The sequence below is a fragment of the Hypomesus nipponensis genome, chromosome 17 (assembly GCF_054491055.1).
Source record: "Hypomesus nipponensis isolate SF chromosome 17, ASM5449105v1, whole genome shotgun sequence".
NCBI classification, from domain to species: Eukaryota; Metazoa; Chordata; class Actinopteri; order Osmeriformes; family Osmeridae; genus Hypomesus; species Hypomesus nipponensis.
This window is the reverse complement of record NC_140377.1, coordinates 16363323-16651680: the sequence shown is the minus strand read 5'-3', so window position 1 is coordinate 16651680 and position 288358 is coordinate 16363323. Positions and strand designations below refer to the sequence as shown.

Genomic DNA, 288358 nt, shown 5'->3' with positions numbered 1-288358 from the left:
GAACATCAGCAAATCTCTGATTTACCTGAGCTGAATGAGAAGAACATGGAGATATTACTTGATAATCTACAGTTGCCTGCCTTTATTGTAGCACGTTTTACAAATGGTTGCACACATACTTGACGGTTGTTTGTTGAGTTTATTTCCGTTGTTTAAAGCAGATTTAACCATTTTATAGGCTCATGAACGCTATTATGCTTATGACATGACAAATGTAATTATAGCCTAATATAATTAGTTATAATATCGTGGCATGTTACAGTGTCAATATAGATAGTTGACATGTTATTCTGGAGCAAAGACGAAGCTGAATGAATCATGTCTGATAACCCTATTGATATGGTCGTTATATTGTTAGAACTTTGTCAGGTAACACCATAACGATGGCATTAACAATAAACTAGTAATAGTAAGCAACACTCATCATCATTATAACATAGGCTTAATTTAGCTTGTTTTGCCGTCCGAGCAAGAACAACGACGGAGCCAGATACTCAAGTTTACAGTTTCTTTAAATCGACACAATACTTAAGCAGTCAAACAAAAAACACGAAGCAAATAGAACAACGTATAGGCAGTGCACGTATAGCTAATACTACAGTACTAATAGTATTCATTTTTGTAAAGTTCACATGTATCTGGTTCTTGATCAGACCACATTCTGACAGTTTTCTGCAATGCCTTAGCTCCAGCTCACAAGCTTTCGACTGGTTTTCGCAAAGTATGACGTGTACAGCTAGTTGCAAGCATGCACGAGTTTCGGAGGTAGGAACAAGCTTCTGCGCAAGACCGGACGAGTCGGTCTGGAAAGATGGCGCGGTCTATTTGGCGCTCTCGCTTGCATCACTGCGCCACTGAGCACTTTTCATAGAAATGAATGGGGACGCCATATTGGAAGACAGAAGTAGCTGTCTCTAGTTATATTAACTCTATGGCCGCGACAGAGTTGAGATTTTCTCAACTTTATGCAAATGAGGAGAGATTTTCGCTAGCGATGGCCAATCGGAGTGTTTGCTTGTTTCTCGTAACGTAGCAACCATGGTGAACATTTCTAGCTTTATAGGTTTCAAGATGGAGGAGAAACTGATTGTGTGGCTGGGTACCCAGTACTGTATGACACGTCTCTGTATATGTACACTGATGTTAATAGGAAAAATGATGCATGGCGTAAGGTTGCCGAAATTGTCGGTGCTCCTGGTGGGTATTTTGTACTTTCAAATTCAGTCTATTCACATTACATAACTTCGTTCTGTTGTAACTAGAGCAAGCTAATTAGCCAGGCTTGGACTCCCTAGTTGTATTGACAGATTAGCAGACACTTCGAGTAATATAATAAAACGTGTTTACACATGTCAACGTGTATGTCTATTAATCCCGTTCCTTGGCTCGCCGGCGAGCCAGCAACTCTGCGCCCCCTCCCTCAGTGAGAATGCACTCAATTAAAACAAATATATTTTTTAGACGGCTTAACATATGATACCTCGTTGGAAAGCTACGATTCTTGTGCTTTCTAGTGATGTTACACTCAATACCGTGCTCACGAAGCGGTATCGACCTTTCGAAGCAATTTGTACCGATACAAACGTGTCGAGCGTGGCTTCAAATGGGCAAAAACTACGTGATCAGAGTCGAAGTGTCGAAGTGCCGTCCGAAGCATCGGACGTCACACGAGCAGCTGAGACAAACGGCGTTTTATCCAAACGCTTATCAGACATCACTAATATTCGTAGGTTATAAAGAGGAGACATAAGCCTATATAAGGACACTACATTCAATGACAGAACCAGAGATACAGGTAGATTGCCAGAGCTAGATAGACAGAGATAGATACAGATATGAGATAGTAGGTGTACACAAGCACATAGCCTACATCTTTCTCTAGTTTTACCAGCTTTCAAATGTGGCCATCCCTTTCCCGGTTGCAAAAGCATGTTCCAAAACCTTAACCTCTAGCTTACATTATCATATAGTAATATATTCTGTTAGCATATACTTCTACTAAAACGGGATTAGGGTATGCGATCTCACTACGTCTGAGTGAGGGGTTGCACTCTTACCACGAGGCCATACTCAGTTGAAGTATATGTGTAATTAATGTTTTAAGAACCTAAAAATAAATATCATAAACATAAAGTAGCAAAGACGTTACGTTATTTATAATACAACAAGATACATGATAACATATTTTTGACACTTGCAAATCGAAACATTTGTCACATAACCTTTATTTATCAAATTGTCAATGACGATTATGAGACTGACGTCTTGAGGACTTGACGTCACTTGATTTCTTCCATCGCTCGATACAGTCGCCATACCATAAACTGACCAGCAGATGTCCCTATGGAGAAGATGTATCGAACGTTTCGAAAAAGCGATACTTTTTCTAGACAATTGTGCCAAATAGCTTGTTGCTTCGAAAAGCTTTGTTTCCCCCATCACTAGTGCTTTCATTGAAATAAACTAAATCAAGCTCAACTCGCAACAGCAAGTATCGTCAACGTCTTTGTCTGGTTACCGTTCTTTCAACAATACCAGAGAAAAAAGTTTGACTTACCTACGATTACTTCGGAATGTTCCAGGTATGCACACAACTCATCAAAACCTCATCTGCTTACATTCACAAAGTTCCAAAGTATCAAACCATGTCAAGTAATTGTCCAAACAATGAATTAAATCCACACATAGCCACGATCTTGTTGCTTCATTCATCCATTGTCAAAATTATTTTTTCCAATGTCTCACAAACAATCGCTCATAGGAAGAGATCTGAGCAGAGTACAAACGTGCGGATAGTCTTAAAATGGCCGCTACACTCTAACCTTTTGATTGACACCTCGATGTTCGATCCAATAGGAGCTTCCATGCCCCGGTGACAGCCCTCTAAAGCCAACTAGGTCTGTGCGCGATGTTTTCTAACTGGCCTCGACGGCTCTGAAATGAGCTAGCTATCCCTGTAGCTTAGAGCTAGCTGTAAATAGCGATACCCCATATGCTAGGTGTTTTGGAGCCTTCAAAATAAAAGTTGATTGCGCAAAGTCAGTGTTCTATGAGTGCCAATCCTGGGAATCAGATAAAGCACTCCAATGTGTTCATGCTTCAGTTTTTGTGTTTCAGTAATACTAATGAGGGATTTAGCTGTTTTATATGATAGTTCCAAGTACCACCTTTCATTATAGATAGCAATTATACCTTTTTATACTAAGAATTTGACCTTGGTTACAAGGGTCATTCTGGAGTCTCCAAAAGAAAACGCCTGGATGTACTCTTATAAAAACCTTTGTCAAATCTGAATATATTGTGGTATTATGTTTGACTTTTGATTTGAATTGGGTAAGGCTTCAACCTGTGGTCCAATGCTGTCTTCCAGCTAATACCTACCACCTCTAGGCCTCTTCAGAGCTCTGTTTTCAACACAAACTCTAGGCGGAAATAGAAACTTTAACTGTCCTTGTGTTCAAGCTTCTATTACTCAACACCAGTAGGACTGACAGGGGTCCTGACAACAAGACACATAACTTCAGAGTATCAGCTTTCAAAAGAGTCCATTTACATGCAGGTACTCCAAATGGTTCAAGAACAGCAGTCAATTTACTTTGGGTATGAGGTTTAGGCGTTTTTGGGAACATTTAACAGGATCCACAAGAGGTTAAACAGTTTTCAAATAATGTCTTTCTAGCTGAAGATTGCAAAAAAAAAAAAAAAGAGACAGCTACAAGAGGGAAAGGAACAAGGAGAAAGAGTTGGGCTGGAGTGGAGCAGGCCTGACTAGTCACAAACCTTGGAAGTATGCTGCTGTGATGGGGTTCCTGGCTCCATTTATGGAGTACAGGGACTCCAGCAGCAACTTCCAGAGGCCTGCTTCCACATCCTCAGTCAGCCAGGTCAGTGAGGATGAAATAGGGCAGACAGCGAGCCAGGAACCCGCCAGTGAGGCCAGAGCAGCAGCAACCACCAGCCAGCCCCCAGCATCCTCTGGCCGAAAGAGGGTGCGCAAAGAGAGGCTGTCGGCATTTGAGGAGAGGATGCTTGGTGCTTTGGAGATGACACAGACACCTGCCGCAGCTCCTCTTCCACCACCTCAAGCAGAGGACAAGGATGAGCTTTTTTTTTAAAGCCTTCTCCCTGCCCTGAAAAGACCACCTGAAAGGCCACCAGCTAAGCGGTCAGAATTTAAATTTAATATTCACTGCTTGTTTTTTGAGGCAGAGATGCAGGCCACACAGTGATGTGTAATAAACCAAAAATTGTCACTGACAAAACTTTGTGTTCCTTTTATTGAATTGGGCTGTTAGGTATTAAGATACTATTATTTACAATGAATGGTTGGTAGTGAAAATTAATAATGATAAGAAAAACTGTTGTGTATTCATTGTTACTACAGCTCCCATGATCCTCTATGTCATGGGGGAACTATAAACGGGCTGCGCTCCCTACTTTCACCCTCTGTTAATTGACGCGACCTTCACTCCACCTTGCACTCCTGATGAGCCATGGTAGCCAGTAACAAGAAACAAATAAATAATAAAGTTACAATAAGGGTATCTTCAACGCTTCTTATTTCTTAAATGCGTGCCCCCACTCGGACACAACAAATTGGCAACGAGGATGGGATTTCTTAACCACAATTGAGTTTGGAAGCAAACGAAGATGCTAACGCTAGCTAACGTCGACAAAAGAAACTAGCAACTAGCAAGCAAGTGAACCAGAGATGGCTGTCTTTAGCAGTGAGACGGGCTTGTGCTTCGACGAGAGCAGCAAAAGTTTTGAAACGTATGAGCAACGTTTTGCACAATTTGTGGAAGCCAACGGAATAGAACAAGAAAAACGAAGGGCCGTTTTCTTATCTGTGGTAGGTGCAAATACTTTCTCATTACTGAGAGACTTGCTAGCTCTGAATAAGCCGTCTGAAGCTACATATGATGACATTGTAAAAGCTCCAAGGGAATTTAATGTACCAAAGAAGAACGTGTTAAGTGAGCGTTATACTTTCCGTGCACGAAAGCAACCAACCCAGCTAACACAGTTACGTTGCCCTTACGTTGCCGCAACGTCACTCGTTGACCAACATACGTTGCCGCAACGTCTTTGGCGACGTTGCGGGACCGTGCATCTGTGGGGCGCCAGTAGGTTGCCGCAACGTCATCTTGTGACGTTGCCAGTCCGTAACCGCAACGTCGTGGCAACGTTATTTTCCGACGTTGCCAGTCCGGAACCGCGACGTCGTCGGAACGTTATTTTCCGACGTTGCCAGTCGGTAACCGCGACCTCCTTGCAACGTTGTTTTGTGACGTTGCCAGTCCGTAACCGCGACCTCCTAGCAACGTTATTTTCCGACGTTGCCAGTCCGGAACCGCAACCTCCTACCAACGTAATTTTCCGACGTTGCCAGTCCGTAACTGCGACGTTAATTAGTAACCTATATTTCTCAGTTCTTTTGCGTATATTGGGGCGGTTCATATGCAGACCTCTTTTGCCCCAAATGCTACTTGTTCTTGTATAATAGGCTACATAGCCAACTTCAGGAGGACTATGTTTGTGTGGTGTGTTGCCTAACTCAAGCTAATCATAAACAAGGCAGCATTTCCATGTAACATTCAGTCATTTTATTTCAAACAAAGTGCCAGTGAATACAGTGAATGAAACAGTGAATGAACATCTTCTGCCAGTCCCCGCTACAGGTCCTGTCTGTTGGCCCTGACAATGAAGCACAAAATAAGTTAGTGTCCTATCAACATAATTGCACGTACGAAAGGGGCTATACAAGTCATTAAAAAAAATCACATCTAGAATAATATACATCATCAAAAAAATATAGGATTCTAGTTTTTGGTCACATAGCCATGTGAAAGGTTGGATTGGGAAGCTGCCATCATCATTCATTCACCTGGCTTGTTTTGAATGGGCTGCCGGGGCGTGTTTGAGTGTCTACGCTGTGAGGAGCTCCACAGCCTTCTCTCCTAGTCCTGTCTTCCACTTCATCACATAATCTGCAATTAGAAGTCATGAACTTATTGTTAGCACCAATTTGAACGTTGAACACTACGTGTAAGCCATAGTTCACAACATCTCATAACACCTACCACTCTTTCGGAACTCCAGCACCTTAAGGCGCTCCTCAAGGTCTGAATAGGAGAGCCTCTCGCTGGTTCTCCTCCAATGTCTCCATCTTCTGGAACATAACCTGTAATGTGTGTCAGTAAAGACAAGTAAAACAAGTTTACAAGAGTTAACATGATTGGCATACACTGTGGTTCTTCTAGATTAGCTGTAACATTGATGTAAATAACACATGTTACCTTGAATGGCTGTATACAAAGCATTTGTAAGACAACATTTGTTGTTTTGACAAATATGTATCCCCCTGCCACGATCAGAACAACTTAAGTATGCCTTACAATGAGTTGGCAATGCTATTGAGAAGCTTTGAGTGTCTTATATTTGCACTTGCCTGGCTGCCAGCTGTTTTCCTGGACCCCATATGGGTTCTCCTCTACCAGACCAGAGTTGACACCTAGGAGTCTGGTGATGCAAAAGTTTTAAGTCATGCTTTTGCTTCAAAACATAGCCTTTAAGGTTGCCATGGTTCATACAATTATTGTCACTGATAAAAACGGTCATTCATTACTTTACCATAATTTCCCAGGGACACAGGGCTAGGCCGTGTGACGGTGGTAGGATACTCTGTACAGAAATGAAAGTGGAATGTAGTTTAAGTACATAGTATTAGCATTTTGATATAAATATAAAAGGATCAGCATCGCACATGTGTGATTGTTCGAAAGCAGGGCCCCACACAGCGTAGCGTCGCACATGTGTGATTCTGAACATTACAACCTACTATTTTCCAACAATGTGACAAATGCTATACTATAGCCTATAGTATGGCTTCAAAATTTACAATTAGTAGGCTAACAAGTAACACTAGCAGGTTGGAGCATTGCTACGAGTATTATGCCAGGTTGCTATACGGAAGCTAATAACAGCTAATGCTACCTAGCTGCCGTTTTGGGAAAAACTCACTCATGGAAGCGTCGGAAAAACTCACGCATCTTAAGGTCAAAACGAATAAACGTATCCAAAAACAGATGGCATGTACAAATTGGAAGAATTAGTGACATGATACTTTTATAGACGCCATTGCTGTGCCGACTGATCAAAACGTGATCAGCCACGCGCTAGCTCCAGTCTTCCAGGGCTAAATAAACTATTTTCGGACAAGTTTTTTTCTAGTTCTGAACGTTTATATTTACTGATTCTTTTGTGGGTGATTTGTGAGACGCTAAACTTTGTATTTTCAGTATTTAACTTTCTGGAGGGTTTAGCATAACTCTACAGTACATTATACTAGCTGTACTACTAGCTAGTAGCTAGCGAAATCCTAACGTAAACAATGTTAATCTGAAACAAATAACCAGGCTTAATAGCCTAAATTTCAAACCTATACGTAATAGCATCCTCCATCCGATTTCAGAAAATATGTTTATATATTTAAATCTATTTCTGTAAAGAAACTCACCTTTGAAGTAGCTAATTTCCAGTTGAAATCCATGCGTTCAGTTGCAAACTCTTCTCTGAAATCCCAGTTTCAGAGATGCGTTGAAATGGGCATGCGCAAAGTTGTTGCTCTGGGGAAGACTGAGCAAACCTAGGTTTGCTAAGGAAGAATTGTAATATTCTGTGATGACTCATGTCTTTGGAAATACAACTTGAGAATCGCTTGCCTTTTGGTCACATTTAACAATTTTGTATTACAAAATTATTGCAGCTCAGATTTGCATTGTGTGTCATACAGCTTTGGTGTGCTGGACAAAGAATGTTTGCTTAATCATGTTACACATCACACATTGATTGCTTTTGTACATGTATAGAATGAAATACTTATATTTTAATATAGGCCTAAGGCTAAGAATATAAGAATTATATTCAAAATTCAGTCTTTTATTTATTAAAGCTATGTTCCTGCATATGAGAAAATTGATGACCATGCTGGGGCTGAGCTGCACATGAATTACATACATTGTCTACATTTATACGTGCTGGGTGCTACATTTAATATTGTGTGATTGAAATTCATGTAGACTATGGCTAAATTACAAAAGTGTCTGAGAGCAATCCAGTGTGATCTCTCCATGATAAACCACTGCACTCGAGATCCGTTGTCCTGCGACCAAAGAGCAACTTAACCCATAGTACCAAAATGAATGTACCCAACCGACCAAGGTACAATGTCGCGGCAACGTTGCCCACGGACCTAAAAATGACGTTACCAGCCGACCAAGGTAGGACGTTGCCGCAACGTTGTCCATGGGACCAAAAAATAACGTAACCAGCCGACCAAGGTACAACGTCGCGGCAACGTTGCCCACGGACCTAAAAATGACGTTACCAGCCGACCAAGGGACGACGTCGCGACAACGTTGCCCACGGACCTCAAAATGACGTTACCAGCCGACCTAGGTATGACGTTGCGGCAACGTTGCCCACGGACCTAAAAATGACGTTACCAGCCGACCAAGGTAGGACGTTGCCGCAACGTTGTCCATGGGACCAAAAAATAACGTAACCAGCCGACCAAGGTACAACGTCGCGGCAACGTTGCCCACGGACCTAAAAATGACGTTACCAGCCGACCAAGGGACGACGTCGCGACAACGTTGCCCACGGACCTCAAAATGACGTTACCAGCCGACCTAGGTATGACGTTGCGGCAACGTTGCCCACGGACCTAAAAATAACGTAACCAGCCGACCAAGGTATGACGTCGCGGCAACGTTGCCCACGGACCTAAAAATGACGTTACTAGCCGACCAAGGGACGACGTCGCGGCAACGTTGCCCACGGACCTAAAAATGACGTTACCAGCCGACCAAGGGACGACGTCGCGGCAACGTTGCCCACAGGTCTAAAAATAACGTAACCAGCCGACCAAGGTACGACGTCGTAGCAACGTTGTCCATGGGACCAACTGGCAACATTCCCTTTATAACGTTGCCACAACGTTGCCACGACGTTGCCAGAAGGTAACGTCGCGGGTTACCAACTGAGCACCTACTGGCAACGTTGCCGCAACGTCATGTGTTAGCTGGGAAATGGAGAGTCTTTGTCAGAATATATTGCTGCACTAAAAGGACTTGCCGCCACTTGTGAATTTGACGCAGTTGCGTGATCAACTAGTTTATGGAATCAGCAGTAAGGAGCTGAGAACTAAGTTGTTGAGTGCTGCTTATGGAGAAAAGTTAACTTGGACAAAAGTGAAGGACATTGTGAACAATTTTGAGTCAACAATGAGCAGTTTAAAAACGTTCCAGCACACACCGCTGAGAACAGACAGCGTGAGTAGCAGCAAATGGAAACCTCACGCGCGCGAAAAGAGTGAGAGGAAGCAAACACCGAGTGTCAACGGAGACACCTGCTACCGATGCCAACGAGAAGGACACTCTGCTGCCAACTGCAAGTACAAGGATTTCCGGTGCAGGGCCTGCAATAAGAAGGGACACCTGGAACGGGCCTGTAGGAACGCATCGTAGAGAGAGACCTACGGCCAAGGCAACTCCTTTAGCAAACAGCGTGCCGCTGCGAAAACCACCACAGCCGAGCGAGGGACCCGTTATGTCGCGAGGAAAGCACCGGACCAGGTACCACACAGCTGAGGCATCGATCTGCATCTCCGAATGGTGGAGCTACACACAACCTGGATGTGCGAGGACATCATCCAGAGACTGAGAACTGTGCTAACATGGAAGCACCAGGGGTCAAAAAGGACTTTGGACTGTTTTCAGTTAAAGGTGACAGTGAGTATGTGAAGCCATACATGGTAATGATAAGATGTAATGGTGTCCAGATAAAAATGGAAGTAGACACAGGTGCAGCCATGAGCATAATTTCAGAGAAGTTGTACAAGCGAAGGTTTAATAAGTGTAAGCTGCAACCATGTGATGTTAGTCTGAAAACATACTCTTCAGAGCCAATAGTGTTACTGGGTGAATTCCAAGTGACAGCACAATGTAGAAATCAGACAGAAAGGCTAACTTTGTTAGTGTCAAAGGGAAGTGGTCCAACTCTAATGGGTAGGAATTGGATTCAGCACTTACACTTGGACTGGTCAAGAGTGAACCATGTACCAGTAGCAGATCCACTGACAGAATTACATGAGAAATACTCTCAAGTGTTCAATGCTGATCGAGGTGTTATCTCAGGGGTTAAAGCAAAACTGCGAGTCATGGAGAATGCTAAGCTGAAATTCTGTAAGGCTAGATCAGTACCGTATGCTTTGAGTGCAGCTGTTGACAAGCAGTTAAACAAACTACTAGAGAAAGGAGTCTGTAGTCCGGTAGTATATAGAAAATGGGCTACTCCAATTGTGTGTATTCCAAAAACTAATGGTGAGGTCAGAATTTGTGGTGACTACATGGTAACCATAAATCCCTGGTTAGACGTGGACAAATACCTTCTGCCTAAAACACAAGATCTGTTTGCCAAGTTAGCTGGTGGAAAATACTTCACTAAGCTAAATCTTACGCAGGCTTACCAGCAGGTAGAGCTAGATGGTGAATCTAAGCAGTATTTGACTATCAACACACTAAAAGGGCTGTATCAGATGAATAGGTTACCCTATGGCATCGCCAGTTCACCAGCCATATTTCAGCGTATTATGGATCAGATACTTCAAGGCCTTCAAGTGTTGTCTGCTACTTAGAGGACATTTTGATAATAGGGAACTCTGAAAGTGAACATTGGGAAAATGTGGAACAGGTGTTAAAGGTAAACCGTGACAAATGCAGCTTCTGCCAATCGAGTGTAACATACTTGGGGCACAAAATTGACAGAGAAGGGTTACACCCTATCCAAGAGAAAGTGGAAGCAATAGCCAATGCTCCAGTTCCAAAGAATGTTACTGAACTTCGTGCTTTCTTAGCGTTGTTGACATACTATGGGAAATTCATTGAGAACCTGTCCACCCTCATAAAACCAATGACAGTTTGCTCCAGAAGGATAGCCCATGGAACTGGTCCACTAGTTGTCAAGCAGCCTTTCAGAAGGCAAAAGCACACTTGTCATCTTCAGTTGTTCTGACACATTTTGATCCTGAATTACCAATATTGTTGGCCTGTGATGCTAGTGCATATGGATTAGGGGCAGTGATAGCACACAAGATGCCCGATGGTAGTGAAAGGCCCGTAGCTTATGCCTCACGTACCTTGAGCAAAACAGAGATCAATTACTCACAAATCGAGAAGGAGGCTTTAGGCATCATATTTGGTGTTCAGAAATTTAGAGATTACTTATATGGACGGAAATTTCTGTTGGTCACCGACCATAAGCCACTTGTTAAGATTCTGGGACCAACCACAGGAGTGCCAGCATTAGCTGCTGCACGTCTTCAGAGATGGGCTCTATTATTGGCAGCTTATCAGTATGACATAGTCTACAAAGCATCCTTAGAACATGCCAATGCAGATGGGTTATCAAGATTACCATTACAGAAAGAGGCACCACTAAGCAACCCTGAATTCAGAGTGTCATGGTTAGAGTCAATTCCTGTGTCCGGCAAAGAGATTATGAAAGAGACAGATAAAGACAAGTTACTTACCAGAGTGAGACATTTAACACAGAGTGGTTGGCCTAAACATATGTTTGATGATGAATTGAAACCATACTGGAACAGACGTGAGGAACTTAGTGTAGAAGCAGACTGTGTTCTATGGGGGTTAAGAGTAATAATACCTACCACATTAAGACACCAGATGTTAAAGGAACTACATGAAGACCACTTGGGCATTGTTAGGACAAAGGCATTAGCCAGGAGCCATTTTTGGTGGCCCAGCCTAGATGCAGAAATTGTAAAAATTGTAAAAAGTTGTCTGATCTGTCAACAAAACAGACATGCACCTAACAAGGCACCAGTGCACCCTTGGAAATGGCCATAGCAGCCATGGGAGTGTATACACATTGATTTTGCAGAAAAGGGAAAACATCAGTTCTTGCTAGTCAATGATGCTTATTCACGCTGGCCAGAGGTCAAATTAATGAGTAATACCACAGCTACTGCTACGGTTGAAGCTATGAGGGGTCTATTTGCAGCTTATGGCCTTCCCCAAGTGGTTGTTTCGGACAATGGTCCACAGCTAGTTTCGAAAGAGTTTGAAACATTCTTGGAAGGTAATGGGATTAAACATATTAAGTCCGCACCTTACAGTCCAGCCTCTAACGGATTGGCCGAATGGCTGGTGCAGTCATTTAAACAGTCGCTAGACAAGCAGAAGGGTAATGGCCATACCTTGCAACATTGCATTGATAGTTTCCTGTTTAGTTATAGGAACACGCCATCATCAGCCACAGGAAAAACTCCTTCTGAGCTGTTTCTTAGAAGAAATGTCAGGACTAGGTTGTCACAAGTTACACCAAAGTTTTCTGTGCAGATGCAAGACAAACAAGAAAGGGTAAGAAAAACCCCAAACCATGTGAGTCTTACAGCCAAATCAGTCAGTGCTGGTTAAGAATTTCCGGGGAGGGGATAGAGAGAAATGGAAATCTGGGGTAATTGAAGTACTAGGTCCTGTAAATTACCTTGTAAATGTGGATGGACAAACATGTAAGAAACACATAGACCACTTGATTGCTACTAAATCTTCTGAGTTGTGCAGAGATACAGAAAATGGTGAAATTGCTGAACATTTGTATGACAACACAGAGTATGAGATTGTACCCAGTATTGAACTGGAAGGAGAATATATTTCTGATGACAGAATTAATGAAAGTGTGAATGAACCACCAAGCACCAGACCACAGAGAGTCCGGCGAGCACCGGAACGGTTAACTTTCTATGTAGGAATTAACTATAGTGTTTGAGAACTAGGAAATTAGTCTTTCCTGATGTGATTGATTTCTGTTATTGTTCATTTAAAAGATAATTTTTAATTTAGTAAAGAAGAACACTGTGGTTAAACAGGTTAAAGTTTTCCGGGGAGGAATGTTGTGTATTCATTGTTACTACAGCTCCCATGATCCTCTATGTCATGGGGGAATTACAAAGGGGCTGCGCTCCCTACTTTCACCCTCTGTTAATTGACGCGACCTTCACTCCACTTTGCGCTCCTGATGAGCCAGGGTAGCCAGTAACAAGAAACGAATAAATAATAAAGTTACAATAAGGGTATCTTCAACGCTTCTTATCTCTTAAATGCGTGCCCCCACTCGGACACAACAAAAACAACACCGCAGAATGATTTAAGCTCATATTTTATGAAAAGAACATTCTGGAACTTTGTTGCTGCCCAGTCGTGGAGCCTCCTGGAGACCTGCTGACTCCTGGTCAGGACTGGCTTTTGCAGATCCAGTGGCCCCTCTCCTGGACCTCCGGATGAAGTTGTGGAGGATGCAGGTGGCCTTCACACACGCCTCCGCTTTTGACGGGTTGACACCAATGACATGCCGATACATTCTCCAGTGGCTGGAGAGCATACCAAATGCACACTCGACTGTCAACCTGGCACGGCTGAGGGGGTAGTTAAACATCCTCTTCTCCCTGACGAGGTTTGTCCCAGGGAAGGGACGCATGAGGTTGCTCCGCAGAGGAAAGGCCTCATCACCCACGAAGACATGTGGCAGTGGTCCACGTGGCTCTGCTCCAGGGATGATGGTGTTCTCTGGGAGGTTCAGGGTTCCATCTTTCAGGGCCTCACCAAACGCAGAGTTCCCCAGGGTCCCACCGTCACTGTTCCGTCCATAGCCACCGACATCGATGATCCAGAACATGCAGTCGGTGTCTACAACCGCAAGGAGGACGATGGAGAATGTCCCCTTGTAATTGTGGAACAGTGACCCTGAGTTGTGAGGGGCCTGGATGACAACATGCTTGCCATCGATGGAGCCCAGGCAGTTTGGGAAGTTCCACCTCTGAAGGAAACCTGCAGCAATGGCCCTCCAGTCCTGCTTGGTCGGCACAGGCATGAACTCCTCCACAAGGCAGTCCCAAATGGCTTTAGACACAGCCCCAACAATACGTGCCACAGTGCATGAGCCTACCCAATAGCTGAACCTGATTGACATGAACGAATCCCCCGTGGCAAGGTATCTACAAAGACAGATAATAATGCATAGAAAATAAGTACACTATATTTATGTCCGAGAACACTGATATATTAACTGTTGACTATAAATGCTATTAAAGCTTACCGTAGACATAGCGAGGCGTTCAGCTGGGCTGATCGCCTTGCGGAACGAGGTGTTGAGCCTCGCTATCCGGGGTCCCACTCTGGTCAGCAGGTCATCGAACTCGGCCCGGTTCAGCCTGAAATACCGCTGAAACATGTTGCAGCTCCTGAACCAGCCGGTGATAAGCTCTGTTGTTTGTCCGCAAACGGCGAATGGGATGAACCCAGAAGCGTCAGCGGCGTCTTCTCCGGCAGTAGAGCAGGGCAATGAAAGCAATCTTGTAAATGGTATTCATGATGAATGATACAGTATTGGACTGTGTCTATATTTATACCAATGCATTCTCTCCAAAAATATATAAAAGAGCGGGAGGTAATGTAATTTGTTGGTTCTGAATACAGGGTGTGGTTATCAAAATCCAGCTAGGCCTATGCATACAATTATTTACAATCTTACTGGGAAAAAAATGATATCGGTATTGTGTGCAGTAGACAAAATCGTGCAACATCTAGCCAGTGTATGTGATTTTTGCTTAACGTGTGCGTATACAAAAGTGTATTTTGATTGGTTTACGTATTCACAATATCAATGTCTATACGAACTACAACAGTGACTATAGAGAACTACAACTCTATATTCATCTATCTGACGGTGGTGCACTGTGGGAAGGCAAGTGATTCGCGTCGCTGCAGTGGACATGCACAGTAAAAGGTGTCTTGGACACAGACGCGATGTGACGTCATGAATAATATTCTAAATGACTTCACTTTTTTATGTTCGTTGGCTCTATAGGATAAGCCACCGACCTGTGCAAAGGTACCGTTTTGCTCAACAGGTATCGAATCCGGGTTGTTGCGATCTTTCTGTAAATATATTTTTTTAAATGAGTGTCCTTATACGTCGTTGGGATGTAGTGCTCACGTATACAGTCATGATCGCCGCAATGGATATGAAATGTAGCTTGAAGAACTCCAGTAATATGTTTGTGAATGTGTGACGAATCTGGTGACCTAGACAGACAACCACCACAGATGTGAAGGGAACACAGCGCGCGCACGTGTAGGGAAACCAGTAGGCTTGAAAACTATGGAAGGCCTAGTGGGCAAGTATTAAGACGCACCCGTGTGTTAACCACGCGTAATACGTCCATTGCACAGACTTCCATACAAAGTCGATTTACAAAATACTTTACTTAGGTATTAGACGTTACATGTTGTCGTAATTTCCCATCAGAGATTCAAGCAAGCAGACTTTAATTTTGGAAAACCAGACGCTGATTGAGCTAAACCAGGCGTTAATTTTGTGTGGTTTGCTAGACACGTCTCAAATAGCACAAGTTTATTTAGACGAACGGGGGCGTCTTAATACTTGCCCACTAGCCTTCTATACTTGTCACCCCCCATACGCCGCTATCAAAGTTCCCTCACCTACTACGTTGCCACGTCACCGCCATCCCCCGCATTGGGAACCAATCATAAAAAGGCTGAGACGACACGCACATTGTGGGCAAAGCTAGTACACATTGTATGTTGTTCGGGTGTGCGAGGGCACTTGTCACCCCCCAAATTTCCCCTAGTGAGATCAATAAAATTGACTTGACTTAATAAATGGCCTGCCATACTAATGCAATGTTTTCAAAGGTAACGTTGACGCTAGGTCGCCGCTATAAGTTCCCTCACGTACTACGTCGCTACGTTGCCGCCATCACCTCCATTGGGAACAAATTATAAAAAGGACGACACGACAGGCACATGGGCTAGTCTACATTGTCTGCTGTTCGGGCGTGCGAGGGCACTTGTTGTAATGTTTCTTATTTCAATAAAGTAACTGTTTGTAAGTAAACCTTTTCTTCTTTCTTCTTCTTTCTTTCTTGGTGTGGAGTGCACATCAAACTTTTCCACCACCACGTCATATTTGCCTTTGTCCTCGGCCTGTGCAAACACGAGTGTGTTAAACACATCGATTGACTGAGGTCCCGCGACGGTGAGAAGCAATGCAATCTTGCGTGCATCCGACGCTCCATCCAAGCCCACTGCTTGCAAGTACAGCGTGAATCTCTGCTTGAACATACGCCATTCGTGATCAATGTTTCCAGTCCAGTTTACAGCGTCAGGCGGTTTAACACTTTCCATGACGACTGTCGATGTTGGTGATTAACCCCAGTCCTGGTACCATGTAATGTTTCTTATTTCAATGAAGAAACTGTAAGTAAACTTATCTTTTAATTCACTTTCAGGTTGCGAGCAGGAACAGCAACAACACATGTCATGGTCTAACTCTCTGTCTGTCCATATTTCCAGTAAGTATAATAATACTGACACCTAGTGGTTAGTTTCTATATATACAACTATCACTACACTGTCACCCCCCATAGCCCACTAGGCCTTCCACAACACAGGGCCTCGCACACCCCCCCCCCCCCCCCCCCCCCCCCCCGCCTCAGAGGGGCAGACGCGGGTCTGCGCATTTGTCTGCGCAAATTGACTGAAAGTTTCCAGACTAAAAATAGCGTACGTATTTGCGAATTAGATTACAGAATTAGATTACAGCGATTACAGAGTATGAAACTCTGACAAGTCACTGCAAATCAACAGAACACCGTATCTGGTTTAGACATTACTTTGCAGTACTTTATATTAACGTACAGATCTTATTCGCTGACCTACATCCTATTTGTCGATCTGAGGATTCCTATTGGTTGAAAGACCTTTGTTGTGCCGACTTCCTAGGGTGTCTGATAAACAAACCTAAAATTAGTTAGCAAAGTAGGCTACTCCCGTAGCTAACTCGTCCTTAAATCCATCTGTGTTTCCTTGTCATTCTCTTGAGGTATTTTAAATGCTGAGTAAAACGGCTACAGTAAATTTCTAAGTCAAGTGTGAGAGAAAGAAAACCCGCGAGGACAACCAGGCATAGAAAATCTGCTGCTGCAGCTGCGTGCAACCACGATTCTTCTGATCATTGCTACGTAGGTGGATGGCCACCAACCTCAACATTATTGTTTTTTGTTACAGTTAACATATGGATCTTAGTTGACCTGCCAAAGGTTGCTTGCTGGTCATAGCTCCGATATTAAAAGGTCATTGTATCGAAAATCTGTTCCCATAGGTAAGTGGATTTGACACCGAACGCCACAGTAATCTACCAGTACCAGCTAGCCAAACTAACCAGCCTCGACACGGTGGTTAGCTCGTTGTTTAAAATTGATAGCTGCATACAACGAGCTAGCAAACGTTATCAAACGATATCATCAATCAGGTATACATTGCAGGCCTACTTGAAATGTGTTGTGAAAGGGACTGTGCTGAGAAATGTGTCACAAGCCAAAATCCTTTTGCTGAATGTTACTGTGATGTACGCGCACACCATGTTTATGTTGTCGTTATTTTTACACACCATGTTTGTTGTCATCAAATAGTTGATGTTGACCACAAACATGGTCGTTGTTGATTGTTCATTCGAGTTAAATCCATTATTTAACATGTCCAACTATGTTGCAAATGTACAAGCAGGCACACACCATACTACACAATGCAATATCGTTTGCATACTATTTTTCTAGCTCACGTGGATGTTACGTAGTTTTATTTTGTCGTAGACTATAACCTCCGCTTCGATCCCACTATCTCTGAGGAATTTTCTAGTACCTGAGTTAAGACCCAATTGTGTCAGTGTCACTTTTCGCACTGCCAACGTGTGCATGTTCAATTTATTTCTTTGCCACTGCCAGTTAATAATAGTTTGACAACATTTTCGTCCAACGACTCATCTGGGCACGTCTTTACTCGCCTAAACTGTGTGCCAGATGGAAAACAAAGTCGAACATCAGTTCAAAACTTTACATCTGCAATGCCTCATTTTTTTCATTCTCCCCACAGACATGGTGAAACTCACTAAGGCAAAGACGTTCCAGGCTTACCTAGACTCCTGTCATCGAAGGTACAGCTGCGTCCACTGTCGCGCACATCTGGCCAACCACGATGACCTCATCTCTAAAGTGAGCTGGACTTTATTGGATAGTAGAGCCGAATCCTAAAGTGAAATCATTGACACAATTTCACTCAAGCCAACATGTTTGGATTGGGATGGCCTTATATCCAACTGATATTGCCTGAGTTATCATTGCCTTGTTTTAAATGACCATGTCTGTTGTGCACCAACAGTCCCTCCATCTCTTACTTGTTTACATATATCCCTCCTCTTCCATCAAGATATATTTTAGTTTAGTTAATACACATGGTTGTGAGGTTCAAAAGCTTGTTGGTGGTCTAGTTGCTTAAATTGTCCTGTGCTAGTCTTTCCAGGGTAGCCAGGGGCGAGCCTACCTCTTCAACTCTGTGTGAGTATCTTATCTTGTATATTCCCTTTATGCTCCCTCTGCATCCATATGGCTAACATTCAAGATGGCTATCACAATACTCCTCATTGCAGTGTTTCCCACACAGACTATTTTGTGGCGGTGCGCCACAGAATCAACACCGGCCACCACATATTGCGTTTCGTAAACATTTTTTTTTACACTATTTAGGCTAAAGCACGCAGCAAATTTGTTCAACTGCATTTCCTTTCCCTGCTCTCCCTCCGTCTCTCTGTCACTCACGCCCAGACACACACACACAGTCACAACGTCAGCACACGTTAGCAACAATGCATACATACGTAACACAGACAACTATATCAGGGAGACTTCAGCATTAGTACCATAGCTAAAAGTCTAAGAACATATAGTTCTAAGAACAAGGATATCGCGCGCGCCATAACACCAACAGCAGAACGGTTATCCAAATAACAAAGAAGAGTACAACACTCACCGTCACAGCATGTGTGTTCACACACATACTTGATGCTATCTACCTTTACATTGGCGACAGTAACTCAGCTGTTAGCTGCAGAGCTAATGTAACAGCCACATTCTATGGGTAGCAAGCTTGGTAACCTTAAAGCAACACAATTATTTAGCGTTAGTTCACTTACTTGTCTGAGGTTTGTAGCTGGACCAAGGAGAGTTAGTGCTTATCCAGAATTTTATTTCAGCAAGGGCAACTTTGTATTAGCTCAAGTTGAGGAAACAGTCGTGGCTGAAATGTTTGGGCCAGACATACAAAACTTTGTATGGCGCATTTCAGGAGAAAATAAAATTTAGACACTGGGTCTTCAGAGGCTCGGATGAAGGAACTGTAAAAATACTTTTGTTTTCCTTTGTACATCCAAACTGAGCAAATGTAATGCTTGGTTCGTTTGCAAGCCATGATGTCTCTCAAGAATAAAAACACTTGCATGGTCGTAGCTCAGTTTCTGTCAAAGCAGAGAGAGGAAAGGTGACATCGCAATAGGGGATTTTCAAAACCGAGCGTTTGACCTTTCATTTTCTCAGAGGTGGAGAAGAATACCCAGGACTTGGTTTACACCTATCCAAATGTTTAGCCACTGGGGGACCAAAGGCAGGCTAGGGGAACTCATATTAATGTTAAATAACCTGAAGTGAAGTTTTCATGTCAATTGACCTTTAATATAATAAAGTTAATTATTAACGAAGGAATTATTTTGCACCTCCCCCCCCTGGTCTGACATGAAACTACCCCCCCGCCACAAATTTCTTTCTGATCTGGGAAAAACTGCATTGAATCCTAAATGCACTATATACTTTATGTTCTTCCAGGGTATAAAAAAGTTAATCAAGTCCTTATCAGGGCTCTACAGTGCGAGTATTTTTAACTCTCATTTGCCCCTAAAAACAGATTTGTGCAAACCAGATTTTTTTTCTTTTACAAGCACAGTGGCCGACTAAAGATGACAAACTACCATAATCTATTTACCCCCCATTTAAAAACTATAAGTCCAACATTTTACAAGCGGTATGCGCCAACACAGGAGAGTTGTATGTGATGATGCAGTCCAGTCAGAGAGAGAGAAAGGTGAACGACGCCCTTTTTGACCCTTCCTGCCCACCGTCGCAATTTACCACTTGCGTAAGTTTTCCGCTGTCAAAAAGAAAGACCTCCTTCTAACCAATGTGGACTTCAGAACTCCACTATGCCATAAGAGCAGCAAAGATCAATATCATACCTTCTGTGAGTTCTGTCCCATTGACATTGATGTGAGTAGTAGGCGGAAAGGGGCTTTAAGCATGCCTACGATACGCAACTACACAAGAATAATGCTAGGTCTGCTGGGCACTCTGCCCCCCCCCCCCCCCGCCCCGTCAACAACTTTTTGGGATTGTCCTCCTTTTTGACCCTTTGTCCTCCTTTTTGGACCCAAGTGTCCTTCTTTTCAGGGTCATGCTTCTGGTCACCCTACCCTGAGTACATGCATACACACTCACGCACAGTATAAAAACATACCAAATTAATTGTTTGTAAAACTGTAATATTTTCAATGTGCTCCTAAATTTCTTTGTGTTCCTACATTTTTTCCTTCAGGAGTACATGTACTCCTTGGTAAAAAGTTAGCGTAGAGCCCTACTTATCCTGACTAGGCCATTGTTTACATCAGTAAAACAAAAATCATGTCTATAAACAAAAACAACTCATATTTATGGTTACATTTAAGAATGCTTGATTTGTAGTGGTGAAAATCTTTTGGTACCTCACAATTTGATTGTTGGGGTCACGGTTCGATTAAAAATCGATAAACAATTTTAACGTTTTTAAAAATGGATTTGATTTGTATCAAAATTCGATTCAATATATGCTTACATTTGACTCCAGTTTGCTGTTTAGTGTTACTTGTTTCTATTTGACTGTGATAGGCGCTTAAGCATTGAAGAAAAACATCCCACTCAGGGCTCCATTTTTTTTACGAAGAGCACAGTAACCCCTGACGGAAAATTTTAGGAGTGTAATAATATATAAATGTATTAATTGTTATCCAGTGAAATTAGGGATTTATGTTATCAAGGGGGTTTAGCACTTTTGCAAGGCACTGTATTCATGTCACATTCTCATTGGGGGCTGAGCACCTCTAAAGGTCTGATCCTAAAATCGCCCCTGGTAGAATTTCTGGGGAAATGGTGGTGTGTGCTTGTGTCGTTTGCAGATGGGTCTGTTTTTTTACTGACATTTTTACAACTGATACAGTGATGCACCACATAAGCCTGAGTTTAAATATATTATTTTATGTGACATTACGTACTGTACTTGTAAGTCTTAGCTAAATGACTTAAATGTATGATGCGCTTTTCGATCAGTCCTCCAACACCACGATGCGATACTTGTTGAGTATAACAGCTCAAACACAGGCAGGGATACAGTAGCAACACTAGTGCTAATTAAGTATTGAGCTGCTCGGCTCCATGACGCCAGGTAAGAAGGGCTCGTGAAACTGCTCACCAAAAGAACGAAGGGGAACCCATTTGGTCACAGTCTGGAGCCCTGCCACTGCATCAAAACCTTGACATTTATTGTTTTTCTTGCAGTTTAGTAAACTTAGTAATTGTGAAAAAAATAATTGTGAATCGATATGAATTGCTAGAAGACTGAATCTTTTTGCGATTCAAATTCAAATCGATTTGCCCCCCCACCCCTATCGATTTAGTACAGGTTTCTTCAATTTTTTTCTCCCGTTGGGAGTTTTTCTGGGAGTTTTTCCTTGTCTTCCTTGAGGGTTTAGGTTGGTTGAGGGGCAGTTCTATGGGCGTATGTGAAGTCCTCTGTGACATGCTTGCGTGTAAAAAGGGCTATACAAATACATTTGATTTGAGTACAGGGCTCCAGTCTAACTTTTTTTACTAGGAGCACAGTAGCCCCTGACTGAAAATGTTATGAGCGCAAGAGGAAAATTTAGGGGCACACCTTAAATTGACCTGCAATGCATTTATTAATGTAACTAGAGAGGGTACAATTCAGTGGCAATTTTAGACCCTTTTTAGGAGTGCTCAAGCACCCCTAAATTTTATCTCAGCACCCCTATAAATAATGTTTTTAATATATTGTTTATTATCATTTGATGCTGGTACTTCATGAAGAAAGGGATATCCTTAGTTTTTTAATTCATTCAATATTTTGCATAATAATACATAAATGTATTAATTGTTATCCAGTGAAATTAGGGATTTATATTAGCAAAGGGGTTTAAGTTTAGCACTTTTGCAAGGCACTGTATTCATGTCACATTCTCATTGGGGGCTGAGCACTCAAAGGTCTGATCCTAGAATTGCCCCTAGTACAATTTCTGGTGAAATTGTGTGGTGTGCCTGCGTCGGATGCAGATGGGTCAGTTTTTTTACTGTCATTTTTACAACTGACTGCGACTCACCATATAAGCTTGAGTTTAAGAACAATATTTAATGTGACATTATGTACTGTACATGCAAGTCTTAGCTAAATGACTTAAATGTATGATGCACTTTTCGATCAGTCCTCTGACACAACAACACGATACTTGCTGAGTATAACAGCGCAACAACTCAAACACAGGCAGGGATATAGTAGCTCTAGCAACGCTAGTGCTAAATAAGTATTTAGCTGCTCGGCTCCATGAAGCCGGGCAAGTAGGGCTCCTGAAACTGCTCACCAAAAGAACGAAGGGGAACCCACTTGTCTGGCAGATTAAGACATGATGTTCGTAGGAACCTAGCGAAAAATAGCCTAAACTTTTCTAGACTTTTAGCTACGGTACTAATGCTGAGGGCACGCTGCGCTGTCTTACTAGAACGTCGTATCTATGTGTCGTTGCTAACGAATGTTGACATTGTGCACCCAATAAATTCCAAATTTGTAGGTCGCACATGCGCAAGTGCTTGTAAAAAATGCTTTCATTGTCTCAAAAACTGGGCGCAAAATGCGACCATTTGGTCGCAGTCTGGAGCCCTGATTTAGTATATCAGTGATCTGTTTCTGGGATGTGTGGGGCAAAGTTAATTTCTCTGACTAGATAAAACATGAGCCTATGCCTATGTTGTTGTTTTTTCAGGGTGAACGTGGGCTGTGGCCCTGCCGAGGAGAGGCTGCTGCTCACAGGGCTCCATGCGGTGGCAGACATCTATTGCGAGAACTGCCACACCACCCTTGGCTGGAAATACGTATGCCTGACCACACATACTTTTTTACACTGTTATTGTCCATTAGACTGCATATTTCACAATAATAAAGGTCACGAAAGCATTTGTTAATGTTTAACCTTAAAGTATTGGCTTTTAAACACAACATGCCTTCACACACTCTCCATCATTTTCTTATTGTCCCTTTGCAGGAGCAGGCATTTGAGCTCAGTCAGAAATACAAGGAGGGAAAGTTCATAATTGAGCTGTCCCACATGATCAAGGACAATGGGTGGGATTGAGAAGGGAGGGGGGTGGATCCTGTTTTCGTGCACCCTCTGCTCTCCTGTCACCCCCCAACTCCTCCCTTCTCAACCACCTCGCCGAAAGGGGTTTAACTGTAACCTTTTCACCTCACGTAAGCACCACCAGCGTGCTGCCCTGCCACTTCATACAGCTTTGCCAAGAATAGCATGATGCGTGTATTTTAAATATAGCTCATATACATACACACACATTTATAAATAAAAAAAAACAAAAACAAATCCCCCCCACTATTATTAGAGCACCGTATAATATTCCTGTGTTAGGAATAGAGTGTACAAGAACATTTTTTTGTTGTTGTGTGTGTGTGAATGACCAAGAGAGAAAGGAAGAGCATGTATACACAGGTGAAGGGTGAGAGACTGTTGTGTAGCTTTTTCTAGCAGCCTCACTAAATAGTACTCGCTTTAGCTATAGTTTGTGAGGGATTTTAGTCGATTTCTTACAAAAGGATATGCATTAAGTGTTGTCCCCCAGGGTAAAAACAAAAACATTATTTTTTTAAACTTTTAATCAGGTAGGCCTTTTTAGGTTTTAGGGGAAGATGGCAGCGTGTCTTAGGCGTTTCATCCATACATCGAATGCAAGTTCATTTTAAATGGTGTATTAAGTGCAATATGTATGAATGTGTGTCACTTTACAATGTAAGAAATAATGTTGGTCATAATCCTCAAAATGGTTAGTTAGTTGTAAAGATAAAAGCCTGCAATTCAAGTCTGCAAGTATGTGATAACCATGCATGTCTGGGTGTATTCTGTGAATGCTGCCTGTGGGTATATGTTTTACCATATGTGAGAGTGCACATTTGTGAGCTTACTGAGTGTATGTGTATGAAAACATTATTATACTATTATCATTAGCGTGATAGTTATAATCAATATGTTATTGAGATTTTCTTTCCTTTTTCTATTTTCTTTGCTTTGGAAATCAATTCTATAGCCTAACATTGAACAGCATGTACAGAAACATTTATTGGATCATGTTAGAGCATTGTGTAATATCAAGTTGATGGAAAATATCAATACTGTGTAGCAGATGATGATGACTTTATGTAAGCTTTTTTCATTAAAGTGTACTATTTTAACATGAAAACGTACATTAAAGTGTGTGGCAAATGTATTCCAGATTTTACAAATGTACTAATTTCTGGTACAGAGTATGACATGTTTGTATCCAAATGTGACTCACATAGATTCTTAGTGACATTACTTTGACCAATAACTTGATTGGTATTTGGGAACATGTTCAGTGGGTGAACTTGCACTCCAGAAGGGATTCAGGATTTACATTTAATCAGTATCTTGTTAACATTTAAGTGAACTAAAACAATTTTGAGCTTGTTTGCACCTTGTGAGATGCAGAATTTGTTTACTGTACAAGTTCTTCCAGTCTCAAATACCACCTAAACGCAAAGCATCCCTTAGCTAATGCGGAAGATGCCGGGCCAAGCACTGATGTAGCGCAGGGAGAGTCGTCGTCAAACTACTATGTTTGAGCCAAGGCCGTCAGCACAGTTCTATCAGCCAAGATAACTAATCTCCTCGCTCACCTGGCTCGAGAAACCCGTCCTCAAAGACTAACTTTTAGTCATTATTTGGGTAGCACACATATTCTGAATGCCTTAGGCGGAATTCAAATGAGCCATTTTAATCTAGATTAATTACAAGATTACAGTGAGATTACTCTAGATTAAAAATTGTTATCTATGCCCACCACTAGTTAATACATTAGGCTTTTCCCGTAGAATCTTTGAAAATTGGCATAGTATTTTGATGCAGAAGGTCTCCAATAGATTTAGATAACTTGCTTTCAGATTTTTACGAAGTGTCCCAACTAATTCAGATGACTTTGTAAAAATCTGTCCGTGGTGCTTCATATTTTATTGTTTTATCCTAATTTCAACCAAATGGGTGTAAGCGTTTTTTATAAAATGGACTGACTGCAAAACCTAAAAGTTATATTATTATTAACCTACACACCATACGTCGCCGAAATGGTTCGTACTCAAGATCCTGCTGGCGCTGGTTATGTCCATGTCAGGTACCTCATGCTGAAAAATGTAAAACAGTTCCTTCTATACTGCCCCTATGTGCGAGGAAATGTGGGGAAGTACCCTCTGTGTGCCCTTCCAGAGAAGAAAATGTGTTGAAGTGCACAAATATGTGACCTTCCCCTGGAAAAGGGTGCTGTTATGAAAGTCCCTTTATGCTGCCCCTTAATGACAGTGTTCCAAAGGGTCCTCTTTGCAGTAGATAAAATGTGATGCAGTGCTGTATAGGGTACTTCTACTGGTGAGAAAACATGGTGCCCAATTATGTCCCCCAGCAGTGGATAAAATGATAATGAACAGGAGAGGGTACAATTTCTGGGGAAATTGTAGGGTGTGCTTGCATCGGTTGCAGGTGGGTCCGTTTTCCCTTCTAGTGATATTTTCAAGCATTTAGCCTACTCATATTGCATAATTCATTAAGAACACCCTTTAAAAAAAGCGAACCCCCTTTGAAACCAGCGAACCCCATTTGGAACAAGCTACTGTAACAACGTTGTCATTGGCAGTATTTTAGATGGAATTGCGATTCAAACAGTACCGTATGCTAACTGAAAATATACCCCCAAAAACATAAATACGTCGTCGTCGTCATCTGCCGCTTGTCCGGGGATCGGGTCGCGGGGGCAACGACCTAAGCAGGGAGGCCCAGGCTTCCCTCACCCCGGCCACTTCCACCAGCTCTTCCTGGGGGACCCCGAGGCGTTCCCAGGCCAGCCGAGTGACATAGTCCCTCCAGCGTGTCCTGGGTCTTCCCCGGGGCCTCTTCCCAGTGGGACGTGCCCGGAACACCTCACCAGGGAGGCGTCCAGGAGGCATCCTAATCAGATGCCCGAGCCACCTCAGCTGGCTCCTCTCGACGCGGAGGAGCAGGGGTTCTACTCTGAGCCCCTCCCGGATGACCGAGCTTCTCACCCTATCTCTAAGGGAGAGCCCGGACACCCTGCGGAGAAAGCTCATTTCGGCCGCTTGTATTCGCGATCTCGTTCTTTCGGTCACTACCATAGTTCGTGACCATAGGTGAGGGTAGGAACGTAGATCGACTGGTAAATAGAGAGCTTCGCCTTTCAACTCAGCTCCTTCTTCACCACGACGGACCGATGCAGAGCCTGCATCACTGCGGACGCCGCACCGATCCGCCTGTCGACCTCGCGCTCCATTCTTCCCTCACTCGTGAACAAGACCCCGAGATACTTGAACTCCTCCGCTTGGTTCAGGATCTCCTCCCCGACCCGGAGATGGCACTCCACCCTTTTCCGGTCGATTACCATGGCCTCAGATTTGGAGGTGCTGATTCGCATCCCAGCCATTTCACATTCGGTTGCGAACCGCTCCAGTGAGAGCTGAAGGTCACGGCCCGATGAAGCCAACAGGACCACATCATCTGCAAAAAGCAGCGACCCAATCCTGAGGTCACCAAACCGGACCCCCTCAACACCCTGGCTACGCCTAGAAATTCTGTCCATATAGGTAATGAACAGAATCGGTGACATAGGGCAGCCCTGGCGGAGTCCAACCCTCACCGTAAACAAGTTCGACTTACTACCGGCAATGCGGATCAAACTCTGGCACCGGTCGTACAGGGACCGGACAGCCCCGATCAGGGAATCCGGTACCCCATACTCTCGGAGCACCCCCCACATGAGCCCCCGAGGGACACGGTCGAACGCCTTTTCCAAATCCACAAAACATGTGTAGACTGGTTGGGCGAACTCCCATGTACCCTCCAGGACTCCGCGGAGGGTATAGAGCTATTTCAAGTTATTTGAAATATATACTGACAATGATTGCTTCTGGCAAACTTCTTTTGAAGTAGCCATTTCCCCCTAAATAAATGTCAATCTTATTTAAGTTTTTGGGGGCTCATTTTCAGTTAGCAGATGGTACTGTTTGAATCGGGATTCCATTTGAAATGCTGCCGTTAAGATTAATAGAATACCTTCTAGATGGCTGAGCGGTTAGGGAATCAGGCTATTAATCAGACGGTTGCCGGTTCGATTCCCGGCAGTGAAAAAATTAAGCTATGTCCTTGGGCAAGGCAATTCACCCTGCTTGCCTCAGGTTGTCCCTGTACTTACTGTTAGTCTCTCTGCTAAATGACTAAATGTAAATATCACTATATATGTCCGTATATTGTAGGGGCATGTTCTCATATATGTACACATGCATTGTGCAATATATATGTACATATATTTCCATATAACTTTACATATATTAAAATATATTCTACCATATAAGAAGCATACATGTGACACTATATCTTTACATATATTACCCATACATTTTCCCCTTATAAAGCGCAATACATTATGGTGGTTATTTATAAATACATAATTGCATATATTTTTGGATATATAACCACATATATTATATATTCATGTTCCACATATAGCAATATATGGAAAACGGCAATCATTGCTGTATTTTGCAATATATTACACACATATATATTATAGTGTATAATATATTAGTCATATATTTATCATCAATATATTATCCCATGTATTTCCATAAATAATATATTGGTCAATGTAATGGAAAATTATATATTACAACATATTAAAATTTATTTTGAATCATATATTGGTAAATTTATTTTCTTTCCGTAAGGGTTGTATGTGAGTTTACATTTCAGTTTAATTTTCATCATCTTGTCATCACACTGATTTCTTGGAAGAACATTTGTGACATCATTGGTATGTACAGGTGCACATACAACAGGTCCATGACAACCGTTTTGTTTCCCACGAGACAGGCAGAGCAGTTTCATGAAAGGAATATGTCTAGCAATGGGATGATGCTCTCGAGAATTCAAACATTTTAGCTCAGGAGGCACAACATCTAGATGTAAGTTGTTCACAGTAGCTTCCTCTGGCATTCTACCTGCAAGCATTTTCCGATGACATGTAAAACAAATCCAGTGTTGATTTTGGACAATTAGTTCCACATTGGGCAACACAAGTGTGCAAATAGGAAAATGTAATGCACTGTTCAGCAGGGGCGGATCAGGAGATTTTCACCGGGGGTGGCAAAGGGGTGGCAGAGCCGCAGGAGGTATTTTTGATGTGCCACATTCATTTATTATTATATAACAGTGTCATATAGTTAGCTGTATTCACATACCGGGGCCTGTTTTTCTCAAATATCCATGACATAAGATAGCCTACACTGGTAACATGAAATTTATGAGTACACCAGATTTAACTGTGTCACATCAATTTTATCTGACTGGAAATATATGTCTGTGTAACACAACTTTTTATATCACACAAACTAAATAATTTAGTTAATAATAGTTTTTTGAACATTGAATGCTACAGCATATTAAAAGGGAATGTATGTCATATGACATAAATCAACTAGACACATTTGTAATTGTACATCTGAAGTATCTATTTTTGGTTCTTTTAAACGTATTTATTATGTTATACAAAAAGCATTTATAGATTGAAATTTGCTAATAAAAAGAACCTCAAACACATTTCGGAATTGCCTTCTTCAATGCCTTGTAGCAAAATATAGCATCAACACATTTCTGAACAAGGAAGAATCCATTATGCCAGGTCTCAAAGGTCAAAATCAGGGATACAGATATAACAGCTCAATATCTGCAAAACAGCAAATTCGAAACAATGTATGAATGTCTGAAAGTTTGTAATACAGCTCTTGAAAAGATTTAGATTTACATTCCCACTGTTCAACATTCTCATTGCTAATACATAACAGGTTAGGTCAAAATAAATTAAATGACATGGTCTACACCAGGGTTCTCCAATCCTGGTCCTCGAGGGCCGCCTTCCTGCATGTTTTAGATGTTTCCCGCTCCAGAACACCTGTTTGAAATGAATGGACATGCAGGACAGTGGTCCTCGAGGACCAGGACTGGAGAACCCTGGTCGACACTCTACAATGTATCTTTTAGCGTCCGACATGACAGCTAAGGATTTTAGGGTCAAAATCAGGGATACAGATTTTTTGTCATACATAGTTTGTCATACAGCTCTTGAAAAAATATAGATTTACATTTTCACTGTTCAACATTCTCAAAGCAAAAGAATACGGCGGTTGCTATTATGCATTTCAGAATGTGACAAATTTGTCCAAGTCCAGTGCTTTTGCACGCTTGCTCTCAATACTCAACAGAGCTAAGTTACCTAACCGTTCCTTCTCCATCGTTGAGCGCAGGTGATTTTTAAAAAGTTTTAATGTTGAAAAGCTGCGCTCACACCCAGCACTACTGACTGGTAAAACAACAGCTATTTTGCATAAACGAAAAAGCTCACTGAACACCTCCTTGAACGGCTCTAAGAACTTGATGAATCCAATCATATCAGCAGGATTGTCTTTCTCCTTCGCCATATTCTGTTCAATAACTCGTTTTGTTTGACGGAGCTCACTTTTCAGGTCTTGGAGATCAGATCCATATGCCTCTGCCAGTAACGAGACAATTTCTTCTTTCAGGAAGTTGCTGCTTGATGGAGTTAATGCCTGAATGCCAATCATAATGTTGCAGTTGGACTTAGAGAAACGTTTCTTCATCCCAACAAGTATGGCATCAATGATGGGAAAGAACGTGTTTACTCGAAAGCTGTCTTTGCTGTTAGGTGGAGCTCGCTGTCCAAGTGTGGATGTGACAACACTATGTTGGAGTCGGCTTGTTGTCTGTTGGGACCTTTTTGGTTTGATGACTGTGGGAATATTGCAATTATCACACATTTCTATTACTGTATCCCACAGCTCATTGAAGTTTTCATCTGTATTGTGATACTGCAAAGGTTTGTTTAATGGCTTCAATAAGATCCACTGCTTTTGTGAGGTCAAGGTTTGGTGACTGGAGCATGTCAGATAATCCCTTTATATCACCAAGGACCTTTCTAAATACAACAAGTAGCCCTATGAAATTCAACTGAATTTGGGGGAGAAGCCCTCTTGCGTCTGTAGCTCTATCAAAGTTAGCCTCATCTGAAATATCCTCAAGCACTCTTATAACAGCTGGCAATCTATCCATGAGGTTTCGACACGCAAAGAATCGGCAGGCCCATCTAGTGTCACTTAGTTTTGGAAGCTCCCTTGGTGCATTACTGAACATTTGTTTTTGTACATCAAGCCACTTTGTGTGGACATATGAGCCGGACATAAATACATAAAGTTTCTCAAGCAAAGAGAAAAAGCTTCCAGCTTCATGGACATTTTTAACACAGTCCACTAACAAGGTTTAAACAATGGCCATTGCAGTGGACATAGAATGCATACTTGGCCACTTCCTTATCTCTGGTTTGTACATCAGAGTGCTTTCCAATCATGACTGCTGCTCCATCATTTCCTTGGCAGACAAGATTCTCTCTATATTGCAGTCCCCACTTTTCCAAAAAATAAATTATTTTTTCAGGTAAACCAGCAGAATCTAAGCGTTCTGCTACCTGGAACTCGAGAAAGCTCTCCTGTACTACACCATCATAATAGTATCTCAGGACAAAAGATATCTGCTCTGTTTTTTTCACATCTTTGGATTCATCTGCTATAATGGAAAATTGCTTGCTGTCTTTTACATCTTTAATTATTATCTACTTTTCACCAACGGATCATGTCTACCTAAAAGTTCTAAGATCTCAACGAAATTCCCTCTGTTCTTTGAGCTTTCAGTTTTGTCATGTCCACGCTGTGCAATATTCTGAGTGGCTGTGAGCAGCAAAACCTCAGCCAACGTTTTTATATAGTTAGGGTTCCTCCGTTGTAATTGTTGGTATTATTATTATTATTATTATTCTTGTAATTTATCTCATGAACACATTGGTGCAAAGTTTTGAAACACAGACTGGCCCACATCAGACCATAGGGGGCGCCACAGGCCACGCCCAAATGTCCACTTTTCAGAGTGATTGCATTTCCACCCCATTGCTCCAATTCTTCTGAAACTTGGTGTGCATGCCTCATTTTTCATGAGGAACAAAAAAGCCTCAAGGACCCATAAGGTCCGCCATGATGGATTTTCCTGTACAGTGATAATTTGGGAAAACATTCAAAATTCCTCTTCTCTTGAACCAAAGGTCTAATTGACTTGAAATTTGGTACATATATGTATCATTGACGTATTTAAAAATGTTACTTAAGGCTATTTGAATTATGTACAAAATGGCTGAAAGGGGTGTATTTATGTAAATGTACACATTTACACAATGTTTGTGTCACTAAGTCAAATGTCATTTTGAATTATGGTTTTTCAAACCTAATAGGCTTTAAGGTGACATTACTCTGACGTACCGTACACAATTTCACCTTGGTATGTCAAAATGTGATTGAATTAGAGCTGTTTCAACTTTTGCTTACCACAGGAGAAACAGCGTACTTTTTTATGCAGTAACTGAACTGATTCTTTTCAACAATGAGATTAGCTCACTGGACTGGGACGGCGATCTGCAAAGCGTAAGGTCGCAGGATCGAATCCAGCCACAGTCATTTAGCCCGTCGTAATTTGAATATCTGTTTAGTTAAACAGGATGACATAGTTCTGAAGTTCCATGCGCAATTTCACCTTGATATGTCACAAGATCATTGAATTAAAGCTGTTTAAACTTTGGCGAATCGAGCAATCCATGCTGCAGGAGAAACGGCTTTCTTTTTTATACAGAAACTGACCATAATTTCTCAGTTTTGCCGGTGGCTCAATAGGTTGAGATGTTGTCCTGCAAAGTGTACATGTACATGTTTACAATATTTTGCCATTTTGCGGAGGAACCCGCATCGCTGCTTGCAGCTATATTTTAGATTATTTCCACACTCATCATTCCTAGGACAGATGTGTTGTTTTCAGACATTCTTTTGTGCTCACCCCATGCAACCATTGCATTCAAATGCATCTCTGATTTGGCATGTAAACTAAACCCACTGTCTTTAAAAGTGGCCTTCTTCCAATTTGAATATTCCTGTTCTGATGTGAATACATTATTCTGGGCCTTTGCAAGTCCAAAATGCCTACAGACAAAGCAGTAAGCTGCATCTTTAGCTTGTGAATATTCAACCCATAGGTGGGTTTCATACCACTCATTGTGGAAGCATCTTCTTGCCCCTCCTTGTACGGTTTTGGGAAATACCTTCAACTGTGGCTGTACTGGTCCATCATTTTTATATTTTGACACTAAAAAAGTCTAAAAAAAGTCACAAAACTAGACTGCAGTCTTGCTTACTACTACAGTATACTGACCTTCTCTAACCTAATATCACAAACACTCAGTAATATTTGTGGCATTTCTTTCACTATTATTGTGAGTAAAATTACTAACGCTTATGGTTATCTACACCACAAACATACCATGTGGTTCAGCTGCACTTGGGGTAGGCATTTCAATTTCTCTATGTCTGCCCTCACTTTCCAACTCTGGGTTCCTGGCCTTCTCTTTATCTGTCCCAGTATCTTCATTCTTCTCTGTGTCCTTGTCCTGATCATCACCTATCTCAGAATCTCTCTCCTCTGTGGGTCTGCTGATTCCATCTCCATGACTCTTCTCTATTTCTTTATTTCTGTTTCTCAGTTCACCATCACTGTCCTTTCTCTCACTCTGCTCTCCTTCTTTCTCCAGCTCTCCCTCTTTTGTCTCAGTACCCCTTTTCAGAAGGAGGAATAAGCTTGAAATATCCCCACTTCTCCCTTTCCTTTTCATTTCCCTACAGTATTCAACAATAATCGTTAATGTGTTGCTTCAAATCATGAAAGAAAATGCAGCAGTGTGAAAACTCCTTGATTAATAATGTACAAATACGTATTATACATTTAAAGGAAAAATAATAATTACAACTACATAAGACAACTTTGTTAAATGGATTTTGCGATACTTAGGAAATACCAAACATGTTACCATTTACAACCTAGATAATAAAAAATAACAAAAGTTGTATCTAGCTTTACCATGGACATACGAACGGTACTGATACTATCAGTGACAGCTGAACTGTTGCTAGCATGGCCATATAAGAACGGTACTGAATCAGGGCTCGACATTAAGACTTGTCCGCGGCGCTTGTCCGGGACAAGTAGAAAAGAAATAAATGTACTTGTAATTTTGTAGGCTGATTTACCAAGGGATCCTTATCATCCTTTAAAAGCTGTATACTTTAGAGATTGAATATTAGCTGATATTTAACTACGTTGCTCTACTTAACCGATACAAATGCTGCTTATGCTTGACAGTACTGTACACAGCTGCCGACGCTAGCTAACGTCAACATAAATATAGCTATATGAATGATAAATCTATAGCCAGCCACCAAGACAAGTGACTTTTGTGCATTGACAATTGAAACGTTAATGTGCTTTTCAAAAGAACAAGTGCCTCAAAAAGTTTATGTCGAGCCCTGCTGAACTGGGGCAAGCACGGCCATATAAGAACGGTACAGTACTGATAGCTGAACTGGGGGCTAGCATGAGTATAGTTAGCTAGCCTAGCTACAGTTATAACATCCACACTTGTGACTTAACAAAGTCAAGTGTACACTTAATAATGCTTTCATGAGTATGCTTTGAGGGAACGATTATTTACTCATCTTAAATACGCTGCTGCTGCACGGTTGAACGAAATACAATTTTCTCAGTCTCGGCGGTTGCAACTTTAAATGTTTTCTTCTTTTAGGCGATGTTTAACTGGCGGTTGGTACTCAAAATAAATTGACATTTATTATATTGTAATAATATTTGTTTGCATAGCGAGATTGGGGTGGCAAGTCTTTTTGTTGGGGTGGCAGCTGCCACCCCGTAAATCCGCCACTGCTGTTCAGCCAAATGAGCAGGGTCGTCACATTTTTTCATATAACAATCTGTCTTACATTCTATGACTTGCTTTCTGAACAGAAGCCGATGACACACAGCACATACATATTCAGGGCCAAGACGGGTTTAATCATTGAAAGCATTAATAACACAATCAATCTGTTGCTTTTGTATTTTCCTTTCTGCATACTTTTTACATGATCTGTGCTTTACATCTGCTTGAAATAATTCATTTTCATGATATATCCTCTTAGAATATTCACTCACAGATTGCTGAAACTCTGGATCAGTCTCATATTTCATCTTAGAATATTCACGCACAGATTGCTGAAATTCAGGATCAGTCTCATATTTCCTCTTAGAATATTCAGTCACAGACTGAAACTCGGGCTTTGTCTTATATTTTACCTTAGAGTATTCCTTTACAGTTTTCTGAAAACACTGGTTTGTTTCATATTTCTTTATGCATCCATTGCGTATATAATTCCTATAGTTTTCATCAAAATTGAATTTAAACCTTTCAGTCTCAACCTTTATTTGTTGATAAGTCTTGTCAGTATGATATTTTTTACTGGCAGCTTGCTTCATCATATTTTGAAATGTGACATCTGTCTTGTAGTTTTTTCTCTGTTTATCAGCTTTGACTGTTTTATAGTTTTTGTGCCTTCATTTACCTTTTGTTTTTGACGTAAATGCATTAAGCTATTCTGTTGTTTCTTGTCATTTTCACATATTTCTGCACAAAACAACGTGACAACTTCATAATGGTTTCCATTGTAGTGGTTCAAGTAAATTACATTACAAGTTTGTACAAATGTCCTAATGTCACCAGGGATATGATAACAAGGATATGCATTCCATCTCTCACCATTGAAAGTCATGATGGTTGTCTGTAAAAAGTCCACTGCAGCAAAAAAATTTATTTCTGTGGCCCAAGATCCTGAGTAAATAATGTATACGTGATGTTAAGTACTGCTGTACTGATAGGTAGCCATCTCTCAAGTACTTGTCAAACCTTGTAGCATTTTGCTTTAGGTGTTCAACTACAAAACGTCGCATTTTCAAATGCTTATTTTCATTAGCACATACTACATTTGCCAATTACCTGAAAAAGCAGTTTCCATCTGCTTGAATAGGTTTAGTCTTACAAGGACATCCCATGGCGCCAAATTCTATGGTTTCATTAAATACCTGTGTTTTCATTGGTTAAATTCAAATGTGTACACAATGTAAGCTTGTCTGTTGTTGTAAGAGGATTAAAACATAAACCTGGATTTTTTGTGTCACCAATTAGGAGATCATCTGCATTCACTTCTTGTGTTCCAGTAGATGAAATGTTCTGGTTCAGTTGAGGCGTGTCACAGGACACAGACTGACTAGATGAAGCACCAATAACCTCTGGAATACTTGCTTTACGTTTACCTTTCAGTATTGAGCTGTAGAGTTGAGGCGTGTCACATGATACAGATTGATTAGATGAAGCACCAATTACCTCTGGAATACTTGCTTTAGGTTTACCTTGAAGTACTGAGCTGAAGAGTTGAGGCGTCTCACAAATGCAGACGGACTAGATGAAGCACCAATAACCTCTGGAATACTTGCTTTAGGTTTACTTTTCAGTACCGAGCTGTAGAGTAGAGGCGTGTCACTGGTTGATTGCCTAGATGAAGCACTACTAGTCAAAGTTGCCGTAACACCAGTGACCTCAAATTGCGTACTTCCAGCATTTAATGACGCAGCAAGGTTAATAACGTGTGTACACAATTTTAAGGTCGTCATAGTAAGCCACTTGTTCCTGTACTAAATTCCCACACACCATGACCATTCCTCGGATGAGAGTCCACAACTGCAAACCAGGCACCTAGTCTTGCTTAGACTGTTGCTCTTGTGTGTACTGCACAATGTGTACTTCTTGTTTTTGGCTACCCGCAATGCTTTTGGGCTATCTTGTTGTTATTATCAGTGACCTATGCACTTTGTAAAGCTCTCTCTTGGAAGTTGCTTTGGATAAAAGCGTCTGCTAAATGAATAAATGTAAATGTAATGTCTTATAACTGCACAGACGTTTTCCCTCATATTAAGCAAACATGCATCACACTGGAGAAGCGCTCTCTGGAATGCTTCATCAAGAGACATGGAAACATTTTGCAGGGCCTGATCATACGCCTCAATTCCAACATAACCACTGTATGACTCACCATACTTTATTGAAAAGTCTTTGTTACAGAATGTGTGCACTCTGGGCAATTCAGCAACAGCAATGTTGCCTCGGCCAGTTGGATCAGTGATCTTTCCATGACATCTCATTGTGGAATACAGCTGATCTCCATGTAACAGTACAGCATCTAGATCATCTGCTTTCCATGCCAATACATTATTTAACTCACTCATCGTTACTGAAGTTAAACTATACACTCCACACTGTCTGTTTCTATTGTAACCAAAGCACCTGTCACCCTGATTAAAGGAGCCTCTTATGACCTGTGGAAATTCAGTTACATCAACAAAATTATTAACATCAATGTCAAAGATGTTGCCAACACATTTGCCAGGGTTCAGATCAGGTTCAATGCCAGGTTCAATGCCAGGTTCGATGCCAGAGTTAATGCCAGAGTTAAATCCAAATTTAATCCAAGTTGGCCACCATTTTTGGGGTTTTTGATCTTTTTTTTCAGAGGAGAAACAACCTTGTCAGTCATGTCGATTAACACCCTTTGTTTAAGGGGAGGTTTAACCCCGTCACAGGGAGCCTTTGTTTCACAAGGAGGCATAACCTCAAGTCAGGAGAAGTTGGAGCAATTAAGTCAGGAGAAGTTGGAGCACCAATGGCCTTGCGCTTCTTCCCTGCCTGAGACCTTTTGCTACACCGAGGCACTTGCAACACACAGAGGAAAAACACAGTGAAACAGTTTTGTCTATAACATGACAACTGCTAAACTATTTCCTTCATTATATACATTTTATATTAAAAGATTTTTTTGGAAATAGCAGCAACCATCATTAACTAGATCCGAAAGACTAAAACAACTTAAATGACTTAGTCATACAATATTTCACTTAATTCTTTACCACATTCTTTCCCTCTGCCCAATAAATTACATTATTGACCCATCATTGTCAACAACATGCTCATAAAGCTAGCAAGCTTGTCAGTAACCTGTAAAATGCCTGGTTTACAATCAACCTACTAACACAAGCTGTCTGCGCAACACTGATAACTGATATCCACAACAAGCGTTACCATTCAAGTTACGTCCATCCCTTGAAAAATAAAAGTTAGGCTAAACTTGGCTTAGGGTCTCGTCAAGTTCCCATAAGGTTACAGTTAAATTGCTGCAACAACAAATAACGTAACTTATACTCTCCGATTTGTACCCTTACAAAAAATAAGTATCCTTCAAGTTCATTTTGTAAGTATACTTAGTATAAAAAGGATACTATTATCATGTTACTTAAAGTATACTAGCAGTGTACTTATTTATATACTATTTTTGTACTAAGTAAACTGAATTGGCCCACTTTTTAGGTCATTTAGTACACTGTACAGTACACTTTAGAGTATTTCAAGGTTTACTTTTGAATACTGTAAAGTAGCCTGTGTAGTGCACTTTCAGTTCATCAAGGATACTTCCTAAAGTACTTCAAAGTATACTTTGGAATACTGTAAAGCAGGGGTTCCCAATCCTGGTCCTCGGGCCTCCCTGGCCTGCATGTTTTAGATGTTTCCTTGTTCCAACACACCTGACTCAAATGAATGGTCGTTAGCATGTTTCTGCAAAACTAGATAACGACCCATTCATTGGAATCAGGTGTGTTGGAGCAGGGAAACATCTAAAACATGCAGGGCAGGAAGGCCCAAGGACCAGGATTGAGAACCCCTGCTCAAAAGTAACCTGTGTTGTGCACTTTCAGTTCATGAAGTATACTTCCTAAAGAGCCTCAAAGTATACTTTACAATACTTTCAAGTACACTTTCAATTAATGTAAGTACCTAGTAAATTTAATAAATGTAACACTGCTATGAATTACTATTAAATTAAAATGTTTAGGAGCCCCTCAAACGCCTCAGACCTTCCATCACATGGCGAGAAGTGGGGCCCTCATAGTTATACTGCAAATTTGGAAAGAAGCTACTTGCTACATAAGCATTAACATAGTTTGAATCCAGCTCTTCTTATGAAATGTAACAGTCATTTAACTCATGGTTACAATGGTAAACCAGCACAACAATGACAATTACCATGCAACAAAACACTACATTCTACGCAAACACATTTAAAAAACAAAATTCATGAAGTTACATTTGTATTTCGAACAAACAGCAAACTTATCAGCAAATTTTAACACTATTTACCGCCTTGCATCATGGGAATTGACCAGCCAATGAGCCATGGTATCTTCATTTTTTCCACGCCGTTATTTCGTTCTATAGTCAGTTTGACAGTATAACCTTCAAATTCTCAAGTAGCTTTTTCTTTTTTTTTTCATTAATACTCCAATTGATAATTATTAGTATAAGAGTATAGGGCTTCAGAATGTTTTGGCAGTAATTAGGTTACAGCTTCAGTACAAAAAAAGATTAAATGTGCAATGCATAATACATTTTGAATAATAATGAATGAATAATTAGAATGAGATGGATCTAAAAAATGTAACCTGTAATGTACTTTAAAATTATTGGTGGCCAAGCCGCAAAGCGGCAAAGCCACTTAAGTGTTTCTACCTTTTCTTACTATTATTATTAGGGGCCAAGCAGCGAAGCTGCAAGGCACCTATTGTAATTGGTAGTATTATTATTATTATTAGGGACCAAGCAGCGAAGCTGCGAGGCACCTATTGTAATTGTTAGTTTTTCTATTATTATGACTCTTCCGCCATGGGGTCCTATGGCAGGCCCTAGAAGCGCTTGGTCGAAAGTTGTGAAATTTGGCACACTCATTGGGGACAGTCCTCTGGTCCAATTCACAAAGTTTCATGTCCCATACTTTGGCAGTCTAGCGCCGCCAACGGGTCAAAGTTGGAGTTGTGTTTACACACGCAACTTTTGAACCGTATGTCCCATTTTCAAAAAAGAGGTACCATTGGATTCCCTGGATCACGCCGAGTGCAATGCACACCATGGCGTCAATTTCCGGTTTTATAGATTTTCCGCCATTTCCGGTTTTATCAAAAACCTCGAGACGCAAGGGCATATCTCAGCAACTATTTGTTCGATTGTCACCAAACTTGGATTCCATCATTCCCATGAGGAGCAGAGGTCTGCAGTATTATACCAGAAAAATAACTTTGAACGTTTTTGTGGCGAAAAGTGCTTTTAGTCAACTAAGGGTACTCTGTGCTAGCTACGTCAACACACGTTAGCAATAACGCATGGATACAACGTGATAGAGACGTTCTAGCACGCAAGTTGGAGCTTGGATTATGAGTGAAAAATACCACCCCCAAAAATGTCCAACCATTGAACTTGGTTGAGAAAGCGATTTCGTGTGGAACTGCAATCTCGGATTTTTGATTTAGGTTGTGAAAGTCTTTGTAATTTGAGCAAGTGCGGGTCGCCCGTGAGACCGGCTAGTCTTTTAGGCGGCAGCCATGCTAGAAAGCGTCATAGTAGTATTTTCGTAATTTTATAGTTTAATTTTACACTAAAAATCTGAAAGAGGGAAATGTTATGACGATATGACTATTGTGAAGACAGCCAGGTGGTGAGATTTTAATGTAGGTTGCTGTAAAAACTTTTATTTGTTTGCTACGTGAGAGCCCCGTCAGCCTTTTGCCGATTGCGGCCGCTGTTGTTGTCAATCTGCGTCTGAGTATTTTCTTAATTTCGTACCAGGGTCAATTCTACATAAAATGGAGAGCAGTGTTATGATATAAAGATATGGCAATTGAGAAGACAGCCAACGGGTCAGCAAATTTTTGTGATTTGTGTAAAACTTGGAATTTGAGTGAGAACTCGTCTTTTTTTGACGTTAGGCTCAGTCTGATTCGGCTCGCCCACTGGCAGTGTGTAGTAGTAAGCTAAGCCACTGCCTTCAATGCCACAGCTATGGCTAAAATGTATTATGTCAAAAGAAACGTTCTCATTTCCGGCGCTTTCAAACAATCAGTGTAGTGTGGCTAGCAACTGCAGCTAGCTTGCCTATAGCAAACTTCTTTTGAATTAGCCATGTCCCCTTAAATTAATGTCAAACGTATTTACATTTTTGGGGGGTATATTTTCAGTTAGCATACGGTACTGTTTGAATCGCAATTCCATCTGAAATACTGCCAGTGACAACGTTGTTACAGTAGCTTGTTCCAAACGGGGTTTGATTGTTTCAAAGGGGGTTTGCTTTTTTAAAAGGGTGTTCTTAATGAATTATGCAATATGAGTAGGCTAAATGCTTGAAAATATCACTAGAAGGGAAAACGGACCCACCTGCAACCAGTGCAAGCACACCCTACAATTTCCCCAGAAATTGTACCCTCTCTAGTTTTGAGATACAAATTCTTCATATCAACAGTGTACAAGTATAAATTAATACAAGGAAATCCTATTTAATAAATACATAAATCATAGATCGTGGAGCCACGGTGACTGAAGATTTTCCGCAACAAATTCAAAACTTTTTTCATTTTTTTTTCAGAATCGATGCAGAATTTCTAAAAACTGTATGGACATAACATTAACCCATCTTATTGGTGAATTATCAATGATACTTTCGTGTTTTGGGGTTGAACAATATGTAAGGATATAAGAAAATTCTTCCCTATACAACTGCATCACCCCCTTTCTTTATCCAATGGGAATGATGCTCAAAGCGTCCAATACTGCCGCAAATGGGTTTACATGTCAGTCGTGTCAGTTGGTACCCTGTGCGTCCGCATCCGACGCCTAGGGCCGTGACAAAGCGTCGGTATTTGACGACTTGGGAATGAGAACGGGTTGGCTAACGCGCTGAGGGCAGAGAACAACAGAAATGTAGCTAGCATCCACACCTCAAACAAGTTAACCTAGACGCCAAACTCTACGTCCAATCCCAAAAATACGGATATTTTCCGAGATCCAAGACTCTGCCAAAACCAGAGATGTCCTTTATGTCTGTGTGGTCCGAAATACGACTCTATTGGCAGTTTCCAAATCTTGTTCCTTCGGCTTTCTACAAATTTTACCCATCTCTCCATTGAAGTTAGTGAGGGAATTTGAAAGGCTGCTCTCGCTTCAAGGTTCATAGCTGAATATCTGTAAATGTGATCTCTTTAGTAGTTACATTGGCTGAAAGAGGACAATGTTTCCTACATTTTAAGGTATAACTTGTTTCTGTAAGTTAAACTATATGAACGTCAGAGGAATTTGTTTGACAATTTAGTTGAATATCAGAAATAGTACAGCCAGCAGTGTGCCACTCTACTGGCTGCTCAATCATAAAAATCAACGAGAAAAGGCTGTTCCTGCGAAACAGCAGTGAAGTAGTTACGTTTGAAAGAGGAGTAAGCTTTTTTAATGATTTAACAGGATTTACCAATAATTTTAATGGGAGAATAATTTGCACAAAAACCTAAACAAATTAGTATAAGTATAAAAGTGAGTATAAAAAGTCACAGCACACATCTCCTGAAGGAGCTGAACGTGTTGATACAAAAATTGTAGGAATCTGTGAAAGTATGCAGGACTAGTTAAAGGGGAGGATGCTTAACAGCATTCTCACAATAAATATAGCTGCAAGCAGCGATGCGGGTTCCTCCGAAAAATGGCAAAATATGATAAAAATGTACAATGTAGAAGCAAAACAACTTCATGTTTGGCCAACAACAATAGGCTGAATGGGGATTTGAACTCATGAGCATAAGATTACAAGTCAGTCTATCCTCTCTGCTACACACCAACTGTTGAGGTTTTATGAATAGGAAGAGCAGACTATTACCTTTGGGACAAAAGTTAAGAAACTCTCTACATTTCAATGTCAAATTGCATTAAATTGCACATGGTACTACTTCAGAATAATGTAATCTCAAAGCCAATAAGGTTTGAAAAACCAGTCAAAATGACATTTGATTTATTAATACAAAGATATTGAGGCAATGTGGACATTTACATAAATACAACCCTTTCAGCCATTTTGTATTGCATTTCTTATTCCATTTCACCCCATATAAAGACACATCTGCTCACACACAACTTCCATCCATACCGTTTCCCTCTCTCCCAGCACAGGTCATGCCAAAGGAGAAATGCTGTGGCGGCCACATGAGGTTTAGGTGTAGTCCAAAAACATGCCTCCCACAATTGACACATTTTCCCCAAGATGTCTGAAAACAGCAGATATTTCAACTCTACTTAATTTGATCTCTTTCCAGAATCTCAGTCAATGCACAATTACAATAGTCATGTGGGCAACTGGGCTAGGGCAGAGCTCATGTTCAGCTCCTAGGGTGAATAGCTTATGGCAGTACAGCAGCCGACTCTGCTCTAAAATACACAACATGCACAATCAGGGTGACCAACAAGATTATATTAACTGATAAACAATAACATTACAAACATGTAACTGAACAAACACAACAACTGAAATCCCTCGCACGGCTGTTGTAACCACACTATTTTCCACAAGTCTTTGCCTATTTGACATACCGCACTGCATGCTGGGTACCCAAGGGGCGCTGACGCTGATTATCGAGCTGTGCTCTGACTGTGATTTGAGTATTGGCTTTGGTCAGCTTTGGGACAAAGGTTAAGAAACGGTTGACATTTCAAGGTGAAATTGCACATAGTATATCAGAATGATGTCATCCTGTTTAACTAAACAGAAAATCAAAATTATGAGAGGTCAAAAGACTGCAGCTGGATATGAACCTGTGACCTTGCTCCTTGCAGTGCACTGTCTTAGCCTACTGAGCTGTTCTCAGTGTTGAGAACCATTGTGGTCAGTAAATGTATAGAAAAGTAAGCTATTTGTTCTGTGGCAAGCATTATAAGATTTGGCAGAAGTTTAAACAGCTGTAATTCAGTGATCTTTTGAGATATCAAGGCAGAGGCAGGCAGGGCAGGCCAGCTGGATGAAGCTGTCTTGGGGCAGGGCTCAAGAGAAACTGTCCAGGTAGAGAGGGGTAGCTTTTTCCATCTACACTTGATGCAGACTTCAGTTTTGACTGTGAAATGCAGTGGCAATACTTGAACTTGAATCCAAATGTGTTGGAAACCCATGCAAAGTCACTCAAAACACAGGCCTGGTCAATATATACACATCTGACAAAAGACCAGCTCGACCTTTGCCTGTAAACAGTGATTCTGACTATCAGAGACCTTTAAATAGGCTGACTGAGTGAAACTAGCCTGGCTAAGGTAGGTCGCTTTCTCAGGTAAATGACGAATGAAATAGGCTTGTTTTGAAAGATCCTATATACTATATATATATCTTCAGCAGGCTCTTGTCTACAAAAAAGCAGCCCTCCCTGACGTTTTATTAGTAAAATTGAGTGAAATACAATATTGTTTACACACTGCCATTGAGCGAGCTGAGTCTGTCTTTTAGGTTAAGTCAAAACAATGTACCCCCCGGGACGCAGTCTCACTCCACTTGCAAGTTTTACACAAATCACAAAAATAATCGGAGCATCTGGCTAAAAGGAAAATTCCTACATCTCTTAAAGGCTGCCCTCCTCGACATTTTTGGTGTAGACCGAACTGTAAAATGGTGAACTTATGAACATGACGCGACCAAAACATGGCTGCCGCCTAAGCCTATGCGGTCTCCCTGGCACATAGGCTTATTACAAAGACTTTCAAAACCCAAATCACAATTCTGAGCTGACAGATCTGTGGGGAATCGCTTGTTCTCTTAAAAGCTGCCCTCCTCTACCTTTTTGATAAACTTTCCGAGATGCTAAATGATTCACTAATTACAGAGGTAGCTACTTTTCATCACTTCAAACTCAGTATCTAAGGATCTAAAGGTCTCAAAATGCTCAAACCTTCACCATAATTCAGGAGTAGTGTACTTTCACGAACCCAATCATTGAGTCTAGCTTAAAATGTGTACAAATAGGACTTACCGAACGTGGTTACCTCCACGGCTATCAGGCGATTCCAGTTGAAAACAACAATGGCCACCAAAAAATAATTTATATTTGTAACGGCGATCTGCGATTTGAAGCAAAATGAAACAGGTGCTAAAGAATAAGGGTGGGGGCTTGCTGAGCACACCATTTACAGAAAGAATGTGTGTGCGTCTCGCCAAGCTCGCGCGTGTGTTAAGTAGGGTGACCACCTGTCCCGCTTTGCGCTGTATCGCACAACTATTTCAATATGCAACTTGCGGAAGAAGGGGTGAAAATGCTGTGCAACACAACGCAAAGCGTGACAAGTGGTCACCCTAGTGTCAAGGAGCAGATTGAGCCTGTGATAATTTGGAGCGCACGCTGTGGAGCAATTCAATTGAATTCAATGATATATAGACATACCAAGGTGAAATTGTTTATGATAGTTCAGAGTGATGTCATCTTGAACCGTATTAGGTTTGAAAAACCATGAGTCAAAATTATATTAGATTTATTGACACAAAGATATTGAGGCAATGTGGACATTTACATAAATACACCCCTTTCAGCCATTTTGTATTGCATTTCTTATTCATTTTGACCCTTTAAAAAAACATGTATTCTACACATCTGTAACACATTTCAAGTCGATTGGATCTATGGTTCATGAGGAGAAGGGTTCTGAAGGTTGTACCAAATTTGGACAGCACAAGAGAATTCATAAGTCTGACGATATGGATCATTGAGGCTTTTTGTTCCCCATGAGAAGTAAGGCATGTATACCAATTTTCAGGCATTTTGGAGTAATGGGACTTACCTGAAAGTGATGCACGGGCACCATCTCGCAGTCTCTTTCTTTCTTTTTTTCTTCCCCTGACTCCTGTTATTGTTTTAAGCCCATTTTAGAAAAGTTGACCTAGCCTACTGTCAAAGTTCGTCAGCCCACTGAGGGAAGGGCACCCACAGCGAGCTTGGTAAGTTGAGTGTGTATTTGTTTTTTGGGGGGAGGGGCACCATTGTAACTTTTTTTGAACATTTAAATATATCTCTTGTTGTGCCTGTTTTGTAATATACGTATCTAATATAAGATATGCAATTGATCAACTTTAAACAAAAAGCAATACTTTTTTTCCGTTCATTTTGTTCTATGAGAGGAATCACGTGGGCTTGAACAAGTGCATCGAAATCTGGCTGAATGTCTGAGGTGGATATGCGAAGGACAGCTGACAGGTGATAATCCGGGTCTGCAATTTAACTAGCAAACCATCAGCCCAGTCAAGTTCTTATTATGTCCGCGTTAGTTTTTTTCTTTAGTCCCTTAATGCTGATTCAAATTATAATCCTTCAACACAGCGACCTTAGCAAACTAAGAACACAGCTTTGATTTTGACCTCAGTAAACAGATACTTAGAAGTCCATGTCTTGTTAAAAACTCTACATTCTGTATCAACCTTTCGTTTTTCATTTTCAAGGGCTAACCAACAGGTAACTCTCCTGTCGGTGAAGTTGCGCAAGCGCACATATGTAAATCGCCTGATCACTAGTCTTTCAGGACTAAATATTTCACGGAGCAGTGTAGGCCTACAGGAATATCTGGACCACAGCCAATCAAAGGCAAAGACCCGCCACATCTGTCTCTGATTAATTTAGACCACAATATGATCCAACAGAGTGTGAGTTCCGTCAAAGAGGAAACAAACGCTTTGTTCCTGGAGAGGCAGCGGATGGGAGGTTTGGTGCACCGGTCGCACCCGTTCAAATTTTGGTCGAATATGCGATCAAATTGGTTGCACTCTAGAGCCCTGCCCTATTCAGGGCCTTAAGGAACAGTGTGAAATACCCCAAAAACCCAGGCACCCCTTTAAAGTAAGCAACCCATGAGAAATCAAAACCTTTATTTTATGAATTTTATACATTGTCACAGCATCCTCAATTGTTTCAATTAATGTCCCTGAAAGTCTGTACATATTAAATAGAACGCTTTCCAAAACCTCTGCCAAATGGCTGAATGAATGTGTGGAAGACCTCACAAAGCCTGACTTTGAGAATGTATGGCAACATTTCATTTAAATAACTTTTCCTCACTTTATATGACAATTTAATCTAGTGTTATTTTGATGGAATAAGTAATCACTCAGAATTTTTTTTTCCAAATGCCTCATCAAAGTCCTTTGTATTAGAGCTAGTTTCCCCTCCATTTCCCTTGTTTTCCATCCATTACTTCTTCTTGTTCTCTTTACAGGCCACCACATAGCGCTGGGCCACATTCAGGGGAGGGGAGTATCCGTCTGCATAGGACGTGTCCTCAAACAAGACAGAGTAGTCGTCCTGGGGCTGGAACAAGACGTTAAAAGGTTAGGATGAGAACTATCACTGCTTCATTTTTTAAATGCATTCAAAGTTGAGGCAGAAACACAAACTGAAGCTGTATGACATCATGCGTATGTTTTTAATAACGGTATTATAGATAATGGTATTATTCAAATGATATTAGAATTCTTGAGACATTACTTTGTTAAAGTGAAAAAAGTACTTTTTACTTAGCCTCCTAAGCCCACAAGTGAGCACAATGAGCAAATATAAACCAAATCAAACATTGCATTTTTCATTGAAAACTTTGTTTAAAGTGCATAACAATCATTCATAGGTTAAATATAATTTCTTTAATGTGCACACAAGGAAATTTAGGTAACAAAAGTTCATATATCTGGAAGTGCATCAGTAATATCAGAAAGCACGCTTCAACAGACAGCGTAATATGTTTAGACAAAAAAGCAAACTATAACTCCGAAACTGACATTCGGGATGAGAAGACTGCATGTGTGTTCTCAAGTTTGATGTTATGTAGTGTTATAGCTGTGGTTTCTTACACAACTTACAAAAGACCAAAACATTTATAAGTGCTGTGGCACTTGGTTTCTGGAGTATGTGACGTAGAATTTGATATCACATTGTTGTAATGATGAAGATGATTAATGGTTTATCTGATTTAAAATGAAACTTTTATCCATATTTTTAGTATATTCTATATTACTGGAAACCATATGTTAAGCTGTTGACTGATTATTATTAATACTACAAACCGGTAGAAAATATTAAGCCCAAAGTGTAAAGATTTGGATATTAGGGGCTGAGGAATGCGGGGAAAAAACACTTGAAGTTATGCATCTACTTTAACAGGCACGAGGCCCCCAACTATAAATCAAGTGGCATGTTTGAGACCCTGCGCCCACACACTCATATCTGTAAATGCAGAGTTCAGGGACAGTACCATAGCCGTAAATTGGGAGAATTGTCGTTGTATTAGGAAGATAATGTATCTGTGACCAATTGTACTGTACCAATAGCAAAAAATGACACAAATAATAGGAAGGAAATACAGTATATAAAAGGACCTTTGCATCAGACACTGAGTTCCAGTGCGTTTGTTTTGGAGTTAGTTTATTTTTCACTTGTTGGGACTTAGAATCATTTTCAGTGTTTGGACCTGATTTTTGACTTGTCCGGATTTAGGATTTTCTTCACTTCGAGACTTGGATTTATTTCACTATACAAGGGAACTTACAAAATTATCCACAACATAGGCCTATTAAAGGCTAGATTGTTGACAAAACCAACGTAATTTGTAAGTTGTGTAAGAAACCACTGATATCACTTCATAAGGTCAAACTTGAGAACACACACAATATTCTCATGCAAAGACTTTTCTGGAGAATGTTAGTTTGCCATTTTGTCAAAAGATCCTCTCTGACTCCCAAGTCCTCACTCTCTTTTTGACAAATTTTTCAAATAAACAAGGCAGCCGTACTGCATCTAATGGGTTGAATTGTATAAGCTAACAACACCAAAACATGTCAGGTACGTCATCATCTCGTCTCCTGACACACCAACATTTTTTGGGGCAAAGATTTTATTTGACAGTCCTATTAAAGAGTAAGTATATGTTGTTGTCCCGCTCCCCTACTGTGACTCACCCTGTGCGGGGGTGTGTGGATGAGTGCTCGGTAGAAGCAGGTGGTCTGAGGATAGAGGGCAAGCACCAGCTGGTCTTTGCTAAACAGGGCTTCGGGGTCCGTCTCTGGGTTTGCCTTCCACTGGGGCAATGGAATGATGCGCCGCCTACTCAAAGTGTGCCTCCTGGGTCAGTGAAAACACACACAAAAGGTGAAAGGGGGATCAAGCAAAAAGAGGGACAAGAGATGGAGTATGGAAAAGGAGAAATAAGAGAGAACAAAAGAAAGTACACAAAACAGACAAATGGTAAACAAGTTGCAATGGAAAAAAAGAGAGTAAGGAGGAGAAAACAAGGGACAAGGTGTATTGAAGAGAGTCATTGGGCCTCATTCTCGAAGGCAGTTAAGAAGAATTTCTTCTGAATTGTGTTTAGGAAAACATTTGGCATTCATTAAAGTTCTCTCATCTGGGATTTGTTCTGAAATTCAGAAGACTTTCCGAACTCGAAATAGCAGTCGTAAATTCCTTAAAAAACCACAAGGATAAAATGAATCGCATTTAAGAAAACTCTTCGTGTTTGAATTGTTAATGAAGTTATGAGAAATCATTGGTGATTGAGTTCACATCAATCTAGACTATGGCAAGCCGTTTTATCATTTAACCAATGAATTGTTGATATCCAAAATTCAAATTCTTGATATCAAGAATTGCATTTTGGATATAAACAATTCGAATTTTGGATATCAAGAATTGCATTTTGAATATCAACAATTCGAATTCTTGATATCAACAATTCATTGGTTAAATGATAAAATGGCTTGTCATCCTTTCTAAAAAAGCTTCGAATTGTATTTTTATATAAATAATTCGAATTTTGGATATCAAGAATTAATTGGTTAAATGATAAAACTGCTGCCATAACAGACATCTTTGGATTTAAATAATTATAATAATTAACCTTGCTTAGTGTGCACACTGTTAGATCCAGTGGAGAACAATTCCACTGCTCATCTTACTCATATGATGTTGCACCGATGCACCTGTGCACCGATTGCTTTTCGCTTGGACATAACTTGCGTTCCTGTTGCTTTCCTAATTGTGTCGATTCTGACTGCACACGTCACTGCTGTTGCGTGCCCTTATAAGGAGCTTTGTATGTAAGAAAATTCAGGATTTTCAAGCGTTCATGAATTTGGCGGATGTCTTTTCTTACGTTGTTTTCCGAAGCCCGTAAGAAACATTTCAGAAGAAACTTCCGAAAATGTTCGAGAATGAGGCCCATTGTTTATCATGGAAAGGAGTGTGGAAAAGACATATTGAATATCTAATTGAAAGGACACTCACTCTTTCCCCTCTTCATCAATATCATCAACTTCATACCTTGAAGAGATGGCAGAATACAAATTACAACACATACAATAACACTACTCAGATTGTACCTTTTATTCTAGTTTTGGCTGATTCTGATGTCTTTTGTTGAAACAGAAGCTATTAATTAGCAGGTTAAGTAACATTGTCAGTTACTTCCTGTCCTTGAGATGTATATAACTGGTGGCGGGTGATTCAAAGTTGCAGCTAATTGGCTGAGAATTACTTGTTGGTGGAGTGACTGTAGCTGACCACTTCAGCCAGGATCCACTGTTCATCTCCGTCAACGGCTTTGACACGCGCTGCCACCTTGTCTCCCTGCTTGGCCACGTAGTCACTGCTGGCTGGGATGGCCCCGCACAGGGGAGGGGGACTGGGAGAGAAGGAGGAAAAAGGGTAAAGGAGAAGAATGGCAAATGTGGTATAGTGAGATAGGGAAAGAACGTGAGATAAGGAAGAAAGTGTGAATAAAAATGGAAGAAGAGAGATAGAGAATGTTAGTTTGCCAGAGATGGAAGATGGAGAGAACACAGATTTCCCAAATTAGTTAAAAATAATATCAGATTTCCATATTGATGGGTATTTATATTCGCTGCAAAATATTCTATTTTAGTTCTTTTTTTTTTTTTTTTTTACTGTTGCTTGCTTTTCTACAGGTACACTTGCACTTAGCGATTCATGTTGTTTAATTGTAACTTGCTTAACTACATGCTCTTATGGTTCTTCCTTTTGGCACTTATTTTTTGGTTGTTCACAATGTGTGCTTCTTGTTTTGGCTACCCGCAATGCTTTGGGGCTATCTTGTTGTTATTATCAGTGACCTATGCACTTTGTAAAGCTCTCTCTTGGAAGCCGCTTAGGATAAAAGCATCTGCTAAATGAATAAATGTAAATGTAATTTAATGGCAGTGTGGCTCCTCTTAAGGTCTACTATTTGACACTGTAACCGTTGGCTATCATACTACTGTCATTAGATCCGTTTGAGTTTTTACATTTTCCAGCATTTTTATGAACCCTTTAATCTGACCAACGACACACTAAACAAGAAAAAAATGTGTAGAGCCGTAGTCCGTAGAAGGTTTAAGCTACTTGTCTCCTGGCTTGCCAATCCACAGAGGGAGCGTCATGGCCGACTGTTGGAGTAGGGTCATGAGCACCCCTCTCCTCATTGTCTTCCTTGGAGGGTCATGATCACTGTACACACCTGCCATTTTAGCAGCTGGAGATGTGTGTGTGTGTGTGTGAGAAAGGAGAAAGGAAAAAAGAAGTACATCAAATTCTGCATTAATACTGTTCTTTTAATACCTAGCCTTTACCCTTCTTCTTTAATCTACATAAAATGTAAACTTACTTACCTATTCTTCTCTCCTCCAACAATGATTTGATTTCTGCAATTTTTTCAAGAGCATGGCGTAGAATACTGTAAGAAAAATATCATAATTATGTTTTTCAGTCCATGCAAGAGGACTACAAGATTAAAGGCAGGATAGGTACATTTTGCGAACCTAACAATTTTGGCTTGAGTTCAAAAGGATTCAAACCAAAATATCCCACCCCCTTCCTTAAAAGCCACTCCTTCAAAACACAAACGTGCACATAAACATCTTGATGATTGCTTGTGTTTATTACAGTCCTGCAACGCCCACAGATACAGGATGGATTTTATTTTACAGCCAAGCCTTTAGATTTATTGGTTGCTTTCAGGATGTGAAGTTAATTTCAGCAAATATGATAATAATAAATGTTACTCAACAACATTACCTATCCTGCCTTTAAGTTTGAATACACACAATAGGGTCTGGTGCTCACCTGCACTCTGCCTCAGCATCCGCTTTTGCTGTAGTGTAGAGGCCCCTTAGCTTTGTCCGGTAATAAGGAGAGGCTGAAAGATATGGATATAAACAACATTTAAGGAAGAGAGAAGTACAGTGCAGTACTGAATTCTGTTTACAACTTGTCGGAAATCATCACCGTCATGTGGCCATGGGAAAACTTGGTACAAGTTATATACAATATATAAAAAATACGATATGCAACATAGCAACAACAGAAAACGCCACAAGATGGGAACATACTTTTATTTTCCGTCTGCATCCTTTCGTGTGTTTTCTGAATGTTGAGCAGATTGTGTTCACTACGTGACCGCTCCTCCTAAAAGAGAGGAAAGGGAGTAGTGTAAAGTCTCCAAGTTTTCTTTCTGTAGCCCATAGGCAACGTTTTACATTTTTTTCACAATTAAGTTGTAGAGAACATTACTAATAAATAATTTCCTACTGAATGATTTTGAGTAGATTATGCCTTATCTTGCTTGGCTGTTAAAAAGGTACTGTGTAAAAACAATAAAAACTAATGAATAGTAGCAAGCAAGCTCTCAGTCGCCTAAAGCCGCTTGCACACTGCCAGAAAAATGCCGACCAACTCCAACCAAAGCCAACTGTCGGATCATTGTGCGCCATCAGTCTGTGTTTGTTGGTGTTAGTTGGCATTGGTCGAATTGAGTTTTTTGAGTTTGACATGTCCAGTCAGGTTTGATGGAGTTGTGGAAAGACTGACCAATGTGCGCTCTTTCCCCACAACTGGCAACATTCTGAGAGTTCCCTTGACAACTACCCATACTCGCATGCGGAACTTCAGCGCGCACAATTATCTATGATGTTAATGTTAGCTAGAGATAACTGTCTATTATATTACTCACTTTAGCCATATATTCCATATTTTGGGAGGGGGTGCTCTGAGATATACTAGCTCTAACTTAACATTCGGGATTATCAATTACAGTAGGCCTACTTGTATCCTATCCTAGATGGCTATTTGAAACATTTTTCACACACAGGTTACTTGGAACTTTAAACTTGAAAATCTTACGGTCAAAATGTTTAATCTACTAACTAGCCAATTTCGTAGAAAACAGAAGGAAACTGCTTATATTTTAGATTTGACCACAGAACATGTTCTTTTTATGTAGAGTGAATACAGGTAGTGGGACACTTTCAAAACAATTTCTTTGTGCGTCACTTTTTGCCATGAACGCATTGCCATATAATCAAACTTGATACACTCATGAAAAGCTTAAAGTCTCCCTTAAACTATTCATGAGGAAAAAAACATGAAAGACCTAACACAGGAAGCATGACCCCTTCTTTGAACCTCTGCCATGATTTACATGGTTAAGTGGGACAGTATCACTGTCTATTTAAGTATTCAATTTAAGAATTTTAAAATCATTTTTGTAGCATGTTATAGTATACTATTAAGTATAACACTTCATTTCTGATGAACACTTGAAATCTGATCCTACTTCAATGCACTCTACTCACTCTACTTTTTCCACATTCTCTTGCTTCCTTCCCTTAGCTTTCTCGTTCCACATCCTCCCTGTCTGTTTAAAATTCTATCCTGAAATACTTTTTGGACTGAAAAGTAAATCATAGCCTATTCCAAAGTAGTTACTCAATGCAATCATTGTTGTCATGTACATTCATAATAAACACAACAAAATTTGACATAAACGCCCTTTAAATGACTTGAGTGTCTGTCCAAGTTTACCAGTAACACCCTGTCCCACTTTACCAATAGCTTAACTGGGAGAGACAAAAACAATCAATAAAAACATATACAATTGTTTTAAATACATTTCAAGATTTCCTGCTACACTTTAACTTCTTACCAAAATACACTGCCTGCCCCCCCCCAAAAAAAGTCACCACCTGGATTGAACTAAGCAAATAGGTAATAGCCTTGCATTGGATAATTAACATTTACATGTAGTCATTAAGCAGACATTCTTATCCAGCGCGACTTACAGTAAGTACAGTGACATTCCCCCAAGGCTAGTAGGGTGAAGTGCCTTGCCCAAGGACACATCGTCATTTGGCCCGGCCGGAAATCGGACTGGCAACCTTCAGATTACTAGCCCGATTCCCTAACCACTCAGCCACTTGACTAATTACTGCATGAGTGGTTATGTTCAAGCTGCCAACAAGTTAATGAACCCTAACTGATGCAGTGAGACGCTTCTCATTTCTTAAACAACCATGTCGAAGGACACATCCTGTGGTCGTGGAAAATATGTTAATCTCTTTCAGAAGGGTCAAATTATTGCCATAAATCAAGCAAAGAAAACATCTAAGGAGATTGCTGAAACGACTAAAATTGGGATAAAAACTGTCCAACGGATTGGACTCTGGAGCAATGGAAGAAGGTCATGTGGTCTTATGAGTCCAGATTTACCCTGTTCCAGAGTGATGGGCGCATCAGGGTAAGGAGAGGCGGCTGAAGTGATGCACCCATCATGCCTTGTGCCTACCATACAAGCCTGTGGGGGCAGTGCTATGATCTGGGGTTGCTAAAGTTGGTCAGGTTCAGCAACGTTATGCACCCAAAGAATGAGGTCAGCTGACTACCTGAATATACTGAATGACAGGGTTATTCCATCAATGGATTTTTTCTTCCCTGATGGGACGGTCATGTTCCAAGATGACAATGCCAGGATACTTTGCGCAGGGGTCCGACTCCACCATAATCAATACAAGATCTTGGCAAAAAATTAATGCAGCTCTGGACAGAAATAAATGTTGTGACATTGCAGAAGCTTATCAAAACGATGCCACAGAGAATGTGTGCCGTAATCAAAGCTAAAGGTGGTCCAACTAAATATTAGTGTGACTTTTTTTGGCCAGGCAGTGTGGTAACTTAGCTTGGCAGCCAGCCCAACTTCGCCCCGCCCACAAAAAAATTTGGTTGGGTTTGGAGGGTCTCGTATTGGGAACAACTACATAAAACCAGGGTCTGGGCGGACCAATGAAATTGCCAGGGTGGGCTTTATACGATGATGGACAGATGATCAACACAAACGTAATCAATAAAGTCACAAAAGAGCCCTTGGGTTGAATTTGTTTTCAACAAACAACATATTACGTTGCTCTGATTGGTTGTAGGTCTATCCAATTGAGCGAAGAGGCATTTGTTTTACGAGTTTGGTTGAAACACGCCCCATAGTCACAGCCCAACGGAGAGTTTTCAGACTCATATTCTGACAAGAATAGAGTGAGTATGACAACGTCAGGTTAGTGGTAACTACAAACCCTGAACCAAGTTTTACTTTACTTTTACTTTCACAATATTTGCTTCAAATAGCTGTCATTTCACTTATCATAGATTTTTGAGATACTGGTGTTGAAAAGACGCATATCTCTCCCCCAAAAGTGACATTACAAACACAGAACCCCACCAATTTAGCCTTTTACCTTCCAAGGATGAACTATGTAATGAGTTTTGATCATTTAAGTATTTACACATTAAAACATTGATCAAGCTTACAGGTATTTGCACACTGAATCAGAAATTTGTGTCCGAAATGTTTGCACGTAAAAAAATAAATACAACCTCAAGTTGTCAATCACACACACTTCCTCAAAAACCTTCGTCCTTCAAAAAAAGGTTTGGATCGGGTTCAATTTTCTGCGTTTTCGCATCCATAGCCAGCATTTTGATAGGTTTTTTGGCAATTCAGAGCCACCGAATTTTGAGATTCGAAAAACGCATAGGGTGAGTTCAGGTAATGTGGGACATCAGGTAAAGTGGGACAGTTATGCATTTTGATTATTTAATATGTTCAAAACCGACATCCAATCACCAGAGCTGATCTTGACTCGTAAATACAACACTTCTAGTCACTATGCAGTGTTTTTTATTTGTCTGATATCATCCAGGGTTCCTGCGGGGTCTTAAATTTTAAATTCAGAACTTTAAATTTAAGGCCTTAAAACGTCGTAAAAACGTCCATATTTTCATCCGAGGTCTTAAATTTCATTTAGTCAGGTCTTAAAAAGGTTTTACCCTCATTAATTTCCAGACACGCAGGCTGCAGAAAGTTATTACAAGGTAGCAGTAACAGCAAGTATTGAGTCGTAGCCTATGCTGCCCTCAGAACCCTGGTTCGGTGTGTTGTATTTCTTTCTGGAGGATAGCCTATTGGTGTTGGTACGTATGCTGTGAGAAAACTTCAAATCGCGTGACAACTGCAATACCTGCATTCGAAATACGTCTGCGCTTCCTCAGAGTTTGTTAAAATTCGGCTATGTGTGGAAAATGGGAAAGTGTACTTTCAACGAGACATGAGTTGCGTGACCTATGGCTAGATCACAGCGATTTCCGCTGTTGGTTACAAGCAACTCCAGCTCCAGGTATGAGGCTCGCTGCAAACTTGTCCCCAAAAATATTCAATTTGTTTACTAATGTGATTGCTTTTTCTGTAAATTACATTTATGCTTTTTATTTATTTAAATGAATTCCATTCATAGAAATTACATGTTTTTTGGGTAATGCGTTGTGTAGGTCTTAAATTTCGATCTTTATACTTAAATGTCTTAAAAAGGTCTTAAATTTGACAAACTGAAACCTGCAAGAACCCTGTCATCAGAGTAGGCGTGATCTGGCTTGACAAGAGGTCTATACAAAAAAAACGCTTTGAAAGTTCAGCGGCATATGACATATTTCTGAATGATAAGGCTGGTAAAGGAATTTAAATTAAGTTACAATGAGTACTATTGCAGCATATTGAAGGGGTTTAACCACTGATTGAAACACACACAAAAATGTGTAAAATAATGCTTTGTTAGAAAAAAGTTTTATGTGAGTGTCCCAATGTGGGACAGCATTTTTCAGGTAAAGTGGGACATCTAGTAATGCTGTGTTTATGCTATAAAAGTAATTTAACTAGAAAGTTCTCAAATGTTTAAAACCAATGCATCATACTGCACTTTCCCAACTAAATAACAACTGTATACCTGCAAACTCTGAAGGCCTGAAAAAGGTGACACACTTGATACAGCCCAGCCTCCCCCCCCCCGCCACGTCAGGTAACATAGTCAAAACAAACAAACAAACAAACAAAACATTTGGAAACTACAGTCGATTATTCCTCCACTTCAATAATACCAATTGATATTGTGTTTTATATCGGTGACCCACAAGGCAGGCAAACAGCTAGACCTCATCCTGACACGCAACTGTATCACTGACTTAACCTCTGTAACCCCACTGCACATTTCTTATCACTACTTTATCAAATTCTCTGCCTCTCTCCCTCCAACCCCTCCTACCTCCCCTCCCCTTGTAACTTTCCGGCGCAACCTCCGCTCCCTATCTTCCTCCCATTTCTCCTCTATTGTAACATCCTCCCTCCCATTGACGAGTTTTCATCCCACCCCACTAACACTGCCACCGACTCCTTTTTAACCACTTTAACTGCGTCAACCAGGCCTGCACGATTTTCTCCCTCCTGCCCGTGGCTTACAGATGTTATTCGTGAAGAACGGTCCACCCTTCGGGCAGCTTAGAGGAGATGGCGCAGGTCCAAAGACGGTCTGGACCACTCCCTCCTTAAATCCTTCTCTTCTCACATAACTGGTGCTAAAACCCTCTACTTTCTGAAAAAAATTAACTCTGCTTCAAACCCCTACACCCCACCCCCTCCCTCCACCCTTACAGAAGACGACTTCTCCTCCTTCTTTGAGAAAAAAGTCGCTGACATTAGCAGTCGGTTCCCTAAACCCACCTTTCCTTCCCTCTCACCCTCCATGACTGATCCAACTATATGTCTAAACTCTTTCTCTCCCCTGTCCAAGGCAGAGATCTCTGACCTCATTCTCTCTCATTGCCCCACCTCCTGTCCCCTTGATCCTATTCCCTCCCCTCTCTTTCAAACCATCTCCCCCTCCGTCATAACTGTTCTTCTCCATGTCCTAAACTCCTCTCTTACCCCTGGCACCTTTCCCTCTGCCTTCAAACAGGCCAGAGTTACCCCTCTACTCAAAAAACCCTCCCTTAACCCTGCCGTCCTCCAGAACTACAGACCGGCATCATTGTTACCCTTCTTTTCAAAAACAATTGAACGTGCTGTATCCAACCAACTGTCAAACTTTCTCTCTCAGAGCAACCTGCTTGACCCCAACCAATCGGGCTTTAAGACTGGCCACTCCACAGAGACTGCCCTCTTTTCAGTCACCACTGCCCTCCAGTCTGCCAGAGCAGCTTCCAGGTCATCCATCCTCATTCTGCTGGACCTTTCTGCAGCGTTTGATACGGTTAACCACCAGATCCTGCTCTCCAGACTTTCTGAGATGGGCATCACTGGCACTGCATTCCAGTGGATCTCATTCTTCCTGTCGGAAAGATCCTACCAGGTCTCCTGGGGAGGCAAACTGTCAGGCCTTCGCCAGCTCTCCACTGGTGTCCCACAGGGCTCCGTCCTTGGACCCCTCCTTCTCTCTGTACACCACCTCACTTTGACCAATCATCACCTCCCATGGCTTCTCCTACCACTGCTACGCTGACGACACACAGCTGTACTTGTTGTTCCCCTCGACTGATCCGGGGATCTCAGCTTGGATTGAGGCCTGCCTCACAGACATCTCCGCCTGGATGACCGAGCACCAACTCCAGCTGAATCTCGCCAAAACAGAACTTCTCATCATCCCGGCTAAACCGTCCATCTCCCACGATCTGTCAATCACCCTGGGATCCGCAACGGTGACCCCTTCATCCTCTGCCAGGAACCTTGGGGTTACCATAGATTACAAGCTCTCCCTCACAGCCCACATTGCTGCAGTCTCCCAGTCGTGGAGATTCACCCTCTACAACATCCGGAAGATCAGGAGATACCTGTCTGAGCACTACACCCAGCTGCTAGTCCAAGCACTGGTCATCTCCAACTTGAACTACTGCAACTCGCAGCTCGCTGGTCTCCCAGCATGTGCAACACGCCCTCTTCAGAGGATTCAGAACCCAGCGGCCCGCCTGGTCTACAGTCTACCCAGACGCTCCCATGTTACCCCGCTCCGCATCTCTCTCCTCTGGCTACCCATCAACACCCGTATCAGGTTCAAGACCCTGGTACTGACCTTCCAAGCAGTGAACAGGACTGCACCTGACTACATCAAGTCTCTCCTGCAGCCTTACACCCCCACCCATCACCTACAGTCTTCTTCAGACAACCTCCTGGTGGTCCCACCGCTCATAACCGCCCAGTCCCAACACAAGCTCTCCTCCTGCCTGGCCCCCCAATGGTGGAACCAGTTCCCCACCTCCATCAGGGACACTGACTTTCTGCCCACCTTCAAGAAAAGGCTCAAGACGCACTTGTTCCGGGAGTACAATGGCACTTAGGAATGCTTGATTGGACCTGATGTTAATTTCCTCCAGGATCACAATGACTCTTATTAAGAGACTTGTTGCTCTTGTAGGTTAGTTAAAACGAAGTGAAGTCTTGAACTCTTGTACTAGCTGTGAAATATTTTACTGTTGATTGTTCTTCTACAGGTACAGTCTTGCAGTTTTTGGGGTTCATGTTGTTTTAATTTGTAACTTGTTTATAACTGCATGCTCTTATGGGTCTTCCGTTTGGCACTTGTTTGTTTTTTCACAATGTATGCTTCATGTTTTGGCTGCTTGCAATGTTTGGGACTACCTCGTTGTTATGATCAGTGACCTATGCTCTTTTGTAAAGCTGTCTCTTGGAAGTCGCTTTGGATAAAAGCATCTGCTAAATGCATAAATGTAAATATAGTTGGAAAGCCTGATTAGTCACCTTTACAACAAGGTACAACTTGTAAGGATTGTGCATTCGTGGAATGAGCAACACAGCTAACGGTGTGGGTAGCGGCCCAAACATTTTTGCCAAAATCCCCTTCACATGGGTATTGACCTCGATCTTTAGCCAGGCCCAGCTCCATTTGCACCTTAGCCCGGAGTCCAGCTGTGCTATATAAATTGAATCCTTCTCTTTAAGCTCGCTCATTCTGGAAAACAATTGTCAATATTTTATGTGCTGGACCAGAGCTACTTTTTCATGATCATAAACGTTTGCTAAGGCTAACTCCGACTGCATTAAATCAACATTAAATGATCCGCCAGAGCAGGTGTTTCGATCACTCATGAAACCAGACACCAATTGGTCTTGTTTCATTACGTGTTTGTAATTAAATTACAAACGTATTTCTCCAACATTGTAGGTAGGACAATGTTAGGCAGCAACACATTTCGCTGATCTTGCATTAGCTGACAAGCTGACTGATCGACAAGCTGACCTTTTCAAAGAAGACGCTGCAGTTCACTTGATTGTGATTGGCCAAATGACTCGCCTGATGTATCACCAAGATGCTTTATTGTGAAGACGACCGCAGTTGGTTTTTGAAACTCCCGTTTGTGAGAAACTGCCCCCCAAATAAAAACTCATTTTTTCATTTAAATCTGCTATTTTCACCGAAAAGTGACAAGTTTGCAGCTAACGCTAGTCCAACAAAATGCTAACGCACCGGGACTAGCTAGCTAGCACATAGACTGCAGACCACTAAGGTTTACATCAGTTACACTTTATGCCTATTGTATAAGTCAAACCCCACAACTAAATGAATCTTGCCACACCCCTGCACCTAGCCAGCTAACAAGGGACGTCCTGGGGACGTTCGGTGACATTCCTATTTGGTCCCCTATAGGTTATACCGTGACGTTATCCTTAGGACGTCCTTAGGACGTTCTTAGGACGTTATTAAAGTTCCTAAAAGGTCACAATTTAGTCAGTTAGACATTTATTTTTAAACTTTCAGGGGACGTTCCAGTAACGTCCCTGGTTCCTGATGATATGACATTATGTCTTAAACTTTTGGGGGGTTCCAGAACGTCATTCGTTGGTCATAACGTAACCATCTAAATTCCGAAGGGATATTTTTGTTTGTGTGTCATTCTGTGATATGACTTGCTCGAGCTATAGCCTACTGTCACTCTGGAAACTGTACAGTATTAAATCAATTGTTTATGTATGGTACCAATAACTTGCCTTTCGAGCTAAATATTGTAAAATAAATTAAGAGTTAGCTTATCTTTTACTAGAGCCGGTAAAAAGACGCTAGCGCCGGTAAATTAGCTGTGCGCTACCCTTGTCCAAACACGACAGCACTTATCCTCGTAGTAAACACTCGCTGCTATTGTTTTTCCGGGGATATTAGCTTGATCCAGGGTCACCAAACTTACCATCAATGCTGTCAATATCCAGGGACGTAGTTATGTCCTCCACAATAAGATATCACGCTTCAACATCTCCAAACTATGCAATTAAAATCTCAATTTGACTGTATACCACCACCTGCTGGATGTTTTGTTGAACACTTCTCCTGTCAATCCCTTGGCCCCCTCCCTTCCTCCCCTCGACGACAGACCACCTCACACATGATGGTGTATTTTGGCATTGGCTATACAAAGTAATGTTAAGCTAGCATAAAAAAAAAATACTATGCTAACCCATAGTAGCAGAACGATGACTATACAGAAACGCATTTCAGACTAAAGATCGTCGCCCGAGCGTCGACCGAGTTGTCTTTCGGCTTTCTCTCATCAATGTAACTTTCCTAAATTATTTAGACATGTAAACGTCCATATATGTTGATTAAATTTGACACGTAGATTGTTTGGTATGTCTAAAATAATACTACTTACACTTTGCTAGCGATTGCAAAAGAAAATGGTGGCAAAAAGACCGGAAACTGGGTGTCCAAACCCGAGACAATAGTAGTTTACAGCGGTCGGGATTGGACACAGTGACGTCAAATATGTTTTAATACAAACTTTAGCTCTACTATCGATGTATTTGTATGTTTATCCAACGTGAAATAGCCATATCGAAAATGAATGTATATTCATTTCTAGCCAATTTGAGTTGGCACTGGATTTGTAAGTCGGCTAAATTGAGACGTCGTACAGTACAGTATTGTCTTAATTTGTACAGTAGCTAACAATCTTATTGATAGCACTAGCTAGCTCTAAATCGGATGCCTACACACTAGTGGAGTTGTCTCTTTAAGGATACAGAAAATAAAAAACAGCTGAAAAAACTTTTGGACAGGTGAAGGCTACAGCTCTAGCTAGTCAAGAAGTGTTAGCTCGACTGTGGAGTAGCAAGCTACTTTTGGACAGTTAGACTAGAGCTACAATGAACCAAGACGTTTTGCAAGAAAAGTAGCATTCATAATGACAGTTGGATGTCATTGTTGTCCTGGTTACGGACTCAGACACGCATGATCACTAGTTACTGTTGCTAGGTCGGACAAGCTCTAAATCAGATGTCTACACACTAGTGGTGTTGTGTCTATAAGGATACAGAAAATACAAAACAGCTGAAGCTACTTTTGGACAGGTGAAGGCTACAGCTCTGGCTCGTCAAGTAGCGTTAGCTCTACTACAGTAGAGTAGCAAGCTACTTTTGGACAGTTCGCTCTAGACTAGAGCTACAATAAACCAAGACGTTTTGCAAGAAAAGTATCATAATGATATGCTACGTTGCTACGTCGGACAAATGTTCATGATGAGTAAATGTAGGAAAGTTGCTAAGCACTAGCTAGATGGTTGTAAATATCTGGATACTGAAGGTCAGGGAAGCTTTCCGTTTCACTTGTTACGGTCCTAAAAATAACTCGAGGAGCATATGGATAAAATACACTTCCACTTAATGTTGTTTGCATTTGATCTGCTGTCTAACTGTAGCTAATTCATGTTGCAGGTTTTGATTCCGGACGAACTGGTGAAGGACGAGGAGGAGGAGTAGGGAGCGGATGAAAAGGGGTTGACACAATTAAAATAAGAAAATTAATTCAGGTTTTTAAAATGCATTTGAATAAAGTGTTTGTTTATACTGTAAATTGTGTTTTTTCTTCTATAAGCATACACATAAGAAGTTACAATACTTAGCAGCAGCCTATTATACTTAAAGTAGATTTTTTTAAATAAAGTTAAATTACATTGTTGAGTTTAAGTGAACACATTCAGTTTAGTTTAGCACTATAGGCTAATATGCATTGTATACTTTGTATACAAAAAATATCCATTAAATGCATAAATGTGACTATAAATTAAGGTTGAGAAATTGATTCTGCATTTGGTATGCGAAAGTTATCAGGATGTCGCATGGGAACGTCCCCATGACGTCGCAGAAAAACGTCCCCTGAACGTCCCCTAAATGTTATGAGGACGTTACATGGACGACTTTCAGGGGACCCTACAAAAAAACATCATGGGGACGTCCTGATAACATTCGGGGATGTCATTTTGTTAGCTGGGTAGTATTGTTGTATATAAACTAATTATTATTATATTAGCAGGCTGAGACGATGACTGTCCCACTTTACCAGACAAGCTGTCCCACATTACCTGAAAATGCTGCCTGAGTGAGAGAGGGGGTCATGTTATTTTTGAAAGTGTGTAGCTTCTAAAATATTGTGTATTCCCATTTCATTGCTACATGAAAATGTTCCTAAGACCTAAAACGATTTACAGAAACACCACTGGGGCGAGTTAACAGTTATTTTAAGTCTACTGGAGCTTCTACCAAAAAGTGTCCCACATTACCCGAAATCACCCTACGAAGATTTCTCAGTGTGCAAGGGCCTTTAAGTCACAGCAAGTGTTTCTGACTGTAATGGGGTCCCCCAGTAACCCGCTGGTCTCCTACTCCTACTAGGCGGTAGCGAGAAGATCACTTGTGCGTTCGGCTCACCTGTGTCTGCTTAATAAGTTGATGCAGCTCTGTTAAAAGCTCAGCAATTTTTGTATCTGCCGACATGCTGCCTGTGGATGAGAAGCAAAACGTTTTTACAGCACAGAAATAACGTTAGTTTCTAGTACTAGCGTTACTACAGTAGGCTTTAACACAACGCGATAAGAGCTGTCATTTTCATTTATAGACAGCCTAAAGTAGAATAAGCAGCAACTGTATCAAACGATTCAAATATGACTATAAAGCGAGCTTGCTGATAACTAGTAAACAGTGGTGAAAGTCATACAAGTCCTGTATGCGAATGATAAATGTTAATATGAGTATGAACGGTAGACATGTTCTGTGTAATTTTGCTATCTAGCCTGTGCTAGCTAGGCTAGCTCTAACTCAACTACTTTAGTGTACTAGCTACTATACTACTGTACTATAGCAACGACTAGCTAGGCTATAATGCATTCTGTTCAGTATGATATGTGGTTTCAGTTTAACTTACAGTGGCTGGGTGTGAAAAACAATACTACTCAAAAACGGACTAGGATATTTGTATAGCTACCGTACACGATTCCTATTATTCCGTCGTCTCACGTTTTTTGGTTCTTAGCTATTTAGCCTGTTAGATTTCATTCGATTCTCAATGCCTAGTAGTACAGACCATCACGTGGGACAAACAGAACCGTCCTATAACAAATGTCAATACGCATTTTAAAAGCCTCAGGTAAAGACTACAGTGATACAGTATCGGTCCATTCCTAAGAATAAGCAAACATAAGCATTTTTTTATGTATTGAAACATACTTATTTTTCAGTCATTTTCCTTACTGCATTTTATAAATCAAGTTTTAAAACAGATACACAGCTTTCGTTATATTTTACAATTTATGCCCAATTTTAAGGCAATTTCTTTGAGTAAGCATGCCAAATATGCAGTCAGCAGAATTCTGAAAAAAGGAGCAAGAATGATCAACATTTGTGGTAAATGCAGAGGGATTGGGACCCAGTACAATAACCCTCAACGGCTCAACCACTGTGTTGAAGAACATAGTCACCGAACAAGAGGGAATGTATTGCTCTGAAAGCAAATCTCTTGATCTAGTCATTTTGTTTGGTGTGTTGAGACTACATGGATGTCTGGGAAGGGTGAAGGAGCAAAGGGTGGAGAGGTGATAATGAAAAGTTAATATTCAAGCATGATATGGAGAGAAACATGTCACCAAGTGGATGATAGACAGACACAGATAAGTACTGACTCATCCTGAAAGCCAAACTGTGTGAAGTATCTACAAGCAACTTTAACACATTGGCAGGAGCTTAAATGGGCAAGTTTGTACTTAAGCAAATATGTACTGTACAGAGCTCCTGACATAATGAAAGCACATGACATAAAGTCTGTCCAAAATGCAAAAGGAGGAGAAAATAAAAGCAAAGTTCTCAAGTTACATAAAAGGAATCAATTAGAAAAGTATTTAAGTTACAAATGAGAAAAGCAAGATAATTATTGGGGCAAAAAAGGGACAGTGCACAAAAAAGTGCAAACAAATGTAGAGGGTGACAAAAAGTATAATAAAAGTATATGCACATATGGCAGGATAAGCCCTTACATTTTTGCACTGGCTTAACCTAATGGCTCGTTTTGTAGTTACATTTATAACGGGTGGTGACGGAAGTATACAGCTTTTTCTTTTCTCAACTATGACTGCCAGTTTCCTGCAATGCTCACAAACAATGAGGTCATGTAACAAAATATAATTCTGTGGAAAATTCCATACTTCCCAAAGCAGGAAACACTTCCATCTCGAGCTTCTGAATTTACCAGTGTAATTGTACTATAGCATGGTTAAAATAATCCACAATAGATCAAAAATAGGAAATAACTAATTTCTAGTCACTTCCCAGTCACTAATATGTCAGTATTGTCAGCAACAAGTTATTTAATTCAGAAACCATTCTCAATGCTCTCTAGCCACTCACTTTTCAACTCATGCATGGTACCATTATCAGCCATGTTTTATAATTCACATACACTCAGCAGGGAGCACTGACAAATCTGATAAAGGCCAAATCTGAAAGAACAGGGTGGATGAAGTTGGTCAGAGCACACAAAGATAAGTTTTCTATGAACCACAGGTGCTGATAGAAGTCAGCTGATAGAAAACATCTATAATCTAATCCAAGGTCCAAGGCAGTGTGGCGGGCAGGGGTGCGGGGTGGGGGGGTGGAGTTTCCATGGCACCGATCTACCTTAATAATGGAATTGTTTAAAAATAAATAGCCTATGTTCATAATTGTATATGGCAAATACACTATTGTTTGTATTATATGCTAAAATAAATTAAGTTGCTTTAGTGGTGTCTAAAGAAAACAACTCACAAATTCAGCAGATTTTGTTTATGTTACTCGCTGAAAAATAAAATGTTTCAACCAAGACTGAACAACAGCCTAATATCAATAAATTCAGCTTGCACTGTCACAAATTCCAAAAAGAAGGATAAACAACAACAGAACAATAATTTTGAACAACAAATTGAACATGTGAACCAAAACAGCAACTGTTTCTGTTTAACATTCCATATAAATGTACTAAATATATAAAAGACAACGACAATAGGCTGCCACAGTAAGAATATACGAGTGTGCATGGACCAGACAAAAGCCAGTCTACTTCTGTTTCCATAAACTTTCATTAGGAAACAACAAATATGACACAAAGGACAAAAATAAACAAGCCCCGTGTGACTTACAACTAGAGTGACTTTAAGTGTCTAGTTGGCAATGCCAGTACATCAAATATTTACAAATTGTGATGCAATATTTACAGTAGCCTACTTTTAGGTCAAGGACTCATTAGGAGGAGTGAGAGGCGGAGCAACAACTATAAAAAGCAGACTGAAATTTTCGGAAAAACACGTAGCCTACGTGATTGAACAGAAGAAGTTTCAGTTACTTCCTTGATCGATTGTGGTACATTATTTGAAGTATTTTAAAGTTGTTGTATCTTGTAAGAACTACCATGAGCTTTGTGGATGCAAAAAACATTGAGCCAACTATGTTTGAAGATCGTTACTACGACGAATATGAGTATTACAACCTGACAGACAAATACACAGGTAGCTAATATAATTCCAGAGCACGGAAGTGTTCAGTGTCCGTGTTCATTTTTGTCTGGGAGAGGGTAAAACATTTGGGTTTCCCAACACCTCAACATGCCGCACAGACACTTGGTGAATGATGGTTCGTTCATCATTGTTTATTCATAGGTGGAGCTGCACGCAAGGGGAGGACGAAGAAAGAAGCCAGTGACAATACCAATAGACACAACCCCGGAGGACACGAGCGCAAGATCACAGAGAAGCTGCAGAACGCAGAAAAGAATGCAAAAGAGTGAGGCTGTGCAGGTAATTGTAGGTTGATCTTTATAAAATAAATTGCTGTGTGTCTTTAACAGCCTATTTCCAAAACTTTAGATACATGACAAATTTGAATTATAAAATGTTCGTATATATGTGTATATATTTTTATATGTTGTTGTATATGTTGTTGTGTATGTTTTATACTGATGCAGTGAAGTGTTTTATTCCAATTGATCTGGTTCACGTGAACTGAAACTTGTCAAAGATGACTGACAGGGATCATGTTTAGGATACTCTATGCATGGTAAACCAAGTATAACACCTAGTAACATGATTAAAAGTAAACGTCTCAACCGCTTTTTCTTTTCCAGGGCTCACTGGATGGCTAATACTGGCAATTGACCATGGCCGCCGCGTTGGCGACAAAGCGAAATGAGCAGACAGCAGTAATGTGAACTCCAGTTAGCAGAGAAACATGCTGTTACTGCTTTGATGACCAGCTTCTGCATAGGGATCTGTAGACCCCATCAAGAGAAGCAAATGGTATTGTGGTCTCCATGCATCAGGTGATGATAACTAGATGATCTGTGATGTTGACCCTCGCCTAAGACTTTGATGTAAACACCTGTTTGTGGTCTTCTAGACCTACTCAAACAGTGGTCTGTAATGATGGTGGTGGCAATGGTGTAATTTTAAATTGACAATAACTGTCATTTATTTTTTTGAACATATTCTTTTTAAATCCACAATCTATAATAAACATGTTTGAAAAAAATACAGAATTCTTAGATAATTAACCCTAACTCTATTACATGGATGACAATAAAGATTCATGAGATCTATAGGTGAGTCACAAGAATTCTGATGTGAAAAAAAAATCCCAGAAAAATTATTACAATCATGCAATACTATTTACTTTTTGTCTAAGGTCTTGCCACTGAGACTAAAAATAGCAACAATATGTACATTTTTAATGTACTGAAGGGGTTATTCAGAGAGCATTTCCATCAAGATAAATTGCCAGTTTCCAGGTACTTTAGTGTCATAAGGGAAGTGCTGACCTTTGAGCAGTGGCGGGCTGTGCATTTCACGCCTAGGCCTTCAGTGACGTCATACTTAGTCCTGCCTAAATGAATACATCTCATAATACCATCAATATGACACTACGGCTTGAGAATCCAATACAGAATCACACTTATAAATTACATCACCTTAATATAGGCTAGTTGAGCAACACTTAATTTCTGGAGCATTTAAAATCAATGGGCCTCATTCACCAATATCTTCCTAAGTTATTTCTTAAATGTGTTCTTAAGAAAGTTCCTAAGAAAAATCTACGTGTGATTCATGAAGTGTTCTTAAACAGCAGAATTGTTCGCAGGTGAGTTCTTAGAATGATGAATCCCCGTTGCTCCTATTTAGCATAGGTAAACGCCCCGTTAATTCCCATAAAAGGGCATGTTATGGCAGGGCCTTGTGCACACTCAGAGAAATGTCAAAACGACGTGGTAAATAGGGTGGAGGCCTCGACAAAAGACAGAAAAACGTAATAATAATTCAGAAGTGGAGGTACAGTGGTAAGAAGTTATAGCGACAAACGACACATCATATTTAATAGCGTCAGCTGTGGATACAAAGTAGTAAATAAAACCGATGCATGGTATGCAATTACTCATGCAGTGAACGCTGTATCTGGAAAGTGCGCAGAACTGATGAAGGGAAAAAATTAATGGTAGAACTTTAATATGAATTCTTAAGCAGAAAAAACATAGCCTAAAAATCCAATAGTATGAACCTGCAGAGCCGGAGGCCCCGGAGAGCCGGAGTTTCAGGACCACAGTTTCAGGACCACAGTTCAAGGACCCTGACAGCGCCACCTAACTATATTTGAATTGTTTGGTTTGCGAAGATATTTGAATGGTTTGCGAGAGGCAAGAAACAACGATGTCACGAGAGGCAAGAAACAACGATGTCACTTTGAATGGTTTGCGAAGATTGGTTTGCGATAGGCAAGAAACAACGATGTCACAAGATCGCAACAAGATATTTGAATGGTTTGCAAAGATATGAAAATATTCAATATATTCAATATATTGGATAATGAAAGAAATTAAAATCACATAAAATTAGAAAACAAATGTACATACTTCATAGATGTCAAGATCCAGTGTAATTTGATAAAATGAAGTAAGCAAATTAAATAACATGAAATAAAATAAAAAGAAAGGTGGAAAATATATCAATGTGTACAGGTGTGATGCCTGGAGTGACTTTAAAACGTTTTCTGGGACTACAGAGAACCAATGTACACCCTGCAACATGAGCTTTAAGGATTGGGGCTCATTTGCAGATATGCTACTATTTGCTTTGATGGGCTTTAATTCACTAAAGTTCCAAAGTCAACAAAGCATTATGTCCTGAGAACATCACTAATAACAAGCTCCTGGAGACCTAATACAAACAACTGGCCCTGTCTTCTGTGAACTGTTCAACTGGTCCTTGGAGGAACACACAGTTCTAGCTCTGTGGGAGACCTCTGCCATCTGCCTTGTTCCAAAGAAGAGCAGACCCAAACTTCCCAATGACTTCCAACCTTTAGCTCTTACATCGGTGGTGATGAAGACTTTTGAATATCTGATAATTTTGTAACTTCAAGAGACAGTCCAGAACCAGAACCTGGCAGATCAACTCCAGTTTGCCTACATGAAGAGTAGAAGTCTAGATGATGCTGCCCTTACATTGCTGCACCATGTACACTCCCATCTGGAAAAACTACAAGGCTTGTGTTTGTGGAATATCTCTAGTGCCTTTAACAGAATGTAACAACATCTGTTGGGAATACAACTACTAAACATGAGTAAATCCTTGATTCATACTGCAGATAATTAAATTCCTAACACACACACAGGGTTCTGTCTTCTCCCCAGGTCAAAATACTTATTCAATGTACATATTGTCTGATTCATTTCATTATTTTATAGTATGCTCTATTATACATAAATATCAAAAGTTATCTGACAAAATATAAGTAATCAGTTATACTTTATTTTATTTCATGTCATCACGTTGTCTTTGTGTGATGTGGGATGGATGGGGCTGCGGAGGATCCACAGCTTCCTTCTCTTCTGCTGCTGGTGGTGAACCTCTATGGTGGATGGATGGGCTGCATGAGGGTGCTTCCTTTGGTGTGGATGGGCATGCTAGGATGGACTGTTTTGTAGTGGAGGTGACTCAAAACTTTGACCACATGTCAGTGGACCAGATCATCTTTCCTATACCTGTAAATACTGCACATGCCTGTGAGTTCTGGAAAAGTGAAGTTATATTCTATTCTATTTGCTACAGCTTTTGCAGTCACTCAATCTCAACCACAAATGTGTAATGTTAGAGAAGCAAAACACAAGGACGGCTCTCAGGTCAGATTCAAGATATAAATTGTTTTTTTAATTTTCAACCACCCATCGACCTCCATCACCCCTCCACATCGACCTCCATACAACTTCATTCTTCAATGAGAGACAGAAGCAAGAAAAACAAATATAAAAAAACATTATGGATATTTAACTTTTCCTGACCCTTCAATATTCAAACCCCAGGTTGTGAAGTCGGTAACAGCACTACTTACTAGTTGAATGGTCTCCCTTCTGTGCGCAATTGTTTTGATATCCCCCTATCAAACTCTTTCACTTCACTGAAATAGTACAGACAATGGGCCTCATTCTCGAACGCAGTTAAGAAGAATTTAGGAATTTAAGGAATTTCTTCTGAATTGGATTTAGGAAAACATTAGGCATTCATGAAAGTTTTCTCACGTGAGATTTGTTCTGAACTTGAGCAGACTTTCCGAACTCAAAATAGCAGTCGTAAGTCGGGCAGAGTTGTCTCAAATGCGATTCCTTAAAAAGCCACAAGGGGAATCCCATTTAAGAAAACTCTGTGTTAAAAGTGTTAATGAATTTGTGAGAAATTGTTGGTGATTGCGTTCACATCAACTCTACAGACTATGGCAAGCCGTTTTATAATTTAAACAATGAATTCTTGATATCAAGAATTGCATTTTGGATATCAAGAATTCGAATTCTGGATATCAACAATTCATTGGTTAAATGATAAAACGGCTTGCCATAACAGTTATCTTCTGATTTAAGTAATTAAAATAATTAACCTTGCTTAGTGTGCACACTGTTTGATCTAGTGGAGAACAATTCCACTGCTCATCTTACTGGTATGATGTTGCACCGATGCACCTGTGCACCGGTTGCTTTTTGCTTGGACATAACTTGCGTTCCTGTTGCTTTCCTAATTGTGTCAATTCTGACTGCACACGTCACTGCTGTTGCGTGCCCTTATAAGGAGCTGTTGGGGCGTGTATGTATGCAAATTCAGGAGCACGAGGACGCGCTTTCAACTTAAGAAAACTCTTCCCGGGAGCACAGCTCAGAAGACTTCTGCTGCGTCGTAACACATTTTCAAGCGTTCATGAATTTGGCGGATGTCTTTTTCTTACGTTGTTTTTCCGAAGCCCGTAAGAAACAATTCAGAAGAAACTTAAGAAAATGTTTGAGAATGAGGCCCATTATTACTTCTAGGTAAGCATAAATATCAGTTACACTAACAAAGTAGTGTACATTAATCAACATTAGTTAAGTGGTTGATAATTAAGGTATTAATAGTAGATGATAAAGTTGTATGGCATTGTGCAGAAAATGTACATTCTCTACTTACCTCTAATGATAAACTGGTGCAGATATGAATACCTTTTCTGCATACTGCAGCGACAGATTCTTCTGAAAACTCAGGCCGTATATGATGGCCTACAAATATTATATGGTTTATTTTTAAACAATTAATTTACACCGTTATGCCAATACAGAACCTCAAACCATTATTAATAGGTCAGTACATAGGTAGCAACATGATAGGCAGTAGTTTGTTTATATAGTCTTTGAAAGTGCCGGAGCAGGAACATGTACAAATACTTAACATGGCTAGGCCTACCTCTGGAAATAGAACACCAAGGATGAACTGCACTTCATCTGTGAACTTCAGTTTGGTTGGTGTCTGGTTCAGCACCGCCTTCAGATAAGTTATAAGGGTGTCCTGTAGTTCCTCACTGTCGAGGTAGACAGGCACCTGGGAAGAGGTCTTCAGGGGAAACCAGGACGAAGGCTTTCCATTGAGTACACCCTATGGGCAAATCAATGTACAGAAACATTAATTTTGTGGGAAATGGAATGAGTGTGTTGTGTGGTAGTCATTGAACAACTAAGATTAAATACATACATTAAAGAGAGGCAATAAATGAGCTGCATAGTGAATTGATACATCTGTTGATGTTCCTTTGATGAGAAAATGTGAACATTGTCAAAAGTACCACCAAATGCTGCTCAGCTCCCTTGGACTGTACGATGAAGTCCACCAGTCTGTTTTCCTCTGCAGTGCAGTCAGTGACAGTGACCTGCATGTATAGTGGACGATCCTTAGTGATGCCACTCGGTCTCGCCGCTCTGTACACTGGGTCAAGTTGTCCCTGGAGCAAACGCTTGGCCTCATCAGTCCAGAAGGCAAACCTCTGGCCATACCTTTCAAAAATTAATATGATTAATACAAAATATTGCAACTGAAAAAGCTAAGGCATTGTTGCACAATTGACATGAGTGAATCTGCCATGTAGAGTACTTGTTAGTGATTGTTTATTTGTAGATGGTTGACATCATGTAGTCATCAGATGTTCTGACATGCTGCTGATATTTGACTGAGATTTTAGATAATCTAAAAGTGACCCTCAAAGTGTTATTGGAATTAGTAAACACAATGTTTACGGCTGTCATACCCTTGTATTTCGAAACGCTCCATTAGTAAAAGACACCACCACTTCCTAATCGAAGGCATGTCAATCTGAAAGAAATTAGACAGTGACTACGAGAATTTAGTTGTTAATGTATCCTTTCTCTTCAAGATAAATAGTATGTTGCAACATAAGGGAAATTGTAGTTATACAATGGGGGGGGGGGGGTATTTTTTAAATAAACTAACCTCCAAGAATTTAAACCCATCATTTTTCACAATAGAAAGGGTATACTGGAAAAGAGAAGTTAGAAAAACACAATGTTATCAGAAGCCTACAGCCAAGACAACTGTAAACTTACCATAAGCATGAATATCCCACAGTCATTTCCACAGGTCTGGTGTGGCAAGCCCTAAAATCAATTTGTATTTATTTATTAGAAACATGACATGTCTAACAGCTGGTGTGTTCTCCATCACATGATGACTTATATGAAGTCCAGAGTATGATCAGTGATGGTGCACATAAGTCTGCAGTGGCTGCTACATGTACAGTAGGTGTCACGTGTAAATTTAAAAGTTTGATTGTAAAATTAGAGAAACAAATTCACTGATCAGAGCAATGTATTAAAAAAATAAACAGGTAGATGTTTACAACCACTGAGACATAAGGCAATAGGAACATAGCCAAAAATGCTTGTAGAGGCTATAGAAACATATTGAAAACATACTATAACAGGCTGTAGGAACGTAGCCAAAAAAAACAAAGTACTATAGGATAATTGCTTAAATGTAATTTGCCATCTGAACTTGGCAAACAGTATGTCTTATCTGTGGACCTAAACATTTCTCTGTACTCAGCATCACTGAAGCCAGAGTCATGCATGGTGTACTGAGAGTCTAAAAGAGCATCTCTCTCAGGAGGGGCCTCATGATCTGTAATTTGGTAATGGGTAAAGAGTTGAGTTGAGAAGTATTTATGACAGGGAGGAAGGATGGATTTTACTCTGTTTGGAATAAAAAACGAATAAACTTTTGACAGTTATAGTGGTCAAGTTATGGAACAGCAGTCCAATAAATATATATCTGTATAAGTATATGTAAATGATAGAGAAATTAAAAACATTTGAAACATATTAATGTTTATAACTGACCAGGCAAACATAATATAAAGCATTTATAAATACCACAATTATTAAAATACACTATAACACACTAAAACACTACTTAATAACTACTACAGTTATAGACACTTATGTAGTATACTGTGGTAACAGTAACATTCCCTTACACAGAGAATGAAGTGTTCTGGCCCGTTCGCAGTGGTCCATGCCGGAAAGACTAATAAGTCTTTCAAGTCCACATCCTCCTAAATGAATGAAACAACATTTTGTCATTATGCAGATCTATATTTTGGTGAAGCCATACCGGTTTTGTTATTTAATATGCACTCACTGGAAAGTTGACTGTCATGTTGGTTTGTGTATGCTTCCAAGTAGGAATGACATACATGTCCTCTACATAAATGTCTTTGCCCTAATAGAAAACAGCAAATTTGAAAAGACAAAATATAACACAACAATAATAGTAACAACAATAATCTGATTAATTTAGGCTTTAGTCTTCTGTATATACATTACATACGTGTTGCTGAGCCGCTTCATGAATCAATTTCATGCAAGCATTCCCAATCTGCAAGAAAAAATCAATTAAAACTCAAACAGAAAAATTAATACAAACATGGATGTTCCCTTCCTCATGTTTCTTACACTACTCACAGTAGAATCCATGTCTCTTTGCAGCCCAAGACTCCAGAATTCTTCACGTGTAAGACATGTTGGACCTTCTTTAACAATAATTTCCAAAGCAGGCACGCCAAGGGCCGCTGTCTGGGGCACTGCTTCTGGACAAATTAAAGTAAAAATACACAATGAAGCTCACCAGTCATACATGTAAGTGCATGCTGCTAGTATGCTATGAAGCGCCTAACATACATAAAACAAATAAGAAGTATGACAGGACAAGAACAACATGAGGAGTAGTCGTGTACTCTACGTCCATTCCCCCCATTACTCACCACTTGGTACATCGGTGTTCATTGGATCAGGTTGATCCGTGGTGGATGTCTCTGAGGATACTGGATTTACAGAAAATATTAATAGATATCTCAACAATATAGTGAATAATAATAATGTGCTGTTTTTATTATAGAATTGAATAGCAAAACCGTATTTAAAAAGTTACCCAGAACTGCCTGGCTGTTGCTGTTCATTGCTACCTCAGTTTCAAAAACCTTTTTTATGTTGTCCACTCATTGTTTGTTTTTGAGGATGTTGTAATTGTGGATGATATTCCTCATGAGAAACAGATGGGTTGATGGTAAAGACATATTCAAAAAGTAGTTATTTTTTTTCATTCTTGCAAACAGATGTTCTGCTACTTGACTGTTGACCTTTCCGGCAAGTTGTGGGACCAGGCCCAGCTTCCTCAGGGCATCGCGGGCATCCTTTGTGTTATCCTCATGGAAACGGTCATAGAGAGCATAATGCTCTACTGAACCCGTTATTGGACGGCCATCACGGTCTGGGACCAGTTTCTTGCATTTCAGCCAAGGTAGTGACACCTTCAGGTTTCCATCTTTGGCTTGGGTTATGTTCTCTGGAATTGGGTCCATTAACCGTCCTTCAAATGGATTAAAGGGCAGCCTTTCTGGTTGTCTGAGATTCATGTGTGTTGCTAGTCCACGTGGAAAGTCATATATCACAATATTTGGCATATGTTTCCAAGAAAGAAGCATGTCTGCAAAGTCACGTGGGCTTTCAGCTCGAATGTTACACTTAATACTGTATACAATTCCACACGGGCACATAATCACAGCCCAACCGCCTGAGATGAAAAGAGACAAAAGAAACATATTGTAGATAGACAACCTCTGTTTATCCTACAGAATAGATCCTTAGTCAATATGAATGCACATTTAAGATAATCCAAAACTAACAACTTTTGGAAGTGATTCCACCACAGGTAAAACCATTCTTAATAACAGTAGGTCCCACATACACTATGTGAAATGTAGCTTACCTGAGGCAGCCCAAATCTTCTGAAAAACCTTGTCGTACGTTTGGCGTGACTTCATTTCATTGGACAATCTCTGGAGGAGGTCACTGCGTGATCCAGAGGAATCCAATCCACACTCCCTACATAATGTCCTTACCACTTGAACCTATCACATATAAAAGAAAAGGTTTGCGGAGCTGTATGTTCATGGAAATTAATGACCTGTAAATTACTAATTAAAACAGAATTATAATAAATACTGTTTTTACCTTCTGCTTGTAAAGTTCCTGTCTCAGCCGGTATTCTGAGACTGTTATTTCACAGACCTCAGCTGGTTTTGGTGGATGGACTTTTTCAAATTCGGTGTTAAGGACATGGTTTGAGAAGCGTGTATTTTTCCCTATCCACGGTGACCAAAAGTGGTATAATGGTGGTACTGCAAATGGATTGTTTAGGGAACCTTTGGAAACCAAAAGAAATATGTAATTATGCTGTAAATTGAAGTTAAGTAATGGTTCAATTATTGGATCTATTTTAGCTCATAAATTCCACAATTCTGCTGTCATTGAAAACGGTCCAACATGTTAACTCATTTCTAATTACTAATTTCATTACTTGCGAAAAATCCTCGACTGATCCTTTCCATCAATAGTGCCTCCCAAAAACCTTCCATATCAACCTCTCCATTGAAGTCCTCCAGTGGTTGTGCAAGGTCACTCACTAAAGAAACAATGTGAAAATGTTCAATTCAGACAGTAATCTAGTCTAGTCTGTAACTAAATCTAAATATAAGTATATTCCATGAAAGCTTTATTACCTGACAAATGAAAGGCTGCCTTCTTGTGGAGGTCCATGATGACCACTGGTGGATGATCACCACAGGTCACACAAGAATACTGGTAATCATGTTCTGTAAGTGCTTCAAAGTGAAGATACCCATGGAGAACTGTGTCAGCTGAGGGGAACTGTACCCCTATAGCCAATTCTAAATACTCCACCACTCTGCTCACTGCAGTATGGACCTAAGGGAGAAGAATAAGAACATTGTTGTACATTTCCCCGATACAAATGATTAATACAGATAATTTAAGAAGGATCAAAAGTTACCTGCAGCATGAGATCAATGAGTATGAGGTCATTAAAATTGTGTAGGCCGTCTTTCCACTCTTGGTAACGGTAGTATGATCCACATTGATGGCAAGACTTTGAGTAGGTTGACACATCTAGAAATAAAGCAATTAAACAAGAAACATAGTACAGTTTACAACACAATTTGTAAAAAAAAAAAAAAATCTACAACAGTATTTTGGAATAATATATCAATAGATCAACATCGTTGACCTACCTTCAACAATACGTGACTGGGTGAGGATTTTGGCCTTGTGTGTAATGAGGACAGGGTCACTCAGTGGCAAACTGCCTGAGCAGTGCTGGCACATCATCTCCTCTGGAATGAGGTGCTTTGGGTATTCTTTTTCCACTGATGGAAGCTGTAAATGTTCTGGCAGAAGAGCAGGTAGCTTTTTGTATTTCAGAATGTACTGAACCATGCCTTTGATTTTTTGGTCATCTTTAGGTGGATAAGCCATGTCCCCCAGATCAACATCATCTTGACGGTCAGTGTTTTCGTCCCCTGTTGGTGTGGCTGTACTCAGACATTCCACCTCATCAGTGCTCCGGACTTTCCTAAACAGTTTGATGTGTGTCTTGAAGGATTTAAATTTATGTGTCTATTCCAATATGTAATAATGGTGTTCAATGACACAAATATGTGTTCTAGAAAGAGTGGTCTGGAGTCGCAGAGGTCCGATAATATCAGCTTTAATGCAGCAGTTGGAAATCAACAAGTACAGAGCTCTGGGGCTGTCTACGCTTCCCTACCCGCAACAGAGTTTGGGTTGGTTCACGAAGTCCAACTGGCTATCTGTCCCCGCCCCAGCATATATTATACAGTGCAATTGAAACAGAAATATCAAAAAAGGGTTGAGCTTGTTCTCTCGTGTATCAGGGAGTTTGTTCTTCCCCATGCATCCCACCTGCTCGGGTGCTGTCTCAGCCTGGATTCAAGATTGCTTCTGAAATGGAGAGATAACAACACAAAATACAGCCTGTTTCCCACACCCTGTGTGAGACACAATGTTTTAAGCCTGAGTACACTTCTAAGTTCATAAGACATACATTTAATAAGCACAATACATTATTTTAATACATGCATCCTTTATAAAGTCTTATGAGAATTGTTCCCGTTGCTATATAGTGCACAGTGCCCGTGATGCATTTGGTGATTAAGTTGCCACAAATATTAATAACTGGGATTAACTGGGATTATAGATAGTGCCATGCCCGTGATACAGCTAATGATTATAGTTCTAGAATTGTACTGTAATATATTATACATTCTTTAGTCTGAAATAAGTGCATTTGGCAATATATTTGTGTGGGCATGATCTCTTTGTCCTTGAACAAGGTTAGTGCCATGAATTGTTTTTGGTATCGTACGACACCATGACTCTTCCCAGTTGACTGTAATATGAAACTGTGGGTTCATAAATTGAGATGTATTTCGTTGTCTCAGGGGATCTTATGATGGAGTACACAGACAGAGGTATATGGTTGCCTTTGGCAAGGTTTTGCCGATCGAGGCAGTCCTTCTTTCTCTCCTCACCAAACCACTTACTTTTTACCATCTCAGTGAGAGTTTCTTCAAGAAGTACAGGAGAAAAGGGATAGGAGGTACAATATATTATGGATTGAAGATGTATGCATTGATATGCTCTCAATCCACTCCTCCATGCCAACTCCATGTTCTCCTGGCACTCGGTGGATTCACAGGAAACATGTTGATTTTCCCCCCATACTTTGTTCTGTATATGCAGAGGAATACTGGCACCATGAAAAGATTGGTTGATAGTATAGATTCCATTCACTGGATCTATACATTCACTCTGAAGGTGGGAACTTGCTGTTATATCCCTATGCTTGCCTGTGTGCTTCCTTTCCATGTGCCTTTTTAGATTTATTTTATGCATCTTCAAAAAGAGAGAGAGTAATTGGTCAAATTAATCATTGTTAGAATTTAAAAGACTTAAATTACGCCCAAGCCTATTAATGAAATGAAAATACTACTTTAATTTTATTAAAATGGTAAATCTTAGAGTATTAAACTATAATTTAAACAGAATACAGTAGGCTGCAGATTTCATATAGCTGACAGCTCAAATCCACTTGCTTTTATCATTTTTCATCAAGTTTTGTTAATGTGCTGACTTTATCATATAAGACACCTAGTTACAGTAGTTGGGCTTGCCAAAATCGCATTATGGTTTCAATATTACAAAACAAATAGTCTAAAAGTTCGTATTGCAGAAAATGATCATAAGTGAACAGATAGCTAATTGTACCAGAATGTTTTTGACGTTTAGCTAACTTAAATATGTTGAACAATACTCAATTCACATACTTTGCACTACTGTTTCATTAAACAAATAAACAAAGAGTAACAATTTAAAGTTCGTTTTGAAGCAAGCTATTAAAAGCTAACAAATGATTGTGTGTAGCTAGCTAGTTTGGGCTAGTGCCCAAACTACTGAATGCTAGCTAGCTAGCTCTAATCAAGTAGTTTGTTTGACGTTGAAAACCACTCCAGTGTCTTGAAATGATTTCGACAGCAAAGTTGAAGTTAGCTAGCTAACGTTGTCCAATTCAAGACACCAGAATTGTTTTATACATAACCATATGCGATTCACATTTACTACTTACACTCTGATTCTCGTCCATCTTGTTCTGAGCCGTAACCCTACAATATTCACTACTGCAGGAATATATTGATTATCTTCCGGTTCATGTTTATCCAGTACGCTACATGGTGCTGTCAGATAAAACGAGGGTCCTAGAACTGTGGTCCTGAAACTGTGGTCCTGAAACTGCAGCTCTCCGGGGTCTCCGGCTCTGCAGGTACCCCCTACTCTAGAAATCAGTTGACTGTTACAAATATCCATGAGGACTGCTCTTGGTCGCCTAAAGCTTCCAACAGGTACACAGCAGTGTTAATATAGTGTTAATTTAAGTTAAATTCCCAGTGTAAATTATTCAGAGTGAATGGGTGTTGATTTGTGTGTTATTTTAACACTTGCAGTGCTGAAAAAGCTCTGTCGGGGGCGTCATTTCAAGGAGTCAGGAGCATACACTCATTTTGAGTTACTTTCCACATCCGTTTTTTTCACGCTCATTGACGAGAAGGACTAGCCTGACGTTGTCATACTCATAATTCTAGTCAGAATATGAGTCTGAAAACTCTCCGTTGGGCTTTGAGTACGGAGCGTGTTTCAACCGAACTCATAAAACAAATGCCTCTACGCTCAATTGGATAGACCTACAACCAATCAGAACAACGTATTATGTTGTGTGTTGAAAACAAATTCAACCCAAGGGCTCTTTCGTGACGTTTTCCATCATCTGTCCATCATCGTATAAAGCCCGCCCTGGAAATTTCATTGGTCCGTCCCGATTCTGGGTTTTCTGTAGTTGTCCCCAATACGAGACCCTCCAGACCCAACTTCCCGAACAATTTTTTTTGTTGGCGGGAGAAGTTGGGCTGGCAGCCAGGCTAGAAAAGGACATTTGTTGTCACTGATTTAATGTGCCAGTGAATTTAGCGCGCCCAGAAGAAAACTGTGCGGGATTGGGATATTTGGTTTAAAAGGTAAGTCACCACCATGAGTCACCACCTTACCGCGGTGGAGGGGTTTGCGTGTCCTAGTGATCCTGGAAGCTATGTTGTCGGGGGCTTTATGCCCCTGGTAGGGTCACCCAAGGCAAACAGGTTCCAGGTGAAAGACCAGACAAAGCGTGGCTCAAAAAGACAACCATGAAGAAAAACATTAATGGTTCTCAGTTGCCCCTGCCCGGAAGCGGGTCACCGGGGCCCCCCCCTGGAGCCAGGCCTGGTGGTGGGGCTTGATGGCGAGCGCCTGGTGGCCGGGCCTTTTCCCATGGGGCCCGGTCGGGCACAGCCCGAAGGGACAACGTGGGACCCTCTTCCAGTGGGCTCACCATCCGCAGGAGGGGTCATGGGGGTCGGGTGCAGTGTGAGACGGGCGGCGGCCGAAGGCGGGGGCCTTGGCGGTCCGATCCTCGGCTGCAGAAGCTAGCTTTAGGGACGTGGAACATCACCTTGCTGGCGGGAAAGGAGCCTGAGCTGGTGCGCGAGGTAGAGAGTTTCCGGCTAGATATAGTCGGCCTCGCCTCGACGCATAGCATAGGCTCCGGAACCAGTCTCCTTGAGAGGGGCTGGACTCTCTTCCACTCTGGAGTTGCCCTTGGTGAGAGGCGTCGAGCTGGGGTGGGAATACTTGTTTCCCCTCGGTTCGGCGCCTGTACATTGGGGTTCACCCCGGTGGATGAGAGGGTAGCCTCCCTCCGCCTTCGGGTGGGGGGACGGGTCCTCACTGTCGTTTGTGCTTATGCACCAAACGGCAGCTCAGAGTACCCACCCTTTTTGGAGTCTCTGGAGGGGGTGCTGGAAAGCGCTCCTCCCGGGGATTCCCTCGTCCTCCTGGGGGACTTCAATGCTCATGTGGGCAATGACAGTGAGACCTGGAAGGGCGTGATTGGGAGGAACGGCCCCCCCGATCTGAACCCGAGTGGTGTTCTGTTGTTGGACTTCTGTGCTAAACACGGCTTGTCCATAACGAACACCATGTTCAAGCATAAGGGTGTCCATATGTGCACCTGGCACCAGGACACCCAAGGTCTCAGTTCGATGATCGACTTTGTTGTCGTGTCGTCGGACTTGAGGCCGCATGTCTTGGACACTCGGGTGAGGAGAGGGGCGGAGCTGTCAACTGATCACCACCTGGTGGTGAGTTGGCTCTGATGGTGGGGGAAGACGCCGGTCAGGCCTGGCAGGCCCAAACGTAATGTGAGGGTCTGCTGGGAACGGCTGGCGGAACCCTCTGTCAGAAGGAGCTTCAACTCCCACCTCCGGGAGAGCCTCGATCATGTCTCGGGGAGAGCCGGGGACATTGAGTCCGAATGGGCCATGTTCCGGGCCTCCATTGTTGAAGCGGCTGACCGGAGCTGTGGCCGCAAGGCGGTTGGTGCATGTCGCGGCGGTAACCCTCGGACCCGGTGGTGGACTCTGGAGGTGAGGGATGCCGTCAAGCTGAAGAAGGAGGCCTATCGGACTTTATTGGCTGGTAGGACTCCTGAGGCAGCTGATGTGTACCGGCAGGCCAAGCGGTATGCGGCTTTGGCGGTCGCGGAGGCAAAAACCTGGGCATGGGAGGAGTTCGGCGAGGCCATGGAGAATGACTTCCGAACGACTTCAAAAAGGTTCTGGACCACCATCCGGCGGCTCAGGAGGGGGAAGCAGTGCTCTGTCAACACTGTATACGGTGGGGATGGTGCGCTGCTGACCTCGACAGTGGACGTCCTGGATCGGTGGAAGGAATTTTTCGAAGACCTCCTTAATTCCACCAACACGCTTTCCGACGTGGAGGCAGAGTCTGGGGACATCGGGGGGGGCCCTTCTATCTCTGGGACGGAGGTCACCGAGGTGGTTAAAAAGCTCCGCGGTGGCAGGACCCCTGGGGTGGATGAGGTCCACCCGGAGTTCCTTAAGGCTCTGGATGTTGTAGGGCTGTCTTGGTTGACACGACTCTGCAACATCGCGTGGACAACGGGGACAGTGCCTCTGGACTGGCAGACCGGGATGGTGGTTCCCCTCTTTAAAAAGGGGGACCGGAGGGTGTGCTCCAACTTTAGGGGGATCACACTCCTCAGCCTCCCTGGGAAAGTCTATTCAGGGGTCCTGGAGAGGAGGATCCATCGGATTGTCGAACCTTGGATTCAGGAGGAGCAATGTGGTTTTCGTCCTGGCCGTGGAACAGTGGACCAGCTCTATACCCTCCGCGGAGTCCTGGAGGGTACATGGGAGTTAGCCCAACCAGTCTACACATGTTTTGTGAATATGGAAAAGGCGTTCGACCGTGTCCCTCGGGCGCTCATGTGGGGGGTGCTCCGAGAGTATGGGGTACCGGATTCCCTGATCGGGGCTGTCCGGTCCCTGTACGACCGGTGCCAGAGTTTGGTCCGCATTGCCGGTAGTAAGTCGAACTTGTTTCCGGTGAGGGTTGGACTCCGCCAGGGCTGCCCTACGTCACCGATTCTGTTCATTACCTATATGGACAGGATTTCTAGGCGTAGCCAGGGTGTTGAGGGGGTCCGGTTTGGTGACCTCAGGATCGGGTCGCTGCTTTTTGCAGATGATGTGGTCCTGTTGGCTTCATCGGGCCGCGACCTTCAGCTCTCACTGGAGCGGTTCGCAACCGAATGTGAAGTGGCTGGGATGCGAATCAGCACCTCCAAATCTGAGGCCATGGTAATCGACCGGAAAAGGGTGGAGTGCCATCTCCGGGTCGGGGAGGAGATCCTGAACCAAGCGGAGGAGTTCAAGTATCTCGGGGTCTTGTTCACGAGTGAGGGAAGAATGGAGCGCGAGATCGACAGGCGGATCGGTGCGGCGTCCGCAGTGATGCGGGCTCTGCATCGGTCCGTCGCTCTCTATTTACCAGTCGATCTACGTTCCTACCCTCACCTATGGTCACGAACTATGGGTAGTGACCGAAAGAACGAGATCGCGAATACAAGCGGCCGAAATGAGCTTTCTCCGCAGGGTGTCCGGGCTCTCCCTTAGAGATAGGGTGAGAAGCTCGGTCATCCGGGAGGGGCTCAGAGTAGAACCGCTGCTCCTCCGTGTCGAGAGGAGCCAGCTGAAGTGGCTCGGGCATCTGATTAGGATGCCTCCTGGACGCCTCCCTGGTGAGGCGTTCCGGGCACGTCCCACTGGAAAGAGGCCCCGGGGAAGACCCAGGACACGCTGGAGGGACTATGTCTCTCCACTGGCCTGGGAACGCCTCGGGGTCCCCCAGGAAGAGCTGGTGGAAGTGGCCGGGGAGAGGGAAGTCTGGGCCTCCCTGCTTAGGTCGCTGCCCCCGCGACCCGATCCCCGGACAAGCGGTAGATGATGGATGGATGGGACAACCTGAGGCAAGCAGGGTGAATTGCCTTGCCCAAGGACATAGCTTAATTTTTTCACTGCCGGGAATCAAACCGGCAATCGTCTGATTAATAGCCTGATTCCCTAACCGCTCAGCCATCTAGAAGGTATTCTATTAACCTTAACGGCAGCATTTCAAATGGAATCCCGATTCAAACAGTACCATCTGCTAACTGAAAATGAGCCCCCAAAAACTTAAATAAGATTGACATTTATTTAGGGGGAAATGGCTACTTCAAAAGAAGTTTGCCAGACGCTATCATTGTCAGTATATATTTCAAATATCTTTCCATTTAATTAGGATTCCCCCATCAGGAATAGGCTTTAAGGTGACTTACCCCTGAAGTACCCTGCAAAGGTTCACCTTGATATGTGAAAATATGACTGAATTAGAGCTGTTTGAGCTTGGACCAAATGCGACTATGAGTGCCATAGGAGAAACGTCTTATTTTAGTATTCAGTAACTGAACACTGCAAGGTCTAAGAGTTGTAGAGTTTGTACAATAAAGGCTATAGAGTCTATAGCCTTTATTGTACAAACTCTACAAAGGCATTCTCGCCTCTCTCTTCAGCCTCAAAAAGGTCACCGACAACAGCATCTAAAGCTAGTTTTCATGATGTTATGTAACTTTCTCCCTCTAATCTGCATCTATGCACTGCATCTTTATTTCGGGAGAATTCAGTCAATCCAATTTTAGTTTTGGAGTCTCTGTTGGCTGTTTGCTCTATGACTTGATCACAGGCAGTGTTTGCAAAACCATACCCCTGTTGTCTCTGAGCAACAAAATCCCCAGATTGTACCTGTAGGTATATGCAAAATGTGTGTCCTCCAGACTGTTCATCTCCAGCCAGTAAGAAGAAAGGCATCTTGCATAGTTTGGGACCAGACACTCGGACAACAAGAGGGGCATGGTATTCCACATCAGATTATAGGTCTTCTTTGTCCTGGCCATCCTCTCCTCTGCCCTGCCCGTCATGTCTGTGCTTTTAATAAGCATGCAATATCTGTCAACTCATTTTCAAATAAAATGTGGTGCACTTAGATTGTAACAGCAAAATTGATTTTGCAGTAGGTTGTGTACACTGACCCCATTGTACATATTGCCATACAAAATACAGAAAACCTTCTCCAGAGCTGAATTTTCACTGTTACATTCTTTAGCTATATTTGTTGTGTTGGTGAAGTTACTCTAACACCCCTGTGAAATCCAGCATTACCTAGGATATGGTTCTGAGGTGCTGAATTTAAGTTGAATCTTTCTATTGCTTTTTCTGAAAGAATGCTTTTCTTGCTTTTGCAATTGCATTTTGCAATTGCAATGGACTCTGAACAAACTTGGACCAACTAGCTTCAGTAAATGGGTAGATTAGATATTTTGCTTTGTTACCTACATGCATACAGCATGATTGCAACTAGTTGGGAGTCAGGTGGCTGAGCGGTTAGGGAATCGGGCTAGTAATCTGAAGGTCGCCAGTTAGATTCCCGGCCGTGCCAAATGACGTTGTGTCCTTGGGCAAGGTACTTCACCCTACTTGCCTCGGGAGAATGTCCCTGTACTTACTGTAAGTCGCTCTGGATAAGTGTGTCTGCTAAATGACTAAATGTAATGTAGTTGTGGCCTTGAATACACTGCTAGCAATACAATTAATTGTGCACATGCGTGTATTATACTAATGAGGTTTGTTTTCCAAGTGTCCAGAAATGTCAATATGTATTGATAAGTGTTACTGATGTGGTATACCTACTCTTGGCTAATTATAATTACGTATGTCATTGATTCATTATTATATGTTTAGGCAACACACACATAAAACAATACTGTATATTTGAACGATGTTCTGCACATTTCATTATTACTTAACTGTTAACTTGCTCTGATAACTAATAGCAGCGCAATAATATTACAAAATGCTTGTTGCAACACTATATCTTTACATATATTACTAATACATTTTCCCATATAAATCGAAATACATTATGGTGGTATTTATAGATATAAAACTGCATACATTTTGGGATATATAAACACATATATTATACATTCATGTTGCAATGTATTGTACAATATAATATTAAATCCCATATATGGACATATATTGCCTAATATATAACATGATATTTTCCAATATACTGCAATATATTCTCCTTCCGTAAGGGTAGCCATCTGTTTTACTTTTTTTCCCTACATTTGAAGCCCAGTCGACCACTGACAATATACCGACTCACCAAAATGCACATGTGAATGTTTACTTCCTACTTTACTCGCCTTGAATATCGGGGTATACGATTGGTGGATTTTATGAAGGTGTCATGTATACAAGCTCTTATTGGATGCGGACCATAGTTGTCCGGATAACATGCCTGTGTCAATAAAGAAACAAAATGTTTGTTCCTTGAAAAATGTGCAAGAACTGGACATGCTCCCCCCAAAATAAGGGTTGTAAAAAGGTTTTGAAGCGATACAGAAAAATCCAGCTCCTCCATCGCCAGGGATCGTTCAAATGCACAATTTTGACCTTTGGCCCACCACCTATGCGTGATTTTGTGCTATAGCCTATATTTTTTCCTACTAGATGTGCTTTATATCTTCTATATTCTGTGTCCAATCTAAAGCTCCAATCAGGAGCTGTAATAACTGTAATCACCATGGCAACTCACTCACTCAACGTTGGCCACAACCTCTGTGGGTAACGCAGGTTGTGTCATTCGCCACAACGCAGGCTAATCGATTTGCTAATGGTAGCTAGCCTACCTGTTTCTTCCTTATCGCTTCTCGGACAGACACTGACCCTCCCCCGTCGATACCGGATCGCCGGTTTGGGATCCGGTGACGAGGGCGGGTCGGAGCGGTCGCCTGCCTGGGGGCTTCGGCCCCGACGCCAGACGGGGACTTGTCCCCAAATTTCTGAGCGTTGGGCGTTTCCAGCGTTGCTGGACACCCAGAGGTGGGCCAGGCCACCGAAGGGAAGGACTGATGGAACGGACTGATGGTCGGACCTGAGGATTTGGAATCCTCACCGAAGGGCGGCCTGGGAGAAGTGGCAAAGGGATGGAGCCTTCCCAGGGGCCGTCGCGACCGAGGGCAGAGGGCCAGTCGCTCGATTACCACTGGCGAGGACGACCGGGAGGAGAGCGAGACGGGGCCATCAGGGCGAAAGCCTGGATCAACCCCGCCAACCTCGGACTTCCACTTGTAACCCCCTAGTGGGGCAATTGATATGTTCTGTCCTGTACCCCCTTGTGGGGATCCTGTATGTCTGAGGCCCCGTTTACACGGAAGAAAAACGCATATATTTTCATGCGGTTTGGCCTTTCATTCACACGAAAACAGAGGTTTTGTCACGGAAAACGATCATTTCTAAAAACTCTGACCAAAGTGGAGATTTCTGAAAATAGTTTTTGTGTTTGCCTGTGCACTAGGTTAAACGGAGTTTTAGGTTCTCAAACGTCACAATATGCGACTAAAAATGTATCACGTCATATGAGCGTCCTATGTTTACAGTTTGCTTACTGATCATTGATGCTAAGCATGGACGTTAAGGTAGTGCTAATTTGTGCGTTATTGCAAACCCTTTTGGCCTGTTTGTACTTACAAACACAACTAGTTATTTATATCGAGGAGCAGAGGCGAAGAACTGCACGGAGGTCAGCAGTCCTTCTACAACAACTTTCACTCCCAAGACGAAGTTACATTGCCTGCCGACGGTTTTGGATCCGACCAGGGCGAACCGCTGTCTGGTGGGATAACTTTGAGATGGATGTCGTCCTCCCGGAGGAATGGCATGAGAACTTCCGAATGTCGCGCTCATCACTACTGTCTCTTTTGGAGTTACTGCATCCCTCCATAGAAGGTCAGACTACTGTCATGCGGTCGCCGGTCAGTGTGGTTAAAAAAGTTGCCCTCACCCTATACTATTTATCTGATGAAGGTAGACTACGTAAAACTGCAAACGCATTTGGTCGGTCTAGATCGGCCGTTTCCATAATAATCAGACAGGTGTGTAGAGCCATAACAGTTGACTTGGGTCCTAAATATATTAAACTGGCGAAAACAGAAGCTGCTGTCCAATCACTTGTGAAGGGATTTGAAGAAGGTCATGGCCTCCCTCAGTGCCTCGGTGCTGTGGATGGGACACATGTAGAGATAAAGCAACCATTGGCCAATTCTACTGATTACCTCAATAGAAAAGGGAGGTTTACCTTGAACATTCAAGCCACCTGCGAGTATAAATATTCCTTCATGGACATAGTGGTGAAATGGCCTTCACTAACTCTTCACTGAACACGTCCTTGAAAAGGGGAAACCTGTCCAAGGCAAATCATTGAAGATGAAGAGGCCATACAAGTGTACATACTCGGTGACCCTGCATATCCACTGCTCCCATATGTTATGAAAGAGTATGTAAATGGGGGAAGCACAGCCCAGGAGCAGTACTTTGGACTATCCTTGTGCCGAGCACGGATGGTGATAGAGTGTGCGTTTGGCAGGCTAAAAGCCCGGTTTGGAGCACTGAGAAGGGCTATGGACATTAATCTGCATGATCTGCCCTTCGTAATTTATGCATGTTTTGTGCTGCACAATTACTGTGAGGCTACTAAGGACAGAGTAGACGACAACAGTGTAATTGGGGCAATTCAGTATGACCGGGACAACCAGCCAGACACACAAGCAGTTGTCAGAGGTGACTCCATGACAGCAGAAGGGAAGAGGGTCAGGAGAATCCTAACTCAATTCCTGGATCTTTAAAAGAAACAATCCTCTTTCCAGTGTGTGGAGTCGTGTGATTCCTGGATGCATAACAGGGACCATCTTCTTACCAGTGTACTGTAGTTGTGTGATTCATTTAAAGGTGACATGACATGAAAACTTCATTTTATGAGGTTATTTAACATTAATATGAGTTCCCCTAGCCTGCCTTTGGTCCCCCAGTGGCTAGAATTTTCAATAAGTGTAAACCAAGCCCTGCGTGTTCTTCTCCGCCCTTGACAAAATGAAGGCTCAATTGCGCTGTTCGAAAATCTCCCCCTAGTGACGTAGATAGGGGGAAGGTTACCTCCCCTCTCTCTGCTTTGCCCGACCAGATCATCTAGCCCGTCCATGAGAAACTGAGCTACCACCGTGCAAGGGCGAGTGCGATATCGGTTTTTCCTGGAGAGACATCATGGCGAGCAAACAAACGGAGCATAACAGTTGCTCAGTGCTTGGATATACAAATGCAAGCACACATCTTTTTTTTTTGTTCCTTCATCAGAGCCTTTGCACAACCCGTATCTTCGCTGGAAATGCGCCGACACAACTTCCCAAAGTGTTGTATGTCTGCGCCAAACATTTCCTCAACTTGAGCCAACTCAAAGCTGGCCTTGCTGAAATTAAATTCTGGATCATTACTAAATTTCCTTGGTCAAGCTACAAACCTTGGACAAGTAAGTTAACTAACGCTATATCATTTTGTTGCTTTACTGTATATGGTTACCTATCTTGCTACCCTTAGAATGTGGCTGTAACATTAGCTCTGCAGCTAACAGCTGAGTTACTGTTGCTAACGTAAAGATAAATGGCATCAAGTGTGTGTGTGAATACAAACGCTGTAACGCTAGTGTTGTACACTTCTTTGATTTTTGGATAACCGTTCTGCTGTTGGTGTTATGGCTCGCGATATCCGCCTTTCTCCACATTGAAATGACTGAGTGTGCACCTCTGCAAACCAGGGTGATCAGATGAGAATGGCTAAATTCGAGGCATTTTACAGCAACGGGGGCAACGAGCCATTGCGATACATCCTGTAAACATTAGCGCATGTTGCCGCCTCTCTCCTCCTCATTAGCATTTAAAGCTACAGACACAGAAACAGCGCGTTCTGAGGAAAGCTGATTGTGGGACTACTTGTAGTGGCTATAATTCTGCACCATGGCTGAATTTCGGGAAAGAGACTTCAGATACAGTATTAGGGGACAACTAAGGCCTATATAAAAGCATCCAAAAACAGCATGTCATGTCACCTTTAACACAGTATTGTATAAGGTTGCATCAGTGATGCTGAGCGTGTAGTAAACATGTTACACTCTTTATAATGTCAGACAAAACTGTCTGCTAAGAATACAACCCTTTAAGTTCTCATTGTTATTATTCAAAATGTTTGGACTATGTTCATTGCAGCATTTAAATGTACAAGACGTTTGTTTAAGCAAATATGTTTACAGTTGTTTTGTTATTTACTTTGTACATTTTTAACAAGTCACTTGAAAGGAATGTATTGCCATTGCCAAGTGTAAATGTTTGCATGTTTGGTAGAATGCCATAAAGAATGAGAAATTCGTAATGGTCCTGTGTGAAAGTTTTCTGAAATAGGTTGATCTGGTTTAGTGTGACCCATATTGATTAATCACAGACACACCTTCAGTTTTCAGACATTTTACTTCTGAACACATCTGACACTTGACATACACAAAAACAAAATGCCTGTTTGTCATTTAGCCAGAAAATCTGAGATAGTAGTGCAAATAAGCTGCCTCTGTTGTGCAAATTGTCAAATAATAAATAAAATCATCTTTCAAGTACATTTAAGACTTTAAGAGGAATAACTAAATTGACAAAAGTAGTGCACATAAGCTGCCTCTGTAGTGCAGATTGTCAAATAATAAATAAAAGCATTGTTAAACTGACTTCAAGACGTTTAACTAAATTGACAAAAGTGGTGCGCTAAACTCAAGGCTACCTCGTTTGTAAAGAGTACCCATTAGTAAACTCTTGGTACTCTGTAAAATATTGGAACTGCTAGGGGTCAAATTTCACACTAAACACCCCCTCCCCAAAAAATTTTTTATAATAAATTGTAGCTGGTAATACAAGTAATTGATACTTGCCATTATTGTACATCTCAAAATATAGCTGTGCAGGAACAGTCATAACACAAAATGTATTTGAAGAGATAAACCATCAGAGGTAAGATTCACTAAGCTTCCTTGAAAAGGGCTTGGGTAAATGAAAACAGCCCCGTGCCCTCGACAGATGTGTGTGTCAAATCTGCTGTGTTGATGCTGCTGAGTGGCACTGCATTGTGTGTTCTATTGTTAGCTGATGAGTTGGGTGGGAATGAATGCTGAACTGGTGCTGAATTTGGGAAATATGACTGTAGTGGTGGCGTGTGTGCATTTATCTGTCCATGAGGACCTCTTCCATCAAATGGCATGTTGTAATGTGGCGGTGTGTGCACGACTTGTCGCAGGAGATTAAACCCATCAGCAATTGATGTTGTAAGCCTATCAAGTGTATCTGTTATCCTACTGAAATTATCAGATGCTTGCTTTTCTGAGGTCTCCATTATTTCAACCAGTTTCTTCTTCATACTTTTGTCCTCTTCAATCGCATTCAGCCACTGGGTCTCAGCTGGCAGCTTTCTCTTCAGCCGTTCATGCCGGTGTCCATTCAGTTTAGCCATTACAAAGTAGACCAAACCAAATTCATTAATTGTAACTATTATAGTGTGTAACCAATTTGGGGAAGTCAACCTATCCAAATAGTATCTTGTATTTTATTTATTTAGTTAATTTTTACAGGGACAGTGCACATGAATCCACGTTTTAAGTAAAAGTGCTGGTTTTAGCCAACTGGCTAATTTTCAACCGTTAGTTATTAAAAACAGTTACAGTTATTAAAAACAGTTACAATACAGACAATCATTGAACAATGAACACACGCAGGGCAACATAGGACAAGCAAGACATAGCATACAGAGAGCAACAGAACAATAGGCAACGGACTGGATGGTCGTAGTGGCGGGGGAACCACCCCATACCTGCTCACATAGTTCATAGTATAGAAGTACCACTCTACCGTGGCCGCTCCTACGTCCAGTGTCAACTGCATTTCGGTACTTTCCTCTGACTGCCTTAATTTTCGTTGTCAGGTGCGCCCGAGTTATTTCTTCCTTTACATGAGGATATTCTTCGGAGGTCTCAGACGGGTACTGTTCCAAGAACAATGCCAACATGTCCAAGTATTTAGTTTGGCATGATTCCCAATCTACATTCTCATTCTCTTTATTGACCTTGTAATCCAAAGCGACGCGAAGCAGGAGCTCCACTTCGCAGTCGGTCCAAACAAATGAACTTCGCGTCATGTTCAGCTACTGTTGATAGGAAAAGGAAGTTGATTGTGTTATTCGTAGTTGTTGTTTTTGAGAATTCTGATTGGTTTGCATGACTTTATCCTTCTTGTTACACTGCCACCTACAAGTTTGGCATAATTATGATGGCGCTCGGGAGCGTATTTATGCGGGTTCAACATTTTTTTAAACGATCTTGTGTGTTTGACGTTATTTTTGAAAACTGAGGGACAGAAATATTTGTTTCTGTAAACACCCGGCTATGTGTAGACGTGGCCTGACTGTCTTGTTTTGAAGTGTCTTTTAAGAAACGTTTTAACGAGTTGAATAATGCTTCTTTTTTCAAAAAAAATAAAACAACACAAAAAAAACTTTCTTCCTTAGCAAAAATCATGGCGTGACAAAACCCAGCAAAAAGTTGATTCAGAAAATCGTACATTTCAGACAGAATTGACTGACAAGTATGCATTTGTGTTGCCGGTGGGGAGCACAAAACCAATTGTCATGTCCCCGGCCTAGGCCAGACTGGGTTTTAGTCCCGGTTTCTTCCAGGTCCGGTCATCCATTCCACTTCTTCACTCCCTCCCGGTAACTCACCTCACCTGCGGCCCATTCCCTCAACACCACAGCTTTTAAACCCCGGATTGTCACCCACTACTCGCCAGTTTGTTGTATCACCGACCCCACGTCTGTATTCCTGGCTTTCCGTGTTTTTTGGACCAGTCTATGCCTGTTTTTTGTGCTGACCCTTTGTTCTTGTTCCACCACCAGATCACCGCTTGCAGCCCTCCAGTCTTACCGGTACCCCGCTCCACCATCCACCAGCACCCCCAACCGTTCTCTCTCAAATAAAAGTTCTGCGCACATCTTGAACTTTGTGTCGTGCGTTTGGGTCCTCAGTACAGCCTTGACAGTACAAACTGGCCACCATGGACCCAGCCGACGTCGAGCCCTCGGACACCAGGGTGCAGCCCTTGCCCGCCATGAGGAAGCCCTCTGGGGGATCTTAGCTGCTCTGGGGAACATACAGGCTCGGATTGCCAACCCGGAACTTCCCGTTGAACCAGAGGTACCCCCCCCCCTCTAGCACCTGCTCCCAGTCAACGGGAGCCTTTTGTTGCTGCCCCAGAGCGCTATACCGGAGACCCAAATCGCTGCCGCCCTTTCCTCCTGCAGTGCTCCCTGGTGTTTACACAGCAGCCCACCACATACCCCACTGATGGAGCACGGATCGTCTATATGGTCAGCTTCTTGTCAGGGAAGACCCTCGCCTGGGCTATGGCTGTCTGGAGCACCGGAGGGGAGCTGTGCACCTCCTATGGGGCCTTCACAGATGCCATGGAGAGGGTGTTTGACCATCCTGAGGGGGGCCGGGAGGTTGGAAGACGTTTCTTTGCCCTCCGGCAGGGTTCCCACAGCGTGGCAGAGTACTCCATCGAGTTCCGGACGCTCGCAGCGGAGAGTGGCTGGAACGAAAGTGCGCTGCAAGGGGCCTTCCTGAATGGTCTTGGGGATGCCATCAAGGACGAGCTGGCGTCCCGGGACGAACCCTCTAGCCTGGACCAGCTGATCACCTTGGAGATCCGGCTGGACAACCGCCTCAGAGAACGCCGTCGGGAGAGAGCTCCTCGTCTACAGCCAAGCCCGGCTTCTCCTCAGAGACCTGGCCGCTCCAACTCACCTCAGGCCCCGGGTTCTTCCCATGCTCGGTTGCGCAGTAATGAGCCAGAGACCATGCAACTTGGACGCACCGGGTTGTCTCGGGAGGAGTGAGCACGCCGCATGTCTTCTGGATTGTGTCTGTACTGGGGCCGACCTGGTCATGTCCTTTCCGCCTGCCCTACCTGCCCAGGAAACAGACGCGCCTGTCGGTAGAGAGGGTACTGCTGACGGGCCGAGCCGACACGTCCTCAGGATCTCGACCCCTGATCGATGCCATCCTCACATGGGGCACCTCCGTGCTACCCCTCCAGGCCCTCATCGACTCTGGAGCGGAGAGTAACTTCATCGACCGGGAGTTGGCCAGACAGCTGGGGGTGGACAGCGAGCCTGTTGTCCCTCCAGTAGTTGCCAGGGGGCTAAGTGGTGGACGTATCGCAGTCATCGAGCGTTGGACCGCTCCGCTTCGGCTTCTCCTCTCTGGCAACCATCACAAGTCCATCCAGCTGCTCATCATGGACTGCCCCCTGTCACCCCTAGTTTTAGGGCACCCGTGGTTGCTGCTCCACAATCCCCTCTTTGACTGGGTAGCAGGAGAGGTCACATCCTGGTGCATGCGCTGCTACCAGCAGTGCCTCGGATCCGCACGTCCTCCCGATTAATTCAAGCCGCCAGTCGTTACCCCACCAGATCTGTCGGCTATACCCCTGGAGTACCACGGTCTGGCCCCGGTCTTCTGCAAGCAAAGTGCTCTGTCCCTGCCCCCCCACCGCCCTTATGACCTTACCATTGACCTTCTTCCTGGCGCACCACTCCCCAGTAGTCGCCTACATAACATCTCCCGGGCTGAAACGGATGCAATGGAGACTTACATACGGGACTCGCTGGCTGCAGGCATCATCCGTCCATCCTCGTCCCCGCTGGGAGCAGGTTTTTTCTTTGTGGGGAAGAAGGACGGAACTCTGCGACTGTGTATTGACTACCAGGGGCTGAACGCCGTTGTCTACCAAAACCGGTACCCTCTGCCCCTTCTGAGTTCGGCATTCATTCCCCTCCATGGAGCCACCATCTTCACGAAGCTGGACTTGAGGAACGCTTACCATCTTGTGCGCATCTGGGAGGGGGACGAGTGGAAGACAGCCTTCAACTCGCCACTCGGACACTTTGAGTACCTCGTAGTTCCCTTCGGACTGTCCAACGCTCCAGCGGTGTCATACTGGTCTTCTCACGCACCCTCACCGAACACGTCCAGCATGTGCGTCAAGTTCTCCCACGCCTGTGTAAGAACTGGCATTACGCCAAGCTTGAGAAATGCGAGTTCCACGTCACCTCTGTCTCCTTCCTGGGCCACATCATCGCCAAGGGGCGGATGGAGATGGACCCCGACAAGGTGGCTTCTGTGGCCGAGTGGCCAGCCCCCAACAACTGCAAGGAACTTCAGCGTTTTCTTGGATTCACCAACTTTTATAGGAGGTTCATCCGGAACTACAGCCGTGTAGCTGCACCACTCACTTCCCTCACCTCCACGGCCGCTCCGTTCACCTGGACCCTGGAGGCAGAGGCCGCTTTTCAGGAGCTTAAGTCCCGGTTCGTCTCTGCTCCTATTCTAACCCAGCCGGACCCCGCTCTCCAATTCATCGTGGAGGTGGATGCCTCTGACACGGGAGTGGGAGCGGTGCTCTCCCAGCGTTTACCGACCGACCAGAAGGTACATCCTTGTGCCTTTTTCTCACGAAGGCTGACACCTCCTGAGAGGCACTATGATGTGGGCAACAAGGAACTGCTTGCCGTGAAGTTGGCGTTAGAGGAGTGGCGCCACTGGCTAGAGGGGGCTGACCAGCCATTCATCGTCTGGACCGATCACAAGAACCTTGCCTACCTCCAGAAGGCCAAGCGCCCAAACTCCCGCCAGGCCCGGTGGGCCTTGTTCTTTGGACGGTTCCACTTCCATCTGACCGTCTTGTTTCCCAGAATACCAAGCCAGATGCCTTATCCCGCCTACATGGCCCCCATGAAGGAGAAGCTACTATGGAACCTATCCTGCCTCCTTCCTGTCTTGTAGCAGGGGTTACTGCCGACCTTCTGGTTACCCACGTGTTCCGCCTCCATGGACTCCCGGTGGACATTGTGTCTGACCGGGGTCCCCAGTTCACCTCCCGGGTCTGGAAGGCCTTCTGCACAGCCATTGGAGCCAAGGTCAGCCTGTCCTCTGGGTACCACCCCCAAACCAACGGCCAGACAGAGAGGGTGAACCAGGAGGTGGAGGCAGCTCTACGCTGCGTCACAACTGCTAACCCTTCTTCCTGGAGCTCGCATCTCGCCTGGGTGGAATACGCCCACAACACGTTGCTCTATGCCTCCTCTGGCCTCTCCCCTTTCCACTGTTCTCTGGGCTATCAACCTCCACTATTCCCTGCCCAGGAGGAGGAAGTGGCAGTCCCCTCTGTCCAAGCACACATCCGCCGCTGCCGACGAGTTTGGGAGGTTTTTTGGACCAGTCTATGCCTGTTTTTTGTGCTGGCCCTTTGTTCTTGTTTCACCGCTTCCAGCCCTCCAGTCTTACCGGTTCCACCATCCACCAGTACCCCCAACCGTTCTCTCTCAAATAAAGGTTCTGCGCACATCTTGAACTTTGTGCTGTGCGTTTGGGTCCTCAGTACAGCCTTGACACCGATGTGTTTAATCTGCAATGAGACAGTTGCCATTGTCAAAAGGTTTAGAGCTAACGTGAAATGTCACTATGACACAAAGCACTGACACTTTGACCAAAATTACCCCAGAACTCTGGTCTATGGGAGAAAGATGCCCAGGGCCACGGGCACTGTGCCCTCCTAAACCTAAGTCAATTTTGAATGGGAGTCAATGGGAGAGGTAAGGGACAGAAAAATACACCATGGTCCGTTCTGGACCTTGGACTGAATGGAAATTTGGTGAGTGGACCTTTTGAGTTTCTAATTGAGTACCCCTTTAGGGGAAGCCAAACTTCCCTTGCAGTCTTAAAGAAATCTCCTACTGTCATGGATTTTATTAGGAAGGTGACCAAGGCATACACAGTGATGAATAAAGTGTTTGTCCGTCTCTTCATAAACGGAGTGACTAAGTTCAGTTGAGTTCTGGATTTTAATAAGTATTTATCAATCTGCAGATTGTGAGAGAAAACCAGACCTCTGACAATAAATGACAACACAACACCAGGCTAAGGTCTCAATCAAGTCTCTCTCCACTCTGAAGGACAGAGGACCATCTTTTATAGGGCACAAGAATGTAAACATAAATAGTGGTAGTCAGGCAGTAATGACGTTACAACAGTCTCAGAGAACCAGCTCCCACACATGACCACTCAAACTCATAGTTCAAAGTTGGAGCTCTCCTTGTAGTCATGACAAGGACCATTTAGCCAGTACTTTCTCCTGATCTCAAACATCTATTAACCCTGACACATAGACACAATCTACTCTTATTAATAGCAAGCTTACATGAGAACATACTAACTAGTATCCAATGACTAGTTCTCTTGATTAGTGAATAATGTAAGCACACAGGAAATCTAAATTTCTTCCACAGTCCCCCCTTTTGACGTTTAACGTCAACACAACAATCATTCGTCAACTGTTTACCTGGGACCTGCTGTAGTACCTTACATTTCACAAGTTTCATAACATTTCAATACCTTAACAATCAAACAATACAGTATCTTTTATTACTCAGTACAGCATACATGATTATAGGATTTGAAGAAGTATTAGGTAGTACCCAATCAGGTGAAAAAGTACAAAGTCAATGAAGTGAATAGCTTTTGTTTAGTTCTAGGGTTAGGGGTTTGTTGTCCTTGGTGGTACATGTTCGTGGCTTGCCCTGTCGAATATTTTGGACTAGCAAATACTTTTTTTATACTTTTTTTTGGACTAGTAAATACTTTACCTCAAAGCCAGATAGAGGCTCAACAGCGCCACCTTGAAATGTTCATTTTCCAAATATAAAATGTGTCTTGTACTCCAATGTATACTGCTACCGGGCTGAAAATTTGCATGTTGCTCCATTGAGACATCCATGCAGAGTGTGACAAAAACATTCAAAACTCGAATTTAATATAAAATAACAAGTATGAAAAAAAGACAGTTCTGATTATTTATAATGCATATTGATCTATAATACATGTACATTTTACATTTCTGATCAATCTAATATAAAATTTGAGATGATATTGGTGTAAAACACAAATTACTAAAAGAACTACAAACGTATTCCATTAAACACTAAATCGAGATGTTGAACAATGCCATATTTGTAGTTCAACTTGGCCTACATGTTTCAAAGTTAACATGTTTAGGGTTTGAAAACAGAACATCTTAACCATTTTTATATCACATACTAAGTATGTATGAATATATTATAATATAATGGAGGTGTTGAAGAGGTAATCAATATTAGCATTAAATGCCCTAGTTGGCAATGGAGCAGTATTTTAAATGAGATGACGCATCGAGGGATTAAGGTGCCAGTATGGTACTCCGACTCCGTTACGGATGGGCGGGCCGCCGGATAGGACGGATTAATTAGCATTTCTGTTGCCTTTATGGTTCTCCAAAGGCTGGGGGTGCTGAAAACAATTCACCGCCAGAACAGTAGGTGGAGAAGCGTTTTTTTGTCGAAAACACGTTGCTTTGTTGCGTCTTTGTAAGTTACAAATCGTCGTTGTTTATCTCCCACCTCTCATCACACGTGTGACACTCTTACCAGCTGTCACTAGTCAGACGATGAGTGCAGCAGGTGCAGTCACATAATATTATACTAAAGACAAACTCAAGGCCCGCCGCGTCATTTTATGTTGCCCGCGGAAGATTAATGGGCTATTTAAATAAGTCTACGCTGCTTTACAGCGTGCATTGACCATAAACGACATCTCTCACCATGCATTTCAGTTGTGTTACGGCAAAGTGACGACATCCCGCCTCTAGAAAGCAGTGTATGCACATCAGTGTTCAACGCAAAGTTTAACTGGGTGAAGGCGAGCATGGTTTGAATGACAGCACTCCAATGCAGCCGGTTCTGCGAACATACCCCATGTGCATTTTCAGCCAAGGTCCTCGGGCATTCAACCCAAGTTGGTATCGCTCTCGAACTTGGTTAGAGTACTCAGCCAAGCTAGCATGTTTCTGCTTCCCTTATCGACAATTTGGAGCCAGCAATGATAAAGACATCACCTTCATTAGACAAGGTTTTACCTAGGCTATTGGAAAACGGCAATGTTTATTTTACATAAAGCTCAAAAAGCCATTCTGCGTTCAGATGAAGGGCAAAACAAGTTTTGCTCTTGCGCTATGCGTGCTTGCATTTTGTCACCAAACACTGAGAAAAATGTGCAAATGTATCCTCCAAGAAAAACAGCAGATTGTCCAAGAATTAAAAGGCGGACTTAAATTGCAGCATAATATGCCCTATGTTCACAAAAGCTACAACAAAAAAAACATGTTTTTACATCGTTACTGACGTTACATTGTAGTTACAACTGGCCCTTTGACGGCAACCATGCTGATGTGGCCCTCGGTGAAAATGGGTTTGACACCCCTGCGATATAGACAAGGCTCTGGTTTTGTGAATTCATTTCTCCACCAAGTGTATAATCCAATGTGAAAAATGATAAACAAAAAGACTGATATAATTGGAAACAAAAAGATCCATACAAACTGTATGTAGGCTACAGTCAAAACTACAATGTACTACTCTAGGTCACTAAACTGTGGCAGTCAGTGCACAGACAACAAACTCACGTTTCTGAATTCGCTAGAGTAGAGCATAAACTAGCTCACAATAAAATTTCTCTCCAAGAAGTTCTCATCACAGACGTCTTTCAAAAAGACGACCTTAGAGAAAACGCCTTTCTGTCGAAGTCGGAAATGATGTCGTTTGGAAATTATGTCGTAGCGGACCAATCACGGCCAAGGGGTATCCGTCGCGTACAGCACCGCACGACGGATCGACAGGAATTTAAACGGTGCACGGGAAAGGTCTCCGTCGGCCCCGCAGACGACGGAGAGGGCGTTTCAGGGCTTTCCAACTAAGCGTAGGCCCTTCCCATGTGTCCGTAATCGTATAGTACGGAGTAGCATATAACGGCCTTTAGCCTACCCATGAGACTTTAGGTGTATTTGACTTCATGCAGCGCCGGTGGCACCGACAGCCGGCCTCGCTGACTTGAAGCAGTGAATGCCATTGGCTGGTCTGCGCCGCCGGCCCTGCATGAAGTCGAACACACCTTTTGTTTAGGCTAGGGCTACTTATATCATGGTGTATGGCAAGATTAGTTGGTAGCTATATTTAGCCAGTTTGGTTTGTCATCATGTGTAAATTCGCATAATTAAACACGTTATTAGAAACCATCCGATTACTTCGTTTTACAATTGTTTGGAATCTCGTTGGTTTTAAAGAACGACAGTTAGCTATCATTAGATTTCAGCTAACTCAGGGTTCCGTTGGGAGGATCCCTATTTGCGTGCAGTTTATACGCCAAATATTCCCACTCATTTCTATCAACAGAAAATGCGTCTATAGGTGCGTTCGACTTCATGCAGCACCTTATATTACACACAGAACTTCAACCTCATCCAGACTCGGATTTTCACAAATGGTCACTAATCAATATTAACGGGTGTGGTAGCCTAAATATTGAGATGATAGTTGTCTCGAACTTTACAGAGTTAAATTAGAATTTTTCAAAAACAATCTGGATAATTGAAATATATGATGAATAATAAATGAATAATTTATCACCATAATTTCCCAATTGCCCAATCTGCCAGCCAACATTAGGTGAGTCCAACCACGCAAGTCAAATTATGTAAAAAATAATACAAATGTTTATTGAAAAGAAAAACAAGACTTGAGTGAAAATATAACCAAAACCTGGTAGCCGCTGGCCCTCCCCGCAATGGGAAGGCGGACCCAGCACGCTCCCTTACCTAACAGTGAATCTAAAACAAAAACCCGAAAACGTTAGCTAGGTCACCAACTCACCCATTTTATAAGCAGGGGTGAAAGTAGTTTTTATTTTTTGGTGGTACTATGATGCAGGTGTAATGCACGGGCACAGCGCGCGCCGAAAATTTCACTTAGCCTAATTATATATTTATTTGTTTATTTACTGTATTATAGTCTACTTTTCAAGCATTCACAAGGACTTCTTATCACTCTAGTATCACTCTTTAACCCACCTGTTAACCCACCTGTATCTGTTTTTGATGAGGGTCAGGCAGTCAGGCAGGTACAGCACATGCGAGTGCCCAATCGACAGAGACAAGTGCCATCATATGGCAGCTTTGTTGATTTGGGCAGAAAAAAAATGTGTCCCGCAGCCCGCTCCCGCTCGAATGACAATTGAATGTCACTTGTTTTTTTAAACTCCGATCTATTTAAACAACACGGGACACAGCACTGTGGCATGTTAAAACTAAGTCTCTGTCTAACGGACTGACATAAACATATTTCTGCTAGCCTACCTGCTGCAAAATGACACCAAGACAAGTAGAGCTATTTTATCCAGTGTAATTTATCACTTACCACTATCTTGTTTTTTATTATCCTCCTCTTCCTTTCTCTTCTTCCTTTTTTAACTTCCTGAAGCATAATTCCACTTCATGATGACTGCCGACCGACGAGGTTTTTGTATTTTGCCAGCAGCACAGATCATGAGAGGGGCCCCTTGAGGGGATCCCGATAACAGTGTCATTGCACTTTACTGTATTGACTATCAAAGGGGCGCTCACACATTTGTCGCTGCATTTTATTCTTAACCAGTTGTTGTTTTTCTAACTTTTAAACCGGCGGCGTACCGGCGGAGTACCGGCCAGTACCGACTTACTTTCACCCCTGGTTATAAGTTAAGTGTTATGTTCTACCACTCATTTACAAATAATGCTCTGTGCTCTGCTGCAGTCATGCTCTGGAGGCCTGTTACCAGCCCGTTATGTGGTTTGAGAGCGCATCTGTAGGTGCCTGCTATGGACTGCTGTTGGTCTCAGGTCTTGCAGTCTTTTCTTTAGTGCACTGATGAGGCCCTTGGACCCCTCCTCGGTTAATCCATTTGGCAAGCCTGGAAATGTTGTTAATTAGGGTTCCTCCGTCAGGAGAAAACCTATTGTTTTTGTTAGTCTTATTGTAATTGTTGGTATTATTATTATTGTAATTTATCTCATGAACACAAAAAGTTTTGAAATTTGGCATATTGATACAACATGCCACAACTACGGCCCAAACACAGACTGGCCTACATCAGACCATAGGGGCGCCACAGGCCACGCCCAAATGTCCACTTTTCAGAGTGATTGCATTTCCACCCCATTGCTCCAATTCCTCTGAAACTTGGTGCCTCAAGGACCCATAAGGTCTGCCATGATGGATTTTCCTGTACAGTGATAATTTGGGAAAACATTCAAAATTCCTCTTCTCTTGAACCAAAGTTCCAATTGACTTGAAATTTGGTACATATATGTATCATTGACGTACTTAAAAATGTTACTTAAGGCAATTGAATCAAGTACAAAATGGCTGAAAGGGGTGTATTTATGTAAATGTCCACATTTACTCAATATGTTTGTGTCACTAAATCAAATGTCATTTTTGAATGATGGTTTTTCAAACCTAATAGGCTTTAAGGTGACATCATTCTGACATACTGTACACAATTTCACCTTGGTATGTCAAAATATGATTGAATTAGAGCTGTTTCAACTTTCGCTTACAACAGGAGAAACAGCGTATTTGTTTTTACACAGTAACTGAACATAACTTTTCAACATTGCGATTAGCTCACTGGGCTGGGACAGCGACCTACAAAGTATAAGGTCGTAGGATCGAATCCAGCCACAGTCATTTAGCCCGTCTTAAATTTGAATATCTGTTTAGTTAAACAGGATGACATCGTTCTGAAGTACCATGCGCTATTTCACCTTGATATGTCAAAAGATCATTGAATAACAGCTGTTTAAACTTTGGCCGAATCGACCAATCCACGCTACAGGAGAAACGGCTTTCTTTTTTATACAGAAACTGACCAACTTTTCTCAGTTCTATGGGTGGCTCAATATGTTGAGATTTTGTCCTGCAAAGCGCAAGGTCACAGGTTCGAATGTAGGCACAGTCTTTTGGCCTGTCATAATTTTGATTACTTGGTTAGTTAAAGGTGACATGACATGCTGTTTTTGGATGCTTTTATATAGGCCTGAGTGGTCCCCTAATACTGTATCTGAAGTCTCTTTCCCGAAATTCAGCCATGGCGCAGAATTATAGCCACTACAAGTAGTCCCACAATCAGCTTTCCTCAGAACGCGCTGTTTCTGTGTCTGTAGCTTTAAATGCTAATGAAGAATAGAGGGGCGGAAACATGCGCTAATGTTTACAACGGATGTATCGCAATGGCTCATAGCCCCCGTTGCTGTAAGATGCCTCGAATTTAACCATTCTCATCTGATCACCCTGGTTTGCAGAGGTGCACACTCAGTCATTTCAATGTGGAGAAAGGCGGATATCGCGAGCCATAACACCAACAGCAGAACGGTTATCCAAATAACAAAGAAGTGTACAACACTGGCGTTACAGCGTTTGTATTCACACACACACTTGATGCCATCTACCTTTACATTAGCGACAGTAACTCAACTGGCTCGTAGCCCCGTTGCTGTAAAATGCTTCGAATTTGCCCATTCTCATCTGATCACCCTGGTTTGCAGAGGTGCATACTCATAATAATTTCAATGAGGGGAAAGGCGGATATCGCGCACGCCATAACACCAACAGCATCGGTTATCCAAATAACAAAGAAGTGTACAACACTGGCGTTACAGCGTTTGTATTCACACACACACTTGATGCCATTTATCTTTACGTTAGCAACAGTAACTCAGCTGTTAGCTGCAGAGCTAATGTTACAGCCACATTCTAAGGGTAGCAAGCTAGGTAACCATATAGGTTACAGTAAAGCAACAAAATGATATAGCGTTAGCTAACTTACTTGTCCAAGGGTTTGTAGCTTGACCAAGGAGATTTAGTAATGATCCAGAATTTAATTTCAGCAAGGCCAGCTTTGTGTTGGCTCAAGTTGAGGAAATGTTTGGCGCAGACATACAACACTTTGGGAAGTTGTGTCGGCGCATTTCCAGCGAAAATACAATTAAGATACGGGTTGTGCAGGGGTTCGGATGAAGGAACTAAAAAAAGATGTGTGCTTGCATTTGTACATCCAAGCACTAAGCAACTGTTATGCTTCGTTTGTTTTATCGCCATGATGTCTCTCCAGGAAAAAACGACTCGCGCTTGCATGGTGGTAGCTCAGTTTCTCATGGGCCAGATGATCTGGTCTGGCAAAGCAGAGAGAGGGGAGGTAACCTTCCCCCTATCTACTATGGAGGACCAAACCTGCCATATTTACAAATGAATGAATGAATAAATAAATGTCCACATCCATGCATTTAGACAGAAATAAATGAATATATATATTAATTAATGCACAATTGTCAATCAATAGTTACATATATTTTACATTTATGTATTTTTTTATTTTGTATTAATTTATGTATTGATTTATTGATTGATTGATTTATTCATTCATTCATTTATATATTCATTTATTTATTCATTTATTTATTCATTCATTCATTCATTCATTCATTGTTCCCAATATGATAATGAGAGGAGGCCAGTAGGCGTGGAAACTGATGTTCAGACATTGCAATCAATCCAGAGCCATAGATTCAATCTAGCTAACGCCTGGGACACACTGGCTGCGAAGCGCCCTGGAGCGCCACAATATACTACGAATGGCGCGATGCTGTTCACACTAGACGCGCATTTCTCCACGCCGGTCACCAAGCCTTTCACCTTCTCTGAGATTTTCTTTTCAACATGTAAAGCTGACATGTACATAAACATGGCATAGGCTACAGGCTATTTAGGCAACTTGTTGCTCCAACAATAACCGTCGCAACGGCATCCCATTCCCAACATAACGTGGCAACGTTTGGCTTTTGTTGCCGTAGTCTTTGTAAAATATGTGCTATGGGGCATACAACTCCATTTAGGACTAAGCTACTTTTCATCTTCGATGATTAACTTTGTGTCGTCAATCTTCACAAATTTCTCTTCTGCTTGATTGGGGGCTATATGCCAGATTGTCTATCTCGCTCTTACACACAGGACAAATATGTTGGTTTGACAATCAACAATCAGGATTTTTTATTTTAAAATTTTTACGTTTTTATCGGGGTAAACACATGGTTGGCCGGTCAGCGTAGTGAAGTTGGGTGTTAAGTGATAGCCCACAACTAACCTAGTAAAATCTTTATAACATGTTTGTTTATCCAAATATCATATATGGTGAATTAAATATTTGTTTTCGACAAGGTCGGCCAGCCTGTCCATGTAGGCTATGTTGTCCATGACAGCAAGGATGGATGTAAGGCTACATAATCGAATACAAAGCGTGGAAAACGATTAGCCAATGGTGTGTCAAATACCGCCTACCTATTTTGATTGACACATCTCATTAACATATTGAGAAGAAGAAATACAGGAATGAATGAATAAATGAATGAACACATGAATTAATAAATGAATGAATACATGAATGAATAAATAAATGAATAAATAAATGAATACACAAATAAACACATAAATACATGTAAATTATAAGGTAATATTGATTGACAATTGTGCATTAATTAGTATATGTATTCATTTATTTATGTCTAAATGCATGGATGTGGACATTTATTTATTCATTCATTCATTTTTAAATATGGCAGGTTTGGTCCTCCATAATCTACGTCACTAGGGGGAGATTTTCAAACAGCGCAATTGAGCCTTCATTTTGTCAAAGGCGGAGAAGAACACGCAGGGCTTGGTTTACACTTATCGAAAATTCTAGCCACTGAGGGACCAAAGGCAGGCTAGGGGAACTCAAATTAATGTTAAATAACCTCATAAAATGAAGTTTTCATGTCATGTCACCTTTAAACAGGCAGACATCATTCTGAAATACAATGTGCAATTTCATGCAATTTCACTTTGAAATGTCAACCGTTTCTTAACCTTTGTCCCAAGCTGACCAAAAACTAATACTCATATCACGCAGTCGGTGCACAGCTAGATAATCAGCGTCAGCCACTTGGGTACCCAGCATGCAGTGCGTCATGTCCAAAAACACAAAGACTTGTGGAAAATAGTTTGGTTACAACAGCCTTGCGAGGGATTACAGTTGTTGTGTTCGTTCAGTTAGATGTTTGTAATGTTATTGTTGGTTAGTTAATATAATCTTATTGGTCACCCTGATTGTGCATGTTGTGTATTTAAATGGGAACAGAGAGTCGGCTGCTGTACTTTCACAACTTATTCTCGCAAGCTGCTGAACATGAGCTCTGCCCAGCCCAGCCCAGCCCAGCCCAGCCCAGCCCAGCCCAGCCCAGCCCAGCCCAGCCGACCACATGACTACTGTTAATTGTGCATTGTCTGAGATTCTGGAACGAGATCAACTCAAGAAAACTTTCAATATCCTATAGTAGGCTAATACTCTGCCCTTTCTGTTTGTAACGTTTTGGCAGTTGGTGTATAGCAGAGAGGATAGAGAGACTGACTTGTGACCTCATGCTCATGAGTTCTAATCCCCGTTCAGCCTATTGTTGTTGGCCAACCATGAAGTAGTTGCTCTATTGTTGTCCAAGTCTCGATCTTCTACAGTGTACATGTTTATAATATTTTGACATTTTGTGGAGGAACCCGCATCGCTGCTTGCAGCTATATTTAGGGTTCCTCCGTCAGGAGGACCCTATTGTGTTTGTTGGTATTATTATTATTATTCTAGTAATTTATCTCATGAACACATTGGTAAAAAGTTTTGAAATTTGGCGTATTGATACAACATGCCACAACTACGGCCCAAACACAGACTGGCCCACATTAGATCATAGGGGGCGCCACAGGCGACGCCCAAATGTCAGATTTTCTAAGTGATAGCATTTCCACCCCATTGCTCAAATTCTTCTGAAACTTGGTGTGCATGCCTTATTTCTCATGGCGAACAAAAAAGCCTCAAGGAGCCATAAGGTCCGCCTGATCGATTTTCCTGTACAGTGATAATTTGGGAAAACCTTCAAAATTCCTCTTCTCTTGAACCAAAAGTCTAATTAACTTGAGATTTTGTACAGATATGTATCATTGACGTATTTAAAAACGTTACTTATAGCAATTGAATAAAATACTAAATAGCTGAAAGAGGTGTATTTATGTAAATTTCCACATTGCCTCAATATGTTTGTGTCACTAAATCAAAGTTCATTTTGAATGATGGGTTTTCAAACCTAATAGGCTTTAAGATGAACGCCCATGAAGTACCATAAATAATTTCACCTTGACATGTCAAAATATGACTGAATTACAGCTGTTTGAACTTGGACCAAATCTGACCAAATCTTGGAGAAACAGCTTTTTTTTGTTCAATAACTGAACATGCCAATACTCAACACTGAGAATAGCTCAATGAGCTGGAACGGTGACCTGCAAAGTACAAGGTCATAGGTTCAAATCCAGCAACACTGAATTTGTCTTAAATTTGAATACATGTTTAGTTAAACAGGATGACATTGTTCTGAAATACCATGCGCAATTTCACCTTGATATGTCAAAAAATCATTGAGTTACAGCTGTTTAAGCTTTGGCCGAATCGAACAAGCCATGCTACAGGATATACATCTTTTTTTGGGGGGGACAGAAACTGATCAGAATTTCTCAGCCTTGCGGGTAGCTCAATGGGTTGAAGCGTTGTACTGCAAAGCATAATGCAACAGGTTCGAATCCAGGCACAGTCTTTTGGCCTGTCATAATTTTGATTACTTGTTTAGTTAAACAGGCAGACATTATTCTGAAATACCATGCACAATTTCATGCAATTTAACCTTGAAATGTCAAACTTTTCTTAACCTTTGTCCCAAAGCTGACAAAAAACTAATACTCATATCACGCAGTCGGAGCACAGCCAGATAATCAGCGTCAGCACCCTTGGGTACCCAGCATGCAGTGCGGCATGTCCAAAAATGCAAAGACTTGTGGAAAATAGTTTGGTTACAACAGCCTTGCGAGGGATTTCACTTGTTGTGTTTGTTCATTTAGATGTTTGTAATGTTTTTGTTGGTTAGTTAATATAATCTTGTTGGTCACCCTGATTGTGTATGTTGTATAGTTTAATCGGACTAGAGAGTCGGCTGCTGAACTGCTACAGGTTCTTCTTGCAAGAAACGGAATATGAACGTTGTCTTGCCCAGTTGACCACATGATTGCAGTTAGTTGTGCATTCACTGAGAATCTGGAATCAATGGTGGCTAAACATGAAGTCGTTTTTCTCTCTTGTTGTCAAAAGTCTCGATCTTATGCAGTGTATATGTTTATAATATTTTGCGATTTTGCGGAGGAACCCGCATCGCTGCTTGCAACTATATTTATTATTATTTTTCTTCTCCTTGCGCCCCAATATCTGAAAAAGTCCCTTGTCATACATTTTCTAATTTGGCACATTGATACTACATCCAAGTGGGTACCCCCACATCAAATATGGGCCACATCGGACCATAGGGGGCGCCACAGGCCACGCCCAAAAGTCCGATTTTCAAAGTGATGGCATTTCCACCTTATTGCTCCAATTCTTCTGAAACTCGGTGTGCATGCCTCATTTTTCATGAGGAACAAAAAAGCCTCTTGGACTCACAAGGTCCGCCATGAAGGATTTTCCTGTACCGTGATAATTTGGGAAAACCTTCAAAAATCATCTTCTCTTGAACCAAAGGTCTAATTGACTTGAAATTTGGTACAGATATGTATCATTGACGTATTTAAAAATGTTACTTAAAGAAATTGAATCAAGTACAAAATGGCTGAAATGGGTGTATTTATGTAAATATCCACATTGCCTCAATATATTTGTGTCACTAAATCAAATGTATTTTTGAAGGATGCACAAATTCATTTCAGTAACCTAAGCCAGGACCAGTGTTGGGTAAGTTACTTCAAAAAAGTAATTTATTATTAATTACTTCTTCCATATTGTATTTAAATTTCTTTTGTAATTACTCTGTCTGAAAAGTAATTTAATTACTGAATAAGTAAAGTAATGTATTACTTCTTACAATCCCTATAAACCTTGACTGGATAGACAACAGAAAGTCTATCAATAATTAAATACAAGTCAAACTTGGAACAGTTAAGCCTTTTACCTTTTTAAAACATAGCCTACTAATACTTAACATTTTAGTAACACGTGTAACCTTCTTTCCTCTTTAGTTACCAAACAATATGTGCATAACACAAAAGCTTAACTTTAAATTAAACATGACATCACAGGATTCTACAGTACGTAGCAGTAGCATGTCTTCCTGCAATCTCGTTTTCAATAATTTTTTTAAGCTCACCGTCAAACACTTTCTGCACTGGCGATGTAAAATCAAGTTTTGCCTGCTTAACAGGTGTTGCTGAGGTGTTATCTGTCGATGCCGATTTGGAAGTATATTCCTAGTCTGTGCAAACTTTCAAGGCGATTAAAACCCTTTCTGATTCTGATTCTGATGAACATGGATCACTGAAAACTGTTCGTCAATGCTGCCTTGTGAGGTGCTTCAGTAGGTTACTTGTGCGTATCGTTTTTTCTCCCCGGGACATCGCTTGGACTTGACATTAATGTTCTTGTTAACCTGTGACAAAAAGGTAAAGTATTTGGAATATTTCCATTTGGTAAAACAGCTAGAGCTACTTGCTTCCGCCGAGTCCAAAATCTACCACTTCAAACCGCTAGAGCTTGCGCTTACGAGGCAAAAACTCGCGTCTCCCATGCAACTTCACTACAGCTAACAATTTTAAAGAGGCGCGTTCACTTTTACCCTAAAACGATACATTTAGATTTTAATTCAATATTGATTTATACAGAACTGTTTGACTAATTTATAGTAGGTATGTAACGCAAGTACATTACAAGTAACTGTAATTAAATTACCTAAAGATGAACAGTAATCCCTTACTTTACTTTTTCAGTGGGTAAGTAATTTAATTACAGTAACGCGTTACTTACACCCAACACTGGCCAGGACACATCCCCACTGATGCTGGGCATGATTTGAAATTCCCTTCCAAGACAAGTTATGGCACTCCAAACAACCTTTAAAAAAAACTTTAAGTAAGTTATTCTTTACAGCAGCAACCCAGTCATCCCGTTGTCCCATTTTCATAGGAAATGTACAAGCAGTTTCAACTTTGGCAGCACAAACTGTGGACGAGGCCCAGGAAGCGGTGCTAGAGGCCTCTGAGAAACTCAATGTTGATTCAAGGCAGACACACATAATGACTATCCTCCACCTGAAATCACAAAAAACATAACATTGGACTGTCAATATATGCATGTATATTTCAAGGTGCTACTACTGTATCAATAACCAAAGTAGCAGCAACATCATAAAACTATTCTTATCCACATATCCATGTCAGTTCTTGCTTTAGTTGATAAACAAGTGACCTACCTGATAGCGTTGGAGATGTTGCTAACTCGTTTAGCTAGCTAACTAGGGGACAGTAGTTGGATATGGACTGTCCAGCCTTAACATGGCAGCTTTCACGGATAAAAAAACGACACGCAAGTAGCTAGCCTTTATTCAACAGTCTAGACTAGTCAGTTACTGGCTAGCTAGCAAGGCAGAAGTATCACAGTAGCAATCCATTTGCTAAAAAAAAACATACAAAAGCTATCCGCACTGCCAGTGAGCAAGTTATACCCGTGTTAGCCTAGCTAGCCGATGAAGATTACAATTCATGTCACAAATAATGATTTAAAAAAAACTGTACCTTGTCAACGTCGTTCCTTCTTGCCATCTTCCTTCTTCTGTGCTGGACTAAATTTGTTTTGAATCGGCCACTTCTACAGTGGGGAGGATCCATGGTACTTGACAACACAGGGAGGAATCCAATCACACAAGCCCAGAAAACTGCAGGAGGAGCTAGGGAAATTGTGGGCAGTGATTTGCATGTGGCGTTCAGGCGTTTATTTAACGCCTTCAATTGCACATGTAAATATGCACGCGTTTATTTAACGCCTGCAATTGCACGTGTAAATATACACACGTTTATTTAACGCCTGCAAATCCACATGTAAATATACAGGCGTTTATTTAACGCCTGCAAGCCTTAACTAACGCTGACATTCATGTGTAACTTTCGCCTGCACATTTACGGCTGCAGCCGCTTATGAAACAGCTGCAAGCGCTTCCTAAACGGGTGTCCAATCAAAAATACGCTTGTAAATTACGACCCTGTTGGCTTTCCATAGACCTTTGCCACTGAGTCCTTGAGGTACTGGCAGTGCTGCAGCATCTCCTTCACAAGGATCTGCTTTTCCTCTTTTAGTTGTGAGGCAAGCATTACGTGGTCAAAGAGCTTCTTCTTTGTGACGATGTCCACACCGTCTGTCAAGGAATAAAAACATTTGACATTAATAAACTAATTTGATGACATTTTATATGCATACTTAAGTTAAATCTTGATGCAACACCTATGTTCTGTTCCTGCCAAGGCCAGATCATGCTCTCTGCAGCTTTGTTAGAGAGTTTCTGCACAACTAAGTCTGTGTCCACAAGGTCACCATCAGGCTGTTGGTTGTATCTCTGGATGTCTTCCAGCAACCGTTTTTTTTCCTGGGCTATCATTTGAGTTATTTTCTATCGCCTTTAGTTGCGATCTGCAAATACAGTAAAAACAATAGTACGTAAAAAGAGCTGCCATGGTAATGAAGATATCAGTATAGCCTAAGATTTATCTGCATTAGTCATGTTTACACTTGTGATAAAGCAGGCAAGGAGTCAGCGTCTTGAATGAAAACGCACAAGGTCTGTAGGAGCCAGTTGAGTCCTTATGACTTGACACTCCAGTTTGTGTGACTATATCATTTGTAATTATCTAATATGTCTTGAAGTGGTCAATTAGTAATTGTTTCTGAGTTTGTGCCTCCTATAGGTCAGACAATCATTGGCATCAGGATAAAGGTGTGACAGGCCAAGGAGAGGGGAGGGTTCCGGCCTGCGCATACCATCATTGACCGTGATCGGGAAGCGTGACCAGGGAAACGTGCAGAGCCTTGAAATTATAACAAAACAAGACTTTCATGCTTTACTTTATCTTTGATGGAGCTTGCGAAATAAATGGAATCAAGTTCACTAAATCCACATCTCCTGGACTCTATGTAGATCACGCGTCAAGATACATCACCGGACCAACAAGACGTGGTTAAACAAATTAGCTAAGTTTTTTAGCCATTACAAAGTCAATGATGTGCAACTTTGGACCTTTGGATGGATTATTGCTGGATATGGATTGTGGATTACCCCTGGATCAGGCACCCTTGAATTAGTGTGAAGTTTTCATTGAGGAACAAGCCAACGCAGCAGCGCATAGCGCAACAAACAAATCAATTAAACTCAATCGGAGGTATGTACGATTTTCGTTGCATGAAATGCAATCTGGATGGACTGTACTTTTGAAGACCTTTTTTCTGCGCTTTTGAACCCAAGAAAGACAAAATGTTTTGGGTTAGAAACCCTATGCTTAATGTTTGAGTTAACGTCGGTGAATTGAAGCCGTGTGGGTATACATATGGAGTAACACAATTAACATAGAGGAGAGAGAAAAAGGGCTTCTACGGATGAACTTGAAAATATATTTTTGCTTGTATTATAAATTGGAATAAGATGGCTGATTCCGTAGAAGAGGCGAGTTCGGGCCCACATGAAAAAAACCTAAATGAAACAACCAAACTGCGCTCATCGAGGTCGGGCAAATTGTCTCATCTTACGAGACGAATGAACATTGTAAAGGCTCTGATGGTTGACGATACAAGTCTTCATGAAGTGAAATGTAATATGGTCTCGTATAATACTATGTTGGAGGAATACATATCTCTTCATGCTTCGTACCAAGAAACGTTAGAAGAGGAAGATAGAAACGAGGATACAAAATCCTGGTTTGCACCGAGGCTTGAACAGATAAACAGGTTTTTGTCCAATGTCACGGAGTGGGTAAATCCAATTGAGAATCCCTTGCATGATGGGCAATAGGCTGTCTTCGGGCAGCAACAGGTCAGTTTTGTCCACGGCATCTGTGCGCATCTGTGCAGAAGCAGAAAGAGAAGCACTACTCGCGAAGGCTGCAGTTTTGCAGAAAAGGCATGCATTACAGGACGAGCAAGATCAACTCCGAAAGAGAATGGAGACTCTTGATCTACAAGCGGAATTGTCTGCAACAACAGCCAAAATTAACTATCTAAAAAATGCCAAAGCAAAGGCCGTTGATAATACAACATTGGACGCAATGCACAGTACAGAGTGGAACGCAATGAATTCGTACTTCGTAGAAAATATTGAAAAGAGCTCTGAACCGATTGCTGAACATGTTAGAGATATAAGGCTTAAAGATGGAGTTCATGTGCAATTCCCTGGTGTGCTCACAACAGCTAGAACGCCATATTACGTAGGGTCTGCCAGGGCTGGACCAGTCTACAAACAGGGCACTCGGAAACCATCTTCAGAAAGCTTTTCATTACCACAGGGAGGACAAGAACCTGACAATCTTTCCAAAATTCTTGAGAAGCAAAACCAATTGACAAGTCTTCTAGTGAAGCAACAATTGTTGCATACTTTGCCGAAGGGAGATCTTACGGTTTTTGATGGAAATATTTTGCAGTACAATCCCTTTATTCAGTCGTTTGAACACATAATTGAAAGCAGAACAGACAACAACCAAGACAGACTACAATTTCTCATCCAGTACACTAAGGGACAAGGTCAGCAGCTAGTCAAAAGTTGCCAATTCATGGATGCAAATAGAGGCTACAGAAAAGCAAGGCAATTGCTTAAAGAACATTTCGGAAATGCCTACAGGATCTCATGTGCCTATGTCGAAAAGGCCCTCTCATGGCCAGTGATAAAATCAGAAGAACCAAGAGCTTTACAGGACTTTGCATTGTTTTTGAGAAGTTGCTGCAATGCCATGGAACAGCTTCAGTACATGGAGGAGTTAAACACAATTTCTAACATGAAAACTATCCTTTTCATATTGCCATATAAATTAAGAGAAAGATGGCGTTCAAAAGCCTGTGAAATACAACAACGCAATACCAGAGTGAGAATGGCTGACCTAGTATCTTTCATCGAAAAACAAGCAACTATTGTCTCAGATCCGGTTTTTGGTGACATTCAGGAATCCAGCTCCAGCAAGGTCAAATCCAGACCCCGAATGAAGCCACATCCTAAAGATAGTTTTGCTACACAAGTCGACGTGAAGCCGATCCAACGAACGTCAGAAGAGACTATGACACAAGACAAACCTAGAGCAAACCAAAACACGGTGCCAAAGAAAGCATGTCTCTTCTGCAATGGTAAGCATGAGCTCATGTCTTTGTTCTCAGTTTAATTCAAAGCCACATAGAGGGAAAATTGAATTCCTGATGCAGAACGGAGTCTGCTTTGGATGCTTGGCAAAGGCTGGACACATCAGCAAGAACTGTTTGAAACGTCTTCAGTGCAACATCTGTGACAAAAAGCATCAAAGCGCCCTGCACATCAAAGCAAAAGAAACAAAGGAAGCCAAAGAGACAACACTGAACAGCATGCAGGTGTCTGTCAAAACTGATGGACATACTGGGGTCGGTCCTGTACAGAAATGCACTTTGGCCGTTGTACCTGTTCAAGTGAAAAGCACAAGAGGTAGTGAGATCATTAACACCTACGCCTTTCTAGATCCTGGCAGCTCTGCTACTTTTTGCACAGAAAACCTCCTGAACAAGCTTAACATCAGAGGAAAAAGGACCAATATCCTGTTAAGGACAATGAGTCAAGAACAATCTGTGAAAGCCTACATGGCAAATGGAATAGAGGTTAGTGCACTGAACGAAAACAACTTTATTGCACTCCCTGAGGTGTACACACAAAAGATTATGCCTGTGGACACCGACAGCATTCCAAAGACAGAAGAGCTATCCAGGTGGCCTTATTTGAATGATAACAAGATCCCGAAAATCAAAGCTGAGGTGGAGTTGTTGATTGGAAACAATGCTCCTAAAGCAATAGAGCCATGGGAAATTATAAACAGTCGTGAAAAGGGGCCCTATGCAGTGAAGACCCTATTGGGGTGGGTTGTTAATGGTCCTCTAGATGATGGTGTCATGACAGACAGCAGTGGGCGTCAAAACGTTACTGTCAACAGAATATCAGTTGTGAAGCTGGAAGATTTGCTTGTACAACAGTACAATCATGATTTTAATGAGACATTGAACTTGAACTTTACTTGAAATAAACAGGGTTATACAAAACAAAGGTCAGACACCACACAGCCAAAAACATGAAACAAGAATAAGACTCCACAACGAAGTCGGAAACATCTCGGCTTATATAGCCGTCCTAATTAGTCCCATATCAAAACAGGTGCGTCTTAGAATTCCGGTGAGGCAGACCGGCGCAAAGTCGCCGTGCGCTCCGTGACAACACTATACATACCATTCTGTCTGTAAAGGTAGTGCTTTTTCTTACAAATGCTCACAAAGAGTGCTTCGATTGTGATCTGCAAACTTTGAGCATCAACAGGACCAGGTGCTGCACTTCCTTGATTAAAGATAAAATAAATAAACTTTTAACATTTAAGCTACAGATATGCATTACAAACAAGCGGAGCTGGTTCATGCAGGGGGACGCGAGACATAGCGTGTCATTAGCAGCGTGTCACTGGCAGTGCGTCATCACGCAATAGGGGCACACCTTAGCAGGGCGGGTATTTAATGAGGATATCGCTGCACTCTGCTTGCTAGTGCGACACAAGGTGCTTCTGTTTAATCTGCTGTTTGTGTTTTCGGGTAAGGTCGTTCTTTGGCGGTTTTCCGCTGTGTGGGGCTGAATCTTTGGGAACACTTGGTCTAATGTAGGTCTGTGGCCGCCTGGCCGTGGTTCGGCGGGACGACGGGTTATCTCTGTCTGCGTGTAGCACAGCGTTCTTCGCGGGATCTAACCTGCATGTCTATGTGGTTATCGACTCTGGACTGGTCCGTGTTGGATCCGGAGTGGTTAGCCGCGCTTGCTGGGCTCGGTGGGTGGCGTGTTCTGGTGCGGGCGTTTCCCTTGGTCTAGTGGGCTGTGCCTCGGCCTGGACGTCGTTTGTTTGGGGATGTCTCGTTTTTATGGTCTTGAACTAGCACTAAAGCTCTCTTGGAAGTCGCTTTGGATAAGTGTCTGCTACATGACTGAATGTTAATGCAATGCGAAGGTTTTAATCATAAAACCAGATCAAACTTATGGTTGGGTAAATGTCCACTCTAGTGTGTCACTAGTGTGTCACTAGTGTGTGCTACTGCAAATGTTTTCTCAGGAGCCCGATGTGTCGCTAGGGCTAGCAAGGATCTGGCAGGGGTATCTGTGGGCCGCGATTGGTCTGTGTTTCTTTAGTCGGTGGCACAGCTACCATTACATATCTGAGGCAGTGGCGGCTGCTGGTCTTCGAATAGGGGAAGCTCATTTTCAGTCTTATCCTAAATATTCATTTATTTGGCTAGTCAGCCTACGACAATAGCCTGGGCTACTGAATGAATGGATACATGAACGAACGAACTAAGGAAGAAACAAAACTCAAAGGGAATGTGGGAATTAGGTGAACTGAAACGAGGGATGTGGTGTAATTGTATGATCGCAGCATTATCCATTGACTGTAGAGTTTCGAAGAACTGTTGGAAGCAGCCCCCTCGAAGTCCATTGAAGCTGGGCTTCAACAGGGGAATGCACTGTGACGCTACAGGAATGTATGGGATGGAATCAGTCAGTCGACCTGCTACCGTACGTAGCTGATTCCGAAAGAACTCGTCTTCGAGATGAACGTGTCTAACTCATTCAAATGTTAACACAATAGCACATATTTACCCGTAATTTTGCATTTAGGGGAAACTGAGTCTTTAAGGAACGGCTGATCTGGGGTGACTGACAGGGTTACAGGGCCTGGCATTTTGCTTGATCTGCCTGATCCTGTGTGTTTCGGCAATATCAGTCGACATCGTTGGCGCTGCATGGCTCTGGCAGGCGCCTCGCGATGCGTCAGGTATGCCCTAAACAGTCGCAGTGGCACCTGTCGGGATTAAACGGCGATCGCGGATGTCTTCATGTTCTTATGGCGTCAGCGTCGTAGCGGGTGCGCATTTCGACATTCCGTCCGAGTCTTGCGTAGGTCAGCTGGACGGGTGCAGAGTGCTGGTGCTGCACCTGCCAGACGATTTTGTGTTGGATTTTTTTTTTTTCGTTCTTGCACCGGCTCGGTGCGTTTCATTGTCGTTGCTCGGGCGTCCTACTTTCCCATGCGCATCGTCTCATGGTCGGTCGTCGTTCCCATCTGTGGCCATGGCTAAATCGGTTGCGGGCTGCTGCACAATCTTGTCGCATGAGGGTTGCAATCCGATTGCAATCTGGGCCGTGCTCTGCGGGCTATGAACGGGTGTCGTTCTGTACGTCCGGGGTGCAACTTTAGCTCCCTGTCGGTACATTGTGTTGGGGATTCTATGCAAATGAAGGGCTCGTGGAATGGAGTTCGGCGGGCGATTGCATGTCACAGCACTGTTCGACTGTATCCCACTAATTGTACCCCACTTGTCATAGGGTAGTAGGGGTAGTGTGTGCATTATATTACTCTTAGGTCTATAAGGTTGGTATAGGTTGTACAAGGCGTATTAGAGGTCCAGTATACTGTATTGGATATTATCTATTCAGGAGGTTTAACATTTAGCTTTGTTAAGATGTAATCTATGTTCTGTGTGTTCTCACGTTATGCCAGGTTGCTTGCGTTGTCTTGTCCTGAGAATTCAGGGCCCAGTCTGACCTGGTGTTTGCGCATTCGTCATTAAGACTGAATATGAATTTGTTCCTATCCCTGTAGCTCTCTGACGTGGGCTAAACTAATATGATGTGATAAGATACAAGGGTTGCTGCAGCTGTGACAAGCTTGTCTGCTAAATGACTAAATACAAAATGTAACAAATGTAATATGGTGCAGGAAGAGACATCGTTGTGTCTTGTGATAATGAAGACACAGTAACGATCAAGGGCATTAGATTAACAGTAGTGAGACGTCTTACAAGCTGGACGTGCATCACGGGCAAATGTTTGTGGGCTGCATTTCTTCCCGGGTTGGTTAACAACGTAAGTGATGTCACATTCCAACCTTGACCTTTGCACATTCTCACCCTGGAAGCGACTTAACCATAGACACACGCATTCTTAACGTAGTACTAGTGTGAAGCTGGTGCGGGTACTCTTGTTACATGGTATATTAACTCCGCTTTCTGTCCCCTCATTTAGATGGTGCACCACCTCCGCTGTATGCGTTCAACAACCGCAGTGAGCGAACCCCTGTTCGTCACATATGCCGGGGAAGCATGACTACATAACTGTCACCGGGAGGCTTGGAATCCTGTGCCGGCCCTGTGGTCCGGACCCTAAACAACGTTGGAATCTCAAGTGGTCTCGGCTCACTGCTCAGTGTTGGGTCGTTGATCTGCAACAGTGCAATGTTACATTAGAGCGAATGCAGTCATGTGATGGAAGGCAGAGGAGGATGGCATCTACCCTCCCTACCTTCAAACTACGTAATGTTCACTTCATGTCATGCATTGCCTGCTAATATTTACAAATGAAAGTTCGTCAGGTGGCTGGCCAGGAGCACGTGCGCATCAGGCAACGCAGTCACCGTCAACGTTGGGATGTCGAAGCAGTGCCTCAGTTGGTATGTCGAGGCAGTGCCTCAGTTGGTATGTCGAGGCAGTACCTCAGTTGGTATGTTCGAGGCAGTGCCTCAGTTGGTATGTCGAGGCAGTGCCTCCAGTGGGACGTCGAGGCAGTGCCTCAGTTGGTATGTCGAGGCAGTGCCTCCAGTGGGACGTCGAGGCAGTGCCTCGAGTGGGACGTGGAGGCAACACCTCCAGTGGGATGTCGAGGCATAGACTCGCACATGTCCACCGTGGGTCTTAAAAGGGGCAAGTGCGGGTAGCCTATTCCTGTCGTGATATCACAGATTAATCCTCTTTCTGTTCCCTCTCTTCCATCGTGAAATACCTCCGTTGGCGTTCATCAACGGTAATGAGCGAGCCCCGTTCGTTACCAATGCCGGGAAGCCATGACGGCTACTGGTTCACCGGCGGCTTGGAATCCTGTGCCGGCGCTGTGGTTTGGATCCTAAACTGTAGCTACACGGCGCACTCGTTTGGAATCGGAGCGGCTACGTCGGCGTCTCAAGTGGTTTCGTCATCTACGCGGAAAGTATGGGTAGTGGTCATGTGCAACGGTTCATTGTTACATCAGCCTGAATGCAGGGATGTTCTGGACAGCCAGGAGGATGGCTTTCACTCTTCCAACCTCTAATAACGTTCACTCTTCTCGTTCTTGTATTTCAGGCTATGTATTCACTCACTCCATGTTAAGGTGTTCAAATGCTTAATACAAAATGTTTCGTCTGGTGGCTGGCCGAGCGCAGGTATGCAGCATGTGGAGCGACAGGTGACGATGATGTCGAGGCCATGCCTCAGTTGGGATGTCGAGGCCGTGCCTCAGTTGGGAAGTTGAGGTCGTGCCTCATTTGGGTAGTCGAGGCCATGCCTCAGTCAGTAATCACGCTTGTTCAATTTCAATACATTCACTATAGATGCAGCAGGGGCACAGTCTGCTCTGAAATGCGATGCTGAGGGTAAGTATGGCTAACACGACGCTCAGCTAGTCGACTCTAGCACAACAGGGGCACCACATACACACAGCAGTCTCATGCATTGTCTTGTCTGGCATGTGGTTTTGTGTTGGGGGAATGCGTCGCTGCTCTCTGCTCGGAGGTCGAGACGGTGTCTCCTTTGGGTGCGGCAGGGAGCCGATGCAAGCAGAACCATAATGCCAAATCAAATGTTACAATGATGTATTGTACCGTGTGAATAAAGTATCAAGTAAATACATACTGAGTCCTCCTGCCTGAAACAAGCGGAGCTGGTTCAGGCAGGGGGACGCGAGACATAGCGTGTCATTAGCAGCGTGTCACTGGCAGTGCGTCATCACGCAATAGGGGCACACCTTAGCAGGGCGGGTATTTAATGAGGATATCGCTGCACTCTCCTTGCTAGTGCGACACAAGGTGCTTCTGTTTAATCTGCTGCCTCCGCCTCCCCGGCCTCCACCCTTGGTTCTGTGTTTCCTGTCGTAGGGGGAATGCGTCGCTGCTCGGAGGTCGAGACGGTGTCTCCGTTGGGTGCGGCAGGGAGCCGATGCAAGCAGAACCATAATGCCAAATCAAATGTTACAATGATGTATTGTACCGTGTGAATAAAGTATCAAGTAAATACATACGGAGTCCTCCTGCCTGAACCAAGTGACTGAGAGTGTTTATATATATTAAGTATTTTCCTTACTGCTACTGGCCCACTGCTTGACATCAACAGCCCATTGTTTCAGCATGTCATCACTGCAATGCAACTGCTCCTGCATCGTCTTCAGGCTCTCAGCTACATCCACAGTCTTCTCTACTGTCTGAAAACAGCAATACAGAAGGCAGTCTTTTAAACTACCAGAGGTCCTGTAACGCTACAATGTCTAGTAGGGGGTACTATAACAACGTGATGCATTTTGGGTATAATAAGTAAAAGTTATTTTTAAATGTAACTGCTTCATCTTCAGTACGTGAACATACCTTCTAGAAGACAAGGCTATATGGAGGCCATTCTCTTTCTGTTCATTCCACCCCATAGCATGGACAGTCAGCATGTCAGTTCTTACTGTGAAGAAAAAAACAAAATCACAATACAATTTTGTAAAACATGTACATTTGCAGGCTGGCAGGGGAAATAAGCTTACAAACCTGACTTGGCGGTAAGGGCACATCTGGAGATAAAACTATTCACTTGCTCTACTTCTTTACCGAGAGTGGTGCCCGCGCCCTCCTGGTTCCTTGCAGTCCACAGAATCTACAGGAAGAAGATAATGTGTAAAGCGGTGTGGACACACGTTATTGAAGCATATCCTGAGATTACCAACTTTAGAGGGCAGGACTTAGGGGCTACAGAAAAACTTTAAACACACTCCTAGGTTGTTGTATGGATCAGTCCAGACCACTGTGGTATGGCTATTGTCATTTTTTATGCCATTTTACTCTCAGTTTGCCACATCATACTCTAAAATGTAAAGGTCAAGTAGCTAAAAGCATCGCCTCGCATTTTGTATTGTGGGCTTTGGCATGCATCACAGACAAGCAATGCCTCATATCCTGAAGGGGTTATAGATGAGTCAGGGCCTCTGACACTTTTGTCAAATATGGCACATATCGGCAGGTCACATCCATGGCCAAAAATGTAGCACTCTGGAATAATTTTTGGAGAAACATTGGATATGCAAAGATTTCTCTTCTATACATATTCAGACTTTAAAAAAAAAGCACAAAGCACATGAAAGAAAGGCATTAGATCATAATATAAATACATATTTTATTTTTTTACTACTACTTAATCAGACCCATACCAACCTTTGAGAAGAAATCCATGTCTACACACAGCAATTTCCACACCTTCTTCATCCAACTTGTTGGCCCGCTTTGAAGTCTCTCTTGCTGCATTCCATTGGGAGTCACCACACATCGCTTTTCCTGCAGTCTACCAAAATAAATCATTTGAACATGACAATAGTTAATTCAAGTACACTAGATTGCAGGACTGTTCACGCAAACACACTTTAACTGTCAAGATGTTGTCGTTGCCTTACACAATCTTACATTTGAAGGATAAAGCAATATGCAGTATGAATGTACTGTGGCCCCTGGATAAGAATCTAGTGCTGTATCTCCACCTGATCATAGCCTCCCTTCTCCAAAGGCAATCGTGTTTTCTACTTTAACTTTAATAAGTTACAAAATAATCCCAATAAATGTTGTTCAGAATAATGTAAAACCTACACTCTTGACAGTTCCCCTGACCTCCTCAACAAAACTGGACACCTCAGAGTCTCGGGCTAAAAACACTCCATCGAAGAACCCTGGCTCTTCACTCCTTTAAGACAATATATTAATGACTACTTTTGTAATAGGACCTTTTAATTATGTAACACTTATCCCAAAAAAAACATTGGGCCTCATTCACCAATATCATCACCAATATCAAGTTATTTCTTAAATGTATTCTTAAGAAAGTTCCAAAGAAAAATCTACATGTGATTCATGAAGTGTTCTTAAACAGCAGAATTGTTCGCAGGTGTGTTCTTAGAATGAGGAATACCAATATTTCGTAAGTTGAAAGCTCGTGCCCCGTTGCTCCTATTTAGCATAGGTAAACGCCACGTTAATTCCCATAAAAGGGCATGATATGGCAGGGCCGTGTGCACACTCAGAGAAATGTCAAAATGACGTGGTCAAGACGATGGAGGGCTCGACAAAAGGCGGAAAAACATAATAATAATTCTGAAGTGGAGGTACAGCTGCAAGAAGTTAGCGATAAATGACACATCAAACTTAATAGCGTCAGCTGTGGATACAAAGCAGTAAATAAAACCGATGCATGGAATGCTATTACTCATGCAGTGAACGCTGTATCTGGAGAAGTGCGCAAAATTAATGAAGTGAAAAAATAAATGGTTTAACTTTAATCTGAATTCTTAAGCAAAAAACATAGCCTAGAAATCAGTTGACGGTTACAAATATCCATGAGGACTGTTCTTGGTAGTCTAAAGCGTTCCAACAGGTAGCCTAATCGTTGCTCTCTGCAAATAAATCGGTATGGTCAAGATGTGTTCAGGGAACGCTCCGCTACATTTTGCAGCAGCAATAAATATGCCATTGTGTGGTGTAGGCCTAGTGTGCCGAATAAGCCTACGTTGGGCCTTTAAATAAAGTGATAAGTCACATATTTGATGGCGTTCCCTGTTAACATAATTGATTTGAATTGAAGGCAAAACGAGGCTAGTTTACAGTTTTTTGAATGACCCATCTCAGAGTAACTTTGTAGAATGAATGGTTACTGTATTGAAAAAAAGAAGACAGAAACATAATTGCTGCCGTAATGGCTTCCTTTACAACAGGACAAGAAATTTGCAATATGGCTTCCATTTACAGTATTGCACGAGCTCTGGCCCTTCTCTGAGCGGCACCACACATTCTAACTCCTCTCCCTCTCCCTTGTCCCACTCCTCTCCCTTGGCCTGGTACTTGTCTTCTTCTCCCTTGGCCTGGTACTTGTCTTCCTCTCCCTTGCCCTTGTCCCAATCCCCTCCCTTGTCCTGGTACTTATCTCCCTCTCCCTTGTCCCACTCCTCTTCCATGGCCTGGTACTTGTCTTCTTCTCCCTTGGCCTGGTACTTGTCTTCGTCTCCCTTGCCCTTGTCCCACTCCTCTCCCTTGTTCTGGTACTTGTCTTCCTCTTCCTTGTCCTGGTACTTGTCTTCTTCTCCCTTGTCCTGGTACTTGTCTTCCTCTCCCTTGCCCTTGTCCCAATCCTCTCCCTTGTCCTGGTACTTGTCTCCCTCTCCCTTGTCCCACTCCTCTTCCTTGTCCTGGTACTTGTCTTCCTCTCCCTTGTGCAGGCATTATTGAATTCTTACTTTCTTGTGTTGCTCTATATTGTTCTTTTTCCACACCAGATCAGCCCAAAGAGGTCCTCTTTACTGTCTATACCATATGGTCATGCAATTGAAAGAACCTCAACACCTGAGTGTTTCCTAGTTGGGAATCAGCTGTGATGTACAGTATTTGGATAACTTCAGCTGATTCTCAGGTAAAATACTTTGTTTTTTCTTTCTTTATGGACGTGAGATGCATATAGCATTGTTTAAAATCCTTACCACGTAGTTTTGATGGTCTGGCCTTAATTTCCTTGTTTTCGCTACTTGATGTTTACGAGATTGATGGAGAAAACCTTAGACTCTTTAAATGTTGTTACAAAAAGCGTCCACTTTATTGGTCTAGCGGCAAGCACATGATGATTTCCTCATCACTCATGATCAAAATATAATTACGCGATGAAAGAACTAGTGCTGACTTTAAACACTAATAAAAAAATAACTGCAGGATTCCACATGGATAACTTTTTTTCTCTTGCTCAAAACCAATAGGTGTTTTTATCAGAATCAAAGGAATGTAGTTCCCCTTATATGGGAACGGGATGAAACAAAAAATGGCTTCACCTTACGGCCTTTCAGTAGCAATAGAATAACATACAGGGGATATACTTGTGTTTCAATTCACAATATAAACAGCTGTTCCCTTTGACTTAAGTCAATAATTTAGGTTTTGAACATGATGTTCAAGTTCAAGTCTTTTATTTGTCAGGTACACAGAACAACACAAGGTCAGACTGGGCACTGAAATTCTTAAGACAAGACAACGCAAGCACCTGGCATAACATATAAGTACACAGAACATAATTTAAGTCTATGCTGAGCTTAAATAAGTGAAACTTCCTAAATATACAGATAGCAATAAATAATTGACTATACAAACCCTAATACTAAAACTTCCTAAATTACAGATAACAATAAATAATACAATATGCTAACCCTAAATGCACATACAACCTATTTCAACCCTATAACCTATTCTAACCTAAGTGGAGTACAGTACAAGTGCAAAATTGCGGGTCAGTGACTATGTCAATGACCATACAGGAGCCTGGTGGTGAGGTACAGTAGTGCAATGTTACTGATAGTGCAACCAGTAGCTGAAAGTGACAGTGTATAAGTGACTAGTGTGCAGTAAATCAATGTTATCAATGTTATATGATGTTATCTATTTTGCTGAAAGTGTGAAAGCATTGGTAAATTGGAAAGTAAAAATCAATTGTTTTGGTCTTGAGCTTGTGTGTAAAAGAAGTTCAAGCATTTAAAATGTGTATTTACTCTATGCATTTTGTGTCAAAGCAACAAGAAATGTGTTAATTGTATAGCCAACACAGACGGATGTTGTGCTCACTGTGTTAAGAGTTTAGGAAACTTGTTAAAGGTATTGAAAAAACTGTTATAGCGATTGTAAAATACTGTATTTATATAGGCCTAGCACAATTCATACACAATGGATATTCCAAGTGCTTTACAAATGATCCGAAGTGTAAGTGTAGTGTGTATTTATTAAAACAAACAAAAAAAAGAGTTTGTAAAAATTACATGCATCACTCAGATGGAGAGGTGATACTGGTTGGTTGGAAGAGAAGGAGGCCAAATGTAGCTCATGAAGATGCAGCGCTAGGTAACTTATTAAATTGTAATCAGATATAAACAACTTGTTGGTTGCCCAACAAAAGGAAGACACAGCATCTGCTTCTTCAACTCCTTAATCCTCTCAAGGCAACTGTTGCACCTGGTTATGAGGTTGTAGGCTATGGGACGTTTAATATTGCATTTGTCTATGTGTAGGACCGTGTTTCTCAAGTGGTAGGACATATTGATTCATAAAAGCATCTAAATGTAGCCTATCAACGTCAATATATTAATGTTTTCTGTTATTTTAAAGTAAGCTCAGAGACGTATGAATGTAGAGTTGCTTGCTATATAGGCCTAGAATAGCCTACCGGACACCGTGAGCTGAGCTCGCAATGCCTAGCCCTAGCCTACGTGACGCCGCCTTTTATGACACACTTCAAAGATGTAAAGATGGTGCGATTTAACCCTGTAAGACCCCATGGCAGTAGCGGACTGGCCATCGGGAGAATCGGGAGAATACTCTCGAGTATTCTCGAGTATTCTCCCGATTCTCCCGATGGCCAGTCCGCGACCCATAATTTTTTACTACTAATAAAAATGTTGGAAGAAGATTGAGCAACACGGTTTGCCGGCCCCCCTTTCCCCCAGGCCGGTTGATCTATTCCAAATGAACGTCTATGCAGCCCTTTGTGCCGCTTATATAAACAACAGCGACACTGACAGATCGAAAGTTAGCTATAGAGACCATATAAAGATGGAAAACCAGGTTAAGAAACGTAAACGTAATTACCTTCACTACACAATGTTTTACCAATTGGACAAAAGGCTATGTTTGTTTGTTTCACATCAAGCTCAAAAAACTACTTTTCGCTAAAATCAGCCAAAATCATTTGCTCGCATTAAGCGTGGAAGTCCCAAAGCATCACATCAGGCACAGAATTTGCATGCATTAGCAGGGCGCTCGCTGTGGTGGCGTATATGGGACCGGTTCTGGTAGGCTGGTCTGGATCAAAGTCCAGGGCCTATTTTTACTCCCAGTCCTTCCCTGCCCCATGGTTGTAAAATTACAACGGCACTTTGAACGGTCTAATTGCTCTTTTTTTACATTTTGGGTGGCTCTTAAAAGAGCCGTTGTTGTGTGTGCTGTGGCTAGCACAGGAGTCGTCGGAGACCGTCTTGGATGTTTCCCAAGAACACATTGTTTCCAACGTGATCAAGATGGACACCGTCGGGTCAATACATCCACATGAAACTGTGTCTTATTTGGGGTGTTGAATGCTCCCCATCCCACGGTCGGCCAGGAAGCTAGACACGGCTGCGTTGACTCGACGTCTTGCCCTGTCGATACCAGAAGCGCTTGTGCTCCTCTGATACAACCAGACGCAGCGTTCCAGGATATCCGAAAACACCAGCAGAGTGTTTGGGAACATCTCCATGATGGCCCCCAGGTCTCGCTTCATCTGCCTCGTCAGGTCAACCCCGGTCAGTCGGCCGAGGTTGTTTCCCTTGACGTGGAGCACCATTATGTCCGGGCTGGGAAGCATGCCACGCATTCTCACGGAGCTTAGGCACAAGGTCTTCCCACCTCATGCCCCTCACCCCTACCCATTCAATATGGCACTCCAGTGCAAGGTCGGGGTACAGTCCGACCTCCACCATGTGCCGCGCAAGCCAGTAGACCAACGAGCTGTCAACGATCCAGACGTGGGGACGACTTTGGTTTTCCATGGTGTGATATGATCCAACATCCAACATCTGCCTCTTATATACTAGCTGGCTTCCCGCTTCTTCTTTTTCAAACAATGCAAGGCTAACATCTGCCTGTTTATTTGCCGCCTGTGTCTGTGTTGTTTTTATTCACAATATTCTCATTGGTTGGCCTTGAAGACAAATATAGCTCTATATTATTTCTGAGACACTCGTCCTATTTTGTAATTTTAACGCCCTGAATGGCATCATTTGAGTAATGAGGGCAAGCACAGGCTTATTGATTACTTAAAAAACGTTTCATTATGCATGACAGAGGAGCCTAGTTAGAGAAGGATTTAGCAGTTTTATTATTACAAGCCTATTTTATTAATAATTTTCAGAGTAACCTCAAACCTTTCTTTTGTTTCTTTTACCTTACATTTTCTTTGAGGGCTTAGTGGTCTCGGTTTAACATCATTGTTTATAGCGACATCATTACCGGACACTGTTAGCTCGCAATGTAGACAAAGAATACTCCTGCAACAAAGTTGTTACTTAAATAGCCAGCTAGACCATGCTAGACGCCCAGCAGAAGTTTGTAGCTAACAAAGAATGCTCATGCAACAAAGTTGTGACTTGATAACAAGTAGCCAGCTAGAAACCGAGCAGAAGTTTGTAGCCATATAAAGGCCTATATATATAGGCTACTTGATTTGGCTGCAAGATTTGCTGATTTTGAGTGTCCAAGATATGATGGATTCTGATCTATATCAACAGTCTAGCCATGTAGCTAAGGCTTGTCTGGGAAGAGTGGATTTTTTTTTTCGGCAGGTCTGGAAGATAAATTTAGTTGCACCTGGTTAGAAACACATAGAATTTAATGTAATTTTACACAACACATAAATGATTAAAAAATGAACACCCATCTTTGCTGTATTGAAAGGGTCCCGTGTAAGCTATGGGACGTCTATTGCATTTGTCTATGTGTAGGACAATGTTTCTCAAATGGTGGGTCCCGACCCAAAAGTCGATCGCAAGCTGGTGTAGGTCATTCTGATTAATAAAAGCATATTACTACATGTTTAATGTTATTTAAAAGTAAGCTCAGAAACGTATGAATGTAAAAGGCATCTTTGTAAACCACTCTGATCTGTTGTAATGTGTCCTATAACTATGTAAACCGAACATTTAACTTACTTGACTGTAAAGAATGACTTTGTATTCTAGCTGACCAATAGCGCAAAGACAACAAAGCTGACGAGATGTAATATATATAGTGCTATATATATCTGGCTACTACAGTACGGAACTATATGGTGGCTGGACGAATTGTAAAGTAACCTCCCGAAAGCGGTCTGGAACGAACGACGAATGGTAGAAAATTAGCTGTAGGATTAACAGCTAGGCTAACTAATTTGTCGTTATACTGTAGCTACCTGCCACTCGTATATTGTACAGTACTGTAGGCTACCTCCCCAGGCCAAAGCGATCTGGAACGGAAGACTACAAGGTCGCAAGTTAGCTCGAGCTCTAACTTACGGTCTAACACCTTTGGTAACAGATAGTAGCAGAGATGTGCCGGTGTAACAGCTAGAGCTAACTTCTCTGAAAATAGGAGACCATTTACACCGTTTACGAAAGTAGAGCTAGACTAGCTAGCTAGCTCTACAGTAGCTATAATCATCAGCATACATATTTCACAATTTTAAATGAGTAAATGATTATCACCATGGCTAGTCAAATCGTTTACTTGTAATCTAATAAAATAATAAATTCAAAAACGAAAATGTATTTGTGAGGAATGTTTAATTAACGATTGAAAACAGATGTAGCATTATGTTGTATGTATGCCCTGTGTCGCCCGGGCAACAGAGGCTATGTCATGATGACTCATGATGCTAAATCCTCAGCCGCAGACCACTCTTTCCGAAAATAGATGTACTAGCTTAATAACAATGCATATATCATATTATACACTACATTTCATAATTTTGACAATGACAATGTTAAATGAGTAAATAGTTATCAACCAGGCCTCTTTGCTTGTAGCGTTTCTAGTTAGCCTATCATCTCCCAGAAGTTAACAAGCTGCTAAACTAATGTTCTGCAACAGGTAGTCACGCATGTTTTAGTGACGTTAGCAACGTCAGTGACTGTGGCTAGCAAGTTAGCCACCGTTAGCTTCACTCCACAAAAACGTAATTTCTCCTAGCACCGTGCAACGGAACGTAAATCCCAATACAAGCAAATCAATGGCTACCAAAACGAAACGTTTGACACCAAGGTTGTCTATGTTGTCCAAACATTAACAAAGACAATGTACATAAACATGGCATAGGCTACAGGCTATTTAGGCAACTTGTTGCTCCAACAATAACCGTCGCAACGGCATCCCATTCCCAATATAACGTGGCAACGTTTGGCTTTTTTTGCCGTAGTCTTTGTAAAATATGTGCTATGGGGCATACAACTCCATTTAGGACTAAGCTACTTTTCATCTTCGATGATTAACTTTGTGTCGTTAATCTTCACAAATTTCTCTTCTGCTTGATTGGGGGCTATATGCCAGATTGTCTATCTCGCTCTTACACACAAATATGTTGGTTTCACAATCAACAATCAGGATTTTTTATTTTAAAATGTTTACGTTTTTATCGGGGTAAACACATGGTTGGCCGGTCAGCGTAGTGAAGTTGGGTGTTAAGTGATAGCCCACAACTAACGTATTAAAATCTTTATAACATGTTTGTTTATCCAAATATCATATATGGTGAATTAAATCTTTGTTTTCAACAAGGTCGGCCAGCCTGTCCATGTAGGCTATGTTGTCCATGACAGCAAGGATGGATGTAAGGCTACATAATCGAATACAAAGCGTGGAAAACGATTAGCCAATGGTGTGTCAAATACCGCCTACCTATTTTGATTGACACATCTCATTAACATATTGAGAAGAAGAAATACAGGAATGAATGAATGAATAAATGAATAAATGAATGAATAAATGAATGAATAAATGAATAGATAAATGAATACACAAATAAATACATAAATACATGTAAATTATAAGGTAATATTGAATGACAATTGTGCATTAATTAGTACATGTATTCATTTATTTATGTCTAAATGCATGGATGTGGACATTTATTTATTCATTCATTCATTTTTAAATATGGCAGGTTTGGTCCTCCATAGACGAGGTGTCCAATATCAGCTGATAATGGCCGATGTGGAGGCGTGAACCGTCCGACGCGCAGTGGAGGCCATTATCAGCTGATATTGGACACCTCGAAGGGCATTGTCCTGCTTATACCATGGTCACTTGCCAACAATTTTTTTTTTTACAAACATTAATTTATGTTTTCAGGCGTTTTGCAAAAGAAATGTAACGTTTTTTAATGTTTGCCAACTCTGTTATTTTATAGTCCGCTCAGTTCATGGAACCAGCACCGGCTTTCCCTTGGCTGAGATATTAGCCCGAAAGCTAACGTTAATGCTAGCAAGATTTAAAGGCAATAATATTGTGTACGGTTGACAAACAGTAAATATAATTTTACAGTATGTTTGACAATAAGATTTGCTAGCTAACCAGCCATGTCACTGTCCCAAAATCAATATCAAGATTTTCACAAACAAAGTAGCTTAGCCTATACCGGCCATAGTCTTGGCCACTGTCGTTGACCGCAGCCTGAAGCGAGTTGAACATCAAGACTAGCCAGCTATCCAGCCGTGTCATTGTCCCCAAATAAAATCAACATTTTTAAGAAGAAAATAATCGGCCATGTGTAGAGGCCACTGCTACTGTTGTGTTGGCCGCAGCCTGTCTGCAGTAGATTGACTAGCAAGGTGAACAGCGAATGGGATGTGAGATGAGCGGTTACGTGACACTGACACACTACATTCAGAAAAGGAACATTTTAGGTTAAAATAAATATTGAAGTCACTCATTGTTGTAAATACAAGTTAAAGTAGCTTGTTAAAGTCTTTCAAAATTGTAAATGGAGGCTTTGACTGCGTCACTGTTGTTATGGTTACTTATTTCAGATACTTTGTACAGGCTCCTGTGTAGCCAGCGGAAAAATTGAGAACGGTGAAAAGATAGTTTTGCTGCAATGACGCAGTAGGTGTCCGTTATCACCCGATATCGGACACCCCTGCAGCCAATCAGAATCGAGTATTCATCCAGACCATGGTATAAGGTGAGGTAATAATATGGTGAGGTAATAAGGATATCGATATCGTTTCCAGAAAATGCGTGACTTCAGCTGCAAGTAAGAAAATATACAAAATACAATACAATAAATGTCATACCTAGCAAGCTACGAGATGTAAAAAGGGCCACGCCAGCAAAGATAAACATTGGTCTGAGTCCAATGAATGTGCACCGGTTCATGACCTTGCATGACATAACGTTAGACTAGCTAACTAGCACAGTGTATTAGCCTATTTTTGCAGTTTTCCAAAGTCAATTAATTTATATTGGTGATGCAAAGCACCGGCAATGTACGTCAAACACAATAACATTAAACCAACCTAAAAAAAAAAAAAAAACTGTATAGTAGGATAGTATTTTAAATATAAGTTTACCTCATTGATAATAGCTTACCTTTTCAGAACGTGAGAGCTGAGGTTTGGTTGACAAGAAGTAGTTCCAGACAGATCTTGAGCGTCAAACTTTTCAGCAACTTGTGTATAATAATAAACTTACAATAATGTTGGATAATTTATAGGTTTTGCTGTCAGGGCATTTGACATGCTTGCTTCCATGCGCTTAAAATTATGATTAAAATAAAATGATATTCCTCCCCCGCCTGATTTTTTTTCTTCATATTTTTTATGCATATAGGCCTAAGTTTTTAGATTGGTTTATTTTGTATCAGTCCATTTTATAAATAACTTTTATGTCTATTTTGTATCAGTCCATTTTATAAATAACTTTTATGTCCTGAAATAAGGTTTATGTCATTTATAACGTTTATGTCTTGGATATAACAAAAAAAAATCATGTTGAAAGCACATTGGCCGGATTTTTACGAAATCACCTGACTTATTTTTGTGACGTTTCGTAAAAATCAGAAAGCCGCTCATCAAAATCTATGGGAGACTTAATGCGTCAAAATACAACGCCATATTTCACAATTTTCGACGGGAAAAGCCAAACATATTAATGTGGAAGTCAATGTGCGTCCCTAGGCGTAAAAAAACGACGAAAAAGGCGTCCCCCGGCGTTGGTATAGTGACGCCAAAGGGCTCTGCCCAAGCGTCAATATTTGACAAGCTGGGATGAGACTAGGTTGGTATGCCTTGTGTATGAAATTACCACATCAAACGTGACATGCTAACATGGTAACATGTGACATGCTAACACTCAGAATATGAGTCTCATAACTCTCTGTTGGGCTGTGAGTATGGGGCGTGTTTCAACCAAACTCGTAAAACAAATGCCTCTTCGCTCAATTGGATAGACCTACAACCAATCAGAGCAACGTAATGTTGTTTGTGGAAAACAAATTCAACCCAAGCGCTCTTTCGTGACGTTGTTGATTACGTTACTGTTGATCATCTGTCCATCATCGTATAAAGCCCGCCCTGACAATTTGATTGGTCCGTACAGTTCTTGTTCGATATAGTTTTCCCCAAACCAAGCTACCCCAGACCCAACTTCCCGACCAAATGCTTTTGTGGGCGGGGCTAAGTTGGGCTGGCAGCCAGGCTAGCAGCCAACACGACAGTAGCAGGAACTCTACACATGGCCGATTATTTTCTTCTTAAAAATCTTGATTTTATTAGGGGACAATGACTGTCCAATGGCTCGATAGCTGGCTAGTCTTGTTGTTAAACATAGTGTCAAATTATAATCACTGTTTGGAGAAAACTTTGATGCGGTCATCTCACATTTGCTATTCAACTCGCTCCACAGGCTGCAGCCGTCTGTAGCCTAGTACATAGGGATGCAAACAGCGCGCTTTTTGGCGCCTCCCGCTTTTTTCACATCAGTTTGGGTGACTTGCGTGAATCGTGCAGATCCGATGAGTTTTTTTTTAAGGGGGGGGGGGGGGGGTGATTATAATTTCACCAACAGTAATTCTGGATTGCCTACACACCAAACAAGTAAATAGGAAATAAGCACATTACCAGTAGCCTATGCGCGCAAGCGTGAACCACTAGTGTTTCTTATTGCTGCGTATCTTTTACTGTCTGCGGTGGGTACTCAATAAATGGACTCCGGTCCGGATCTGGACCGCAATACCTAGACGCCAGGGGCGCAAAAAGTGAGTATGCGCTGTACACTTTAAATCCTACCTGTTGCCTTTAACCATCCACTTATTTACTACTACTGTTGCATCCTTTGACATGTCATCTCCTTTTCCCTCTTTCTTCTTCTATTTTTAGCCCCCGACAACTGTTTTGATTTGTCCATAATTTTTCATAGACGGCAACTCAATACTCGTAACTGCTCGCTCAGCGCTCACGGTGCCCCCGCTCCCTCTAGATGTCAAAATTCTATCTTATGAGATAGGGCGCCTACCCTAGCGGTTCTAAAATGTTTTATAACATTGAGGAAATGCAGAAACGCACAACAGCAGCTATAAATAGAAAATACCCCAAAAAGATAGAATATTTTTACATTTATTAATTTTTACCATTGCTTTGGCGCCCCCATGGTGCGGCGCCCCTATGCGCCGTGACGTTTGTGCTTGGAGGCTTGCAAATATTAATGTTAACAGACTAGCTAGCGTTTGCTAACACTGGTAATGTAGCAGCCAAATTTGGGTTTAAGACTATAGTCTTTGCATATTCTAAACTATATAGTTTAGAATATGCAAAACCGAGGGTGCTGAGCTGAAAACCGGCAAATATAAGGTAGCATGTTCAATAAATGACAAGAATCTGGAAAACATAATGCAATAACTCTGGTTTACAACAATCATGCACAGTGTGCAATCATGCATAGATTTACTACCAAACTTGGAGACTTGCAAATATTCATGCTAACAGACTGTTTTCAGACTAGCTAGTGTTTGCTAACGTGAGCTAAAATGGGGTTGCTTACAGATGAAGTCTGATAAGTTCTAATGCCAAATCGAAATAATTAAACATGTTTTGTTATAGGCTAAGCTAATCTTGCCATTGCAAATGACAAATGCTTTTCTGTATCAAAACCCTGCATGTAGGAAATATAACAATAAGCCTATGTCTGACAGTGGGGACGTAGTAAACAAATCAGAACGCAAATTTAAACATCCGCAAAGCATATGCTCGAATGCCATCAATGATGATTTATTTGTAATGAAAATAAAGTACATGAAAAAATAAGCTACAATAATGTGGTTGCCAGGGGTGATGATTAGGTTACCACTTGTCACAATATGGTTGCCACAATTTGTCGAGCCCTGAATATACCTATGCTATATATACATATATAATTATTTATAATTATGGTAGGCCTACAGTGACCATGTCCAATGACTATCTTCCATGTCCAATCGAAAGCTCCAATCAGGAGCTATAATAACTGTAATCACCATGACAACTCACTCACTCAACGTTGGCCGCAACCTCTGTGGGTAACGCAGGTTGTGTGTGTCATTCGCAACAACGCAGGCTAATCAATTTGCTAACGGTAACTAGCCTACCTGTTTCTTCCTTAGCAAAAATCGTGTCGTGACAAAACCCAGCTAAAAGTTGATTCCGAAAATCACGAATTTCAGACAGAATGGACTGATGAGAACGCATTTGTGTTGCCGGTGGGGAGCACAAAACCGATGTGTTTAATCTGCATTGAGACGGTTGCCCTTGTCAAAAGTGGTAGAGCTACCGTGAAATGTCACTATGACACAAAGCATAGACACTTTGAACAAAATTACCCCAGAACTCCGGTCTATGGGAAACAGATGCCCATGGGCACGGGCACTGCGCCTCCTAACAGTGGCGGTTCTACACTCATTTTACTGGGGGGGCCAAGGGGGCGGCCAGTGTTTAATCAGAGGGGCACATAAAAAAATTGAAACAAATGATATTTAAACATTAAATTTAAGGGACATTTTTACAGGATCACTGGCCCCTGTAGGCCCCCGTGTAGAAACGCCCCTGCCTCCTAAACTTATGTCAATTTGGAATGGGAGTCAATGGGAGAGGTAAGGGCCAGAAAAATAAACCATGGTCCGTTCCGGACCCTGGACTGAATGGAAATTTGGTGAGTGGACCTTTTGAGTTTGTAATTGATTACCCCTGTTTTAGGGGAAACCGAGCTTCCCTTGCAGTCTTAAAGAAATCTCCTACTGTCATGGATTTAATTAGGAAGGTGACCAAGGCATACACAGCTTGTGGCAAGTAGAACAAACTACCTCTCAAAAGCAAGAATCTACAGGCCTTGTCATTGATCTTGTGGTGAGGGGCCATTCCCAGGCTGTTACTCAGCTGAAGGAGTTGGCTTGGATCATCAACATTTAGTGCCCTTAGAGGTGGCCAGGAAGAAGAGGAAGAAGGAGTAAAACCAGAAGAAGTGCTAGATAATTTAATAAGAGTTTATGTATCGGAATAAAAAATGAAATTTAATATTACAAATTAGTGTCGGTGTATTTTGATCTTCAGAATGTAATTTTACTCTGTGCATATAGGGGTGGGCAAGGGATGTCAGGGGGTTAGTGGCAATGTAAGTATGGATATTTGCCACGGGGCGATGGCTTTAATTACCTCTCTCTTTTTTGACCATATATGTGTTTGCATCACTGCAGTTAGCCTGGCTGCCAGCCCAACTTCTCCCTGCTCACAACAAAAATTTGGTTGGGAAGTTGGGTCTGGAGGGTCTCGTATTGGGAACAACTACATAAAACCAGGATCTGGTCGGACCAATGAAATTGCCAGGGCGGGCTTTATACGATGATGGACAGATGATCAACAGTAACGTAAACAACAACGTCACGAAAGAGCCCTTGGGTTGAATTTGTTTTCAACAAACAACATATTACGTTGCTCTGATAGGTTGTAGGTCTATCCAATTGAGCGTAGAGGCATTTGTTTTACGAGTTTGGTTGAAACACACCCCATAGTCACAGCCCAACTGAGTTTTCAGACTCATATTTTGACTAGAATTATGAGTATGACAACGTCAGGCTATCCCTGAGTACTAGTATAGCCGATACTTTAGTAAACATTTTGATATTGATTTTGGGACAGTGACATGGCTGGTTAGCTAGCAAATCTTCTTGTCAAACATACTGTAAAATCATATTTACTGTTTGTCAACCGCACACAATGTTATTGCCTTTAAATCTTGTTAGCATAACGTTAGCTTTCGGGCTTATAGCTCAGCTGACTTTGACTACAGAACTATTTTTTTGTTGCGGAGGAACAATTGCAAAATAAACATTAATCAATAACTGTGTTTAAATGTTAAGTTAATTGTTTGACTATAACATTGTTTTATAAAAGCAATATAGTAGCCTACTCGTGCGAGTGGGGTTGATAAGGGAAATTCCCACGCAGGGCCGGCAAGCGAATTAAGCGGCTGCTTGGGGCCCCAAGACCACCACTTTAACCCTTTGATAAACAAGCTATGCTTACCCCCTCTAATGCACAACATGGGTCTAAAATAACCCGCATTCATTTTCTATGACATTTTGTGTATGGCTGAGTGTTTCTTTGCTATATATTTTGAAATCAATTAATTTAATTATTTAATATTCTAATTATTCATTGAGAACCTTGTTTTTGAATACCACAAATCATTATTTAAATGTTTGTCTTCCTTACTTTCTGAGCAAATAAAACGTTTTTGTGGTATTACATCAAATTTACAGACATGGGTCTAAAATGACCTATATGGATTCACTATGGAATTTGATAGAAACTTTGGACATTTGCAATTTGGAACATATTTACTGTGGATAACTGTTCACCTGCCACACATTTTACAGCTAAACATGGCTGCATCAGTGGAGAAGCATCGACAAATAGGAATTGAGGGCCTCTAACAGTTTGACCCTCCTTGCATGGGAAGACAAGAGCCTAAATGTGGCCTTGCGGGAATGTTTTTGGATCCAATTGCAAAATCCAATGTTTAAAGCCACAATGGGGCTAAAGAGATTTGAGGATATCCTCGGCTTCATAAAGTTTGATGATAAGAGCTCTTCTTGTGGCTGCGTGGTAGTTGCATTTTGTTTTTACCCCACATCTTTCCATCACCTCTTTAAATACTTTTGGAGCTGTGACTTGGCCTTCATGCGCCTTTTATGTGGCATGACAAGGTCCTTGCCTAGCTCCTTGATGAACTGCCACTTGGGTCACACCACCCATGTAATGAGGGTGTTGGTGTAGAAGTTAGTGTAGGCATTGAAGGTGGCAACATCCAGCACATTGTGCCAGACACCTCTAGTGTTCTCCACTTACATGAGTAGTAGTAGTGCAAACTATCTGGTCCATTGTGTCCACTCCTGCTTTTCTTTTATTAGAGTACTGGATCACAACATTGTTGTCATCCACTGCTTTGCCATCATCATGGTGCTCAGAAGGACAACAGCATTTCCCTTCTCCAGCACATAGCTCACCATAGTCATGTTGCCATTAAATCCAAATTGAATCATCCTTCATTTGGATGTCTTTGTGACTCGTATGTTTGGCTTGTTCTGGTGAAGGGTCCCCGCAATGTTCAGGTTTTTCTCAATAAGCTTTCCAGTCAGAGGGACACTGGAAGGGTAGAGCACTCAGTCTACCACATATGGGCCCCTCACATTGCACATCCAGAATAATTCCACATTTTGCAGGCTTGCTGGGCATGTATTGGGAACACTGCTTATCTCTGGTGACAAAGTTATTGGGAATGAACCGTCTTCTGCAATTACCCAGGAAAGTCACAAAATACCTGAATGCTGCTGAAAATGGCCACATCTAGGCTGTGGTCCTCCCCTACCAGGAGGGTCAAACTGATAAAGGCCATGATGCCTGTATGATGCTTCTCCACTCTTTCCCTTTTGCTGCTGCAGCTCTTCATCTCAAAGTTGTTGCATTTCGGGACCTCATCAATGATGTCACTTGTGAACATCTCCCAGCCTAAAAGCAGTTGTGTTGAGTTGTGAAATGTGTGACAGGTGAATAGTTATCCACAGTAAATATGTTCCAAGTTGTAAAAATCCTATAAAACTCCATAGGAATACACATGGGTCATTTTTGACCCATGTCTGGAAACTGAAGGTAGTAACACAAAAACAATGGTTGTTCATAAAGTAAGAAAATAAAAAATAAAATATGTATTTGTGGCAATCAAAACAAGATATTTATGAATACTTGGAATGTTAGACAATGAAATAAGTTGATTTCAAAAGATATGGCAAAGACACAGTCAGCCATACATGAAATATCATAGGAAATGAATGCGGGTCATTTTAGACCCATGTTGTGCATTAGAGGGGTATTGTTGCAAAAATGATTTTTATTCCAAAAGTAAGAAATACAAAATTAAAATAAAAACTTGTGATGACCAAAAACAAGTTAATTGAGGAATACCTGGAATACTGAACGATTAAATCATTTTTTTGCAAAGATATAGAAAATCTAAACTCTCCCCTTACGGAAGGAAAATATATTGCAATATATTGGAAAATATGATGTGATATATTAGGCAATATATGTCCATATATGGGATTTAATAATTATATTGTACGGAAATACATGGGATAATGTATTGATGATAAATATATTACTAATATATTATAAACTATAATATATATTCATGTAATATATTGCAGAATACAGCAATTATTGCCGTTTTCCATATATTGCAACATATTCAACATGAATATATAATATATGTGTTTATATATCCCCAAATATATGCAATTTTATATCTATAAATACCACCATAATGTATTCCGATTTATATGGGAAAATGTATTTGTAATATATGTAAATATATAGTGTCACATGTATGTTTAATATATGGTAGAATATATTTGAATTATATGTAAAAAATATAGCTGCAAGCAGCAATGGCGAATTCCTCCTTCAAAATTGCAAAATATTGTAAAATTGACATAATAGATAGTTACACCGGGATTACCCAGAAAACTAGAAACTGTTTTGTAAAAAAAAAAAACACCAAGGCCTGGAATCAAACCTGGAACCCTTTGATTACCAGCACAACCTCTCATCCAATCGAGCCATTCCAAGATCTAGACTTTTCCGTGTTCAGTTACTGAATAACAAAATAAGACGTTTCACTTATGGCAATCATAGTCACATTTGGTCCAAGCTCAAACAGCTCTAATTCAGGCATATAAATAAATGTCAATCTTATGGTATTTACGTTTTTGGGGGCAAATTTTCACTTAGCAGGTGGTACTGTTTGATTCGGGATTTCATTTGAAATACTGCCGTTGACAACCTTATTATAGGCTGAGTGGTTAGGGAATCAGGCTATTAATCAGAAGGTTGCCGGTTCGATCCCCGGAAGCGCAAAAATGAAGCCGTGTCCTTGGGCAAGGCAATTCACCCTACTTGCCTCGGGTTATGTCCCTGTACTTACTGTAAGTCACTGGTTAAGATCGTCTGCTAAATGACTAAATGTAAATATCACCATATGTCTGTACATTTTATGTGCAGTAGTCAATCGCAGTCAACACGGCAAAAAGCAATGTCACAAAAAAAGACATATTCCTCTGGCGCAGAGAAAAGAAAACAGAGGAAAAGAAAAAACTGCAAGATCAAGGGATGTTTGAATGATTAATTAGTTTTTAACCATAAACATTTAGCCTACTGTCTAGAGATACATGCGTCAAACAAGCCTTCAACGTTATCTAGAGCTAGCTAGCTATCATTTTAGTGTAACACTTAGACTAGCTAGCGTTATTTAACAAAATATAACAATAGCTAGATCCCCCCCCCCCCCGTTAAAATGGGCATTTCTTTTGCTACTATGCATTCACCTAGGTGGATTTAGAAAGGCGAATGCATACTAGCTAAGTACATTTCAAAATAAATTTCGATTGCCATTGAACTTTGCTATAAGGTAGGTTTGCTAACTAGGCTACGTTGTGTGCTAACGTAAACTTGCCAGTTAAGCTCGCTAACAAAGCTAGCCTAGAGTAGCTTGCAGATCCTACCCTTTTGGGGTCATTGTTAAAATATTTCAATATCATTATGCCTCAATTAGCTAGTTATAGATTAAGAGTTGTGCTTTCAAGTGTACAGATGGCTTACTCCTGTGTAAAATCATTTATGTTTGTGTCTGATCCATCTATTATGTAGGCTACTCATATGAATCTTCCCTAGGAGCACTGTTGAAATATTTTGGTGCTGGGCCACAACCAACGCCTCCTGCCCAGAAGTGCCAGTACTACAGTTGATGATACAGCAGGTCCGTTTTCAACAATCCCAGATCAGTATATATTGTAGGTATTTAATTTAATATCAGTTTTGTAAGGAAATAAGAAAATACTGTATCTTTAAGTTATTTTGAGTTGAATGTTTTGCACTTTTGCACATTGCTAGTTTAAACCATAAGCTATTAAAGTGGTTAACTTGTGTACAATATATGCATTGTCTGGTTTATTTAGCTACTTTTCAGTACACCACATTAGGTACACCACTTAGTACTGTAAGACTACTATAATACTTAAAGTTCAAATCATCACATGACCAATCTGTGTTTGCTTCTGTTAAAATTAAAAACGGTATTAGGGTGAAATAAATCATTGTTATCATGTAAGCAACACAACTAATAACATTGCTAATTAGTGCATTAGATTAATAGTGTGCCCCTAAATCAATTCTGCTTAAGGCCCCATAAAGGCTTGGGCCGGTGTTGGACTGAATTCTCACTCCCCCGCAGAATCCCACTCCTCTACGTGTGAACGCGCACTGCCTTCCTAGCGTATTGCTAGTTGTAGTTTGACGAACCGAGGCGATTTTTTACAATGTTTAGCCTAGGTTCCCTCGTCTTAGGCTTTGAGGAAACTGTCAGTAGGCTAGATCATGTTTCATTAAAATATAAGTTACGTTGTGCTGCACTTGAGAGCCTAAACGATTTTTATGCTGTGCTACTCGTAAAATCCGAATGATTGTCTCAAGAAAATTGACGTAATTTGGAGCTGCACTTAAAAAACGATGTTTATGTCGATGTTGTGCTACACTGTCCTATTATCGGAATGAGAGTAATATGTGAATGATGTTGCTGTTATGTCACTGTCTGGTAAAAGCGAGCATCCTTTGTATTCATTTGTACGAATCACTTTTAGTAGATTCACTTCTGATTCTTGATTATGTTGTACTTGCTGTTATAGGCTTCTTACTATATGCCCATTGTAATAGAATAGTCTGGTACATGAGTATAGCTACATTATTTTACAAATGTAGGCTATATAAAAAGGCCCCTGCTCACAGGTCCCTCCTGCCAGAAGTTAACTTCTATTTCCCTCTCAGTAAACTAGGCTACTTGCCACACAACTGTTTTGTGTTAACAATCATATCCATTTTATAGATCCTGCTTTCCACAGCCTAGTTTGTGTCTGATAACTTTCAATGTACAATGCTTGGTTTTAATACCTGATAAGCCAAGCCTGGACCTTCCCTTTGTGAATGGCTAGTGAAAAACATCTAAGAAATGATGACATTTTGATGGTTCCATCACATTTATTTTAAACAAAAAACAAAAACGATATATTTAACAAAAGGGCTCAGGGCTGTTATCGGCAGGCAGCACATATGTAGTCCTCCGTCAGTTGGATTTTAGCACATCCCAGGTGGAACCACCTGCGGCAGCTGTCACAGCCAACCTGAGATTTTGGATGAACATTAAGACAAATTTGTGGAAAGTTAATGAATGATCAAACATTAGGAATGGCAAAAACTGGCTTGTTATCTATAATAACATTACCTCTTATACAAAGAAAAACTAATGCTTCTTTATAAATGTGTCTAGTAGTGAAAAAAGTATTGTAGTCAATACCAGTTCACAAGCTATTACTCAGTTAGTGTCGCCAACCAGATTGTCCACATCCCACATAGTTGGGGTGTGTCAGCTCTTATAGCCCCAAGATATGGGGGGGGGGGGGGGGGATTTTAGCAGGTACAAAAAACCTGGTGCCAAAATCCTACTCCCCTCCTAACTTTTGCGTTTTTGCACTATTAGCCTAAACGCTTTTTGTGGCACACTGTACAGGACATGAGGAGCCACCAAAATAATTTTGGGGGGTGTCAGATCTTACGGTCCCAAGATATGAGGGGGGGAGGATTTCGGCAGACCGAAAAACAGAGTTGCCAAAATCCTACTGCCCTTCGAACTTTTACATTTTTGCAACTAGTATCAAATTAAGCAATAAGGTACGAGAGGCAGTATTTTATCGCCAATAAAGTACGTGTTCAAGGGTGTTGTTAGGCCCGACGCGCAGCGGAGGGCCGGCAAACCCTGGAACACGTACTTTATTGGCGATAAAGTACTGCCTCGAGTACCTTATTGCTTTTATAATACGGTTGCCAGCGAAATTATGAATAGTAAATAAATAGTAAGCTGCCTTTCAGCACAAAATAGTTATAGACAACAAACATTGTGTATCGCATTTCAGTAGCCGAGAGAAAATAGTCCCTGTAAACAGTGGCTGTTGCTATGCAACGGACAAACAGCACTGTGAACTTCACATTTGTTAGCCTAGCTAGATCTTGCACCATCTAATTCATTCAATGCTCATTTTATAAAAGCTGCCTTTAAAATAACAACGACAATGGGACACTTTCAATAAAATAATATTTAATTTAAACAGTAGGCCTACTGTAAACATTCTAAATCAATCATAAATGTTTCGTAGGCACTGGATATATGGTAGTTAGGTAGCCTACATATGCTGTAAACAAGTTACGAGTGACTTGGGACTCGAAAGACTAACATTAAGCTGTAAGGTATGTTGATTTGGATAGCTCCATTCATTGTGCATCCGTTGAAAACGTCCTTTTAAGAAGCCAAGACCAGGTCATGTACTGTAATTACGTGGCTACAGTACGTAGCTAAAATTAAGTCAAATTTAATCAAGTTAGCAACTACTGAGCTTCCGTCCAACGTTTCAGTACTGTAACTAGTTAGACCAGCTAGTTAGCACTGATAGCATGGGACAATCCAATATTATTGCTCAAAAATTAACCGAATGTTGCTAGTCTAGCTTGCTAACCAATAAACAGCTGCACAACAGTACTAGTAGACAGTATTTTCTTCAACCTTTTAGTTATTTTGAGTGCGCACTAATATGGAACGCTCCCCTTTTAAGGTAAATGTAAAAAGGCGTACAGTACTTTATGCTCAATAAAGCACACCCCGTGACTCACTCTCAACCAATCAGAATGCTTGATTTCAACCACCCGTATTATAAAGCTTTTTAAGGCACACTTTACAGGGCATGAGGAGCTACCAAAATTAGCTAAAAAAGGGGGGGGGGGGGGTGTCAGATCTTACAGTTCCAAAATATGAGGGGGGGGGGATTTCGGCAGGTACGAAAAACAGTGTTGCCAAAATCCTACTCCCCTTCTAACTTTTACATTTTTGCAACTAGTATCAAAAGCTTTTTATGGCACACTGTACAGGGCATGAGGAGCCATCAAAATCATTTGGGGGGTGTCAGATCTTATAGTCCGAAGATATGGGGGGGGGGGGATTTCGGCAGGTATGATGAACAGTGTTGTCAAAATCCTACTCCCCAGTAAGTTAAAAAGAAACTGAATTGCTGCCTCATTAAATAGTTGATTCAAGTAGGTTTTTAGGATTGTTAAATTAGTGAGGTAGTGTGTGAGATAAAGAGAACTCATACACAGTAGCCTACTGCAATGCATACATGGTGAAAATAATGGGGCATTTAGTTGTATTAAACATAGATAAACACAATATTTCAGGGAATTCAGTTTTATTGGACTGTTTCTAAAATGCATTGTGAAATGCATTGTAGTGCAAATGCTAGGTTTCATAACTGATTACGTAGGATAATGTCTGCAGATTGCTGTTCTGCTACAGGGTAAACTGTTAACTCCTTAATGGAGAAAATGTTTGTCATTTCACAGAGTTACAAAATTAAGTTGAGTTGTGGGTTTTATAAGAAGCCTATTATCAATCTGCAGATTATAAAGTAACACAACGACTTAAAATGAAATCTCTGAGAATAGGACGGTGTTGATAGTGAATAGAGAAAACAAATATTACATGATTTACAGTCAAATAGGGTTTGTCAGGAATCAGAGAGCAGTCCCCTTTACAGAATCTCTCCAGATACACCAGTGTCCTACACCTTTGTGCACTCATCTTCAGCTCAGCCTACAGTTTGCAATAGGGTTAATTAAATATTGCCTTTGTGTCACCTTGTGTATATAGGCTACAATATTTGACTGCTGGTAAATTCCTAAATATTACTGTGTATTTGTGTTTTTTTATTAACACTTAGTTCACTTATATTTGCCAATGTGTTGCCGGTTATTCTGGAGTTGGCTGTATGAACAGGTGATAAGGAAATGGCTATTGTGATCAGCATAAGCACCTAGGAAATGTATTTTCTTCCACCCCCTATATCCCTGAAATGTTCAAATAGAGCTGTATTAATCTATGTTTAATACAAATTAATGCCCCATTATTTTCACCTTGTATGCATTTCAGTAGGCTACTTTGTATGAGTTCTCTTTATCTCACACGTTACTTCACCAATTTAACTATCCTAAAAACCAACTGCTACTCTGATCAACTGTTTAATGATGCAGCAATTCAGTATTTCTTTTCAACTTACTGGGGGAGTAAGATTTTGGCAACACTGTTTTTCATCAGAATCAGAAAGGGTTTTAATTGCCAGGAATATTTGCACAGACAAGAAATTTACTTTTTCAGGAAGGTGCATACATAAACATATAGGAACCTTAAAACTGAAATATGTGGTCTGACTATACAAAAGGTACAAAGTCTAGCTAATACTAAGGGGATTTAGAATAAAATATAAAGTAGCCATCATTTACAATATAAAAAAAAAAATAATACAAATAGTACAAAAGATACAAATAGTGTAATATAGTGCAAATTGCAATGTGGCAAGGTGTCATTGTGCAGATTGTTATTAAAGTCATTTAAGTCAGTGTGAGCCCTTAACCTTGAAGAGGTTGAAGAGGCCAACAGCGGATGGGAATAAACTGTTTTTTTGTGGCGTGTGGTATTGGTCCTGATGGGCCGCAGCCTTCTGCCGGAGGGGAGTGGCTGAAACAGAGTGTGTTCACAATCTTCCTTGCTCGCCCCAGGGTCCTCTTGGTGTGCAGGTCTTTGAGGGTAGGCAGATTGCAGCCGATCACCTTCTCAGCAGTGCGGATGATACGCTGCAGTCTGTCCTTGTCCTTGGCAGCAGCGTACCAGATGGTAATGGAGGAGGTGAGGATGGACTCAATGATGGCTGTGAAGAAGTGCACCATCATTGTCTTTGGCAGGTTTAATTTATTTATCTGCTGTAGAAAGTACATCCACTGTTGTGCTTTCTTGGTGAGGGAGCTGATGTTCAGTTCCCACTTGAGGTCCTGTGAGAGGATAGTGCCCAGGAAGCAGAAGGACTCCACAGTGTTCACTGGGGAGTCGCACAGGGTGATGGGGGTGAATGGGGCTGTATTCTTCCTGAAGTCCACAACCACTCCACTGTCTTAAGAGCATTGAGCTCTAAGTTGTTCTGGCTGCACCAGGTCACCAGGTTGTCAGCTTCCCAGCTGTACTCAGACTCGTTGCTGTCAGAGATTAGCCCAATGAGGGTGGTGTTGTCCGCCAACTTAGAGTTTGACGAATGGATGACTAGAAGTGCAGCTGTTGGTGTACAGGGAGAAGAGCAGAGGGGAAAGGACGCAGCCCTGAGGAGATCTGGTGCTGATGGACCGGGAGTCAGAGACGTATGTTCCCAGTTTAACACACTGCTTCCTGTCAGACAGGAAGTCTGTGATCCACCTGCAGGTGAAATCAGGCACATTCAGCTGGGAGAGCTTGTCCTGAAGCAGGGCGGGGATGATGGTGTTGAAGGCAGAGCTGAAGTCCACAAACAGGATCCTGGGGAGTCCAGGTGCTGTAGGGTGAAGTGGAGAGCCATGTTAACTGCGTCATCCACAGACCTGTTGGCTCTGTAGGCAAACTGTAGGCAAACTGCAGGGGGCAGTAGCAAACCAGGAAGGGGTCTGTGATGGATTTGAGGTGTGCCAGCACCAGGCGCTCAAAATACTTCATTACCACAGAGGTCAGGGCGACGGGTCTGTAGTCATTATGTCCTGTTGGTCTTGGCTTTTTGGGCACAGGGATGATGGTGGATAACATCCTACCTGCCAAAATCCTTCCCCCCCCGTATTTTGGGATATAATATCTGACACACCCCAACATTTTTTTGGTTGCTACTCATGCCCTGATACTAGTTGCAAAAATGTAAACGTTAGAAGGGGAGTAGGATTTTGTCAACACTGTTTTTCATACCTGCCCAAATCCTCCCCCCCCCCCCCATATCTTGGGGCTATAAGATCTGACACACCCCAACTATGCGGGGATGTGGACAATCTGGATGGCAATACTAACTGGGTAATAGCTTGTCAACTGGTATTGAATACAATACTTTTTTCACTACTAGACACAATTATAATGAAGCATTGGTATTTCTTTGTATAAGTGGTAATGTTATTATAGGTGACAGTGACTATTTTTGCCATTGCTAATGTTTGATCATTCATTATCAGTCCATAAATTAATCTTAATGTTTCCAGGTTCCATCACTGTTGCGCTAAAATCCAACTGAGAGGAATATGTCTGTGCTGCCTGCCGTAAACATCCCTGAACTGTTTTCATGATCAAGCCTTAAGGCCGATTTATACTTCTGCGTCTCCGTTAACGGACAGACGCACGCACGGAGTCGGACGGAGTCGGACGGACTGGTTGAATTATACTACTCCGACGGCTCTGCGTGCTGAAAGCAGTTCACAGCCAGAACAGTAGATGACGCTGCACTGCGATGCTAGCTAGGTTATCGAAAGGTCGGAGCAAATTTACAAATGAACCATTTCATCAATAAAATAAGCACATTTTCAGCAACTACACTGTCCATTTCTCGTCACATTTTAATTCAGATGCTGATTTACATGTACTGTTTAGCTGAAATAAGAGTTGTAAAAACTTACAACAATGGCGGTCAAAGGATTCTGTTGTCTTGTTGGTCACGGCAATCCCGCCCCCCACCCCTGACGCAGAAGTATAAATCGGCCTTTAAACTTGTTAAAACTCTTATTTAAATTATCACTTTCTTTTTTTCTACCTTTGGTTAAATATATCATTATCGTTTTTTGTTTAAAATAAATGTGATGGAACCAATCAAAATGTCATCATTTCTTAGATGTTTTTCACTAGCCATTCACAAAGGGAAGGTCCAGGCTTGGCTTATCAGGTACTAAAACCAAGCATTGTACATTGCAAGTTAGCAGACACAAACTAGGCTGTGGAAAGCAGGATCTATAAAATGGATATGATTGTTAACACAAAACAGTTGTGTGGCAAGTAGTTTACTAAGAGGGAAATAGAAGTTAACTTCTGGTAGGTGGGACCTGTGAGCAGGGGCCTTTTTATATAGCCTACATTTGTAAAATAATGTAGCTATACTCATGTACCAGACGATTCTATTACAATGGGCATATAGTGCATTTAGTAAGTAGCCTATAACAGCAAGTACAACGTAATTAAGAATCAGAAGTGAATCTACTAAAAGTGATTCGTACAAATGAATACAAAGGTTGCTCGCTTTTACAAGACAGTGACATAACAGCAACATCATTCACATATTATCCTCATTCCGATAATAGGATAGTGTAGCACAACATCGACATCAACATCGTTTTTCAAGTGCAGCTCCAAATTACGTCTATATTCTTGAGACAATCATTCGGATTTTATGAGTAGCACAACATACAAATCGTATAGGCTCTCAAGTGCAGCACAACATAACTTATATTTTAATGAAACATGATCTAGCCTACTGACAGTTTCCTCAAAGCCTAAGACTTCGTCAAACTACAACTAGCGATACGGTAGGAAGGCAGTGCGTGTCACGGGTAGGGGAGTGGGATTCTGCGGGGGAGTTGCCCACGGGTGTTGTTGCCTACGCCACTAGGCCGGTGGTATGTCCCAACTGGTTCCCAATTTAACTGGTTCCCCAGCTGTGCGTGCACCTATCAGTCTGCCTCTATCACCAGATTCGTCACAAATTCACAAACATATTACTGGCGATTTTCAAGTCGGATCTCATATTTGCTGCGACAAATATGAAAGTAGGCCTATGCGCTACGTGCGCACTACATTAGACTACCATTCGCGACAAAATAAATTGAGAAAAAATAAAACATCTGCAGGCTCGCATGAAGTGGGATTGGATCGCACTAGAGTAAAAAGACGTACACACAAAAGTTTGTTGACTTATGCTGCGAGCTATACCAGCTCTGAATAGGTAGCCAACTGGTTACGTGTTTGTTAACTACGTTGGCCTTCAGCTAACATTTTGATTTAGTTTCTTCTGAATCAACTGGTTCCCATAGACACTACCCGAATGTAGGCTACTAATCACGTATTTGGAGTTGTCTCTAGGCAATACCATATTAACCACGATATCACAGACTCTTAAATTACACCACATATGTTTTGGGGTTATTGGTTTGGGGTTCATCCAAAACAGCTGGTTACCTGTTAGGGTTACCTTGCCATGATTATCAGAAGTAGGATCATGTCTGTGCACACGTTTCTATATCATGCAGCGACGATCTAAGTATTAGCCTACTTCGCAATATGTGGTGTCATAACAGTCTGTGATATCGTGGTTAATATGGCTATTGCCTAGAGACAACTCCGAATACGTGATGAGTAGCCTACATTCGGGTAGTGTCTACGGTAACTCGTTGATTCAGAAGAACCAAAACAACATGTTGCCTGAAGGCCAACGTACTTAATGAGTAGTGACGATAATAATGATGAGTCTCAGTAGCTCGTGGTGTAATGCGATGGACAATCGCAAGGTAGTCTACCTGTTTTTGCTCGTGGGATCGAATCCCACTCGAATCTTTTATTTTCTTAACTTCCATTTATTATGGTGTGAATGGCTGTAATGTAGTGCTCACTACATTTGTTCAGAATATACAATTATGAAATGAATTGATTTCAAAAGATATAGCGAAGAAACACTCAGCCATAGGATACACAAATGTTGTATTACGCGTATTTTGATCGTATTGTCTGGGTTAGCAGCGACGTTCTTAGTATGAATTTTTAATATGTGGTGTCAGAAGGAGCTTTGATGTTGTGGTAAATACAGCTATAGCGAACAACCCCAAATACGTGATTAGTAGCCTACATTTGGGTAGTGTCTATGGGAATCAGTTGATTCAGAAGAAACCAAATCAAAATGTCACCTGAAGGCCAACGCAGTTACCAAATACGTAACCAGTTGGCCACTTAGTCAGAGCTGGTGCAGCTCGCGGCGTAAGTCAACTGACTTTTGTGTGTACGTTTTTTTGCATCAGTGCGATCGAATCCCACTTCATGCGAGCCTGCAAATGTTTTATTTTTTCTCCATTTATTTTGTCGCGAATGGTAGTTTAATGTAGTGTGCACATAGCCCATAGGCCTACTTTCATATTTGCCGCAGCAAATATGAGATCCGACTTGAAAATCGCCAGTAATATGTTTGTGAATTTGTGACGAATCTGGTGATAGAGGCGACTGATAGGTGCACACAGCGGAGACTGATAGGTGCACGCACAGCTGGGGAACCAGTTGGGACGTAACACCGGCAACCAACCCCACTCGCACTCGTACTATCTACACTCCCGAACAGTAGGTGGCGGTGATGCACCTTTTAAATGTATGGCAATTTGCCATAACACTAAAAGAAGAAGAAGAATCAAATTCATAGAAGAAGAAAATGGCTGAAACGGTAAGTTTTATTTTGTTGTGTCGGACTCGAAAATCAGTTTAGGTCAAGACAACGTGGCCGCTGTAGTAATTAACACTGGAACAGCATTAAATCGCTAGTGTGTTGTATTGTATGACTTCGATAGCTTCCGTGTGTGTGAAACCGCCGCGAAACTCGCTCACTCACTCACTCACTATCCTCTATGAACGGCAGTGAGTGCATCAGTGGCGATTTCTTTAAGACTGCAAGGGAAGTTCAGCCAGGGGCGTTGTTAGACTTAAAACTCTACTGGGGCACAGGCCGCTATTCATATACCTTTTTTTCTTTCAAGTGTATTGTGCAAAATGCACTAGCCTACAAGGTTATAGAAACTCCCCTTGCTTAACCCACTATACAACAATTCAGGGATGAAAGTTTGATATCAGCTTTGGCAGGGACATCTATAGTTAATGCAACATATATATATTTTTGGTTCATGTAATATTGTATTTGTTTTAGTAAAAAATAAGATGATCGGTAGGCCTATCATTTAGAAACATACTTTAGTTTAGTAAAGTTTTCTTAGCCTACCTCAATTCTGACTTGTGAGCCGAGTCCGACATCTGGGGCCTGTACTACGAATCAAGATTAACATGCTCTGGATTACTTTCAGTTACCCGGCTACGCGAAGCCTAACAATTGCAATCACGATAAGCGGTACAACGGCAGCAGTTATCAACTCTCTAACTCAACCCAGATCTTTCCAATCTGGAGACATGCGCGTTCACACAAAGGAGCGGTGTTTGCACCGTATGTCCAATTGCAAACATGGACAAAACAAGAGCCGCATATTTCACGTAGGAGGAGCAGACAATGGGCCTCATTCACCAATATCTTCCTAAGTTATTTCTTAAATTTGTTCTTAAGAAGGTTCCTAAGAAAAATCAATGTGTAATTCATGAAGTGTTCTTAAACAGCAGAATCGTTCGCAGGTGTGTTCTTAGAATGATGAATCCCAATATTTCGTGAGTTGAAAGCTTGTGCCCCGTTGCTCCTATTTAGCATAGGTAAACGCCCCGTTAATTCCCATAAAAGGGCATGTTATGGCAGGGCCGTGTGCACACTCAGAGAAATCAGTGTCAGAAATTAAAAACATAATAATAATTCTTAAGTAATATTTTTCTCTACAGGTACACTTGCACTTAGAGGTTCATCTTCTTTAATTGTTGTTTAATTGCAACTTGCTCTTATGGTTCTTCCCTTTGGCACTTATTTTTTGGTTGTTCACAATGTGTGCTTCTTGTTTTGGCTACCCGCAATGCTTTGGGGCTATCTTGTTGTTTTTATCAGTGACCTATGCACTTTGTAAAGCTCTCTTTTGAAAGTCGCTTTGGATAAAAGCGTCTGCTAAATGAATACATGTAAATGTTATGTAAGTGGAGGTACAGCTGCAAGAAGTTAGCGACAAACTAGATCATATTTAATAGCGTCAGCTGTGGATACAAAGCAGTAAATAAAACCGATGCATGGTATGCAATTACTCATGCAGTGAACGCTGTATCTGGAGAAGTGCGCAGAACGTATGTAATGAAAAAATAAATGGTTTAACTTTAATCTAAATTCTTAAGCAAAAAAACATAGAAATCAGTTGACTGTTACAAATATCCATGAGGACCGCTCTTGGTAGCCTAAAGCGTTCCAACAGGTAGCCTACTCGTCGTTCTCTTTAAATAAATCGGTATGGTCAAGGAAGATGTGATCCCTCCTCAGGGAACGATCTGCAACATTTTGCAGCAACAATAAATACGCCATTGTGTGGTGTAGTCCTAGTGTGCTGTAAAGCCTACTTTGGGCTTATAAATACACTGATAAGTCACGTATTACTGGATGGCAAAGTTCCCTGTTAACATAATTGATTTGAATTGAAGGCAAAGCAAGGCTAGTTTAAAGTTTTTTGAATGATCCATCTCAGAGTAGCTTTGTAGAATTACTGTATTGAAAAAAAGAAGACAGAAACATAATTGCTGCAGTAAAGGCTTCATTTGCAACAGGACAATAAATATGCAATTTAGCTTCCATTTACAGTATTGCCCTAGCTCTGGTCCTTCTCTGAGCGCCACCACACATTCTAACTCCTCTCTCTTGTCCCACTCCTCTCCCTCAACATTCATCAAACGGTCTATGGTCAATATGTTTCAATAACAGACCGTTGCTATGTATAACTGATCGCTGTCAAGAAAAGTGTTTCATTAAGACTTGAGATTAAATAAACTGCTTAAGTATTGTAGATCTTGTAGTATTAATTTTCACATGCAGTTACACATTGTCGGTTAAAAATGAGAAAGTGTCTGGTAAAAACATTGAGTGGCTGGCAGATTTTAAAATCCACCAGCCACAGTGACCGGTGAACATAATATGTAATTTCCATCCTTGTAACAGCAAAACTAATAGTCATACGCCAGTATGTTTACCATATGTGGTTGCTGAATATTGATCAAATATACCATTTACTTTCTCAAGTGGAGGTCCTAGATGATAAGGAAACTGTGTCTGCCTGCTCAGAGAGCATTTTGGGGGTACACTTTTGAGTTTTATTTAACACTGGCAACACAGATGGTGAGAGAGTGTGAATGTGTGGGTGTGATTGAAGTGTTTGTAATTACTTACTAATGGTGGTAGTCTCAACATAAGACAGAAGTCCTTTAAATGCTCATGTCAAATATGACTCAATTAATTAAATTGCTATGGTTTTAAACTCAGCAGGAAGAGGAACTTCTTCCTCTCCCTGAGCCTAGGGCCTCCACTTCAAGGCCAAGACAAAGACACGAGGCATAAGCAATGAACCTTGAAACACAATAGTCAAATGGACAGCTTTGACTTTTTCCAAGTGTGCCTTGCAAAGGGACAACGTTCTTTATTTGTTTCAGGTTGGAGCATACAATGTGAGGGCCCTGTATAAAAGAACCCTGTTTCTCGATTATAAGAGGGTTTTATTTAAAAAACAAGGCTGGAGACAGAAAAACTGGAATATGAGAAGAGATAGTACATGAAAATAAACTTGGTTACACCGACATATTTTTCTGTGTTCCTAGGGAAGGGAGAACACATGACAGGGCTCCAGACTAACTTTTTCCCTTGGTTGCACTGGTGCGCCTAACTTTTTTATTTGGGTGCACCAGCACAAAATTTAGGTGCGCCCAAATTTTTCCTTGCGTCGCCACAATTTCAAGGTCACCTTTTTATCACGCTCCATATACATTAATATATATTATATAAATGATCTTAAACAAGAATAAAGGTGTAGGTAAATATTGGTTTTATTGGAAGCACAATGAAATTGTATATAAAAATTAAAATCTTATGATCAGTGCTTCACTGAGCTGCCAAACTAAAACATTGCAAGCAAAATAAAACATTTCAAAATAGAAAATGCTACTGACTTAACATTTTATGGCTCAAAGTCTTATAGCGGGTCCCCTCTTGCTGTCGCATGCCCTTCAGATGGCCAATACCTGTAATTTGGCTTTCTTGTCCTTTGGCCTTGGCTAAACCAGCTTGCCACACTCTCCCTAGCATCAAAATCCCAGCTCCATGGGTTAGCTCCATGGCCCAGCTCCGTAACTCATGGGATAGACCATTAATTTTGACAAGGTGCCACATGAGAAACTTGAAATGTGTTGGAGGGCCGCATCAACAATAACTTGAACTTAATTCTGCTCACTATTCATTTCTCCCCATTGTAAAAAGCACTAAAGTATATATTTTGATTAGCTGCTACTGGTTATCAGAAGCATAAGGATATTCTGTATATTTTTATATAAATATTTTTACATGTTGGTCAACTAGGAAAAGACTCGAAGTAACAGTAAAAACTAAAATAATCATTACATCAGTGTTTCATTTTATTTGTAACTAGTTCATCTTCACAAACCATGAAAAGTTATAATGCAGTATGTTAAAGATATGCAATTGATCAACTTTACACAAAAAGCAATACTTTTTTCCAGATAATTTTGTTCTGTGAGAGGAATCCAGTGGGCAAGTGCATCGAAATCTGTCTGAATGTCTGACGGTGATATGCAAAGAACAGCTGACAGGTGATGAGCAGGGACCTGTAGTTTAACTAGCAAACCATTAACCATCAGCCCGCGCCCACTGAATCAGTCAAGTTCTTATTATGGCCGCGTTTTTTCTTTAGTCGCTTAGTGCCGAATCAAATTATAATCCTTCGACACAGCGACCTGTTCTCCAAAACTAAAAACACAGCTTTGACTTTGACCTCACTAAACTACTAAATACTTAGAAGTCCATGACTTGTTAAAAACTCTACATTCTATTAACCTTTTGTTTTTCATTTTCGAGGGCTCAACTCTCCTGTCGGTGAGGTTGCGCAAGCGCACATTTGTAAATCCCTGATCACTAGTCTTTCAGGACTACCTATTTACTACAGCTCAACACATTTATTTTAAATTTTTTCCATAAATTATCCATAAATATTAGGGAAGTAAATACGCTAGACATTTTTAAAAGACAAATTAAAACCTACCTTTTTACCTAAGCATTTAATTTTTATCTCAGAAGGTTTTACAACTTTTAGTAGTTATATTATTGTTTTTATAGATTTGCTTTGTTTTCCCGCAAAGATTGCGGCTTGTGTTTGACTTGCACTGTTGCTTATGTGTTAAATTTGATCTATTTTATTGAGTTATTGTATTTTGTTATTTTCTAGTTAATATTATTATAATTGTACTTTATTTTTGTTTTATTTTAATTGGTAAACCACAGACTGTGCGAGAGTGCATGTGTTTTGTTATATGTTTCACTTGTATTATTGTTTTTGTTGATTTTATGTAAAGCACCTTGAGCTGCAATTCCTGTATGAAATGTGCTATATAAATAAAGTCTTACTTACTAATTTAAGTAGGGCTTAAGTGTCACCATTGCAGAATTAAAGAAATGTTCTACAGAAATTGTAGATTATTAGACAAATAAAGCAACTCCAAAAACATATAGTTAAAAGAAAATGTGTTATTGTTTTCCCTTTTGTTAATCTGTGCTTTGTTTTTGCACACGGCACAGGCACATTTGGCTGCCAAACTACAAACTCTACCATAGCCTACTTTGTCGGTGTTATTAGGCAAAATGGCAAAGAAATCTGTGGTATTGCAGCCTTTAATTTACAGTACAATTACAAAGTACCGGGTGACTCAAAAAACTTGTTGTTTCCATAAACGGTTTATTTTAGTATAGTTCAACGTTGAATATGATGTAGCCTACCACCTGAAAACCATAAGTTGTCCTACTTTGCTCATGCTAACACGCGCTGGGTTGAAAAATGAATATGCCTAATATAAGTATCACATTTAAATCAAAAGTCATCATCTTCTCCGGCCAAGACAAAACACAATCTTTCTCTGTTGCACCGTTCCCCACCCGGCTTCTACATAAGTTTGCATGCTGCCCTTTTTCAGGCAGCGAATAGCGCGCTGATTTGCATGGTAAACAAACAATATTTTTAATTTGTAGTACATTGTAAGAGATACTAAATACCATCAGCATTCGGTTACAACAGGACTGGTGATACGAGTCTTATTATTAGTAGGCTATTAGCGGCTGAATCTGCAATTTCCAGCAGCCATTGAGTCAGATCGGGAAAATGTTTGTCAGTTTTTTTTCTTGTGAAAAAAAAAAAGCGTTTCAAATTCCGATTAGTTGATTTTCAGACGTTTTAGTCGAGTATTGGTCGACCCAAAAAATCTTAGTCAGGGACAGCCCTAAACGTCACGAAAACACACTTGACTACCTGTAGCAGAACATTCTTTTAGAAGCTCGTAAAATTCTGGGAGATAGCTAGTCAAACTATAGCTTTACTGAAAGGCAGCTGCAGAAACACCACAAGCAAAGAGGCCAAGTATCATTTTACTTTGTGATATGAAATGTAATGTAAAAGCTAATATCAGTGGCGGATTTAGTAATTTTGGGGCCCCAGGCAAAGACTGGCATAGGGCCCCCCTTTACTCCTATTCTCACTCTTTTCAATCCATATAATAATTATTAATATAATAATAATAACTAGAGGGTAACATTTCTGGGGAATTTGTAGGGTGTGCTTGCTAGCGTTGGTTGCTGATGAGTCTGTTTATTAACTGTAATTTTTACAACTGATATTTCTGTATATTTTATATAAAAATGCGTACTTACTATTTATGAACATTGCATAGATTTAAAAGCACACATTTGTTGCTGCTCATTTACAATTCAAAATACAAAAAGTGAAGTGTAGAATGAAACGGTTGTCTTTTTACTTCCCCTGCAAGAGGGAATATTGATAAGCTATAGCAGCCTCAGTGTAAAAGTTGGATCAAACTAAAGATATTGAGCAATCCGGTGTAAAACGGTCCTAACCTCTATGACTCTGTCACCTTAAGTTTTTCCCTTCTAGTGATATTTTCAACCATTTAGGCTACTCATATTGCATTAAATCATTAAGAACCCCATTTGAAACAAGCTATTGTAACATTGATCAACGGCAGTATTTCAGATGGAATTGCAATTCAAACAGTACCATCTGTAAATAAGCTTGACATTTATTTAGGGGGTAATTCAAAAAAAAGTTTGCTGGAAGAGATCATTGTCAGTAACAATGGCAAATTTGGTCTCAGTCTAGAGCCCTGCGTGGAGAAGCTGACCCCGGTAAATTGTGCTACGAGCAAGCTAGCCTAGCTGCTGTTGCTAGCCAAACTTCACTGACTGAGCAGCACTTGTGCTAGCTGCCGCATCATTGGAGTGGAGAGAAAATGACGTTTCCTTCTGTAGTTTCAGTTTGGCAACTACTTGTTACTTTTGTCTTTCCTCTTTTGTCTTTATCTTTTGTGCTCCATATGGGGAGTTGGGTTTCATTTAGCTTGAATTATTTTATTAATTTACTTAATTTAAAGGGGCAATTGACTGTTTTTTTGTTGTTGGTATTTCACATTGTTCCTTAAGGTCTCCGAATATGGTATGTAACATTGGTTGGGTTGACAATGGCCCAGCTGCTCTTCTATGCCCCTATGAGTCATTTTATGTGTGTAGAAACGAATTTAGCTTTCTACCTATGCTATATACAGGACACGTTAGCATTGCTAATAACCAGGGTTTTTCCTGCATAGAGAACATTTTGGCGCGCGCCACAGCCGTTTTCCTGAGCGCCAATGACAAATCCCGAGCGCCAAAGGCAAAAAAAGTCGTGCAATGCATGTCAGCGAATATGTTCTCAACAGCATGTTTCAAGAAGGCTACAGCCGAACCCTCGTTCTGTTTTGATCAATAGTAATCGAGTTGATAAGCGTGTCTTCTTGTCTGAACAATACGCAACTGTGAGGTGCGCGAATGGACAGAGTGGGCACTGAACTGTCATTCCGCTGCGAGGGCCAGCCTGACGTGCACAAATACACCTGTAGAAATGCAAATAGAATTTCCACTCAAAATGCTGACAAAAGTTTGATTTATGATTTCAAACGCAGCCTCCATTGGTATTCTTAACCTGGAATGATAATATATAGTGCAGTGTTTCCTCTATGGCAACATTTCTGCCGCCACGGTATCAGATATCAGGCTGTACAACATTTTTGTCCGTCTTATCAGCAGTGATTGTTAGAATGCATGTCGGAGAATTGCAAGGACACGCGCTTGACAACGCAATTGAGATTGTGTGTGTGCGTCTTTGAGAACTGTAAGTCATAGCCTATAACTTATGTTGTCAGTTTGTGAGCCTGTTATTGTATAAGTATATAGTCCTTGCATGTTTAAATCAAGTTAACTGGTGATTTTCGTTGTATGTATTCTTCCCCTGCTAGCTAAATTGCACGTCTGTTGATTCGGTAGCGATTTCTGCCCTTGCTCAGGTTTGTATTTAAGGTGCATTATTATGCTGAAGTAGTTTTAATTAATACAAATTGGGGTTTATTTTTTTTGTTTGCTGCAGAATGCTTAGCCTATTAAGATCAAATGAAGCAGGCAGTGTACATGCTTCAGAGTGGCCAACCTTTATCGATAGGCTAGGCTACTGACCATTTACAATAAGGTGTTACGTCAATTATTAATTGGCAGCATTTTTACCATTTAGAACATATTTTGAGTGTAAGGTGTCTTTAAGTAGCCTTACTTTATTGCTTTGCGGAAACAGGACAAAAATATGTTGGGTTGGGGGAGAAAAAAGGTGTATATATATACATAGGGTGATTTCAGGTAATGTGGGACTCTTTTTGGTAGAGGCTCCAGTAGACTTACAAAATAACTGTTAACTTGCCCCAGTGCTGTTTTTGTAAATCGTTTTAGGGCTTAGGAACATTTTCATGCTGGAATGAAATGGGAATACACAATATTTTAGAAGCTACACACTTTCAAACATAACATGATCCCCTCTCTCACTCAGGCAGCATTTTCAGGTAATGTGGGACAGCTTGTCTGGTAAAGTGGTAAAGTCATTGTCTGCCGGCCTAGTCTGCTGATATAATAATTATTAGTTTATATTAGTGCTGTCAAATGATTAAAATATTTAATCGTGATTAATCGCATTAATGTCATAGTTAACTCGCGATTAATCACAATTAATCGCACATTTTTATCTATTCTAAATGTCCCTGATTTCTTTTTGTCCCAATCTTTTTTCAAATTTTAATGCTCTTATCAACATAGAAAAGTGGTTCGGATTGCTTTGTGCAAATATTTTTTTTATTGAAAACAACATTGCAATCGCCTGTCTTTGACGAGGGGGCAGAGAATTCGCATCAGCTGTGTGCTTGGCCATCAAGTGGTATTTCAGACTGGACGTGCTGCGATGATAGCTCAGTTTACAACGACAAAACACACAGATCACTGGTCTTGTCAATAGAACCATTTGGCAACTTTTTAAAAGCAAACTTTCCATTCAGAGTCTTATTGGCATCCATTTCGGCATCTCGCGCTCGTCATCCACTCAAAACGTAACGTTAGCCTACTACCAGAGAATGTCTAATATCCGTAAACGGGCTCTGCTACTACTCTTTAGCCAGCTCGCAAGCCAAACGAGTGTTTGGCGTGCCTGTTGTTTTGTTTCCGGTCTAGCTAGATCCGGTGTGGTGTTGTAGTTTTTCTAAGGTCGGTAGTTGTTGCAACAGCATGTGAAAAAAACGACAAAGTTTGCTAGGCCAAAAAGAGCGTTAATCGCGCGATAAAATAATTGACGCCGTTAATTTGGGTTTGCGTTAACGCCGTTAATAACGCGTTAAACTGACAGCACTAGTTTATATACAACAATACTAGGTGCAAGGGTGTGGCAAGATTGATTTAGTTATGGGGGTTGACTTATACAATAGGCATAAAGTGTAACTGATGTAAACCTTAGTGATCTGCAGTCTATGTGCTAGCTAGCTAGTCGAATGTTTGGCTCCTTGGGAAGACTGTGAGTGTTAGCCTTCCCTGTAGGCTACAGCCTGGAACACAGCATTTACGACTGTGGTCCTCTTTCAATATCCTTGTTATAATTCAAAACGTTCTTCTTTGTAATTCCTTATATGTAGCTTACACAGAGCAGCGCGCAGCTAAACTAATATCGGAGATAGACACTACCTCGGGCTGGTCTGGATGTAAATTCTGGGGCGTGACAAAGATACAGACCAGAGCCAATAAGAAGGCGATCACCGGTCCTACGTAGGACCGGTAGCTTTGTTGAAAAGCTAGCGTTTTACAGCCAAATTTTTTCTTTTTGAGATTTGAATAGGAAAGAGGTGTCAATGGACTTTGATATTCACGGTATGTTCAGTTTACCCACCAAACTGTCGTTATTCAACTATGACAAGGTAAAATCAGTTTTGAAATCAATCGCCCCTTTAAATAAACATTGTATGCTTAGGCTATAAGGTAACCTAAATTTGACACTACCTTTTTGATTGGGCAGAAGACTAGGCACAGAAATGGAGGGCCTTGTGAACTTCATTTCTTCAAACAAGAGCTTCCTCACCTCAATTTGGAGACAAGCCCACTTAATTTCCAAGACCTCCTATTGGTATTTAGCATCCTGTGTCGCTGATTGCAGGGTCTTAACACCGGTGTAAAACTCAGATGCAGCATAGTTTGCACGTTCACATTATTGTCTTTGCCTTCATGTAGCATCATACAATGTACATTGATAAGTACTCAAATAAGGAGCCTACAATAAATGTAAAGTTTTCTATAGCGACAAAAAATATTTTTTTTGTACCATAATCCGTTAAATATTTTGGTTAACGTTTTAATTTTAAAGTCTTAAAGTTGCGTCAGAAGATTCACATTTCAGTACAATGGACAGCGTCGTGTTAAGTGCAACTTAAGAGACGCGTACAATGGCTCTCCTTACGAGCATGTTTGGGAAACACGTAAGAAATAACGATGGATCGTTATTTTGATAGTAAACGCACCCCAGAAAATCGACTAGTCGACTAAGTGGGGACAGCTCTATGCAGTTTAAAAAATGTTATTAAAAAACGGACCCCTCTACAACCGAAGCCAGCAAGCACACCCTACAATTTCCTCAGAAATTGTGCCCTCTCTAGTTTTCTTTGTTGTACAATTTAGTGAACTCAGTTCAAGCGATTTCTGTGAATGCAATGAATGCACGCATGACACAGGTGCATAGTAGGTTGTGCGCTGGTAGCTCAACCAATAGGATCTAATGGACGTCATATTATAAAAATATTGCCATAACTCTACAATACATATTGTTAAATGTTTGTATTGCGATATATTGTTCCACAATATATTGTTCCACCCCTAGTAGCTACCATCACTGCAGTTGCACTGGTGTTTATCTAGTGTGTGACACAACACAGATGTGGTGTCGCTATTTAAGCAAATCCACCCAAAAACTCAAACATAGAATTCCATAGTTGTTTAGGAAGCTATAGCACAGACAAGCTAGCACCCCTACTACTTGAGTCAAAAGTGACATTTCAATTGATGAAACAAACTCACTCAAATTAGAGCCAATGTCTGTGTGAATACCATCCCGTATGTGGCACTGGGGTTTCAACAATTAAGACGTCTGCAATTAGCAGAGTGGTCTTTACACCCTTGGCTACTAACCTGAACTTCAATGCCACAATCTTAACTTGATGTCAATCTGTTGAGGAACATTTATTCTACAGGACTGTGAAACATTTTCCAGTTGGGACTTTTTAGATATTTGAGTTTATGCCCGATGAGTGCCCGCACCCATTCACTGCAACGAGATACCTTCATGGAACGCCGACTTGGAATCTGAGCTTCAGGGACGCTTGACAAAAAAAGACAACGGCTGTTTATCAATCCGAAGAACGCTGAGAACGCAAGTACATTCTTTTGAAGAACGTTCTTGCAAGCGTCCTTGCGAGAATGGTCTTGCAAGGACGCAAGGAACGAGAATGAATTGAGATGGTTAGGGTTTTCCTGGACTTGCAGCATTATGATAACACTGACTAACTACAAAAATAGATAACAAAGTTAAAAAATGGTCCCTCTATCTGTAATTTTACGTTTTCTGTCCCTTGCTAACTTACAGTACCTAATGTTAACTAGGGATGGGCGTGGTTAATCGAATATCCGGATATCCTAAAGTAAGTTAGTATTCGAATACTTATTTCGAATACTTATGAGCGTAGTTTAATTAAAAAAAATGTTTTAATGAAAAACCGTTGCGTCGTGAATTTTAATAGTTGTGACATTAGAAATGATTAAAACCATCAAAACAGGTAAAAAAAGAAGGTACAAGAGGTAGGCTACGCCTGCGTTCGGCTGCCAGTCTCCTTTCATTTGGTGCTACAAGAAGCATAGTTTCCTGGCTAAGCAGTACCTCGCAGCAACCTCAGTTCCTGCAGTCTTTTTTACGCCGGCCTGCTCGTAAATCGACTCCGTACTCGCCTCTCCCCTGAGCATGTTTACATGCTCATTTTCCTGAATAAAAATGCGTATGGCTAATGCAGTTGTTATTTATTTTCTTACCAGTAGCCATGTAGAGCTAGCGTAATCGGCTGTTTATGTTTGCATTCTGTGGTGGCGCACCGTATCCTATAGGATTCCGGTTCCAAGTTAATATCCAAGTTAATATGCAATATTTCTACATGTGTCTTTCGTTTTTATCGAGGATAGCCTACCCAATGTGTTTAATGTAGTCCAATGTAGCCTACTTTTTATTTCACATAATAATAGGCTAATCGCTTTTTTGCCAAATTAAGAGCCTATGTCTGAAGACGCAGCGTTTTTTCAAGTTCATTGTCTTTTTGTCATGTTGATAAATTGATCTTTCATTTGTTTTCTTTATTCAACCCCTATTTAATCTAATAGCTTAACAGTATTTATTGCCAGAATGTGTGGTGGCTCATGCGTTTACTGTATGCTTTGCGTCACGTCAGGCTAATTACATAACGGAACCACATTAACAAAAATAGATTATCCGGATACTATTCGAATAGTGAAATCTGTTCAAATCTCCATCCCTAATGTTAACTAGTGTCTGCACGGAGATGCTAGCTAGGTTATCAAAAAGTCGGAGCAAATTTACAAATTAGCCGTTTCATCAATAAAATAAGAACATTTTCAGGGACTACACTGCCTATTTCTTGTCACATTTTAATTCAGATGCTGATTTACAAGTACTGTTTAGCTGAAATGTGAAAAGTAAAAAATTACAGTTGTGAGGTTTGTCCGCCTCGCTTGACATCTTGCGATGACTTCTGGGGAATCAGAAGCGTTCTCGCTGGTCAAGTCACCATCCGATGCATCCTCGATAAAAGGGGCGTATCAAGAACATTTTCCGGGTATTTTTGGCGCTCTTGGTGACTTGTGTTCTTTGGATTGGAACTGTACTTTGGCAATGAAAGATGACGTCAAACGAGTTCGCAAGAACACAAGAACGGAAAAAAACATAATAAACATGATAAACAGCCAACATTTGGCGTGTCGGGCATTTTAGATGGTTAATGTAATGTGTTCCCATCGTATTTAAGACAAAATATTTTACAAACAAGAGGTTTGTTAATGTAACTGTATACATATCTAACTCATACTGGCTAATCAGCTAACATGATAGTCTAAAAAGTCACTGTAATGAAACTAGCCTCTTTTTCACAAACTGCTGATTAACGGAAGCTTTGAGGTAAATTAAAAACCTTAAACGTATACATTTAGCAAATATTGTTGATATTATTGTGCACAAGTATTTTATTATCGTTAATATGTAATTTTAATTCCATAATTTCCCTAGGAATAACTATTAAAACATATTTCAGGAAAAACGCTCAAACGAGTTTGTCCTCCCTAGTTGAAGCTCAGCTTCCATGGACTTCAATGGGTCTGCTTTGAACAGTTTTTTTCAGTGCTTCGAAACTATATGGTCATTGGATAAATGATTGACAGCGATGTACTATAAAAAGTCGCAGAAGCCATTCAAGCTCAGTCCCATCGCGGATTTTGCAACTGTAGTTGAAAGACAAACTGCTGCAACCTATTTCTTTGTATTAACTTTCTTGCTACCTATTGCTATTTCAAAAAATGATTAGTAGTGTTGTAGGGGTGAACTAGTCAGCTAGCAAACTGCACATGATGGCAGATAATGCTAATATTGTCGACCTGAGTTTGGCGAAGCCGTTTGAAAGTATTCCTTACGAGGAGAAACTTAGAATTAAACTGCAGATTAACACCCAAGATTGATTTAGTGCATACGATAGGGCAAAGTAAGGTATTTTTAGTTCTCCTGGTATAACTAAGTTAGCTGGCTGACTGGAAGTGCTGTGACAAAGAAAATGTACAGCTGGCCATGCCTCTTAATGAAACCATCTCACGGATGTGTTGTTTGGTCAAAGGTGGGGTTTGGAAATCTGCCTAACTTTGACAGGGCATATAAAAGGCATGAAAAGAGCAATGAACATGTGAGTGCATGTGCAAAATTAAGTTGCATGGGCAAGATCAGGGTTGAGCATGTAAGGGATAATGTATAGAACGCCGGTCATTATCGGGAAAATAAGCCCCGACGGCAAAAATTAGCTAACTGATTCTGATAGCGATTTCTAGCTCTGCTTGACAATATTGCTGCCTAGTGTTATAAGTTAATGTAACACATAAATGTTAAGAAAGTATCAGACATATACATAATACAACACACCAGTAACCAATTGATATTATGTGTTTAATATACCAAAAATGTCAGTATATTGAGATGCTGCTACTGTCTGTCCCGTTGAAAACCATTCAAACAGGTTGCCAGCAGTGTTTTTTTTGCAAGCTACTTGAACCAAGTGCCAAGAACGCTGAGAACGCAAGTACATTCTTTTGAAAAACTTTCTTGCAAGCATCCTTGCGAGAACGGTCTTGCAAGACCCGGAGACGTACAATGTATTGAGATGCGGGTTTTCTTGGCTATTGCGCAATACCCTGTAATTGCTAGCTAGGTTATCGAAAAGTCAGAGCAAATTTACAAATTAGCCATGTACAAATTTTGGGGTGTGACAAAGGTACAAACTAGAGCCAAAAAAGGTGGAGCCACCGTTGTGACGTTACAACGGTGGCTTTATGGATGACCCTTTTTATACTTTACCTACAGTTCAGTGCAGTGTAATTGTTTGACGTGATGATTAAATGCTACAGTGATAATAAATGACCATTTCAAATCATACAAACTGTAAGTCACTTACTGTAAGTCTCTCTGGATAAAAGCGTCTGCTGCAACTTACTCAAATGATGCATTATATTAATGCAGGAATCTTTAAAAAAAAATATTATCTGCCACACGTGTAATCTTGGATGGTTTAGATTAGGGGGGCACTGATCCGATATTAAGATCGGATATCGGCCCCGATATTGACCAAGTAGCTGGATCGGGGATCGGAAAAATTAAGATCCACGAGCCGATCCATTTGTATTTTTTCTCCGTTGCAGCACATCCTACGTCATTCGTCAGCAGTACTTGTCGCATGCTGGAAGAGTTGTATGATGTTGTATCTTCTCCCAGTCTCATTGGGGTGTGCTTGCCTTCGACGAGCACAAACCATTGTTCTCTTTCATATATATGTATTATTAGTATTTCCACACCCCTAAGGATCCCTCAATATTTGGACTACATGGACAACGTAGGTGTCAAAATGTTCGTATTGGTCCTGATTGAGTTGCCTGTATTTTTATGTACGTTCCGTTGCACGGTTTAGGCTTGAATTAAGTTTTTGTGGCAAAAAGTGCCTTGTGTTGCTTAAGGGAACTCAGTGCTAGCTTAACGTCACAATGTCAGCACACATTAGCATCGACGGATAGATACAACGTTCTAGTAAGACAGACAACGATATCAGCGAGCCCTCAGCATTAGCACCGTAGCTAAAAGTCTAGGAAAGTTGAGGTAACTTTTCGCTAGGTACCTACGAACCTACAGTACCTACTAGCTAAGTAGTTATTTAGCACTAGCGTTGGTACCTGCATATACCTACAGTTGGCAGCTGTGCTCCGTTTTGCTCCTCGATTCATTTACATTTACAGTTATTCATTTAGCAGACGCTTTTATCCAAAGCGACTTCCAAGAGAGAGCTTTACAAAAGTGCATAGGTCACTGATCATAACACCGAGATATCCCCAAACATTGCGGTTAGCCAAACATTAAGCATACATTGTGAAAAAAACCCAAAATTAAGTGCCAAAGGGAAGAACTAAAAGAGCATGTAGTTAAACAAGTTACAATTAAACAACACAAACCTCAAAAAAGTGCAAGAGTGTACCTGTAAAAAGCAGTGGAGAGTTGGCGGGGGCCAGACACTTTGCCTCCTCAGGAGACCTGACGCCTGTACTACAAATCAAGATTTGGCGTTAGCGAGGTAACTTCAGGTTCAACCCAGGGTTTTCTGTACTTCGACGGTGGATCACTTATTACCGGGGTAGATTGCCATGGTAACACATGCTGAATGGCTAACCTGGTCGGGAGCAGGTTAAGTTGGAGATCAGAGATCAACCGGTATAAAAACCCCGCCCACTAACTAATTCTTACGATCATGTCATCACCGCTCATAGAAGATCCTGTGGAGCTTGGTGCGTGGATAGTGAGAGGTGCGCTCAGAAGAGCCAGAACATTTAGAGACCGACAAAACCCTTTCGCATTCCCTCATGAGTATCTTTCTGAAAGATATAGATTCTTAGCAGAGGGAATTACATATATTGCCAGCTTCTTGAGCCGTATGTTGCCAATGCGATGCATTGAAGCTGTGCACTCAGTCCCACAGACTGAATGCATACAGTTCTTTTATTTTTCTATGGGTAGTTTTATAGCGTGGGTGATGCGGAGAACCTGAGCAAGAACACGGTCTGCCGTGCAATTTTCAACTGATTTTCTTTAATGGCTGTTGCCACCATATTCTGATTAATGGAGTGATGAAAAAGATGTCCAAAGCCTTTGTAAAAACTTTGGACTCTAATATGTTGTGTGATGTCACGAGAGGCTGGGTCCTGGAGGGGTGCTACGTTCCCCGGAGGTGGCTGCAGCCCTGAGCAGCTATAGCTCCCTCTGCTGGGGGAGTGGGGAGCTCCATCCCTCCCTCAAAGCGGGGCATTCCCACACACCTGGGCCTGATCAGACCCTAATGACCGAAAGGGTTCGGTTAAAGAGGGAGAGCCACAGTTAAGCAGTGTGGGGTGAAGAGAAGGAGGTCTGCAGAAGGAAGAGGCGGTATAAGTTTTCTGGCATTGTATGCAAGAGTTAAGGTTTTTTTGTTAATTCTGAGGATCAGTAATAAACCCCTTGTTTTCGTTCAACCCCGGTGTCCTCGCACTATTTTGAGCCGTCCCGCTGAGGGCTGTGTAGCCTCTCGTGGCATCACAGTTGACAAAATGAAACAAGGTTTTTCACTCTGTTCTGATTTCCGTTCTGGAAATGTATGCAAATTATATCATATTTTACATTTTAATCATATGCTCATTTAAAAATAGGCCTACATTTACAGGAAACTAGTAATGAAAACATTTTTTGACCTACAATTAGTTATCAACTGGGGAGGTTTCATGTTGATATATTATCCCTATTCACTGGGGTGTCTCCCCTTAACCCTTTTCTCCTTGGGTTGCTTTGACCCATTTCCTAATCATTTCCATATCAGAAATTTGGCTTTCTTTCAACCAAAACCTTTCAAACCAAAAAGAACAATGGGGATCTGTACAAAGCTCTTCACAAGTGATACATAAATGATCATTTCACTACTTTCATTGAATTTTGATGTTTCATTCACTTTTATAGCATTTTTCAAAAATAATAAATAGGACATTGAAAGAGAGAAGTGGTGAAAACCCCCACAAAAGATTCAAAAGGCACAACAAAAAAGCCACAAAAAGCTATCAAAAGATCAAAACGTAGACAAAAGTTTAACAAATACATTCTCATGTGTTCTCCCTCCCCTAGGAACACAGAAAAATATGTCAGTGTGTTTAGTGTCATTCATTCAGTCATGTACTATCTCTTCTCACATTCCAGTTTTTCTGTCTCCAGCCTTGTTTTTTTATTAAAAGCCTCTTATAATCGAGCTCCAGGGTTCTTTTAGACAGGGCCCTCACATTGTCTGCTCCAACCTGAAACAAATGAAGAACATTGTCCCTTTGCAAGGCACGCTTGGAGAAAGTTGAACGTGTCCATTTGACTACCGTGGTTCATTGCTTATACCTTGTGTCTTTGTCTTGGCCTTGAAGTGGAGGCCCTAGGCTCAGGGGGAGGAAGAAGTTCCTCTTCTTGCTGAGTTTTACACCATAGCAATTTAATCAATTAAGTCATATTTGAAATGAGCACTTTAAGGACTTGTGTCTTATGTTGAGACCACCACCATTAGTAAGTAAATACAGACACTTCAATCACAGCCACACGTTCACACACTCTCAGCATCTATGTCGCAAGTGGTAAATAAAACTCAAAAGTGTACCCCCAAGATGAGCAGGCAGACACAGTTTCCTGATCATCTAGGACCTCCACTTGAGAAAGTAAATGGTATATTTGATCAATATTCAGCAGCCACATATGGCATACATACAGGCGTATGACTATTAGTTTCACTGTCACCTCTGTATGGCACAGTGGGACGACAGTGGGTGGAGGCAGCAACACCACTGTATTTCCTGTCATTGCAGAGAACAGTAATACATTTCACTCCTACAATATTCATTACTAATTGTTGAATGAACATGGTCACATAGATTACTTGAAACATACATATGCCTGAGCTTCCAACCTGCTGCCACCAGGGTCTGAAGAAATGCCCCCTCCTTCTCCTTCCTACATGGGGTGACCCTGATAGCTGGAGAGGGACAGCTCCTCAGCAGGAATGAAGTCCATGAAGTTGCCTAATTTTTCTTCCTGTTGGCTGCAGGCAATTTCATTGTTCTATAGGCCTTTTGTAGCTATACAATATCCTACAAAAGGGACTAATTCAGGCAATTCAGCCTTCTAGACTTGTTGGCCTTAAAATATGTGCAAGTATTGCCTATTGCTACTTACCGTTTTGAATTATGTTTTTATATTTATTTTGTATTTGCTCCCACGATCGTTTGCCACTGCACGGTTGCAACTAAAATAATACAGCAACAAAGTTTAACATTGTGGAATGCACAAGTGTAATTATGGTCACTTCTTCAATAAGTCATGTAGCTCACGCATTTACAGCGTATGCAATTTTCTGCCAGCTTGGCAGCAGCGACTTTGTTGAATTTGGCCTGTATTATATGTCTGTATTCCTGATATGTTTGTATTACAATATTTCACGCAGGAGGAGTAGACAAAGTTTGTAAGATTATTGTCTGCTCCTCCTGCGTGAAATATGCGGCTCTTGTTTTGTCCATGTTTGCGATTGGACATACGATGCAAACACCGCCCCTTTATGTGAACGCGCACGTCTCTAGATTAGAAAGCTCTGGGTTGAGTTAGAGAGTTGATAACTGCCGTTGTAGCACCGCTTATCGTAACTGGGATTGTTAGGCTTCGCGTAGCCGGGTAGCTGAAAGTAATCCAGAGCATGTTGATCTTGATTCGTAGTACGGGCCCCTGGTAGGATTTTCTGGACAGGTAGGATAAGATCCACTGAAGTGCAGTGCCTGTGATGCCCATCTCAGAGAGTCTGGTGAGAGTCTGGTGATTCAGACCAAGCCCCGGTAAATTGTAGAGCTAGCTAACTACTAGACGTCTGCAGTGTTGGAATCGCAGGAGCTAACCAGTCAAAGGGCGTACAAAAATACAGGATGTTGATATTCACAGCCTGGAAACATACCCATCTGCAACCGACGCAAGCACACCCCACAATTTCCCCAGAAATTGTACTCTCTGTAGTCCCCTATTGGAACTGTATACATGCTGTGCCTGCATGAGGAAGTTTAAAAAGGATATACTTTTTAATTGTACAGCAATTAAATCAGCACCAAGAGACAGTGGTTCATCTGTTCTGGCATTGCTCTCATGCTAATAACTTTGGCTAAATCTTTCTAAATTTATAGTTGAAAATGTTTACAAGGACTTTGTACTTCTAGTTTTGTTTTGGTTAGGAAAGTAATGTTTATATAGAAAGTCTGGTGCCTTTAGTCTCTTCCACATGGTGGAAGGAAGGTATAAGGAGGAAGGTATACAGTTTATTATTAATTCAAAAACGGTATTGGATCGGTATCGGGTATCGATAGATACACAAAGCCCAGGCATTGGTATTGGTATTGGGACTGAAAAAGTTGGATCGGTGCATCCCTGGTTTAGATGCACTAAGATATATATGAGAATAGGTGAAAATTAGCTCCTGAGCTAAAACCTGGTACTATGCATTTCTCCACTTGAGTTTAATGTTTACTGTACACTGTCTCTGTTTTTCTAAATAAATAAATAAAATAAGTGTAACAGCCCTTTATATGTGCCACGGAAAGGGGGTGCTTTGTCCCTCGGGAGTGGCCGTAGGCGTGCGTGCTGGGGGGTAAGCGTAAGTGGAAGAAAGAGGGGTGGAATGCGTTGTCAGAGAGATGGAGTAAAAAAAGACAAGTTGTGCTTGATAAATGTTTGCAGTGGACGTATTCAGGCCAGGGAAATGTTGAGCAAACCCCCGTTGCAATGAACGAATTACTCGAAAAAAGATTTGTTCATTTTACTGAAAGCGATTCAAAGAACCGAGTCAGTAAAATGATCCGAACTTCCCATTACTACTCTGCCGCCATCTCCCCGTTGGATTATGGGAGAAAGGGTTCGGAGTGTACATAGGATGTACCCTCAAAATCTGATTGCATTGTGGGTAAGAATAAGTGAAAACTAGGGCTGTGAAATTATTAATTTGTTTTAATCAAATTAATCACAGGTTTCTGTGGATTAATCATGATTAATTACATATCACCGATTTTCAGAATTTTTGTCATTAGTGTGCGTCTTTGATTTTGCGGTACCATGATGCTCGAGTCACCCGTTGCCACTCGCAAAACTTTGAACCCCTCGTCCTCAACAATATCAATATCGGTCTACAGCTTTTTGCAATACATTTGGCAACTGTGCTAGTCACCTTGTCACAGGCAGACTTGGTGAGGGCCCTACGTTGTTCAGTGAGGGTGGTTTAGTGCATTCTACTTGAACTCCCCTCGCCAACCAACGAATGTTTCGCGTTGAGGTGGTATAGGTTACTTTAGGCTGGTATTGCTTCGGTGAAACGATAAATTCAGTCATTTAGCATTCAGTCATTTAGCAGACGCTCTTATCCAGAGCGATAACGTCTTCCCGCAGTGTGCATATCACTTTGGTTTTATTGGATGTTATATCTTAGTTTTTTTGGAACACAAACTTCTCATCCAGAAGTTGCAGGTAATTGTGGGTATATTACGTTAAATGCATTAAACACAAATAACGAATTAATCCTATAATTTAATCATAACGCGTTAACGCATTATTTTTCACAGCCCTAGTGAAAACATGTAAGGAACGAGATGTAGTGAATTAATTCCGACACCACTATAAAATGGCTGACACCCTAAATAGTGCATTATATTGTGGATAGGGAATGGTTTCAGACACAGTCTACAATGGGTACCAAAGCCACTGAGAAGAACTGTCATCACTGGCTTCGTCACAGGCGGGCACTGTGCCCTATCTATAATTCCAGGAATCTGTGTATGTGTGACACCAATTTTATCACTGGCACTATGCACTAGTTTATTGCAATGTCATGAATGATACTGTTAAATTGAAGTGGCTCCAAGCTTTCTTTAGACATGATCAAATGAAAGAGAGCTTTGCAGCATTCCCTCATTTTCTCCCTTCCAAATTCCATCCTGTTCTAGGTCATATATCTTATCACGTAAGATGTTCCCCTATCTGAATGATATTTACTAAACCAGGAACATTACAAACATCACATATTTCTGATATGCACTTTACAGTCTTAGCCGGCCTGATGCAGTGCAGTGGCATCACTCAAATAGCAGTTGGTGATGACCTGAAGAAAAAATTGTCTTCATCAGAAGTCTACAACCAAAAGATTAAAGGGGCGATTGACTGGGTTTTTGGGGTATTTCACACTGTTCCTTAAGGTCTCCGAATAGGGTATGTAACATTGGTTGGGTTGAAAATGGCCCGGGTGCCATTCTATGCCCACTGACAGATCCTCTGAAATGTTCCCGGGAAAAAACACTAGCTTTTCTCCATTTATGGTGTTCTCATTCATATTTAGATAAACTGTGCGCTGATTGGTTGGTTTTCAACGATTGAAGCTGGGGAGCAAAAACGCAACACAGCCAACAGCAGCACTCGCTGAAACACCGAAGTTGGAGACTTGAAATAAAAACGCGCACATAAATCTATTGTGTCTACACAACACTGTTTTCAACAGATTGACTATGTATCATTTGAAATGATAACATTACTTGTTTCCACTATATCCTTGTTATAATTCAAAACATTCTTCTTTGTAATTCCTTATAAGTAGCTTACACAGAGCAGTGCACATCTAAACTAGTATCGGAGATAGACGCTACCTCGGGCTGGTCTGGATGTAAATTTTGGGGCGTGACAAAGATACAGACCAGAGCCAAAAGGGGTGGTCCCCAGTCCTACGTAGGACCGGTAGCTTTGTTGAAAAGCTAGCGTTTTACAGCCAATTTTTTTCTTTTTGAGATTTGAATAGGAAAGAGGTGTCAATGGATTTTGATATTCACGGTATGGTCATTTTACCCACCGAACTGTCGTTATTCAACTATGACAAGGTAAAATCGGTTTTGCAGTCAATTGCCCCTTTAAATGCGTTGTATTTTTTCTTTAGGCTAACCCATTATTTAACTATTTGATTGCATGGTTTGCGTGAGATAGGTTTGCCAGTGAAGCTGCTCCTCAGTTATGTGGATCAGCATTAAGTCCTACAAGTGTTATAGGTTTTGGAGGGAGACGGAGAGAAGTGGGATTGGAAGGGTTCAGGGGTTCACATTGTTGTGGGAGATGTTGTTCAGGGGGCTATTCCAGGTAGCGGGTTTAGTGAAAACTCTGAGTTGGTTAACCCTGAAAAATTGCATACTTTTACGTTTCAGAAAGTGAGGTAACAAAACCTTTTGGGAAGTTTCCATGGTAACTTACTCCATGAAACTAACCTGCTCGCTAGCAGGTTTTCCATGCCAAACTCAGCGTTTCTACCTATCCCCTCCCAATTTCTGAGCTTTCTGTAGTGGTATTACTGGTCTGCTCAATTACAAGGCCTCATTTTATTTTGGCTGAGACTCTACCAGCTTGGGTAAGATTTTGAGCAAACAGCTGCATCAGAACTACCCCTTAAGCTGTATTTATATTCAGCAGATTTTAAAACATTGAGAAAAAAGACAAAGAATCCTTTTCTGAAAAATGTAATTGACATTTTGTATCGTGTACACCAACATATTGGGGACATCCCGACTCTAATATGGGGGAACACTGATTTTGCAGCAGGTAGAGGTAATGTTGGTTTTAAGATTTGGGTAACCAAAGGTGTGCAGTGTATTGGGAACTTATACAGAAATGGAGAACAACTTACCTTCAAGCAAATACGTAAGGAGTCAGGTGGGAGTCAGGTGGCTGAGCGGTTAGGGAATCGGGCTAGTAATCTGAAGGTCGCCAGTTCGATTCCCGGGCCACACCAAATGACGTTGTGTCCTTGGGCAAGGCACTTCACCCTACTTGCCTCGGGGGAATGTCCCTGTACTTACTTACTTGTAAGTCGCTCTGGATAAGAGCGTCTGCTAAATGACTAAATGTAAATGTATAGTTGACCAAAAAAGCATTTTTTCAAATATTTACAACTGAAACATTCTATAACATCAAAATGTACTGTACTGTACAACCTAATGTCTGAACCACCTTTAACAAATTTTGAAAACGTAATCTTTACAAATCTGGCTAAAGGGGGTATAGTCTCATTGTTTTAAAAGGAATCATCCAAAGACAGGTTAGGAGCATGGAAAGTCGATATTGGAGAGTATATACTTGAGGATGACTGGGAAATGGCATGCTTAAAGGCACAGCAAAATACAATTAATACAAGATTGAAACAAATACAATATAAATGGCTAGTGCGAACTTATATCACCCCAGTAAAGTTTAATAAATGTATCCTAATACTCTGGATATTTGCTGCATTTAGAAGAAAAAGGAACACTATTCCATTGTTTTTGGGAATGCTCAAAGGTACAATCATTTTGGGAGAGTGTGGTGGGGGCCATTTCCCTGATCATGGGTAGGAATGTTCTCCTACATGAAAAACTTTGTATCATGGGTATATACCCTGGAAATGTGGTTGTCAATTCTACACAATCAGAACTGATTGATTTTTGACTTCTCCAAGCTCGAAGACTAATCACTCTTTTCTGGAGAACTATACAATTGCCCTCTGTAAAGTTATGGTTGAAAGAAATTGCAACATACCATGCATTGGAAAGACTTATAAATATTGTTAGAGGGAAGAGAAAACAGTTTGATTAAGTATGGAAACCTTTTGGGGAATTTTTGGAGGATGAGAATGTTGTATTAACTTGAATATCATCACTACTGCTGCCCTTTCTTTCTTATTTACTTATTGTTTTGGTTTAGTTGTGTTATTTAATATTTTTTTTGTCTTTTGATGATTTTTTGTCTTGTTGTATAGTACACTTATACTTTATTTTCTGCTGTTGTGGTCATTGGTATTTGCCTTGTCTATTCTTTGTCTATGGCCGCACTGCAGCTGCAATTCTCTAAATCTGTCTTACTAATTAAACGCCGCCCTCGAATAAACGCTGCACCAAAAATGATAATTGTGTAATAAACGCTGCAGCGTTTATTCGAAGAAATACAGTATTTGATTACAGGTGCAATTTAAAATGTTCTATTTTGTCAATTCTATATTCAAACACAATTACAAACAAATCATGTTTTTTTTCTCCTTTATTTTGAAAAATAAAAACGGACTCCTGGCCTCCTCATTTGTTGGTTTTTCATGTTTGTTCCTCAATTGAATAATGAAAAGAAGGAATGAAACACGGATGCGTTTGTAGCCTAACGTTAGCTTTAAACTTCAGGTCATTACATTTAGGCTTAAATAAAATTAATTTTTATCTTTAAAGATTTTTGCTGAACAAAACGTGTCAGTATCATAAAGCCCTCTGAGTTTCTTTTCTGAAATAATCTAAAATCCAATGGAAAAATACCACAGGTTGTTTTTTTTTGTGGGGGGGAACCAGGGTTGAGAAAGGCCTATAAGGGTGTTGAACATGCCCTTCATGTTTTAGATGTTTCCCTGCTCCCGTACACCTGATTTAAAATGTTTTGGGTGCTGCTAGAGGACCAGGGTTGAGAGCTTAAAGCCTGTTTGAGTAAGTGTACATTCCTGCTAACTAGCTAACATGAATGTCATTGATTGTGACATGTTGGCATTCCCCATCTGCAGATTTCTGACAGTGACAGCGATGTGGAAGTGCCTGTCTCTGTTAAGCCCCAACCCAAACGACGTCGCATTGATCCATCATTTATTTCCTCTGTGTCTGTTTACTCCAACAAGGTGAGTTGTCGAACACTGATTACATTTTAGGCTAGTTTTGACGACAAAAACTGATGACATTTAGTGTAATTTTATTAAATGAAAATGTTATTTTAGTCGCTTTTTAGTAATGCAATTCTATTTAACCCAGTCAATATAGTATAAGTACCTTAGCCTGGCTGCCAGGCCAACTTAGCCCCGCCCACAAAAACATTTAGTCGGTAAGTTGGGTCTGGGGAAGCTCGGTCGGCGAAAATCTATGTCTGAACAGGAGCTGTTCGGACCAATGAAATTGTCAGGGCAGGCTTTATATGATGATGGACAGATGATCAACAATAACGTAATTAAATCAAATTGATTGGGATAGCCCTTTTTACATGCAAGCATTTCACAGAGGGCTTCACATACACCCCCTCAACCAACCTAAACCCTCAAGGAAGACAAGGAAAAACTCCCAGAAAAACTCCCAACGGGAGAAAAAATGCAAGAAACCTTGGGAGGAGCAATTCAGAGAGGGATCCCCTCCTCCAGAGACGGTTGGTGAGAGAGAGAGAGCAGCAGAACAGAGGCTAAATCAACCACGTCACCAAAGAGCGCCTGGGTTGAATTCATTTTCAACAAACAATATATTAGGTTGCTCTGATTGGTCGTAGGTCTATCCAATTGAGCGAAGAGGCATTTGTTTTACGAGCAGTGTTGGGTAACGTTACTTTTTAAAGTAACTAATTACAGTTACTAGTTACATTCCTTGTAAAGTAACTAGTTATGTGACTTAGTTACTTGTCGTAGAGAGTAAGGCGTTCAGTTACTTTTGCATTACATTAAGAAAAGTATTTTATTTCTAAGACAATTCACCCTGGTCACTCTTATGCCCAGAAGACACATTTAATGGGTTGACCTCAGCAATAGAACATATTGTACTGAATATTCAGTGTCACTTGCATATAACATGATCAATCCTCATTATACAGCAAGACGGATCAAGGTAATAATCCACTATAATGAAAAGCAATATTTGCATGAAGTTCTTCAATCAAGAAACTCTTTAATCAATAAATAATGTTGTAAAATGTCAGGCAGAAGTCTAGTAGTTAGCTAGCTTTACAAGGGCTAGGATTGAATCTAGGAGCAAAACGAAGCTAGCTAGGTAGCTATATGGTAGCAAAATGGTTTTCACTTATGTACTGAACCAGACTATTTTACTTACTGTAATATAAGCCTAAACCAAAACCACTGCACGATACAGCAACAGAACACACAAGCTTGAGTTCAATACATTATTTAATGTGACATTACATAGGCCTGTACATGCAAGTCTTAAATAACTATTTATCTGGTCGGCTCCATGACGCCGGGTAAATTGGGCTCGTGAGACTGCGCACCAAAAGAACGAAGGGGAACCCACCTGTCTAGCAGATTAAGACGTTTTCGTGGGTACCTAGCAAAAAGTAGCCTCAACTTTCCTAGACTTTAGCTACATGCTGAGTGCTCTCGACCAAAAGACTCAATTAACTAATGCGTTACATGGAACTAGTAACAGATTCATTCAGTTAAATAAGTAACGCGTTAAGTTACTCGTTACCTAACAGAAATAGTCTGACTACTGCTTTACAGTTTGTAAAGCTCTCTCTTGGAAGTCGCTTTGGATAAAAGCGTCTGCTAAATGAATAAATGTAAATGTACACCCAACAGTGTTTACGAGTTTGGTTGAAGCACCATACTCACAGCCCAACGGAGAGTTATCAGACTCATATTCTGACTAGAATTATGAGTATGACAATGTCAGGCTATAAGTGCCTAGCAATAGAGACAAAACCAACATGTTCTTTTAGCCAAACACATTTCAAACAAGGTTATCTTATATTATTGTTAGCTTATAGACCAGAGTTGCTCATTGCGCGGCTCGCCAAGCTTTAATTTGTGGCTCTCATAAATAATGCGGTAATTTGTAACAACAACGCTATCTTAGCTGCGGTTATTTCCAGCTTATATATATAGTGTTATATACGGACTGAAAATGGATTGATTCCTTATTAAACAAAGTTGTGCACCAAGTAGACAGCAACAAAGCAATGTGACAGTGACAAATGAGGGAACTAAAGATTTGGAGCATGCGAATGATCCCCCCTCCCCCATGTTCAGAGATAACAGATTGATAAGCAGACAAACATGCTACAGTATTTCTTCAATTAAATGCCGCCCTCAAATACACTCCGCCCTTGAATAAACGGTGCACCAAAAATGAACATTGTGTAATAAACACCGCCCTCGATTAAACGCCGCACCAAAAAAATCCAATGGGAAAAAAAAGAAAACGGTTATTTAATTGGTTAAATTAAAACACAGTATTTATTACACAAGTAAATCACAAGTGTACTATGAGTCCCTTGAAGCACTGGCAGACACAAGTGGCTTTCTAGCTGCAGGTTTATTTGAAGCTTCTGCTCCAAATCCACCGTGAAAACTAAACCCACTGTATAACGAGGAAATAAAGACCACATTAGGTTAATATGAACATACAATAACATGCGCAGCATGTAAATAACGTTCACCAAAGTAAAATACAGAAACAAAACAACATACCTTGTTGGCTACATGCTGTACACAAGGGAATAGAGGTTTTCTTAGATCGCAAATATCTGCTTTAACAACCTTAAACTTTTATCTGAGGATTTAATTGTCTGTGCTACGTTTGCTGTTAGCTTGTCGACTCTCACTCACAAGCATTCCAAAAGGCCTTCAAAGTAAAGGCACTGTACTCTTACCAAATAGTCACTTAATAATACTAAATGCAATTATATAATTCTAAATTATGACATTGGTTGAAAACAAATTATACATTATTATAGTGCAATTGCAACAATTGCATGCAGAGGTGGCGCCACAGGTCCAAAAGTGGTGGGTAAAATTTGGGACATATCGGGGTTCTTTCTTCGGGACCAGTCTATATTTTTATGAACAAGTCAACTTCTGTGTCTTTGTTAATTGACAATGGATAATTGTAAACATTCCCATACATATGAGTAACTTAGTAGACACTTACACACAAGGCATGTAAAAATTATAGGTACAGTACATGATTGTACAGTACATGATTGTACAGGTTATCATTTCATATATTTTCTGTGGCAAACAAATGTCATTAGTGAGCTTAAAATAATACCATCTAGCTAATACAATGTAATGTAACCTAGCTTTCAAGTTGCATTATCATTTTATTGTGATAGATACACGTTGAGGAAGTTTGACATAGCTACCTTGTTTCTTTCCAATACAATCAACCTTTTTGGTAAGCATCTGCAACTGACTCGTTTTGCTTGACAGCGTTAGCAGCAATGAGTTGTTGAGTCGTGTGGTCGATGCTCTGCCTCTTGGGCCGGGTTGGCTGTAGCTAGGAGATCACTGTGACTGACAGGTGCATTCACTTGTTGCAGTAGGCGTTTAAAGTATAGTCAACAGGCTGAAATTTCAATTTTTATCAATTGCAAGAAGAAATAAAGTTGCTAAAGTTTTTTGTTTTTAATAGTAGATACATTACATGCGCTCAGTACTCTCGCGCTCAAAAGGGCGAGGCCCTACAACTTTGAAAAGTAGTGGGGTAAATGCATGTTCGCCACATGTGTGCCGGCGGCTCTGATTGCATGTACAATATTGCGAGGTAGCTGACTTCACCACTTGCGAAATTGCCTTTCATCAACACCAAGTTCACGTGCTACAGTTATGCTGCTGCTGGTGAGTGCTTTCTGCATAGCTCTCTGTTTGAAAGCTGAAGTGTAAGAACATTTCGGCATGCAGCTTCAGATTTCTACACAATGTAGACACGAGGGGCTTCAATTTTACACTAGGATTTGTGTTTGCCCTCCTTATTCTTTGTCTATGGCCGCATTGCAGCTACAATTCACTAAATCTCTCTCACTAATTAAACGCCGCCCTCGAACAAAGGCTGCACCAAAAATGATCATTGTGTAATAAACGCCGTGGCGTTTAATCGAATACGGTATTTATGACTGGATGTAACTTTTGATACTCTGAAGTAAAAGTGGCTCTCCATATTGACTTAACTCTACTGTTACATGGTTTTTCCTGGGTCAAAATGGGTCTTCGGTGCTCAAACAAAAACAGTCTGTTACCGTGTCACCTTATTAGCAGACATCTATGTATTTTTTTTTAACCATTTCATAAATAATGGAGGCTATGCTTGAGGAAATCATTTTGCTTCCACTTTAGATTAAAATAGATGGGCTAATATATTGACAATAGTCCATGCCCCATGGTGCTTTCATGTATTCTTCAAAGATTATCAAGGTTTACCTTTACATATACAGTGTTTCCTCTAGGAATTTATTTTTGTTAGTGGGGGCAGGTCTGTCCGACCCCCCGCCCCCCCCCCCGGCCAAAACAAAGTGCTAACCCTAACTAAGATTAATGTAATAGTCATATAGCTAGTGTAATATTGCACATATTTTCCTATTGTCCTATTTCCCTTAAAGAAATAAAGTTAACATACTTAAGACTCATTAAAGTATGTTCTAAATGGCATATCTTTTAAATGGTCAGTGGCCTACAGGCTATAGCCAATCGATTAAGGTAGGCCACTCGGAAGCATGTACACTGTCTGCTTGATAGGCTAAGTATTCTGTAGCAAATAATAACAATATACCCACTATTTATTCATTAAAACTACTTCAGCATAATAATGTACCTAAAATACAAACATGAGCAAGGGCAGCAATCGCTATCGAATCAACTGATGTGCAATTTTGCTAGCAGGGGAACAATACAATCAACGAAAATCACCAGTTAACTAAATTTAAATTTGCAAGAACTATAGACTAATAGAATAACAGGCTTAAATGAACTGACAACATAAATTATACAACTTACAGTTCTCAAGGACGCACACGCTCAATCTCAACTGCGCTGTGAAGCGCGTGTCTTTGCTATTCTCCGACATGCGCTCTAACAATCACGGCTGATAGACGGCCTAAAATTTTGTACAGCCCTATTTCTGATACCGTGGCGGCAGAAATTTTACTGTGGCGGGCCGCCACGGAAAAATCAACATAGCGGAAACACTGATATAAATGCAAACTACTGAAATGTATATCAATAGAATCTATAGAAGTTATAGTGAGCACATTGAACTTTATATATTTTTCTAATCAATGTATTTATTCCCAGGTGTTTTGCAATTTCCTTTAAAAAAAATGTGCCTACACTATATATTATCATTCCAGGTTAAGAATACCAATGGATGCTGCGTTGGAAATCGTTAATCAAACTTTTGACAGTTTTTTGAGTGTAAATTTCATTTGCATTGGTACAGGTGTATTTGTGCACGTCGGGCTGGCCCTCGCAGCGGAACGTCAGTTTACTGGCTGCTCTGTCCATTCACGCACCTCACAGTTTTGTATTGATCAGACAAGAAGACACTTTTATCAACTCGATTACTATTGATCCAAACAAAACGAGGGTTCGGCTGTAGCCTACTTGAAACATACTATTGAGAACATATTTGCTGACATGCATTGTTCGTGTGATGAAGAGGTTTTTTTTTCATTGCAGACTTTTTTTTTGCCTTTGGCGCTTGGGATTTGTCATAGACGCTCGGGAAAACTGCTTAGGCGCGCACCCAAATTTTCTCTATGCAGGAAAAACCCTGTGTTACAGACTCAAGAATACATCTATTACAGACACGGAAGACACTCTCATTTGAATTTACTTTTTATTTTACCAACCAAACATCTTAGAAGTACCCACACATACATTTAAATAAAAGAGATGTCTCTTAAAGTGTGTGGTGTTTTTTCCTGTGATTTTGTGGCCACATTTCTCACCATCCTTTTCCACAACAAATTCTGTTTTCTTTTCCACTTCTACATAATGAAGGTTTTTCCAAATGCTGTTTCTTCTTTTTCTCCCAAAGACAAACCCCGGCTGGCTGGCCATCGGTCCCTTTCTCTGTGTCAGACTTAGTTTTGTTTGTTGTCGTTTACGCTAACTGCATCTTTGCAGCTGCATCTTTTAAATAATGCCGCGAGTGGGGCTTGAGGAAGTGACGTCGCCTGTGTCTGCGCAGTGCAACCTATTGCAGCCCCTGAAGTGAGACAGAGAATGTCTAATATGGGAAGAACTGCCACTCTCGGGAAACTTCCGGGTTCTGAACTGGTTGCAGTTCCAATCCTAGTTCCATTTGAGGTTACTAACGAGCGAGTGCAGCAAGGAATGGATGTCTATGGAGCTATACCCCTCAAAATCCACTTTTCTCAGGATATAATTTTTTGTAGAGTAATTTGAATTCTGAATTCGAAAGGGGAGGCAAAAAAATACACACTGCTGGGTGTTAGATTTTTTAAATATCGCCTTTGTTCTAAAAAGCCTTTTAAAATGTCAATAACGTCATACACATGGTACAACCAGAGATGCTGCTTCACGGCAAGCTAGTGATGGGAAGTTCGGATCATTTTACTGATTCGGTTCTTTGAATCTCGTTCAGCAAAATGAACAAATCTTTTTTAGACTCATTCGTTCATTTCAACGAGGGGGGGGGGTGTTGCTCAATATTTTATAGCCAATTCCCTGGCTTAAATATGTACACTGCAAACATGTATCATATTCTCATGTTAGTGCATGTAAACCAGCAGATACTATTTAAAAATAAATTCCTGCATTAAAATAATGTATCATGACAGTTTGTATGATTTGAAATGGTCATTTATTATCACACTAGCATTTAATTATCACGGAAAACAATTACGCAGCACTGAACAATAAATAAAGTACAAAAAAGTGAAAATAACAAAACCTGTACTTATTACTTGTGAACGAATATCATTCACGTCTTACTAAACCTAGTCACGCGAAAGTGAACTAAACAAATCCTTTCTGTTCCCTCTTCGGAGCCTATGCAGGTCACATGAAAAATTATCCAAAGATCCGTATCCGAAGACCCAATCAAAATGAACAACTAGTTTGTTTTTGCTAGCTACCAGTGCTAAGGCTATGCAGGTCACGTGAAAAACGATCTAAAGGTCCGTATCCGAAGACCCAGTTAAAATGAACGAATCGTTTCTATTTTTGCTAGCTACCTGTACTGAGTCTATGCAGGTCATGTGAAAAACGATCCAACGGTCCGTGTCCGAAGACCCAGTTAAAATGAACGAATTGTTTCTATTTTTGCTACCTACCAGTACTGAGCCTATGCAAGTCACGTGAAAAACGATTTAAAGACTCGTACTCGGCAGATGAACCTCCCAACTGTGTCTTCGGATCAATGTTTCGTTCATCTGCCGGGTACGAGTCTTTGGATAATTTTGCACGTGACCTGCATAGGCTCAGAAGAGGAAACAGAAAGGATTTGTTTACCTTGTTCACTTTCGCGTGACTAGGTTTAGTAAGACGTGAATTATATTAGTTTACAAGTGATAGTTATAGTTTAGTTTTTAACTTTCTTTTTTTTCTTTCTCGGCCACGAGAAAATGAACGAATGCTCTCTGAGACTACTCGTTACTCCTGAGTCATACTAATGATTTGTTCAAAATGAACGAATCGTTCACGAATGACACATCACTACTGGTCACTTCTTTTTTTCTCTGAAGGCATCGATAACACAGTTGACATGTTAGGCTCTACCTGTCAATACACATGCTAGAAAGAGTTGTGGCTTGCTAATGTTGTTGCTAATGTTGTTAATCAGGGCTCTACGCTAATGTTTTCACCAAGAATCACAAGAAATTTAGGAGCACAGTGGATTTAGCACAGTGTTATTTTTAAAAATGGTATTAGTTTATTAAACATAACTTTACACAGGGGTATCGTTAGACCCTTTTTAAAGGGGCATGTGCCCAGTATAAATCTGCTGTGCCCCATTACAATCTAAACAAACCGAAAACACAAAGCTTGCATTAACTATAGATGTCCTTACCAAAGCTGATACCAAACATGCATCCCTGAACTGTTATACAGTGGGTTAAACGAGGGAAGTTGCTATAACCTAATGCATTGTGCGCAACAAGCTTGGAAGAAGGGATATGAATAAGGGCCTGTGCCGCAGTACAGTTTGACGTCTAACAACACCACTGACTTAAAAGTTAATGCTAGACAACTAGCAACTTTCACTCTGATAGAACTAGAACAAATACTTTAAGAAACATGTATATAGTTATAGTTAATATTTTCTTAAAATACTGGGACATTGTAGACTATGTAAGCACGCCATTGATTAAAAGGCTTGGTAGTCAGAGCTAGGTAGACCGAGAGCCATATAAAAAGAAAGTTTGGACACTTCCATAGACTTCCATTGTAGTCTAATCGAAGAAAGCAGAAGTTTGTGACCTATAGTTGTGTCATTTGCGACCAATATTCCCAAACATTCAACCCCATTAATGTTCAGTGTTTAGAATCAACTTAGCTGATTTTGAAAATAGTTTAAAAATAATGCAGTAATTTGATCAATTTACCAGCTAACTTGCTTTGTAACACTGAACATGAATGGCATAATAGTTTGTGAAAGACCCAGAGAAACACAAATTTCCGACGAGGCAAAATCCCGGACAGTTTTGGAATCCTTGCCGGACGCATTTTTTAGGTCTCGAAAAGAGGACATGTCCTGATAAAAGAGGACGTCTGGTCACCCAAATGTTATATAGCCAGCTTAACTTCAAGTTTTTTGTAAGATATAGCTTGTTAGATTCTAAATGCACATCAGATTAGAGCTAGCAACAATGAATTGCAGATTAAGGGGTCCCCTATCGCCCAGCTAGCTGTCAACGCTAGGCAGGAATTTCAGGTCCACTCACTAACCCTCTCACTGGACATATTGCATAATAAAATGTTTTATTAAATTGTATATTCTGTTCTAGTTACCAAACTCCTTTCTTCACTTAAATTGAACTGGTGTGAGCTACAGTATGGTAGCTAGCATAGCTAGCTATTCTAGCTCTGCTTGGCAATTTTGCTGCCTAGTGTTATAAGTTAATGTAATGTAATAATTAATGTAAATTTTAGCATAGTTTGTATTTTGTAAACCACATTTAGTCTCGTTTTTATTTGTCAACAATATTGCATTATACATTTAATTTTAGTTGTCACATGACCAGCACATACGTTGCGTCTCATCTCGTTTTCGTCATGTGATAAAGGTTTGTTGACGACAATATTTAGTCATAATTTTTGTAGACGAAAGCAACACTATTCACAAGTAGCCTTGTTAACATTCAGCGCACATCCTTAGTGTGTTCTGTTTACATTTCTGGCAAATGCCATAGATTAGTTCCCTTTAGGCCAACATATCGACACCTTTTGAGCTGGTAAACGGTGAATCAACCTTTTAACTTTTCAGTTAATCATTTTAACTGTCCTCTACACATAGCTTGAAGGTTGGTTTGTATATGGAATGAGAACAGAGGGTAGTGCTACTCCTTATATAGTACCAGACAGCCATCAAATTGTTCGTTCATTGTAGTCTTTTTCGATGTCTGAAAAGTGACTAGCTAACAAATCTAGCGACTATTGAGGTTTGGGTTTGAAATGTTGCATGCCACAGTGCAAAAAAAAGCAACTAGCCACAAATCGAGCTACTATTTTTACTGTTGTCCTATACTATATATCCCCCAAATACCTCTCTCTATCCCTCTTATTAACCCTAAACTTCACATAGTTTTCCCCGTGACCTATAACAAAGTTAGCCTATAAAATGTTTTATAAATGTTTCAGATGGTTATAACTGGTAACTCCTGTTTGAAAATGTTCAAAAACATACTATGGGAGTCTGATATTATTGACATCTATTAAGTATACGCAAAGATTATGCTGAAATGCAAAATCAGTCTAACCGTGGTGGCCATTTTGAAATAAATGGCGGAAATTTTGGATTTTCGAGTGGCCCCAATTCCTAAATCGAAGAGGGACTGTCAAAGATGATTTGTACCCAATTTCACGCTTGTATCACCATTTGAACGATTCCCCCAAAATATTGCTGTTATTTCCTACACTATTTCAGGCTGTGTCTGGTAAGTAGGTTATCCCATCCCCCCTCCTAAAGACTGCCTTGCGAATCAATAGATTTGGTCTCAAGTAAATTTCCCTTCAACATAATCAACTCAAGTTATGTTCCTGTCAAAATTCCAAGCATGTCTTTGGTGCATTCTTACTGCATTTTCCACAGAGCTTACATGTTGCTTACATGTCTGGCAGAGATCACAAGTTTGGTTCCCTGAACATCTGCCGCTGGTTTGGTTTGGTTCGATGAAAACAAAGGTTGATGCAATTTCTCTGTTAGCGAACCCGCTAGCAAAACACGACAGTCATAAGCTCCACGAGCGATGAGCAGTAGCCTAATTAGAAACTAGCATTGAGTTTTTGCACTGTTTCGTGTGTGTAAACACACAAGCTTCAGTCCAATTTATTGATTAATTAATTTGCCTTACATACATAGATTGTCAATTGTCATTGGTGATTTCATTGTCTAATGATTTGTTTGACCTGTTTTAATACATTCAGAACTGCATTTGTTAAGTTTATCTGCTTTACAAAACATGATTATCTGCCTATATCTACTATTGTTAGTTATTGTTGCCGCTCTAAAATAATCGGACATAAGAATTGCGCTTATAGCATTGTCTACAGACAAATGTATGTGAAACAAATGCACTTCAAATAGTTAAATTCTTATCATTTTGCACATTTACACACTATATATTAAACTCAGGGTTTCCCTCAGAAAATGTGTTGGTCAAGGTGACAGGGTGAGATTTGCTGATGGACCGGGGGGGGGTTCTTCTCCCAAAAATAAAGTCTCTAGAGAAGGCAGACTGCCGTTCGAATGAAAGGGAGATTGCTGGTGGAGAAATCTGCCAGAAACACAGTAAATATCGCTAATTTTATTAGCGATATTTCGATAATTATAACATTTTGACCATGAAGTCAAGGCGGCAGGCGTGTGTGGTTAAGGCAGCCACCTTAACTGCAAAGTGCTGCGGGAAACCATGAAACTTTGGCCGAATCCCAATACTCTCCCTTACCTCTTCCCCTTACTCCTTCCCCTTAGTTTTGCGCGTTCCCGTGAGAGCTAGTGGTGTCCCAATACTCTTTTTGAGCTAGGGGTAGGTCTAAGACTAAGGGGTATACACCCCTTAAAACCAAGTAAGATCGGGAGCTTACTTGAAACCTAGGGCTATATCGGCCAGATCATCCAGAGAGTCCGATAAATGTAATATTTTCGTTCTTAATTGATTGATAAAATGTTTTGTGTTATACACAGTCCTGAACATATATATTTGCAACCATTTTCCTAATTGAAACGTTTCTAAAAATCGCTATTTTGGTACACTAATGTTACAGTGCTGAATTGCACAACAGTCCCGCATTTCTTTGACTAGCATGTCTACAGTTTTAAGTAAACTCCATTAGCAGCGAATTTCGTTTAATATCAGTGCATAACACTACTTACTTTGGAGATATCGATACGTGCTAGATGACGTACCCGAACCAAGTGGCATCCCATTTCTTAGGGCTATGTAGCCCTTACCCCTCAGTTTCGAGGGCCAAGGGCTTGGGGTACACTAAGGGCTAGGGGGAAGGGATAAGGGGGAGTATTGGGATTCAGCCTTTGTCTGAATAACAGAAGACTCATATATGGGACCCCTTGCGACATCTGCTGATAGAAAAGAGAATCACAGCCTTGGAATGCATGAAAGAAAATTTAACAGTAAACAGGAGTGAAATATCCTTAAATTCGCTTTTCCCATTGTGATTTTGAAAATGTAAAAATACTGGGTGATAAAACACATATCCAGGAAAAGTCAAGCAAGCAGGGATCTGGAATTTGATCGAAGATAAAAAATATTTTCTCTTCACTGGGCCCAAATGACCCTTCCCAGCTTCTTGTGTTAAAATGGGGGAAAATGTAAAAAATTGTGTTGCGGGTTGATTTAAGGTGTACGCCCCTAAATATTCTGCCTGTGCCCGCAAAATATTTTGCCTGTGCCCCTAGAATGATCAATTAGGGTCTACAGTAGCCTGGCTGCCAGCCCAACTTCTCCCCGCCGACAAAAAAATGTGGTCGGGAAGTTGGGTCTGGAGGGTCTCGTATTGGGAACAACTACATAAAACCAGGATCTGGGCGGACCAATGAAATTGCCAGGGCGGGCTTTATACGATGATGGACAGATGATCAACAGTAACGTAATCAACAACGTCACAAAAGAGCCCTTGAGTTGAATTTGTTTTCAACAAACAACATATTACGTTGCTCTGATAGGTTGTAGGTCTATCCAAATGAGCGTAGAGGCATTTGTTTTACGAGTTTGGTTGAAACACGCCCCGTAGTCACAGCCCAACGGAGAGTTTTCAGACTCATATTCTGACTAGAATTATGAGTATGACAACATCAGGCCAGGTCTACAGTGCTCCTAGTAAAAAAAAGTTGGAGTTGGGGGCCGGTTGCACAAAACACCCTTACGTTTTTGCCATAACTATGCAGGGCTCTAGAGTGCGATCAAAATTTGCACGGGTGCGACTAAAAGCTTTCCTAGGACCAGTGCACCTAACCTCCTCGCATCCGCTGCCTCTCCAGGAACAAAGCTTTGTTTCCGCTTTGATGGAACTCACACATGGTTAGATCATATTGTGGTCTAAACTAATCAGAGATAGAGATGGGGCGGGTCTTTACGTTTACATTTACATTTAGTCATTTAGCAGACGCTCTTATCTATCCAGAGCGACTTAAAGTACAGGGATATTGCCCCCGAGGCAAGTAGGGTGAAGTGCCAAGGACACAACGTCAGTTGGCAGGGCATTGATCTGGCTACCTTCTGATTACTAGCCCGACTCCCTCACCGCTCAGCCATCTGACTCCTGTCTTTGCCTCTGATTGGCTGTGGTCCACATAATCCTATTGGCCTACACTGCTCCGTGCTGTGGGATTGAAATTACGACCTGAGCACCAGAGAATCAGTTATGGCAGACCTGGGAATTGTACGGCCCGCGGGCCACAACCGGCCCACGGGCTTTCCCAATCCGGCCCGCGTAAGGTAAATCAAAAATAAATAATGAGCGGTAGTAAATATGTAGTCCTGAAAGAAAATGAAACAGTCCATACCTAGCAGTACATTTTCAAGCTAGTTGCTGTTGCTAGCCAAACGTCACTGAGGGGATTGATTGAAAGCGCCAGAAATGAGAATGTTTCTTTTGACATAAAGTTTAGGCTGTGGCATTGAAGGCAGCAACGCATCACACAAGCTTGAGTTTAAATACATTATTTAATGTGACATTACTTACTGTACATGCAAGTCTTGATTTGCTTAAATGTGCTGCTAGCACACCACAGCACGATACTCGCTGTGCAACTGCACATCAATCTATGCGTCGTTGCTAACATGTACTGGTGTGGTGATGTAGCTAGCACTGAGTACCCGTCTAAAGGCACTTTTTTGCCACAAAAACGTTGTAACCTCCGAAACCGTGCAACGCAACCTAAATAAAAATACAAGCAACGCAATCGAGACCAAGACGAACATTGTAGTCCAAATATTGACTGATCCTTTGGGGAGGAGAAAAATAAATAATAAATATATATGTTAGAGAACAATAAAATACCATGTTACTTTCCTCCATGATCACAATGACTCTTATTGAGTGACTCGTTGCTCTTTTAGGTTAGATATAACTAAGTTAAGTCTTGTACTCGCTGTGAAATATTTTACTGTTGATTGTTCTTCTACAGGTACAGTCCTGAACTTTTGTCGTTCATGTTGTTTTAATTTGTAACTTGTATAACTGCATGCTCTTATGGGTCTTCCCTTTTGGCACTTGTTTAGCTTTTTCACAATGTATGCTTCATGTTTTGGCTACTTGCAATGTTTGGGACTACCTCGTTGTTATGATCAGTGACCTATGCTCTTTTTGTAAAGCTCTCTCTTGGAAGTCGCTTTGGATAAAAGCGTCTGCAAAATAAATAAATGTAAATGTACTTGCACTGGCCAGCTTGCAAATACTGAGGATAGACTACCAAATTTGAGTTAGCCAATTTCGTTAGCAATGCTAGCTAACGTTAGTTTGCTAGCTGTATATAACATTTCACTGGGTCTTGCAGCTGACTGAAATTATTATGAAATATGATTTTCTACTAGCCATTTGCCTACTTTATCAAATCACAGTATTTCCAAGCCGTGAGTGTAACTGAGACAACACAGGAGGAGTCAAATGGCTGAGCGGTGAGGGAGTCTGGCCAGTAATCAGAAGATTGCCGGATTGATTCCCCGCTGTGCCAAATGATGTTGTGTCCTTGGGCAAGGCACTTCACCACAATGACTTGCCTGGGGGGGAGTGTCCCTGTACTTACTGTAAGTCGCTCTGGATAAGAGCGTCTGCTAAATGACTAAATGTAAATGTAATGTAAATCATTCCTCTTTCAAGTAATAAGCCCCCGTTCAGCATTAAATTAGCTGCATGGTCTGTAGAGATCTTAGGATGAAGCTGCATGACAGAAAGTGTTTCATTCTGCAGACATTGTGTTAATGTTTTATGTAGGGTGAGTTCAGGTAATGTGGGACATCAGGTAAAGTGGGACAGTTATGCATTTTGATGATTTAACATGTGGAAAACCGTTATCCAATCACCAGAGCTGATCTTGACTTGTAAATACAACACTTCTAGTCACTATGCAGTGGTTTTTATTTGTCTGACATCATCAGAGTAGGCGTGATCTGGCTTGACAAGAGGTCTATACAGAAAAAACGCATCGAAAGTTCAGCGGCATATGACATTATATTTCTCAATGATAAGGCTGGGAAAGGAATTTAAATGAAGTTACAATGAAAACTATTGCAGCATATTGAAGGGGTTTAACCACTGATTGAAACACACACAAAAATGTGTAAAATAATGCTTTGTTAGAAAGAAAAAAAACGTTTTATGTGACTGTCCCACATTACCTGATCATGTCAGGTAATGTGGGACAGCATTTTTCAGGTAAAGTGGGACATATAGTAATGCTGTGTTTATGCTATAAAAGTAATTTAATTTGACAGTTCTCAAATGTTTAATACCAATGCAACATACTGCACTTAAGTTCCCAACTAAATAACAACTTACAATGTCATTGAACCAGCGCTTTCAGACTTGTAAGCATGACCGCTAACGCTAGTCCAACGAAATGCTAACCCAGCGGGACTATCTAGGTAGCACATAGACTGCAGATCACTAAGGTTTACATCAGTTACACTTTATGCCTATTGTATAAGTCAAACCCCACAACTAAATGAATCTTGCCACACCCTTGCACCTAGCATTGTTGTATATAAACTAATTATTATTATATTAGCAGACTAGGCTGACAGACGATGACTGTCCCACTTTACCTGACAAGCTGTCCCACATTACCTGAAAATGGTGCCTGAGTGAGAGAGGGGGTCATGATATGTTTGAAAGTGTGTAGCTTCTAAAATATTGTGTATTCCGATTTCATTCCAACATGAAAATGTTCCCAAGCCCTAAAACGATTTACAGAAACACCACTGGGGCGAGTTAAGTTATTTTGTAAGTCTACTGGAGCCTCTACCAAAAAGTGTCCCACATTACCTGAAATCACCCAAACAAATAACATTTTTAATAACACCTCAATTGTTACTTATATAATTTGACATTTAATTTGTCTTGTCAAAAGAAGCGTTTATTTTGACATCTGGCTTGATTTTTTCAATCAAGGATATTTCTACTGTTCACCAGTCAGTCACAAATTCACAACGTCTGATATAGCGCCAGCGACGGAAGACAAGAGCATCATATTACAGTTATCGCTTTAAGGTTTAGCATTGGGGTTGAGGCTTCCTGAACAAAATGTTATGAAAGTTGAGTTGCTGGGCCGCAGAGCCATAGAAAAAGATGCATATTGGCAATTTGGTTCCATACAGTAACAGATTCAGATAAGAGAAATATCTCTGTTTTTGTTTAGCACTTAGCACTACCTTAGTAGAGTTAGCTATAACAGTTGTCGTACTGTGGTGTCGTTGATTCTATTTCGTTTTTTAAATTTTCATTTATATAGCACACTTTTAAAACAACAACAGTATCATTTAGCCATTTGACATCTATTGTGATGACCTGACTATCTAGGTCAGAAAGGAACAATCGTCCAGGCATAAGATGAAGTTCCCGAGTTGACGTTTATTAACCTAACGGTACACAGGCTACTAGTAAGCCAAACAGCTGTTTGGCCCTCGCCCACGCTAAATAAAAGAAAGGTAGCCCACAAAACAATAGTGACCGTCTCTTGTGAAACCCAGACGTAACAGAAAGAACAGACGCTAAACCTGGTCCTTACTTCGAATGCTCCATCCCCCAGCCCAACCACACTCCATGCCCCTTCGCCAACCACTGGATACCCGGCATCCGAACATTCTCGGCATTCCCGTGATTAGCAGACAGCAGGTTTATTGGCATGTCGGACCACGCGAACATTACTGGTAAACAACCAACTTACAGCCTAACATATGACAAGTCTTTCGGTGTGGGTCGCTATAGTGTATACACTATGTTTGTACTTTAACTGCTAAGATTCCTTGATGAGATGCCTTATCAATCTATTAACGTTACAAAAGATGAACACTGCAGTCAGATAGCTACCCTGTTTGCTATTGTATAATCCCTTTTTGAAATACGTATTTCAGAGTAGGCCATGATCTAGTAACTTAAAGGCTGGGAGTTGATTGAAGATAATGGGGATATGTTTAAGATTGAGATTGGACTCAAATTTGGGTAATTGGATGTGTAGGCCTACATGTTGTTTTTGCTTAGGGTTCACTTCAAACATTAAAAGAAAGGGTGAGATAGCAGACTTCTTCAAAAAGCTGAGCAAATGGGATCAGATGGAAATAGACCCCAGTCCTTGCACCACCCCAAGACCTCAGAGCAGCTCCCTCCCCGAAGCAACAGGCACCAGGTCAGAGCATACTAGGCAGTCAGTCACATGCCAAGTTTAGCTTGTGTTTGTAGGCCACACATGTAAGCCTACACAAAAACGTTTGTTTTTCCCGATTAAGCCTCACTTTAAAATGTTGGTGGTTGATTCATGAATGTTCTTGTTTTGATGGCTGTGGCATTTTTTGTGTGAGTATACACTAATAGTTATGTTTTAATGTAAAAGATTCATCAAAGGGTCAACCTCTAACCTGGTTAGACCCAGATTATATATTCATGAAAACAGACGGACAAAAGTCTCTCCAGTTTGTAAATACAGCGTGTGTAAGAAAGAAATGAGTTGCAATTCAGATGTGGACATAGTCTATTCATAGTACTTGTAGAATTTAATTAAAGTAACCCTAGTGGACCATACTAGGCCACACTGAAGAACTTAGGCTAAAGTGAATTGCAATTTCTACTTCTAATCAGCAATCATATGAATCACATTTACACTGCTTAGACATTTTCAGTCTTGGTCTGTGGACCCCCTGAAGTATCCCTGGCCACCCCTTGGCCACCCCATATATAAAAGTCTGGTTCCGCCACTGTGTGCGAGCAATTTAAGGTCGCGATTCTTGTCCCAAATATGGCAGGCTTCATTCAGTGATTGAAACAAATATTAATTACATTAAAGTTTTACAGTATAGAACCAGCATTGAACGCTCCGAGCGAGCTGTGCTGTGGTAAACATGGAGATGTAGCCTCAAGTTGCTAGTTGTTGAATAGTAATCTAACTCTAGCTTACATAGTTTACACACTACTTTAGCTGTAGGCTCAACAAGTTAACCATCAACTGACCAAAATCCGAAATATTTCCAGACATCGCTCTTTAGATTTTTTGGGGTTACAATCACTTTCTCTGCTGCGGTCAAGCTGGGTTCTGCACTTACTGCCATCTTCCATGCAAGTCAACTGTCAGCAATGACGCTCAGGCACGCGTCCACCCGCAAAGCAGACAGAGGCGCTGTCGCTGCGGTTGTTTTTTTAAAACATTTGAATATTAATTTTCACATTCAATTTTTTTTTTACCACTTCAAATATATATTCGAATTTAGAATATTCGTTGACAGCCCTAATAAGTATCCCTTTTGTTGTTAACTCATTTCTGTGTGAGTGAAGTTCTGGGTATGGTGAAGTTGCATTCTTTTTGAAAGTAAAATAGTTTCCATTTAGAACGTTCCTTTGTCAGTGTTGACAAAGGAAAAGGTATGTTTATTTTGTGTCATTAAGCTTGAAGTTTTTTTTCTTTATAGGTAAACAGCAGTTTACAACTGAAGCCGACGGCCTTTATCCAAAGTGATACAGCGGGTAAGGGTTTTCACTGGTGGCGCATTATGCCTTCTAAGTTGGATTTTTACAGTGCTTAAGGCGCCAATATTTGTACATTTTGTACCTTTTATTGTAAATCTGAAGAGGACCATATAAATTAGAATTGTATACCTGCGTATTGATTTTCATGTTTGATTAAACATATTAGACGTGTCAATCTGTTAATCTTTGAGTTTATTTCTGATTGGTCTGTGCTCTCCGTAGGTGGCAACACAGAAGCCAGTTTGTGTGTCCAGTCAGAAAAGAAACCTATCTGTATAGTCTTATCTGACTCAGAAGAGGAGTCAGAGGAACTAGAAAGGAGTACACATCGGTAAGTTCTGTGGATAAAACATGTCTGAGTAATTACCACATTAGTTGGGGTTAGGGATGCCCTTAAATGAAAATTATCGGCCGAAATAAAATGAAATACCTAACACTGAATACTAGGGCTGCAACTAACGATTATTTTTAATAATCGATTAATCTGTCGATTATTTTTCGATTAATCGATGAATCGAACAAAAAACAAAAAAGCATGAAAAACCCTTCATGCAAAAACAGAACTGACAGTGCAAATTCACAGTGCAAAAAATCTTCAGAATGTGCACAAACAGAAAATTGAAAGGTTGTGGAAGTAGGCCAGACTTTATTTGAATAATCGGGTGTATATTTAAGATTTTTTGACACAATTTTGAAAATTAAGATTTGCAAGGATTAAGCTTTTTTCAAAGATATTATTTGAAAATTAATTGAAAAAGTTAAGGCTGTTGAAGTATACCAGACATTGCTAAGATACTCTGGTATCTGTTTGAGGTTTTATATTCATACAAATATTATTTATCAAACTGGTATGGGTAGTTTTTACCCGGTCCCTTATGCGACGCTGCAAAGTAGCGTCTTCCAAATGTGAAACGAATGTCGAATATGAAAATAACTTCACCTCGGTCAATTAACAAACTTTTTCGATGTATTTAGTGTGAAATGCTCCCACACCTTGGATGACTTACGTCGTACTAATTTCTCTGCCTCCGCCATTTGTTTCAGAACAACGTTACTCAACAACGTCTCTCCAATGGTCTTTCCTCTACCTCCGCTCTGCTCCTCAACTAAACTTTTTTTTAAATACTCAAACATCTCCGCGACTTATTGAGTGGCTTAATAATCGCGCGACACAACAAATCGATTATGAAATTCTTTGCCAACGCTTTTAATAATCCATTTTAATCTATTTAATCTATTTGTTGTTGCAGCCCTACTGAATACCAAACACGTTTCTCAGCAAAAAAAAGCTAAATTACAAAAATAAATAATTGCCATTGCATAAATTAAATAGCCTAAATGTGCTTTTTACTTTTTGTCTTGCTTTACAAATAAATGTATTATTTAATAAATTATAATTTAAATACATATTTTTTTACATTCCAGCAGACATTATCTAATAATGCCAGGAATCTCTGTGTGTATGTATCTGTCTGTGTATGTATCTGCGTATTAGAATGGGATTTAAGGGCAGCGAGTTTCCCAGGATTATCTCGAGGACTGGGGGCAAAGTTCATATTTTGCAGGGCCTCATTCGTCGTAAGGGTTGAAGATAAGTTAATCAATTGTCCCTTTATTCCATTAACATTAGCGAGCTAATTGAGAACAGCAAATACTGGTTCGTCAGCGGCTGATCCGCATCCAAAACATGTGGTTAATTTTAATCAGGCTAAACTCATCAGGGTACGTGCACGTCCTACTTCAAAAGACAGGAAAGGTCGATCACCAAAACCTTGATTTTCTAACGGGATGATGGCGGAAAAGATGAAAGAGAGATCGGTGATATTCTCACTATCCGAGCAAACTATTATAATGAGTCTCTACAAAGACAATAAGCATATTATCATGGCTTGGTCAAACACCACCACCGCTGCCAGAGCAAGACAGGCAGCTTGGCAAAATAATTGCTGATAAGCTTACGTTTTGGGAAAATTTATAGGGTCATCTTAAGTGCCTCATTACACCAATCAATCAGATCACATTTATTTAAATGTGCCTGCTGGCAGTAGGCTTAATGGAAATGAATCATCGAACGAGATATTACTAGCAAAAATAATGATCTCAACTCTAATAAGAATAAGTAGTTAAAACAAGGCCAAAGAGTATCTAATTGACACAAATTCATAGACACTTATGATGATATATGTACTGAAAGCGTTTATATCATGTAATATGTGTATATGCATGTAGGCAGTGCTCGAAGTGGGCCGGTACTCACTGGTACACAGTACCAGCACCTCTACATTTTACCCTTAAGCTTGCTTGCCGGTACGCTAGATTCAAAAAAAGTTATCTAGACAGCATCAACTGCTGCCTGAGTAAAACATACTTTTCACTGCTGCTTTCAAACCTAGAAACTAAACGACTTTCATTTGTAAGTAATTATGTTAGCCTGGCTTCAGAAAGGCACTAAAAGAGCGCGTGTGCCAGAGCCAGACACGTCAACAGAGGTCCAAGTCCCACCAGAAACATCGGGTAGGCTACGAATCATGAGCTGCAAACTTGTTTAAATAAATACATATATTTATGTATGGCTGTGGGAACCTCGACAGCACGAGAATTTAAAATATTACTTTAAAATCCACCACCGCGGAATAACCCCGCATTAGCGGACTGGCCATCGGGAACACCGGGTGAAGAATAACAATGGAAAACGAAGATAAGGAACGTAAGGGTGGGGCTGAAAAATAAATAGAAAAGATCATCACAAAGACATCACTTTCACTAGACAATAGGGATGGAGATTTGAACTGATTTCACTATTCGAATAGTATCCGAAATTATTTTCGAATATCCGGATAATCTATTTTGTTAATGTGGTTCCGTTATGTAATTAGCCTGACGTGACGCAAAGCATACAGTAAACACATGAACCACCACACATTCTGGCAATAATTGGGACTGTTAAACTATTAGATTAAATAAGGGTTGAATAAAGAAAACAAATGAAAGATCAATTTATTACTAGACGAAAAGACAATGAACTTGAAAAAACGCTGCGTCTTCAGACTTAGGCTCTTAATTTGGCGGAAAAGCGATTAGCCTATTATTATGTGAAATAAAAAGTAGGCTACATTGGACTAAATTAAACACATTGGGTAGGCTATCCACCATAAAAACGAAAGACACACGGAGAAATATTGCATATTAACTTGGAAACGGAATCCTATAGGATACGGTGCGCCACCACACAATGCAAACATAAACAGCCGATTACGCTAGCTCTACATGGCTACTGGTAAGAAAATAAATAAGCCACAACTGCATTAGCCATCCGCATTTTTATTCAGGAGAATTAACATGTAAACATGCTCAGGGGAGAGGCGAGTACGGAGTCGATTTACGAGCAGGCCGGCGTAGAAAAGACTGCAGGAACTGAGGTTGCTGCGAGGTACTGCTTAGCCAGGACACTATGCTTCTTGTAGCGCCAAATGAAATGAAAGGAGTCTCGCAGCAGAACACAGGCGTAGCCTACCTTTTTTGATGGTTTTCATCATTTTCTAACGTCACAACTATTAGAATTCACAACACGACGCGACGGTTTTTCAATAAAACATTTTTTTAAATCAAACTACGCTCATAAGTATTCGAAAAAAGTATTCGAATACTAACTTACTTTAGGATATCCGGATATTCGATTAACCACGCCCATCCCTACTAGACAAGGTTTTACCAATTAAAAAACAGCCATTTTTATTTTACACAAGGCTCAAAAACTATTTTGCGCTCAAATAAAGGCCAAAAAAGTTGGCCTTTAAGTATCGAACTCCCGAACTAGCATCACATCAAACACAGACTGTGCATGCATTAGCAGGCAGCGGCGGTGGCGTAGCTATACGGGGGCCGGTTCTGGTGGGCTGGTCTGGATAAAAGTCCAGGGCCTATTTTTACTCCCAGTCCGTCCCTGCCACCCCGCAACATTAAGCCACCCCCCTTATAAAATATGTTCCCAAGGCTATGCATTTATGTTGTTAATAAATAGGCTAACAATAAATTGTTGTTGTACCAGCAATCCAAGTTTTGTTTTTCACAGTAGAAATCTCAAATTTCATAATGATTTGCCAATGCAAGAGAGTACTGGCACCTTTTTTTCTCCACTTCATTACTGCATGTAGTTCTATGTGTAAATACCTCTTTGATTTCATTGACTGGGACATGACCAGGGAATATGATGACTTGATTCATCAGCTGGTTAAGCACCAAGTACACTTTTCTTTCAGCAACGCATGCTGCGGCTTTGCCAATGTTTTTTGCATCGCCTGTATAAAAATGTACCTGACCCTAAAAACCTAGGGCTATGCAGAGTCTGAAGCACAGTTAAAGTTTCAAGTAGCTTTATTGTCAATTTCTTCACATGTTTTATGTCAAGACAGAAAAATGAATCCATATGACGTTTCCCACTCTCCCACAGTGAAACCTATAAAAAGCACAGGCACAACAGATAAGACAAGACATTTCCTAAAACATAGCGTTACATATTCACGTACAGCAGCATAAGTTCATAATAAAGTATACAGCTTGCTGCGGCGTGTGATATTTGCAATGTACGGCCCAAGAAGGTCTTGCAAATAAAATCCTTGTCGGCTGAATCGATATTGCTCAAACAAGAACTCATCCGTGTGAAATAAAGGATCTTGGCGATCGCAAAGAATTCTATTGATATGGAAAGCTAATCGAACTAGCTCCTTGGTCAACTGGGTTTCTCAAAAAGGGAGCTGCCATGTTTTTTTCCGGGGCTGTGGCAAGCTTATCCAGCTACACTTACGTTAGCCTGCTCTGGAGCAGGTTAGTGCTAATTGATATGTAACTATGGTGATTTATTATTGGTACCCCTAAATTTTAAGTACAGAATTCAGAATATAAACGCAATATATAGCTGCAAGCAGCAATGCGGTTTCCTCTGCAAAATTGCTAAATATCATAAATATATACATTGTAGAAGATCGAGAGTTGGACAACGAGAGCAAAACTGCTTAATGTTTGGCCAACAACAATAGCCTGGATGGGGATTTGAACTTATGAGCATTAGGTTACAAGTCAGTCTCTCTATCCTCTCTGCTACACATCAACTTTGGAGATTTTATGAAAAGAAAGGGCAGCGCTTTGGAACAAATGTTAAGAAACGGTTGACATTTCAAAGTAAAATTGTGTGAAATTTTGCATGGTACTTCAGAATGATGTAATTTTGAAGCTAATCAGGTTTGAAAAACCATCAGTCCAAATTATATTTAATTTATCGACACACAGATATTGAGGCAATGTGGACATTTACATAAATACACTTCTTTCAGCCATTTTGTATTGCATTTCTTATTCCATTTCACCCTATATAAAGACATCTGCCCGCACACTATCCCCATCCATGCTGTTTCCCTCTCTCTCAACGCAGATCACGTCAAGGCAGAAATGCTGCGGTGGCCACATGAGGTTTAGAAGTAGCCCAAAAACTGGTTTTCATAGCAACGGATATCAACAAATCAGATCAGTCAAACTTTATTCAGAAAGGGGGGGATGGTGGGAACATTAAAAGTGTAGGGTACAGTGAAAGTGAACGCGTCTTTCTGCCTTGAAACTGCGTGCGCATCATCATCTATACCCCATCTATATGTAAAGATAACATCCAAGATATCAATTTCGCCAAATCTGACTGCAGCTTTGTATACCATATGTACTGTGTTATGGTCGTTTGAGTTAAACAACTTGCTAAATGAATTAAATGTCAAATCCAACTATAAATGCATAAGAGAGAGTTCCAATCATATCTGATTCCTTTTAAACCTAGAGGTTTAAAATACTACCTTTGCCTAAACTGACATGCACCAACTCAGAGAACTGAGTTTCAACATCCATTTACACATTTAGTCTCTTTTTTTTTACTCTACTCTTAAGCCATGACTATGTTTAACTTAATTTCTGCACTTCTCTGTCACCAACTGTCTCTGGAGTGGGGGCTTCAAAGGGTGTCTACTAGTGATGGGAAGTTCGGTTCATTTTACTGATTCGGTTCTTTGAATCTTGTTCAGTAAAATGAACGAATCTTTTTTTGAGTAATTTGTTCATTTCAACGGGGGGGGGGTGTTATCACGTATCATATTCTCATGTAGGTTAGTGCATGACGTACACCAGCAGATACTATTTCAAGAGAAATTCCTGCATTAAAATAATGTATCATGAGTTTGTATGATTTAGTCATGTATTACCACACTAGCATTTAATTATCACGTCAAACAATTACACTGCACTAAACTGTAAGTGTAAATGTAAAGTGAAAATAACAAAATCAGTCAGTATGATGACTTGAGCGAATATCATTTCACGTCTTACTAAAACAGCGGCCACGCGAAAGGGAATAAGGAAATTGTTTCCTCTACTAAAAAATACAATGCGGGTCACGTGAAAAAAGGATCCAAAGACTCGTAGAAAGACCGGGTCGGGAAATGAACGAATCACTCGTTGAGAGGACTCGTTACCCCCAAGTCTTTATAAGGATTTGTTCAAAATGAACGAATCGTTCGTTTCCTCTAGCTACAGAGCCTATGCAAGTCACGTGAAAAATGATCCAAAGACTCGTAGAAAGACCGAGTCGGGAAATGAACGAATCACTCGTAGAGAGGACTCGTTACTCCCAAGTCTTTATAAGGATTCGTTCAAAATGAACGAATCGTTTGTTTCCTCTAGCTACAGAGCCTATGCAGGTCACGTGAAAAATGATCCAAAGACTCGTGGAAATGAACAAATCACTCGTTGAGAGGACTCGTTACTCCCGAGTCCTTATAAGGAATCGTTCAAAATGAACGAATCGTTCACGAACGACAAATTACTCGTGTCTACAGGTATAAACAAGTTAAATTTAAGACTTTTTAAGACCTTTTAATACCTCTTCCAAATGAAATTAAAGACCAAACTTACTATGGAAATACAAATCAAAAGTGGAAATATACAGTAATCTTTAAATAAATACTGATGTCTGTTCAATATGAACAGTATGGTAAAATGACAACAATCGGTTGAGTTTAAGAACATTGACTAAAAGTGTGTAATGCAAAATGATAATTATGAATAAATTATATTTATTCTTACACTATGGTGGAAATGGTGGAGCAGAAACTAGCAATTCCAAAGGCAAAGGCCTGAAACAAAGGCAAATGTGGAGATGTATTGATGTGGAGCACAAATCATCCAAGGAGCAGTACTTTTCTTGAGTGGTTTTTATTCAGATTAATAATCATTGGATTCAGGTCAAAAGTCTATCACTTGAACTGGTTTCATCACTTAAGACACTCAGTCAGCAGCTTGTCATGCTGGGACATGGAAAAGAATAAACATTTAGACATCAAGGTAACATTTTTTGCTTTGTCCTTTTTCATCAATGTCTTCAAAAAAGCCTGAAGTCTGCAGTGCCAGTAGACACAGTAGTCTGTGGGGTGACTGTCTGTCTCTGGAGGGCTGGCAGGCAGGGGCAGGCCAGCTAGATGAAGCTGTCTTGGGGTCAGGGCTGAAGAGAAGCCGTCAAGCAAGAGAGGGAAAGTCCAGCAAGGGGTCTGTGTTTCTCTCAACATCTTTTGCATCCTCTGTTACACTCAGCATCCTCTGTTGTTGCTCTCAGCATGCTCTGTTGAGCAGGCCTCTCCATGACCCTCCCGATCTGTAAAAGTGAAGAAAGGGTCCATATTAGTATAAAAAATAAAGCTTTTCGCATCTACACTTGATACAGACTTCAGTTTTGACTTCGAAATGCAGTGGCACTAGTTCAAACTTTAATCCAAATGTGTTGACCTGATGGAGCCTCATGCAAAGTCACTCAAAACAGGGGTTTGATTCCAGGCTCTGGCAACTGTATTTAGCTCTAAACTGGTCAATATACACATCTGACCAAAGACCAGCTCGACCTTTGCCTGTAAACAGTGATTCTAACCAGAGTTGGGTAACGTTACTTTGTATTCATTTAGCAGACGCTTTTATCCAAAGCGACTTCCAAGAGAGAGCTTTACAAAGTGCATAGGTCACTGATAATAACAAGATAGCCCCAAAACATTGCGAGTAGCCAAAACATGAAGCACATATTGTGAACAACCAAAATAATTGCCAAAGGGAAGAACCATTAAACAAGTTACAATTAAACAACATTATAAAACAATTGGGTTTTTTCGACTTAAATAGCTGTTTCTGATTGGACGAGAGACGTTCCATGAGTTGAATTATCTGACAACAACCCACTCTGACTTTTCACTCCAATAAAAAATCACTCTGCGATGAAACATTCGCGTTGATACAAATAAGTAACCATAACAACGGGGACGAGTCAAAGCCTCCATTTACAATTTGAAAGACTTTAACAAGCTAACTTGTACTTACAACAATGACTGACTTCAATATTTATTATAACGTATTTGAAAAATGTTTCTTTTCAGAATGTACTGTGTCAGTGTCACGTAACCGCTCATCTCACATCCCGTTCTCTAATTGACCTCGCTAGTCAATCTACTTCATGGTCTGCGGCCGACACGACAGCAGTAGCAGCAACTCTACACATGGCCAATTATTTTCTGCTTAAGAATCTAGATTTTATTTGGGGACAATGACATGGCTCGATAGCTGGCTAGTCTTGTCGTTAAACATACTGTCAAATTATAATTACAGTTTGGAGAAAATGTCCACTTTGATGCGGTCATCTCACATCAATTTGCTATTCAACTAGCTCCACAGGCTGCGGCCGTACTGTAGCCTAGTACTAGTATGGCCGATACTTTGTTCGTGAAAATCTTGATATTGATTTTGGGGTAGTGACATGGCTGGTTAGCTAGCAAATCTTCCTGTCAAACATAATGTAAAATAATATTTACTGTTTGTCAACTGTACACAATGTTATTGCCTTTGAATCTTGCTAGGCATAACGTTAGCTTTCGGGCTAATAGCTCAGCTGACGTTAACACCGGAACTATTTTTTCGCTGCGGAGGAACAATGGCAAAATACACATTTTATTTAATCAATAGCTGTATTTAGATCTTAATTTGTTGACTATAAAATTGTTTTATAAAAGCAATATAGTACTCGTGCTCGTGGGGTTGTTGAGGAATATACCACGGGTGTTGTTGCCTACGCCACTCGGCCTCCGGCCTCGTGGCTACGGCCGAACACCACCCGTGGTATATTCCTCAACAACCCCACTCGTACTATATTGCTTTATGAACCGCTATAAGTGCAAGTGTACCTGTGGAAAAACAAGCAACGATATAAACAATATATCACAGCGAGTACAAAAATGTAACTCAGTTTCCACTAACCAAAGGAGCAACAAGTCTCTAAGCAAGAGTCATTGTGACTCTTGAGGAAACTAACATTGGCAAACCATTCCTAAGTACCATTGTACTCCCGGAACAAGTGCGTCTTGAGCCTTTCCTTGAAGGTGGAGAGACAGTTAGTGTCTCTGATGGAGGTGGGGAGTTGATTCCACCACTGTGGGGCCAGACAGGAGAAGAGCTTGTGTTGAGACCGGGTGGTCTTGAGCAGTGGGACCACCAGGCGGTTGTCTGAAGAAGACCGTAGGTGACGGGTGGGGGTGTAAGGCTGCAGGAGAGACTTGATGTAGTCGGGTGCAGTCCTGTTCACTGCTCGGAAGGTCATTACCAGGGTTTTGAATCTGATACTGGCCGTGATGGGTAGCCAGTGGAGAGAGATGAGGAGCGGGGTAACATGGGAGCGTCTGGGTAGATTGTAGACCAGACGGGCCGCTGCGTTCTGAATCCTCTGAAGAAGGCGGGTTGCGCATGCTGGGAGACCAGCGAGCAGCAGTAGTCCAACTTGGAGAGGACAAGTGCTTGGACTAGCACCTTGGTGGAGTGCTCAGACAGGTATTTCCTGATCTTTCAGATGTTGTAGAGGGTGAATCTACATGACCGGGAGACTGCAGCAATGTGGGCCGTGAGGGAGAGCTTGTTATCCATGGTGACCCCAAGGTTCCTGGCAAAGGATGAAGGGGTCACCGTCGCAGATCCCAGGGTGATTGAGGGGGAATGACAGGTACAGCTGCGTGTTGTCAGCATAGCAGTGGTAGGAGAAGCCATGGGAGGTGATGATTAGTCCAAGTGAGGTGGTGTACAGAGAGAAGAGGAGGGGTCCAAGTACAGAGCCCTGGTGGACACCAGTGGAGAGCTGTTGTCAGTTACTAGTTACATTTCTTGTAAAGTAACTAGTTTCGTTACTTAGTTACTTGCTGTAGAGAGTAAGGCGTTAAGTTACTTTTGCGTTACATTAAGAAGTCTTTTATTTCTAAGACAATTCACCTTGGTCACTCTGATGCCCAGAAGATTTTTTGACCTCAGCAATAGCACATATTTGACTGAATAGTCAGTGTCAGTCGGATATAACATGATCAATCCTCATTGTACAGCAATACGGATCAAGGTAATAATCCGCCATAATGACATGCAATATTTTCATGAAGTTCTTGAATCAAGAAACTCTTTAATCAACAAATAATTTTGTTCACTTCACTTATATGGGCTGAACCAGACTTTACTTACTGGAATATAATCCTAAAACCGCTGCAACGATACAGCGACGCATCACACAAGCTTGAGTTAAAATAATTTAATGTGACATTTGGCCTACTGTACATGCAAGTCTTAAATAACTATTTAGCTGGTCGGCTCCATGACGCCAGGTAAGTTGGGCTCGTGAGACTGCTCACCAAATGAACAAAGGGGAACCCACTTGTCTAGCATTTTTGTAGGTACCTAGGTTAGCGAAAAGTAACCTCAACTTTCCTAGACTTTTAGCCACATGCTGAGGGCTCGCGACCAAAAGACTAACTTGAGTAGCGCATTACTTTTTTGAACAAGAAACTAGTAACGGATTCATTCAATTAAATAAGTAACGCGTTAAGTTACTTGTTACCTCACAAAAGTAGTCTGACTACTGTAACGCCTTACATTGTAACGCCTTACACCCAACTCTGATTCTGACTGTCAGAGAACTTTGAGTAGTTTGACCTGGTGAAATTGGCAAAACCAGCCTGGCTACGGTAGGTCGCTTTCTCAGGCAAATGATGAATGAAACAGGTTTGCTTTGAAAAATCATATATACTGGCTATCTTCAGCAGGCTCTTGTCTACAAAAAGAAGTCCTCCTTAACGTTTTTGGAGTAGAATTGAGTGAAATACAAAATTGTTTACACACTGCCAGTGAGTGAGCGAGCCGAGTCTGACTCTGAGGCTAACGTCAAAACAATGTACCCCCGGGACGCAGTATCACTCCACTTGCAAGTTTTCCACAAATCACAAAAATAATCGGAACATCTGGCTAAAAGCAAAATTCCCACATCTCCTAAAGGCTGCCCTCCTCATTTTTGGTGTAGACCGAACTGTAATATGGTGAACTTATGAACATGACGCGACCAAAACATGGCTGCCGCCTTAGCCTATGCGGTCTCCCTGGGGCATAGGCTTATTACAAAGACTTTCATGACCCAAATCAAAATTCTGAGCCGACCTGTCTGTGGGGAATTGCTAATTCCCCTAAAGGCTACCCCCCTCCACTTTCTTGGTGAAATATTTGCCGAGATGCAAAATGATTAACTAATTATAAACACAAAGGGGAAAAGTTAGCTACTTTTCGAGTTCAGTTTTCCGTCACTTCAAACTCACGATCTGAAGGTCTCAAAGTGCTCAAACCTTCACCATAATTCAAGAAGTGTACTTTCACAAACCCAATTATAGATTCTATCTTAAAATGTGTAATAATAGGACTTACCGAACGTGGCTGCCTCCAACACGGCTATCAGGCGACTCTAGTTGAAAACAACAATGGCTGCCGAAAAATAATATATATTCGTAATGGCGAGCTGCGATTGGAAGCAAAATGAAACAGGAGCTACAAACCGAGGGTGGGGGGCTTGGTCAGCACACAATTTCCAGAAAGCATGTCTGTGTGTCTCGCCAAGCTCGCTCGTGTGTCAAGGGGCAGGATGCGTGTGCGCGTGCTGTGGAGCCATTCAATTGAATTCAATCATAAATTGACATATCAAGGTGAAATTGTTTATGGTACTTCAGAGTGATGTCGTCTTGAACCCTATTACGTTTGAAAAACAATCAGTCAAAATTATTTGATTTATTAACACAAAGATAATGTGGCAATGTGTGCATTTACATAAATACCTTTTTTCAGCCATTTTGTATTGCATTCCTTATTCAATTTGACACTATAGAAAGACATGTATTCTACAAATCTGTAACAAATTTCAAGTCGATTGGATCTAGAGTTCATGAGGAGAAGGGTTTTGAAGGTTGTACCAAATTTGGACGTACAAGCAAATTCACAAGTCTGACAATATGGGTCCTTGAGGCTTTTTTGTTCCCCACGGGAAATAAGGCATGTCTACTAATTTACAGGCATTTTGGACTAATGGGGCGCTGGGGAAATCATGTAGACTTTGGGTGTGTTGTATAGCGCCACCTATGGGCGTACATGGGCCACTAGCCGTCTGGGGGTACTGAGTGACCTGTTGTATCATTGGGCCAAATTGGAAAAAATCGGGTTGTGGAGTTTTTGAGCTATTGAGCCATTTAGCAGACAAGAGAAACCCTAAATATGGCTGCAAGCAGCAATGCGGGTTCCTCCGCAAAATGGCAAAATATTATAAAAATGTACATTGTAGAAGATCAAGAGTTGGACAACAAGAGACCAAAATTACTTCATGTTTTGCCAACAACAACAGGCTGAATGGAGAATCGAACTCTAGAGCATGAGGTTGCAAGTCAGTCTCTCTGTCTTCTCTGCTACACATCAATTGTTGAGATGTTATGAATAGATAGGGCAGAGTATTAGCTTTGGGACAAAGTTCAAGCAGCTGTAATTCAGTCATCTTTTGACATTGAAAGGTGAAATAGCGCATGGTAGCATAGCCGCAGGAACATATTTTATCAGGGGGTGCTGGGGGGGGGGGGGGCTTAATGTTGCCGGACAGCAGGGACGGACTTGGAGTAAAAATAGGCCCTGGACTTTGATCCAGACCGGCCCACCAGAACGGGCCCCCGTATACGCCACCACAACCGCCCTGTTGTATTCAATCTAACTAGCCAGCAGGAATAAATGGAGGTCCACAACTGGGTACAAACTGAAAATACTTTTACTTGCAGAATCTCTCTTTTACGTCACCGGAAATGCAACTCCCTGTGCACCATGGGAAACGCAGTCACCCACCTACGCATTCAACTTACTGCATTATTAAACAGCAGCACAAATAAAACAACCAATTGAAAGTCTAATGTAAACCATACACTTAAAGTTACAACACGCCCTGCTAATGCATGCACATTCTGTGTTTGATGTGATGCTAGTTCGGGATTTCGATAGTTAATGCGAGTGCGCAAATATTTGGGCCTTTATTTGAGCAGCAACATAGTTGAGCTTTATGTAAAATAAACATAACCGGTTTTCAATTGTTAAAACCTTGTCTAGTGAAGGTGATGTCTTTTTGTCTCTTAATTGTTCAGCCCCACCCTTACGTTTCTTAGTCTGGTTTTCCATCGTTATTCTTCTCCCGGTGCTCTCGATGGCCAGTCCTCTACTGCGGGGCTGTTCCGTGCAGCCGCAGTGGTGGATTTTCAAGTCATATCATTTTAAATTCTTGTGCTGTCGGGGTGTTGCAGCACCCTAGTTCCCGCGGGCATGCATGGTACTTCAGAATGATGCCATCCTGTTTAACTAAACCGATAATCAGTATCATGACAGGCCCAAAGGCTGTGGTTGAATTTGAACCTGTGACCATGCACATTGCAGTGCACTGTCTCAGCCCAGTGAGCTATTCTCAGTGTTGGCAATTCCTTCGGTCAGTTACTGTATAATAAAAATAAGCAGTTTTTCCTGTTGCAAGCATTGTTAGATTTGGCCATAGTGTAAAATGCTGTATTCAATCATATTTTTGACATACCAAGGTGAAATTGTTTATGGTATGTTACAGTGATGTAATCTGGAACCCAATTAGGTTTGAAAAACCATCAGTCGAAATTATATTTGATTTATATGACATTAATGCGATTAATCAGGATTAAATATTTTAATAGTTTGACAGCACTAAAAATAATATAATTCACAGCGAGTACAAGTAGATAAATCAGTTACAACCAACAAGTGCAACAAGTCCCTCAATAAGTGTTATTGTGTTCCTGGAGGAAATAAACTAACATCTGATCAAACAAATCTTTCTTAAGTACCCTTGTACTCCCGGAACAAGTGCATCTTTAGCCTTTTCTTGAAGGGGGAGAGACAGTCAATATCTCTGATGGAGGTGGGGAGTGGATTCCACCATTGGGTGGCCAGACAGGACAAGAGCTTGGGTTGGGAGCGGGCGCTCTTGAGAGGTGGGACCACCAAATGGTTGTCAGAAGAAGACCGTAGGTGGTGGGGGGGGGGTGTAAAGCTGGACGAAAGACTGGATAGAATAGAATATATTTATTTGTCATTGCACAAGTACAACAACATTGAGTTAGCAGCTCTCAGACTCAGTAGCTCAGTGCAGTTGAAACGTTTAAAACAAAAACAATAAAAATATATGTTGCCGAACAGACAAGCAAACCCACTAGGCAACAAATCCCAGGACACACCACAACAGAGACAGGAGGGTTTTTTTGTTGTTAAGAAAATACTTTTATTTGGAATTCATAAAACTACCCCTGGAACAGATTTAATGAAGGGCACAGGCCAATATTGGGCACTCGGTAGGCTAGGGTCTTTGTACTAGGGTGAAAAACCACACGGCAAGGGGGCACACAGCAAACGGCACACAGCAAAGGTTCACCGGTCAATTCCGCACACAAGATTAAAGGAATCATATAGCTACTCAGTAACACAGATAGCACCCCACACTTCAACGCTCACATGTACACACAGGGACCCCCCAAGCCTCTACCTGCACCTCCCATAGAGCACACGCCCAACACTACTTGACAATTCGTCCAGCCACCAGATAGTGCTGTACTGTAGTAGCCAGATATGTATATATATATATATATTTTTTTTTTTACATCTAGTCAGCTTTGGTGTCTTTGCGCTGTTGGTTAGCTAGAATACAAAGTCATTCTTTACAGTCAAGTAAGTTAAATGTTCGGTTTACATAGTTACAGGCCTACACATTACAACAGATCAGAGTGGTTTACAAAGATGCTTTTTGCATTCATACGTTTCTGAGCTTGCTTTTAAATAACAAAACATATGTATTAAGATGCTTTTATGAATCAACATGACCTACACCAGCTTGCGATCCACTTTTGGGTCGGGACCCACCACTTGAGAAACATGGTCCTACAAATAGACAAATGCAATATACGTCCCATAGCTTACACGCGACCCTTTCAATACAGCAAAGATGGGTGTTCATTTTTGAATCATTTACCCTTGAGAGGCCTAATTAGTCGTTGAAGAAGCAGGCTGTCTTCCTCATGTTGGGCAACCAACAAGTTGTTTAAAATCTGATTAGAATTTACTTTCTAAGTTTCCTCCTGAGCGCTGCCTCTTCATTTCGCCTCCTTCTCTTCCAACCAACCAGTAGGCTAACACCACTCCTCCAGCTGAGTAATATATGTAATTTTACAAATATATATTATCAAGGGAACATAATGGTCTTGGAACTGCAGTCGTACACTTCAGTGCTTTTGAAATATGTCCTATTGTGTTTACCTGTGTGTGAGACCTCTGCTGTCTGGTTTGTTGAGGTGGGAAGTCTGGAAAAGTATATCAGTTGCACATGGACAATCAGATATTTTGATTAGATTGGCCTACTTTAAACAAAATTCTCAATATAACACAAATTTAACGGGTGGATTTTTGACAGCTTGTCTGGGAAAAGAACACCGTAACATTAAGCCAATTTCAGACTTGCATGTAAGTAATGTGTCACATTACTTTTCTTAATCCTATGTGTGTGTGGTTTGTTGCACTTCCACTTCTTGACTCAACCAATTTTTTCTCATTGTGGTGTGCATGCCTTCGGCGAGCAAAAACCATTGTTATCTCACATATATTATTATTATTTATTATTGTTTATTTTTGCGCCCCTAAGGCTCAGTCAATATTTGTACTACATAGACAACGTCGATGTCAAAAGGTTCGTCTTGGTCTCGATTGCGTTGATTCTATTTGGATTTACGTTCCGTTGCACAGTTTAGGAGGTTACAACATTTTTGTAGGGACAAAGTGCCTTTTGTCGACGAAGGGTAACCTGTGCTAGCTACGTCACCACGTCAACACACGTTAGCAACGACGCATGGGTACAACGTGATAGAGACTTTCTAGCTCGCAAATTGGAGCTTGGATTAGTGAAAAATACCACCCCCAAAAAATCTTCTGCTTTCCAAAAAAATCTCGCATTTTAGTTTTAGGTTATGACAGTCTTTGAAATTTGAGCGAGTGCAGGTCACCCGTGAGACCGCCTCGTCTTTTAGGTATTTTTTGTAGCTAATTTCATAGTTCAATTTGACATGAAAAAACTGAGGGAAATTTTATGACGATATGACTATTGTGAAAACAGCCAGGTGGTGAGATTTTAATATAGATTGCTGTAAAAACGTTGATTTGTTTGCTACGTGAGAGCCTGTCAGCCTCCATTGACGACAGCGTACTCTGTTGCTTAGCGACGTCAGCTGATTTGAAGCCAAAATAATGCTCAAAGTCTATGAAGTTCAACGTCTTTGGCAAACTATTTCTCTGCTGATCATCAATACGAATGGTAACAAATACATACATTGTAAAAAGACACACTGTGTTAAGTTATTTTTGTTGGCAAGTAGCCGTGTAATAAGCAGGATAATGTATAGAACGCCGGTCATTATCTGGGAAATAAGCCCCTTCATGGCGAAACAAAACTGGCGAAAACTAAGCTTTGCGTCGTGCCCAACAACTTTCCTTACCTGTTCTAAAATCAGCGCAAACCACGGCCTCTTGGGGCTTATTGCTTAATTATCCCTTACAAAAGAAACATTCTAATTTCCTGCGCTTTCAAACAATCATTGGAGTGTGGATAGGAACGGCAGCTAGCTTGCCTCTAGCAAACTGCTTTTGAATTAGCCATGTCCCCCTAAATTAATATCGAACTTATTTAAGTTTTGTGTGGCTTATTTTCAGTTAGCAGACGGTACTATTTGAATCGCAATTCTATCTGAAATATTGCCAGTGACAACGTTGTTACAGTAGCTTGTTTCAAAGGGGGTTCCTTGTTTCAAAGGCTGTTCTTAATGAATCATGCAATATGAGTAGGCTAAGGCCGAATCCCAATACTCCCCCTTACCCCTTCCCCTTACCCCTTCCCCTTCGTTTTGCGCGTTCCCGTGAGAGCTAGTGGTGTCCCAATACTCTTTTTGAGCTAGGGGAAGGGCTAAGACTAAGGGGTATACACCCCTTAAAACCAAGTGAGGTCGGGAGCTTACTTGAAACCGAGGGCTATGTGAAAACTGCGCGACCGGCAACAATGGCGGCCAGATCATCCAGAGTCCGCTAAATATAATATTTTCGGCTTAATTAATTGATAAAAAAATTATGACAGTCTTGTTTTGTGTTATATACAGTCATGAACATATATATTTGCAACCATTTTCCTAATTGAAACGTTTCTAAAAATCGCTAGTTTGGTACGCTAATATTACAGTGCTGAATTGCACAACAGTCCCGCATTTCTTTGACTACCATGTCTACAGTTTAAAGTAAACTCCATTAGCAGCGAATTTCGTTTAAATCAGTGCCAAACACTACTTGCTTTGGAGATATCGATACGTGCTAGATGACGTACCTGTAACCAAGTGGTGTCCCATTTCTTAGGGCTATGTAGCCCTTACCCCTTAGTTTCGAGGGCCAAGGGCTAGGGATAAAGTAAGGGGAAGGGGTAAGGGGGAGTATTGGGATTCGGCCTAAATGCTTGAAAATATCACTTGAAGGGGAAAACGGACCCACCTGCATCTGAAGCAAGCAAGCACACCCTACAATTTCCCCAGAAATTGTACCCTCTCTAGTTTGATGTGGTTTCTCCCGCCTGGGTGACATCACTCCTCGGGGTCCCCTCGAGAACGCCAGGAACTGGATTTCGTACTGCTTCAAACCTGTCAATGGCAAACAAACTGGATAACTGGGTAATGGATGTTGGAGTCACCGTTCCTTTTTCTTATATTTGAAAGCACAGGACAATCTTGCTTGTCCAATGTCTCCGCTCCCCTTCCCTCGGGACTCGAACGTAGTAGACAGCATAGACCCTGTAACAGCAGCAGTTCGTGAAGGGGCTAGTATCGCGGAGGAAAGCAACTGTGGATCTCCAACCCGTCGCCTTGGCTGGTCGTAGAATCCTTTGTTCGGTTCTCCCCCATCTCGCCGCTGTAAGTCTTCTTGTATCCAGTTCAATTTGGGCTCCACCAATCTGTGTTGGCCACTCAATCTCGCTGAAGGCCTGCAGCCGTGTCCTATTAATAGTCCTCGCACGGCAATCAACAGAGTGTCTGTTCGTGAGCGGATGAAAGAGCAGAGCAGCAGAAAGCACAGACCCGTGCTGGGTATTGTACAGTTCGCACCACAACACAAACATTCCCATCCCCATCACAGATTATACACATGCATAAGCCATCCCTTAAAAACAAGACACAGAGCCCACACGACATATACTTTTGACTGTAGACTATACATATTTACACTATAAATACTCAGTTTAAGTAAAAACAAGTAAAAACACAACACATATTACACAACAGAGAAATACAGGTCAGTTTTGTGCATTGTTAAGTGCTTTGATAGCTCTGTAATAGAAGCTGTTTCTCAGCCTGTATGTTTTTGCTTTGATGGTCCTAAAGCACCTCTCTGAGGGCAACAGTTCAAATAAGTGGTGACCAGGGTGTGTTGAGTCTCTGAGGATGCTGTGGCCTTATCTGAGGCAGCGTGTTTTATAGATGTCAAGAGGTGGAAGAGAGCACCAATGACTTTTTGTGGGGTGTTAATGACCTTCTGGAGTACCTTTCTTTCTGCTGCCGTGCAGCTGGCAAACCACAGCAAGATGTCATAGCTCAACACTGACTCCTCAGAGCAGCGGTAAAAGGACACCAACAGTTTCTTTTTTAATGTCTTTTTTAATCTCTATTTTGGTTTCATCCATCCTTAGAACATTATCCCAGGGAGACTGTGACTTACCTTTGAATGTTTTTGCAAACAGTCTTGCCTTTTTGTGCCTTTCAATAGTGTTTTCCTCCTTGGTCTTTGCCCATGGAGTTCTACTTTGTTTAGTGTGCGGTGTATGGTACGGGCTGAAACCACCACTCCAGATTGCTCTGGGTCAGCCTGAAGCTCTGTAGATGTCTTATTTTATGTTTATTTATTTTATCTATAGTCCAATTTCTGTATTTGTGTGTTTCACTGACATCATAATCACTGACTTTATCACGGGCACTGTGCATTCATTTCAATTAACTTAGAAGATCCTTTTATCCAAAACAACATACAAATAGTGCATATACAGCTCTGTAAAGAATTTAAACCACTGCACCTTTTTCTTTAAATGTTTTCTTTTTTTTCGAAAAGGACAATTTTGAGTGAGGAATAGAAGGGTACAATTTAAGAGGCCACTGCAAATTTTACCCTTCTGTTCCTCACTCAAAATTGTCCTTCTCAACTTTTTTTCCAATTAAAGAAAAAGGTGCAGTGGTTTCTTAATTTTTGTAGTTGGTAGCTGTAGTTATTGTAAGTGCAGCAATAATCAAGGACTAGTAGTAAATGGTTCTAACAGTATTACCCAGGTTATTGCTATGGAATGTTTTGTATTTTACAAGAACAGTATCTCAATTACAACGTTGCATAATTCAACAAAAAGACAGTGCCGCAACAACAATGTTATCTCAATAATAAGTAATTTTTTGCAGGTGTAGTCTTTTCACAAGACAATGCCAAAACAAGATCTCAAATACAACATACCCCCCCAAAAAGGTCAATTTATCCTAAACCATGAGAAGGAATCTAAATGCTGCTTAAGTAATGAGTCCAGGTAGAGTTTGAAGCAGTGCGTTTTCATACCTCGCTGGAAGGAAGAGATGACTTGACATTGTCTCGAATTTCCTTTGGGTTAAGCAGGCTTGTCACATTTTTGTAGTACATTAAGTGAAAGGCAGATGGCAGCAGCGATGTATGAGTTGAGTCATAAGACCAATTCACTTTTCTAGAAGCTGATCATATGGAACCATTGACAGAAAATCTATTAATCAAAGATGTGACAGAATCAAACCTCCCTCTCTCCTCTTTCTCCCATTCAGAATAGACATTCGCTCCCCCTCTCCACCCCCACCTCCAGATAGCCCAGCAATGAAAGTATCCAAGCGTGCCAATCAAAAGATCCGGTGAGTTAAGATCCATATTTTGTAGGTACAGTAGACAGGATTTTCTATATAATGCATGCATGCGCATTTGTGGTCAATGGTTACATCAGCATTGTTCACACTTTGCATCTCTCTCATTCTTTCTCACCTACACAGAGAGATCGATAGAAAGTTAGATGCGCTTGGCTCTCTCCTCTCACCTCCACCGGAGGTTAAGGCCATAGAGCTTGAATACCCCACCCAGCTTGATGACACTGACGATGACAACATCATCCTATCTGCAAGCAAGGCCAGGTCCAGGAGCCAGCCCATCACCAAAGAGGAAATCCCGCTGACATCACGCGAGTTCACGCTCAAGTTCCGCTGTCGTACAGATCTTTACAAGATCCCAGTGATTTCTGTATGAATTGAGGCATATTATTTCTTCTTCCAATTCTGTTATTGAGTAATTAGAAGTTAAGAAGTCTTTTTTATGAACTCAACATGTATGTAAATTACCTTCCTGGTGGTACCTCAAGTTTGGGCTCTGCAATTTCTGAAAACAATTCCCAAACTTTTCTCAGTCCATGATACCATTTTGCTTATGTAGAGAATGTAAGGTCTATTGATTGTTCTGTGATAGTGACAGCCTTTTACCTCAGCTCATCTCATCTTACTGCTTTTTGTATATCATTAAGGGAGTTAACCCAAGAGTAGTCTGCACAATCAAGGTTTTTGCAAACGCAATTTTATGATTCTTCTATGGCCCTGTCATATGTAGACAGCCCCCTTGAGCAAGGCAGTGGATCAGCTGTCAGCGAAGCTCAAGGTCCCGCCGTCACGGATTCTACTGCTGAGGAGTGATACTGAGCTTCCTGTACACTCCTCAGCCAATGAACTGGGCCTGGGAATTGTTGACATCATAGGTGGGTCTGATAACAAGGTGTTCCAAGGGACCTTTTTAAATGAGCATATACCATTATATATGCCCTCATTAATGATGTCTCCATGCTTGTCAGATTGTGTCATCATAGCAGCAGATGAGAAATTGGACCCCATGGACAAAGGTGGCATGATCACTCTGCGACTGCAGGGTAAGGAGAAAGGCTCAGCGCAGGAGTTTTCCATACATAAAGTGAGTATTAGTAGTTTCCATGGTCTGGTTTCTATTCTTGAGGAAACTGATTGGCTCTAATCATAGCCATGGGAAGTAGTGGTGACAACCCCTTGTTCTTAGCCAAAAATACATAATTTAAAGCTAATTCATTAACAATAAGACAACTTTTTTATTTGACTATTAGTTTTTCGTATCAATGTTAGCAATGAGCACCACAGAATGCGTGCAAAATGGCCAACCATGGCTCTAAGCCAAGGTCACCACTTACAATACTGTGCAGAAGTCTTGGGCACCCAAGATTTTTTACACAAATAATGTCTTATACTGTATTTCTTCAATTTAATGCTACAGCTTTTCTTGAATTTCGATGAGGGTACACGAATGGTGTGTACACAAGGGCGACTTTTATTTAATTTGTAATAAAGAACAACACTGCGCAAAGGAGTTTATTAATTAGTAGGCTACATCTCTGGTGTCTTGTCGGTGAGGAGGCAGATGAGGATACTAATAGTGATGCAGAAAGTTTGGCAAACGTTTTGTACCGTACCTATTTGTATTAAAAATAAATCAGAATGATAGTAAATCTGAATGCAACATTTAATCAAATAAATACATGTAATAGAAATGTTTTATTTGTGCAGCAGTATAAAAGTACAATTTCGCTAAACCTTTTGTTACATTTTTTTCATTTATTTATTTCTTAAAGCGTTTTTCCTTAACCTTTTTTATTTTTATTGTGCCTAATACTTTTGCACAGTACTGTCTGTCTTTTGTTTTTCAGAACTTTTATACACTGATAAGCCATAACATCATGACCAATGACAGGTAAAATGAATAACACTGACTATATTGTTATCATGGCAACTGTCAGTAGGTGGGATATATTGAACATTTACATTTTGTCCTCAAAGTTGATGTGAAAAATGGGCAAGCGTAAGAATTTGAGCAACATTGACAGGGCCAAATTGTGATGGCTAAATGACTGGGTCAGAGGGTCAGAGCATCTACAAAACTTCAGCTCTTGGGGGGTGTTCCCGGTCTGCAGTGGTCAGTACCAAAGTGGTGTACCGTCATGGGATTATTGATGCACATGGGGAGCAAAGGCTGCTTTGTGTGGTCCAATCCAACAGACAAGCTGAGATTGTTGAAAAAGTTCATGCTGGTTTTTGATAGAAAGGTGTCAGAGCACACAGTGCTTCGTAATTTGTTGTGTATGGGGCTGCGTAAAGGCAGACCAGTCAGGGTGCTCATTAGAGCCCGACCAATAAAGTATTTTTAAGGCTGATATCGATACAAATATTTAGTAGAGTGCCCTCTGGTGGACAAAATATGCAACGCCAACACTCATAACTAAATATAATATCTATATCTATAAAAAAAAATATTGGCCATTAAAAATGCCGATACCGATGTCAAAATGGCTAATATTGTCCGATAATATTGGCCCGCCAATAAATCAGTTGGGTTCTTGTGCTCATGCTGACCCCTGTCCACTGCCGAAAGTGCCTGTAATGGGCACTTGAGCATCAGAACTCGACCAAGGAGCAATCGAAGAACGTGGCCTGGTTGGATGAATCACATTTTCTTTTACATCACCTTGATGGCTGAGTGCGTGTGGTCGCTTACCTGAGGAACACATGGCACCATAGGAAGAAGTGGTTCATGTTGTTTTAATTTGTAACTTGTATAACTGCATGCTCTTATGGGTCCTCCCTTTTGGCACTTGTTTAGCTTTTTCACAATGTATGCTTCATGTTTTGGCTACTTGCAATGTTTGGGACAATCTCGTTGTTATGATCAGTGACCTATGCTCTTTTGTAAAGCTCTCTCTTGGAAGTCGCTTTGGATAAAAGCGTCTGCTAAATGAATAAATGTAAATGTAAGAAGTCAAGCCAGCGGAGGCAGTGTGGTACTTTGGGCAATGTTCTGCTGGGAAACCGTGAGTCCTGCCATTCATGTGGATGTATCTCTTGAGTTGTTGAGTATAGTTGTGTTTTGAGTTATACAGAGTAAAAAAACAACTATCTTCTCAGTATGCCTGCATCTCGTCCATTAATGTATATAGCAGGACAAGTCATCCCTTATTTCTTAGCATGAGAAATTGTTGAAATGGGTGAGTCTCATGGCGAATGCGTGACACTGCATTCCCCTGATTTCATCTAATCGCGCATCTGTGGGATGTGCTGGACAAACAAGTCAGATCCATGGAGGCCCCACCTCGCAACTTAACCCTTGTGTTATCTTCGGGTCATTCTGACCCATCAATCATTGTGACCCACCATCGTATTGCGACAACTTTACCGCATGAAGCATTTTCTTTTAAACGTTGGGCTGTCGAAGACCCCCCACATAGCGAAGGTCTCTTGTCTCGTCATCTACCGCTTATCCAGGGGTCGGGTTGCGGGGGCAGCAACCTAAGCAAGGAGGCCCAGACTTCCCTCTCCCCTTCCACCAGCTCTTCCTGGGGGACCCCGAGGCGCTCCCAGGCCAGCCGAGAGACATAGTCCCTCCAGCGTGTCCTGGGTCTTCCCAGTGGGACATGCCCAGAACACCTCACCAGGGAGGCGTCCAGGAGGCAACCTGATCAGATGCCCGAGCCACCTCAGCTGGCTCCTCTCGACGCGGAGGAGCATGGCGAAGGTTAAAAGAAAATTATTTTAATTTGTTTTTCTATTGGGTAAACACAACGATGGTTCGTTATGAACCTTTGGGTCATGTGACCCGAAGGCAGCACAAGGGTTAAAGGACTTAAGGATCTGCTGTTAAGGTCTTGGTGCCAGATACCACATCACATCTTCAGAGGTCTAGTGGAATCCATGCTTCGACAGGTCAGAGATGTTTTGGTGGCAAAAAGGGGACCTATATGATATTTGGCAGGTGGTCAAAATGTTATGGCTGATCGGTGTATATACATATTGTGATTGGTTGTTGATATATAATCAGGCAGGCACCATTTACAGAACGCATTCTTAACCCCTCTTTTTTCAATTTCCCTTCCCAGTGTGCTCCTCTTGGTTCAATTCTCACCCAGTATCTTTCAAATGTTGTCACTGATGCAAGGCGAAAAGTGCACTTCCTGTTCGATGGGTCAAAGGTCACAAATATCCAGACACCATCCCAACTGGACATGGAGGATGGTGATGTTATTGAGGTGTGGGCCTGATCATTGACTGTTGATGCAAGGATTACTGGTGCAAGTTTCCTCCCTTCGGCAACAGACCAAAGACACACAACTAAGACTGAATATATATAAATATATATAACCACTTTTTGGGGTCAACTTCAATTTAAGCATTTCACAATTTCAAAAATAAATTACATGCTTAAAATAAACCACAATTGCGCCTTTGTTTTCTTAGTGGTGGAAATGTGTGCACCAATTTTTTAATTGTTTATATTTGTATTAATTTCAAGTGTGTTTGTGAACAAAGTATTTGGAAATTGTTTTGGAATAAAAATATGGCTGGTCAACTCTTAGATAATTTATTGCCTATAAGATCTAATGGAACTGTGTAACTGAATGCAAATGTACATAATTTTGTGGATAAAGTTATTTGCGAAAAGGTCAACGACTGAGGGTTGTTAACTGTAAGAAACTGGTCGTGTTGCAATAGTCATGTGAGTGTTGGCGGAAGTATAGGTAGTCAACATGGCTGCGACGGGATTAAGATAAAAGTGCAGTGCTTTTAAAAAAAACTCGAGTTCAGTGTAATTGGGTCATTTCGTCTCACAGCGCATAGTAGACATGTTGGCCATTGTCTGTAAAGTTAATATATAAAGTGTCAGCTAAAGGTGGCACCAGGGATTTTTTTAAGGACGAAGCCTCGCATTAGCTTCGCAGCAACAATTCAGACGCATTGTGAGCAACATCAAGCCAGGTTACAGGTAGCTATGTTGAAATGTAAACAATAAAAACGTAGATTGTTGGTATAAGTAAAAATATAAAAAGCACCTGGACATTTAGATATTGCACTAATTTTACTCATTTAGTTCATTTAACGTTTGTCACCATATGTAGCACATTTAATTAAGATAGCACTGGCTATCCAGCACTGGCTATCCAGTGCTATCTTTTAGAATGATCAGCATTGATTAAAGCAGCTACAGTACTGTCTGTAGCTAGCTAGCTAGGCTACTAGCTAGTAGACTGTTGGCTACTAGCTACTACTAGCATAATTAGTAGTGTCAAACTAGCTAACAGTTTATAAGCTAGTGGTATGGCAGGCTTTGTATTAACGTGAAGCTATTTCATAACACTAGTACAAGGTTAAATTAGTTAGATTGTTTGTTTACTAACTGACCATAATCTTTGAAATATTAACACATCAGGCCGAGAAACTAGACTACTTGGCTAATGACCGACTAGGAGCAAAAGGAAAATACATTTCAAACGGAGAAGACGCTTTTACACACACGTTAGGCTTGCAGATATTGCGTATGTATGCTAGTAGGTGTTTCTGTCAACTGGCATCTCGAGACTGGAGCCAAACCATATAAGTTTGTACATCCATGTAGCTCTACCCTTCCTAGCTTTAAGGTGTTCAGTAGCAGTGGAGCAAAAACATACTCTGTCTACCCCCTTTGAAGTTAACATCGAGTCTGTTTCTCTCTGTCGTTTATCTAGCTTATATGTTAGGTTTTAATGTTATGTAGCTATGTATCAATGCTGTTATTTTTCTTTCAATTATGGTCTGTAGCAGGCCCTGATGATAGAGACCTGTGCTTACATCAGGAAAATAATATACAATATGATTTATTGTTCTTTTTTTAGCCATGTCTACCGACGACCCCACTTCCGACTCAATGCCCTTTATTACAGACGACAGCGAGAATGAAGGGTCGGAAGACCCGAGGATGAAGCCTGTCCAACGTGATGAGGAGGAACCAGCCAGCGGCGTTTCTAATATTAGAGCAACGGTTACCGTTGGTGTCCTTTGCTACATCAACCTACTCAACTACATGGACAGGTTCACTGTAGCTGGTATGATGGGGCATCATAAAGAGATAATTCAATGTCAAATTAAAGTTTTTCTGGGGTTCTCAGACTTTAGAAATAAACAAATGTGTAATAAGAATATTTACAAAATAAGATATGTGTATGTCATTGCTTTAACTGTGAAAAACCACATTCACTATGGACAACCTCTGTTTTACACAGGTGTTCTTCCTGATATTGAGCGGTATTTTGGTATTGATGATGGAAAGTCAGGCTTGCTTCAGACAGGTGGGGGAAGAGTTTGACATATTAAATGACGTTTCTAATATTATATATAATGCTGTTTGTAATTTTGGTCCTACTTTGCCTCCCAGTTTTCATCTGCAGCTACATGTTTCTAGCACCGTTATTTGGTTACCTAGGCGACCGGTACAACAGGAAGTTTATCATGCTTATTGGCATCAGCTTCTGGTCGGTGGTGACTCTTGCCAGCTCCTACACACCTAAAGAAGTAAGTGTATCTTTATTTCACTTGACACTTGTGAAAACAAAGTATTTTACAACCCCAATTCCCAAAAAGTTGGGACGTTGTGAAAATTAAATAAAAAAACAAAATACAAATATAGTTGCAAGCAGCGATGCGGGTTCCTCCGCAAAATGGCAAAATATTATAAACATGTACACTGCAGAAGATCGAGACTTGGACAACAAGAGAGCACAGCGACTAAATGTTTGGCCTAAAACAATTCCAGACTCTCAGTCAATGCACAACTAACTAAAGTCATGTGGGCAACTGGGCTAGGGCAGCGTTCATATTCAGCTCCTTGCAAGAATAGCCTGTGATGGTTTAGCAGCCGACTCTCTGGTCCCATTAAACTACACAACATACACAATCAGGGTGACCAACAAGATTATATTAACTAACCAACAATAACATTACAAACATCTAACTGAACAAACACAACAACTGAAATCCCTCGCAAGGCTGTTGTAACCAAACTATTTCCCACAAGTCTTTGCGTTTTTGGACATGCCGCACTGCATGCTGCACGCTGATTATCGAGCTGTGCTCCGACTTTGTGATATGAGTATTAGTTTTTTTGTCAGCTTTGGGACAAAGGTTAAGAAACGATTGACATTTTAAGTTTAAACTGTATGAAATTGCGCATAGTATTTCAGAATGATGTCTGCCTGTTTAACTAAACAAGTAATCAAAATTATGACAGGCCAAAAGACTGTGCCTGGATTCGAACCTGTGACCTTGCGCTTTGTAGGATAACGTTTCAACCCATTGAGCTACCCGCAAGTCTGAGGATCTTGTCAGTTTCTGTCCAAAAAAAAAGTGCCGTATCTCCTTTAGCATGGCTTGTTCGATTCGGACAAAGTTTAAACAGCTGTAATTCAATGATCTTTTGACATATCAAGGTGAAATTGCGCATGGTACTTCAGAACGATGTCATCCTGTTTAACTAAACATATATGATAATTTAAGACAGACTCAGTGTGGCTTGATTTGAACCTATGACCTTATACTTTGCAGGTCACCGTTCCAGCTCGTTGAGTTATTCTCAGTGCTGAGTATTGGCATGTTCAGTTATTGTACAAAAAAGTAAGCTGTTTCTCCTGTGGTTAGCGTTGTTAGATTCAGCCAAGGTTGAAACAGCTCTATTTCAATTACAGCCCCGATCAGGGAATCCGGTACCCCATACTCTCGGAGCACCCCCCACATGAGCCCCCGAGGGACACGGTCGAACTACACAAAGTTCAGTAACTGGATAATAAAAAAAGCTGTTTCTCCAATAGCGAGCATTGTCAGATTTGGTCCAAGTTCAAACAGCTGAAATTCAGTCATATTTTGACATATCAAGGTGAAATTGTTTATGGTACTTCAGGGGTGTGTCACCTTAAAGCCTATTAGATTTGAAAACCCATCATTCAAAATGACATTTGATTTAGTGACACAAACATATTGAGGCAATGTGGACATTTACATAAATACACCCCTTTCAGCCATGTTGTATTTGATTCATTTTTCCCACGTAACATTTTGAAAGACATCAATTCTACACATCTGTGCAAAATTTGACCTTTGGTTCAAGAGAAGAAGAATTTCAAGGTTTTCGCAAAATGTCACTGTCAGGGCTCGACATTAAGGCTTGTTCGATTGTCTGGGACAAGTGGATTTTTTTGTAGGGCAAGTGGAAGAGAAATGTACTTGCCCCACTCAAAACTCAAACAAAACTAAATGCCATGCTACTTCATGTTATGTGCCACTCATTATGTCTATTTTACCCATTTTATTTTACCTAATTCTGCATTAGTAAAACACAAAAAAGTGGCTTTGTCCCAAGATCTCTACACACCGTGCAGTTAATTTAATCCTCAAAACTTGAACGGGGGCTTATTACTCCAAAGAGGAATTATTTACAGTGTCGTCTCAGTTATACTATGAGGGCTTGGAAATACTGTGACTTGCTAAAGTAGGAAAATGGCTAGTAGAACATAACATTTCATAATAATTTCAGGAAATCAAGCAGCGCTGCAAGACCCAGTTAAATGTTATATACAGCTAGCAAACTAACGTTAGCTAGCATCGCTAACGACATTGGCTAACTCACTTTGGTAGGCTTTCCTCAGTATTTGCAAGCTAGCTAAACTTACTATATCTAAAATAATTTTGTAGACATAACAATGGATTTTGCCACAAAATATTTTTTTCTACAATTTACCTTTCTACCCGGCAGGGGCTGATTTACCAAGGGATCCTTTAAAAGGTGTATACTTTACAGTTGTATATAAGCTGATATTTAACTATGTACATTTAACCAATACACATGCTGCAAATGCTTGATATGTACACAGCTGCCGACGCTAGCTAGCTAACGTCAACACAAAAAAATTATAATAAATGATAAATCTTTACCCGGACAAATGACTTTTGTGCATGGACAAGTGAAACGTTAATGTACTTGTCCAAAGGACAAGTGCCTCAAAAAGTTAGTTGAGCCCTTAATGTACAGGAAAATCCATCATGGTGGACTTTATGGGTTCTTGAGGCATTTTTGTTCCTCATGAAACATGAGGCGTACACCAAGTTTCAGAAGAATTGGGACAAATCGGGTGGATGCCATCAGTTTGAGAAATTGACATGTGGACGTGGCCTGTGCAGCAGACCCCCCCCCCCCCCTCCCCCAAGGTCTGATGTGGGCCAATTGCTCTTAAATATGTATTATATTTGTTCATTATTTTTTTCCCATTCCTCAAAAAACTTATATATTTACACTACATAGACAACATCTGATATGACTATTCTGGAGAAGGTAGGCCGGAAGGAGTCACGACAAAGGAGAGGAGTTGACTTTGTTTGATCCGGGAAGCTCAACTAATAAACCAGTTCAAGACAAACTGATGGCATGAGTGAAAACTCTGTCTCTCAGCCATGATTAAATACATGAGTTGGACAGTACAGATATAGAATGCACAGAATTGTTTCCTTAACCGGTCTTCAGTGGACAGTGCACTGATACACTAGAATGTTCGGCAGGTGAAGTGGTCGTAATTCACATAAGCCCTATTTGTACAGGATTTTCCTTACTGTCTCCCCCCTGTCTGGGCTGTGTGCTATATTCTGTTCAGAGGGAGCTTCGCTGTATGACGTTTTGACCTTAGAGACTCACGCTGTACATGTACACAGAAAATCTGCCTTACAACGTCGGTGTCAAAATGTTCGTCTTGGTCCCGATTGAGTTGCTTGTATTCGCGCGCAAGTTCCATTTGACGGTTTAGCCTTGAATTAAGTTTTTGTGGCAAAAATGCCTTGTGTGCCACAAGGGTAATCAGTGCTAGCCTAACGCCACAACTTCATCACACGTTAGCAACGATGCATAGCTACGACGTTCTAGTAAGACAGACAGCGATATCAGCTAGCCATCATTATTAGTACCATAGCTAAAAGTCTAAGAAAGTCGAGGCTACTTGGTTCCCCTTCGTTCTTTTGGTGAGCAATCTCACGAGCCCTACTTTTCCGGTGTCATGGAGCCCACCAGCTAAATACTTATTTAGCACTAGAGTTGCTACCTGCAAGTGTTGCTCTTAGATTCAAACGTAGCCGCAGGAAATTGTAGAGCTAGCTAGTCTAACTACTACACTTCTGCTGTGTGGGAATCGCAAGAGCTAACCAGTCGAAGGGCTTACAAAAATACAGGAGCACACCCCACAATTTCCCTCTAGTTGTGGCATGTTGTATCAATATTAGTTTCTCAGTTGAGGCTGACACGGGCAGTATAGTGAATGCTTGTATTGAGAGGGATTTATCTAGGTTATCTAATGTTAGACCTACCGGCCAAGCAAAGTGGCCAATGTCAGGCTACTTATATGTTTCAAATGATGAGCCATGTTTGAGGTCGATGAATGATAGGCAAACATTTGCATGCAGAGTTTGCCTGTCACTTTTTTGGAGTCATTATTTACATTTACATTAAATCATTTAGCAGACGCTCTTATCCAGAGCGACTTACAGTAATTACAGGGACATTCCCCCGAGGCAAGTAGGGTGAAGTGCCTTGCCCAAGGACACAACGTAATTTGGTATGGCCCACGGCCCTCTAAAAATCATCCCAACTTTTGTTATTCCTGCCTGACATAATTAATTACGGCTGGACCAGCTGTGTAAACGATCATGTCTGTCTGTCACTGACTGCGTGAATTCTCCGCTTCCTGTTTTTTTTCTGCGACCAATTGACCAGTCAACTTGGTTAACCAAGAGTTTTCGACTGTTTGGTTGACTATTACGGATCAGTCCTAATATAAATATATGTATATTTTACACTTGCTTTTGTATTTCAGTATTTCTGGGCACTGCTATTGACAAGAGGTTTGGTTGGAGTAGGGGAAGCCAGCTACTCCACCATAGCACCCACCATAATAGCTGATCTGTACGTTAAGGAGAAGAGGACACGAATGCTGTCAGTCTTCTATTTTGCTATTCCAGTGGGCAGGTAAGACATGCGCACACACACACAAAATGTCAGGTCTGTCCATTCTTCTTAAATAATAATAATTTAAAAAAACAACAAACAGTTAAGATATCCTCAGAACAGGACTGAGTATATTTACCAAGTTTGAGTGCATTATAGATTTACTGAGATATACAACCCAAATTGGTGGCGATTTTGATTGGCTCTACCGGACAAATGGTTTCGAAAATCAGAAGTCGGTTTGATAACCTTTGTGAGGCTTAGTCTGAAGATCATCTTTGACAAATTTGGTGAACTTGGGACAACATTTTCGGAGGTGAAGCGAATAAATATTTTTTTTATTAATGGCGACTGCATCAATTCGACTGGAATTAGGGGCCTTAGGGGCGCGATAATAAATAATAAATAAAAAAATATTTATGTGAGATAAATGCCTTCGGCGAGCACACCCCAATAAATCACTGAATTCACCCTTTCCTGCCGTACCAGTCAAATATGGGCATAAAAATGCCCATGGTTCCCGCCTTAATGTCTTTGCCGTCCCATCACCTATTTTATTTCTGAAAACGGCCAGATACTCATGACAACTTAAGCTCAAAGTACATATCATTGGTTAAGGGGTTACTGGGAGGGGAAAATAAGTGTATCGTCAGCAACGGCAACCATTGTTTTCCGAGGCGGAGCCAGAGCGGAGACCATGGAAGATTGCCTACAGTGTTAGATTTACAGCTTCGAATTGAAATCGGAGACGATATTATGAGTAAAGACAAGTTTCTTAATATGTATTGTCAATTAAAAGTCTAAACTTTTTACTTACGAAGAATTTGTTTGTGGGAGTGACGCAAGTTTTTTCAGAAAAGAATTACGTGTCCGGCTTGGCCATTCGTGACAGGCAGCTATGACGGTAGTAGCACTGTTTAGCCTTGATTTGAGCAGATTTCTAAAAAACTTGGAAAAACAACATTAACTAGCTAGATTATGTACACTGTAAACTAAATCTACATGCCTTGTTTGGCCAATTCGGTCGATTGTGAAAGAAACTCGAAAGTTTTTTAGTTATCGAGAGGAGTATCTAACCATAGCGCTAGCTACTTTTGGGGGAGGATAATTCCGGTTTCCCCTATGTCTCCACTAGTCACTAAAATGGTCATAACTTTTAATCAAAATATAATATTTCTAATCTGTCTTCAGTTCTACATTGCCCACAGATTTGTAGATATTCCACCTATTTCAAGTATTTCTCCATCTTGTAATAAAAGTGGTAAAAAATTAAGTTGTCTGATATGGTATGGTGGATACAGAAGTTTTTGTAAAGAATTGCTGCCTGAAATCACCTTGATAAAATATGATTTGCCTTAAGTAATCATATGTTTATTCACATCATAAAAATCCCCTAGTTCTCCTCTTCAATATGGTATAAACAGTTAAGGTGTATGATTTAATATGAAAATTCATAAAATATGAATATTAAGAGGAATATCATATTTCATCAGAATTAGAAAGGGATTTATTTGCCATGAAAGTTTGCACAGACAAGGAATTTACTTTGGCAGGAAGGTGCATACAATAAACATATAGGAACCTAACATTAAAATATGTGGACTATCTATACTGAGGGTACATAAACTAGCAGTACTTAGTGGAATTAGAATTAAAGTGAAGTATTGGTCCTGATGGACCTCAGCCTTCTGCCGGAGGGGAGTGACTGAAACAGGGTGGGAGGAGTCGGCCACAATCTTCCTCGCTCGCCTCAGGGTCCTCGAGGTGTACAGGTCCTCGAGGGAAGGCATATTGCAGCCAATCAACTTTACCAGCAGTGCGGATGATACGCTGCAGCCTGCTCTTGTCCTTGGCAGTGGCAGCAGCGTACCAGACGGTGATGGAGGAGGTGAGGATGGACTCAATAATGGCTGTGTAGAAGTGCACCATCATTGTCTTTGGCAGGTTGAATTTCTTCAGCTGCCGAAGGAAGTACATCCTATGTTGTGCTTTCTTGATGAGGGAGCCGATGTTCAGTTCCCACTTGAGGTCCTGGGAGAGGATAGTGCCCAGGAAGCGGAAGGACTCCACGGTGTTGATTGGGGAGTCACTCAGGGTGATGGGGGTGAGTGGGGCTGTGTTCTTCCTGAAGTCCACAACCATCTCCACTGTCTTAAGAGCATTAAGCTCTAGGTTGTTCTGGCTGCAGCAGGTCACCAGGTTGGCCGCTTCCCACCTATACTCAGACTCGTCTCCAACAGATATGAGCCCAATAAGGGTGGTGTCGTCCGCAGACTTCAGGAGTTTGACGGACGGATGACTGGAGGTGCAGCTGTTGGTGTACAGGGAGAAGAGCAGAGGAGAGAGGACGCAGCCCTGAGGTGATCCGGTGCTAATGGACCGGGAGTCAGAGACTTGTGTTCCCAGCTCAACGCACTGCTTCCTGTCCGACATAAAGTCTGTGATCCACCTGCAGGTGGAGCCAGGCACGTTCAGCTGGGAGAATTTGTCCTGAAGCAGGGCTGGGATGATGGTAGGATCCTGGTGTAGGATGCTGGGGAGTCCAGGTGCTGTAGAGTGAATTGGAGGGCCATGTTAACTGCGTTGTCCACAGACATGTTGGCTCTGTAGGCAAACTGCAGGGGGTCCAATAGAGGGTCTGTGATGGATTTAAGGTGTGCCAGCACCAGGCGCTCAAAAGGCTTCATTACCACAGAGGTCAGGGCGACGGGTCTGTAGTCATTATGCCCAGTTGGCCTGGGCTTTTTGGGCACAGGAATGATGGTGGAGGACTTGAGACAGGTTGGCACATGGCATGTCTCCAGGAAGGTGTTAAAGATGTAGGTGAACACCAGAGACAGCTGGTCAGCACAGTTCTTGGGGGTTGCAGGGGAGACAGTGTCTGGCCCAGCTGCTTTGCGTGGGTTCTGCCTCTTGAAAAGTCTGTTAACTTCACTCTCCTGAATGGAGAGTGTCGTCACTGAGTTGGTGGGTAGCGGGGGGGAGGGAAGGGATAGTTCAGGGTAGTCCAATTGTTTTTCAAAACGACAGTAGAACTCGTTCAGGTTGTTGGCCAGACGAGAGTCGTTAGTGGAGTAGGGGGCTCTGGGCTTGAAGTTGGTAATCTGCCTGAGCCCTCTCCAGACAGTAGCAGAGTCGTTAGCAGAGAACTGGCGCTTCAGTCTCTCTAAGTACAGTCGTTTAGCCTCTCTCACCGCCTTGCTAAACCTGTTCTTCGACTCCTTGAAACTGTCCCTGTCCCCACTCCTAAACGCAGCCTCTTTGTCCAGCCTCAGCCTTCTGAGTTTAGCTGTAAACCAGGGTTTGTCGTTGTTGTAGCTCACCCTGGTGCGTGTTGGTATACAGCAGTCCTCATAGAAGCTGACGTATGATGTCACAGCCTCTGTGAGCTCATCCAGACTATTGGAGGCAGTCATGAACATATCCCAGTCAGTAGAGTCCAAGCACGCCCGCAGATCCTCCATAGCCTCACTGGTCCACTGTTTCGATGTCCTCACTGCAGGCTTACAGCGCTTTAGCTTCTGCCTGTATGCAGGAATCGGGTGGACCATGGCGTGGTCTGAGTGACCCAGTGCTGCTCGGGGAACCGCATGGTATGCTTTACTGATTGAAGAGTAGTAGTGATCCCTTCTCTGGTAGGGCATTTGATGAGTTGTCTGTATTTGGGGAGTTCTTGAGTGAGATTGCCTTTGTTAAAGTCGCCTAGCACAATAACCAAGGAATCAGGATTTTCATTCTCCATGCACAATATCTGGTTGGCGAGCACATGTTGAGCCTCTTTGGCGCTAGCCTGAGGGGGCATGTAGACGCTGACCAGTATGAATGAAGCAAACTCACGTGGCGAGTAAAAAGGTTTACAGTTAATACAAAAATATTCCCACTAATTCTGCCGCTGGAAGCATAAAAGTGGGAAATAAATCCACAGGAGTTGTAGTCCTGATGTTTAGAAGTACTTCTCTTGTTAGAGAACCCCAGAAATTTTGGCAGAACACTGAATTAACAGACAAAACTAGACAAAAAAGAGCGCATCTAGCGACCGAGGCAGTCTTCATCGGCGCCATCTTGGATACCAGCATATGGAATGTTCAGAATTTTGGCTCAGACAGTAAAGGGTTAAGCCCACCATGGCTAAATTTCTGCCGCCACGGTATCAGAAATACGGCCATACAAAAGGCCGTCTATCAGCAGAGTGCATGTCGAAGAATAGCACGGACACGCGCTTCACACCGCGAGCGGGCACGTGCGCCACTCAGCGTTAAAGTGAGAGAAAGAAAAAAAGAGACTTCCTCTGTCCAGAGGATAACTAGCCAGTTGAGATCACGTGTGGGTGTGCTTGAGAACTTTAAGTTATATAACTTATGTTGACAGTTTATTTTAGCCTATTGTTGTATCAGTCTATAGTTTGTGCAAATGTAAATTAAGTTAACTGGTGATTTTCGTTGTTTGCATTCTTCACTTGCTAGCTAAATTGCACTTGGCATGTGGCTTCTCTCTTTGGCTCTCGACAAAGGTGGTCGCATTTTTTCTCTCCCTCCCCTCCTCTTCCCTGCTTGGCTTCTATCGTGTTGTCTTGTATGCTCGAGAGACTCTCCGCATCACTCTCCGAAGCAAAAAGCATGGAATTGATTAGCTGGTCTCTCAACGCAATTCACACCATCTTCACGAAGAGAAGCTCGGGTTCGGGGGAACCTAACTGTCCTGATGGGACGTTGGCAGCTGGGTACTTGATGGACGCGTAGGATAAGTGGCGTGGCGTGGCGTGGCGTGGCGTGGCGTGTCGTGTGCCTAGCGGCGCTTTCCGTGGAGGACGTTGAAGACATCTTTCTATTTGGAACCATGATTACAGGCTTTCTGCTGATTGGATTGGGCGCTGGCCTGGTATATCGGAAAATTACAGAAAAGGCTGCCGCTGTCAAAAGCCCCACAAGGCTGCCCAACATGATTGATGCGGTGGGCAGAGCTGGTGGCACTCAGACTGTGACTTTACAATGTGTTGAGCACAATTTGGGTAACATCATGGAGAATCTAGCGGCTCTGCACAGGAAAGTGAACCGACTTGGAGGCCATAATGATGAGCAGACGTGGAATTGAAGGTGCCTACTTGACCAAGCAACTACCTCAATCTTATCTGCTTTCTGCCCCGTAACCAGCTCAGGCCTTGGCCAAGGCTGTTGCTGGAACAACAACTCCCCTGGAGAGCGCTGCAGTGAGATTCTGTAGTCTCTTCCCTTCCCCCTCCCACAGACACCTCTGTCTTGGGTCATGACCAAAGATGTCTCCATGGCAATACTATCTGCGAACTGAAAATCTGACTGATTGTGGCCTAGGCAAAAGCGCCAACCCAGGCACACTCATACACTAACTTTCATCTACTACAGATATGCTATCACACCCCTTCCCCCATCCAACGCCTTTGCCTGCTTGTTCCCCTGGTGTGGCTGGCGGGTCTGCGACCAGTGCCTATTATTGCTGCAGGTCCAGATGCTGCTTGTCCATACCCCTCCCCCCCTCCCCGTTGCAAGTCATGTGGTTCTGTAATGTTATATAATGTATGTGCTTATGTGCTGAGGTGTTTTTTGCCTGTTCCCACACTGTCCTCCCTTGGAGTATAGTCTGGGGGTTGCCTTTTTTCTCCCCTCCCCTCATGTAATGCTGAAACTTTCTAGATGGCGCCGAAAATGGCTGCCTCGGTAGGCTTCTTCCTGCCAAAGTAAATTCCTTGTCTGTGCAAACTTTCATGGCGAATAAAACCCCATTCTGATTCTGTTGATTCTATAGCGATGGCTGAATGCCCTTGCCCTTGCTCACGTTTGTATTTTAGGTTCCTTATTATGCTGAAGTAGTTACATTGCATTAAGATTATGTAATAAATAGTGGGTATATTTTTATTATTTGCTAATTATTTGCTTCCTGCAGTCCATCCCTCCATTGCAAAGATTCGAATGGCAGTTGATGAAATGTATTGAACACAGTTAGTCAAAATGAAATAATTAAATAAATAAATAAATAAATAGGTAAATAAATACATATGGCTTTGAAAAAAAATCGGAAATTTAAAAAAGATGGCAATAAATATCTAAATATAGCATTATATCATCATATAGCTGAATCCATTTACCGACATCAATAAATAAATACACACGTAGGCTACTATAGGTCACCGCCATCACTCCCATTGGGAACCAATGATAAAATGGCAGAGATGACACAGACATTGGCCGCGTTTCCCAGATTCCTTAAGAAGCTCTTAAGCGCTGAAACCTTCTTAGGAGCGCTCTTAAGAGCGCTGTGAAAGAAGGACGTGTTTCCCAGAGTCGTTCTTAGCTTAAGAAGATCTTTCACTAAGAGGGAAATGTAAGATCAGCCTGACCCACTCAACAGCCTTCTTAGCGACCAAACGCTCACTGCAGCCGCGTCAGGGAAAGTTATATCTGACTCAAAGGAATACTAAAACCATGCGTGATGATAAATGTGCGCCCACAGCTGCAGAACACTGACGCAAGAAAAATAATAGCATAATAAGAAAAATAACAATATAAAAATAAATAATTGCTCATGTGTTCCTGTAGCTACATAAATAAATGAATCATCATTACTATCACTCATTACGTTTTCACAAACATTCGGCATCTGCATGAGTTGACATTAGATATAAAAACATTAACAACCCTGTGGTATTTCACAGAAATCAGGGAAACTGACAGGTGTAATTGAACTCGGCTGGAACCTCATCAAGAGATCGAGGCTCCACCTCAGTCTATATATAAAGGCGTTGCTGAAGTCCACACGAGTGAGACACCATTGCAGCAATACAGCATATTCTCGCTGCTAATCAACAGCGTCGCCGTGCGCGAAGCCAGATAGTTTATATAAATGCCTATGTGCGTCAGCACGTCTCCCCACTGAATGTGTTGTCGGACCGGGCTGTCCAGTCCAAGTACCGGCTTCCCCGTATGGAGATCCAACGCCTTGTCACGTTAGTGTCACCACACATCCGGAGGGCAACCCGCTGCAATGTTGCCCTCAACCCGGAGGTGCAGCTCCTGGCCTTGTTGCGTTTTTACGCAGTGGGGAGCTTCCTGGATGTGGTGGGGGACGGCACCATGCTCAGCAAGGCATCGGTTTCACGGGGTGTGGCAGCCGTGACATCCTGCGCCATGCCCGGACACATCCAAATGCCCACCACACGGGAAGAGGTCCATCAGGTCCACAGTGGATTTCATGCCATGGCTGGGATTCCCCGGGTAGTCGGTGTCGTGGATGGCACACTGATCCCAATCCACTACCATCACACATCAACTATCATGTATAGGGCTCAAGGCCGTAGCCATGGAGTCAACATTGGGGGGTACGAATTACATTTTTTATAATAATTTCGGACAGCGTGCGTGGTTGCCTGTCGTAGCGTAGCACATTTATATTTTTATATCAATATATTGGGGGGGACATTTTGACCATATTTGAATAGTGGGGGGGATGTGTCCCCCCAATATGTATTATGATTACGGCCTTACACGGTGTTGTGTGTGATTCGTGCACTGATAAAGTGGTGGGTGATCGATTTTCCTGGCATCGATTGATTTAGTTTCAACACCACGGCGGTGGACAGCTCCCACTAAGAGCTTCTTAAGAGGCTTCTTTGGCGGGATCTTAAGAAGGCAGTTGAGAACGTGTCTGGGAAACACCCCTATCTTAGCACTCCTTCTTAGCCGAACCCTTCTTAAGAGCCTTCTTAAATCCTTAAGAACGATCGAATCTGGGAAACGCGGCCATTGTGGGCAAAGCTTGTCTATATTGTATGCTTTTCGGCAGTGCCATGCCACTGTCACCCCCCATACAGGTAGCTCTACAGCTATCCCCTTAGCACAGGTGCTGGACACCCGCATTGTTATTGCCCTGGTTTCCAGACTACCTGGTTTCTGTAAGCATGTGAGCTGTGTGTTCACCTAACAGCAGCAGCTGCCGTTGGCCTCTATCACCAGATTTGTCGCAAATTCCCATTCAATATTATTGGCAAATTTCAAGGGTAGGAAGTAGGCTAAGAAAATAAAACAGTTGCAAGCTGGCATGAAGTGGGATTCGATGACACTCGAGCAAAAATACATGATTTTTGAAGCTATTTAGGCTCATGGATGAAAGGAGCTTGTAGTCACAAATGTATTGGCATTTAAGCAACATTTTGTATGGCCTACGCTAAACCCTAAAGGAAGATTCTTGTTGTGGCTTTCTACACTTGCCGTCTTGCACACAAACACGGTGCTTGATAAGTCTCAAACCATTTAAGACTTAGGCCGAATCCCAATACTCCCCCTTCACCTTCCCCCTTCCCCTTAATTTACCCCTCGCCCTTGGCCCTCGAAACTAAGGGGTAAGGGCTACATAGCCCTAAGAAATGGGACGCCACATGGTTACAGGTAAGTCATCGAGCACGTATTGATATCTCCAAAGCAAGTAGTGTTATGCACCGATATTAAACAAAATTCGTTGCTAATGGAGTTTACTTTAAACTGTAGACATGCTAGTCAAAGAAATGCGGGACTGTTGTGCAATTCAGCACTGTAACATTAACGTACCAAAGTAGTGATTTTTAGAAACATTTCAATTAGGAAAATGGTTGCAAATATATATGTTCATGACTGTATATAACACAAAACAAGACTGTCATAATTGTTTTATCAATTAAGTCGAAAATATTACATTTATCGGACTCTCTGGATGATCTGGCCTCCATTGTTGCCGGTCGCGCAGTTTTCACATAGCTCGAGGTTTCAAGTAAGCTCCCGATCTTACTTGGTTTTAAGGGGTGTATACCCCTTAGTCTTAGCCCTACCCCTAGCTCAAAAAGAGTATTGGGACACCACAAGCTCTCATGGGAACGCGCAAAACTAAGGGGAAGGGGTAAGGGGAAGGGGGAGTATTGGGATTCGGCCTTAGCACTTATCCGCCCAAGTACCTCTACAAAATCTACAATGTGTGCCAAAATAATACATCCTGACAAGCCATGCTGATCAATTTGATTTAGAAGGCCAGCATGCAATCTCTGACAAGACTAATGTCTTCCATAATCTACCGAATCTAGGTGTCCCCATCTGCCTTCGATCTTGTGTGGTGTGGTGTGTAAAAGTCTCAAAAATAAACAAATGTGGCATTAGGAAATAAAAGTCCCATTAAATAAATTTGATTTGATTTAGTTTTATTTCAGACATATCCACATACAAAACAAAATGAAAAGCATGGAAATACAACGATGTTTTCACAAAAAAAACAAAACCAAACAAATTATCCACGTTGTTGAGATATGCCTGAAAAGGAGCAGGAAGAAGTTTACACTTATTTAATCCTGCCCCTTTCCTCCACACCACACTTGCCATTTACATACAACCCAATATACTATAAATCTTTTATATTTTATATATTTATACAATGCACATATATTTATATTTATAAACAATCAATATATCCATATCTACATACATATCTATACAATCAGTATTTATATCCATATAATTATGATTTCCTTCTTAATTCACACCCTCATCCCTGTACCTTATGAAAATCATTGATTTGAACCTTCTTTTAAACTGGATCATGTTTGGACATTGCTTTAGCTCCGTGCTCATCCCATTCCACAGTTTCACAGCCCCAATTGAGATGCAATTACATTTTAGAGTCGTGCGTACCGCCAGTGTCTTAAAGTTTAACTGTTGCCTCAAATTGTAACCCCCCTCTCGGTCAAAGAAAAGTTTTTGTATGTTACCTGGTAGCAGTTTATTTCTAGCTTTGAACATGATTTGTGCAACTTGATATTCAACCAGGTCATTGAACTTTATGATACTGGAATGTAAAAAGAGGAGGTTGGTGTAATCATAATATCCAGCTTTGTTGATTATTCTTATGGCTCGTTTTTGAAGTGTGACTAGTGGTTGCAATGAGCTTTTGTAAGTGGTCCCCCAAACCTCCACACAGTAATTTAAATAAGGTAAGATCATTGAGCAGTAAAGAATATGCAATGATTTGTGATCCAATATATGCTTTGCTTTACCCAGGACTGAGATGCTTCGTGACAGTTTAGATTTAACATGATTTATGTGAGGTTTCCAGCATAGCTTGTGGTCTATTGTCACACCCAAGAATGTATTTACATACACTCTTTCAATATTAACACCATCTATCTTGACATTTACATCACTATTTAAATTACAATTTCCAAACATGATTTTTGTTTTGCTTAAATTCAATGATAATTTATTATTGTCAAACCACCTTTTTAATTTGCTCATTTCAGATGTAATTGACTCCAGAAGCTGCTGCAAGTCCTCTCCCATACAAAAAAGATTTGTGTCATCTGCAAATAACACAAATTGTAAAATATTTGATGTTTTACATATGTCATTTATGTAGAGAATAAAAAGAATTGGCCCTAACACTGACCCCTGGGGGACCCCACAAGCAATGTCCAAACAAGCTGACACGTATTCACCCATCTTCACAAACTGTTGCCTGTTCTGTAGATAGCTCCTCAGCCAGTTTAATACAACCCCCCTGATACCATACCGTTCTAATTTATTAATTAATATATCATGATTTATGGTATCAAATGCTTTTTTGAGATCAATAAAAACACCAGCTGCATATTTCTTTTGGTCCAGGGAATTTGTAATCTTTTCAATTAGCTCAATGACTGCTAATGAAGTGGATCAGTTGGGTCTGAATCCGTATTGGCTGTCAGTTAGTAAATTGTGTTTATTGATGAATTTATTAAGTCTAGCAGCAAATACTTTTTCTAAGATTTTTGAGAATTGAGGAAGCAGTGAAATAGGCCTGTAGTTTGTGAAGTGGTGTTTGTGTCCAGTTTTGTACAGCGGTATGACTTTTGCAATTTTCATTTTTCTTGGGAATTTACCAGTTTTAAATGATAAATTACAGATGTCCGTCAATGGCTTCGAAATTCCGTGAATTACCTCTTTGACTATTCTCATATCAATGTCACCATAGTCAGTAGAAGTTTTATTTTTGTATTTATTGACAATCTCTATAATTTCACTCTCTTCCACTGCTGTTAGAAACATTGATTTTGGATTAATGTCTATGAAATCATTAATCCTGTCATCAGATCTCACAGGAACAGGTATTTTTTCAGCCAGTACTGGTCCAACATTTACAAAATATTGGTTGAAGCCATTTACTGCATCATCCATATTATCAATAGTCATATCATTTTCAATAAACTCATGCGGATAATTAACTTGTCTAGAACCATTTCCAATAACATTATTCAGTATCTTCCATAGACCTTTAATATTGTTTTTATTATTATCTATTAATTTTCTATAATATTCTTTCTTACTAATTCTCATAATGTTAGTTTATTTTTATATTTCTTATATTTATGTTCAGCATCTTTGGTTCTAAGCTTTATAAACTCTTTATATAGTGTATTTTTCTTTTTGCAGGCATTTTGTAATCCCTTGGTTATCCATGGACTATCTGAATATTTTAATTTCATTTTAATTTATTTTATTGGACAATACTTATCATACAACAATTTAAATATCCCCAAGAATATTTCATAACCTTTATCAATATTTTCTTCTTTATATAATGGTTCCCAATTTTGATTTAATAATTCATTTTTTAAAGTGTTTATTGCCTCTTCTGTCCGTACTCTTCTGCACTTGAATGTACTCTCCCGTTTTTCCCTTTTTTCCCTCTTGTAGTTGTTATTGTACACAAGAAATACTGGCAGATGGTCACTTATGTCATTGATCAACACGCCACTCTTGGTTTTACTCTCTAAAACATTTGTAAAGATATGGTCGATCAATGTCGAACATGTTCATGTTATCCGAGTTGGCTTGGTGATCAATGGGTTCAACCCTCTACTGTATATCATCTCCAAATAGTCACTAGCTGGTACTTGTCTATGCAGACTCAACAAATCAATGTTTATATCCCCACACAAAATATACATTTTCTTTTCGTTAAGCTGACACAACACTTTTTCTAGATGTTCATTAAAGGTTTCTATTTTTGATAAATAAATGTTGTCTTTACAAAAATGTCATTATGAAATAAATAAATGAATTTATTTATTGATGTCGGTGAATGGATTCAGCTATATAATTATATAATGCTATATTTAGATATTTACTGCCATCTTTTTTTTATTCCGATTTTTTTCATAGCCGTATTTATGTATGTATTTATCTATTTATTTATTTAATTTGACTAACTTGGCGTTCCATAGAAATGTAATAGTGCTGTCAAACGATTAAAACCCTAACCCTAAGAAAAGGTAGAAACACAATAAGTGGCAGCTTCGTTGCTTGGCCCCCACATATAGCTGCAAGCAAAAATGAAAGGGCCAAGCAGTCCAGAAAGGACGTAGCCTATGGTACTTGTGCAACAAGCTATTGCATTCATGCAACACACCAAGTTTGGTTGAAATATCTGCATTTGGGAGTACTGACCATTTAAACCAGGTGTGTCAAACTCATTTTAGTTCATGGGCCACATACAGCCCAATTTGATCAAGTGGGCCGGACCAGTAAAACCATTGCATAGTAACCTATAAACTAGAGAGGGTTCAATTTCTGGGGAAATTGTGAGGTGTGCTTGCGTCAGTTGCAGATCTGTGCCTTTTTTTGAAACTTAAACTGTAAAAGTAATATTTTGGTATATAATAATATATATGTGAGATTACAATAGGTTGTGCTGCTGAAGGCAAGCACACCTAATAACAAAACCTCCAAATGTTTCCATTTCTTTTAGTGTAAAGAAGTACATGTACATTGGAAAAAAGTTCACAATTCATAAACCATCCATTTACAAATCAGATGATGCACAGCCTGAGATGTCTTAAGAAAAATAAGTACAATTTCAACAATTTCATGTCTTAATTTTTACATATTCAGTCTGCTGGCATTACATGTGCATTACAGAAAAATAATCTATGGTGTGCCAAAGGGCTGCAACTAAAGATGATTTTAATAATTGATTAATCTGTAGATTCTTTTTTTCGATTAATTGATGGATAAGCGGACAAGCATTCATTTACAACCCTTTATTCAAAAAACAGAACTGACAGTGCAAATTCACAGTGCAAAAACTCTTCAGAATGTGTACAAACAGGCACACCATTTTGAAAAAGTTATTAATATTAGTGTGGATTTAATGCTATTTTCCAAGATGAGCAATTTATTAGAGTTTAAAACTTTCTTAAACTCAATTTATTTTGTTTAAAACTTTATTGAAAATTGAAAGGTTGTGGAAGTAGGCCAGACTTTATTAGAATAATCTGGTGTATATTTCAGATTTTTTGACACCATTTTGAAAAAAGTTACGATTTGTGGTGATTAAGCTATTTTCAAAGATTAGTGATTTTCTATCTTTTTATTTGAAACTTCATTGAAAAAGTAAAGGCAGGGGAAGTATACCAGACATTGTTAAGATACTCTGGTGTCTGTTTGAGGTTTTATATTCCTAAAAATATAATACGTCTTAATGGTATGGGTAGTTTGCACCCGGTCCCTAACGCGACACTGCAAAGTAGCGTCTTCCGAATGTGAGACTAATGTCGAATATGAAACTAACTTCACCTCGGTCAATTAACACACCTTTTTGACGTATTTAGTGTGAAATGCTCCCACACCTTGGATGACTTGGGTCATACTGATTTCTCTGCCTTGTGTTTCAGAACAACGTTACTCCACAACGTCTCTCCGATGGCCTTTCCTCTACCTCCGCTCTGCTCCGCGCTCAACTAAACTAAAAAATACTCAAACATCTCTGCGACTTATTGAGTGGCGTAATATTCGCTTGACACGATAATGAAATTCTTGCTTTTAAAAATCAATTTTAATCTATTTAATCAATTTGTTGCAGCTCTACTAAACTTTGTATTGGTATCAAAGTCAAAATGTTGGTATTGTGACAACACTAGTCGCAAAAGCAGGTGCAATCAACATCTTTGTCCGACCACCAACATGTCAATGAAAACAGAGACGACTCACATATTGAGCCTCACAGTTCATTCCAACAAAAATGGTCTGGTTACATTCTCAAAGGTCTAAATGATCCAATCAAGTAAAATAATTAGTCCAGAACACAGTATTCATCCATAAATACCCATGGAATCTTGTTGCATCATTCTAAAGTGATTGCCTGTTGTGCTGTAGTCACTCATATAATCTTTGTTCTTACTTCAGTTTTGATGTAAACATCCCTAAAATTCTGGTCAATTTCTTTGTTTTGATGCAAATGTTTCAACGATGTGAGACTGCCACATAGCGTCACCATTCCTTCTTGCAGCAACAAATGTATGCTTTTTAATCTATGCAATCTCCATAAATAAAAAGTATGCATACTTATTTAAAATATACATAAATATCAGTTGTAAAATGTAAGTACACCCATGAAAATTCTCCAAATGTTTGGATTATTGATAAAGCTTAAACAATAGGTTTGGATGTGATATAGCAACAAAACAAAAAAGAATGTCGTAGCTGCAACCAATGCAAGCACACTTAACAATTTCCCCAGAAATGTTACCCTCTCTAGTTATTTACTGCTTTCATAGTTTGTTACAACAATTACAGCAGGGCTCTCAATAGCATGTATGGTAATCAAATGCCAAACCTTGTATAAAACATTTTTCAAACAGCATTTGTTTTCTAATTAATACGTGTTCCTATGTGCTTCCACAGTGGTCTTGGGTACATTGTGGGGTCAAAGGTGGATGACCTAGCCAAGGATTGGCACTGGGCACTAAGGGTAAGTAACTCATAACGGAAGTATTGCTGTTTGTCATTGACTGTAGTGAGATTCACATTTCAACAAAATGGCCTTTTGATCTTAAAAAATAATTATATACTGTGTGTATCTTCTGGAATGTTGTCTACCTCTCAATTGTAGTCACATTAGTCCAACAGTTTTTGTTCTTATCTACTAGGTAACTCCAGCATTGGGGTTGGTTGCAGTGGTGCTGCTTCTGTTCGTGGTCAAGGAGCCAAAGAGAGGAGCCATCGAGGCTAGGCCAGAGCACACCGTTCACAGAACCAGCTGGCTGACTGACATGAAGGCCCTCTGCAGAAAGTAGGTCCAGCTTCACAACCTTAGACAATGTCCATGGAAACATCACAAGAGCTAGTAAGGGATGGTATTGTGTGCTGAGTTAGCCACTTTTTACCCATTTGTTGAGTGCATCAGGAGTCACAGATCAGTCAGATCAAATCGTTTTTAAATGAGTAATAAAAGCTCCTTGGCTGCATGCTTTCAGTTTTAAATGTTTATAATTAATTTGGAAAACCATGCTAAGAAACGTAAGGGTGGGGCTGAAAAATTGAGACAAAAATACATCACCTTCACTAGACAAGGTTTTACCAATTGCAAAACGGCTGTTTATTTTACATATTTTGCTCCAAAAACTATTATGCACTCAAATAAAGGCCCCAAAATGTCGCTCGCGCGCATTGCGCACTCGCATTAACTCCGTAACTAGCATCATATCAAACACAGAATGTGGATGCATTGACAGGGCAGCTGTTGTGGGGGGGCATCATAAAGGAATTATGCGTAGAGCACCAAAATGGCTAGCGGCGGCACTGCACAAGACAAACCTCTTGCCCCTCTTTGTGGCTTTTCCAAGAGAAGTGAAACTGAGATGAAGTGATCCACTATGGCTTCACACAAGGGTTCACTATTGAAAGGTTTTTCAGAGCATGGTGGAAGGAAGGGGGGTGCAGTAAGTCCATTTTAGTAACTAATGCAAGTGCCGTGATGCAGCTGTTGACTAAGATCAGTCGGTTAGTTAATTTTGTAGTAAACTTAATTGGAGTTTGTGCGCATGGGTAAAACCTTTTCACAGTTTGATTAGAGATACTTCGTATTCACCTGGATTTTCAGTAAACGTTAATTCATTAATTCACAACATATCTCTCACAACTTACTGTTACAATTTCTATGCTAGATCGCTTTAATCTATGCAAACCAAACTATCATTTTACTGCAATGATGTACGTTGTATCTTATTTGTATTAATTAATTAAAAGGTTTAACAGTCGGTGCATTCCAGTTGTACTCAGAAGTCGGAACCTTGGGACCTAAGCAAGACACCTGCAACTTAATACAGTGTCTGCTTTGCGAGATACAGAGAGACACACTTAATCTGCGCCTTTGCCCAACCGCATATAGCGGACGGTGTATTTCCGCATTTTGCATGGTATTTATCAAACCAGATCCTCGTTGGGCAATCAGCGCCCATTAGTGTTAATTAGCGCGCCGTTAAAAGACGGGAAAAATGGCCTGCATGTTACTGCCACCATGGGTGATTCGAGGAAAAGAAAAAAAAAAAGTTCAGCGAACAGGAGCTAGAAATATACACACCCACTTTCCCTTATACCCACCCAGCAGCGGTAATCTGCGTTTTTACTCAAGTGCGCTGCCTTTGTAAATACGGTGTTATGTCTTAACCCGCTATTTCACGCCTGAAATGGGCAAAACCCTGTTAGTAAATGAGGCCCACAGAGAGATTTATGGAATTATAGATTGCAGTGTTTCCCCTGTGTTGATTTTGCTAAATTTCTGCCGCCACGGTATCAGAAATAGGGCTGTACAAGATTTTAGGCCGTCTATCAGCAGTAATTGTTAGAGTGCATGTTGGAGAATAGCAAGGACACACGCTTCACAGCGCAGTTAAGATTGCGTGTGTGCGTCCTTGAGAACTGTAAGTCGTATAACTTGTGTTTTCAGTTCATTAAAGCCTGTTATTGTATTAGTCTACAGTTATTGCAAATTTAAGTTAACTGGTGATTTTCGTTGTTTGTATTCTTCCCCTGCTAGCATAATTGCATGCCTGTTGATTCGATAGCGATTGCTGCCCTTGCTCACGTTTGTATTTTTGTATTTTAGGTGCATTATTATGCTGAAGTAGTTTTAATTAATTGTGGGTATATTGTTATTATTTGCTACAGAATGCTTAGCCTATCAAGATCAAATGAAGCCGACAGTGTACATGCTTTTGAGTACCTCAATAGGCTAGGCTACTGGCCATTTACAATAAGTTGTTACGTCAATTATTAATTGGCAGCATATTTCTGCCATTTAGAACATACTTTAAGTAGCCTAACTGTGGTGCTTTACGGAAAATAGGACAAAAATATATGCAATATTACATTTGTTATTAGACTATTACATTAACCTACTAAAAAATATAGGGTTAGAACTTTATTTCGGCCGAGGGGGGGGGGGGGGTCGGACAGACCTTCCCCCACTGCAAAAAAAAACCTAGGGGAAACACTGGATTGTGTTGTGTCTGCAGCTCCATCATTTGCTGTAGATGTTCTATAAGTAGTGGTAGATGTTATTGGGTGTTAAGTGTCTTTGTGGTGTGAGATGGCACTTTGTCTATGTCCTGTTTGATGGAAGCATATCTGCTTGTACTCCTGCAGCCCCAGCTTTGTGCTGTCTACGTTCGGCTTCACAGCGGTGGCCTTTGTGACGGGCTCCCTGGCCCTTTGGGCCCCAGCTTTTCTCTTCAGAGCGGCTGTCTTCACCGGGGAGAAGTCTCCCTGCGTCCAGGGGCCCTGCGACACCTCAGACAGGTACAATGTTGAGAACAATACATGCACACATACATACACACTAACCCTAACCCAACCCTAACCCATGTCTTATTTGTAGAATAACCCTTTAGTATTTAGTACACAACTGGTAACAATTTCATGCTTAACGCAGCATTCAAATGGGTATGGCTCCGGCCATTAAAATCCATTCATACCATCTAAGGTGCATTTGCATAGATTCTCCAAAGTTGCCAGTGAGCAGGTTATGGATTGTGAGGTGTCGGAGGAAGAGTGATTGGAGCAGTTCTGCTCCTCCTCTCAAATGGTCTCTTCATGAGCGTCTTACACCACATCATTTATTTCTTACACATCATTTATTTCCAAACCACAACCACAATTTGAATATATATTGCCAATGAGTCAATCTTCATTTATTAAGTAAATACCATCAATGGTTTTTATTTTGTAAATGTTGAGGTTAGTTGTGACACGAGAAGTTATGTCACTCATGTCTACTGTATTTGCATTACAAGTTGCCGATAGTAGACAGTGATTATCCAGTAAAGATGGCTCATCACGCCATACTGTACATAGGCTAGCCCTCCTTTAACACATGAATATACATTCAATCAATACACATTCAATCAATTCTGTCAATGGCCAGAGTTTTAATGGAACATTACCTCAATACTTATGTTGATTATTATTCTGTGTTAGGCCTATGTCATTAAAAAAAAATACATTTAATTGAATGCCAAATATCAGATTTGATTTAACTGGAAGTGAAATATTGTCATTAGTTACCCAAGGGAGCAAAAAAGCCATCTTATAAGGAATGTATTTGAGTGTTAAACAAATGCAACAAAATGCATACTTTAATTATTTTCCTTATTGAGCACACACAGCAGCCAATCAGACAGTGGTAAATTGGTGCCTGTGCCAAACAAAAATCATCTTAATATTTGTTCCAACAGAACAAATAATATTTTTGCCCGCCACAGCAAAATTTCTGCCGCCACGGTATCAAAAATAGGGTTGTACAAAAGGCCGTCTATCAACAGTGATTGTTAGATTGCATGTTGGAGAATAGCTTGGACACGTGCTTCACACCGCGATCGGGCACGCGCACCACTCGGTGGAAAAGGGAGAGAAAGAAAAAAGAGACTGCCGCTGTCCGGAGGATAACTAGCCAGTTGAGATTGCGTGTGTGTCCTTGAGAACTGTAAGTCGTATAACTTATGTTGTCAGTTCATATAAGCCTGTTATTGTAATAGTATATAGTTCTCACATATTTAAATTAATATCATGGGGGACTTTTTAATGAGAATCTTCATACTTCTAAAACAATACAAACAGTTTTCGAATCATTGCATTCAATTAGTTGACTTTTCGACCGCTGATGTTAACACAATAATAGATCATGTATACAAAAAAGATTTCTAATTTAATTAACTGGTGATTTTCGTTGTTTGTATTCTTCACCTGCTAGCTAATTTGCACGTGGCTGTTGATTCGATAGCGATTGCTGAACGCCCTTGCTCACGTTTGTATTTTAGGTGCATTATTATGCTGAAGTAGTTACACTGCATGAAGTTAATGTAATTAATAGAGAGTTTATTGTTATTATTTGCTACAGAATGCTTAGCCTATATGTCAAGATCAAATTAAGCAGACAGTGTGCACGTGCTTTAGAGTGGCCTACCTTAATCAATAAGCTAAGCCAGTGGTTTCCAACCCTGGTCCTCAGGGCACCCTGTCCTGCATGTTTTAGATGTTTCCCTGCTTCAACACACCTGATTCAAATAAATTGGTTTATAGTTATCCAGCTCTGCAGAAGCCTGCTTATGACCATATATTTGAATCAGGTGTGTAGTAGAGGAGGAGACCCGAGTGAAGTGCAAGTGCAGAGTGCAGCAGAAGAGCACAATGTAACAGGAGCGGGCAGAAAGAGAGGAGAGTGAAAGAGAAAAAGATGACGGCATTGTGGTTGGGAGGTGAATACATATATTTGTTTCTGTTGCAGCAAAGTGTCAGTTCCGTTTAATGCGTAAAACATTTGGCGGGGGGGGGGGTGTTGTTGTTCGGACAGACCTGCCCCCATTGCTAAAATAATTCCAAAGGAAACACTGGCCTACCTATGAAAAAGTCTGAGGTTACGTGTGGACATTCTCAGAAGAAATAGCGACATAGCAATACTGATTGTTTGGTAACCAAAAACTTTGTTTCCTACACTGTGCAATAGAACTTGTGGCTAGTAGCTAGGCCATCTTGTTTGCAAGCTAAACTTCATGCTTTGCCGTACAAAATCCTGCTATGGTGGACAACGGAGATATGAATGTCAATCACCACGCAACTGGGGACCCACAACTGGATAGCATGCTTACCTGCGAGGATTGCCATTGCTCTGGGGCTGAGACCCGCCAAGGAGACCTAATTCTCTGCCAAAGCTGTGCGGACAAGCGGTTTCTACCAAGGTACAGCGACTCACCTCCACCAAAGGGTGTTATCATTAATGACTTACTATGTTTCGCAGTCAACAAAATTGACTGTTTACCTACCGACGTGATCACCCAGCTGTGCTGAAACTTACCTAGAAGAGGAAGTAGTCAGCAAAAAGGCAAAAAGGCTGTTCGATGTATGCAAGCCGACTGAGCGCCATAACAAGCGACAGGGTCCCAATAAATCTTTAACCAACATGGCGGACATACTTTGTGTCCTTCACTCGATGGACCCTCCGTCGTTACCTACCTTTGTGTCGGCGTCCCTCCGCCTTCCTGCTGTGAATTTGGAGCATGTCGACATCACCGTTTGCCTCCAGGAATTGCAGATCATGCAATCAATAGGCTACCCAATGGGAAGTTGTGCGATGCTGATGGCTTATCAGCTGAGCATTTAAAGCACGCGGGATCTCGGTCCAACCTTCTGTTATCCCTTTTGTTTTCGGCCATGTTAGTGCACGGCCTTGTCTCCCCTATCCTACTCAAGGTCATTCTTATTCCTATAATCAAGAAACAAAATATTAACCCTTCTATCAAGAATAATTTCCGTCCCATTGCTATTTCTAGCTCCATGTTTTAATTATTTGAATCGCTTTTGCTCAACCGCCTGGAGAAGCACTTGTCTTCTCCAGCGAATCAATTTGGTTTTAAAAAACATCATGGTACAGATGTGCATTTTCGCTCTTAAGGAGATCATATCGTTCTTTAAAACACAAAGTTCTAACATCTTCATCTGTTCACAGACAGAAACGTACCTGTCTACTTAGTACGCACCATTGTATTTTGGTTTTATATGTTATCCTTCAGGGTGCGCTGGGGGACTACCGTTTCCGTCAACTTTTGCCCCGGTAACGGTGTCCCCCAGGGGAGTCTACTGTCTCCACTACTGTTCAATACGTATGTTTCGAACCTTACTGGGAAGCTAAACGCCGCCAATGCAGGCTGCTTTATTGGGAATGTCCTTGTTAATAATTTATTGTATGCTGATGATATTTGCCTGATATGTCCGTTGGTAAAGGCTCTGCAGAAACTGATTCATATTTGTGAGGCCTTTGGGGCTGAAAACGACATGAATTTTTGTGATAAAAAGACCAACTGTATGTATTTTCCCTGTCACTAATGTCGCTTGCCCGGAACGCCACCCTCAGTGAAGCGTTAAGGCACGCCTTTGCCTTATGTTCTTTCTGTGATCTATCTCGGTTTTCAAATTACACCAGATCTCTCTGACGATAGCTCTATCCGCACGCAAACCCGCCAGTTGTACACAAAAGCTAACTCTTTAACCCGAACATTTGGCAAATGCTCTACTGAGGCGAAGCGAATCCTGTTTATGGCACACTGCTCTCCCTTGTATTGTGCCCAGCTATGGTGCAACCATAGCGCTGGTGCGCTGCAGAGATTCGCCTACCACAACACTTTTAAGATTATCATGTCGCGACCAAGGTCTAGCAGCAACAGCTGGCTCTTTGCGCAGCTGCGTGTTGACACCTTTGACGCCAGGAGGCGAAAGCTGATGCATTCTTATGCGGCTCGCCTCCTGGCGTCTGGGAATGACATAGTTAGGCTCCTGTTATTCTTAGACGTTTTTTCCAGAAGACAGTTTTGGAGGAACTACTGCTACACTGTACATAGGCCATGTGTTAATTAAGCATTTTAGTTAAGTAGATTCATGTCTCTTGTATGTATTGTATTCGTGTATGGGCCATTGCGCCCAAAATAAACAATAAATATAATAAAAATAAAAGCACAACTATATGTAGGTTATCCTATATTATAGCTTATTTATCTAAACTTTCAAAGGAAATGAGCTACATTGCTTTGAAAGTTATTGTGTGAGCCCTGTGCCCATTGGTGGTCCTCTGCCAGGTTCTCCACTGTGAGTTGAAGGGAAGTTCGTTTTAGCCTGGAACACATTGAAATGTGTTGATGGATTCAAATAAAAGTGACCACGCTTTTGACCCATCTAATTAAAGAAATGTGTGACTGTGGTTAAACCAAGAAACCATGATCACGTCCATAAATCGCAGGTCTATGAATAGCATAAGTTCGATTTCAGCTTTGGTAGGGACAGCTATAGTTCATACAAAATGTTGGCATTAATTTGAGCGCAAATACTGGTTTTTGTACTGTCGGAAACGGAAACATTCCGTTTCACTCTAACTTTTGTTAAACAATTCATGTTTCCGTGGCTTTGGTTAGGACTTGTCCCTACAAAATGTTGTGCCCTTTCCTATGAAAAGATTGTATTAGGCCAAACACCAATCCAAAGAACTGAAAATCTGCGTGATTCTGAAAAAAAGCCTTGTCTTAAAGCATGGAAAGCTTGTCAAAGCAAACTTCAGATGATTCTGGAAAAGCAAGTGTAATGGTAAAATTGAGAGAATGAGGCTTTGAATGTAGGACTAAACTGAGATTAAAAAAACAGACACACACAAACCAAGAAGACCTCAATGCCCCCCTTTCAAAAATGTTGGTTCCAGCACCCTCCAATGTTCTGAGTTTCCCGTTGAGAAACGCTGTACTAGACGTTCCTGCCTCTGTCCCTCCTAACTTCTGTAATGTCTTAAACACACAGTTATACAAAAAACACACATCTTTTCCACTTTCACCATCAATTAGAAAGTTGTTAAGTGTTAGTTTTACATAATTTTGTATAAATGTTTGTTTATGCCGTCACACAACCTACCTTCAACATTAACCTACTGTACCTAACAGCATCTACAGTATCCTGATTGAATCTTGCTGTAAGCAGTGTTTCCCACAGATTAAAAAGTTGTTTGTGGTGGGGGGGAGAGGGGGGGTTGTTTCATGTCAGACCGGGAGGCATGAAACAGGTCCAAGTCCGCAGGTACCTAGCGAAAAAAGTAGCCTCAACTTTCCTAGACCTTTAGCTACGGCACTAATGCTGATATAGTTGTCGGTCTTACTAGAACGGCATATGTATGCATCGTTGCTAACGCGTGCTGACGTAGTGACTGTGTGTGTATGTGAGAAAGACGCGTGAGTGATAGAGAGACAAAGGGAGAGCAGGGAAAGGAAATGCAGCTGAACGAATACGCTTCGTGTTTTTACTTCAATAGTGTTAAAAAACATTTTTTTACGAAACGCAATATGTGGCAGCCGGTGTTGATTCTGTGGCGCACCGCCACAAATTAGTTTGTGTGGGAAACAATGCTGTAAGGTCTGCGGGAAGAGATATACTGACAAAGAACCTTTTGAACAAAAACGTTCTCTTTCTGTCTCTCTACACGTCTTCAGTATTTGACCTCTAATCTAATCCTAAAACTAAATAAAAGTTGAACAAAGTCTTGTTGTTTGGCAACAAGACTGAAACATGAACTTCATGATCATCTTTTGATGCACCCAGGGTTCGTATGGTCATGGAAAACCTGGAAAAGTCATGGAATTTTAAAATGGTTATTTCCAGGCCTGGAAAAGTGCTTGAAAAAAATAAATCCCAAAAGTTTTGGAAAAGTCATGGAAAGTTGTTATCATATTTTCATGTTGTTCATTTACGCTGAGTTTTAAATAATTCAAATGCTTTTAAAATAAATATTTTCTAAATATAAGCAGGCATACGCTCTCATACTAACTGAAAGATCGATGGCCATAGCAACAGTAACTCAGAGAAGTGCGAGGGATAATTCAAAATGCCAGGAAAGTGTAGATTTAACGATGCTTGGCTACAAATGGAAAGATACATTACAACAGACAATGACCCGGGACGAGCAAAATGTTGGTTGTGTGGTGGAAAATCATTCGACATTTCAATCATGGGAGAGGCGGCATTAACTAGCCATTCCAAAGGCAGCAAACATCAGAGCGCTGCTGCTAGCAAAGCTACAGCAGCCGGTACAGCAGCACCCATCACCGGCTTTCTCACCACAGCAAGGTCCACTGCTACGCCTAGCAGCAGGGGTCGATAACCGATACTGTGACAAAAAAATGAAGTCCTAACTGCAGAAGTAATGTGGGCTGAAGGGGCTTATTTTCCCGATTATGACCGGCGTTCTATACATTATGCCGCTTATTACACAGCTACTTGCCAAAAAAATAACTTAACACAGTGTGTCTTTTTATAATTTATTTGTTACCATTCGTAGTGTTGATCAGCAGAAAAATAATTTGCCAAAGACGTTGAACTTCATAGATGTTGAACATTCTTTAGGCTTCAAATCAGCTGACGTCGCTGAGCAACAGAGTACGCTGGGGTTGAACAGTTACCGGACTGCTTGCGGAGTGCTACGAAAGACGTGAATCCGAGGCAAAAAGGCCACTTCCTTTGACAGCGGTCAAATATGCATAGCCAAGTTCAAATATTAAAAAATTGTTCACCGCAGAACGTTGGGAAGCCCCATTTAAGTGAATGGAGCATTCTACAGTATTACGAACAGCCGTGTAATGCAACTTACGATTTACGATTTATGATACACGTATTAACGATTTCACAAAAAGTTTGGTCATGGAAATTTGGTTTAAAGTCATTGAAAAGGCATGGAAAAGTCATGGAAATCCATTGGTCAAAATGTGTATGAACCCTGTGCACCATATAAATACCTCAGTTCACCAGCATTACACTACAGTAATTCAGGACTATTTAACATAATTACCCATTGTGATGGTAATCCATGTGTCATCTTTGTGTAAGGCCAGTTGTTCACCAGTTGTTATCTTCTCATCCCTCCCTCCTGTCTCTCTGTCCCTGTGCCTCGTTTTCCCTCTCTCACTCTCTTCACACTCATTCTTTCATTCCCCCTCCACCCTTTTCTTCTGATTTCTCTCATTCTTTCCTTCCCCCAGCCTGATTTTTGGCATCATCACGTGTGTGACGGGTTTGCTGGGGGTTGGCAGTGGTGCAGAGATCAGCCGGAGGCTCCGGAGGAGGACGCCGCGAGCTGACCCACTGGTGTGCGCAGCAGGGCTCCTCCTCTCAGCACCATTCCTCTACCTGGCGATTGTGTTTGCGCAAGCCAGCACCATTGCCACCTACGTGAGTCTGGGCCATCTTGAAGCTGTGGGACATTTCAGTCTCCCGCTCATACATACAAACACACTCCCAGTCTCATTCAGTCCGTCACATATTCCTCCATGTTTACATACTGTTGTCCCTATTTCAGACCCTTACACACGTGCGCATGCATAAATAAGCACATGTTAAATGTGTTATGAACACAATGGCTGAACATCTTGTCTCAGATGCAATCAAACCAACGACTACTAGAAGAACACAAACATCGTTCACAGATTAACAAGATATGGAAACATAGTGAGATGCACAACAAACTCAGGTTTATCCTTGTTGAGTTTGTTTGTCCTTGTTGTGGGCCTTTTGGGCATGAGAGAGCCAGGCTGGATTCTCGCTCTATATCGTTCTAAGCTGTGTGTTCCCTCCTCAGCACCATATTATGATGATGTGGTGGCATAACTGGTTAAATATTGCCTCTGTTGACAAAGGTGTTTATCTTCTTGGGTGAGACCTTCCTGTCCATGAACTGGGCCATAGTGGCTGACATCCTGCTGGTGAGTTGATACATTCTCAGTGTGAAGGAGCTTAAATGTGAATGTCATTTTTCTATGTACTGTACAAAGATGTAGATGGTACTATTTACTCAGTAAGGTTTACAAGTGGCCCTGTGACATTATTCTCCATCTCTCCCTCCCTCCTTAGTATGTGGTCGTCCCTACTCGGCGCTCTACTGCCGAGGCCTTCCAGATTGTTCTCTCTCACCTGCTCGGAGACGCAGGGAGTCCATATCTTATTGGAGTGGTACGATGCACATACATACTACCATGCAAAAGCAAAAGGCCTTAAAGGGGTCATTGACTTATTTAATAGGGTATTTCACACTGTTCCTTAAGGTCTCCGAATAGGGTATGTAACATTGGTTGGGCTGAAAATGGCCCGGGTGCTATGCGTCCTAATGCAACCCTGTGAATTAGCCCTGGAATAAAACAATGTCTCCCCCCTTTATGGTATCCTCATGAATATATAGATGAGCTGCCCGCTGATTGGTTGGTTTACACAACATAGCCAAACATGCATCGTAAATTTTAGATTTACATGACAACACAGGTTATTTATTTGAATGAAATACAGTCAGGAAAATGAAATAATGTTAGCCCCATTGCCAATAAACTCAATTATCACACATTCTACCTATGTTAGATACAGAATACTTAGCATTGCAAATAACTGTTAGCGACAAAATCATACTTACAGCTTGCGGTTGTGATGAGCATACAGTCGGAACAGCACCTCTTTTCAGCAACAGCGACTTAGCAAATCCTGCCTTATATTGTCCAAGGTTTTCAAATCTGTCTTTGGTAAAATGGTTCGAGCAAATGAATAATTGAGTGTCGAACTTGACAGGGATCTTCTCATAGACAAACATCAGCCATGCCCGTCAAGTGTTTAGTTCCTTGGGAAGACTATGAAAAGTGTCAGCATTCCCTGTACAGACTGGAACACTGCATTTACGACCGTGGTCCATTTTCAATGTCCTTGAAAATGACCTTTGTAATTCCCATGGAAGTATACAGAGCTTGCAGGTAAACTAGTGTCTGAGATCTACGCGAACCCTAGGGCGTGACAAAAGTCCAGACTAGAGCAAAAAAGGTGGAGCCACCTTTGTGACGTCACATAGGTGGCTTTTTTGAAACCGACTGTTTTACAGCAAAAGTTTCAAATTGTGAGATTTGCATAGGAAAGAGGTGTCAATGGACTTTGAGGTTCACTGTATGTCCATTTTACCCACTGAACTGTCTTTATTCAACTATGACAAGGTAAACTCGGTTTTGCAGTTTAACTGACTTATTTAATTTAATTTATTTTGTGACATTTAAGGTCTGCTTTATAATGAGAAAATAGGGGTTGTCTTCACAATAACTTTCAAAAGACCCACATGAGAAGCCAAGGCAGAATCCCGTAACTTATGTTAAGGTTCTTTACTTATGCTAAGGTTCACAAGTTACGGTTCTTTGATTTAGTTTTACTGCACTCTAGAATGTCCAAATTGATTGAAGGTACTCTGTAGTGTTGCCAATTTGGCGACTTTGTTGCTAGATTTAGTGACTTCACCTTCCCTAGAGAAAAAAAGTTTAATCAAGTGATTAGCAACTAATCTGGTGACTTTGCCACTTTGGCAATCTCCGTTTTCGCTGTTGAGCAGCAGAAAAATAACTATAATTGTACTTTTGTGTTAGACAGTTGCAGCCGCACCCACTCATTCAAATGGAAGTTTATGCCTTTTGCCTTGTCACGACCCCTTATTATTTGGCCGACAATGCAAAGGCAGAGTACATTAACGTCCGAATAAGGATACATAGATTTTAACCCCCTTGACGTGGATAAATAATTATTTTATTTATTTATTTTTATTGGCACATTTCTTATATTCTGCCTAAAATTCATTTGGGTGGACAACAGAGTAACTAGATTTCAAGTTCTTCACTCTGGGCTGCGTTTCCCGATAATGATGGATCGTAGCAACGATCGAGCACAAAACAAAACCGTTGATATTTCTTACATGCGTTTCCCGAACATGCTCGTAAGGAGTAGGCTAATCAACGCGCTTTCAAGAGCTACAAATTTTCAAGAGACACTTTAGCTACGATGGTTTTGGGAATGGCCCGTAAAACAAAGATTTGTTGTACAATGGATTCTACAATCAACCTAAGCTTACAACGCTTTTGGGAAACGCAGCCCTGGTGAGTTAAGGTTATTTGCTTTTGTAGGGCAGCATACACGCAAGCACATACAAACACATGCAGGCACATACAAACACATGCAGACACATTCATTTACACACACACAGATGCAACTCGACACACATACATTTAACACGCAGGCTTAGAGCTATATTTGACACCCCTCTATGTCTACTGGCCTTCCACTGACAGTTGCTCTCTCCTCCTCTTTCTCCCTCAGGTGTCTGATTCTTTGAGGCAGACAGACTCCTACCTGTGGCAGTTCCGCTCCCTCCAGCTCTCCCTCCTGCTCAGCTCCTTTGTGGCTGTGGGGGGCGGGGCCTTCTTCCTGGCCACCGCCCTCTTTATTGAGCAAGACCGTCAACGAGCAGAAAACGATGTCACCTCCGGTAAGATTTCACATCTGGTCTAACTGCTGTATGAAATATACAGTCCTTGTCAAAATGATTGGCACCCCTGAATTTTAAGGACAGTTTTTAAAATATCTTAAGAAATAAAGGCAAATTAACCAATTTTGTATAACCTGAATATTTATATATATATAAGATGTCCAAGGCTACTGAACAAAAGTAAAAACTAAAATAATACTTCCATAATAGTGAAATTATGCAAACATAAAATGTACTCCGAACACAATTATTGGCACCCCTCACTAATATTTGGTTGCAGAACCTTTGGCAACAATGACCACCTTCAAACTTTTTTGTAGCCCTCTAGAAGCTTTTTGCACCTGTCTTCTGGTAGTTTCTGCCACTGTTCCATTGCTATGTGTTCAAGCTCTTTTAAGTTTGCAGCATTCCTCTTTGAAATGGCAGGTTTCAGCTCTCTCCAAATGTTTTCGATGGGATTTAGGTTAGGAGTCATTGCTGGCCAGTTTAAAATAGTCCATATTTTCCTTTTCAACCATTCTTTTAAGCTGTTGGATGCTTGCTTTTGGTCGTTTTCCTGCTGGAAAACCCAAGCCCTTCAACTCAAACCTAGTTGTCTGACACTGGGTAAGACATTTTGCTCTAAAATGCCTTGGTAATCCGTCCATAGAACATTATCCAAGAAAAACTGACAAACATGAGTCTTGCCTTTTTGTGCCTTTCTTTCAATAGTGGTTTCCTCCTTGGTCTTCGACCATGGAGCACTACTTTTTTACTTTTACGTTTACTGTGCGGCGTATGGTATGAGCCACTTCAGATTGCTCCAGGTTAGCCTGAAGCTCTGTAGATGTCTTGTGTGGTGTTTTTTCCACAATCCGCACCAACTTTCGCCGACTTCTCTCATTCAGTTTCTTCTTTGCACCATGTCCTGGAAGTGTCTTAACAGTTTTATGACTGAAACTTCTTGATTGAACATTCCCCTCTGTTGAAACTGGGATTTCTTGATCTTTGGCTATTACCTTGTAGCCTTTATAAATTATTATGTTTTTGGATAATAGCATTTCTGATCCTCTCAGACAGCTCTCTTGTCTTCACCATTGTGAATAAGCAACTGAAAACAAAATGCTGTAAAATCAAGCAGAGCTGGTTCATGCAGGAGACGCGAGACCTAGCATGTCACTGCAACTCGTCATATCACGCGTCAGGGCACACCTTCCTAATAAGGGGGGTATATAGCAGGGATCCCGGCACCTGCATTGCTAGTCCGACACAGACGCTCTCAGGGCCTCATATACGTACATTTGCAAACGTAGCGTTATAAGCGCCATGGCCAACCAGCAGATTGCGCACGCTGTGATACTTCAGTTTACGTCGTATTTACAAAACATGCAAGTCATCGGGTAATCTGCGCCCACTATACCGTACACTGCAAGCATTTAAACGCGCAATTGAATGGGCCTCCTTCTCTCTTTCTATCATGGATCAGCCACCAAAGTTGAAACAGGGATGACTGTTTGAAATGATCCTGATGCCAATATTTGTAATGTAGTGAGGAGTTTAACAACTGCTGGAATGGAATGTGAACGCTGAGTCAAGAGATTTTATGTAATCTTTGATTTCTTCCAGTAACTGTAATATTGCATGGCTGCTTAATCTGCAACACGTAATTATTTTGTGTTCACTCAATTCAAAAAGTGTGATCCTTGTGACAAAAATCCTTTGTCTTCATCTTGCTCAGGTTACGGCTGCCATTTCACCAGGAGGCATATGCGCATCATGGTTTACGCCTGCTTTTAAAAAGCGTAGAATTTTCAACGCAAAATAGAGGTGCACTTTCACAGGCAGTTTTTGCAGATACCGCGTAATACATAATAAGGCACACTCAACGCATCCCCTCCCATCTTTTTATGGGAAACTCCCACTTTACCCTTGACCCTCCCATGAATGCATATGCATGAAACAAAAAGCGCAATTTGCCATTTCCATTTCCCGCGACCGGCAGTCTGCGCTGTTACCTCAGTGTGCCATGTTTGTACATACCTCACCATGCTTTTACGCGCAAACTGCGAAACAAATATGCCTGAAGTGGGCGCAAAAGCGTTAGTGCATGAGGCCCTCAGTCTTCCTGCGGCCTCCGCCTCCCCGGCCTCCACCCTTTGTCTGTGTTCTTCTTTCTTAGGGGGAATGCGTTCTTTGCTCTCTGCCCGCATGTCGAGAAGGTATCTCAGGAGATAATGTCTCAGTTGGGTGCGGCTGAGAGCCGCAAGCACAACTATATGCCAAATTCAAGTATTACAATAATGTATTGTGTGCAATAAAGTATCAAGTAAATAACACTACTGAGTCCTCCTGCCTGAACCAATTTAATTGAGGTCACATGAATGCTGACAATTAACCAAAGGTGAGTCATATTAAAAAAGATTGTGTGAGGAACTAATTTGAATTCATCAAAAGGGTGCCAATAATTGTGTCCAGGGTACATTTTGTTAGTATTTTTTATTTCACTATTATGCAAAAATTGGTGTGTGTTCAGTAACTTTGGACAATTCATTTAAATGTTCAGATTATACCAAATTGGTTCATTTTCATTTATTTCTTAAAATATGCTGAATTCTGTACTTGAAATTCAGGGATGGCAATAACTTTGACCAGGACTGTATTTAGTGTCTTCTTCATCAATACAGGTTTTGACTTATACTATCTTTTGTCATTGGCAGATGATGAACCAATCATTGTGCCCAAGAGCGGCAGGTCAACAAGGGTGCCAGTGTCCAGTGTTCTGATTTAAGGACAGTTGCAAGGGACCTGGGGTGCTACTGCAGGAGAATGCTCCATCAGCAATGGTCCCCACAGCCCCTGCCAGTTGCACAACTAACTATTTTATTTTTTACAACAATGGTTATTGAAGAGTTTTATGATTATTTATTATTTGCAGCCAAAAAACTCTTGACATCAAGGCAACATGGCAATTACCACCGGAGAAAGAAAAACCTTTGCCTTCAACATTCTGGTGTTATACACCAGCTGTTCCACTGAAATTTGCTAAACATGACAATGTTGTTGGACAGACGTGTTTATAGAAGAAAACAAGGAGTTTAGGTCAGCATCTCAGATCTGTAAAAGATTAGAACAAATTGACTAATTCATCACTTGAGTGAAAGAAAATCTTCCCTGTTGGTTGTTTTTGTGTTCACCAGACAACTCTGAGTCTGTACATGTTCAACACTTACTCTGCTGGAAACATTTGTGTTGACCACAAACCTCTGGAATCTGGTGGGACACTTCAAATGTCAATATTCTCAGTGAGTTGTAACCACTACATTCGTTCTGCTCTGTATTTGGCTATTCCTAATACAAAATGTTCTTACATTGGCAAAATGTACAGACATCTGGCTTGTCAATCTAGTTCTCCACACTTCTTACGGAATACAAGAGAACTCTAGATAGAGCACCACACCAGAGCAGGGAACATCGCATGGTACATTCATGGGACCCCAACACTCAATTTGCCATTTAAAATAGGTTGAATCAAACTTTAATTTGTCGTTTTGTTTTTCAGAGATGTATTTTATATGTTGCTTGAATAAGATGTTTAATAACAATGTTCCATATAAGATGGCTGCCCATCTGTAGCAGCACAACTGGAAAGTCTACTCACAGTTGCTTCAGCAAGATGGCTAGAATGGAAATGGATTGATTAGTAACTAGATGATCAGCAATATATTAGAGGGATCTGTCTTCCATTTGTTTTTGTGTTCTTTCATTAGCTTAACCTTTTTTGAAAATGCTCTTTGTAAAATCTGTGTTTATATTCTTCTGTGAAGAGGCACTGATATCCCAGTCAGGCCTTTAAGAGTATGCTTTTCTTAATTGTCTGAGGAAAAATTATTGTCTCTTTTTTTAATGACAGCAATTATGGTGTATTCTTTCTATAAAGTGTAACATCCCCCCCAAAAAAAGGTACATTTTGTTGTAGCTATCTTATGTTTAAACATTAAAGAAGTAGTATGGATCGATACAGAGACTTGGCAGACTAATTTGAATGTGGATGGATACAGTGTGTCTGTGGTTGTAACAACTTTGCAGTTGCAAAGTTGAGAAAGCTGCATCTTTGAAGCACGAGTTCCACAGTATCTCTGGTGTTACTGTTGCTACTGTTCCCTACCCCCCATTCTACAGGCATGCTCCCTCTATTCTCCTCTCACAGGGATTCCTTTTGTCCCTTCCTTTTTCAGTTGTCTGCATAGTCTGTTTTTCGTCTTTGATGGGGAAAGAGGAGTGCATGGCTTCCTTCCTTTGGTGTGGTTTCCTGTTTGTAGGTGGGAGAACGTCAGAGATAAGGCAGGTTGCTGCAGTAACCCTCACAAAATACACAATCTAAACAGCAAGAACTTTGTGTATGAGGTATGAGTGGATGCAATTCAGTTTGTCTGACCTTTCTGATACTGAGACCCACACAGACCAGGCACACAGTTAAGTTGGTAACGCAAAAATGGAACAGCATGTCAGCAAAGTGGATGTCAACTGAACTCCCACTGATGGTGGTTTGTTAAATGTGCAGACTAACTCCTTGAATTATGCGTGTTTATCTTTTCAACCTTAACATCTTAAAAACTGGTTCTCATATGTTAGGTTCCCTCTTATGTCAATTGTTTCCTGAATAATTTTAAATTCAGTGCTGTCTAGGGTTGACAATTTAATGAGACAGGATCAGAAGACAAATGTTCCTTCATTGGACCAGGTGCTCTTTATTCAGTATCTCAGGAGTGTCGGACCCTCAAACTCACTCTCTATTTTGAGATGCATGAGAAATATTCACACAGAGCTGTTTAAGCTTCCATTACCACTGCTGTTATGAAACTATATATGCATCAGTGTTCTTTTCCTAATTAACTCTGATGAAAGTACTTGCCTAGCAGTTTTGAGAATACATACTTCATTCTAGCTTTAGTCTTGAGAGGTAGATAGTAAATATATTTCTTTAAATCTTTTTTTCTTTTAAGATGTTAATTAAATTGTAAAAGTTGGATGGGGGAGGTCAAATGAAATGGCTTGCTAGAGTGACAGAAAACGGTGCATTGTTGGTGGTTGGGTGCAATGACAAGAGGGAGATCTTCTGACGAGAGCACGGGAAGTCGGAGCACATTAAGTAGGTTAGACACGAGAAAAAGCTACTTCAAAGAGGGACACCCACCTAAAGATGATGTATTGAGCAGTAGAGGGCAAGAGACTAAATAGTAAGTTTAGTAGCAGAGAGCACAATTTGTTAAGACAGCCATAATTATACACAAACAATAGAAATGGTGGACCTCAGGCACTAAACAAATGTGGAGTAGATGCAATCTTGGCCTAGGTTTAGAAGAGGTCAAATCTGTTAACTGGTATTGCAAAGGCAGCACAACATATTGTCCTTCAGAGTGGGATCCACACATGTGCAGTAGGTAAGTCCATACTCTCTATTGAGCTAGTTTTCTGTATTGTAGTATGTGATTTGGAGCATATGAGTTTCTTTTGTCTCACCAGATCACTAGACTGAATGTAGCCATCTGCGCCCTCAGCTACCATTCTCATCTATCACATTTGTGATCCTTATGATCCTTTTCCCCCTCTATATCTTTTACGTCTTATTCCCTCAGTCTCTTACAATCTTTCAGACTGCTTTGGCACCCCCCAAGCCACCTGATCACTAAATGTCTATGAATCAGTTAATGTCATTAGATCATTTTATAAATGTTATTATATTATAATCAAAACATTATTGTGGTTATATTAATCAAGAATATTTTTATGAATTTGGGGTTTGTTCATCATCCTTATTTCAAAGCCTGTACCACTGTTAAACACCCCTGAAGCCACTGAAAGAGTACAGCTCATTCAAAATTCTGCAGCTAGATTATTAACCAAAACTAAAAGGAGAGAACACATTAGTCCTGTCCTAGCTACTTTACACTGGCTCCCTGTCACTTTCAGAATTGACTTTAAGGTCCTTTTCCTCACATACAAAGCTCTACACGGACAAGGACATAGCTACATTGCTAACTCCCTTATAAACTACACACCAGCTAGAACACTGCGATCATCAAATGCAGGCCCATTAGAGGTCACCAGAAGCAGTCATAAGAAGATTGGTCATTCGGCCTTTGCTAATTACGCCCCAAAACTATGGAACAAATTAACCATAAATATTAGGGAATCAAACACGCTAGACATTTTTAAAAGACAGCTTAAAACCTACCTTTTTACCAGAGCATTTAAGTAATTTTATCTCAGAAGGGTTTTACTACTTTTATTAGTTATATTATTGTTGCTATTTTAATTATGACTTTTATCACTTGTATTATTGTTTATATTGATTTTATGTAAAGCACCTTGAGCTACAATTCTTGTATGAAATGTGCTATATAAATAAAGTCTTAGTTACTTACTTACTTACTTACTTACTTATCCCTGTTAAACACCCCAAAAACTCAAAACGTTTGTGTTTGAAAATACATGTCTGTTTGAGACGTCAGTATTATTTTATTTTTTTGAGAATTTAGGCACAGCATCAGCATGCTGGTAGATCAGGGCTTTATATTACATCTTGTTATTATATTGTTAGACATTTTGTATAGTTACTGTACTTAGAATACTGTATTACTTAGGTACTGTGAGACATTTAAACATATGACAGATTATGTAGAAATTAGTACTGTAAGAAGAAGGTTCAAGTTTATTCTGTTAAATAAATATACAGGAAATCCGTTTCCTGGCCATAAAGAGCTCAATTCAACCTCAGTTACACAGAGGTAGCATGTGAGAGAGAGTATGTGTGAAATGGAGGATTGAGACGCAAAAGGAAGAAAAAAAAGAGGATGTAATATTACCAACCACTCAGACTGATGGTATGTTTTCAAAGTAGAAAACTACATTCTTCATTCAATGAAAAGCTTTCTCTTTGATCACACAGTGTTCCTCTTTTCCCAGCTATGTAGTTGAAATATGGTCAATTATGTCACTGGTAACCTGGAAAAGTAAGAGTTTCCAGTAATATTCTAGTTTTGTAGATGCGTTTGCCACTATACTCTTCAGTAATACTGTATAGAGGAGTATTACAGAATGTATTTAAATTATTTCTTAATGGTTAGTTGCTCTTGTATCAGAAAGGGTGCCCAGTTTCACAAGAAAACTTGTCCTAGACTGCCAGTGGAGTTTCTAGACCTTAACCAGGCTTAATCTATGTCTGGGAAACTAGCACTTGTTTTATATAAATGTACCAGATGCTGCTGATCACTGTCAACACTAGCTTCTAACTGGAAAGTAACACAGAGAGTAATGAGTTATTATTTACATGATGCTGTGTACTCTTGCAGGAATGGAAATATCTACACTGGCATTGTTTAGCGGAGCTCTCTTGCTGTCCATGGTCCTAATGACTGGCCTGTGTCTTCACTGCAGAAGACACTCAGCACCTTGTAAGATGACTGGTGACTGATCTCACCAGAATTTCTTAGATTGTGTATGTCATTCCATCTTGAAAAGGACTGTTGAAGATAAACTGAAGACCAGTCAGGAATTCTAAAGTCTCATCTCTAAAGATTTATTAAACCAAAATACTACCACAACTAACATTGTCTTGTTGATGGTGAGAGGGAAGGCGAGAGATGTGCAAACATTTGCTTGACAATAAATGCAGGTTTCCCCATAACAAAACCCCGACAGCCATGCCATGTAGTACAGCACATGGTGAACTGGTTGAGGTGATATCGAGGCATGTAGTGGCTCCTTTCCTTGGCCCCTTTGCTTCAATCCATATTTCAGCTTGGATTAACTGTACACTCCCCCTCAACATGAGCTGATGTCAGTTTAGAGATTCTTTAGATATTAATGCTTTGGCTAACTTTAACCTAGGAGAGCTACTGTAAATAATACTATAAGGCCCCTTTGAACATACAAATACACATGCTCCTGTACACTACAGCAGTATGTTGATCTGTAACTGGTAAAGGGCTTCACAGAGCAACTGATGCATTCAAATGGGGTATACATTACAAACAGTAGATTTGCTATGGTATATTATAAGCATTGTTCTCTATTACTGCCAGAAAGGAAGTATAAAAACATAATGTATTTTTGGCCTGTTGAGAAAGGCTAGTAACTAGATTACCATGTCCCAGACATCCTCACCAGTGACCTGACGAGGATGAAACAAACAAGACTTTAGTCACTAATATTGTTTTATCTCCCTCACTAGTCATTATCCAGCCCAACCACGGTTCAGAGGACTACACACAACAGTAAGCACTATATTTGAAAGATTGACTGGCATGTTCTGATAATATAAAATTAATATAAGATGTGATAAGATTGAGATAGATGGGTTTATTCAGTAATTGCTGGATTACAGTTTGTTGAATTAACAATACTTGTATCTTTCCTCATTTAGAACACAACCTATGCGAGTCATTCGTTCATGTGAGTATGAGCCATTTTATGTGGCAAATGAGTGCAAGAAAGTATTTTCAGTGCAAGCAATTTTGCACCTTTTAGAGGCCATTTAGTCCCAGTCCAAGCCCAGGCTTGGTATATAGACGTATTACTGTTAATATTCATAGACTGTTATTGGGAATCAGCCATATTCATAATGTACGCTTTTCAGCCTAATTGTAGTAATATTGATGATAAATATTTGCCATCAGATCAAGGCACCATCGGCACAAACTGGGTCACACAGTCTTCGACCCTTTTACCTGTGTAAGTGTCTCTGCTACCTGCCACAACATAGAATAACACACACACACACATAAACAGACAAAACAAGGTAAACTGCTTCATACAAAACATTGTGAGAGGGAAGTATCATATTTGGAGCTCCCTGTATGTATTTGTTTTATGTATGTTACAGTTCGGAACAAATTGTGCGACATAACTCTTTCACCCCTACTGAAAACGGTGAGCAATGTCTAATTCACATTACTGTTCTCTGACTCTATTTTTGTGTTTTACATCCCATCAATCAAGCATTTTTTATTATGATTCATTACATAAGTCACAGCATAGACATCATGTGAGGGATTATAGTATTGTGTACCATTTGAAGCTACTATTTAACTAATACTGCATCACATGATAACACCTAAAAACTGTTTTGCAGAAAGCAATCCCAGTTATGAAAATCCTACAGAAGGTACAAGAAATATCTGAATCTTGTCTCCTAGTTCTCCATCTCCATCTATCTTTTTCTGCGCTTGTCCACCTTGTATGATTTTCTCCATCTGTAATTTATTGTGGATTTTTTGGTGGAATATATGGAGTCATTGTCTGCATTGACAAAGCAAGTCGACATATGTGTCATGTTGACTTGATGGACGCTCTTGATTGATATTTAGGAATTTCTTGTCTCTTTCCATTGTGCAGCTCAGTACCAGAACACTGAGGATGAAGACGAGGAGTATGAGCAGGCAGCTGATGCGCCCTACGTGTAAGTCCTCTTAATGTACCTTAGAATGGAGATTTCAAATTAATTTCATCAGTTAAAATAGTTTGTTTTTGATCAAAATATAGGCCTCAACTAGTCTAGAAAATGTTTTAATAGAATTTTATTGCAGGTTGTTGATGGATACAATCCACATTGATACATAAAAGCCATGTTTGAGTGGCGTAAGAGAATGTACCTTTATGATTATGTGACGGAACATCAAAGGGTGATGTAGTAAAGAATGAAAATCCCATGCTTAAAAATATAATTTGTATCACACATTTGGTATAAGGAAAATAATGCAATGCCCTTAGAAAATTGAATATTTAGTGAAAGAAAGCTTTGTGTTTTCATTGATTAATGCAATAATTAGTACAGCTTAAAGATCTTCATATAAGGTATTAGGACACTAATTTAATTTATATAGACACAGCAAAGCAGCCTTGTGCTGTTTCTGTATGAAACTAATAAAAGTGTTGATGTTTCTTTTCTTTTTGTTTTGCTTGCAGAAAAGACTGGTTCCATCTTTTAAAGATGTTGCATGCCTCAAATGTGTTTAATATTTTCTGTTTTAGAAATAGAAGAATTATGACATGCTTTAGTAGGACTACTTCGAGCTGTAATCTTATTAAACCACACAATGCTATCTCAGCTTCTACCTTTGCATGGTAGGTAATTTTTATCTAAAATGTATTTCCCCTTCCACTCACTCTTCACCTCTTTCAGAGATGTATTACCAGACCCTCCTATGATTGAAACTCACCAGTCCAATCAGAGTCTAGCCTCAACCCAGAGCTCGGGTAAATGTACTATAAATGTTATTTTGAGTTGAGTTTTGACTCACTTAAGTAGTGAAGTAGTAAACCATTTTTGAACAATGATACTCTGTGGATGATAATCAAATTGTACATCAACATGCAGAACCTCCATATGTGAATATTGAGAAAGAGCAAGGTAAGTGATACATACTAATGTACGTACATCTGTCTAACAATTTATCAACTGCATTATGGAATTTAAATTGTATCCTTGATCCACTCCAGTTGCTAAACTTATGTTAAAGATTAAAATAAATCCCATGTTTAAATCATTTAAATCATTGCTTCATGTCATTTACATTACCAAAAAGGAATGTATCTCATTATATTTTTTTATTACTTAAATATGATTATTTATTACTTCATTCCTCAGAAAACTATCAGAATGTGGATCCTCACCATGGTAATGTAGTATTGCATCATTATGTCCAATTATGGTCTGGTTCGCATGTGCTTTGGAAAAGCATACAGGAGATTAGCTAGTATTTCACTTCAACAATTTGTCATATTCATCCTAATTATCATCCTATTTATTATTTATGATTTGTAATATCTCTATTTTTGCCTGTCTCTCTGCTGCTTCAACACCTACATTTCCCCACCTGCGGATTGTGGTAGAATATCAATCGGCTCAAAGTAATTAAAAGTATTTTGAATAAGGATTAATAATAAGGATAATAATAAGGATAAGCAGCGTCTTACAGCTTCTGATGACCCACTACCCCCAAACACACCTACTTAAAGGCAAATGTAATCTGCCCAACCCTTGAGAAGCTCTAGATAATCAAACAGCATCTTCCTCTCTGTGTCCCATGTCATAAAACATTAAATCCCCAGTCTACAACCTGTGACCATGTCTCCCTGACTTTCCCGAGGCAATGAAGACACGGGTCCCTTAGTAAACGACATGACAGAAAATACAAAAGACATAATAAGCAAACACATAATCGAATGTTCCACTACAGGATTGATAAAAACATTTCTACCTTATCTTAAACATTTATGTTGTAGCAATTATGTGTCCTATTACATATCCTGTCTTATTTCAAACAGTCTAAGCAGTCAAAAAACAAGGACTTAACAGGGCTTGGTTTAAGATGTTTTTAATTCTAGTGTGTGTGACAGTTTTCTGTGGGTGTACACACCATTCTAGTAATTACTGTTGAATGTTCTCCAGGTATGGCCTCCAGATTGTCTTGTCTTGAAGACAGTGATGAGGACAGTGATGAAGAAACTGGCAACTATGTCAATCAAGATATGGTATGTTCTTCAGTGGGAGGCCATTGTGTTATACAATCACCATTTGATGAGTTAAGTATTATATCAACAGAGGCTGACTTCTCTTCATCACATCTTGTTGTCCATTTCTCTTTCAGATGTGTTTAACTGAGACCTCCATATGAGTCAATCAATGTTGACACGGAGGAGGAAATGGATGATTCACAAAAGAAGGATTCACCTGTAGCATGCTTTCTGTTCATGGAAATATGGAACACATAACATATGTATCTATATCAAACATCAACAGTACTGCAACAGATGTCTGATTTGCCAAATCATGCTGATGGTTGTTTGCTTGGTGTGATGCTTTTTGGCAACCATTTATAGATCTCTAATTGCCTTGGACCCTGCTATGTTTTGTTCAGTAAGGAAACAGATTACTGCTACAGCATTAACAGCAGGGTGAAGGTGTACAATTGTCCACATTCCACCTGTTTGGTACTTACCGTATTCATAGGCCATTTATGAATACCAGATGGATTTGTATGATCCAGGATAGTTCCACAAGAATACTGTTGATAGGCTGAGCATTGTATCCTTGTTGAATAATTTAGTATTAGTATCCGTTTATAATGGCTTATGAAAATGGTAAGTACCAAACAGGTGGAAGTATATCGAAAACCTAACCAACTCGTGTTAGTGTCATCACTAAAATCCAGAATGTCTGGGTGAAAAATAATGTCTCCTAGAATCTCATTGTGACAACTTTGGAAGTCTGTAGCTATAAATGCTCAGAAAGTAATCCTATAACAATCTCATCCGTTGGTAACAGACAATCCAAAGCAAAGACAATAGCAACTATTTTAGCTATAAACTATCCCCTTAGGAAGTTGGGCCATTTTTCTTGATACAATTGGACCCAATGGCCACACTGGGGCAACAAATTAGACCATGTTGTTTTATTACACCCTCTGGTGGTAGTCAGTATAGTAAAGAAACAATATGTGGGAGGGACTTCTGAGTAGCTGTTTTAATGGAAAGAAATTGCTGACAAATTCTGAGAAATGGTTTTATTCACTTAATGTATTTGTAATGTCTGTGTGTGCCTCAGGCAGGGTGTTTGTGCTTTTATCTTGAAATGTGTGGTTTGACATTGAACTGTGAAACAGAAGTTTTCTGAGTAAAGTTTGAGGTTCACTACTGCTCTAAAATTTACAAAGACACATGCTTGGCTTGCCTGCCAAACCATTTTTACAGACATACCAAATATGGAATTAGTAACAGTAAGATTGAACAGATAACAGATTCAATATTTGTGCCCATGAATTACCCAGGCCTAAAAGTCCTACTCAACAGGGAACTGTGGCATTGACCTTTTCAACTAAATGTTGAGGCGGTAGCACGGGAAGGTAACCAGGGGTAGGATGTGTTTGCTGGTCTTAATGCTGGTTATTGGTAATTTATTGATGCCAACAAGAAGCAGTCAAAGGAGCTCAAGTCTCAGAAAATTGAAAGATTGTGGAAATAGGCCAGACTTTATTAGAATAATTTGGTGTATATGTAAGATTTTTTGACACCATTTTGAAAAAAGCCATTTGCCAGGATTAAGCTATTTTCAAAGATTAGTGATTTTCTATCATTTTATTTGAAACTTCATTGAAAAAGTAATGGCTGTGGAAGTATACCAGACTAGCCTGGCTGCCAGCCCAAACTCTCCCCGCCCACCAAAAAATTTGGTCGGGAAGTTGGGTCTGGAGGGTCTTGTATTGGGAACAACTACATAAAACCAGGATCTGGACGGACCAATGAAATTGCCAGGGCGGGCTTTATACGATGATGGAAAGATGATCAACATTAACGTAATCAACAATGTCACGAAAGAGCCCTTGGGTTGAATTTGTTTTCAACAAACAACATATACGTTGCTCTGGTTGTAGGTCTGTCCAATTGAGCAAAGAGGCATTTGTTTTACAAGTTCGGCTGAAACACGCCCCGTAGTCACAGCCCAACCCTAGAATTATGAGTATGACATCGTCAGGCTAATACCAGACATTAATACTCTGGTGTCTGTTTGAGGTTTTATATTCATAAAAATATTATCAAAGTCAAAAAATGTCAAAATGGTATGGGTAGTTTTCACCCGGTCCCTAACGCGATGCTGCAATGTAGCGTCTTCCGAATGTGAGACGAATGTCGAATATGAAACTAACTTCACAACACACCTTTTCAACGTATTTAGTGTGAAATGCTCCCACACCTTGGAAGACTGCTCCGCCATGTATTACAGAACAATGATACTCAACAACGTCTCTCCGATGGCCTTTCCTCTAGAGTCTAGGCTACCTCCGCTCTGCTCCGCGCTCAACGAAACTTTTTTTAAACCATCAACCCTGTCATTACTAGACACCTTGCTCTACGAGCTAGGCTATGAACACTGCTGAAATAACCATTTGCTTTTAGTTAATAAAAAGACTGCAAGACTAGCTTAGTAGCATCGTTCAAAACTGTTGAGTTATGGATCGGATTTGTTAACAATTGTGGGTACGTAGAATAGGGATTTTGCAGCATCTAGACTTGGACACCACATTTGAAAAGTGCTTGATGCGAGCTTCCAACCTTTAGAGGAGTGAGTTCTAAATATTACGACGCTGCCACCAGAGTGAGTTATTTTTTCAAAACGAAAGCTAGCTAGCTTTAGTTAGCTTCCGTTACCTAGCAACCTAGCATAATACTCGTATTACTTGTTAGCCTCCTATTAGTAAATTTTGAAACCATACTATTGCGTTTGTCATATAGTTTTTGTTTATCGGAAAATAGTCGGTTGAAATGTTCAGAATCACACATGTGACGGTACTCTGTGGGGCGCGCTTTCGAACATCACATATATGTTACGCTATTAATTAACGGGTTAAACTTGGTTAGTTTTTCTACGTTGGGCCATTATAGGCTACAATTAATAAGACGCCTAAGAATAAAGCTGCCAACTAGACAGACAACTTCATATCACCTTCTTCTATTGTAAATTGTTGTAACATGATAATTCCTTAAACCATTTGCATAACAGTGAGGAAGATGGGTTGGCTTCAATTGCCGTGATGACGTCGTTCTGATCTTCGGATCACAACAGATCTCGAGTGCATTTTCATTTTTTCAGTTTGTAACCTATTGGAAGTGACAGTTTTGAAATATATAGCCTACCACATGGATTTCAATCGCACAATATTAAGTGTTGCATCTCAGCGGGTATACATTTAGGCTGTCATGTAATTAATTGGCAACACAGCCTTCCCAGGTAGCCAAAATGGTTTGGCCCGATATTGGCCCAGATCCGGCAGGCCAGAAAAAATTACTCGGCCCGAGTGCGGTTGCCGGACTCGGGCTAAATCTGGTTTGAATGACGCCCAGAATCGGCCCAAGTACACTGGCCCGGGTCCGGCAGCCCGAAACTGAACCAGCATTTCCAACATTGGGCCGGAATCACCCCCAACAAAACTGCCAGAACTAGCCCATATGTTAGCCAGTTGACAGCCTGTAAAAAGTCATGACGGATCCACTATAATGCCAGAAGATTTCAAAACCACATCTTACGTTGCCAACTTGCTTGAAGCAGGTCCTGGAGAGTGTGCATGAATAAAAAACGGGCTCTTCCTTTAACCAATGCAATACTAGCTTTAAAAAAAGAAAAATACATAGACACTTAGGGCCTAGACACAGAGCACAAAATATTTTTTTCATTGTAACACTAAAACTCGATATTTAGAGTTAACACAAATTATGATGATATTGTGGCAATCCCTCCTACATTACCCCATACCTAACCCCATAATGTTCTACTTTTCAGTAGCAAAAATTACACCATGCTTATCAATTTTTAACAATTTATTTGAATAAATACAGTTTGTGTATGTGTGTGTAATGACCGCAGCCTCCTCAAGCATGCCCCTTTGAAGCTTGAGATGTACCCTATAAGATGAATATAGAGAGAGAAAAGGAAAGGAGGGAAGGGGCAGATAAACATGGTTGCTTACAGTCAGATATATATATATATATATATATATATACATACAGATGCTAGAAGGATATATAGAAATAATATACACACACAATCACGGTATATATAGACAGATTTGAACATTTGGAACACATCTTACTAAGAATTAGCTTGTCTCATTGCCTGCTCTCGTCTTCCTCCATCTCAGTCCGATGCAAGCTGCAGCCACCTTTTAATAAACTTTTCTACATCTCCATCGGATGCAGATGCAGTACTTGCATTGCATCGCACAGATTCTTAAGAAATAAACAAAAAAACGTAATGGAACAGGCAGGTTAAGGCCGTTCACAAGACAGGAAAGTGAATAAGCATACTAGGCATACTACTACTTTATACTGTTTCTTATTTCTACCTTATAATACTAAAATAAAACTTACTGAGGACAACATCTTTAATGGCAAGTGGCTCAAAGCCATACTTGTCATTTACCCCTCGCCAGTTAATTTTCTTAGCCAGTTGATTTTTCATTAGTTTGGCCATTATTCTCCAAACTGTCTCCTTTATTGTCAACCCCCCCGCCAGCCCAAAATAGGTGACCTGAAAGATGAAAAGAATTGCCCCTATTAGCTTATGATCATTCTTATAGGCGCTGAATCTATAATATCACATATCTTTATTTTTTTCATTAAAAAGCACCATAGGTCAAAAGTCTCAGCAATTCAACAAATACATGAACATTCACCTACCAATTTTCGTTTGTATTCCACCTGTGAAGCAATGCTCTCCTCGAGCTTGATTAGTTCATCCAGTGATGTTAATGGAAAGCCAGAAACATCTGGCACCTCCATTGGTTGACGAGTTGTTTGCAACTGTAGCAAAATCATTTGCTGTTGATGCTTGATCGTCTCCATAGTCGTCAAAATGTCACGGAGAATTGCTGAAAAATAAAACAAAAACACCTACCAAGTTAATACCTGGGCATATACTAAGGGCAACAGGTTAAGACACACAAGCAGTCAGACATGTTTTAAATAGTATATTCAAATACAAATTAAGCCCATTACAAATTAAGCCCCATACAACCTTTTTCAGAAATGAATACGTTTTATTTGTAATAATTGCTGTTTAACACTTACGATCACACATGGGCTGGTTGTTTACCCTGGGCCGGTCAGGGGTTGCCATGCTCAAGTTTGGTCTGGGGACACTTGTAGCAATGGCTGGTCGGGTGGGCTGGTTGTTTACCCTGGGCCGGTCAGGGGTTGCCATGTTCAAGTTTGGTCTGGAGGGAGTTGGAGGAGCAATAATTGGTGCTGGGGGTAAACTTAAAGGTGCCCTGGTGTTTACCCCTCTGGGTTGCTCATCTTCGCTCTCTGACTCCCAAATTCTGTTTGTGCCTCTATTGAACAAAATAAGTTGGGTTTTAGGGATGATCTGCATTGTTTTCAACCTCATTTATAATTATGAAGAGAGCAAACTCTGTCTTACCTTCTCTTCCTTCTCTTATAAGATGGACGTTGGTCCTCCTCATCTTCAGTTTGAAGATCTGATGTCAGCAGTGCCCTTGGTAGCAGCAGCCGTGCTTCACTAAATGTATCTGCATTAAAATGGAAACAATTAATTAAATTCAATTAATGCAATTCTTAAATAAATCTAATGCCAATTGTGGTTGCTAACACTTTAATCATAATGAATTAAATTATACTTTTAGTTGCCCGGATCCTGATGTTATGGTTTGCCCACGATTCTTCAGGTGGGTCTGCTCCCATTATGGCCCTGTTGCATCGCTCCCTGGCTTTGTAGGGAGGCCAGTAGCTTCTTCCATTAGCAACCCAAGAGGCTGGAACAACTTCTGTGTCTCCCGTGTCCAGAAAGTCTACAATATGGTACATTGTCTATGAACAGAAAATGAATTAGTCTACAGGTCCTACCCCAGCTAAACGTATTTGAGGATCAAGTAAATGATAATTACTTCTAAGTATCTGTTTACTGAAGTCAAAGGCAAAGCTGTAGTCTTAGTTTGTGGAGAACAGGTCGCTGTGTTGAAAGATTACAATTTGAACTTGACTGATTCAGTGTGCGCGGGCCGCTGATGGTTTGCTAGTTAAGCTGCAGATCCTGATGATCACCTGTCAGCTGTCCCTCGCATATCCACCTCAGACATTCAGCCAGATTTTGATGCACTCGTTCAAGGCCACTGAATTTCTTTCACTCAAAAAAATGTGTATTACTTCTATAGTCTTTTCCTTTTTGACCTACACCACAATTTCATATATTTATATAAATATTTACAAAATATCCTTATTCTTCTGATAACCAGTAGCTGCTAATCAAAATATAAACTTTACTGCTTTTTACAATGGGAGAAAATGAATAGGAGAATTAAGTTCAAGTTATTGTTGATGCAGCCCTCCAACATATTTCAGGTTTCTCATGTTGCCCCTTGTAAATAATAATTGCCCACCCCCGACCTAGTCCATGGTATAACAATTTATTTTCATTGGTAAAATGCAGGTGCAAAGAACATTCAACAGTTAACACAAATGTGTTTTTTACATGCCAAATGATTTAAAAAAAACTTACATATATGATTGTAGAAAAGTTTCAGAAAAGGTATAAACTTTTACCTATGCTAACTTTATGTACAACATCTTTGGATACTCTATGCTAGACATTTTGTTCAGCACAAAAATAATTCAGGTTTTATACTCAGCCCCAATAAAACACAACACTCAGCTCCCATTTATGACAAATGGAGCAATGGCATGCCTACAAATGTGTTCCTGATTGGAAGTAGTACATACTTGGTCACAGTCTCATCCATCCTAATGCATTTTAGTCCCTGAGACAAGTCTTTGAGAAGGAACACTCCCAACTGGCATGAATTTATTGGGTAGTCAAAGAAACTTGAACAATTATTAAACTCATTATACACCAAATATGGATCCCCATCAACCACAATGATATTCTGGACTATGCCTATCATACCATTATAACATATACAGTTATCTCCTGTGAACACCTTGACACAAAGGTGTGAAAGATGTATTTCTTTGTACTGCAGGACTGGACATGTGATGTGTAATGGCAGTGGACCCTCACTGTGTGGCTTTCTGAGTTCAGTTTCATTTGGTGTATCTGCATTACAATCTGCATTTTCAAACTCTGACATTCGCCTTACAACTTGCGCAACTGGAAACTGAGGGCTGCGAATAATTTTCTTTATTTGACCAAGGTAGTTCTCAAAGGGAAACCCAGAAATGTTGTCCAAACACTGGCCATGTTCTTTAACGTCATCACTGAGATGAATAAGGCCGTGCACATTGTACACAAGATTCTCCCTGCCATAAAGCTGTCCAAAGTGTTGTACAAAAGATACAAGCAAAGTTTTTGCAAAATCGCAGAACTCCACACACAGTTTTGGACGTGCCAATATGGATATGGCAACATAGAGCAGCATGAAGTTGTTGTAAACTGGTGCGCTAACAACATCAACTAATGCAACCGGCCCAGTATACAATAAAAATTGTCTATATTCAGTTGCCTTCCATCTATGTCTCTCTTCAACAGATCTGGGCTTTCTGGCAAATTCTGTAGGCATGTGACATTTGAATGACAAAAGTGTTTCTGACAACTGACTCACTTTTTTTGATGGCGGCACTTAAGACGGCCATTGCTTCCTGCCCACAGCTCTAGGAGCTTCCTTGTGACTCCAAGGCAGACAAGGTGCATGTAATCATGGGGAAACATAGAAACCATTCCAATTCCAGTTTCAGTAAGAGGGGAGATGTCTCTGTGATGTTCCTCATCCATCTGAAGTCTGAAACTTTCATCAGTTCTAACAGGGCTTGTGCTGTCTGGAAAAGTCATTCTACCATCTACATGAACCCCATGTAATGTGTACTTATCACAGCCTGCATATCCAGTGTGATATTTTATTGCTTTTATGTTTGCTCGTGCAGGAGCATCACACATCACTGATGTTATTTTTAAAAACAGTGTTTTTCCTTTAAACGTAAAGCCAGCTGCTAAGATTTGTATCTCTGTCACTAGATCTCTCAAGTATTCTCCCAGAGAAAGAGGTTTTGATTTGCCACCAAACAAAGCAATCGAGCAAGGTTTTTTTAATCCTTGCACAAACCCCAAAATTGGCCACAACTGGATACATGAACTCTTGTAAAGAGGCAGCCCATCAAAATTTAATTGTAGTTTGATTGTGTGCTGATCTGGAATTTTCAACCAACTATTTTTCAAGAAATGTGACAGAGCATTTACAATCCCAAAGTAAAAGTATGCACCACCTGCAACTTGTTTGATTAGGTAATTTCTATTTGTATGGAGGAGTGTCTTTGCATCCTTAGGTAGTGATGGGTGGTGATGCCTTAACACTGACAACAAGGCAGTCAATGCAACTAAAGTGATACTGTACTCCACAGCCCAGTTTATCAAGCTAGAAATTAGAGTTGGCTGTTGAATTTCATCATCGCTCTCAACTACATTTTCACAGTAACCCACTGGCTCAGGATAGGCCTCTGCTGTGCACTCAGTGACCATCTCCTCCAAACCCTGACCACTATGATCATCATTTTCCACTTCATCACACTCAGCAACTTGTTCAACACAATCAGGATAAACACTTTCAACAGGATCATTAACTTCATCTACAGATGTAAGATTATCTTTAAAGTATGATTCTAAACGTTTCTTGACTGTGGCTGTTGACTTTCTTCGCAGATTTGATGACTTGACGTATTCAGAATAACGCTCAGTCATTATGGCCAAAGGGTAGACTACAGATGGTAAAGGAGATTAATTTTGTGACAACTAAGAAGTCCAGCTGTGCAGATGAACTTCACAGCACAAGTCTTGGGCAAAATTGAAAAACATAAAAATGATGAACTTACAGTAGCCTACAAGGTTCCTTTGCCAATTGCGTTGGGCCTAGGGGTTAAACACGTGAAGAAAATAAATGGATTAACCAAAATCGAATAAAATATTGCTAAATGAGCTGATATTTTTCTACTTCTGTTGACTTACAACAAAAACGACTGCTCCCTCCGATTCCTGTGGCTGGTTCTGTGGTCAATTGTGTTGGGCCTAGGCGTTAAACACATAGACAATTAGTAACACGTTTAAGCATTTCATTTATAATTTGAAAATGTCATTTATCATTTGAATTTTGACAGGAATAATCTTCCATAGGCTACTCTGATGTGAACATAAAGTGGGCGCCTCTGACTTGAGCGCGAGTCTCCTGCTCGAGAGGACGTTCTCGAGCAGTTTTGTAACCATAACTCAAGTCAGAGGCCATTATGGCTACCAACACATTATACAACGAATACAGATGTGATTGTTTTCATCCGCTGCTTTCGTCAATACTCACTCAAGTAAACGGACGATCCGCTTACTTGAATGAGTTTTGAACGTTTTGTTAAAGTGTACAAGTGGCTATCAAGTTTTCACCCGCTTCTACATCATGTTAGACATAGGTCGATCGACTAAAAACTAAGCTGCATCTCAAAAATGAAGCAAAGTAATAACGTTTCAAGCTGTATAATGAATACAACTATTGATATCTCTCTATTAGAGGATGTTGGTAAGCTACTAGTATACTGTATCAAGAGTCCATCCAAACCTGACACATTGTAGCTAGCTGCAACACGTCATTAGACTAGGCTAGCTAGGTTACTATTACTAGTAAGCTACGTATCATAAACATTGTCTAACGTAAGCTAGACTTAGCAACACCTTATTATTTTAATATTAAATATCCTGAAAAGTATCATATAGTGTATTTCTCTATTTAAATGGCCTTACCTGACAACAAACTGCTCCCTCTAATGACCGTTAACAGAATGGCAGTTGAAAATGTGAGCGCCTCTCACACACAGGCGCTGGATGGGTGCGCGAGTAGATGAGCGCCTCTCACACACAGGCGCTGGATGGGTGCGCGAGTAGCCTATATTCCCGCGGCCAATTCAAATGGAGTTGTTTTTCAAATTGTGTGCAAGTATGATACAAATGTTAATACAAACTATAAATACTGGCATATCAAGAATACGATACACACAAAAAATATCCTTAATTTGTTTTATTGAAATACAGAACAAGCCCAACCCACAACTCCCAACACTCAAATGTTATTAATATACTGATCCAGATAACTCCATAATGGAAATATGCCAATTCTCGGCCGCAATCGGCCCATGTCCGCACAACCAAAACCTAGCCAAATTTGGCAACCTAGGCCTAGGCCTGAGCCGGCTCAATGTAGGCGATTCGATGCCAGAACACAGCCGAGTGCGCCGGCACTTAACCGCAATCGGCCCGATTCGGCTGGCTACCTGGGTTATGTCATAGTAGTCAATCATTTTTTTATCTACAGAAACAATTTGGGCTACTAGCTAAAACACTAAAATGAACTTGGCATAATTTCCATTCTTTACTCAAAAAATTACAAAAGCAATCAATTGGTGATGTGTGACATTAATAAGCTAACATTATTTGTATAGCAGACAAAGTTATATAAATCATACACAATGCTAGCCTGACTGCCAGCCCAACTTATCCCCGCCTACAAAAAAATGTGGTCGGGAAGTGAGGTATAACGTGGTCCCGGTTCTTGGGACACCACCGGATAGAAAATCAGGAAATGACGTACTCGAATGAAGAGAGTTCGTGTAACTTCGGTTCTTTATCAGGAAATGACGTTCCCATATGAAGAGAGTTCGTGTAACTTCGGCTCTTTAAATCGATTTTCATTGGTTTGAGCGTTTCCATGGCATTCAGAAATACAACCGCGCAAATCGAAATATTTCTGAAATGCAGGAGCCGGCATCAAACAAAACAGGTACTTTAAGTAGCAACTTTTGTCAAAATATGTGTATTTTATTACTAGAATTTGGTCGCTTTTGAAGTCAGAAGTTGTTTGCAAAGTAATTTGTTTGCGAGTTTTTAATTAATGACTGATAAGGCCGTCAGAGTTCTCCTTGATGCTAGCTAACGTTGTTAGTTATTGGGTTGATGCTAACGTTGTTAGTCACTTTTTTGCATTCAGATACATGTAGGAACATCTATCTGTATTACATGCTTAGACATATCCAATGTTTATCAGTGTTTATTATGACCAGACCATCCTCAAATCTCAAAGCAGAACAGCTATTTATCAGCCTGCCTTTCAGGTCCACAACCCCTGGTACCCTGAGTGTGCTTTCTGCCTACCAACCAGTACCCAGTAGGGGTACTAGTAACCCCTACCTCCTGCTCTGCATCCAGCGCTGGGCCCAGCCTCCTGCTCTACATCCAGCGCTGGTCCCAGCCTCCTGCTCTGTATCCAGCGCTGGTCCCAGCCTCCTATCCCTACCCCCTGCTCTGTATCCAGCACTGGTCCAGCCTCCTAGCCCTACCCCCTGCTCTGCATCCAGCGCTGGGCCCAGCCTCCTGCTCTACATCCAGTGCTGGTCCCAGCTTCCTACCCCCTGCTTTGCATCATGCGGTGGTCCCAACCCCCTTGCTCTGTATCCAGCGCTGGTCCCAGCCTCGTAGCCCTACCCCCTGCTCTGTATCCAGCACTGGTCCCACCCTCCTGCTCTGCATCCTGTGCTGGTCCAGCTTCCTACCCCCTGCTTTGCATCATGCGGTGGTCCCAACCCCCTTGCTCTGTATCCAGCGCTGGTCCCAGCCTCATAGCCCTACCCCCTGCTCTGTATCCAGCACTGGTCCCACCCTCCTGCTCTGCATCCTGTGCTGGTCCAGCTTCCTACCCCCTGCTTTGCATCATGCGGTGGTCCCAACCCCCTTGCTCTGTATCCAGCGCTGGTCCCAGCCTCATAGCCCTACCCCCTGCTCTGTATCCAGCACTGGTCCCACCCTCCTGCTCTGCATCCTGTGCTGGTCCAGCTTCCTACCCCCTGCTTTGCATCATGCGGTGGTCCCAACCCCCTTGCTCTGTATCCAGCATTGGGCCCAGCCTCCTACCCCTAACAGCGCTGGTCCCAGCGTCCTGCTCTGCATCCAGTGCTGGTCCCACCCTCCTGCTCTAGATCCAGCGCTGGTCCCAGCCTCCTACCCCTACCTCCTGCTCTGCATCCAGCACTGATCCCTACCTTCCCCTCCCGCTTTTAAGCATTTTATGTTGAATGTCATGCTGGTTTCAATAAATGTTGATGCCTGATTGAAATATTGTGCTTAGTTACTCTTGAAACTTTCATATTTCCCTCTCAGTCCAGGATCTTGAGGATCAGGCAACCCAGGAGGGTGATCTGAGTCCAGAAGAGTGTCAGGAGGATGTTCTTGCGTCAGGGCAGCAGGTATACTAAATGATGATTGTACAAATTAAATTTAACTGATGTTAGTATTTATAAGTTATATTATTTTGTATCTTTATTACGTAAGTATGCTTCTGGCCTATAAAGCATAAGCAGCTTAATATCGATGTATCCCCTCACCATGTACCCATTAAGTATGTCATAATATCTCTAATGCTGCACAAATCCTTCTCTGTCCCCAAGAAGCAGCCAAAGTTTCGTCCTAGAAACGAGAGGCAGAAGGAACGCAGGTTCCATCTCACACGTTGGCTGTCCATTGAAAAGAAGGTAATACTATGTATCTTTTGTGTTTGTCTATGCAGTGTATCAGTATCTCACTTATTCATGGACACTAACACTTGTATGCATGAGGTGAACCATAAAAATGATATTCGTCCATATAGAAAAGGTAGAATGAGCCTCTTAAAGCGATACAAATTATCTAATGATTTTCTGAACAGATAAATGCATGGTGTAGGGAGAGTGAGGAGCGTTTCGGGCATTCACCTCTGGTGAATGCCACTTGGGTTAATTTCCCCTCTAAGGGAATTGAACCCATATGGAGGCATTCAGGTATTTTGGTAGAAAATAAGAAACAATTTACATGAAAGGGAACATGGCCTTACTACTGTTTTACTCCAATATTATGTTACTGTACGAAAGTACATGCCCTTGTTACTAAACAGTAATTGCCTTCATGTGAAATGTTATTGTTCTTTTGCAGATGTTCATACTGCAATGTTCCATATAAACTCCTCAAAAACCATTTTGGTCGATTATTCCTCCCCTTCAATAATACCAATTGGTATTGTATTTTAAATTGTTAGAAAGCCTGATTAGTCACCTTACCAATTAGTTACAACTTGTAAGGATCGTGCATTTGTGGAATGAGCAACACAGCTAACCGTGTGGGTAGCGGACCAATTTTCTTTGCCAAAATCCCCTGCAATATTCTTCTGTTGGTATTCACTCTCATTTTGAGTTGCTTGGTGGATTGGATGATTGCACTCTCCCACAGGAATAATAAAGGAAAAAAACAACACATATTGGCAATTTTATTACACTTTATTCATTTGACACTGCCAGGGACCTCAGTAGCGTGTGGAAGATCCATATGCAGCCACAACAGCTTGGCACCTCCTCCTCATGCTGGTCACCAGCATGGTCACACACTACTGTGGGATGGCATCCCATCCCTCCAGCAGGATTTGTCGCAAGTCAGCCAACATGTTTGCGTTGGTCACTCTGGCACGTACAGCGTTCCAACGATATGAAATACAATACCAATTGGTTTTAATTGAAGGGTAGGAATAATCGACCGAAATAACGTTTCAGAACTTTTTTTGAGGAGTTTATTGAAGTGTTGTTCTGAGCATAAGCAATTCATTGACTGGGTGTTAAATACCTGTGATGCTGGAGAATATAAGCAGTTTCAGTGTTTTCAGCTTCACTTATCAACACAAAGGGCATTACATTTATTTGGCCGTAATTTGATCGCTTTACAGTTTTGTTACTATAGTTTAGGTATTAAAAAATGTTCTAATAATTTATCATATGATCAATAATACAGTGAGAGATTTGATCCCCTGCTGATTTTGTACATTTGCCCACTGACAAAGAAATGAGTCTGTAATTAGTCAAAAATTGTTATGGTATATTTTACATGTATTTGAACAGCGATAGACAGAATAACAAAAACATCAAGAAAAACGAATGTCAAAATTGTTAAAAAATGGTTAGCATTGTGGCAAAACGTACAAAATCAGCAGGGGATCAAATCATTTTTTCCCTCACTGTATATGTCAGAGTGTAACCTCATGGTTTTTTTTTGTATCCTGACACAGCTGCATTATAATGCATTTTTACTTTTGCACATGTTGTATATGCTTATTGTACTAACAATATGTAGAAGGTTTCATAAAAGGTGATATAAGGTATGTTTGAATATATGCAAAACCTGCTAAATAATCCCAAATTATTTCATTAGGTGCTGAGTGCCTGAAATCATTTTGGACCTGTGAAAGGAAGAGTGAACTGGTTATGGTGTTCAGGAATTCGAAAAGGATACGTGTGGCTGGTAAATATTAATTTATGAGACCAAAGAATAGATAAACAGACAATGGGCCTACTAGAATGCAACAGGTCATCTGTTTTAATAATGTGAGGTATTTGTTGTATTTTGTATCTCAGGTGGACGTTCCATCAACAAGGAAAGGGTTTATATTAACCCAGATATTGAAATAAGTTTCTTGCGCTGCCTTGTGGGGCAGCTTGTCAGACAACATGGTGATTTCCTACTATTATTATTTAAATTTTAAATTTGTGTATGTACCCGATACCTGATTAAACTTAACTGTTGTGTGTGATGATATAAATAATTCAAATTCATTTGACTTTTTGTTAGCCAAAGAAAACAATATCCATGGAGGTCCTTACATGGCCGGTTGCCCGCCACCGTGGTGGCCAGAGGACTTGCCCTTTTCCTCTCCAAACAGTGGTGTGTGTGTAGATCACAACTGAGGTTTTGCTGCTTCAAGCTAACTACAAATCCAATGTCCAGCATCATGTACTCCCCATATCACTCATGACTTACTACTTTTTCCCCCCACATTTCTAGGGGAAAACAGGGGCATGTTTACAGCATCCATACTACGAAAAATCATCTCCACATACAACAATTTGTACGGCTTGACTCCAGATGTTAGTATTCAATTACCAAAATATTTGTGTATCTATGCTCAATTTCATCAGTAAGCCATTGAGAGTTAAGACACTCATCTCTCGTGAAAAAATACACCTTTGTACCCTAAATTCACTCCACCTGCGCCCAAACACTAACGCATCATACCTGCCCTCAGAAAAGTACTTTTTTTATCTTACCCCCACTTTGAGTCTTGAACCACATATTATATCACACACACACAGCTCATTGTACAAACCTGAAGTTAAAGGTTAACTGTAATTTAGGTTCTAGCATTCCTATAGATACATCGGTGTACAGGCTTTAACATTATGAAGCAGGGTTGCAAGCCCCTGCAGTGTTTTTACACTATTTGTGTGGGTTTTTTCAGGTTGACAATGTAGAAATGGAGGTTGCCAGCTATCCAAATAGCTCTGAGGGAGTGCAGCCACTGTAAATTAACATGTAAATAAATGTGAATAAATATTGTATAAAATGAACTTGACTCATACTTAGTCTTTGGTTTTTGAGTAGCCTAGTTAATACAACAGTTATTGACACTTAGTTCCAATCTAGTAATTGGATTGGACAGGGTCATTCCATTCGTTACGATACACAGGGCCTAACGCTTTTGCGCCCACTTCAGGCGTATTTGTTTCGCAATTTGCGTATAAAAGCAAGGCGAGGTATGTACAAACATGCAGCAATGAGGTAAAAACGCAGACTGCCTGTCGCGGGAACTGAAAATGGCAAATTGCGCTTGTCCGTGTCATGCATATAGGGTCAGGGAAAAGTGGGAGTTTCCCATAAAGATATGGGAGGGGATGCGCAAAGTGCGCCTAATTGTGTATTCGGCGGTATGTACAAAAACCGCCTGTGAAAGTGCGCTTCTATTTTGCGTTGAAAATTATCCGCCTTTTAAAAGCAAGCGTAAACCAGGATGCGCAAATGCCTCCTGGTGAAATGGCAGCCGTAACCCGAGCAAGACGAAGACATATATAGGCCAAATGATTTTTGCCACAAGGATCACACTTTTTGAGTTGAGTGAACACGAAATCATTACACGTTACAGATTAAGCAGCCACACAATAGCACAGATACTGGAAGAATACATCGAATCTCCGACTCAGTGTTCACATTCCATTCCAGCAGTTGTTAAACTCCTCGCTACATTACAAATATTGGCATCAGGATCATGTCAAACAGTCATGCTGTTTTGACTTTGGTGGCTGATCCATGATAGAAAGAGAGAAGGACGCCCATTCAATTGCGCTTTTAAATGCTCGCAATGTACGGTAAAGTGGGTGGAGAAAGGCGTTGATTACCTGATGACCTGCAAGTTTCGTAAATACGACGTAAACTAAAGTTTCACAGCGTGCACAATCTGCGGGTTGGCCATGGCGCTAATAACGCTACGTCTGCGAATGAGGCCCACAGTGTTATCAGTGTAATGTAGACAAATGTCTTTATTTTTATGAACTTTATTTAGAAGAATTCCTGCATTAATGATACTCTACAAACTAATACATGGCAAGGCATGTCAAATTTAAATAATAGATACAAGAACAAGTCCGTCCGTCATTTGCCGCTTGTCCCGAGGCGTTCCCAGGCCAGCCAGGGACATAGTCCCTCCAGCGTGTCCTGGGTCTTCCCCGGGGCCTCTTCCCAGTTGGACATGCCCAGAACACCTCACCAGGAAGGCGTCCAGTAGGCATCCTCATCAGATGCCCGAGCCACCTCAACTGGTTCCTCTCGACGCGGAGGAGAAGCGGTTCTACTCTCTTCCCAGATGATTGAGCTTCTCACCCTATCTCTATGGGAAAGCCCGGACACCCTGCGGAGAAAACTCATTTCGGCCGCTTGTATACGCGATCTCATTCGAGAACAAGTACATACAGTATAACATATGAGACAATATGAGACATCAGACAAAATAAAATGCTAAACATCCTCATAGGTAGCTACATCACAGACACATCAGATCCAAATTGTTAATCTGTACACATAAAATTAACCCAAATAAACCCTAAATTACATTTGCAGCAGAGCCAATAAAAATACAACCTTTAATCTCGATCAAAACACCATTGCAATTGAGAACTACCCAAAGTGAGTTACCGGACCTTAATTGGACTACAAATACGGGGTATTCACAATGCAATTGTATTGCGGGCATGATGGGACTTGTAGTTCTTTTTTTTAAAGCTATATTTTTCCATATCCTCATCAAATCGGACTTGTAAAGGAATGTTTAGGTTAATTAGACACCAATAAATGTCACACTTCTAGTCAACACTCACCAATGCAACTTCTACGTACATTGTATTATATTATCTTTAAAAACTCAATTTCTGTTAATATTTATCATGTGTTTCCAACCAAATGCATTAAGGGTGTGATAATGGATCTTCTATCTGAATTTCAAAAAGATAAGAGCTTATATGTGACTACAAAGCAGGTTTTCAGTTAAAAACAATACCACTTCTAGGTGGCGCTATTGAGTCCCAATTCGGGCTAGGGGTTTGATATTGAAAGAGAGAGTTTAACTAACCCCTGTTTTTTACTGTACAAAGACATGAATCTGCACCTTGAAAGGAACTCTTAACCCTAACCCTAATTTTTGGCCAAAATGGCATGCTTGAGTGTGGGTATTAGACACATTTGCAGGAGGAAATCTGTCAGTGTCAGTAGAATATTACAATACGATATAACAATTCATATCTGTGATGATAACATGATGACACAAAATAGATTCATTCAATCATTTGAATATAGGCTATGAGTGCTGTAATCTCGGATTATGGATGTAATTACTAGTCAATCCACAAAAACACATTGACATAAAGTTCGATACCACTGTCACTGCAGCGAACCTTTCTGTGGCAATCGGGTAGCGTGCGTCACCCGCTCATCATTACACCTGTGCCACAACCGATAAGACGGCCTTAAAAGGACGCGCAGATACGCACACTCACCCCGATTGTTGTATGATCAGTGCTGCTGCCGCCCTGCACCATCCCCTTCTCCCCCTTGCTGTTTGTATGTTATATCCATCAGGGGGATATTGCTCCCTGCCTCATATGTCGTGTATGCATGGTAGCATCGAGGAGTCATTCCCTTAGATCAGGGGTTCTCAACGTTTTGGAACTAAAGCCCCCCCAAGTCTTCCACATCATGTGTCAAGGCGGCATCAGTCAACTGAGGATATTCAGTAATCACACTCAACCAAAACGAAGGCAGAGCAAGAGCTAAAGAGGTGTCGCAATCTGGTGTCACTCTTTAATTTGACTAACTGCTCCTCCATGGCAACTTAAATGTATTTTCATGAAGAACACCGAGTAGCCTACATAAAATATTATTGTATTCTTTTCTTGTAAAGTAAACCAATGGCGCCGCCGTAATGATCTCTCCGCGCCCCCCTGTTGAAAACCACTGCCTTAGATCATGCATTCTGCCAAAGTCAAACCATTTCCATGTCATGGTATCAATAAACGCTCAAATCTAATAGGCCTACGTGATTGTCTTTAATGAAATGCATCCATGTCTCACCTATTTCTAAGCCTATACATATGTGTGCAAGGTGTACTTATGCATAGGCTATCTGTATTTGAACGCCATAAAGATTATTGGCTTATAATATGGGAAAGGATTTTAAAATGATATATCCTTCCAGATTGATAGGGGGGTTTATAGGAAACACAGATACATTTGTTTAATTTGTTTATGTAACAGGGCCAATGAAACAAGTTGATTAAACAAACACTTAAAATGGGAAAATAAACAATACAGATGGAAAAATGACTTTTGACATATTGTGGTTGAGTTGGCTGCCGATATCTTTTGGTTGATGGTCTTGGGTGTATTGCTCCAAGTCATTACATACCTTTAAAGTGAAGAAGGGATAGATAATAAAAGTAGATAACAAATTAATAAAAAGATAAAAGTATAAAACTATATATCATTGAATTGTAGTCTGAATGGGCGCATGCTTGCAGTCTTCATCTCCACACACACGTTGCATAATACATGTTTACCTCAAAGTTTCGTAATGACTTTGCATGATCTGTGCCACAGGAAGAGCATCAGATGCCTGATGAAGTTCTCCCTGTTCATGTAGGACAGTTGTCCTTTCATCTTCTTCAAGAGCGAGTTATTCTGCTCTGCCACCTGAGAATTTATTTTCTGGAACTGAGGATAGCTGTCCAGATTGTATCCAATGTTACACCCTTAAATAATTAAAAAACACAACAGTTTCATTGACTCGCATTTGCAATATAAAAAGGCAAGTACCCGGAATAAAAAGCACTGCAAATCACCTGAGTGGTTGCGCCAGTGCAAACGATCCACAAGAAACCAAGTCTCTCTAAAAAAACCTGGGTCCCTCCGCAAGCAGTAGGTTTGCAGCTGACAGGCGTTGTCATATATGACTGTCTTGGGGCCTAAATGGGGTGCACACAGATGATTACGGACAACAAATTCACAGATAATTAGTCACACCAATGCTAAGCAAAACCTGAACTTACATTGTCGAAAACGTGTCCGGAGTATGGTAAACGGCACGTTCACCGACTCCACTTGCTCCATTATTGAAAACCCAAGACAAACACCTGAAGTACAAAAAACATTCCATTGTGTAACAAAACAGTAAAACAAAACCTCAATAACCTTACCAGCAGTATTCATTAATTTCAATAGTGTAATGTCAATGTTCAAGTAAAGTAACCTCACCATGTGTGCAGAACAGGGTGAATATGCCAGGGATCAGGTTAGGGTGTCTGCCTGCTGTCTTCCTACAGTCACTGGCCTCTTTTTTACACTTGTCTGTAGTGTACAAGCCTCTGTCTCTCACAGGAGGCAGATTTGGGAAGTAATGCCCAGGATCCTCTGGGGAAGTTAGGGGTGTCGAGACCGGAGGTGTGGACACTGTTTCCAGTGCCTTTTTATAGAGGCACTGAAAGATGGGTACCACCTCCTGAGGAAAAGTCCCTTCCATCCCAACCAAGCTAAAAAACAAAGGGCATTCCTTGGCAAGTTTCCCTAAAAGTGCTGGTTGCCGCTCGATCTGGCTGTACTTCAATCCCTCCATCTCTGACATCAACTCCCCGAGTTCTCTACTGGGATGTAGCAGAGCACAGGCAGGGGAGTTCTTGCTGACTTGTGTTAAGAGAGGGCGGTAGGGCTCACTTGCGTGTGTGGGTGAAGTCAGGGCCAACTTCTGCAAAAGGGGCAGGAGGAATGGGGCGCTTTTGGCACTCTGTGACATCATTTCCCTGTGTTCTCCAGGGAGGAGCCCGTCTGCACTGTAGCGCTGCAGCAGCTTACGGAGGTCTGGCTCAGGAATCAAAGTTCGCGTTCTGTGACTGGTAAATTGAATGAAGGAGAAACAAATTTAGAAAGGTCATAATAACATAAGGCCTTAATCATTTAAATGTAAAAATTATAGAGGTAACATTGGCGTGCACACACACTGAGACACACAATGATTAAAACAAGAAAATCACAGACTTATCTTCCACTGTTCATTACAGTTTGGCCAGGAACAAGCCTTTCTTTGAGGCCATACCGCTGCTGATACCCCAAAGAGGTGCCATCCATAACAACCTCACTATTGAGACAATGTACACATGCATCACATACTTAATTACAAGCTCCAAACATTGTTGTGATATTCAGCCATGGAAAAAATTTAAAGACCACTCCAAAGTCCACAATCAATGTTAAGTGGTCTCTTAATTATTTTCATGGCTGTATATCCAGACCATTTGCAACTTTGTTACAGAACTAACTTGAAGTTATCTTGGCAGATGGGACATTTGAATCCCCAGCTAAAGTCTGCAGACAGAAGCTGCAAAAAGGCTATGACTGCATCCCTCAACTTGCGGTAGGACATCTGGAGAGAGTCCTGTGTCCCTGCATCTCGCAGATGAGTGTTGTACACTTCTAAGAAGTTGTACATTGTTGTGCTGTAACAGATAAAGAACAAACATGTTGAGCACCAAAGGTTTGATAATAATCTGTGTTTCTACACATAATTACATATCATATTTAGTTAACTTGCCTTGAATTTAGGAAATGATAAACATAGTCCCTGAGGACTTCATGGTGCACCATGTATGTGCCCATGTTTAGAATGAAATCACATCCACCATCATAGTTATGAGTTTTGGGACACATTGTGCATGTGAGTTGGTGGCCTTTGGAAAAAACAAACACATTGTAATTGCATTCCATGTACAAAACCAATCATCATGTCAGAAATAAACCTTTGGAAAATCTTAATAGTTCTAGAAAATTCTCAGTGAATACCTTTCACTTTGTACACATGGCATCTGGTGTACAAATGTGTATCTTTCTGAGGGGTCAATGATAATGGCCTGCCACAGTCACATTGTTCCTTGGGGGTGGGATACAGGAGGAACACTCCATCCTTCTCTTTGTGAAGATTAGGAACAGCAGTCCCATAACGAACCTGGAACAGAAATTGAGTCAGAATCGGATCATATACAGAGGGGAAAAATACCTAGACCTTTTACAAAACTACATGGTCAACAAACACATACCCTATCTGGTAAAGGAATGTGAAAGAGGACTGGTTCTGTGGAAACAGCCTCTTTCACAGTGTCAGGGTATAGAGACCCCTCTTTCATTGCCTCCTTAATCCCTAACGATAAAAGGTGTGCTTCATCGTTGAGGATGTCCTGCAGGATTTGCACGTGGCAGCAGTTCCTCTGGTGCAAACGGCACGTCTGACACCTCATTGCGCCAGCACTCACTTTGATGATTGCATATCCATCTTTTTCAACAACAAAGTAACTGCCGGCAAACGGAATACGTTTGACATTGCTGTTCTACAGTGAGAAAGAACAATTGGTGACATGAAGTTACCTACTGTATGGCACGACTATTACCAATTACTGTCACCATTACCTCTGTTGTTCCATTAGTAGCATAACTGTGCTCTGAGAAGAAAATAAATAGTACAGTAAACAACCACTGTTGCCTCCGTAACAACATTGGTCCAAATAACGCAGCTGTTTAAACAAAATGTTGTGATGCTTTGGCTATATTTTAGAGGCATGGAGTAGAGAAGTGAATAATTACCCATTTCACTGGGACTATCCGGGACATCCTCAATACTGGGCAAAACCCCATTAAATGCCTTGATGTGGAGACAGTCCACCCAGGCCAACTCTGTCATGGTCGAGATAACAGATATATTTGTAAAAGGGGAGTTTACATACTGGACATTCATTAACATATTAAGTACAATATAAACGTAATACCATCAAAGGATGTGTCCACGTGTGTAGACAGTGCCAAGATGTGCCTGGCATGGTGGTCATTGCATGAACACATATATATCCACCTGCAGCCCTCTGGAAACTGCATGGCTCTTCTAGTGATTATGGCAAAATCATCATTCTGCCAATTCAAGAAAAGATAAGAATATAATCACATGCTTCATCACAGACATTCAAAGACACTTGCCGTCAAATAGATTATAAAGTATAAAGTGGGCAAAAAAAATGACTCACATTAAGACGCTTGGTGGAATGGTTGAATGTGTTGATGATGAACACTTTACCCTCCTCATCTACCAACATAACGTTTTCTGTTTCCAACAGAAGGCAGATGTATTTGTCTAGATCGCTAGACAGTGGTACCTGGGATGGAATACATAGATATGCTTCAATCCTCTACAGGTAGGTAAACAGAGATACCGAATCTTTAATTCACAATTATCCACTGGCCAAAAGGTAAACATTGAATCCTATGAAATTGTCAATATTTTCACAAATAACTGTCTTACCCTGTTCTCATGAATGGTGGAATTGGCATCAACACCAGCACCAGCACCAGCACCAGCATCTATACCAGCACCAGAATCAGCACCAACACCAGCATATATACCAGCATCGACACCAACACCAGCACCAGCATCTATACCAGCACCAACACCAGCATCAACACCAGCACCAGCATCTATACCAGCACCAATACTAGCACCAGCATCAACGCCCGCATCAACACCAACGCCCGCATCAACACCAACACCGGTATTCACGGATTTCTTCTTGTGGTCCTTAAAGCAACACAAATAGGACAACGTGGATAAGCGATCCTTCTTTCTGAAGTAAAACTGTAAAACATTACTAAACTAACAAAAGATTGGTATTTACAGATTTACGTCTCAGTAGTCCAGGGATACGTTTAACATCATACTTGACGTTGGAAACTTGCCCAGGGAGATCCTGACTTAGGGCCTCGAAGGCCCGTCTTTTTTTAGATGGTCCTTAAATACAAAACAAACAATAATCAGTTACTTACACAAACATACACAAACATTTCACGATAATAATAACAACATATAATGAGGTTAGTGGCTGGGTGCAGTGCAGGGGTTAGTGGCCAGAGGCCACTAAGGCCTAGGGGTAGGGGTAGGAGGCTGGGACCAGCGCTGGATGAAGAGCAGGAGGGTGGGACCAGTGCTGGATGCAGAGTAAGAAGCTGGGCCCAGCGCTGGATACAGAGCAAGGGGGTTGGGACCACCGCATGATGCAAAGCAGGGGGTAGGAAGCTGGGACCAGCACTGGATGCAGAGCAGGAGGGTGGGACCAGTGCTGGATACAGAGCAGGGGGTAGGGGCAGGAGGGTGGGACCAGTGCTGGATACAGAGCAGGGGGTAGGGGCAGGAGGGTGGGACCAGTGCTGGATACAGAGCAGGGGGTAGGGGTAGAAGGCTGGGACCAGCGCTGGATACAGAGCAGGGGGTAGGGCTACGAGGCTGGGACCAGCGCTGGATACAGAGCAAGGGGGTTGGAACCACCGCATGATGCAAAGCAGGGGGTAGGGCTAGGAGGCTGGACCAGTGCTGGATACAGAGCAGGAGGCTGGGACCAGCGCTGGATGTAGAGCAGGAGGCTGGGCCCAGCGCTGGATGCAGAGCAGGGGGTAGGGCTAGGAGGCTGGACCAGTGCTGGATACAGAGCAGGAGGCTGGGCCCAGCGCTGGATGCAGAGCAGGGGGTAGGGCTAGGAGGCTGGACCAGTGCTGGATACAGAGCAGGGGGTAGGGATAGGAGGCTGGGACCAGCGCTGGATGTAGAGCAGGAGGCTGGGCCCAGCGCTGGATGCAGAGCAGGAGGTAGGGGTTACTAGTACCCCTACTGGGTACTGGTTGGTAGGCAGAAAGCACACTCAGGGAAAGGCAGGCTGATAAATAGCTGTTCTGCTTTGAGATTTGAGGATGGTCTGGTCATAATAAACACTGATAAACATTGGATATGTCTAAGCATGTAATACAGATAGATGTTCCTACATGTATCTGAATGCAAAAAAGTGACTAACAACGTTAGCATCAACCCAATAACTAACAACGTTAGCTAGCATCAAGGAGAACTCTGACGGCCTTATCAGTCATTAATTAAAAACTCGCAAACAAATTACTTTGCAAACAACTTCTGACTTCAAAAGCGACCAAATTCTAGTAATAAAATACACATATTTTGACAAAAGTTGCTACTTAAAGTACCTGTTTTGTTTGATGCCGGCTCCTGCATTTCAGAAATATTTCGATTTGCGCGGTTGTATTTCTGAATGCCATGGAAACGCTCAAACCAATGAAAATCGATTTAAAGAGCCGAAGTTACACGAACTCTCTTCATATGGGAACGTCATTTCCTGATAAAGAACCGAAGTTACACGAACTCTCTTCATTCGAGTACGTCATTTCCTGATTTTCTATCCGGTGGTGTCCCAAGAACCGGGACCACGTTATACCTCCGGGAAGTTGGGTCTGGGGGGGAACGTTTGGGGAAAAACGATGTCTGAACAGGAGCTGTTCGGACCAATGAAATTGTCAGGGCAGGCTTTATACGATGATGGACAAATGACAAATTCGTTTTCAACAAACAACATATTACATTGCTCTGATTGGTTGTAGGTCTATCCAATTGAGTGAAGAGGCATTTGTTTTACGAGATCGGTTGAAACACGCCCCAGAGTCACAGCCCAACGGAGAGTTATCAGACTCGTATTCTGACTAGAATTGACCGTTCCCGAAACTCCTCCCTAGAACGGCCCTCGTCCAATTGTACCTTAGCAACCGCTACTAAGAGAAGAAGGTCCGTCAAG

At 41.0% G+C, this 288358-nt stretch overlaps 13 protein-coding genes and 5 long non-coding RNA genes across 36 annotated transcripts; 9 read left to right on the top strand and 9 right to left on the bottom strand.

The window, feature by feature from the left end:
- Positions 1 to 4454: 4454 nt before the first annotated feature.
- Positions 4455 to 24553, top strand: ypel3 (yippee-like 3). Of its 7 annotated transcripts, none has more exons than XM_084677550.1 (6): positions 4455 to 4852; positions 16394 to 16456; positions 18036 to 18154; positions 18453 to 18496; positions 23071 to 23179; positions 23350 to 24553. In XM_084677550.1, the coding sequence occupies exons 2-6, from the start codon at positions 16420 to 16422 to the stop codon at positions 23437 to 23439; spliced, it is 399 nt and encodes a 132-aa protein (XP_084533676.1). In that variant the 5' UTR covers positions 4455 to 4852; positions 16394 to 16419; the 3' UTR covers positions 23440 to 24553. The 7 variants fall into 7 exon arrangements, with proteins under 7 accessions (XP_084533676.1, XP_084533675.1, XP_084533681.1 ...); XM_084677549.1 differs by lacking the exon at positions 4455 to 4852 and adding an exon at positions 16291 to 16306 and having other exon boundaries at positions 18462 to 18496; XM_084677553.1 differs by lacking the exons at positions 4455 to 4852; positions 16394 to 16456 and adding exons at positions 16761 to 17125; positions 17266 to 17415.
- LOC146253731 (uncharacterized) lies at positions 5584 to 9631 on the bottom strand. 3 transcript variants are annotated; one of them, XR_014731750.1, is made up of 6 exons: positions 7049 to 7466; positions 6634 to 6684; positions 6452 to 6514; positions 6084 to 6184; positions 5888 to 5990; positions 5584 to 5697 (listed from the first exon to the last, which is right to left on the bottom strand). XR_014731750.1 is itself a non-coding variant. In XM_084677558.1 (6 exons), the coding sequence occupies exons 1-5, from the start codon at positions 7550 to 7552 to the stop codon at positions 5929 to 5931; spliced, it is 318 nt and encodes a 105-aa protein (XP_084533684.1). In that variant the 5' UTR covers positions 7553 to 9631; the 3' UTR covers positions 5584 to 5688; positions 5888 to 5928. The 3 variants fall into 3 exon arrangements, 2 of the variants coding, with proteins under 2 accessions (XP_084533684.1, XP_084533683.1); XM_084677558.1 differs by lacking the exon at positions 7049 to 7466 and adding an exon at positions 7520 to 9631 and having other exon boundaries at positions 5584 to 5688; positions 6452 to 6522; XM_084677557.1 differs by lacking the exon at positions 7049 to 7466 and adding an exon at positions 7520 to 8730 and having other exon boundaries at positions 6452 to 6522.
- Positions 24554 to 46166: 21613 nt separating the features above from the next.
- On the bottom strand, positions 46167 to 63829 carry sgf29 (SAGA complex associated factor 29). 3 transcript variants are annotated; one of them, XM_084678593.1, is made up of 10 exons: positions 63713 to 63829; positions 63155 to 63225; positions 51684 to 51759; positions 51418 to 51490; positions 50964 to 51028; positions 50698 to 50827; positions 49835 to 49981; positions 49585 to 49620; positions 48261 to 48423; positions 46167 to 46620 (listed from the first exon to the last, which is right to left on the bottom strand). In XM_084678593.1, the coding sequence occupies exons 2-10, from the start codon at positions 63218 to 63220 to the stop codon at positions 46504 to 46506; spliced, it is 873 nt and encodes a 290-aa protein (XP_084534719.1). In that variant the 5' UTR covers positions 63221 to 63225; positions 63713 to 63829; the 3' UTR covers positions 46167 to 46503. The 3 variants fall into 3 exon arrangements, with proteins under 3 accessions (XP_084534719.1, XP_084534718.1, XP_084534720.1); XM_084678592.1 differs by having other exon boundaries at positions 63648 to 63803; XM_084678594.1 differs by having other exon boundaries at positions 63708 to 63789.
- LOC146253729 (uncharacterized) lies at positions 46531 to 62300 on the top strand. The gene is made up of 2 exons (XR_014731883.1): positions 46531 to 46640; positions 62162 to 62300. It is a non-coding gene; the product is annotated as an uncharacterized LOC146253729 (long non-coding RNA).
- A 2213-nt stretch (positions 63830 to 66042) lies between the features above and the next one.
- On the top strand, positions 66043 to 67343 carry nupr1b (nuclear protein 1b). 2 transcript variants are annotated; one of them, XM_084678167.1, is made up of 3 exons: positions 66043 to 66258; positions 66409 to 66552; positions 66873 to 67343. In XM_084678167.1, the coding sequence occupies exons 1-2, from the start codon at positions 66162 to 66164 to the stop codon at positions 66534 to 66536; spliced, it is 225 nt and encodes a 74-aa protein (XP_084534293.1). In that variant the 5' UTR covers positions 66043 to 66161; the 3' UTR covers positions 66537 to 66552; positions 66873 to 67343. The 2 variants fall into 2 exon arrangements, with proteins under 2 accessions (XP_084534293.1, XP_084534292.1); XM_084678166.1 differs by having other exon boundaries at positions 66045 to 66258; positions 66409 to 66546.
- Positions 67344 to 71178: 3835 nt separating this feature from the next.
- Positions 71179 to 72417, bottom strand: LOC146253726 (PWWP domain-containing DNA repair factor 3A). The gene is made up of 4 exons (XM_084677037.1): positions 72335 to 72417; positions 71876 to 72083; positions 71500 to 71688; positions 71179 to 71315 (listed from the first exon to the last, which is right to left on the bottom strand). Exons 1-4 carry the CDS (start codon positions 72391 to 72393, stop codon positions 71229 to 71231), a joined length of 543 nt encoding a protein of 180 aa, XP_084533163.1. The 5' UTR covers positions 72394 to 72417; the 3' UTR covers positions 71179 to 71228.
- A 1037-nt stretch (positions 72418 to 73454) lies between these two features.
- On the bottom strand, positions 73455 to 74158 carry LOC146253725 (uncharacterized). The gene is made up of 4 exons (XR_014731957.1): positions 74067 to 74158; positions 73933 to 73980; positions 73744 to 73824; positions 73455 to 73657 (listed from the first exon to the last, which is right to left on the bottom strand). It is a non-coding gene; the product is annotated as an uncharacterized LOC146253725 (long non-coding RNA).
- Positions 74159 to 74545: 387 nt separating this feature from the next.
- On the bottom strand, positions 74546 to 76934 carry LOC146253724 (HMG domain-containing protein 3-like). Its single transcript, XM_084676962.1, has 7 exons — positions 76691 to 76934; positions 76453 to 76568; positions 76163 to 76367; positions 75961 to 76065; positions 75615 to 75805; positions 75370 to 75511; positions 74546 to 75174 (listed from the first exon to the last, which is right to left on the bottom strand). The coding sequence occupies exons 1-7, from the start codon at positions 76932 to 76934 to the stop codon at positions 74600 to 74602; spliced, it is 1578 nt and encodes a 525-aa protein (XP_084533088.1). The 3' UTR covers positions 74546 to 74599.
- Positions 76935 to 90358: 13424 nt separating this feature from the next.
- Positions 90359 to 91525, bottom strand: LOC146253723 (uncharacterized). The gene is made up of 2 exons (XM_084676961.1): positions 91092 to 91525; positions 90359 to 90914 (listed from the first exon to the last, which is right to left on the bottom strand). The coding sequence occupies exons 1-2, from the start codon at positions 91523 to 91525 to the stop codon at positions 90359 to 90361; spliced, it is 990 nt and encodes a 329-aa protein (XP_084533087.1).
- Positions 91526 to 116791: 25266 nt separating this feature from the next.
- LOC146253722 (uncharacterized) lies at positions 116792 to 119572 on the top strand. The gene is made up of 3 exons (XR_014731828.1): positions 116792 to 118735; positions 118904 to 118945; positions 119447 to 119572. It is a non-coding gene; the product is annotated as an uncharacterized LOC146253722 (long non-coding RNA).
- A 357-nt stretch (positions 119573 to 119929) lies between these two features.
- Positions 119930 to 120886, bottom strand: LOC146253721 (uncharacterized). The gene is made up of 3 exons (XR_014731715.1): positions 120758 to 120886; positions 120098 to 120203; positions 119930 to 120014 (listed from the first exon to the last, which is right to left on the bottom strand). It is a non-coding gene; the product is annotated as an uncharacterized LOC146253721 (long non-coding RNA).
- Positions 120887 to 148905: 28019 nt separating this feature from the next.
- nfatc2ip (nuclear factor of activated T cells 2 interacting protein) lies at positions 148906 to 217039 on the top strand. The gene is made up of 9 exons (XM_084678908.1): positions 148906 to 149042; positions 173879 to 173989; positions 192181 to 192235; positions 192461 to 192569; positions 212548 to 212631; positions 212767 to 213010; positions 213371 to 213515; positions 213609 to 213724; positions 216708 to 217039. The coding sequence occupies exons 1-9, from the start codon at positions 149031 to 149033 to the stop codon at positions 216867 to 216869; spliced, it is 1038 nt and encodes a 345-aa protein (XP_084535034.1). The 5' UTR covers positions 148906 to 149030; the 3' UTR covers positions 216870 to 217039.
- On the top strand, positions 189730 to 190902 carry LOC146253720 (uncharacterized). Its single transcript, XR_014731952.1, has 3 exons — positions 189730 to 190209; positions 190311 to 190431; positions 190763 to 190902. It is a non-coding gene; the product is annotated as an uncharacterized LOC146253720 (long non-coding RNA).
- Positions 217040 to 217291: 252 nt separating the features above from the next.
- Positions 217292 to 255770, top strand: spns1 (SPNS lysolipid transporter 1, lysophospholipid). 3 transcript variants are annotated; one of them, XM_084678905.1, is made up of 13 exons: positions 217292 to 217591; positions 218478 to 218687; positions 218865 to 218930; positions 219017 to 219153; positions 223488 to 223639; positions 238324 to 238390; positions 238569 to 238711; positions 241066 to 241218; positions 248478 to 248667; positions 249132 to 249197; positions 249346 to 249444; positions 251605 to 251773; positions 254470 to 255770. In XM_084678905.1, the coding sequence occupies exons 2-13, from the start codon at positions 218480 to 218482 to the stop codon at positions 254538 to 254540; spliced, it is 1521 nt and encodes a 506-aa protein (XP_084535031.1). In that variant the 5' UTR covers positions 217292 to 217591; positions 218478 to 218479; the 3' UTR covers positions 254541 to 255770. The 3 variants fall into 3 exon arrangements, with proteins under 3 accessions (XP_084535031.1, XP_084535033.1, XP_084535032.1); XM_084678907.1 differs by having other exon boundaries at positions 217296 to 217591; positions 218526 to 218687; XM_084678906.1 differs by lacking the exon at positions 217292 to 217591 and adding an exon at positions 218032 to 218203.
- A 98-nt stretch (positions 255771 to 255868) lies between these two features.
- Positions 255869 to 266325, top strand: lat (linker for activation of T cells). 2 transcript variants are annotated; one of them, XM_084678909.1, is made up of 14 exons: positions 255869 to 257193; positions 259105 to 259206; positions 259986 to 260028; positions 260178 to 260206; positions 260431 to 260485; positions 260637 to 260683; positions 260886 to 260918; positions 261149 to 261212; positions 261936 to 262009; positions 262131 to 262163; positions 262401 to 262430; positions 262646 to 262663; positions 263205 to 263287; positions 263404 to 266325. In XM_084678909.1, the coding sequence occupies exons 2-14, from the start codon at positions 259107 to 259109 to the stop codon at positions 263428 to 263430; spliced, it is 636 nt and encodes a 211-aa protein (XP_084535035.1). In that variant the 5' UTR covers positions 255869 to 257193; positions 259105 to 259106; the 3' UTR covers positions 263431 to 266325. The 2 variants fall into 2 exon arrangements, with proteins under 2 accessions (XP_084535035.1, XP_084535036.1); XM_084678910.1 differs by lacking the exon at positions 262646 to 262663.
- A 791-nt stretch (positions 266326 to 267116) lies between these two features.
- LOC146253716 (uncharacterized) lies at positions 267117 to 273156 on the bottom strand. Of its 4 annotated transcripts, none has more exons than XM_084676591.1 (10): positions 273057 to 273156; positions 272277 to 272336; positions 272144 to 272180; positions 268945 to 269134; positions 268728 to 268836; positions 268376 to 268638; positions 267986 to 268176; positions 267677 to 267836; positions 267400 to 267535; positions 267117 to 267211 (listed from the first exon to the last, which is right to left on the bottom strand). In XM_084676591.1, exons 4-9 carry the CDS (start codon positions 269129 to 269131, stop codon positions 267444 to 267446), a joined length of 1002 nt encoding a protein of 333 aa, XP_084532717.1. In that variant the 5' UTR covers positions 269132 to 269134; positions 272144 to 272180; positions 272277 to 272336; positions 273057 to 273156; the 3' UTR covers positions 267117 to 267211; positions 267400 to 267443. The 4 variants fall into 4 exon arrangements, with proteins under 4 accessions (XP_084532717.1, XP_084532719.1, XP_084532716.1 ...); XM_084676593.1 differs by having other exon boundaries at positions 268945 to 269115; positions 273057 to 273153; XM_084676590.1 differs by having other exon boundaries at positions 268945 to 272180.
- A 686-nt stretch (positions 273157 to 273842) lies between these two features.
- LOC146253715 (uncharacterized) lies at positions 273843 to 278730 on the top strand. 2 transcript variants are annotated; one of them, XM_084678811.1, is made up of 9 exons: positions 273843 to 274089; positions 275463 to 275548; positions 275753 to 275833; positions 276007 to 276118; positions 277533 to 277622; positions 277736 to 277831; positions 277950 to 278042; positions 278163 to 278245; positions 278617 to 278730. In XM_084678811.1, exons 1-9 carry the CDS (start codon positions 274062 to 274064, stop codon positions 278680 to 278682), a joined length of 735 nt encoding a protein of 244 aa, XP_084534937.1. In that variant the 5' UTR covers positions 273843 to 274061; the 3' UTR covers positions 278683 to 278730. The 2 variants fall into 2 exon arrangements, with proteins under 2 accessions (XP_084534937.1, XP_084534936.1); XM_084678810.1 differs by having other exon boundaries at positions 273845 to 274089; positions 275750 to 275833.
- Positions 278731 to 281932: 3202 nt separating this feature from the next.
- Positions 281933 to 287903, bottom strand: LOC146253714 (uncharacterized). The gene is made up of 17 exons (XM_084678436.1): positions 287757 to 287903; positions 286406 to 286518; positions 286036 to 286308; positions 285761 to 285889; positions 285509 to 285647; positions 285327 to 285416; positions 285153 to 285184; positions 284786 to 285073; positions 284532 to 284694; positions 284284 to 284419; positions 284012 to 284188; positions 283735 to 283830; positions 282954 to 283588; positions 282749 to 282832; positions 282542 to 282664; positions 282260 to 282451; positions 281933 to 282108 (listed from the first exon to the last, which is right to left on the bottom strand). The coding sequence occupies exons 1-16, from the start codon at positions 287782 to 287784 to the stop codon at positions 282261 to 282263; spliced, it is 2697 nt and encodes an 898-aa protein (XP_084534562.1). The 5' UTR covers positions 287785 to 287903; the 3' UTR covers positions 281933 to 282108; position 282260.
- Positions 287904 to 288358: the final 455 nt, after the last annotated feature.

Excerpts from the sequence above, each read along its gene's own strand:
- LOC146253731 (XM_084677558.1), bottom strand. The coding sequence starts at position 7,552 with ATGGATTTCAACTGGAAATTAGCTACTTCAAAG. Across the intron at positions 6,685-7,519 it reads GGAAATTAGCTACTTCAAAG|AGTATCCTACCACCGTCACA; the intron begins GTGAGTTTCTTT and ends ATTTCTGTACAG. Across the intron at positions 6,523-6,633 it reads TGTGTCCCTGGGAAATTATG|ACTCCTAGGTGTCAACTCTG; the intron begins GTAAAGTAATGA and ends TTGCATCACCAG.
- ypel3 (XM_084677550.1), top strand. The coding sequence starts at position 16,420 with ATGTCATGGTCTAACTCTCTGTCTGTCCATATTTCCA. Across the intron at positions 16,457-18,035 it reads TCTGTCTGTCCATATTTCCA|ACATGGTGAAACTCACTAAG; the intron begins GTAAGTATAATA and ends TTCTCCCCACAG. Across the intron at positions 23,180-23,349 it reads CCACCCTTGGCTGGAAATAC|GAGCAGGCATTTGAGCTCAG; the intron begins GTATGCCTGACC and ends GTCCCTTTGCAG.
- sgf29 (XM_084678593.1), bottom strand. The coding sequence starts at position 63,220 with ATGTCGGCAGATACAAAAATTGCTGAGCTTTTAACAGAGCTGCATCAA. Across the intron at positions 51,760-63,154 it reads AACTTATTAAGCAGACACAG|GAGGAGCGGTCACGTAGTGA; the intron begins GTGAGCCGAACG and ends CCTCTCTTTTAG. Across the intron at positions 51,029-51,417 it reads GATGCTGAGGCAGAGTGCAG|TATTCTACGCCATGCTCTTG; the intron begins GTGAGCACCAGA and ends TTTTTCTTACAG.
- nupr1b (XM_084678167.1), top strand. The coding sequence starts at position 66,162 with ATGAGCTTTGTGGATGCAAAAAACATTGAGCCAACTATGTTTGAAGAT. Across the intron at positions 66,259-66,408 it reads CCTGACAGACAAATACACAG|GTGGAGCTGCACGCAAGGGG; the intron begins GTAGCTAATATA and ends GTTTATTCATAG.
- LOC146253726 (XM_084677037.1), bottom strand. The coding sequence starts at position 72,393 with ATGCCTTCGATTAGGAAGTGGTGGTGTCTTTTACTAATGGAGCGTTTC. Across the intron at positions 72,084-72,334 it reads GAGCGTTTCGAAATACAAGG|GTATGGCCAGAGGTTTGCCT; the intron begins GTATGACAGCCG and ends AATTTTTGAAAG. Across the intron at positions 71,316-71,499 it reads TTGGTGTTCTATTTCCAGAG|GCCATCATATACGGCCTGAG; the intron begins GTAGGCCTAGCC and ends TAATATTTGTAG.
- LOC146253724 (XM_084676962.1), bottom strand. The coding sequence starts at position 76,934 with ATGGCTTATCCACCTAAAGATGACCAAAAAATCAAAGGCATGGTTCAG. Across the intron at positions 76,569-76,690 it reads CCAGTCACGTATTGTTGAAG|ATGTGTCAACCTACTCAAAG; the intron begins GTAGGTCAACGA and ends CTTTATTTCTAG. Across the intron at positions 76,368-76,452 it reads TCATTGATCTCATGCTGCAG|GTCCATACTGCAGTGAGCAG; the intron begins GTAACTTTTGAT and ends CTTCTCCCTTAG.
- LOC146253723 (XM_084676961.1), bottom strand. The coding sequence starts at position 91,525 with ATGACGCGAAGTTCATTTGTTTGGACCGACTGCGAAGTGGAGCTCCTG. Across the intron at positions 90,915-91,091 it reads TTGCCCTGCGTGTGTTCATT|GTTGACTTCCCCAAATTGGT; the intron begins GTTCAATGATTG and ends CTATTTGGATAG.
- nfatc2ip (XM_084678908.1), top strand. Across the intron at positions 212,632-212,766 it reads CGTGCCAATCAAAAGATCCG|AGAGATCGATAGAAAGTTAG; the intron begins GTGAGTTAAGAT and ends TCACCTACACAG. Across the intron at positions 213,011-213,370 it reads ACAAGATCCCAGTGATTTCT|ACAGCCCCCTTGAGCAAGGC; the intron begins GTATGAATTGAG and ends TGTCATATGTAG.
- spns1 (XM_084678905.1), top strand. The coding sequence starts at position 218,480 with ATGTCTACCGACGACCCCACTTCCGACTCAATGCCCTTTATTACAGAC. Across the intron at positions 238,391-238,568 it reads ATTGGCACTGGGCACTAAGG|GTAACTCCAGCATTGGGGTT; the intron begins GTAAGTAACTCA and ends CTTATCTACTAG. Across the intron at positions 238,712-241,065 it reads ATGAAGGCCCTCTGCAGAAA|CCCCAGCTTTGTGCTGTCTA; the intron begins GTAGGTCCAGCT and ends GTACTCCTGCAG.
- lat (XM_084678909.1), top strand. The coding sequence starts at position 259,107 with ATGGAAATATCTACACTGGCATTGTTTAGCGGAGCTCTCTTGCTGTCC. Across the intron at positions 260,207-260,430 it reads TATGCGAGTCATTCGTTCAT|ATCAAGGCACCATCGGCACA; the intron begins GTGAGTATGAGC and ends ATTTGCCATCAG. Across the intron at positions 260,486-260,636 it reads TCTTCGACCCTTTTACCTGT|TTCGGAACAAATTGTGCGAC; the intron begins GTAAGTGTCTCT and ends TGTATGTTACAG.
- LOC146253716 (XM_084676590.1), bottom strand. The coding sequence starts at position 269,131 with ATGTACCATATTGTAGACTTTCTGGACACGGGAGACACAGAAGTTGTT. Across the intron at positions 268,837-268,944 it reads CAGGATCCGGGCAACTAAAA|ATACATTTAGTGAAGCACGG; the intron begins GTATAATTTAAT and ends ATTTTAATGCAG. Across the intron at positions 268,639-268,727 it reads TATAAGAGAAGGAAGAGAAG|AGGCACAAACAGAATTTGGG; the intron begins GTAAGACAGAGT and ends TTTGTTCAATAG.
- LOC146253715 (XM_084678810.1), top strand. The coding sequence starts at position 274,062 with ATGCAGGAGCCGGCATCAAACAAAACAG. Across the intron at positions 275,834-276,006 it reads GGCTGTCCATTGAAAAGAAG|ATAAATGCATGGTGTAGGGA; the intron begins GTAATACTATGT and ends TTTTCTGAACAG. Across the intron at positions 276,119-277,532 it reads ACCCATATGGAGGCATTCAG|GTGCTGAGTGCCTGAAATCA; the intron begins GTATTTTGGTAG and ends TTATTTCATTAG.
- LOC146253714 (XM_084678436.1), bottom strand. The coding sequence starts at position 287,784 with ATGCAGGAGCCGGCATCAAACAAAACAG. Across the intron at positions 286,519-287,756 it reads GCCGGCATCAAACAAAACAG|GACCATCTAAAAAAAGACGG; the intron begins GTACTTTAAGTA and ends TTTGTATTTAAG. Across the intron at positions 285,890-286,035 it reads CCACCATTCATGAGAACAGG|GTACCACTGTCTAGCGATCT; the intron begins GTAAGACAGTTA and ends ATTCCATCCCAG.